Raw genomic sequence first — 287624 nt, forward strand, 5'->3', positions numbered from 1 at the left:
TAACATTTGGCTCAAACTTAATTTCCTGCACAACAATAATAGGCACGGTAAATTTACAAATGCCATGAGTAAAGTCACTCATTGAGATCAGAACCTAAAAAGTGTTAATCAGAACCTAAAAAGTGTTAAAAAAAAAAAGGTACGGGCAGAATAGATCTTGAGATATGGCTTTTGCTGAAGAGATCTTTTCTCTAGGAACATGATGTACTATGCATCATCAACCATCAGTTAGTGTAATTATTAAACAAATATAAAGTGTTTAGATCATACAAGGATGAAGTGCAGTCTGAAAATTTTCATGGTGTTTAGCAAACTAATAAAATGTTAAACGAGAAGACAAACAAACCTCATATAGTCCAATCTCTTCTTCGGGGTCATAACCAGCCATTTTATTTAACTTCGTCAAGATTTCCAATGGTTTACCAGTATTCTTCACAAAGAGCCTTCCAACATAACTGCCACAAGAGGGAAATACATCTGATGTCAACAAAGATTCATGTGTTGCCAAAACCAGAAGTTCAAATATAGACATTACTCAGTACCGTAGCTCCTCTTTCTCAGGATCATATAACTTGAAGAAAAGTAATATATCATCCTTTGTCTTGTCAGGTGGTGCAATAGGACGTAAATCCTAAATATTGATGCAGTTTGTCAGAATGACAGAATTTGAATATTCATGTTCATGCAATCAAAGTGGAATACAACTTCCATAAATACAAATATTACCAGCCCAAGCTCCACTTCCAAAAACAATTTCAACTCTGCATTGTGAACCTTGTTTGATACCTCTCTCAATTGTCCAACCTGCAATCCAAAACAGATCAATAAAAAGTATGAACAACATCAGATAGCACAGAAAGACGTGGCAGAAATTAAGCAAATAACAATAGAAGTAGTCACCACTATCTGCTGATCATAGAAGCAATAGAAGTATTCATCACCCTCAACACAAATAATAAAGCAAACCTCAGGGTCACAAAAATAGTTTAAAAAATGTTTACCAGTTGCTTTTCTTATTCATTTTCAGAAATAAAAAACTACCCAACCCTGGGAGAGATGAAATGGTTAAAAGCATAGCCAACACAAAATTAACTGTTGGTCCAGCCCAAGAAATATAATCCACAATAAGCAAATCAGCCAGGAATTTCACAAAATCGGCTTGTTGATATAGACATGAAGCATGAAACAGATTCAACATACATATGTGGGGTAAACAAGAAAAGGATATAAAGCTTGAATGCGGGTATATAAGCAAAATAATACAGAAAAGCTTCAATCAAGCTCATGAATTTACAGATTGTGCTTCTTCCATGGTTGTCAACGGTCGATTTGGACGATATGTATGGTTTTGCCGCTTTGCCCACAGCCAAAAGCGCTGGAATTGAACTGGTATATTAAACTCTTTAGCAACCTCTTCCTGTTAATCACACGGATCAGCCAGCGATCAGATTAAAAAAATGAAAGTAATGAAAATAGGTGTTTCGAGCAAGAATAAAGAAAGCATTTATATTTCTTAATAGTATTTGTAATATGTCATAGCTGTGTTAGATAAGTAACCATGCAGAACTCTTTATAAATATTTCATATACTTTCAGTTGCATTTTATTTTTAACCCTTTATGCTAAATTAAACTAAAATACCATAATAATCAGATAACAATGTTTAGTCAGCAATAACTTAAGGTAATTTTTAACACAATAACTCTGTTTTTTTCATTCAAGACATTTCAAATTTCTGTGCCCATGTATGTCCATGTCAATCAAATCTGTGTCTCCTGTTCCTTTTGGCTTTTCTTTATAACATCTTCAAATTCAAATAGAAAATCAAAGAACACAGATTTATATGGAATATGTTTTCATTCAGCTAAAGCTTCATAAGTTTTATATTTTAACAGTGTTCTAAAAATAACTATCACCTCAGAATAAGCAACAAAACTAATGATTTTTTCTTTAGCAGACAAATTAAACTTCTAGTTCCATGAATCAGATGTATAAAATGTTTAGTAGTAAGAAAAACTAAGATAGAAACAAATTCAACTTGGATTACAACATATTATCAGTATTTCATATACCACATCCTACGTGGCTTATCTTCGGTCAATTGATATTGACACTACTCATCAACTGTGAACATAATATTGTGAAAAGAAGGGGCAAATTCCATGTCACTGAATCCCTCTCACAAGGAAAAAAACAAAATTATAGTGTTGCTCTTTCTTTGAAAAATAATTCTACTGAAAAAGTACTCCTTTTTCAATCCTATTTTGAATTTTTTCCCATTCAAAAGCATTTATAATAATATAGTTTTCTGTCAACGGACAGTTTATAATATCCACAACATAAAAGAATCATAAACAAATAAGGCATGCTGTTAGAAGAGTAGTTTGTCCAGAATTCCAAATTTTCCAAATGAAAAGCAATTGCTTGACAAGAGAGATTTACTACAGAGATCAGCTCAAAACAGACAAGAAATGAATAAGATATGCCTAGCCAAAGCACATCTAGCACGAGAGCTAAAAGTGTGATTAAAGATTATACCTTAAAAAGGTTAAACGACGTTTGTTTTTGCACACGGAAACTCCTCACTTTGTCATGGTCTACAAGATCAAAATATATATCCTTTCCAATCTGCTCTGCAAGGTCTTCGTCTCGTGCCACCTAAGAAGTGTCACATGCTATCAGGTTATATAAAAATACAATTTGATAGGTGGCACACAGCACGTGTGTATTGACACAAACAGTATCCCATTCTGAATAACAAGTTAGAAACTAGCCACAAGGAACCTTTATAATAGTGTAAAGGTGAGCCTCCGCCTTTTCTTTCTTTTTGTGCTCCTTTTCTTCTTGTTCTTTCTTCAACCTCTCCTGCATTAATCCATTGAAGAAATTGATGGCAAATTTTTCAGAATAAAGCAGAAACAAAAAAAAATACAAATTTAAGTGACCACCAAAATAAGCTTGGTTTGATGTTGGCTTTAAATACTCCTAAGAAACTTCTCACGAAAAAATTATAAAAACAACTTATTAGTTTAAATCATCTATGTACGAGGATTAACTTATATTATATTATAGCTTTCTCGTGCAAAAATTAACTTTGTACAAAATGTGGTTTTCATCTAATATAACCATTGAATCATAAATATTACCTACATTACTCATCTCAAATCCAGTAAAACTTTAACAATAACATAATCAAATTGTAAAAAGTAAATATTATGTTTACTTGTTTATGCAGTGACAGCAAAGATGTCTGAACATAGAATCCCATGCAAACTAACCAGAGTCATCACATGAATGAGGCCAAAAATAAGTCTGGATTAATATTAAACTTAGCAAATGATTTGTAGTCTATCCTATAAGAACTTTTAATCCATAGAGTTTTGTATAAAATTACTCAAAAAAAAGTTATTATGTAGTGTAAAAGTATAACTTACTTTACAACCGTGTAAATTTATCCCTCATATATAGATAGATAACAGTTTAGAACAGTCATCAAGTAGACTGCAGTATCTGACTAGAACAAACTTGTTAAATTAGCCGTCTGCATTTATTTACAAAAATGCAGTTCAAACTTGTTACTATTTGACTTGGCATAATTTATATGAAGCCCAAAGTACCTAAAATGATCACCTACCCTTAAATGTTCAGCAATGTCTTTCTCATCCACATTGCATATTACTTTGTCCTTGTCAGCTTCCCGTATATACACCAGCATATAAGCATTTGAATATTTGGTGAATTTAAAAGGAGTGTTGTTAAACCCAGGATTTGTCTGTGGTAACTGTTAAAATAGGTTTAAACAATCAATAAGTAAATGTTCAAATATAGGGATCAATTCCAGAGCCAAATGAAAAAATAATTACCTCTTCCTCGCCACCATATTGCTCCTCTAATGCCCTTTTAGTGTCTTCTTTAGTTACCCTCTCGTCATCAAATTTATACCTAATAGTCATATACATTCTATTAAAGCATGCAGTGAAGAGCTCAGTAAATAAGCAAGAAAAGCAATTCAAAATGACAGAAAAAGGTGACAGGACTATCAGAAAGTTGCATGCTATGTACAAAAAGTACAAAAAATAAAAAGATTCATCATTTCAACTGTTTACCTTTGCAACACATATTCATTTGAAATATAAGATACCTATCATTTACAAGCTACACATAAATTAATGAATATGACTTTCAGTTTATGTTTAATTCAATAATATCGTTTACAAAATATTTTCCTTATCTACATCAAGTTTTTCACATGTATACATTGTTATTTAATCTGTTGTAAGAATCTCCTTTCTGATTTTGATTTATTGTGGTCTGACTTTGATTTTTTAACATTGATTGTTATGATTTAGCTCACATGTGAACTGGTCATTAAGTATTATCTACAGTTGTAAAATATTTGCTAACAGTCATATATAATATGTTATGTACACTAATTTGACTAATTATATACTATAGATATAACAAAATTAGATTGAGTATTTTAAAACCATGTATTCATGTTCTTAAATTAATACAAACTTATCAACAATCTGTAAAAACATAGTTATCATATATCCCATGCAGTATTTATATTAACTCATAATAATAGGGTACTATCAACAGACCACTTAAAAAATCAGTATTTCTTTAGTTATCCTAAGTATGCTATACAAGGATTATATAGTTGAGTTTATACAAAGTTACCCATATAAATCTATGAATGTGAATTTTCAATTTTAAGTTAAATGCTATCATTTACAAGATATTTTCCTTGTTTGTGTCATGATTATCACATGTGTATTTATTTTCTCCGTAACTGTGCATTTTGGCAGGATCCTGTGAACCATGTTACAATGAAAGCAGCAAAATCAACATTTAAGTATGTTGTAATGTGACCCCTGGTAGTCATCATCAGAAATGCACCAAAAGCACCTAGTTTATATGGCACTGAACAATTCAGACGTGGTAATTATAGTATATACATACCACTGGTCAGAGAGAGTTGGCCTGATAAAAGCGTAATAATGTCCACCATGTACACCACCACTATGAACCAAAACACTGGAAAAAAATTTAAATGTGTCAAAAAATATGCATTTGGATAAAAAGTTGTAATTGCACACTAATGGAAATCATCAGCACTAAGAAAGAAAAATTACAAATTTGATGAACTTCATTAATATTTTAATGTTAACTCCAAAATTTTAATATTAACAACTCAAGTTTTATTGTTCCAACATAATTTAAAAATTCAATCCCCCACTTGATTTGAAAAATTCGGAACATGCTTATCAAACTCGCATGTTGAGCTTACATTCTCACACCCTATGCCCGAGTTGACTCATAAGCAAACTTGTTTCTGAAGCAGGATCCATAGGCTCTTGTTGCAAACTCGATGAGCTCGGCCAAACTCATGAGCTTGCAATGAGTTGGCGAGTCAAAAGGAGTTTTCGTTTTAACCCAAAATAAATAAAAAAAACTCAATGCAATTAAGTTTGTTCTTCTCCTCCACCTAACGGATTAGGGTTTGCTGTTTTGGTCTCTATTATTTATAACATGTCATCCTCTTCTCAACATCATTTCACTGCATGATGGTGTATCATGCTCTGGGGTCACAGTTCTCTCAGCTCGTGATTTTTTATGTTAATGGTTCTATTAGCTCATGGTTTTCTCATATCATTGTTCTTTCCACTTGCGATTTTGATCTACTCACGTCACGTGGTATTCTGCTCTTCTCTCCTCGCAGTTATATAAATTTGTCATAATTTTAATTACTGTGGTTTGATGTGGTGTTTTTCAACTATAGAAAATTTAATTATTATATAATTGATTTTTAATTTTGTAATAGAAAATTGAAATTAGGATCAAATTCAATTGAGGGCAATCCAAGTGCATCTCATGTTAATTTATCTTTTGCAATATTTGTATGAACCTATTTATTTAGTATTGTGGACTTATTTTACTCAATTATTCTATTGAAATATTGTATTAGTATGTTATTTCTATAAATTATTTTTTTTCATAAGAAAGAGTTTACAACTCTAGAGTTTGATAACATTGATTCCGCAAGCTTGAGACGGCAACCCCAAGATAATTTTTTTTTGTTCTTTCCATTATATATCCTCAAATCATTTTCTCCTTCTTTTACTTTATCACTTATTTCTTTCTTTAGACTGTAGAAGTCATTGATTGTACTTGACTCAGATATATGGGGAAATTATGAGAACATATATATTGCTGCCATTACCACAACATTACCTATGATGAAACAAGCACCATGCACCAATTTAAAACAATGTGCTGTGGTAACAAATACTACTGTCATTATCACAACATTACCTGTGAAGTGTGTAAAGATTGCGGACATTCCTATCAGCTTCGGGTGATAAATATTTTCCATTCTCACGATCAAGGTCAAGTTGCATTGGAAACTCATAACGGTCATTAATCTACATAGCAGAAGAAAAAAAACTTTCATGTATTGAAAAGAGAGTTTAACCATTCCATCAAATGAGAACCCATGGAAAAAAAGGTAAAACTAAGTAATACCCATGATCCCTCTGGCAGAAAAATATCCCTTCAGGAGATTGTTTCAAATGATGTAAACAAATTTTAAGTACATATATACACATGCAAACAAACGAACCAACCAAAAGATTTTCCACCCAGAGCAAAGAAAAGCAAAAAAGCAGTTTCCATTTCAAAAAGGTATTGAGAAAAATGCTTGCAAAAATTCTTCATTATTTTCATCATTATCAAAAATGTATTGAGAAAAATGTATGCAGAAATTCTTCATTATTTTCATCATCTTGGGGCACTATTGTCCAACACAAGACATTTGCGAAATAACTTTCTTACATGAAGTAACGTTATTGTAAAGGAATACATACCACAAATAAAGAAGGATATAATGGTATTAATAGTTGAGCTACAGGAAATTATTTGAACCTTACTCTGACTGCAAACTTTATCATATGGCAGCAAATAAAGTACCTAGAGAAGAAAATATCCTATACACCAGAGTTTGTTTGACTACCAACCTTGACCATGGTATCCCGCATAAAGTCATATTCAAATCTCTTCAGCTGAAGCTGCAGAACAGGTGGGAAGTCAATGAATAGGACACCCTTCTTAGCATCCTGAAAAAAAAATGAAAAATCATCAGCTTATATGTGAAACTATATTGAAAACTTGTATATTTGAGTGCATTCAGACAGTAACTATAACAAACTAAAAGGATTCGGTTCAGAAATTAAAATTTGCAAACAATACTATTTTTGTAAACTCATAAGAACTAAAGATTTAGAACTTCTACAGATGATTTATTACAACCCGACTCAAATTAACGATTGCAACCAACCTGCAAACCATATTGCTCGGCATGATATTTGTTGTCCCCTTCAAGACGTTCAACTTCAACATATTTGTCAAAGGAAGCATATACATCAGGGCAGCCTTTCACATCAAGCTGAAGATCTGAAAGGATATGTAAAATTAAATTAGAACCTAGTGGCATGGTACAATTAAACCATAATTAACTTCAAAATGAACATGTAGGTACCATAAAACGACTCCTTTCTAGTTGATTTATAGTCCACATTGATGCATTCAATATAGTTCATATGATGTCCTTCAAATAACTTCTGTATAGTTCCCTCAACAACAGTTCCCTAATGACAAAATAAACAATCATCATGAAATTGAGAGAATATTCCACAAAATGTTATGCACAAAACATCCAAAAGGCCTTCCATTACCTTCATTTTGTCTTCAAGTTTTTCAGAAAGGACTCTGTTCAGTTCTTGAACGTCGTGCTGCATGAAAGAATCATATGTGTCCCATCCAAAAGATTTAGTGAGCTCCTTTGTTGCAACACTGGTGTCACTATACTGGAGCTTGTAGAATAAACTCTGCAATGCCAAAGGGATGCTTGCAGAGGGCATGTCATTCTCTGTTGTTGGCATGTGGTACACAGCCTGAAATATGACCACCATGACCCTAGTTCATCACTATCAAGCCAAAAAACTAAACTTATGAGAGAAAAAAAGAAAGATAGGGCCTGACCTTTCGAAAATAAGGAATGTGATATAAAGTTTGGAGTAGAGAATTCATATAACACGTAGCACCCTGGTTCTTAAGTCCAACATAGCCAGTCTCCTTTTTTGAATCATAGGTCCAGTAATCAACAATTCTACGAACAAGAACCTCGGCTTCAACTACAAGAGTGTCATTCACAAGATACCCTCTGGTAGGATCATACAATTCACCGAGCGGCATAAAGGACGTGAAACCCCAATCACTTTCCCGCGCATTGAATTGGTGTTGTGTGTCTACATTGTGTAAAACAAAGTTAGAACAAGACATGACAAGAGTATACCTAAAAACCATGACCATTTTCAATTTCTTCACTTATTAATACTAAAAAATACAAAGTACTAGATAAAAGGTAAATACATGCACTAAATAATAAATACTTGCCTTTACACTTACATGCATGAAATAATAAATACTTTACCATTTATTTCTTAACCAATAACCAGTGCCATGAGAAAGAGCATTGTTTTATTTAGCATGTTAATGATAATAGTTCGTTCAGGATAAGTCATATATCTAGATTTAGATACCATACTACAAGGAAATAAATACACACACACAAACATAAGCTGTTCATAAATTAATTGCAACAAAAATCCCACCATTTTCTATAACTTTAGTTCAAGCAATGATCTTTTCTACATACATATATGGTACATCATCTTGTAACAATGGCAAGGAACAAATTTAAGAGACTACCTTTTCTCACAGAATATTTATTATGGATTTGATTAATAACAGCCAAGCTAAACTGTGCGTATCTACTCCAGCCATAGGGCAAACTAGATGAATCTGCAACATCTAAATACATGGACAGATAGTCCACATTGTTCCCTTTCGGGAAAATAAGTACACGCCTGCTCAGTAAAGACAAAAATCAGAAAAGATCATTAGAGATAGGTCCGTCATTAATAAACTAAGCCAATGTGAAAACAAGATTGTTGATACCATTTATATCCACCAACAACAAATATTTCTGAATAAAGCTTCTTCGAATTCATTCTAGAAAAGTTGTCAATTTTCCACGTGAATCTTGTCGATGAAGGATCCTCGACAGGCTGGCTCTCCACAGTGTTGGCAGCATCAGGTTGTGCCACAACTAACAATCATCAAAATCAGTGAAAAAAAAAAACAATTAAGTATCATGCTTTAAGTCAGCCGATAAACAGAACAGGAGATGCGACAAAAAAAACTAGGTTCTCTACTTGTTAAAAGAAATGAGTAAAACGAGGAGAAAGACAATGACACGAACAGAAAAAAAAAAAAAAAACAAAAACAAAAACATTGTAAATAGACAACATCCCTAAATGTCAACTAACAAGAAAACACTTTTTGCCTAGAAAACCTAAAACTCTTGGACGAATTCGTCACTCCCTTCCTGTCTCTCTGTCAATAAAAAAAAATGCATGAAGTGGTTCCCTGTACTCTGAGAGAAATACCAATCGATCACATAAAAGCCAATATATGGAGTAACAAAACTAGCAGGGGTTTCTCGACGGATCAAAAGAGTAAGAAAGCAACAAGTACCTTCCATGGGTTGGTGATTATTTTCCGCCAAATCAGTGTGTGGGACAAGCATCTCCTCATCCTCCTGCTGCTGCATGAGCCAAACACCAAACAAAAACTAATCACTATAACCGTACTTCGGATCCACCGAAGAACCAAAGCCAATTAAATCCCCAAAATCCGAGCACGAAATGCATCGTAATTGAAGCAAATTCCAGTCTCGCAGATCAAAACCACAACCCCTAGACGAAACCCCATCACTCCCGGCCAACCCAACCCTCCGACCAGAACGACAATCAAATTGACACCATTAACCCGAACAGCAAAAGGAACAAAATCATGCAAGCAAATAAGAGAAAACGAGAAACGAGAAGCGAAATTGAAAACGCGCGAGTGAATGAAGCCGCGAAAAGGAGCACCGGGGGAGTTGCCGAGTGAGGGTAAGAAACGTACGTCAATGGGAGCAGGAGTCATCACAGTCATGGCGATTACGCAATTGACCTCGCGTGGGCGTTACTTGAGGGGAAGCAATGGAAGAGAGAGAAAGAGAGACAGAGAGAGAGAGGAGAGAAAAGGGGGAAGAGCACTGTAAGAAAACGAGATCACCAGAAGCTATTGCTGTGTTCCTATTGCTCGAAGAGGGAGAAATGTCTTTGGTTTTTATTTGGGGGGGTTTACCCACTTTCGGTATTTCACCCCTCACTTTCTTGGACAAATTTGTATCTTCTTCTCTCTTCAGACACTCTGCGAAATAAAATATGGAATTTCTTCCACTTTTTCTAAGACCTGTCTCATCATCTATATTTACTCTAATTCTATTTCAAACATGCTTATCAATCCAAATTAATTTTCTGCTTTTATTTTTACTATTAGATTAAAATAATAATATATAAAGAAGAAAAAAAAATTAAAAATTATTATTTCTTACATATAGTTATGAGAGAAAAAAAAACTAGTGATTTTTGAAGATTATTAAAATTCTTTTTTCATCTTTTTGATAAAAGAAGTTAACAAGATTTAGTGCTGAATTATAAATACTTAACTAGATTAATTGCAATTACTTTTATTCATATTTTTTATCGCATTACAAATATTCCATGTTAAGGACAGAATAAAATATTAAATTAACAACATTGGTTTTTTAAGAACAAAATAATTGATAAAAGATGTATCCATATGTTTTATCTCTTATCTATCAACATACATGGATCAAGTAATAAATATAAATTATATAAATTATTTATTATGACTATTGTACTAAGATACTGAGATTAAGGATTTTTTAGCTCCTTCAAATAAAAATGAAATTTAGATAACAGTGTACAATAATAATTATTAATTAAAACCATATAAAAGTATATATATATATATTTAAAATAAATATTTATAAAATAATACTTATAAAATAAATAAAAAATATCTATATTAAAATTATAAAAATTATTTATATTTTTTTATAATTTAATTAATTTTTATTATTATAAAAAATGAACACATATGTACAAACACATTTGTTTTTATCAGTTTTATAATAATGGTTGTTATTGTTGCATTTTCTTCATTTATAGAAAAAGATATATAAAGATTAACTATTTTAGAAAAATAATAACATTTTCTACAATGTATTCATAGCTACTATTTTCATTAATTATTAATACAAACAATTCATTTAATAACATTTATTGATCATTTATTTGTTTTTAATATGTTATCTCTTTTGAAGTCATCTATTTCTATATTAATACATTATTGACTAATCAAGGAATATATATCACTTAATTAAGTAGAATGAGTTAATGCCTTCAATTTTTACTAATCAAATAAAATATATTGTTGATCTGGAAAATTAAATATAGGTCTTGTTTTAAAATGGTCAGTTTCAACCTTTTTAAAATAACTAAATAGTAGTTAATTGAGTAATAAGATAGTTGTTAACGGGTTCACTGTTTAATATAAGATAATTGTTAACTGTTTATTACTAAGTAACTTATTTATTTAAAAGTATTTCTTAGAGAACAAGTAAGTTAGTTTATAAATTATATAAACAAAATTATATAATTTTTATTATATGTCAAATTATTTTTTTTATTAGTTATCTTATCAAATACATGTTTTTAAAATTCAAATATGTCTCACAATAGACTAAAAAGTTGTCTATGCTAAATAAATTCATTTTAAGCATTTATAGGTGGTAGACATTTTTCTGCCTAAGTTAGCAGTTCTCAAGAAAGTAAGGTTTTAGATAAGAGTGACAATATGATCTGATTGACAGGTTGGTCCACATGTCTGCAAAAAAACAAAAACGTAAGGTGGATCAGGTCATTGAGTCCGTTAACCTGTAGAAGTCTGGACCACAAAAGTTCGCAGTCTGTAAAGTAAGATTTTAGATAAGAGTGACAATATGGTCTGATTGACAGGCTGGTCCATATGCTTGCAAACAAAAGCGTAAGGTGGGTCAGGTTATTGAGCCCGTTAACCCGTAGAAGTCTGGTCCACAAAAGTTCGCAGCCCGTAAAGTAATATTTTATATAAGAGTGACAATATGGCCTGATTGACAGGCTGGTCCACATGCCTGCAAAAAAAAAACGTAAGATGGGTCAGGTCATTGAGCCAAAAGTTCGCAGCCCATAAAGTAAGGTTTTAGATAAGAGTGACAATATGGCCTGATTGACAGGCTGGTCCACATGCCTGCAAAAAAAAAAAAACGTAAGGTGGGTCAGGTCATTAAGCCCGTTAACCCGTAGAAGTCTGGTCCACAAAAGTTCACAGTCTGTAAAGTAAGGTTTTAGATAACAGTGACAATATGGACTGATTGACAAGCTGGTCCACATGCTTGCAAAAAAAAAAACGTAAGATGGGTCAGGTCATTGAACCTGTTAACCTGTAGAAGTGTGGTCCACAAAAGTTCGTAATCCGTGCAAACTGGCATGTGGTTCGTATAAAAAAAAGAAAAAATAACTTACACTTATGTATATCAATTATTTCAGTTATGGACTAAAATCTTCCAAATGAATATTTTGTTTGATAGTCTCGCTTGGCGAAAATATATGCACTAAAACGAAAATATAATCAAGTTACTTTTAGTAAGTGTTTAGTCATGATACCCTCCCATAAATGAGTTATTTTCACAAAAATATATCATTTGATGCTCATACTTTAGTAGACATATCTATTTTCGTCTACACTTGAATTACATGTGTCTAATATTAAGTAATGAAACCTATAAATAGGTCTTTAATTTCAGTTACGATTTAAATCATGTAGACTAAAACATAACTGGTTGAGAAACTTAATCAAAATTTATTACACATTTATAGGAGTCTCAAGTTTTGAATGCCTTACCATATACCTATGGAGTCAAATACTGAGATTTTTACACCAAAAAACAACAAAAACATTAATAGACATTTCTTTCAAAATATACTTTATGTTTGAATACATATGTGTATTTGATAAGCGGAACATGCTTTGTAATGGATTATGAAGTATGAAATTTGTAGTGGTTGAAATAATATATAATTATAACATCTTCATAAATCAGCATTACATATTGAAGTAATAAATATTTCCTCTTATAATGTCATATGAAAATTATATACAATAAAATAAAAGTTGTAAGGAAAATGCAATATAATAGTAGTTTAATTAAGCAATAAGAAATAATAATATTTTGAAAAACAAAAAAATAATTAACAAATTAACCGTATAAATAAATTGACTTGTTTGAATACAAAAACATATACAACTTTTAAAAAGTATAAATTATAATTACATCATAACATACTTCTATTTAGAAACAAAAATTTTATTTGTAATAAAACTCATATAATTATATCCTTTTATATAATTTTGAACTGACCAATTAATTTATCATCCAATAATATACACTTGTTTACTCAAAAACTTCAAAGTTAAAAGTTCTTAAGTTAAAAAAAATGGTAAATAAATCCATTTTCAGAAGTATTCTAAATCCTCCACGATTTTGAGGGAAAATAAAATCTCATATTAGTGGTATGTGTATTAGTAACATAACATCTGATCTTTTAAACTGAGTGTGAGAAAGATAATCAGCTAATTGTGTTGTATGTTTCCATTGTGTACAGACAATGCATTAATATGTCTTTTTAGTAGTTCAAGTCTCTTCGAAGTTAAATATGTAAATATGGGTACGTTATTTTTTTCTTCTGTGAAATAGAATCAAGTCGTCATGGTCGAGAATAATATTATAAATGAAGTTGTTCTCCTCTTGACCGATTTTTCTTCTTTTTTAAAAAAAAAACAATGTCGTCCTTAGATATGAAGATTTCTGTTAATTGAGAAGTGAAGTCATTCTTTTAACATGACTTTCAGGTTTTTTTTTTTCAAATTTTTCAGTTTTCATTACTCGAGTTTTCATTTACAAATTCCTAAAAGGTTTACTCGAGTTTATGACATAACAAACTTCGGTCATCAATATTTCCTAAAACAATTTCACTAATATTTCCTTTTAAACCACTTTGAAAAGTATATTGAAAACTCATAGTTTAACATAAAGTTTACCATTTTTCTAACTAATGCATGTCCATTGTCAAAATTTCCGTAAAAAATTTCGGATTACCACATCACCTTTGGGTGAGTCTCTTCTCCTTACATCCTTTAATTTTTGTTAAAAATTTGATTTTGAATCTAATTCAACTTTACATAAATTTATAAGATGATGTTTGATAGTAACTTAATAGCAACTGAACAATAGATTTAATAAACAACAAATTTTATTGAAATAAATTTTAATTCATAATTGCAATATTATATTAAAAAGTAAATTTTAAACCTAACTTAAACTTAATAAACCAATTTATAAGATGAGATATGCGTCTACTTATATTTGTAATTTGACTTTTTAGTTATTGTGAGAGACTTTTAAAAGTATATATATCTTTTTCTATAACAACATGCATTTTATTCTTTTTAGAAGACAAAATTTTATGAGGTTGAGTTTATTTTGAGAATTTATGGCTTGGAATTTGAGTTTTGAATATGACAAATGAGTTTGTGTAGTGTATTGTTTCATATTTTGTCTTTATTTATAACGCTGAGAAAATTAAAAAATATGAAAAACTAGTTTAATTATAATTTTCAAATGAGATTACGGTTGATATTAGATAATGTATTTCTAGCCGAGAGCCTTGCATGCTTATATTTTATATACAAATGCATTGTTGAAATAATTTGAGTTTCGAAACCTTCATTGTCATTACATGCACTTAAAGTTTATCACGTAATAATTTGGACATGTAGCAACACATTTAATTTGAGTCGGTATGGTTCCATTTAAAAAGTTAGTTTGGTGCTTTCATGTTAATTCCTACGATAATGAAACTGAGGCTTATTTGATAATTGTTTTATTGTTTTGCTTAGTGAAGTTGAAATTTGAGTGGGTGATCATTCGTGCAACTTGTATTTCATTTAGTTATCTATGAAATAATACCATATATGCTTTATTTTAGTTTATTAACTTAAAATAAATTAATTTAATGAAAAATATTCTCCCAAGAGGAATCTATTTCAATTGTTGACTCTCCGGTATACATCCAATAAGTCTCATATCGTTTAGGAGTCGAAGTCATCCCCCTTCACCCTCTGAAACGTCTTTTAAGGATAAAACCGTGACGGAGCTCAAACACTCCAAAGCAGACAATACCTCGACGGTAGTTATTCCTAACGAGAATGGTTGAACGAAATTGGGTCAGAATCAGAACACCGGCCAACTTTGCTAACTCAAATATAATTCCGGATAGTGGACATGCAAAAACTTTGTCCTCAACATCTCTAAAAAACTTTGAAACAATGAATTTACTATTATTTACATGTAAAGATATAACTTGTGCAAGATCCAAAAGAAAAATATGTTATTAAAAGCACTTTCGATAACTATACTTTCGTTTTCATATAAAATGGATTTTCCATTGAACGTATCTTAATCTTCCTATTTAACAACCAAGTTACTTTCATAAATCTCAATATATTAAACCAACATGGAAAAGTATCTTATCCAAATAAAAAACATGACCTTCTTTCAATCTAACACCTAAATATTTTCACTTAATTATTCACTATAAATGTATAAGATCTCAACAAAATTAAATTTAAAATACTATATATTATCATATGACAACAAAATGGGTAAGAAAAAACTACCATCATTCATCACAATAAGACATCACTAGATTTAAGAAGCACCAATAATCTCTCATCACATTCAAACACAGTTTTGTAGTCCTCGTCTCTTTTAACTTGTATTATTCTTATGTCCTATGTTTTTTTTTTCACCACAACAACTCTAAATAAAAGCAACAAATTCAGAAAACAAAAAAAATGTTTAATAATATTTTTTCACTATATTTATAATACATGATTTAATATATTTTTATTTATTTATTTATTGAATGTGGTTATTATATATTTTTAAAAAATTTAATCTGATCCATTCTGTTTTCTTCCATTTTTTTTTTGTTATTTGATAATAAACACGTAAAAAAGATAGATAAACTTATACTAACTCATCATCTTCTAAACTATCTTAATGCTGATTTAACTGAAATAATACATTAAAGTTTTTTAAAAAATTTAAAAACAAAAAAAAATGAATTTTTCCTTTAAATATTAGAAAAAAATATTATTAAGGAAAAAAAAATTATTTGTTACTCTAGGCCGGATGGATTCAGTGTCTTTGATGTACCGCTCAGTTGAGGCATTGTGAACCGTTTGATTGTATACATGCTTTAGATCATGCCACGTGTCCTTCAAATATATGTAACGGTCAATGCACTTCTTTACTCCCGGAACATACCGACAAAATAATCAGCGAATTTGAATTTGATGTTAAAACACAGCAACTAAATCATTACATTTCTCAAATGAAAATGTTGAATTTCTTGAAGAAGATCAAAAGGTTGACTTGAAGTTGATAAAATGGAAGTAATTGTAGGTAAAAAGTATCTATGGACACATGGCAAAATCTGAAGCATTTATGTAAAATCAAATGGTTCACAGTGTCTCAATTGCATGGCGTAGTTTCTGGGTTGAAGTCACTGAATTACTCTCTACTCTCTCGCCTGTTATTTGCAGTCATGACTTTTTCTTTCACTTCCCCTGTGTTCATTCTTCCCTCCTAATCTTTTGATTCTTTCACCACTTTCCCAAACAGCAAAACCCTAGATTCTCTATTTCGCTTAATTCTCTAGTTCTACACCCAAAAGGCAGAAGATACTCAAAATTTCCCAAAGTTTATTTTTATTTTTTCTATCAATCACATCGCCGTCGCAGTTCTCTGATTACCTTATTTCTTCAACTGTTTCTGCCGTTTTCCCTTTTCATAAACCTCAATTCTTTCACGTGGGTCTGTGGAAAATTGGCATCTTTAGTCACGAATGGGTATGTCCTAGTTCTATTCACCATTTTCCTTTTCCACATTTTTTCCCTAAATCGGTTGAATTTTCAAGGTTGTTGGTTTATCTTGAGTTGAGACGATTTTTTTTTCTTTGTTGCCGAACAGTGTGCAGTTACAGCAACAATGTCAGATGACATGCTCATTCATTTCTCGTCCAACTCTTCAAACCAATCTGATCATTCTCTGCCTACAAAGATTGCAAAGTTGGAAGCTCGTATGGTTGGTAAGGGTTCCTCAACCTCTTCTCAGCAACCAGGTTGGTCCTCTGTGTCTGTTCCTTCAGCTGGGAAATTTGGTCGAGCTGTTGAAAATTCGGCTGAAGCATCCACTTCAAGTGATTCTGATGATGATGTAAGTTTAATCCTCATTCAGTGCGTGGGTTTGGTACTTTGACTGCATTTGTGAGAACTAGTACTTTTAGGTTTGGCTTTTTTCTTTTGTTGCTGGTGGTTTTCAATGTTAATTTTTATAGCTTCTTTTTTGTTTATTTTGGTGGTTTATTGCTTGAGTATTTATCTATGGTTCAATATATAATAGATGTAGGCGGTATGTTTTGTGTTCGTTGCCGCTGTTTCTATGTTGATGATTTAATAATCTGGAAAACCGGTAGATGTAAGGAAACATGTCTCTATGATAACTTCAGTGATTAGATTGTTGGTATCTTTGTTTTTCTGTTCCAGAATGGTGGGGCATTCTTGATACAAGCCAACACATCGAAGCGACAAAAAGTTCAAGAAGATGGCAACACTAGTGTTTTTGAAAGCGTTGAGGTTGGTTTTTATGATCTTTGATTTTATACAATAACTGCATCTGTTGTTGACAATACAGCTACTTAAATTTCATCCTTTATAAAAGCATTGGTGTCATCATCTTCGGTATCTAGTATTTTGGTAACTTTTACAGCCACGCGTAAAATGTGTACATTTTGTCTTAGAAATTGGTCATCTAGTGATTTCTAATCCAACTGAAAATAATTTACATATTAGGTTGTTACTGATGGAAAGCAAACTAGTTTGGATGCCGTGGAGACAAAAATGCACATTGAAATGAATAGAAAGAAACATGGTCGTGGAAGAGGGAGTTCTGGTTCGGGTAGAGGCCGGGGTTCCAGAGTTAATGATCAGACCAAAACACTAATTTCTTCTCCAACTGCTTTGGCTTCAAATGGTCAGATCGACAATGTATACCATAAAGTATGCTCATTGCCATGAATATTTGTTTTTGCAATTGTAATTTTTCAACTGTCCCTATTGGTTTTTTCTAAACTGGTCTTATTAATTATGATCCTATCTGTTGTTTATACATGATTGGAAGCATAGTTGCACACCGTGTCTTCTTTAACTGATATTAATGTAGTTCTGAAGTTTAAACTTCTTGGCTTAAAGGATTACAGCAGGAAGGGTTCATTGTATCATCTATAGTCTGTAGCTGAAAGGAAATTTGATTGCATTGGTTTTGGGTGCCCTTTTTTCTTGCTTGTTTTTTTAATGGTTACTAAGTATCAGTTTAATGTCCTATAAATCACTCTCTGTTTTGTGTAATCTGCAATGCTTATTTGATATTGTTGTCTGGTTGCGTCTTCTTGCCTGTTATGCAAATTGGAATCTTTTCTGATTCCTACGAATGGAAGATTCATAAGTTTAGGAATGTCATATTGCTTAAGCAATTAATTTACATGTTAATAATTTATTTTTCACTCCTCGATTGTACCCTATAGAGCTTATATTTATTTGCAGGGTGGCAAACCCAGTTATCAGTTTCATAGTGATAATTGTGTTTCATTAGAGGTATGGCTTTTGCCTAATTACACTTGTAAAATGTGTGGCTTTATTTTAAAATAAATAGAAGTTTGTATGACTTCTTTCATTTCTACCTCCTTCGACCATATCCATGACATTGATGATACTTTAACTCTTCATTGTTGTTTTATTAAGCTAGCAGAAGCTTGTAATTTTCAAACTTTCTCATTTTATTTCATCTATATCTTAAATTAGGATGAGGTTGCATCTTTGCAAGCTAAAGTTGTTGCTCTGGAGGAGGAATTGCGGAAATCAAAGCAAGAAGCAGTTGATTATCAGAATCTTACTCAACAATTAGAAAAGGTATATGAATGCCATCAGCTTATCACAATCAGAAGGATGTTTTCCGAATCTTGAATTGTACGAGTCTTTTGGGGGGGGGGGGGGATTGACATAAACAGCCTTACCCCTGTAAATTAAGAAGGCTCTTTTAGGCTATAAACACACTTACTTTTGTGCCGAGGTTTCCCTCCCAAATTTAAGCATATCAATACCAAATATGGCACTTAATTTGTTATAAAAATCAATCATATGTCTTACATAAATCTCAGATTCAAAGATAAAGTCCAGACATGAGTATAAAAAATTGATTCATGATACATTTCCACTAGGAGGTAAAGCTGGGCAATTGCTATTATGGCATCTTTCTGTTTTTGGATCTAAGAAAGGTCTTCCTCTTATGTTCAATAAAACGCTGGATTCTACTTTATTTGTTGTTCGTTGAAAAAAAGTTGTTTTGATTGAAATTAGTATGTATTTTTTTTGTTTGGGTCATGCAGATTTGGACTGCTTTGTTGCAATCTCACAGCCAAACCAAAACACAGTTAAATATTCTGTGCAATTGCATTTTATAATAGTACCATAATAGGCTCAGACACAGTTTTTTTCATATACACGTTTTTTAAGAAGGTACAGAGTTTAAAATTTTCTTATCTTTTGGTATTTTGGCCACAGAGATCTAAACTGGGGCTGTTGTTTTCTGAAAAATACTAGATGCTAGTGAAAAGGACCAAATCTGTGATTCTATTTGCAATTTGCATGATTTTGATACCATTGACTAATACTCCCAATTTTAGGGACAAAATAACAAGGAATATATACTGAGTTGCAAAATATATTTTAAACTAAGAGAATTGAGAATTATTGAAGTTGATGTGCTGATTTGTTGTTCTTATTGTGTTATTGCTTGATTTTGGCACATGCAGGAACTGAAGGAGATGACTGATCATGAACAACAAATGAAGCCTAAGGTGTGATATTTTCAGCTTTTTGATTGCAATGAAAGCTTTCTTCTTGAGTCGATCAAAACACTTCATCACTAATTATGTACTTTTATTTGAATAATGAGCACTGGCTGTCCTTACAGTGCATGAAACTGAGTGCAGACACTAAATCTTGTCTGTTTGAATTCTGTATGCAAAAGTGAGCTAGAAATCTTAGACAGCTCCTTGTTGATACACAATAAATGGGGTGATGCCAGGATCTGGCTTCTCTAAAAGCTATTTACTTTAGGGAGTATTGTAAGCATCAAGTAATATGAATCATTGATGAGGAAATCAAGAGTTGATATTAAGTGCAATATATAGTAAATCATGCATGTGTGGGAATATTAAACAATTATTTTTTCAGTAAGATTACTTTTTTAACCTTTACTCACTTTCCTGGAGTTAATCCCCATTACCTCCCCCCCAACGAAATAGTTAATTACCATTCTTTGTATCATGAATCAATTAGGCATCATATTCACATTTGATCTTTCTATTTTGCAGAGAATGAAAGTAATATCTGACTTGTTGATATCCGTATCAAAGGCCGAAAGACAAGAAGCAAGGCTGAAAGTACGGCAAGATTCATTGAGACTTGGAAATGTTGGTGTAATCAGGTAGGCATGGAGCATTTTAAGAAATTACATAATTATCAATCCCGGATAGCAGTGTGGAGCTGCTGACACCAAAACTGCTGCAGCGGGGTAGTTGCTAATGTGAAATTTTAAGAATACAAGTTAATAATTTATAATATACATATATTTAACCAAAACTAGAGGCATTCATATTCTGGCAACAGAAATGAATCTGGGAAATTATATTTCGTATGATCTCTTTTTTACTAAGTTTCTTATTAGTTAAGTAATGAATTGTAGAGCTGGAACTGTCATATCTGAGACCTGGGAAGATGGTCAAGCTTTAAAGGATCTGAATGCCCAGCTTGTATGTCCCATTTCCTTTCTCCTTCTTCATGACTTTTCTTTTTAATTTTTGTACTGGAGATTATTACTGATTGTGATTAGTTTATCAGATTCAACTAGGATTTGTTGTGAGATTTGCTGATTTAGGAATTATTATAACACTTTTTAGGATTCTGGTTCTTTCCTACTTGTCTGTGATCAATATCATTCAATTTGATTGTTTCTGATTGAACGTTTCATATGCAATTAAATTGTCATTATCTGAAGACACTCTCATGTTCAATTGTGCAGTGAAATTACATAGTTTTAAAAAACCCTAGATTATAAATACTACCAAACCTGAACTCATTTGCTTCACTTTAGTGAATAAAATTATAGGATAGTGTTTTTGAAATGTTAAGTGTTTTCCATCTCAGTATCTTTTGGCTATAATAGTGGGTGTATCATGTCAATTTCACGTCAACTTCTATTTTTTATTTTAATTTTATTTTTTGCAATTTAAAGCTTGCCTATGTTGATAGTTTACATTAGTGACCAAGAATTCTTTTTCCTTCTTATTCTTTTGTTTTTTTCGCAGAAACAACTAGTAGAAACAAAGGAGGCAATAGAACGACAGCGCAAATTGTTTAAGAAAAAGCAATCTGGTAAATTCTGTTTCCTTTTCTCTTTCAGCACCTATCCTTGTAATATTGGGGTAGAGAGGTTGATGGGACCAAATTTGGGACAGTTGTTATGACTTCCTCATCCTCCTCTTAGTTTATACCAGCCATTGGTATGAACATTCCATGCATGTTGTTAAATCTCTATGTTAGGTTCTTTGTATATATTGAATTTCAATAACTTCGCTAGATATTATACAAATCATGATAAACCATACGCTCCTTTAGGATGTTGATAGGAACTTGGATATTATGGGTGCTTAAGTCCTTCATCGAGTAGTATGGGATGTCCGGTGATATATTTAAGTGTTTTGTTTCCCCCCTTGATAGCTAGCCTTTGAGGGTGGGTTCCCCAAGTGATTGGTGTAAAGCTGGTTGCCTGTGTCTTAGGGGCAGTGCTATAGTAGGAACTTGGGGTATTATAGAGTGCCTTAAGTCTCATAAAGTAGAATGGAATACTCCGTGGAATATTTAAGTGATTGGTTCTTCCCCCTTAATAGATAGCTTTTGAGGGTGGATTCCCTGAGTGCTGGGGTACCTATCTGATGTTCAAATGGATAGTTTGATATAAAAAGTATCTGTTTCACACAATCACAAATCTCTCGACTATGTATTGTACTATATTACTCTGCTCCCTGTGTTAATAATGTGTTTTGTTGTTCTTCTTCTTTTGTTGAAGATAAGGGTGATGGTACTGATGCAGAGGCTGCATTGCCAGAAGATATTCTAATTCACGATGAAATTTACAAATGTCGATTAGCTAGCCTTAAAAGAGTAAGTTGCTATTTCTGCTGGTCCAACTATTTTCTTTCTTTATGTTTCTAATAGTATGAAAATGTTCAGGAAGAGGAAATTGTTTTACGAGAGAGGGATCGGTATGAAATAGAGAAGGGGAGGTTAATTCGTGAGATGAAACGCATACGGGATGAAGATGGTTCACGGTTTAACAACTTTCAGATTCTAAATCATCGTTATGCCCTTCTTAACCTTCTTGGGAAGGGAGGATTCAGCGAGGTGTACAAGGTCAGATCAGAAATAATAATCATTTGATCATATTGATATTGTTTTATCTGGAAAAATGCTAGCAAGACACTCTCTAAACACACTTCTATAATCTATTTATCATTGGCAAAATGATTAGATATCACAAATTCTGTATCGACATTTAACATTTCCACAAATGATTTTGTACTTTTCAATAAATTTTAACACAAAGTGTCTTGGTATTCTACTCATTTAGCAAATATTATACACGGCTTTCAAAAAACTAAAACCAGTGTCTAGACATTTACATGGCCTACATTTGGCAATTGTAAATAAATACCTTTTTGCAGTGATTTGAAGTAAGAAATTTCCAGCAGGCTTTCGATTTGGTGGACCATAGATATGTTGCTTGCAAACTTCATGGTTTAAATGCTCAATGGAGTGAAGAGAAGAAGCAGAGCTACATACGACATGCAATTCGAGAGTATAATATTCACAAGACTCTTGTACATCGTCACATTGTTCGTTTGTGGGACATCTTTGAGATTGATCAAAACACATTCTGCACCGTTCTAGAGTATTGCAGTGGTATATACTGTTAATTATTTTATGAAGTTCATTATTTTTATTAATTTTGCAGGCTCCAAATATTTCTTTGGATCTTGAACCCGAATGAATTCACTGTCTTTGTTTGATTTCCTGTTTAATCTACCCTTTTGCCCTTGACTTTCCTTAATTCTTTCAGGGAAGGATCTTGATGCTGTTCTTAAAGCAACGCCTATATTATCTGAGAGGGAGGCTAAGGTCATCATAGTTCAGATTTTTCAAGGTCTTGTTTACATGAATAAAAGAACACAGAAGATTATCCATTATGATTTGAAGCCTGGAAATGTTCTTTTTGATGAACTTGGTGTTGCCAAAGTTACTGATTTTGGTCTTAGTAAGATAGTGGAGGATGATGTTGGATCCCAAGGTATGGAACTTACATCCCAGGGAGCTGGAACATATTGGTAAGTGGTGCCAATCTTCGTTAGAATCCAAAATGTGTAGTTCAAATTTGTAGGTTTTAGGCTTCACTCTCCTCAATCTGGCTTAAACTTTGGTTGTCCTTTTTATGTTTATTTTAGATTCCATATTTACTTTGGTAAAACCTCTTTATCCGCTCTTTTTTTTTTTTCCAATTTGCAGGTACTTGCCTCCTGAATGCTTTGAGCTCAGCAAGACACCTCTTATATCATCAAAGGTCAATGACTTTCTAAGTTGTGAATATGTAGATAATTTTTATTTTATATGCAATGCAAACAACCAACTCTTTGAAAATCACGTGACATATTTTTATCATTTGGCTCATATTTTCTGGCATGTGGAAGACAGGTTGATGTCTGGTCTGCTGGTATTTTGTATTATCAAATGCTTTTTGGCCGACGACCTTTCGGGCATCATCAAACTCAAGAGAGAATACTTCGTGAGGACACAATTATTAAGGCTCGAAAGGTTGACTTTCCTTCTAAACCTACCATTTCTAACGAGGCAAAGGTGAGTTGCACCCTTTTACTGATAATTTCTGTCCATAGTTGATTCTCCTTTTTGCCTTGCGTAATTTTTTAAGGGTATTTTTCAAATGAATGCCATGCACTGATTGAGGAATCAGCATTGAGGTGCATTAAAAATCGCAGAAGAATTGTATCATCATATTTCTCAATAAAACTTCTCTTTTAACTTCTTAGCTTGCACATTTGCCTTCATTTTGTTCTATTATTCAGTGATGAACACAACACAACTATGCTTCTTCTAAGGTTGTATGTATGTTATGTTCATTTTCACAAAACAAAATATTCAAACATGACCCCAAGGAACTAGGAAGGTTGTGGTTTCCTTTGAAGACCTCAATGCATACACTTTCTTATATCCGGTTTGCTGTAGAAAGATTATAGTATCATGTACCTACTATCTACAATACTGTCCAACCTGACAATAGTCTGTACTGTATCTACACCTTTTCTGTCAGGATTTTATCCGACGGTGTCTAACATATAACCAGGCTGAGAGACCAGATGTGTTGACCATTGCTCAAGACCCATATCTCACTTTCTCAAAGAAGTAAATGGCATTCATTATTCAGACTCCACAAAGTAAGGTTGGAAGATCTCATCTTATAATGTCAGTTACTGGTTCTGTTAAATTTTGTATAGGTTGTAAAGATTTTGTAACCTTATCAACGAGGCAGAGAAGGGGTTTTCCCCAGTCTGAAAGAAAGTTGTATTGTTTTCATACATCATATTTTGGTTTAAGATATGGGGGGAGCAAATGGATGTGTATTTGTTTTTGACCTTCAAAAGGGTCAGGAAGTATACAGGAAAGTGATAAAAGCTTTTTTTATTTTTTTGACATTTTGCTCCCCAATATAGAATTTTACTGCAGTTTTTGGTGGCTTCTTTATCCTTTTGGTTTTCTTACTATCTAAAAGAAAACAAAAGAATGTGGGGGCATAATGATTCCTGAAGATTCTGATAGCTCTTTTAGGATTTGATTAGATGGGATGACGAAAATCTTAAAAGAAAAATTGACGAGTTGTTAGCTAACTTATAAAGAAAAATTACACAAAAAGAAATGGTTTTTAAAATCAAATTTAGGTCTATTGGGTAGATTACAGGGAAGATGGCGTTCATATCTTAAAACATTTCGTTTTAAGTTAAATATGTGAAATTAATTTAATTTTTCGAAATATTTATATTCCCTTTAAATTAAACTATTTGTCATTTGTTACTCGGTTAGAAAAGAATATTTATAAAAATATTTACCGGAGAATGAAAATTTATAGATTTTGATGCCAAAAGCTTTTAATAACTGGAAATTAGGAAAATCAAGGTTCCATAATTTTTTTTTTTATAACTGATTGTGTTGAGAGTTTATTTCTTATAAATATTTGAATATTTATAAATATCTATATCAGTGGAAATATGTGTATGTGTATATTTTTTTTTTCATTATAACAAAAGTTAAAAACAATTTTATTATAATTATTAAAACCAAAACAGTATTAGATTTCATATGTTCATAAAAAATAATTACAAAATAGATAATTTTGTCATACATAATTTTTTTATTATAAGTAATTGAGTTTTAAAAAATTAACTATAAATTTTATAGGATAAAATAAGAAATGAGGTATAATAAAATAGAATTGACAATAACATGTGTATACTAATGTAAAATGTTTAAAAAAAATCCTTTATATTAATGAGTATAAATATTTAAACAATTACATTTTTTTTTTGAAGTTTGTCATATCTAAATGATTTTTAATAATGAAAATTTTTATATAAGATGACACTTATAATTGTATACGTATCAAAATTTGTGTTTTTTACGTTATTAATAGGTGGGTGAGTTTAAATACGAAATATTTTTTAATTAAATTCATTTTAAGAGTGATTTTAATTCATTCAGGATATGTGTATGTGTAAGAATAAGGGTGTAGTTAGCAGATAGAGTTGAGTCTTTATATTTAATTGGGCTATCTGTGGGCTAAACGAGTTATTAGTTTAAAAACAATGGGAAAGATGAAAGTGAAACTTAGAGAAAAAACAGGTGTAACTCGAAATCTTCTTTGATGTCCTCTCCAACAAAATTTGAACAGAAACATTTATAACTTTCATTCTTCTTTCATCGTTTCTTCTCCCTTACCCGTGAAAAAGCACCAAATCTCCTTCTTTTCCCCAATTGAGATTTTCTTCCATACTTTCATTCAAAAAGAAAGCTAAAGCATAAGTCGGAGGTATCCTTGCTTAGGGTAAACTTCTTTCTTCTTTTCTTCTATTCTTACATCTCTTCAAAGACTTGCATGCAAGTGTCTGGGGTTTCAGAAGATTCGCGAGAAATTGATTATATGTTTTGTTTTGGTGGTGATTGATGTTTAGCGAATTGGTTTGGATTGATTTAGAAGCTGGCGAGGGTGTGTGCTTAACATATCCTTACCATTTTAGTTCCGTGGGGTACAAGAAACTTAAGGTGTGGGAAACTAATTCAATTTTGAAAGTTGATTTCAATAAAATTAGGGTAGGAAATTAGAGGCAACTCGATGCATCTTTGATACTTGAAATAACATGTCAGAAATATTGGATTGGTTTTGGTTTTCTGAAGGAAATTATATTATTTATAAAGTTAGAAGTACATATCGTGATTTTTGGATGATGTTGGGATCTTTGCATATGAATGAGAGGGGGGGACCTTGTAGAGTTGGAATGGTAACTTATTGCGGTTGAAATTTCTTGGTGATTAAGTTGCTGTACTAGATTGCCTTTTGCTCGGTAAATTACATGGGTGTGAATGAAATTTTGAGTGAGGAGTGTATATAGAAATTGTTTTGATAAGTTAAATTGGGTTCTTTTTATTTGTTAAAATGATATGTTACAAAATTATAAAATTTGGGGCATTGAGATTGAATAGAAACTGAAGTTATGTTTTGAAGTGATCTTGGTTATGGTTGAAGATGAAAGTTGGAAAAACTTTCATCATTAGTTATGTTTCAAATGGTAGTATAGTCTTTCAAAAGTAATTGAGTCTTATATATATATATATATATATATATATATATATATATATATATATATTGTTTGAATGTTTTTATTTATTTTGTAAACACCTAGTTGGATAAATTTAATTGAATAATGATTATACATTACATTTTAAAAAATCTTAGAAATGTTTTATTACTTTAAATATGCTAGATTATCTTGTATAGTTAATAATTATGATTTCCTCTCCTTTTATTTTGTGGTATATTGGAATTATGATTTTAGGAATTTTAACTTTTAAATATGCATATCTGTTTTTTTATTTAATGGTTCAGTTCGTGGGATCTTTACATAGTAAATTTAAATAAACTTCATTTAATAATTTAGTTTCATTTTTAAAACCGACATATTTTTTTAGATTGAGATAGATGATATTAGAGATTTTTTTTAATCATATAGACCCGTTTTACATTTATCACTTGCTTTTACTTTCTTACTAAAATATCAATTACTTTGTTAATTTTTTTAACAGTATAAATTTTTAGTTACAAGACAAATACTTGAATTTGACTAAGTTATTTTAAAAAAATCTAGTTCAGTTGGTTGAAGGATGTAAGTGAATTGTTCTAAACTGTCCTAGAATTTGACTACTCCTTCTAAATACTTTTTTGAACTAAATTAGAACTTGATCTAACATAAATACTTCACAGGTATGATTTTTATTTTTCAATCTGGTTTTTAATTTATTTATTTTTTAAATTATTTTCAATAAATTTTGCTTCATTGTGTGTCTTGTGCCTATTTTGGGAGACTGGCAGTGCTGGCTTACATATTTGATTGATTTATTTATGTCTTTTTTTCAGACTTGATTAACGATTTAAAGTTTGAACTGCGTGAACGGTAGGGAAGAGACTGAAAATTGTATAAATTGAGCCACCGAGAGAACATATGTTTTGTCATGGTCTGTAAAAGTAATGTTTGGTCAGTGGAGGTAACGCCCGAGCGCATATTAGTCTTCAGTTTTTTACTAGTTTACAACTTTGAGATGCTTTGTGATTAAAAATGATCTATCAAATTTTGTATCTACGGTTGGAGTAAGCACGGTGGTTAGAGCAGTGTCTGATACATAATGATAGGGGTTGGGGGTTTTCTTTTTACTTCATCATTAGTTTGGAATTTGATGAATACGCGTTTTTCATTGTAGAAAGAACAAAGAAGAGAAATTGAACAAGAATAAGATAAGTTAGCAAAGGGGTTCTTTCTTGTTTCCTTTCTTTTTTCGTTTTTCTTTCTTTTTTCTTGCTTGTTTTCTCGCTTTCTTATTTGCTTTCGTTTCTTATTTTTTTTTCTTATTTCTTTTTGTCTTTTTTGTTTGCTTTCTTTCATGTTTGCTTACTTTTTTGTTTCTTTCTTCTTTTGTTTCTTTTTCTTTCTTGTTTCTTTTCTCTTTCTTTTTTGGTTTCTTACTTGCTTGTTTGCTTCCTTTTTTGATTTCTTTGTTTCCTTTCTTACTTTCTTGTTTCGTTCTTTATTGTTTTTTTGCTTGCTTTCTTGCATTTTTCTTTCTTTACTGTGTTGCTTTATTTTAATGTTTTTTCTTGGTTTCCTGGATTTTTGCTTTCTTTCTTGCTTCCTTTCTTTCTTAGTTCTTTCTTTTTTTCTTGGTAGATATATCACGACATGCATTTCCAGGAAACAAAGAATGTGGTGATTCCTCCTAGAGAGCTCGTCTTTTAGGGACGTGGCACTTTAGCAAACATTTAGTGGTAATTTATGTTAGAACCCTTAACAAATTTTGAGGATTTTGGTTTCTTACACCTCCATTCAATTTTGTATGCCTGTAATTAACGAATTCATTATGCACTTTATTCATATGATCTTCCTCCTCCAATTGGTTTGGTATCTCAGATATGTTGTGCAATAGTAATCCTTGATCCCACATTTTATTAATCATTTGCTGCCATTAACCTCTACCGAAAATTGCAAGATTTTCTATACATGTTAAAATTGTGATGAGCAGTTGTGTCTCCTAGGTTTTCTTCTTCTTAGAACACTGAACCTTAAATCTGTTAAGTTAAAAAATCACAGCTATTTATTTATTTATTTGTTTCATCTCTATCCTTAGCAATCAACACTATTATTTAATTATCCGAACACACTAGAATGTTAAATTCAGAACAGTAAATTTTATTTTAAATGACAGGCTTCTCTTTTAGTGCTAAGTTTCTCTAAGGTTTTCATTACAAACATACACGTTGCGAATCTCCTTGCTGAAAAGGAACAGTGAGACCGAGTAGTAATCTCAAATATTGTTTTAGTGCTTGGTGGGGTTTGTAGTTAACCCAAATCCAAATGGAAATAGAGGATCATAATTTTTATCACCAACATTCATTGGAAGTTGGTTAACTGTCTTGAACCATGTTCTTGCCAGCTTGCCAGTGAATCCATAATCACCAAATAGAAGATCAGCGACACCCTGGCCTTCGGTTCCTGGAAGCCATGCAGCCACAAGAGCGTCTATTTTTGATAGATAAGGCTGAATCACTACTGGACGGCCAGTGATTAGAACTACCAGGCATTGGATATATTCACATACATTGGTAATGGTGCTTGGACCTGGCTCAGGTATAGTTAGATTTAAGCTATCACCAAATGTTTCTGCATAAGGGAGTTCCCCTACAATGACTATGGCATAAGAAAAGTTGTTAGACTTGACAAAGGCGGGGTCAGGACTTTCCTCGTAGAAAACTTTAGTAGCAGGATCAATTGTTTGTTTTACAGCATCAAGAACTGTTGTACCTGTTAGGAAAATGATATTTTTTGTCAGATAAACCTAACTTATCCTACAAAAAGAAAACCGTAATCAGACATCCAAGTTGCAGTGTGTTTGAATGTTTTACATCCTAATCCATGCAGTTTTTAGATGGTTCAGAGTTAATGTTTTGGCCAAATTACATTGACACCAGTGGTTTTTTGAAACTTCACACCACACTCTTACCTTTTTAACACCCAAAGTAACCCTTGTTGATTATTTGAAACACATTACATTGTATACCTAGGCCCTCTTACCCAAAAGAATATATTACATTGTTATCCTTGTAATAGGTTACTCTATGCATTGAAAATCAAGGTTATGCCAATTTTTGAAGAAACAGAAAGGAGATGAAGAGTTTATTTTGTCCTACACCAAAATTAACTGCGGTGGCTTACCAACTGTGAGATTATTGCCACCAAGCCCCTGCCAGGTAATTGTCCATCCTCCACATTGATAACCCAAGTTGTCAGCATGAGTTCCTGCCACCAGTATATTTGCAGCTTTCTTGGGAAGGGGAAGTAGAGGATTCTCAGCAGATTTACCATTCTTTAGCAACACAAGAGATTTCCTTACAGCTTCCCTTGCTAACAGTCTATGCTCCTGTTCAAGGTACAGTAGTTCATAAAAAATAAAAACTCTTTTCATTTGAAAGATATTAAAAGTGCATCCTTCTGGAAATATACCTCACTACCAAGTTGATTCACCAGGCTTGGATCAGCAAGTGGATTCTCAAATAGGCCCATGACAAATTTTACTCTTAAGATTCTTTCCACAGCATCATCAATCCTACTTTCAGGGATAATATCGTTCTTTACTTGATAATGCAGCACATCAATGAATTCAGTGAAATTAAAAGGAACCATGATCTGTAAAATAATGTAAATGTAGTAATAAAATGAAAAGTCATGATAATAAATTTCAGTCACAAAAGTCATCAAATTTCTTTGTTTTGTTTACCATATCAATTCCAGCACCAACACCAGCTTGAATAGAGTATGAATAGTTAGAATGAGGAGGAGAAGTAATTTTGTCAATGCCTAGCCAATCTGATATGACAAAACCCTGCTAAATGCCAAAAGGATTACATCACAAACTGCATGTTTACTCAAAAAAGAAACTTGAAAAACCAAAACCGCATGTAATCTAAATTAAAAGAACCCAAAATTCCCCTTCAATTGCTTTGTTAGAGAACTAATCAAATAAGCTTTATTTGTTACCCTGAAATTCAGTTTGTTCTTGAGGTAATCAGTGACAAGAAAATGATTAGCATGCATCTTCTTGCCATTCCAGCTAGAGTAGGAGACCATTACTGTTGAAACCCCCTTGACAATGGAGTCATGATATGCAGGCATGTGAATGTTAAGCAAACCTCTATAATTGATCAAAGTATTGTTCTCGTTAATGCCCCTGGATGTGCCACCATCTCCTACATAATGCTTAGCACAAGCCGCAACCTTGTTCCTGTGTCAAATTAATTAAAATGTTGAAACAATATTCAAGTTTAATAATGTGACCCTTTTTCCAAAACTCACAAAATTTTACACAGAAATTTCAGAACCCAAAATCTCAAAGAAAATTGCATAAAAACAAATAAATACAATACAATGCTATTGCATTAAAAACACAACATAATTTACAAATACAGCAAATCTTCTAACGACAATAAATTATAAACAAGAGGTGAGAAGGAACTGAGTGATTATTACCATCCAACATATGTGCATGGAACTATGGAAATATTTAAAAAGTTAAGGATGACCAATTAATCTAATGGTTCACACTGAACTCAAGCTCCTGTTAAGAATCTTACTTTCCAGCAACATAGGGAACCCCCTTTATGGAATTTCCACTGATGTCTCCTTGCAAACCAGGAATAATTTCAGTCATTGCTTCAACAATCTTAGGGTCTTCACTGTAGCTTTCATAGCAACGCCCCCATCTAGGATCTCTGCACACCTATGGAAGAAAAAGGCTACCAACATATTAGGACAAAGTGTTAAACTTTTACTTGATCTAAAAGGAACGGAATCATCAACATTACCGCAATGCATGGAGCAAAAACATACTGAATTCCAGTAGCTCTAACTTCAAGGGCAGTTGCATCTCCAATCTTCTTTATCAGCACTGGATCCCTATTAGCATTATATAATTAGGTTATGCACTCAGTTATGCAGCAAGGTCAGATAAAAATGAAATTGTAGCTCATTTTAAAGATCTAAAAGGTCTGAATAATAAAATCCTATAGTTCAATTAGGTTTATCATTGAATGGAGGATAATATTTGAAGGGTGTGGTGAAAATGTCAACATGTTGAAATATGTCTTTGAACTGCACACGACACCATTAACATTTGAAAACCTAGGTCCTCAAATTACAAACAGAACATAACAAAAGAAAATGACCATGATTACTCATTAAGCAATGCATACTTGCCTGGTAACTCCTAGCCCAACATTATGAGGAAAGATGGTGGCCTTGTAGACATTGTTATGGCCATGAACTGCATCTATGCCATAAATCATAGGAATCCCAAGGCGTGTAGACAAAGATCCATTCTGAATTCCATTCACCATTTGGATCCAAGTCTCAGCAGATGCATTTGTTTCTGGAACACTGCCTCCCCCACTCAGCACACTCCCTGCCCATCAATCATCACATCACATTTCTTTCTAATGTCACCTCCCTAATTGCAAACACGATTATACCCATTGTATCAAACAAATCATACACTTGTATAAGGAAAAGAAAAACATTACTAACTACAATGCATAGTGTAGTAGCATATAAGGTACTAGTTTTGGTCTGGGTGAGAGCTTACCAATGAAGTACTTCTTCATCACTTCAGGGGTGGCAATACTTCGTTCAATCTGCACCATTTGACCTATCTTCTCCTCCAGGGTCATCCGCTGCAGCAAGTCCTTGATTCTAACATCCAGTGACTGTGTTGGGTCTTTGTACTTCAAGTATTCTGCTTGTGAAACAGAAACTAGGCAACAAAACACCAGAACAACCAAAAGGGGTGCTGAAATTGCCCCCATTTCAACACTTGAAGTTGAACCTATATGTAATTTTCATGTAGTGAGATATTTTCACAATAGCCATCAGGTATGAATTCCATTATTTGACATGAATATCAAGCAAGAGAAAAGCAAGTAACTTTCAAAACACATGAAATGAGAGCATAGTTAATGGCATTAAGAAAGGTTACCTCTACTCCAGGTACTGAAGTGAAGAAGTTGAATGCAGATAACAGAGTGGGTTTGAGAGTGAGGTGTTTTAGTGCGTATTGTGTACTTCCGAGGATAAATTATCATGGGCTCAGGAATCATATAGTCACATAAATTTGATATTTATTTTTTATGATACTTAGCTAAATGTTATTAACATAAACTCTCAAATATATCATTCTTTCTATCCTAAAATAGTAGTAGTTTTATTTTTCTAACCTTCAAAATTAACTTATATTCCCATTTTCAATAAAATATTAATTTTATTTCTCAATGTTTGTGTTTTTTTTAAAAATAATTTACTTAGACAATGAGATTATTTTAATAAAATTGTTTCTATAAAATACGCATATTTATTGTTATTCTTGAAATATTTTAAACTGCTATTATTGTAGACTGAGAGTGTATAGAAATAGTAATATTAACATAATGGATCACTTAATAATTTAATAATTTTTCGAGACTAAAATTTTGTTTGGTTTACGAGATTGAATAATTTTTGTGTAACTAGAAGTAAGATAAGATAATTTGATTTAGGGAGTCAAGAAGAAAAATAATTTTGAAATTGATAAAAATCAATATTTATTTCTCATTTATTTATTTATTTCTCTTCTTTTTACACTTTGCTTAGTCCAAAAATTTTAATTTCTCTTTCATTTATTTATTTATCTACTTTTACTTATTTTTTTATTTGCATATGATTTTTTTTTTCTGTCTGTAAAAGATGTAAAAGAGGCAAATGAGAGGAAGTGATATTGCAGAGCAGCTGTGAGTGATTGATTGCAGTACAATTACAGGCTGTGTTTCTGATACTACGCCAATCATATTATTCCGATCTTAACTACTCACAGTAAGTACAACATAAAAATGGTACTTTTTATGAAAATAATTTCGGTCGAATGTTTTAATCTATTTTTAATCTATTATTTCAATTATTATTAAATAATTATATCACATTATTAAAAAAATATTAAAATAGATAATTTAATGATATTATTTTAATCATTATTAAATAATTATATCATATTATTAAAAAAAAATTAAAATAGATAATTTAATGATGATTGAAATAATAAAATTAAAAGTTGATTAGTTGAAATATCATTGTCCAATAATCTTTCTTGTTTCAACTAATATTTATTATTTAATTATGAATAGTGTCACACGTTAAACGTCATTAACAACTCATCTCAACTAAACTCACATTCTAACAATATTTGCATGCTTATATCGCAATTCTTTTATTCGTAATAACATAAAAGTATGCAATAAACATATTCTTTTAAAATTATCATAAAAAGCTCACAAAAAAATGATTATATTTATAAAATTAACTGCTTTCAATAAAAATATTTATAACATCGATGAGTTTTGAATATATGATAATTTAAATAGTTTAATTTGTAATATCTGTTCAAAATAAGTTAAAAAAATTTAAATACACCTTTTAGATTAGTGTATAAACTTACTTAAATTTTAAAAATGAAAATTTCATTAACTAAAAACTTGAAAACTACCCTATCACATAATTTAGATTTAAATAATTAAAAATATAACCAAACCATAGATCTAGGGTGAATTCGATTTGAATCCCCATATTTGAGATAAAAATTGGATAAAAGGATGTTTAAAGTATGTGAATATTATGTAATATTTTATATATTACTCTTTAAACATCTAATATAAACTAAAAGAAACACTATCTTTACTAGCATTTGACACATTGCTTATCATTTATATGCAGCATCTATATTCAAATTAATATGGATGAATCTCATCATGCAGAATTTGGTGAACTTGGTACATGTGATAAAAAGTTAGTCCTTACAAAATAACATATTGCAGAATAATCTTTTTGTCCGCAAATGTGTTTCTTTTAACAAACAGACCGTTTCTCAAATAAAATTACTTTCAACATAAATTAGTTTTTATAAATTAAAACATGTTCATGTTGATAGTAAAGTAAGATGAACACCACTTTAAGCACTTTATGGATAACTAAAGAACATTACTGTCCAGAAATACCTTATTCTTATTAGCCAGTGTTTCTTATTGTAAACACATGAAAAAATTGGAAGTTTTGCACTAGCATCATCATCATGTAAAAAAAAAATAATAAAAGTTCAACTTATTTTAATTTTTTACCAGAAAGACTGAAAATTGGATAGAACAAAATCATTCTGCTAACTAATCTAGGCCAGTGAACAGTATTATGTTCTTCCCATTTTCCATTTCAAGTATCTTTCAACATTGTCAAGTCCACAGAGTGCCTTCACCACAGGCATGGTAGCAGGGACCTCCAACTGAAATGTTGAATCTTCTCCATCTTGGTTGCTCCATGAAAGAAGCTGTTTCCTTGCTTCTTTCACTGCTGCTCTTGTGGCACAGTGAATTGAAGCTGCTAGAAGTAATGGTGGCTCCCCAGATGCTGCAGCAACAAATTTTCAATATTTTTCATTTTAGATTTTCAAACAGGATTAGGTGAAGCTTTCTCAATCTTATTAGCATTCTAACATAAAAATAAGCTGCAACATGCCTACAAGTTATAACCACAATTTCCCCCCAAACTATTATGCAGAAGAAATTGAATTGATTGTTTCTGTTCCATCATCCACTTCCACCATAGCTTTGATACCGAACCTTTTTTTTGTTTCCTGTTCTAGAAGTATTACTATAACATACATCTCATATTCAAGCCACTACACTAATTAAATAGTTAGTTTAAGCCACAGAAAGTATATAGTTAACAAATATTTCCTCACTTCATCCCAATATTTTGGAATTGATAGATAGAATAAACCTGTTATGAATCAATGGAAGATGATACAAAATTCATGACAAGTGATGTGCACACAAAGATTTTTTGTGACTAAGTCATACCTTTTGAAGAGAGAACTCGATGCTGGTTGTGACCACTGTTGAGGATTTGAACATTAAACTGTAATGGTATAGTGTCTACTGTAGGGATTTTGTAGTTCCAAGTGCCGTCTTGCAACACCAAACCATCAAGATTTGTTTGGTATTCTTCAAGCATGAAATACCCCAATCCCTGGACAAAAGCTCCTTCAATCTGCAGGATGTGTGATTATATAATCAGGAGAATACATATACATAGTTGAATAACTGTACAGTATTTGTAACTTGATAGAGACCATAAACATTCCAAGACCTCCAACTAAAATCTCAAGCTCTTTGGTTGAGTTGGTTCTTAACAAGATGTTTTTAGCTAAGGGAATCAAAGCCTCTTGGTTCTTAACAAGATATCAGAAAGTTATGAGGAGTTGATTCGTGTCTTTTCCATTTCTAATAATTGATGTAATTTATTAGTAAGGAATAGTGTGCCAGTTCTTAGTCTCTCCTTGACCCGCAGAGGGCCTTTATTGGACCTCAAACTATTGTATTGTTTTATTCCTTGATTAGAGTTGAGTCTGCATGACAAAATATGCAGTGAGCTTACCTGTCCTAAATCCACAGCAGGGTTGAGACTCTGTCCACAATCATAAATAATATCTGTTTGCAAAAATCTGGTTTCACCACTCAGAATATCTATTTCCACCTGAGAAATAATTTGCATCATTTAAAATATCAGTACAAGATAAGTTGTCTCGATTACTTCTATAACATGGCTTATGTGAAAATATGACATTTGTGCTTACATTCAAGAGAAGTAACTATCAGTGAACTTGAAAAATATCAGTTAGATTTGAAATGTGCATAGAAAACCAAAAGTAAAACCAACGTACCTCACTTATTGCAGCACCATAATTAAGGTAGCTCATGGAACTCATGCTGGGTACATAAAATGCAGATGCTGATAAGTTCACAGCTTGCATGTATGCCTGTATTTCAATAAATTGTCAGCAATGTGGCAATTAATATTTATGCTTATGGACTAGGAAAGTAAGAAGAAATTCTCTACACTCAATTCCATTTACACAGTTTACTCCCCTAATATTTTCTTAATTGAAAGGAGTTTATGATCCCATAAAATCTGAGAACACTAGGTACTTACAAGACCATATAATACATCTTATGCACAATTACAAATACCAATATACATTCATTGATGTAAATTAAAATAAAAAAACATATTTCTAAACCTCACACCAAACAGTAGTTAAATTCAAGCATAAATAATCTGTCAATGTGGATCATAAAGACAAAAACAGTTAAGATGATCAGAAAGAGAATTCCTTGAGAGGAAAACCTATGAATGTTACAGTAGCTACCTGAAGAATAAGGGTCTCCCAGTTGATAGAGCCCATTTCCTTCTGCAGGTTTTCCTTAAGAGGCTTTAGCCTCTCTACCAAAATATCACAGCAAAGCCTAACTGCTTCACAGCTTGATTCTGATGTAGTGCTCCCAGCAGTGAATCCTCCTTGAATCAAGCTCACAGTATCAGCTTGTATAACCCGTATTTTGTCCAAGAGACCTCCAATTCCATCACATTGAATAGCTCCAAGAGCATATGCAGCCATCTGTTTCACCTTCGTCCAGAGACCCTGACCCACTTCAATTCCTCCAACTTCAACAACGATAGACCCGTCTGAAAAAATACTTACTTTTCCAGGAGTCGGTCTTTGCATCAATTGAATCACAACTGGTACTCGACAGATTCCCCTTTTCTTCCATGTGTTAATCCTGTTAAACTCTTCCACCATTTTGGTTCTCTGGTCATAGTTTGCAGAAACAGCTAACTCATTCCATATTATAGGCAAGGTATAGTCATTAGGTTCACCATGAGAGTACTCATAGAATGACTGAAGACTATTGTATGTGTGAAGATTAATGCTTCTGACGGAGTCTACATCCTTTGAAAGTGTAGCTGCTACATTTTCTATAATAGCTTCAGCAATAAATGATCCCTGCACTTCCCCGGGACCTCTCATAGCAGATCTACTGGGATGGTTTGTTCTGCATACCTTTATATCACAAGCTAGCGTACCCCAATCATACTTTTTTAGTGCACAAACTACATTATGTGGAATTACTGCACTTATATCCACGTATATCCCTGCATTTACCAGAATTTGAAGTTCGAGTGCCGTAATCTTACCATCATTTCTAAATCCTACACTGTATGTTATCTTCATAGGATGCCTTCCTCCAGCCATTATCATATCTGTCTTTCGATTTAGATATATTCTAACTGGGCGCTGTAATTTATGTGCGGCCAGTGCACATGATGTGGCAACCTGCAAGATCCAATTGTTAGTACTATACACAATGCAGACACATAAACTTTTGTATGTAAGAGAAACTTTGAGTGAATTAGTAAGGAAGTGGGGTAGCTACTGTTAAAAAAATAAGAGAGAAACAGTTGTACATTACTTAGAAATTTTGTAAAAATGAGAACCTGGACCTCAGGCTCAGTGGAAGGAGATTTCCCTGGGTAAGGATACTATACTTCCTATTTGGTAATAAAGATTTCATTGCATCCTTTGTTCTTGGTTACTTAGGAATAAGTTTGGGGGAAGTAGCTATAATTCCTAACAACCAAGCAGTATTTGGACATGAAATTTCCATAGGCCATAGATTCAAATTTGAAAAAAACCTCTCTGCTTGTGATGGTAAGGCTGCATACAAATAAGCCTTTTTAGTCTTTGGTAGTGAATTTACCCTAATAATTTGTGCAGAAATAAATGATAGAATCCTTGTTTATCTTAAAAACAACAAAAAGAACATATTATGTATATTATGTACATTGCCTATTCAATGAAATACATTTAACACTCCCCCTCCAGCTATTGTATATAAATCACACGCACTAAGCTTATTGCAAATATAATCGATTCTAGGACTCTCATATTGATTTGGTGAAGAAATTTGTCAATTGATCATTGGAGTTATAACAAATTGAGTAGTAATGTCTTCAAATAAACCTTTTAACGGATGAAGTGACAATACATTCCAATATGTTTGATCATCTCGTGGAACAGTAGATTTGAGAAAATATAAAGGGCAACTTAGTTATCACAAATGAGAGACATTCGAGTAACCTTCCTGAATCTTAGTTCTTTAGGTAAATATTTGAGCTTTTGCATTAGAATCCATAGGTGTGCCAAGGGGCTTGGAATTCAATGAAAAAATGACAGGCATAAAATAAAAAATTATATTTTCAAAAAATTATAAATACTTACAGGTATGGCTTTTATGGACTTTCCACCAAAACCACCCCCAACTCTTCTTGTAATTACACGAACATTACTTTCTGGAATGCCTAGGCATCTTGCTATAACAGAATGCGTATTCTCAGGGCATTGGTTTGAAGAGTAAACCGTAATGCAATTATCTTCATCTGGAACAGCAAGTGCAGTTTGTGGCTCCATATAAAAATAGTATTGAGACCCAAGTTTCATCTGTATTTCACATATTTTATTCAGCATAACCATTTAAACACTAATTATTCAGGAGCAAACTTCCACATTGCACAGGAAACAAAGGAGATAAATAAATAAATTCTGATGTACCTCAGCAGAAACAATCTTGTGATCTGCTTCAGCCATTCCTTTTGATATATCACCAACATGTTTTGGAGAGACAATAGGAGGAACTTCGAAAAAGCTAGATCTTTCAACAGCATCTTCAACGGATAGAATTGGCAGTTCAAGATTTTCAGTATCATAATCAACAACAGCTGAGTTTGCAGCCATATCTGCAACTTTCTGGGTATCTGCAACCTAAAGAAGACATTCCATGACTAAAATGGTAGTATTATCATATCCATCTACAAAGAAATGAAAAATAAGCTCATACATTGTTGGATCACAATAGGGATTAAGAACTCACAACAAAGGCAAGGCGTTCACCAACACATCGGGCTTCTTCCTCTGCAAATAGAGGTTCAATCCCAAACATAGTCTTAGATCCAATGTTTTCCCCGCCATTGGGAATGTCTTTACTTGAAATGATATCCCTTACACTATCCAGTTGCAACTCAGGCGTGAGTTTTATACTCCTTACCCTTGCTAAAGGTTTAGCACTATAAATGTATGCTCCATGTAAGCAATTTGATGGTGATGGAATGTCATCCACGAACACAGCCTCACCTATATTTGATTATTCACAAGTATGTACTTGTTACGGAACATAAATTTAAATAACTAAACATGAAAGGCATAATTCACAGGCATCAAACAGCATAAAACAAGACACATACAAACTAGTTTGTGACTATGAAAGTGAACTTTTGATCATAGTTAAAAGGAAACCAGAAACTTCAAGATGCAAAAATATGGATGCCGAAATTCATCAGAATCAAAAGCATTTGGAGGAAGTTTTTATGACCTGGAAATTGGACCTTTTAGCATTGTTATCTCCACAATAGTTATAAGGTAACTGGAGACTATAAGAGGCAAATATGGATACCCAATTCATCAGAACCAAGACCATGGAGAACGGTTATTTTTTTAACTTACTGATTTTGAGAGTCTTATCCATTTATAGGACCAAAAGAGGCTCAGATGTATACAAATTAACCATCATAAGCAGAGAGGCTGTTTCCAAGACATAAAATTTCATCACCAGGGTCACAAGCTTATAATCTTATGATAGCACTAAGGACCATTTTATAGGAAATGAAATTTAATACAAAAAGGCACCAACTTTGTTGGGTAAATGTTCTAGTTTACTGCCCTGAAACGTTGATAGAAATGCAAAGAAAAGACAGCAGTGTGTGAATCAACTTAAAACTTAATGATAGAAAACACACCTGAAGCTTGTAGTTCAGCTCCAGATTTTACGATTGGCTCACCAACAGGACGATGCTCACAACCTGCTTCAAGGACTTGTTTACCAGATGTAAGTAAAGTTGGAACTTTGTCATGAAGTACCTTCTTCTGACTGACTTTTAATTCAAAATCACGAGCAAAAGGATTATTATTATTTCCATTCAAATAACCATTACTTATTCTTTCAGGATTGTCAATAAGAGGGTTAAAGAACTGAAAAATAAAACCAGCAGCCAAACTTGAACGATAAGCTGTTATTGCGTTATCATCTTGAGATGCAATAGTGGCTGTAATCAAGTTGACAGCATCGTACAGAACGCTAGCACTTAAAATTTTTCCAGCCAGAAATTCCTCAACTTTATTCCCTCTGATTGCATGTTTCCTCCCGTAAACACCAAAAGACAACCTACAAGTATCTATCACAGTTCCACCAGAATCCTTGCATGGAGACACCTTAACCAGGAAAGCAGCATTTAAGTAGGGAAGGGCATTTCCAAGGGGCCGGGGAGATACTCGATATGTTTCAAAGAGGAATCTACTTCTTGGTTCTGAGGATTCACTTTGATTGAGTTCCAAACTAGGAATTTTAATGCTTAAAAGCACACTTTCCAAAGCTAACGGTGGTCTTTCCAGAAATTCTTCCAGTGTCAGCCACTCAAATTGTGTGCCAGTCATAATGTGAACCATTGCATCTGCAGCAAGAAGTATTACAGTAATATCTGAGGGAAAATTATTCCTTTGTGCCATGACTAAATTACCACCTACACTAGCTGTGTTCCTAATAAATCCAGAGGCAACTTTGCTCATATGATCAGCAATCTTTTCAAGTATCATTACATAATCTGAGAGAAAGTCACATCTGATATTTTCCCTCAGTGCATCAATAGCTTTAGATATTGTCACTGCTGCTCCAATTTCAATCCCTGTTCGGTCCTTTCTGATCATTGAAAGCTCAGAAATTCCCCTTAGATCAATGTAATAATCATAGTCTTCTTTATCTCTGTAATATCCCATACCCGTATTACTAACTACAATTTTCATCCGTGTTCCATTGGAATTGTTTAAATTTAATGAACTCTGAAGCTCAGTTAGACTAATAGGTCGATGCCAACTGTGCTTCTCAGAAGCCAAGAACACATCATGCTTGATTTCCTTCAAAAACGTAGGAAATCTACTACTCAACTGATTACGATCATATCGAGGCAACCTACTAACCTTTAAATCCTTGTTCTCTCCCTTTCTCCAAAACGAGTTAAACCCCAAATCCTCCATATCAACATCAGCTGCAAAGCTTTTGCAGACATCAGCAATTGGTCTGTACCCAGTACAGCGGCAAAGATTCCCTGCAATAGCCTTCTCAGCCTCACTAACAGTTACCTTTGAGAAGCCATCTGGTGGCTCTGCACGATCGGTCTTTTCAGCATTGACAAGAGTTCCAAAGAGGGAAACACACATTCCAGGAGTACAAAAGCCACATTGAGTGGCATGGAATCCTGCAAATCTTTCATGAATTGGGTGGAATCCTTCTTTAGAATTTCCAATTCCTTCACTAGTTGTTATTGAGCAGCCATGTATGCTGCAAAGTAGTGTGAGACAAGAGCTCGCTGTAAAATCCTCAACTTGCTCAAGCACAGGATCGTATCTTGAGATTAAAACTACACAAGCACCACAACCCCCTGAAACCAACCATTTCAAAACATCAAGTACCAAGTTGAAAAATAAAATTAGGACTACTTAAAGCCAACACCTTCTCCTCCTTCATCTGCATGAGTAGACCACTAGAAAAATAAGACGAAAATGAAAACCACAGTTGTCCGAGATTAATCTCACAGAGTAAAAAAAAGGGAAAAGATGAATCCCTACAGTAAATACCAAGCTTACTGAAATTGAAAGGCAAAAGCAAAAAATAAAAAAGATCGGAAATTCAAAAACACCCATGAAGGGGAACAACTATAAAAACTAATTCAGCAATGAAACAAACGAATCAACAATCTCCAAAAGATATAAAAATGGTTGAACACAAAGAAAGACAGTCATGCATGTACCTTCACCACAGCCAAGCTTGACACTCTTGAAACGAGTGTGAGTACGCAAGAATTGGAGTAAAGTGGTCGACGGGTGAACATGGGAGAGCTCAAACCTCTCACCATTAACACCAAAAACCAAACTTGTTGGAGTCTTCTGCGGTTCCATAATTTCAGGTGCTGGTGTTTCAGTTTTCAGTAACAGAAGAGAAGAGAAGCTTAAACTATTACAGTGTCTGCGTATGTCGTGCGAGTAAACATTCCGAGGTGATCAACCTTTCTTTTATAACATAATCAACTATTGAGAGTGACGTGACAACATTGGATTTTTCATTATGATGCCCTGTTTTTTTTTTCATTAAATAAATTTTAAATATGTCTTAAAATTAAAATTAAGTATTTTTCATTCGCTATCCGTTAAATATTTTCATTTAAAATATTTTTTATTTTTTTCTAGATTTGATTTTGTATATCATAAGATTTTTTTTAATTAATTAATTTTTTCAATGTTATTCAATTTCTTGAACTAGAGGTGTTCGTGAGTTGAATTACGTCAAATTTAAATAAATTTATTATTCAACCCATAAAAAAAATATTGACCGGTATACTTCTTTTTAATGTTAAATTGTTTCTAACCAAACAAACTTGTTCTTAAACGAGTTGGATTAGGTTCAATCAATTAAGTTGAAAATTTGGACCTTTTAAGTATTATCCTAATTAGAAGAAATAGCGCAATATATATTAAAGTTTGTTTAAGATTTCAATAATAAATCAAGTTATGATAATTTAGTTCAAATTAATAGAAAATAAAAATAAAACAAAGTGTGTGTGCATAACAAGTATTAAAATGAGTATAGAAGGACTCATTCAATTTATTACATTAAATTTAATTTAATCATAAATGAAACTCAACTCAATTTATTTAAATTGATTGAGTAATTAAATAGCTCGACAGATAAATATTTTTATTACTAATTAATTATTTTTCGCTCTTTCTAAAGGAGTTAAGCGTTAACAACTACAAAGGTATTAAAAAAATAATAATAAACTTAACAGTAAACAAAAGACAAAATAATAAAATTATATAATAATATATTTATACTAGAGTGGAAATATTTTAAACATTTATTGAAAACTTAATTAAAAATATTAATATTCATAAAGTATTTAAAACTTAAATAAATTTTATTCTTTTAAAGATACTATATTATTATTAATTTTGAATTAAATTTTGAACCTCATTGCTATTCGACTAAGTAAAGATGTTATTATCTTAGTAACTTTTTTTTAATTTAAGTTGAAAGAAATTTTAAATTTAAATTCTATTTTTGGTATAATAACTTTTTCAAAATTTTGTAATAAATTACATGAAATTATAGTTTATTGTAAAAATAATTTTAAAATTACGCACAAGTTTTTTTTATTAATGATCCATATTTTTATCTTATTTATTCAAAATTAGAAAAGAAATTAGTTTAGTATGAATTAAATATAATCAATCAAAGTGTAAGTATGTTGTAATTCAAAAGTCTACAGGTGATTTTAAGATACTAAATTCGAATTAAGTTGGTTGATCTCAACCGCTATTCATATTTATCGTGAATCATTTTATATAATCGAGTATTATTTTATTGCTTATCCTTTTACTTTTAATAGTCATTATAAAATTAAGATCATAAAAGAAATATTTCTTATTATGTTAATATATTTAATTTAATGTTTTAAGTGAATATTTTTAAATCACTTATATAGTAACACGTGTTTCAATTTAAAAAGAACACATTGACACCGACAAAGATAATATTAAATAATTTTATTACAAAATTTAATTTATCAGATATTTAATTTTTAAGAAAATATTAGGTAAAAAAGGTCGGTCCTATGTTAACTACGTGGAGTCATTTAAGATTCTTTTAAGTAAAAAAAGAAATTAGTGTAAACAATATAAAGATGTTTTTAGAATCATTAGTACTTTTTTATTTGTAATCATGTTATAAATGTAAAGTATTTATTAGCTTTAAGCGCTACTTCCTATCGAAATATTATTAATTATTTCTAATAAAATTTATTTATAAAGTTTGAGTGATTAAACGATTTCCATTGAATCATATGTTGAATTGTGAAATTAAGATTTAAGTCTTACAAGATATTTCCATCGAAATATATAGACGTGAGATAAAAGAAATCCAATCTTAAATAAGATCTAAATCATAAATATACAAATTATTTTTCTATATCCTATAAATAAAATTACGAAATATTACAAAACTCTTATATTAAAGTAAAATTACGAAATATTTTAAAAATAATGTGAAACAAAATTAAATAAAAAATTGAATACAAAAATTCCTTGGTGAAAAATTTGTGATGGAGGTGGTTATAGTTCAATTCGTGCATATGAAATTAGGATTTGGGATTATAAAACAGATAAAGAAAAAAGAAAAAAGAAGAAAAAAATCTCATTCTCTCCCCCACCTTAATTAACACATTTGTATTATCAATTAATCTATCATATGTGATCAAAATTTAAATATTTTCACCACTCATTTTCAATTAATTGAGATTTCTTCTTTTGTCTTTACATCACGTTATAATTTAAAGAGAAGATTTCAAAAATTATCATTATTAGAATTACACACATTAAGAAACTTTCTTAATTAGTATAAAAGTTTTTTTTATATTTAAATTTGAGAGAATGTTATCTGTGTATATGAATGACAACGAATCAATAGCAAAAGTTTATTGCTCATTTAAAAAGAAAATTTGCTCACCCGTTCATTGCTAGTTGGATATCATAAAAATATTTTTGTATATTTTTTTTATCTTCATAATATCTATAGATATCCATGAATATTTTAAATTTTATTTTTAAATTTTATAAATAAAATTATTTAAAAACAAATATTTGAAATATAAACTAAGATACAAAAATTAATTTTCAAATACAATTCAAATTAAATTACTCAACCAAATTATAATGCAAATGAACTTTTCTTTTTTAAAATAAATTTAAATGAGTTGTGTCTAAATATAAATTTTAAGAAACGTCTATCATTAATTAGTAGCACGTTCGTTAACCATAGGTTGCCATGATTATCATTTATTTAACACTAATATCAATCATTAATATTTTTCTAGTAATGTGAACAAGTCAACACCAAATGTTAATTATTTTATTTTTTACCATTTTATACGATTAAAATAAGCTTTTAATTCTAAAATTGTTCGATATTAAAATTAATAACTAAAAAAATATTATTTTCTATTCTTCGTGTTCAATAAATACACTAATTTAATTTTGACAATAGATTTATTATTATCGATGGTTACAAATATCCAGAAATAATGTTAATTTTAACGGATATATAACCCCAGCAGATCCAGAAGTTTAAAAACTTTAGACAAATTCACAGTATCATGTAACCTTTGCTAGTTAACGGTGGTGATTTCCAAGGTTAGTCAAATTTGAGAAACATGAAAGATTGTGAATGAGTTTTTTTAACCCCGAATAATGGCTAAATGATTCCATTAAATTTTATTTTATTTCTTTCGTAACTAGGTTCAATAGTAACATTGTCATATTTCATGTTTAGTTTAATAAAAAACAATTGTACAAAATTTTATTTTATTAATTTAATTAAATTTGATTAGTGATTTAAATAAATTAAATATGTATTTGATTTTTCATACATATATTTATTAAAGTAAAAATTAATATTAACATAGAATTCCGTGTTTGGATTTTGTCATGGAAAAAAATTCTTTCAAACCCTTTTACCTTTTCGAACAATGATAATATAACTTTTCATTTTTATATTCTTATCGTTTACTTTCTGCGTAATTTACTTAGTGTTCTTTTATGCGGATTACACTATTTAAACTGATTTGAAGAGATAAATAAATTAAAAGATCATGTTTATTTCAATGAATAAGAATGAAAAGACGCAGACAAATTCAAAAGAATATCTCACAAATAAATCTCACCACAAATACAAAAATTTATATTTTACTCTTTTATCCTCCTATTTTATCATCATATTACAATTATTAATAGTAATTGTTATATTAATTATTATATATATATATAATTAATAATTAAAATATTATTTAAAATATAAGAATTAATATATTAATTTATAATAACTAATAATGTATATAAAATGATTACTATTATTAATTAATAATAATTATAATATTGTTAAAAACTAATAATAATATATGTAATTATTATTATTAATTTATATATATATATATATATAATAATTAATATATAAAAATATTATTAAAATATTATTAAATTTTAATTTTTTTTAATTCATTCAATTGTAATTTTATTAAATTTTTATTATGAAGGGTATTTTAGTAAATTTTAAAATTTATCTACTATAACTTTTTTTTAATTTATCATATCAATCAAATCATTCATTAACTTTTATAAAATTTATCTTCAAATCCATTCCATTATCTTTTAAATTTATTCAAAAAAAACACACATATTCATCTTCTTAAATCCACACAAATTCATCTTCACACTCTCTTATAAATCTATCTTCACACTCTCTTCCAAATCTATCTTACCATACGAACACAACCTAACTTTAATGTAGGTCATTGATTAATATACCATCGTCTTTTCTTTTAAAAAAAATTAATGACCCACGTTAAAATACCTGAAAAAAAATAAATGATGAGAGTTGGGTGTCAAAATTATGATTTTCCTTACCCTTTTACTTGTTTGGTCATTTTCCATTTGAGGTATGTTTGCACAATGTGAAGTCCACATAGTTCCTTCACCACAGGCATGGTTGCAGGAACCCCCAACTCAAATGTTGAATCTGCTCCATCTTGGTTGCTCCATGAAAGAAGCTGTTTCCTTGCTTCTTTCACTGCTCCTCTTGTGGCACAGTGAATGGAAGATGCTAGAATTAATGGTGGCTCCCCAGATGCTGCACCAACAACAAATTTCATTTTTTAACACTGAAGCTTTTCATGCATGAGTGACGTGAATTCACGAGGAACAATAAATAAGACCAATGCAAGAACAGTTTTTTCTCATTGTCATACCTTTGGAAGATAGAACACGATGCTGGTGGTGCCCACTGTTGAGGATTTCAACATTAAACTGCATAGGTATGGTGTCTACAGTAGGAATTTTATAGTTCCAAGTGCCGTCTTGCAACACCAAACCATCGAGATTTGTTTCGTATTCTTCAAGCATGAAAAATCCTAAGCCCTGGATGAAAGCTCCTTCAATCTGCAGAAAATAAGTTTGTTAAGAAGGATAAACATTCATAATGAAATAACTGTAACTTGGAAGAGACCACAGAAATTTAATAGGACCTCCAACTGGTTTTTGGTTGAGTTGGTTCTTGGCAAGATATTTTTAGCATAAGGAATTGATGCATCTTTGGTTCTTAACAAGGCTCCTCAACCTCTTACCTTGGTTGTTAACAAAATATCAATCGGAGCTTATTTAGAATTTAATTTAGAGTTAAATATGTTTTTAATTTTTTAATTTTGATGCAAAGTAAAAAATTGTTTATGTACTTTTATATATTTTGATCCAAAACTTTAAAAGAATTAGATATATTTCTCTTAATCCAACTAGGTTAAATTTCTTTGACACGTAAAACATTTAAGGTTGACGTTTGAGCTTTTTACACCATCATTTGACACGTTTTAGTTCAAATGTCAATTTAAAATACCGTTTAACACGTAAAAAATATTAACTTCGTTAGTTAGAAAGATTATATCTATTATTTTTTGAAGATCAAAATGTATTAAAGTTTGAAATATGGACAAATTTCAATTTTGAATCCAAATTTACGAAGTGAAATCATATTTAGCCTTTTAAACTTATAGCATAGGTAATTGTTTGCCCATTCTTTCTGCTTTTTCCACTCCCAGAGAGCCTTGATGTGGTAGGCTGTGTTAAAAACTTATTTTGGGCCTTCCTGTTTATTCCTTATGTAGTCAACTTACCTGTCCTAAATCCACAGCAGGGTTTAGACTCTGTCCACAATCATAAATAATATCTGTTTGCAAAAATCTGGTTTCTCCATTCAGAAGATCAATTTCCACCTGAGAAAAAAATGTCCATTATTTAGCATGGCATACATACGAGACAAGTTGGTTCATTTACTTCAGTAACTTGGTTTGTGCGTAAATATGACACAAACAAACACTTAACATTCTAGAGAAGTAGTAACTACAAGTGTACTCAAGAAAATACCATTTTGATCTGAGATATGCATAGGAAAAAAGACAACTTACTTCACTTACTGCAGCACCGTAATTAAGGTAACCGTGACTGTCATTACCGGGTGTGTACAATGAAGAGGCTGATAAGTTCACAGCTTGCATGTATGCCTGTATGTTAATAAATTGTCAGTGACATGGTAATTAAATAAGAAGATATTCTTTTCTCTCAACTTCATTTCCAATTAATTCTCTGAACATTTTTCTTAATTAAAAGGTGTTAACTTATGTTCCTACCACGTCCATCTGGTTTATCAGTTGAGGCCTAAGGCGATTTAAATACACCTACCTGAAGAACAAGGGTCTCCCACTTGATAGAACCCATCTTCTCCAGCAGTTTTTCTTTAAGAGGCTTTAGTCTCTCCACCAAGATGTTGCAGCTAAGCCTAACTGCTTCGCAACTTGACTCTGATGTAGTGCTCCCAGCAGTGAAGCCTCCTTGAATCATGCTCACAGTATCAGCTTGTACAACTCTTACTTTATCAAAGAGATCTTCAGTTCCTTCACATTCAACAGCACTGAGAGCATATGCAGCCATCTGTTTCACCTTTGTCCAAAGACCTTGACCTATTTCAACTCCTCCAACTTCAACAACCACAGACCCATCTGAAAAAATACTTACTTTTCCAGGGGTTGGTCTCAGAATCACTTTCATCACAACCGGTACTCGAGCAATTCCCCTTTTCTTCCAACTGTTGATCCTGTTAAACTCTTTCACCATTTTGGTTCTCTGGTCATAGTTCGAAGAAACTGCTAACTTACTCCATATTGAAGGCAAGGTATACTCATAAGGTTCACCACTATAGTTCTCATAGAACAACTGAAGGCTTTTGTGCGTGTGAAGATTAATGCTTCTCACAGAATCTACATCCATTGAAAGTGTAGCTGCAACGTTTTCTAAAATAGCTTCAGCAATATGTGATCCCTGCACATCCCCAGGACCTCTCATAGCAGATCTACTAGGATGATTTGTTCTGCATACCTTTATATCAAAAGCTAGTGCACCCCAATTGTACTTTTCAAGTGCAGAAACTGTATTATGTGGCAAAACTGCACTTACATCCACATCGATTCCAGCATTGATCAAAATCTGAAGTTCCAGTGCAGTAATCTTACCATCATTCCTAAATCCAACACTGTATGTTATCTTCATAGGATGTCTTCCTCCAGCCATTATCATGTCTGTCTTTCGATTTAGATACATCCTAACTGGACGCTGTAATTTATGTGCTGCCAGTGCACATGATGTGGCAATCTGCAAGATCAAATTGTTAGTATTATACATAGTTGTTGGTAAATTATAATGAAAAAAAGTGAGAGAGATGTAGTAATGAATAAGATTTTCAAAACATTAAAACATAACTAAATACTTACAGGTATGGATTTCAAGGCCTTTCCACCAAAACCACCCCCAACCCTTCTCGTAATTACACGAACATTATTTTCGGGAATTCCTAGGCATGTTGCTATTGTAGAATGAACAGACTCGGGCAATTGACTCGAGTAGTAAACTGTGATGCAATTGTCTTCATCTGGAACAGCAAGTGCAGTTTGTGTCTCCATGTAGAAATAGTATTGAGACCCAAGTTTCATCTGAATTTCACATTAAATTAGATGGATAACAATGAATGTTATTTGAACTTTAACTATTCAGGAGCAAGCTTAAGCATTGTATGAAAACCAGGGCGCATAAAGTTGTGAAATGAGAGAATGAGGGAAAACAAATAAAAGCAAAAAACATATAGCAATGTACCTCAGCAGAAAGAATCTTGTGCTCTGCTTCAGCCATTCCTTTTGATATATCACCAACATGTTTTGGATCGAGATATGGAGGAACTTGAAAAAAGCTAGATCTTTCAACAGCATCTTCAACTGATAGAATAGGTGGCTCAAGATTTTCGGTATCATAATCAACAACAGCTGAGTTTGCAGCAATATCTGCAACTTTCTGAGTATCTGCAACCTAAAGAAGCCATTCAGTGACTAAAATGGTAGTATTATCATATCAATCTCCAAAGAAATGAAAAATATGCTTATACATTGTTGGATCACAACGAGGGATTAAGAACTCACCACAAATGCAAGGCGATTACCAACACATCTAGCTTTTTCTTCTGCAAATAGAGGTGCGATCCCAAATATACTCTTGGATCCAATGTTTTCCCCACCATTGGGAATGTCTTTATATGAAATGATATCCCTCACTCCATCCAGTTGCAACTCAGGCGTGAGTTTTATACTCTTTATCCTTGCTAAAGGTTTTGCACTATAAATGTATGCTCCATGTAAGCAATTTGATGGTGATGGAATGTCATCCACGAACACAGCCTCACCTATATTTGATTATTCACAAATATATAATTGCTACTGAACATAAATTTAAACAACTAAACATGAAAAGTCATATTTGACAGGCATCAAAACAGGAGAATATAAGACACATAAAAACTAGTCTGTGACCATGAAGGTGAAATTTTGAGCATAGTTAGAAGGAAACCAGAGACTTCAAGATGCAAAATATGGATGCAGAATTCATCGTAACCAAAAGCATTTGGAACAAGTTTTTATGACCTTAAAATTGGACCCTTTAGCATAGTTATCTCGACAACATTTACAAGGTACCCAGAGACTATAAGATGCAAAATATGGATACACAGTTCATCATCAGAACCAAGAGCATGGAGAACAGTTATTTCTTTAACTTAGTTGTTTTCAGAGTCTCATCCATTTATAGGATCTAGAGAGGCTCACATGTATACAAATTAACCATCATACATTATAAGACATAATGATAGAAAACACACCTGAAGCTTGTAGTGCAGCTCCTGATTTCACGATTGGCTCGCCGACAGGATGATACTCATGGCCTGCTTCAAGCACTTGCTTGCCAGATATTAGTAAAGTTGGAACTTTGTCATGAGGCACCTTCTTCTGACTTACTTTTAATTCAAATTCCTCAGCAGAAGAATTTTTACCATTACCATTCAAATAACCATTGCTTATTCTTTCAGGACTGTCAATAAGAGGGTTAAAGAACTGAAAAATAAAACCAGCAGCCAAACTTGAACGATAAGCTGTTAATGCGTTATCATCTTGAGATACAATAGTGGCTGTAGTCAAGTTGACAGCATCGTACAGAACGCTAGCACTTAAAAGTTTTCCAGCTAAAAGTTCTTCAACTTTTTTGGCTCTGATTGCATGCTTACTCCCGTAAGCACCAAAAGACAACCTACAAGTATCTATCACAGTTCCACCAGAATCCTTGCATGGAGACACCTTAACCAGGAAAGCAGCATTTAAGTAGGGAAGGGCATTTCCAAGAGGCCGTGGAGAAGCTCGGTATGTTTCAAAGAGGAATCTACTTCTTGGTTCTGAGGATTCACTTTGATTGAGTTCCAAGCTAGGAATTTTAATGCTTAAAAGTACACTTTCCAAGCCCAACGCTGGTCTTTCCAGAAATTCTTCCAGTGTCAGCCACTCAAATTGTGTGCCAGTCATAATGTGAACCATTGCATCTGCAGCAAGAAGTATTACAGCAATATCCGAGGGAAAATTATTCTTTTGAGCCATGACTAAATTGCCACCTACACTAGCTGTGTTCCGAATAAATCCTGAGGCAACTTTGCTCATATGATCAGCAATCTTTTCAAGTATCATTGCATAATCTGAGAGAATCTCACCTCTGATATATTCTCTCAGAACTTCAATAGCTTTAGATATTGCCACTGCTGCTCCAATTTCAATCCCTGTTCGGTCCTTTCTGATCTTTGAAAGCTCAGAAATTCCCCTTAGATCAATGTACTTATCATAGTCTTCTTTATCTTTGTAATATCCCATACCTGTATTACTAACTACAATTTTTATCCGTGTTCCATTAGAATTGTTTGATTTTAACAAACTCTGAAGCTCAGTTAGACTAATGGGTCGGTGCCAACTGTGTTTCTCAGAAGCCAAGAACACATCATGCTTGATTTCCTTCAAAAACGTAGGAAATTTATTACTCAGTTGATTACGATCATATCGAGGCAACATACTAACCTTTAAGTCGTTGTTATCTCCCTTTCTCCAAAACGAGTTAAACCCCAAATCCTCCATATCAACATCAGCTGCAAAGCTTTTGCAGACATCAGCAATTGGTCTGTACCCAGTGCAGCGACAAAGATTCCCTGCAATAGCCTTCTCAGCCTCACTAACAGTTACCTTTGAGAAGCCATCTGGTGGCTCTGCACGATCGGTCTTTTCAGCATTGACAAGAGTTCCAAAGAGGGAAACACACATTCCAGGAGTACAAAAGCCACATTGAGTGGCATGGAATCCTGCAAATCTTTCGTGAATTGGGTGGAATCCTTCTTTAGAATTTCCAATTCCCTCACTGGTTGTTATTGAACAACCGTGTATGCTGCAAAGTAGTGTGAGACAAGAGCTCGCTGTGAAATCCTCAACTTGTTCAAGCACAGGATCGTATCTTGAGATTAAAACTACACAAGCACCACAACCCCCTGAAACCAACAATTCAAAAACATCAACTGCCAAGTTGAAAAGAACAAATAGCACTGCTAAAAGCCACTCTAGTGCATAAACAGAGTATATCAAATTACTCTCACATAACTCTTGAAAGTCATTCTTTGTATTTATTATATTTCAAGCATTCATACTAATAAAAGCTCTAGTTTACAATTTTATATAGTTTGAAAGCTGGTATTTGATACTTAGTTAAATCATATACAAATTGGCGTTTATTATAACTTTCTGAAGAACACAAGTAAACCTTGATTATAAAATTACTTAATTACAAATGTTTGATAATGGTTGAAAGAATTATAAGACTCTGAATGGTTGAACTAAAGAGTTAGGATCTGAGGAACTTAATATATAAATGAATATGAAAAGTAATTGATATAGCTAAAGTGTAATCTATATAGTGACATGTTAACTCTTCCATTGTTTCTTCATCTTAAAGTGACAGTAAGCAGAAAGGAAGAACAAAGCACAAAACTGAAACAGCATGCATCCTACAAGGGCACGGCAACTTTCAACTAAACCATTGAAAAACAAAAAAGGAAAGATTGATATAACCATATATGTATATATAGATAGATATATAGATAGATATACCTTCACCACAACCGAGTTTGACACTCTTAAAACGAGTGCGAGTGCGCAAGAACTGGAGCAAGGTAGTTGACGGGTCCACGTGGGAGAGCTCAAACCTCTCACCATTGACACCAAAAACCAAACTTGTTGGAGTCTTCTGCAGTTCCATAATTCAGCAACTGCTATTTCAGATAGTTTTCAGCAAGACAAGAGAACTTTAAACTCTTATGATGTGTGTGTCGGTAACTGTATATCTTTCTTCACATCGCAGTGTAAAATTCGAAAATGTTGGAGAACATTCAGTATTGTTGACCTTCCTCTTTCTTCTCTTTATCAAAACACTGCACTGCCGTGGAAACATATGCTACCATATCTTGCACTCAGGTTCTGGACCACATCGATCAAGTTCGAATTATTATCCCAAAATAAAATATACCACAACAACTATTCTTCATTATTGGAGGGTTAAATATGTTTTTGGTGCGTGAATTTTGAAATTAGTCCCTCATCAAAACTTTATACTAATTTAATCTTTCATCTTTCAAAATGCGTGAATTTAGTTCTTTTAACCAAATTTTATTAAGTTTATATGACGTTTCAAACACATTTCATGATAGTATTTAATTAACATTGAAGCAAAAATGTGTCAAATAGTGTAAATAATTTAAATACTATCATGAAATGCGCTTAAAACGTCAGATAAATTTAACGAAATTTGGTTAAAAGGACTAAATTCATCCATTTTGAAAGATGAAAGACTAAACTGGTCAAAAGTTTTGATGATGGACTAATTTCAAATTTCACTAAAACTTGAGGGACTAAAATCATATTTAACCCTTTTTTTATAAAATATTTATAAATTTATTTTTTCTTCTTATTAATAATAAGATGAAAATTTTAAAGGTTACCATCGATTATTAGGATTTAGTTAAAATTACTCCTACTTTTTTACACTGACTTTTCTTATATTTATTTTCAACTTAATAAATGATATTGTATTTATTATTCTTAATTACATACAACTACACCATTGAAATAACATTGTTTAGAGGATTATGTAAGTAATTAATGTAATTAATAATTGAGTGACTGGTAGAACAACTGTAGTAGGCATTGTAGTTACTGTCAAAGGGATCATGGCCGAACATATTACTACAAAATTTATATAGGAATTTGGAATAACAAAATAATCCAATTTAATTTCACATAATTTTTATAACCAAGTACATATGATGGGTGGAAAGGTAGGTTGAGCTAGTCTACCAGTCCGCAAAATGGAGAGAGTCACTTGAAATTTTAACCCGTTAGTCTCTTTAGTTTGTTTTTGTCCGTTAGTACATTTTTATTTATTTAATTTTCTATTTTTTAAATTAAAAAAAAGTATTTTTTATATGATATTTTGTGTAAATGTAAATATAAAATACTGTTACAAATAAATTTTGCAAATAAAAAACTAAAAAGAAAAAAGTGGTGGGTTAGCTTGCCCTATAACAGAACAAGATGCAATTCCTCACTCATTTTTAATTGGTAGGTCAGCCCACACAATCCATTTTTTGTGGGCCAAGGGAGAGCCTGACCAAAACGAGTGGGACAAACCTGTTTTATCACCCTTACACATTTGGAAGACAAAGTGGGTCGAACTCGATAAACCAGTTTGCCAAAACAGGACGGACCAGGTTGAAATTTTCAACTTCTTAGCTCGTTTTGGCTCGGCCCATCTAGCTTGTCCCTAGCCTACTAGTCCGTTTTTATTTATTTATTTTAATTTTTTCTTATTTTTTAAATTAATTTTTTTTACATTATATTTTTGTAATGATGTAAATATACAACAATATTATAATTTTAATAATTAACACTTATAAATTAAGTTCCAATTATTAGTTATAATAGAGTTTAACATGTAAATGTGATAATTATTTTAATTTATCCAATCAAAAATATTCATTTATAAGTATACATACAAACTAATTTTATAAATAAAAAGTTTAAAAAAATTAAAATTAAAATTAAAAAAATTAAAAAATAAACAAAAAAGTGGTAGGCCAGCCCGCCAGCCTATGGTGGGGCAAGATGTAACTCCTGACCCATTTTCAATTGGTGGGTCAACCCGGCCCAATTCGTTATTGGTGGGCCAAGGGCAAGTCAGGCAAAACGTGTGAAGCTAATTTTTTTTGTCACTCCTATACATATGGGTGGCTAAATGTGTTGTGTTTGACGACCAGTCAAAACAAAACATGTCAAATTAGAATTTTCAACGCACTAACCTCTTTTGGCCTGACTCGCCTAACCCACTAAATTGATAAGCTAAAGGTCAGTTCAAACCTGTGGTAAATTAGTTTAGTTTACGGGTTAAGACCCATTTTAACATCTCTAATTGAATTTGAGATTATAAAGGAGATAGTTTGATCAACTATTCAGATATTAAATTCACATAGAAGAAAATATAATGTGGTGAGCATCAAATAAAATTTCTATGACCTAGTTCGCTTTATAAAAAAATGGTTGTGTCTGGTAAGTCAGAAATTCACCATGTCATATGAGTGAATGTGTTTTTTTTAGCTTTTGTTATGTTAGACAACTTACTGAAAGTTGTGTGCTAAAATGTATGTTATATGTTAGTGATTGATGACATGAGAAATAGATCGGTTAAGAGTTAAACACTTTATTTATTTTTGTATATGTACAATGAATTGAACATATGTATCCATAAAATAATATATATATATATATATATATATATAATATATATATATATATATATATATATATAATATTTGAATGAACTGTGAAAACATTTGTATGTGATTTTGATATACATGTATTTGATATTTTGAAATTACTCTCTTTTATCTTTTATGCACTGTGTGTTGTGTTGTAAATTATAATGATCGTATATACATATAATTTTTTTTTCTTTCTGGTGATACATAATCATTCTTTTGAAGAAGTCGGTTTCTTAAAATATAGTATTTTTCAAATCTTTGTTTGAAAAAGGAATAAAGAAACGAAAATGCTTAACTTTTGTGAAATCAACATATTTGCAGGTTTAGTATCACTTACCTCTTCTCTCATACCAAAGCATATAGTTTTTCGTGCATCAGTGCCCTAATAACAGAGACACAATATTGTTTGCACGAAAAGAAAGTAATAAAGCAAAAGAGAAATAACAGGAACTAGAATTTGCGTGTAAAAATGCATAACAATCTTCCATCTCTGCATATATAAAACCACACTTCTGCAACAAAAGACAGAAAAACAAGAGAACCCAAAAGCAAAAACATCAACTAAAAACAATCACCATGGCACAATCAACAGCTAATTTTGATTACCAAGATTTTGATCCTTATTTTGAATGGTCTGAAGATGAAGGAAGTGCCACCCTCATTGTAATGCTGCCAGGTAAAAATTAACTTCTTTTTCTGTAAAATATTTTCTGTAAACATTTAAATATGTCACTCAAGGATCAAAATGTTCACAAATAGTTATATATATATATATATATATATATATATATATATATATATATATATATATATAATTCTGATTAAAAAGGATGAACATGATGTAAAAATGCTATGTTTTGTTCTATGTATGTATATACTTTGGAAATGAAAAGGATTCACAAAGGAACAACTGAGGGTTCAAGTGACTTCAGCTCCTATGCTAAGGATCAATGGTGAGCGACAGATTCTTGAGAACAAGCGTCGTCGTTTTTCTAGAGAGTTCTCGATTCCTCCATACTGTGACACCAATGATGTGAGTGCTAAGTTTGAGGGTGGTGTTCTAACCATCAAGTTTCCAAAGCTGATCACCCTAGCTAGGGCACAGCCACAGATAGCTCCAATTCCTCAGAAAGAGAAAGAACAAGCACAAGAAGATCATGCAGAAAAGCAAGAGTCAGTGCAGAAAGAAAAAGAACCAACCAGTGATGAAAAAGAAGAGAAGAAAACAGAAGGGGCTGAAGAGAATGAAGAAAAAAGTGATGAAAAAGAAAAGGGTGAGACGAAAGAAGAAGAAGAGGTACCTAAAGAAATTGCTGAGAAAAAGGTGAGGACTAATGTGGCAGAATTAACAGCACAAGATCAGAAGCCAAAAGCTAAGATAACTCAGAGACTGAAAACAAGGGTTTTAGATTTCACAGTGAGTTTGAGATCAGTGGAAGACCAGGATGTTAAGCAAGGGTTTGGTGGTAACAAGTATGTTAACCTGATTAAGAGGCCAAAGATATTGATGAACATTGGTTTGGTGATGTTATTGGTGATTGTGCTAGGGTTGTATGTGAGAAATGCATTCAAGTATTCATCATCTGAGGGAGGAACAGACTTTGAGAAATTCAAGGAATTTTAATTCTCATGTTCATGTGTTCATGCTTGTGAAATCATGATTGGATTGAATAAAGGAGTGTGAAACTGGTCTGGTTTGAATAACTCTGGATTCAAATGGACCAATTTTCCCTGTGTAAAATAAGAGGTGTTAATCACACAATTGGTATATCTCACGAAATCCTTTTTATTCCTTACGTATGTGAAGATGTCAATGTTTGTTTCCTGTGATATACACAAAAGAAAATATGCAGTATTCTAAATATACACACCTTTTATAGATTTCATGAAACTAACAAAAAGGTTGTTCATATAATAATGTCAGAGAACACGTGACAAATTATAAGATGCTTTAGCACAATACTACGAAAGTACGAAGTAGGAAAGTAGGGCCTATAAATACGTAAACTCAATAATTAAATATTTCCCTGATTTGAGTAAACAAATCTTAAACCACTGTTACAAGTAACAGATGAAGTATAATAACTTGAATCTGAATAAAAGTATAAACTCTTTGATACACAGTGAATTACTATACTGATAAATGCTTACCAAAAAGTATTCAGGTCAATAACATTACATAGGAGTTATTAAGATAGCAATTCAAGTAATTAAAGATATATGCTAATTCCAAAATTATTTTCAACATATTATTTAGTTATAAAAATATCATATAATTTAATAAAAAATATACAAAAGTTAGAAGACAGATAACTTTCAATATATTTCAAAAGTTATTTATATATAATATAAATAAATAACTCATAATAAGGCTTATATATAAGTTAATAACTTCACTTATTACAATGGGAATGCTGCTTCAACTCATTCATTTGGGGTTGTATTCAAGTTTGGTTAAAATATTTTTGGTAGTAATGTAAATAAAGAAGTTTATACTCTTTTCTAAATTAATCAAGATGTAAAAATTTATTGAAATATTAAGAGAGATATGTTTTATCATCTATAAAGATTTTTACATTGAGAGAAAAATCTTCCTTTTATATTTATTTTATTATTAAAATAATTATTAACATATAATATAATATTATTGTACTTGATCTTCTATATTGTGGTGCTCTAGAATTAGAATACATGATAAATTTCAGTTACTCCCACCAAAAATCATCACACAATTGCAGTATTTCCACTAAATTAAGTATATTATCGAGTGATTTTAATATAAAGTTTATATAAGTGTACTTCTCAATGTCTACATAGGTGTGAGTATATATAAAAGCGTACTTTATAAGATATTGCACTTTAAGATCACATTTTATAAAGTGTAAATATCAAGTTTCAATATAATTGGAGTCTCCCCCCAAAATATGGCATTTTTTAAAGTGTAAGATTATGGGTAGATCCATATGCATAAATTTGAATAAGGAAAATATGTTAAATTTTTTTTATTGTTTAAAACTTGATTGTTTTTTTTTGTAACTTAACCTTATAATAAATAACTTACTAAGAAAAATAATATAGTACTTAAAACGTTTAAAAAAATTTTACATTAAATTATCTTTTACTTATTATTATAAACAAAAAGAAAATTATTTCACATAAAAAACAAGTAGGAAAAAAAATTCCATTTCTACTTTTCATCAATGTAAAAGTATTTGTCACTGAACAAATTTTGTTGCATTGTAAGAAAAAATGGTATTTTCCAGATCCAAATTGATGATTAAATTTGAAACTTTGAGTTAATCTAGAGAATGATATCTAAGGTGTTTTTTAGTTTTATTGTTCATGTTTTAGAGGGAAACAAAAAAGAAGTGAAATTAGATTGGAATTACACGTGCGAATAGTATATCTTGAGCAGGGAAAAAGCTGGAATTTGTGGGTAAAAGATTTGGTGTGGGAACAAAATTTTGCTTTTAGGTTTTAGCATCACCAAGGAACGAGGTCACCTCCTCTCATTACTAAAGCATAATATTTTCCTTGCACCACACAAACCAAACACTGTTTTGCACCTACGAAAAGAAACTAAAAAAGCAAACAAAATGCTACATTTTGCGTGCAAATTGTTCATTATTACCTCATCACCTATCACTATAAAAGAACCACTAGGTGCAAACAACAACAACACCCAAACATACATCAAAATCAGAACCAAAAGAGGAAGTAACAAGGGCTCAAACATGGCTTCAAGGACACAGCCAGCATCTGATTTTGTCTATGAAGACTTCGAACCTCTCTATGAATGGGTTAGAGACGAAAGGCTTGTCAATGTAATGCTACCAGGTAAATGTCCATTCTCATCTTCTCAAACCTTATACCCAGTAGAATCACACCAACTTATGCTTTCAATAGAATCATAAGATTTTAAGCCTAACTCAATCTCTACGAATCAGTCTGAAATTTGCACTCACTTGTATATTATATATTAAGAAATTGACTTATCTCTCGTTTTAAGACTTCCGACAATCCTCGAAACTTATACACCTTATCACTAAGATAGACTAGTTAGGTTTAAAATACACTTTTTCTAAATGATTTTATCTGTGATATGCTTTTGAATTATGAGCAGGTTTTAGAAGGGATCAATTGAGGGTTCAGGTGACCTCAAAGCCTACCCTAAGGGTAACAGGTGAACGACTGATCTATCAGAACAGATATCGTCGTTTCAGTTTAGAATTGCCGATTCAATCTGATTATGACACCGATGATGTCACTGCCAAGTTTGAGGGTTCCACTCTATCGATCAAATTTGGAAAACGCTCACTCAATAAGCCCACTGAATCAGCAACAACTCCACCACAAAAGATCGAACAGCAAAAACAAGATACCCCAAAACCAGAAACGAAGACCAATGGTGATGAAGTCTCTGCAGCAGACCAGAAGACACCCCAGAAGGAGGAAGCCAACACTAATGGCTCAAGTGAGACAAAAAAAGAAGAAACACCAGCCCCTAAAGCAAGGCCTGTTTCGAGAACCAAAACTAGGCTCATAGATTTTGCACTGGGTTCTGGAAATCAGGTTGATGATGAAGTGGCCGGAGATTCTGACGCAGGGAATAACAAGCGCAAGAAAATTGTGAAATGGATGGTGCTGATTTATGCGGTTGTGGCCATTGTAGCACTTGCCCTTTATGCTAAAAATGCATTCATATCCAATGGAGAATCAGACACAGAATCATTCTTCCAAGAGCTGTGATTTTCTTTTCTTCTTCATCGAGTACTTGTACACGTAAAGAGAACACTGTTTTCGTTTGCGTGTAAATGCATAATTTCTTTCAATAAATGATTAATAAACAAAAACATTACACGACTTCTCATAAATATCTGCTGTATGTTGTGTTGTATTCATTATGTTTTGTTTCTTTTACGTGAATTCACCAGCAATTAAATATAGCACACCTATTTTGTTGTCGTATAATTTAATTTTCCATGGTTTGGCTTCTTCAAAATTCTCTTCAAAGATTGAGGAGCACAAGGAAGTTGCGAATGAAAGAAGATTAATTGATAATGAATATCTTTTGGTTTTTGATGACATAAATCTAATTTCATACCCATTAAAAATGCTTATTAAAATCCAATGAGAAAAGGTAGAATTTTATAATATATATCCTGCAGTGTAAGTATATATGATTTTTTCTATTGTATATCTTAAACTATTAAACATTTATCGCGTAAAAAATTCAGTCCTTAAAAATTTACAGTGTCATTTAATTTTAATGATGTGTTACCAAATCATTCCTCGTGTGTTTTGATGAGAAATTTTAAGAAAATAGTTTACCTTTTCTAAAATTTAGAATAATTTACTATAAAATGTTGTTTACATAGAAAGATTAAGAAAACGTTGAAATTGTAAAAAATTATAAGTATTTTGATTATTTAAAATACAGAACTTTATTTTATTTTTTTAAGTTAGAACATAAAATTCTTTATATTCTCTCATTTTATATTCCCTTCTGATACTCTCCCTTCTTTTGTTTCACTCATTTTTTTTTCCTCTTTTGTTTCGCTGTTCTCTGATTTTGTTCAGTTTGTCTGTTTCTTGTTTGTTTTCCTGTCTCTCTCTTTATTGTTTTCTTCTCCTCTTTCTCCCTCTTCATTCATTCACCTCTTTATATGTTCTCGCCATCAATTGATATCAAAGTTATCTCTCTCTATATATAATTAAATATTATCTTATTTTAAATTTGAATTATTTAAAATATTTAAAACCAAGTCATGTTTAATGTTAACATTTTAACTTTAGATATATGTTGTTTACTTATAGTAGAATTTAAATTACCTTGTCATAACTAAGAATTTAAAAAGAAAAAAAAAACTCAAATCGATTTAAATAAACCATTTAAATAATAAAATAATCAAAACAATTTATATTTCAAACATTTAAGTTCTCTAAAATTGTAAAGCATTAACTTCCCATTCTTGTTTAATGTGTGCACCACGAAATTGGTAGTAATACAATTTATTTCAGTACAAGTGGAAACTCAGTTAAAACATGGCTTGTAAATAAAAAACCATTCAAGGTTACAATTTTAATTAATAATTAAAGTAATATCTTATCTGCCTTAATTTCTAAATAATTTACAAATACTTACTACGTTAGATGAAAACGGTAAAATAAGATATTACACAATTATTTCATTACAATCAATAAAATGTAACTCATTACTTTCTTACAAAACAATCTTATAAGTTAGATAAAAATAAACAAAGAAAGTATTACTTACGAAGTTCAATATCACATTTTTGTAGTTCTTAGTTGCTGAAAAACAATCATAAAAACACATAAAAAGAAAGGAGACAAAAACACAGAAGACTGCAATAATCTATCAATTGTCCCAAAAGAAATCTTGTCTGTGTCAAGGACTCGACGCAGAATTGAATAATAGTACGGTTAAACAGTATCAAATATTGTGGTGACCATTTTCTCACTTGCATGTGTTTATAATCTTTTTAGTAAAAGGAGAGCTTAAGTCGTTAAGTTATTTTCACTTGTTGTAAAAGAAAAACAAATTTTCTACCAAATTATTTTTCCTGCGGAACATAATTCAATTCTCCTCGTCGTGTTTCGTACCTGTATTTTTCAATGATCTTTGAGTTAATTTGGATTGTCACCCATCAAAATTTTAGTTTTCTAATAAAATAGTATTTTCAAACATTGATTGCTAACTGAACCATCTTCTCCGTTGAAAAAAAATACATTCGGGGCACAACGTTGAAACAGAGAAGAAAATATAACTGACTTTAGTTGCAACAGGAACAAGAGACGTCATCGGCAGTGGCTAGCCTATAACTCTGTTCCCAAACATCTGCAGGAACTGCATCGACATGTGGAACGTGACGAGGATGCTTTTCTTTCTTGTCTCCCCTGATCTGCTTGAGACCATGCTTAAGCGCTGGCAATAAAGCTCCCATACACTCGGCAACAGCATTAGGGTTTCCAGGCATGTTAATGATCTGAATGTCAACAGATCAATCACCATAAAGAGCCAGTAAGTACAAATCTAGAAGAAACACAGATTACATGCTGGACTCAGGGTGTACTAGTTTCAGCAACAAATTAATGCAAGATTTACCTCAAATCCTAATGGGGCATCATTTAGAAGCCAAGAGCACTTGCATATGAAAACTAAGTAAATGAAACCCAAGTAACTGGAAATAAATACAGATGACCGTATGAAAAAATGCTTTAAAATCTACATGATGATTTGAGTTTCCTGAAAATAGTAATTATTCAAGTAAAACAACCACACTGTAAAAATGAAGACTGAAATGAAAACAATTGGTACCATCAAACTCATGTCTAAAATCTAACAAAGCATGGAAGTTTTATCCCTTTTAATAAACCAGTGGGCTTTCATTTTACTTTTTTCATATGACAAGAGTAAGAGAAGATTGACAAGCATTCGTACATGGAATACTGTTTTATGAAAAAAGTTGTACGATGCATGAAAAGATATGGTCACAAAGCAAATCCCATTATAACATTAAAATGAGGAGCAAAAACTCCAGGAGACAAAGCACAGCACAGCTTTCATACGGTCTTTAAAAGTAGATATTAATATGATTGGCATTTTTCCCTTACCAAGGTTGATCCTCTGATTCCAGCTGCGGAGCGAGAAAGCATTGCAAACGGGGTCACCTATTTAAACATTAATCAATTATGGCCTTTAGAAATCAACAAAAACTAACTATAGACTTTCCTAGGAAGCAGAGCTGATATCAGCATAGCTATGTATGCAGAAAATAGAATTAATCAAACAGTCTAAAGGGAAAATTAAAATTCAAAAAATTGATCTTCCTTTAAACATATAGATATAAGAAATGTGAGTACTGCTATGCTACTCTCAAACTTCTACACGCAATCTCTTCACAGACTCATTGTTTACTTAATTACCGACTCATTTCTTTACTTTGTTATCAAATAAATGTTTTTGGTTATTATTCTCATCCAAAAAACAAAGCAAGAAGCTTGTGTATAAAAGTTTGAAAAAAGTGCATTACCCTAATATATTGGCTTCTGGTTAAGGTCATATATAGCCTCTATATAGCAGAGTCTGACGGCAGACTGACCAGTCCAGGCAAATCAGTTAGGTCGAGGCTCTTTAAACACTTATTTGAAAAAAATTACGGGTTTTAAAAAAAAAAACTAACAAGCAAAAAAACAAGAAACCACAAAAATGCAAAACACAACACAAGAATTACTCATCTAACTGGTATAAAAATAGTTGCAATACCTTTAAACTCTCTTGCATCATTACATACAGAAGACCAGGTGTTTCTTTCTCAATCAATGGTTTTGTAGCTTCTGGCGTTAAATCCCGTGGAGTAAAGCCAGTCCCCCCTGGATTGGAAAAGCAAAAATAAAGCTGAAGTCAACTCAACAGAACTAAAAATTTTCAAATACTTTAGGGAGGCTGACAGAAAGATAAAAACGCACCAAGAGTAATTATAAGATCCATCTGTTCAATATCACTCCATCTTCTTAGAATGTCCTGAATCTTTGCCACATTATCTGGAACGACAGCAGTTGCTACAACTCTTGCTCCTCCTAGCTTTTCTGATGAAGAATTAATAACAGAAACTGCCCTGGGACCACTGTTTATTTGTAAAGGAGTCAGCACATTTTGACACTAACACCAATGTTTTAAAAACACAACTGAACTGCATGATTTAACTAAGTGAATCATGAACCAGACACGTCTCTGGAAAGATTTATCCTTATTATATTAGCAAGTTCAATCATGGTTCAACCACTAATTTAACCAATTGAGGTCATCAAATCATGACCTAGAGATCTTGCCAGTTTGACATCCAGTTTGGTTTTAAAAACATTACCAGATATGCATGTCAACAATATCTTCTCTAAAAAAACTGGTCATTCCTCATAAAGTCAGGTAACTTAAATTTAAATAACATTATTATAACATAGAAGGAACAAACTATTACAAAAACTTCATTTATTAAGTACAGAAATTCATAGATAATAAAATCACAGGCCAAAGCTCTAAGTTGACTGCATTTTTTCTTTTGGGTTCAACCTGAACCTAAGTGTTCCCAGCACAGAGGGATACTCTATTTTAATCAAGTAGTGACATGCACAGCTAGAAGAACAGAAAAGGAAGAATGTCTAACCCCAAGGATGGCTGAGAAAGTTTCCACTTTCCAATTATTTCTTGAGCAACTTGGTAGGTCAAACCCTTCACTTCTAATTGTTATTGAACTAACTAAACAAAAATGGGACATAGCCATTTTCTTTCATTGTGATTTGAGTGAACTTTAGTTCCAGGTTTCACAACTCCTCAACTCATTCACAAGGCAGTGAACAAACAACAAATTAAGAGAATGAAGAAATAAACAAGACAACACAAAAAATGTACAAGCCTTACAAGAATAAGATACTACAAACCCCAACGAAGGATGTGTGAAAAATCAATAATATGAACCTCACCCAGATATACTGCAGATATGGTTATGCAGTCAACTGAACACACTTCCACACTATGACAGATCAGTTCCCAAAACAGAAATGTTATCTTTAAACACTTAAAAGTTTGGGACTGTTGCAAGACCCTCAGTAGTACTAATGCCCCTTTTGGCATTGACTAACATCGAGCTCGCTCTTTAGTTTTGCATCAACTTTGTGACCCCTTTCAAACAATGATTCAAAGAGGTGTATCTAGATGCCTTTCAGCATTATCCAACTGGGAATATGATTCAACAATTATTACCTTCGTGCCCATATATAAGAGCCTTTTAAGAAAATTGTTTTTCCCTTTTCACAAGGCATTCAAATTGTCTCCTGCATTAATTATTTTTTTAACTTATTTACTTTATAATTTGTGTAGTCAATAAAGAATAAAAGTTATAGATTGATAAGATAAATTCATTCTCTCTCTTGTGCAGATGTGAAAAGATTACAAGCGCACATCAACCAACTAGGAGAACTGAATGAGATGATGAGGTCCAATAATCTTAAGGGGTAATTTTGAATAGTAATATAAAATGTTAACAAATATAATGTCATTCATTGGTTAAAATTAGTATATAAGTGGCGACAGAGATAGTATTACAACATTGGTTAATTTGACTCCTTCAACAGCTTGTGAATGTTGTGCATATGAGCATACTAAAATCTATCTTTAATAATAAAAAATGCCACACTGCCCCTTATTTTCATATCTACAGAAAAATTCTTCGGTTAGGAGGAGTATACTAGATGCACTCAATTGATAACAAAAAATTACTAGTTGACATTGGCAATCAAGAAAAGATATGATGAATGTGGCCAGAACTTAATTAACCTTTTTTATATTGTATTGTATTGTATAGTAGCAGTTTCAAAAATAAAAAAGGTGTGGTGTCACATTTCTGCTTTTGCAAGATTTCATTTGAAGCATCCAGAAGCTGCTTTATCCAGACAGTACAAAAAACTATTTTAGTCTAGAGCATTCTTCATAGATTGATCAAATGCAGAGAACTCAATTACAGGGCTCTTCTGATTCAAAAAACAAATCCAGATAGAACAAAAAACAAAAAGCTGTAATTTTGATCTTCAGATGTATGTATGTCTCTTTGTTTGTATAAACCTATAAAATATAATATCAATACCTTCTATCTGGACCACCCCCCATAGCCACTGTATCACTAACTGTAAGAATAGCCACTCTGACATCAGCATCCCCTGAAGAATCAGTAGTTACTTTTTGTGATTTAATTCCTGGCAAAGCAAATGCTGCACCTGATGACATATGATTCTCATCAAAAGCCATGTTTCTTAGGTCAGAAATTATGATAGCTGAAACAGCGGTCCCTGCAGGAACTACTCTTCCTGTTGCTGGAAACTCCAACAAAGCATTAGCTGACTTCATACTTAGTAGCCGACTGCTTACCTGATGACCAGTGCTCACAGCAACAAAACTGAGATTCACGGAAACGATAAAAATTTCATTCATTAAGAGATAACAGATCAAAGATAACAACCCCTCTGACCCTCATCATAACAACCTCCCTCCCTACATTAAATTATAAAAACACACAATAGAGAGAACGGATCTGCATGTAGATTACAGATATACAGTAGATTCAGCTAGACCTAGACAAAACAAACAATTCATCATCGACTTACCCTGGATTTCCTGTTCCATCATTGTCAGTCCATACAACAGAAGCGCGATGATATTCAGGTCTAAATGAATCTGTCTTTATGGGCTGATGAAGTCGAGCGTGTACCCTGCACAGGAAATAATTAAATGAATCAACTCAAAAAGCAAGCAAAACATCATAAAAACAATTCTAATTTGAAATTAAGTAACCTCAAATGATGAGGATCTGTCCACCCTGCAAGGAGGCGTATTGCAGGGACCACGAAGAGATGGAAGCAAACTAAAGAACTGGCAGGATTTCCGGGTAGCCCAAAAGCTAGAATTTTTCTTTCTGATGATTGAAAGTCAATCTCTGCAAATGTAAATGGCTTGCCTGGTTTAATAAACACCTGAAAGATAAAAAAAAAAAAATCTAAATTCAGAAAACATGATTTACAAAATTATACTCACACAAAGGCTGTTTAGAAAAGTACTACTTCCACAACTACAACAAACACATAGCATCCATGGCACAAATTACAGGATATCGTAACATTTTTAATTAATAGATAATCAAATAGAAGAATGCCATAACCTTGTCAAAATGTATTTTTCCTCGCTTTTCAAGCAAAGGCTTGATAAAATCTTTGTCTCCCATTGAAACACCTCCTGAAGTTATAAGAATATTAATTCCAGAAGTAAAAGCATTATCCAAGATCCTTCCTAGACATTCTTCGTCATCCTTAGCAATTCCAAGGTCCAAAACTTTGCACTGGAATTGTACTGCAGCTGCCAGGAGCATGGCACGATTAGAGTCCCTAATCTGCAAAGCAACTACATTAGCTTACATCCATTTTAATTTTTAATTACATTTAAAAAGCAACTCTTGAGAATTATGGCACAAACCCAAATACATAGTCTACAAATTAATTGAATAATGGGGTAAAAAAGGTGCTGGATTGCCCAAGAAATCTTAAACACCATCTATGCAGCAGAGTAAAATTTACATCCAAAACCACATTTACTAGAATTCATGTAGAATGTTTTAAGCCCCTGCAAATGAGCAGACTGAGCATTATAGGTCCACTATAATGCCTGGCTGAACCTTCATTCTTCAAGACACTACTAATGCTAAAATCAAAGAAAGCAGCCTATATAATGTCGGTATTACCTATAGGTTGATTCATATAAGAACTTAGTAATCTATTCCAAATATTATCACATTAATAATCCCTTCAGAAAACACCTGAAGCTGACATGCATTTTTTCTATTATAAGTTACAACCACCAGCTTCCATCCATATGATAGTTCTAATAACTGAAAACATTAATGTTCTGCTAATCATTTTTCATAAACTAGTCTCACTAGTTCTAGGATCCCAGCAGAAAATAACAATACCTGACCACGACTCAGATGCCCAGTAGTTGGCTCTACAAGCTCATCTCCAGTAGAAAGAACAGCAACTGTTGGAGCAGGATAAACCTGCACTAAAGCATTATTTCCCATCATTACATGTATCAATACTCAATATTAGACAAAACATACCAAAGTTCAGAAAGTATTAGCCAATACAGGGAGAAGCTTGCTTGGTTACAGAATCCAGGAACTCGCTAAAAGAATACCTTAACCATTGTGACACCAACCGTAGCAAGCAAGCCAATTTCCGAAGCACCAAGCCTTTCTCCAGATGTCAAAACTATTGCATCTTTCTCAATATCAACTCCCTGTCAATGAATACCAAAAAGCAGTGAACAAAACAGCTAGTAAACATCGATATTATACAGAACTTAAAATTAGTAAACAACGAATCCTGTCAAATTTGGCGACACTAAAAATGACACCCAATATAAAACATACACACTCAACATTATGATGAGAGTTACATCATAGAAGCGACAAGAGCATACCACAGGGCGTATATCATTGCCTTTGGTGGTTTGTACCAATATCCTGACCCGCTTAGTCCCATCTGAGGCATCGTTCACAAGTTCCGTATTCTCAACCTGAACAACCGCATCAGCACCTTCAGGTATCGGTCCTAAATCAAGAGAAAAAAAAAAACGAGACAGAGAAGATTAGCCGTAAATCACTAATCCACGATATAAATATATAAAGCTCTATTCCAATTAACTATACTGGAAGCATTAACAATAGAGAAAAAAAAAACAAAAACGAACTGAACTGAACTTGTCGTGCAAGCTAGTATCAATTTCTCCAATTGACTTCCATTAAATTAACTTAAAACTCTAGAATCTAATTTCCTCAGAAACTAAATTACAGTGGCGAGAGAAGCTCAACTTATTTTACATTTTTTTTCTTGAAAACGAGGTAATGAAAAGAGGAAAAGGCGAACCTCCGGTAGTAACGTAAGCGACAGTTCCAGGGGAGAGAGTGACGCCAAGAGCGTCGTCTCCAGCTCTGGATTCGGCAACGACCGGATACTCGCCGGGGCCATCGGCGGCGATGACCGCGTAACCGTCCTTGACGGAGGCGGCGTAGGGCGGGTGAGGATCGGGAGCGCGAACGTCTTGCGCGAGGACCTTGCCTAGGGCATCGTGAAGAGGCACAGTGAGTGGAGGAAGACGTTTAGATGCGTTAAGGACTATTTGGATGGCGTCAGTGACGGGGATCATTGTTTCGTATAGTAGATTTATGTTCAACAGGGAACACTGGTGTATGTGACCAGATAGAGTTTTATATTCATCCACTTATTCAATTGGATTGTGAGGTATAGCAGCCAATTGAGCAGTGTCCCTTGACGGCGCAAAGGGTCGCGGATGAACACACCACCACCCAACTCATCACACCATGTGCTTCTGTAGCCTAGTTATATACTAACTACACTACAAATACAGAGAGGTACCTACCTTTATTTTCGATAGTAATTAAGACAAAATAAAGCGGTGATGTTTTTTTATTTTCGATACTAATTAAGAAACAAATAAATCCTATCCAAAATAGTTAAACCACGTGTCATTATTTAAAATAATATACTAGGATTCATTAAATATTATAATTAGAGCACTAGCATCAGAATGGTGTAGATCGGGGTCTAGTCATATCTTCGTCAACGACCACACTCATGCATGTCACATTACACCATCGTGTCTCACACTATAGTATAGTGATTTTAAATTATGAGGTATTGAGTTCTAGAATTTAAAAGTTGAACAAGAAAAGTATATTTAAATTATTAATAACGTTGAAATGTCTTTTATCTTTGTTTTACTTTTAATAACTTATGTTTTTGGCCGTGAGAACTTTTTCTTTTGTCATATATCTATGACTCTTTTCATTAATCTTTCTTTTAATTGTAAGTGTTTTTGCCGACTAATCATACAAATGCAAGGTTGTAATGTTAGCTTTCGACTTTCTCTGACTGGACTATGCATTCTAGTACTTATCTTTTAATTAAAAAATTTATAATAATCAGATTATCTTAATTTGAGATGTGAAAGTTGATAATTTAAATAAAAAAAATCTACCTTACGCTGAGATTCGATCAAAATTTTAATCATTTACAAAATTTCTGTAGTTAAAGATTTTAAAAAATTATAAAAGATAAATGTCCACTTCTAAATAGGGACAGATGAAGACACAATTAAAAAAGTGAGAAAGAATAAACAGAAATTTGGATTATTTCTTCAACTTTCAATTTATTGATATCGAGAAATAGAAGAATATTCATGTACATTTCTCGGAAGATAAATATTCACGTCATTTTACATTCGTAAGATGAATGAACTAATTTGAAAACTCGAATAGATAACCAAATTTTTTATTGGATTTATTGAAACATTAACATTACATTTATATTAGTATAAATCTTTTTAATATATTTTAAAATATTAAAATTAATACATATCGATGTATTTTAAAACCACGACAGTCAATAAAAAAATTCCAACAAACAATTTAAATTTTGAGTAAATTCGATTCTTTTCTGGGAGAAACCAAATTTAGCAATTGAAACATGCGATTGATGGCATCAAGTCATGAAGCCAAATCATGTGAGTGGTGGTGGACAATGATTTTGAAGAGATGTAGAAGGACCACGCGCACATGTTAGAGTCTGCTACCATACAAAATGACACGCACTCATCTCCATCACAGAATGAGAAGAACAATAGAAACCTCAAACAACAATAGTATTACTAAACAACGAAGTAAGAGTCAAAATTACCTAATTACAAAGGATCATTTCCAATGCTACAAAACTCAAATTTTAAACAATAGCATATTAAGGTGGAAGAATTGAGATGTTTTCTCCATTTTACAAATCGTTCCTGCACTCAATGAAATAGAAAAATGACATGAAATAACATAAATTAACAAAAAAAGAAAATTGATATATTTTTGTCCTTCATATTTAAAAATATTTAAATTGAGTTTAATTTTGTTAAATTTATTTAATATTTTAAATGTGTTTCTTGACTAATATGTTAATATGAAAACGAACAATATAAATAAACTAAATATTATAATAAAATATATTTGAAACTTATAAACTAATAAATTTAATAAAATGTTTTAATAACTAATTTTAGTTTCTACTAAAAATTGAATAAACAAAATTATATTTAATGCAAAAACAAAAATCGTTGAAACAAGGGATTTTCACGGCCAGATGGTTTCAGTGTTTACGCAATGTTAGTAAAGAATGTCTCCAAAAAGTTCTTACGGAATTTCATTGCAATAAAAAGCATGAAGTGTGTGTTCAAATAGACTTTTTTGGCAGCGTGAGAGAACTGGGTGACCTGTGTAGGCTTTTTCTTCTTGCAAGCCATGGTTTCTTTCTCCACCTCCATGACAAGAGTAAAAGACAAAGTTACCCTTATCGTCTACCATTTCCTTTTATGTTGTTACTGCTTAGTTTCTTCCACTAAATGCTTTATAAATACAGGTAATTAAATCTTATAATCTGTTTTATTAACTTATCACAGTGGTTTGTGATCGAACAAGTGGAAGATTATTTTATGTTCATCGATTTATAATTTATTTTTTCTATACTGTTTCGCGTAATTTATTGTCATAGTCTTTTTTTATTTTAAATCTTTTTATAGGGTATTCGAATATAAAATTTTAGAAAGAAAATTTACTTTTATGAAAAGTTTTAAATATTCTATAACAAAATGTTGTTTGTATACAAAATTAATATATATATATATATATATATATATATATATATATATATATAGATAGATATAGACATAGATATATGTTGTGTTGTGTGTATGTATGTATAAACGTGTTGATACGTGGTCAAAGTTGAATACTTGGTTCCCAAGAAAGAAGAGTACGTATATAAGACTTTCTGAATTGATTGAAAAAACTGTGATGGAGTGGTGCAATCATTGTTGCAGGTTTTGCCAAATCAATGTAGAAAGCATAATGGATGACTTTTCTGGCAAATTTTGCAGGTCCACTCTTACTATTTTTTTTCTATTCTCCTTCTTCTCAATGCTTTTGGCAAAAAAAAATATTACTTTTTTTTTTACAATTAATCCATCATACTGAATTTGTAATGTGCTATTTGCAGGTCTTGCACAATGTGTGGGAAGATTTTGTTAGACTCCACTACCCCAATTCAGATCATATTTCCAAACACAGAGATAAACAAAACTTCTGGAAGAATAAGGAAAAGGAGGAAGAAGAGTGTAAAATTTGTGAATAAAGCATGTAAATAAGGTATTACAAATAACTTTCTTTGTAGTTTTCGGCCCCGAATTTCATGTGTTCATAAATGGAAACTGAAATAAGAGAACCCATGGTCTTGATCTTTGTTATGGTCCCAATTTCTTTCCATTTCCATCACAAAAGATCCTTCATTCTGTGATTTGTTAATTTTTTTTTCTTTTTGTTGTGTTTTTTGTAATATTTTTGTTCTGTTTCTGACACAACTCAAAGTTCAATTGTTGTTGAAGAATCTTAGTTGTATCTTGTTCAGTCTTCTGTACATCAAATATCTTGTTTGGATAGTTATGCCTACTATTATCTTCTATGCAATATTTTATTTACAGTAAATTTTGGATAATTTTAATATAATATCTTAAAAAAGTTAACTTAAACTTTAACTCAAAAAATAAAATTGATTTATAAAATAAAATTTAACTCCTTAACAAATGATTAAACGATTGTTACAATAACATCTGATGCCAAAATATCAGACTTTAAGCAAACAAAATTGCTAGAAGTAAAATAAAAATAAAACATTATAATATTGATCTTTACATATACTCAATTAATTTATGAAGACAAATATTACTAATGTTTTTTTCGAGAAAAAAATTATCAAAAAAATTGACACTATGTTTAGTTTAAAATCTTAATAAAAAATCTAAATAAATAATAAAAATCTTCTTGATTATATATAATACTTAATTTTTTTCATATCTAGCTTATATTTATATTTAAATCCCTCACCGATACGTCTGTGAAATACTGAGATATAAAACCAATTCAGAATATTCATATATAATGTACCTTTTATTTAATTATTAGAAATATATATATATATATATTTGCAAATTAAAAAAATTTAACTAAGCATGTGAAGAGAAAAGTAGTGTGGTAGTGGTAGAATCATAGTGAGCAATTAATTATTTCTTTTATTTTATTGATTATGAATGGCTCTATGAATATAGAATAAGCCCCCATATATGCTGTGTCCCACTTTTCAAAGGTTGACAATTTACATCATTCATTGTATCTTTCGTAAATATATAATTTTGGCTTTATAAAAATTAATCATATATTTTATTTTTTTGATATTTTAAAATCAAGTAATTTAGTTTTCAATTCATATAAAATGTTGTGTAACAATGACAATTATCTTTTCATTTAAGATATCTTAGAGTAAATTTTGCCCAAAAAATTTAATTTTTAATTAAAAGTATGCGAATAAATATGTTTTAAGAGTACTTGGATCATTGGCTGAAAATGGTTTCAAAAAATACTTGTAGTCAAATTGCTTTGGAACTTGGAAGTATAGAACTATATGTTCCTCTTTTTCTTCGCAATGAAAAAAAAATGTTTTAAAAATATCTCTTAAAAAGGGAAAACTCTTTAAGAGTGGTTTTTTTAAAACTACAGTTGTGATGCGTTTTTGTGTTAACAATATTAACAATAGAGGTTAATAACAAGTTTTATCATATGTTATTTTAATGAATATATTAACAGATTGATAATATAATAGTACTGAACTAAAATAATGCAAATTTAAAATTATCAAATGTAAAATTAATTTTGGCTTGAAAAAATTGAATATTTTGGTTTAACTATTTGTTTATTTGACGTGTCCTAATTTTACTATTATTCACATGAACATGTGTTTCAAATTTATAATATTTGAAAATAAATCCATTAAATTATTTTTGTTACTTTTTTATGACAAAAAATAAACGGCAGGACTAAAATAAAAAATAAAAATATTTAGTGTTGAAAATATCATATAGAGAGAGAGATAAATAAACATAAAATATATATTGTAATCATAAAACTTATTTAGGTCCTTCAATTTTTATAAGGACTAAAACTACTCAGAATTGATTATATTTTTTTTATAGTCTCAAATGGGTTAACTTTTTCTGCTTACCAACTCTTTTAATTACGGTAGTTACAATAAGCATGTCCTTATTTACAGTTTTGAGCCTATTTGCTTTTAAATAACGTTTTCTTTCTATTTTAAATTCGTTTACAAAGTCATAATCTTATTTATAACATCTTTCTGTTTCAAAATCAAAATTACACTAAAAATGTTTTTCTTTTGTTTTATATCTATTTTCTGTACATAAGAGAGTGAAAAAAACAGATGTTTGATCAGTGAATTTTGAGGCTAAAATAGTTTAAACAATTTGTTAAAAAAAAAAAAACTGAAAGAGAATCAAATTCACTTTATCTAAAAAAAAATACACATGTTTAACTAATACAAAAGTAAAACCTAGAAGATGAAAATTATGCACAATCCGAATTAAGGAGATCAAGAAAAATGTAATACACACAATTCATGACTTATTACAAATATTGATTTAAATTTTTAAAATAACATTTTTTTTAATTAACATTCTATTAAGACAATCCATTGTAATAAAAATAACCAAGTTATAATTTAGTTCAGATGTCGACATTTTAAAATATGAAGAGTTGATTATATTCTTAAAAAATAAATCTGTTATGAAATATTTTTAAAAGTATAATCAACTTTGAATATATGGAAACATATATATTATATCATGATATGCATTATATTATTGTATGCATGGTGTATATGCTTAGTCAAAGGTATTTAATGGTATTTAGAAAGGTGTAATTAGGTTATTTATGCGACTTTGAAACTGAACACAAATGTTGGCATGCATGGAGTACTGGTGCAGTCATTGTTGCAGGGTTTGCCCCACTAGATTGGAACCCATCTATGGTGACATTTCGGTCCATTCTTGCAGGTAATTCAACAATCCTCTCTTTTCTTCTTCCTTTTTCTTCTTCTAATCTTATGACAAAAATTCAAAATTTGAAATTGGTTTCTTGAAGAGTGGGGATTCATCAGAAAGAAGATAACATGATTTATCTCTCTCTGCTAGAGATTTTATCAATGGATCGACTCATGTAAAATCAAATCTTGGAATGTGTATTCAATTAAATTTGAATGATTTTGTTTTCAGTGTCTGCACTTTATGTGGAAAGGTTCTGTTAGATTTGGACGCATCGCTTCACGTGATATTTGCAGACAAAAATGCTGATAAAAGTTCCACAATGTACAATAGAAGAGGGAGAAACGACAAGAATGTACAACCTCAGAAACAAGAAACAGTGAGTACTCCGATCTTTTTTTTCTCAGTTTTGTTCCTTTTGTTTAGACTCAGTAGATTTTGTTATAGAAGCTACTGTAGAGTGTGGAATCGTCTTTTTATGAATGTTTGTTCTTTAACATTGTTGCTTCTATCTGGATGATGCTGCATATTCTGTGTTTTCTGTGTGCATTTATTTTTCTTCATTTAAGTTATTAATCCTTTATTAATTCTGTTTTACAATGTGTTTGCAGGATACAAGTCAGACTTTATCAGAGGCATAGTTTTCTGTGTGGCTTAGTATCTTTAAATTTGCTACCTTAAACAATAAAGCTTATAGTTTTCACAGATATCAAATTTACAGATTATGTTAATTAGGTTTTTTTTTACCCTTCATTCATTTTCATGTACAATAATGAATATCTTGTCACCAAGTTTCAGGATAACAATCATGCTTTGTAATCAAGGATTATGGTTGAAGAATGGTTTATGATTTATTTTTTCATGTTTGTAGTATGAATATTCAATTCAATGCGAGTCATGCAAATAATGAGTTTTATTTATTTATTTTCAGTAATACCCTTGTATTTACATCACTTGTAAAACACTTTACTAGAGTGACATATTTAAATTCATACAATTTTGAAAAGAAAAATAGTTAACCCCAAGGTTAACTTTGAAATGAGATTTTTGAAAAACTTATTAGAATATTTTTGACAACAAATTAATAATAATATTTTACTCAAATGATAACACCAATAAAGCCATAATGAACAATTCAATTCAGAATAATCATACCTCAATATAATTACCAAATCTATTTTTGTTTATAAATCAATTTCAATTTAGAAAGAGATAAAAAATAAACTTGTTTTTAAATTTACAGCACTTGGTATTTAGGCTGTGTTCATTTATAAAGATGGATTTGGAAGAAAGTGTGAAAATGAATTTGTGTAGATTTGGGTGGATGAATTTTTGTGTTTTTTTGAGTGGATTTAGAGGGTAAAGTGAGTAGATTTGAAGATAAGTTTTATGAAAGTTAGTGAAAAATTTGATTGATGTGATAGATAAAATAAATTGTAAAAATAGATAGAATTAGAAAGTTACCAAAATACCCTTAATGATAAAAATAAAATAAAATAATTAATAAATCAGTTAAAAATATTAAAATTTATTAATATTTTAATTATTATAAAAATTTATATATTTTTATTATTTTTAATTATTATATACATATTAAGAATAATAAAATTAATTATATGTACATAATTATATTTTTAACAATATTTTAATTATTATTAATTATTATATACGTATATTATTAATTATATATTAATATATTAATCATAATATTTATAACAATATTTTAATTATTATATAAAAAATATTAATAATAAGTATTATTATATATAAATATTATTAATTATTATATATATATATAGTTGAGAATACTATTATCATACAAATTGAAAAAAAAAATTATGATTCTTTTCGTTAATAAGGTCATAAAAGTAAATTTAGTAGAAATCATTGCAATTCTTTTCGTTTGTGAAGGGATGAAATTTGACTATTTAACCACAAATGCATCGCTCTAAATCTGTTCAAATCTTGTTATGCGAACATGAGAAAAACAAAAATTCCATCTCGCAAATCTGCAGATTTACAAAATTTGCGCATACGAACACAGCCTTAAGTATGACTCTAATTAATTCTTAAATCCCTTCACAGAACAGAAGACTTTATTAAATTGTAATAATAATGTAAACTAAATATTAATTAATATAAAATAGAAGCCCAAAATAATTATTTGTTAATACTTCAGAATTTGGAACAGTTGAATATCACTACTTTGAATAAAAATATCGGTGGAGTGCAATGTTCCAATTGTCATTCATTCATTGGTTCTCTTTCTTTTAAATTCTATTTCATTATACTCTTACATTTATTTGGATGAAGTATTTCAATAATTTTAAGAAATTAAAATATATTGTATTTGAAATTCTTGCAATTGAATTCTCTTCATTTTATAAATAATTTGTTTGGACTAAGTAATTGAAACGATTCAATCTCGTGTTTGAATAAAATAATTGAATTTCTTTTATAAGATAAAATTTTATTTTAATATTTATTTAATATATAATTTTAGAAATTAAATTTAACAAATATAATTGTAATATTAAAATATTTAAATTCAGCCAAATTTTGATCAAGCTGACTCAACCAAATTTGGTCAAATTTTGGCTGATGTAAACTTAGACCAATTTCGCCAAATTTAGGTCGGAACTAACTCAGTCACATTCTGTCAAATTTCGGCTAATGTAAACTAGACCAAATTTTGGTTGAGGTTAACTCGGCCAAATTTGGATAAATTTCAAAATTTGGACAACCTAGTCCGTTTGGATTGTTGGAATCGTCTGGTTCATTAGGTCCCCAACCCATTTGGGTCACGGGTCCGCCTTACCTATCTTGGTTGTTGGGTCTGTCCGACTTGTTTGGGTTGTCGGGCTTGCCTGACCCGTTTTGATAGTTGGGCTCGCGCCTGTCGTTTGTGTTGTTGGACCTGCTTAGTCTGTTTGAATCATCTGATCGGCCTGACCAATATGGGTTGTCGGACCGGCCCGACCTATCTAGGTCATCTGGATCGTATAAACTCAATTGACACCTCTAATATTGAATAATGAAAAATTTCACAAATCGTAAAATTTCAATTTCCTTCATTTTTTAGTGAATTTTAAATTCTACTATTTTAACGATTTAAAATATCTTCTTTAAATTCATCAATTTCAATTCTCTTTTAATTTCTCATCTAAGTAAATTATTTTACTCCAAAAAAATTTAAAATTTTTAAATAAATAAATTACTCTTAAATTATTTCTTCCAAACACATGCTAAACAATTTCATCAAGGAAATCCAGTAAAATTTGTTTGCCTTTCTCACACTAATAATAATAATAATATAAGATTGGTATCGCAATGGTTCAAAACTCTTTCCTTGACCAAAACACTGACAGCTGTAACATTGAGAGAGAATTCTTCTGATGCACGTTCTTGTACGCTTTCATATATTTCAAAATTACTCTTTTCAAAACTATTATAAGAATTAGTTTATACTTCTAATCACAACGATAGTGCAAAAAAATTCCTGACATGTAAACAATGACTTCTTCGTTTTAGTTATTTTTCACAAAAAAATATTATTTCAATCATAACAACTATAGGTAATACATGTTTTTTTCAAATATTTAATAAACTTACGTAACTAAACTCCAAACCCGCTGCACTCATTTACTTGCAAGAAAACTCGAATTTAAATTCAATTAAAGTTAATATTTATTGGCTGAATGAATTTTAATATATAAGAAAAAGAGAATTTACAGGTTTGAATTTATTTATTATGTTTGATGTAGAAATGTAGTTGTTGGGGGTACACTTAATAATCCTATATGGTTTAGGATTTTAAATATTTTTTTCTTTACTTTTTTCAGATAAATTTAAATAGTAAAATCATGGTAGAGTTTTGTATTAAAAAACGACTAGAGTTTATCTTGAATTCGGTGATTGATATCAAGTTATATGTATAATTTTTTGTGCATATTACCAATTTTTTTAGAGATTATTGTATTTCAATTAAGTACGTAAGTGATTATTTTGATTATTGTTCATGGATTGATTATTTATATTTTACTTGTGCATATGAATTATTATATTATATTATATTGAAACAAAAGTGATTCTTTCATAAGAAATCGTATTATACTTACATAACTCTAAAAAGCAAAACTATAAAAATGAAACATAAGTACATATATTAGTTTTTATATCATCAGTCTATCGCTATTGAGATTACTATATAAATAAAGTAGAGTGTTTAAATTACTTTCATATATGTGTATATATCAAATACATATTATAATTACATTTCATCTAGAGACAGATTTATTAACATTTATAAATCAATTACATAATACTACATTTTATATTATAATGATACTGTACATGTTGGTCTATAGTTGGAAAATGAGACTATTCAGAGGATATTTGTAATTATGTGACGGGTGATGGAGCAATTCTTGAAATTGAAATGTAAGATATTTTAATTTCTTTATCATAACAAGTTAGTTATAATGCATTTGAATCTCTCAACATTATTGAAATGATTCATCCAAACACAAATTAAAAGTTAAGAATTCCAACAAAATAAATTTCCTAGAAAATGACTCAGACCAAAACTATTAAGATTTTAATTAATTGAATTTCATAGTTAAAATCATCCAAGAATTATAGCTAATTTTTTTAATTAATCATATATCAAAATTTTAATTAATTAAATTTTGTCCAACAAAAATTCTTCTGACCCAATCAAATTATCCGATTGGTCCAAAATACGATTTTGTTCATTTCTTATATACAACACAAAATATTTTTTCAAAAATAACAAATTAAACCAATTTGAGTCGATTGAAATATTTTTGACTCATCACTATTTAACGTACAACAAATATCTTATTTTTGAATTTATTCATTTAAATCATACAATTTTACCCCAAACTCAAAAATATATGATAAACTATACGCAATGACCCTTAATATCAAACACTATAACCACATCACTCTCGTATTCAAATAATTTACACTAAAATACTATCAACACTTAACTACTTGTTCTAAAGACTTATTTATTAAAATTTAAGCTCTCAATTACACTACTGGAATAGAATAACAAGCTCTATGTATAAAAGATCCGTATCAATAATTACATCACATCCTTATGATCATAAATTAACAAATATTTATCTTTATTATAAAAGTAATACATGCAATATCTTTATTATTTATGCCACTTTTATAAATCAATAACACTAAAACAAAAATCTAATCAAACAAAATAGCTTTATGTTGTGATCATAATTTGTTTTTCACACAAATTTATAAAGTTAAACTTTGTTCTACAAAATACCTTAATGATCATAAGTTAACAAAGATTCGTCCTTAACCACATACAAGATCTTATTCTCTATACAGACAAAACTTTCCAAATTAAACTAAAAAAAATTGAACTTTAAAACAAAAACTGATATACATACTTTGTTTTTCATTAAAATTCAAAAACGAAACTCTGATTTAAAAACAAATAAACAAGTTCTTAACAAATATTTTAAAAAAAACAAAAAAGTTAAATAAAGAATATTGTTAATTTTCGAAATTTTATACAAATTTAGTCATTCATCTTTAAAAGTGTGTGGATTTAGTCATTTTTACCAAATTTGGTTAAGTTTATTTCACATTTTAAACGCAGTTTATGATAATATTTGAGTTAACATTAAAGCGAAAATGTGTCAAACAGTGTAAATAATTCAAATACTATTATGAAATACGTTTGAAACGTTAGATAAACTTAACAAAATTTGGTTAAAAAGACTAAATTCACATATTTTTAAAAATAAAGGATTATATTAGTCAAAAATTTTAAAGAGTGACTAATTTTAAATTTTCCTGAGAGTTGATGAAAAAAAAAACATATTTAACCCTATTCTTAAATATTTATTTTCTATTTATAAACCTTATACATACATAATAAAATATTAATACTTCACTTTAATTGTACAACTCCTGTTCGAAAAAAAACAATTTAGTGATTCATTACACAGTATTTATTGTACTCTAATGCGATCGAGAGATTTAGTGTAACTGTTAAATGAATCAGATGATATAGCGAACTAGTAATTTATTTTGAATGAACCCGTGGGGTTAGAACCTTCAAGAACGTGCACGGTTATACTTTTCAATTAAAAGGTTACCTTGATCATTTATTTAATATAATTAACGTAATTAACGCGTTGTTTTAGGGTATCCGACGGCTACCATTTTTCAAAAAATAAAATTATTCTTTTTCTAATAAACTTTTTTAATTACAGTTGGATGTGTTTGTGGCGGTTCAGGAAAGTGGAAAAGTTTGAAGAAAAGTGCGTAATAAAAACAAAACAACAGCAAATGCCGACGCTGTTGGGTCCGGTCGCACCATAGCACACTCATCGTTCTTCGCTGTCACACATAACACATCACATGCCTTAACCATTTATTCATCCCTTCACGTTCATTCCGCAACCCTCTTCGCACGCGCAATGGACCTCCGCCACCGCGCGCCGCCCACCGTCCACGACGGAGCTATCCACCATCCCAACCGCGGCGGGAAGAGGGATTCCTCTTCCACACCATCGGTGTCCTCTCCTAAGGCCTCCGACGCGCTCCCTCTGCCGCTATACCTCACGAACGCGATCTTCTTCACTCTGTTCTTCTCCGTCGCGTACTTCCTCCTGCACCGGTGGCGTGACAAGATCCGCAGCCACACACCTCTCCACGTAGTCACGCTCTCCGAGATTGCTGCTATTTTCTCTCTCATTGCCTCATTCATCTACCTCCTCGGCTTCTTCGGCATCGACTTCGTCCAGTCCTTCATCACACGCGCCTCGCACGACGCGTGGGACGTCGACGAAGCTGTTTCGGAACCCTCGCCCGCGCCCTCGCCCTCTCCGTCAATTACCAAATTGCCCCCTGTTGAGTGCTCGTTGATCTCCCAAGACGACGAGGACATTGTCTGCTCCGTTGTGGACGGCGTTACGCCGTCCTATGCGCTCGAGTCTCGCCTCGGAGACTGTCGCCGTGCTGCGGCGATTCGGCGCGCGGCTCTGCAGAGGATGACGGGGCGGTCGCTGGAGGGGCTGCCGCTGGAGGGTTTCGATTACGACTCGATTTTGGGGCAGTGCTGCGAAATGCCGGTGGGATACGTGCAGATTCCTGTGGGGGTGGCGGGGCCGCTGCTGCTGGACGGGTTCGAGTACACGGTGCCGATGGCCACCACGGAGGGGTGCCTTGTTGCCAGCACCAATCGAGGGTGCAAAGCCATATATGCATCTGGTGGGGCCAGCAGTGTTGTTTTGAGGGATTGCATGTCAAGGGCACCTGTTGTGAGGTTCTCCACTGCTAAGAGGGCTGCACAGTTGAAGTTCTTCTTGGAGGATCCTCTCAATTTTGATACCCTTGCCGTTGTTTTCAACAGGTTTGTTTTGGTACTCTCTACAGGGAGTTTGGGTTCGTGATCATGATTTGAGAATTTATCATTCAGTAGTTGGTGTCCACCTTAATTACATGTTTGGATTCATCGGATCGTCGAAAAGTTTGTTGAAATGTCGATATCCAGTTAACTGATTTTAAATGAATATTAATATATACGGTTGGTTGCATGGTAAAGAATTTATTGAGTCCAAAAGTTGAAGTAATTTTAAATAGTGTTTGTGTTGAATAAGAAAATTTACACTGAGATTTGCTGTGAATTTCTGCAGTTTAGGGATTCATATTTAGGTTGATTTTTTTATTTTTTTTTTAAATGTTAGGCGAGATGTGGTTTTCCATTAAAAGTTTATGATAATTGTGGAGTGGGATGAGTGGAGGAAATTTGGAGTATAGAGGACTACAATTTGGATGTATTTTATTTGAGTGTGGGAGATTTATTTATTTGTGCTGAGTTTTGGTGTTTGGTTTAATGGTTTCAGGTCGAGTAGATTTGCGAGGCTGCAAGGCATTCAGTGTGCTATGGCTGGAAAGAACGTTTATTTGAGATTCACTTGTAGCACGGGTGATGCCATGGGTATGAACATGGTTTCCAAAGGGGTGCAAAACGTTCTTGACTTTCTTCAGACTGATTTCCCTGACATGGATGTTATTGGCATTTCTGGTAATTTCTTTATCTTTCCCTTTTTGATGAACAATATTTCCTGGATCTTTCTTCTGTCAAATCGAGTGATGTCACCAATGCCGTTTCTTTGTATGCTATTTCACATCGTCTATTTGTCTTCTTTCTTTTCCGTACCGGTTTCTTTCATCGTGAAGTTGGTCCAGTTACATTATGTTATTTCTCCCCGTACCATCTTTGACGTCTTAGCTTTTACATTCATACACGCACACACACATTGTAGGTATTGGCAATTTGAACAGGAGACTAGTGTCCTATAATGATGTCACTGTATTTTGACTGGTTCCTTTATATTGATCTATTTGTTTGGCTATTCAATTCGGTGCCTATAATCAGGGCATGCTAATTTTTTTTAAAGGGGACTATTAGACCGAAAGTGTGATGGTTGTGTTCTGACTTAGTCCTTTATATTGATCTCGTTGTTGTGCCTATAATCACGGCATGATGAAATTGTTTTAATGGGAATATTAATACAAAAAAATGTGATGGTTGTGTTCTGATTTGATCCTTTAGGAAATTATTGTTCGGATAAGAAGCCAGCTGCAGTAAATTGGATCGAGGGACGTGGGAAATCTGTTGTTTGTGAAGCAATTATTAAAGAAGAAGTGGTGAAGAAGGTATTGAAGACCAACGTGCCTGCCCTGGTGGAGCTTAACATGCTTAAAAACCTTACTGGTTCCGCTATTGCTGGTGCTCTTGGTGGATTCAATGCCCATGCTAGTAACATTGTTTCTGCAGTCTTTATAGCCACTGGTCAAGATCCAGCACAAAATATCGAGAGTTCCCATTGCATAACCATGATGGAAGCCGTTAATGATGGGAGGGACCTTCACATCTCGGTCACCATGCCTTCTATTGAGGTGATTTGGCAACCCGTCCCATCCTTTCTTACACCTTATTACCCTTCTATATTTGGTTAATTTTCCAATTTAGTCAATAGCTAAGGTTTATGTGATTGTTCAATTTTCCTCTCAGGTGGGTACTGTTGGGGGTGGAACTCAACTTGCATCCCAGTCTGCTTGCTTGAATTTACTTGGTGTGAAGGGTGCGAGCAAGGAGTCACCGGGATCAAACTCAAGACTTTTGGCCGCCATTGTTGCTGGATCTGTTTTAGCCGGAGAGTTGTCTCTGATGTCTGCGATTGCAGCGGGGCAGCTGGTCAACAGCCACATGAAATATAACAGATCAAGCAAAGATGTAACCAAAATATCATCTTGAGGTGGTGGACGTGGTTGTAGTAATCAATTGTGAGGTCTAGAATAAAAAATTGAGGGTGTGTGAGCATAAAAGTAGAAGTTTGGGAAGGGAAATTGAGAAAAAATTAGATTAGGCTGTTGCTATCGATGTTTAGCTTTGTATCGCTGTCTGTAGAATCTTTTATTATTTGGAGAGAGGAAAGTAGCTTTCTTCTCTACCTGTTCCCTCTCCCTCTGGGTCTTTCCTTTCCTGGACACTTTTCATTGCATTATTGAATGAGTGCTAACACTCTTGCTTTAGCAAACCAATGTATCTGTCATGTGGTATCACAATTCTTTGTCCCTGTATATTATGCTTAGCTTATCCTTCACGCAGTGTCTCTCATGTATTGATTCTATTATCCTGTGATGTGAAGCCAATGCATTGATAAGTGTTGAATTCTTTTCCGCCAGTGCTATCAATTAGATTTCACCAATTACTTATCATGATTTACCAACACTTCTCCTATATATGCCATTTCCTTTCAACCACCTCATAAGAATTAAATTGGCAGTAGTATTAAACTCACCAGCAAATAATTGTGTAGTTTTCTTGTGTATAGAAACATTGAGATTCCATTGTTTAGTCTTCATCTATTAAGTGTTTGTTATGTCTATTTAAGTGTATTATTGTGAGAATATTAATTATCTCGATAACTATTTTGGAGAAGGTCTTGTGAAAAGTACTAGTATGTTTTAGTTTATGTGCACGATAGAGACTAGAAATAGTACATTTTTGTCAATTTATTTGTTGTTCTAACTTTTTAAAATGTTTTTAACATTTGTGTTTGAGGTATCCATTAGCAACATGTGTTTTCAGTTAATGAAGCATAAGAATCATCACTCGTTTATTTGTTTTAGTCTATGTTATCCCGTGAACTTCTTGTTTAATAAAGTTCTAAATTGGTTTGTTACGTGGTAAAATTATCTTGAATGATTTTTACACTTTAAAAACTAATTTTCTTTTAACCCTCACTTATTTTTTTGAAATTATTTCTTACATTATAACATTTTTTTAAATATAAAAAAGATTTTATTACATTAATAAAATTGAGCACAATCTTTGTACTTATTACTCTTTCCTCTTAATTCTTTTTTCCTCAATTCAAATAATTACACTTCCCCTTTGTTTCTTTCCTCTTCTACTCTTCTTTTTTATCTCTTATTTATAAAAGGTGTAATACTTATTTTCATAGCTGAAAAGTTGGAAAAACTTATTAGAGAAATTGATTTCAGAAGAAAAAATAAGTTACTTCTAAAACAATTAACTTTTGTTTCAATCTAACACAATAATTATTATTTTATTTAGCTAACAGGTAAAGAGAAAATAAACTAGAAGTTGTTTAGAGTTAGAAAAAAGGTATATAAGTTAAAAATGATTAATTTTAATATAATTTTTATTATTTATTATTGATATTAGTATTATTGTTATTATTTATTATCAATGGAAATGAAGATGCATGATCAATTAAGCTAGGAGCATAATAAATTATTTATTGGTTTTAATTGACGATAAATTTCCATCATTAAACATACGATTAAATACAAAATTTTGGAATTAATTTTTCTTTGAAATTTATACCAATTTAGTCCTTTATCTTTAAAAATGCATGAATTTAGTCATTCTTACCAAATTTTGTTAAGTTTATTTGACATTTTAAACGCATTTTATGATAATAGTTGAGTTAACATTGAAGCGAAAATGTATCAAATTGTGTAAATAATTCAAATATTATCATAAAATACGCTAAAAATGTCAGATAAATTTAACAAAATTTGGTTAAAATAACTAAATTCACGTATTTTTAAAGATAAATGACTTAATTAGTCAAAAATTTTAAAAATAGACTAATTCTAAATTTTACTGAATCTTGAGAAAAAAAATATATTTAACCCTCAAACATAATATTGAAAAAGACCGTATTTGGTACGCGGATTAGATGTAAATATTTGCCTACGAAAAATATAAGACCGAATAAATGTATTATGATGTTACTACAGATGATTTAAGAAATGTCCAATGATAAAATATATTAATCACTTACACCAAATATACTCCATAATAATATTTTTTGGTTAATATATGATAATTGTAAGAAGAAGTTTGTTTTTTCTTCCCGCACCTTATCATTACTAACTGCACTCTCATTTAAACACCAAAAGGACTAAAATGCGCTCCATCTGTACTGCATCACGTTACTACTGCATCATCCTCGCTGCAGAGGTAGAAGAAGGGAGGGAAAATATTACGTAAAAAAAGAAGAAAAAAGAGAAAGCATCGTAGAAAAAAAATCTCATTCAAAAATCTCTTATTTGGAGACATATTTCAAAAAAAATGTAATAAAAAATCCACCATTACGTCACGTTTCAAAAAGTTGGTTTAAGAAATCTTATTCTGAGAATCGATTTCATACCTTCTGAAAATCCCATTTCAGAAATTTTATTGTTAGAATGATGTTCTTGAAATCCTAAAGAACTTGTTCTGGAAAATTTTTAGAACAATTAATCCGAAAGTTTAAAATATGATTTTAAAAATTAGAATGGTGTGCCAAGAAGAAATAACAGGGATTACTGGAAGAAAAACCTTGTCAAAATTAGTTGCTTTGTGTATATGGGCCTTGGCCCAAGTTATGATAAAATTTAATTTTGGCTTGGAAATAGGACCAAACCAACTCTAGAGAAAACTAACGTCGCTGTGTGTGAGAGAAAGAGTGTAGGAGCCAGAAACTGCTGCTTCTCGTCCCACTTCGAACTTGAAAACTTAAACCCTAGTTCTCTCTTTTTTTCTGCGTCTTCAACCATGTCAGCGATGCTGGTAGGTTCACTCTCTCGTTCTCTTTGTTATCTTTTTGCGTGTTTTCGTAACTTAACCTAAGTCTGGAAATGGTGGATCAAACAGCAACCTCAGATCATTCTGCTGAAGGAAGGCACGGACACTTCGCAAGGGAAGCCACAGCTGGTGAGTAACATCAATGCCTGCACCGCCGTCGCCGACGTCGTCCGCACCACCCTCGGCCCTCGCGGCATGGACAAGCTCATCCACGATGACAAGGGAGCTGTCACCATCTCCAACGATGGAGCTACCATCATGAAGCTCCTTGACATCGTCCACCCTGCCGCAAAAATCCTTGTCGACATCGCTAAGTCTCAGGATTCCGAGGTAAACTTGTAACGCTTCCCTTTCTATTCGATCTCTTGCAATGCCTTAGTTTTTTTTTTTTTTACGCTTCCGCAGTTAAGATCTTCTCGTTTTTCTTTTTGGCTCAATTCAGATGTTTGAAATTGTGGTATTGGAATTGCTTGTTTGCAAGTAAATGATGTATTGTTATTCTAATGTTCTTTTTGTGAATGTGAAAAGGTTGGCGATGGAACCACCACTGTCGTCTTGCTTGCAGCTGAGTTTTTAAGGGAGGCCAAGCCTTTCATTGAAGATGGTGTTCACTCTCAAAATTTGATACGGAGCTACAGGACTGCAAGTACCTTGGTACAGATCTCACTGTCGAATGTGATTTTTTTTTTTTAATGTTTGAATAAATTTATCTCTTTATAGAAGAAATTAAGAAAGTAAAACGAATTGAGCTTTTGTTATAAGTTAAATTGATTAAATACTTAGCCTTTGTAAAAGTTCTCTAGTTAAGCTCGTGAGAGATGTTTGGTTCCTTCCTTCCTTTCTGTTTTTACTTCTCTAACAAGTGTTTGTGGAAAAATTTATCTAAACAGGGCCTCAGTTTTTGTTTGAATTTTGTCTTAATGTTGAATACTAGAAGTGGAAGTATCTCACGGATTTGGTCACATTGTATGTCTTTTTTAATCATTGATACAGGCCATTGAAAAGATTAAAGAACTGGCTGTTAGCATTGAGGGGAAAAGTCTGGAAGAAAAGAAAAGCCTGCTTGCAAAGTGTGCTTCTACCACACTTTCTTCAAAACTTATAGGTGGAGAGAAAGAATTCTTTGCATCCATGGTTGTGGATGCTGTAATTGCAATTGGGAACGAGGACAGGTTGAACATGATTGGAATAAAGAAGGTACATGCTGTCTCTTTTACATTGGTGACCGTGTGATGTGTTTCTTAAATCCAAGAAAGTTTTATGGCAAACAAAAATGCTAAAAATGGGGGCCTAAAGACGCTCTTAAACAAAAGGTACTGTAATAAAAAAGAAAACTGACAATGCTAATGGAAATAGTATGGGCATCCTTTCACTTTTTGTATCTGCGTGCGTGTCTCTGTAGTTCTAGTTAGTGTTTGAGGTTGCTGTTTTCCCTAAGCCTGGATTTTAGGATTTTTGCGTTAGGTTATCCAAACAATAGTCATTCGAACACATGCAAGCAAGTTACATTAAGATCTTGCTATAAAGTCATATATTCACAGTCTCCATTTGTTCATAGGTTAATAATTAATTTTCTATTGTTGATTGAATCATGCAGAGAATTTTTAAATGCATTTATCCTGCCTGATTTACATTTTTTTTTTGTTTTTCCTTAGAAGATGTACTTATATTTCACGGTTATTGTTATTACTATGTCTTCCCTCTACTGTCAACTTAAGTATTAGTGAATCTTCTTGGCCTTTAAAAGGGATTGTTCTTTGCTTCCTTCTATTCTATCAACATTATCACGTATGGATTTTTTTTTTGTTTCAACCTATTTTGTCACCTAAAAATATCAAGAAAACATTTGTTATTTCTTTTCAATCTTGTTTCCCTTCAGATTGACATCAGTGCTCATTAACTGTTATGTTGATAATTGTAAAATTAAGTCAATTTCTTTTCATTAATAGATGAATTGTTAATTTTACCTTGTCTTTTCCTTAGGAAGATTATTAGTTTCCTTAATTGTTGTGCAATACTCTGTAAAGAAAATTATTATGGAATGAGTATTAAGAGTAAAGCAGTATCATAAGCCTTTTATATATTCCACTCTTGTTCAGATATGCTAGAGCAAATATATGTTTTATTTGTTTTCCATGTTCTGTAGTATTGATTTTGGAGTTTTAAATGTGTGCATTTGTATTTCATAACTGAAATAATTTTAATACAAAGTAGAATGAATCAATTAATTAGAGTGGTTAGCGATGAAAATCAGGGAGTTTTACTGTCATACCGAATTTAGTTTGTCATAAATATTTAATTCCACGTAAGTCAACTTTGTTATGTACAAACTTATATTTAAAGCCAATGGTTGAGACTCGGGTTTTCTTCTACAGGTTCCTGGTGGTACCATGCGGGACTCATTTCTAGTAAATGGTGTTGCCTTCAAAAAGACGTTTTCATATGCTGGGTTTGAGCAACAACCCAAGAAGTTTCTCAATCCAAAAATTCTATTATTAAACGTAGAGTTGGAGCTAAAGTCTGAGAAAGAAAATGCTGAAATAAGGTGTTTAATTTTAAAATTCGGTTTTTCACAATGCCGACCTGAGATCTTAGGAAGGATTAAATGAGACTATTTTTTATTGTTCTCTACAGGTTGTCTGATCCTTCGCAATATCAGTCTATAGTTGATGCAGAATGGAATATTATCTATGACAAGCTAGATAAATGTGTCAGCAGTGGTGCCAAAGTTGTTCTTTCACGATTGGCCATTGGTGATCTAGCTACCCAGGTTTTAATTTTTCTCTTAATTCAATTTTTCTTACCTATGATTTCTCTAAACTCCGTGGAATAATAAACTTTTCTATTGAATAATGTGCAATGTGTAGTGTGCTACCTCTTGCCAGGATAGTTTCCTGATACATTTCATACATTGTCTCTTGTGTAGGAATGCACTTTTGTTTATGCTTTGATTTTATATTCTTGTTAACGTGTTTTGTTTCTCAAATTGTTTGTAATTATGGTTTATAATTATTTCTTTCTGTGTTTGGTAAAGCCTTTCAGGGATATCACATTCAGTTCTTTTTAAAATAATTTGTTCTTGAAACAGTATTTTGCAGATAGAGACATTTTCTGTGCTGGTCGTGTAACTGAAGAAGATCTAAAAAGGGTTGCTGCAGCAACTGGTGGAACCGTACAAACATCTGTTAATAACATTATTGATGAGGTTACACATTATTTGTATGACTCTTGATTTGATCTTTCTGTAATTTCATTTATTACTGCTGAACTTGTGCTTTATTTGCTTGAAGATCCTTGGAACTTGCGAGGTTTTTGAGGAAAGGCAGGTTGGAAATGAGAGGTTCAATATTTTCAATGGATGCCCATCTGGCCAAACAGCCACCATAGTTCTTCGTGGTGGAGCAGATCAGGTCTGTTACATGTGTGATAACTGTTTATGAAACTCGATGAACTCATTCTACTCTCAGGATTTTATTTGATATTTGATTTTACCTATTTTCCTGCAGTTCATAGAGGAAGCAGAGCGAAGTTTGCATGATGCAATCATGATCGTGAGGAGGGCTTTGAAGAATTCAACTGTGGTTGCTGGGGGAGGTGCTATAGATGTATGTGTCTTAAATTTGTCGGTAGATACCACTGGATTATATTAGTCAACATATTTACATTCAAAATGTTCTTCTCATTGCTAGATGGAGATAAGCCGGTACCTGAGGCAGCATGCACGAACTATAGCTGGAAAGTCTCAGCTTTTCATCAACTCCTATGCAAAAGCACTTGAGGTAAATGTTTTTGTAATTTGAGCCAAATCCATAGTTGTCTTTTTGTGTTTACTATTATTCTATAACTTATTTAATAACGCATGGCAACTCTTGTTGACACATTTTGTTTGGTGACAATATGATATACTTCAAGAATTTCTCAGCTGTGTTTAGATCTCCTCCAACCCCCCTAATTATGAGTTAATACGTTTAAAAAATGTCTGGTAGTTTTTTACCCTTGTATAAGAAAGCATCCCAGTTGTGGAAGGGTATCAGATCATGTTCTTACATTCAAAGTGTATGGTTACTTCGATTGTTTTTTAATGCAGAAAGTTGCGTTATTATTGCAGGTTATACCTAGACAACTATGCGACAATGCTGGATTTGATGCAACTGACGTGCTGAATAAACTAAGGCAGAAACACGCACTTCCTTCTGGTTGGTTTGCCATCTTTTTGTGTGAATGAAGCATGCTGGTTTACATATATGTATTGTACAATTACTTGCGTGCGTGCTGGCATATACTTATTTCAACGCTTGTTCCAGGTGAGGGGGCACCATATGGGGTGGACATAGCCACTGGTGGCATTGCTGACTCTTTCGCTAACTTTGTCTGGGAGCCTGCAATTGTGAAGGTAATTGTCTGCATTGATTTAAATACTTTGATAAGCTGATTCTGATGTTTTATGTGTGCGGTGTTTAAGCTGGTTAATCAATTTGCAGATCAATGCTATAAATGCTGCAACAGAGGCTGCATGCCTAATCTTAAGTGTGGATGAAACAATTAAAAACCCCAAGGTAAAGTCTATTTGTGTCATTGTATGAGCTGAGTATTTTTGCTTATGTTCTTAACTTATTTGAACGACTTATTGATCTTACTATTATCAGTACTATATGTACATTCTAATTTCACTCTCAAATCGGTCTAGGATTTTGTACTTTGAAAGGGTAACGGTTCTTAATAATTTTCTGCACATAAAGAGTTCCCTGTACAAATCCTCTGCACATTAAGAATTCTGCACGTACAGTGAGAAAGCTTGTGAACAGTTTTGATTGATACTGTTACAATTAATTGTTCTACTGGGATGGGATCTCATATTGTGACTTTTTGGAATTTGATATTAATTTGCAGAATTATATCGCCATGTCTACTTACTCTACCTTTTTTTTTATGTAACTAGGTTTTATTTTTTATTTTTGCTTGTTTTATTCTGGCTACTGTCGTGCAGCTGATTTTGATTTTATCTATTTAACATGTGTAGTCTGAGAGTGCACAAGGAGACGCAGCTGCTAGTGCCATGGGCAGAGGTCGTGGAGGCGCATTCCGTGGACGTGGACGAGGGATGCGAAGATGATTGAGTGTGTGGTGCATTGTGTCTAATTTACGGATTAGGAATGCTTGTTTCTGCTAGAAGCATGCCGATTTTTGAACCTACAAGCCATGAAATGAAAATGTAATGGAGATCCTGGTAACATCATTTGATCAAACTAGGATTTTCAAGTAGCAATGTTTGAGCAGTAGTCTTTCTGACAATCATTTTATACTTTGGGAGGGGTGGGTAATTATTGTATGGCAGATGATGGGACTTGAGCTTCGTGTGAAATTTTGCATTTTGTTCTACAATTTTTAACAGTTTATTATTTTGTACGCGTATAAACACGTGATTTCAGTTTTCTATGAAAGCCACCAGTGTGGATGTGGTAGTCGGTAAAGGATGCAAATTCAATCGCAGGCAAATCTTGTATTTGCAACAGCTAATGTTGTTATAATTGTTAGGTCAATTGTATTATGAATATGTACAAACGGCAAATTAATGTCAAATTATAATAAATTGTTAGCTAGACTAGAGTTAAACCATCGAGTTTTTAATAAATGCTACTAAATCTTCATAATCTGATGATTGACACGATGTCTTGATCCCATCAGCCATTTGAATTGGGCATTAGGTTGGTCCTTGAAATTATAGGTATTAGTTTAATTCTAAAATTTGATAATTTTGGACATTTGAACAAGTTTCGCCATTGCTGAGATAAACGAAAAAAAATCAAAAGCTAAAATTATCTGACCTCGCAAAACCTGTAATAAACTTTCAAAACTTTATGTTCGATTTTTGTATAAATTAATTTTAATTTATGGGAAATTTAATTTAATATTTTTCTCTGTAAAAAAAATTATAAAGAAACTCGTCCAAAATCAACTACCGACCTTTTAGTATTAATACCACCAATGAATTTGATCTGACATTATATGATCCATTAACATAACCCTTGAAGACAATTATTATTTTAGTTCATTTAGTCTCCCGTATTAGGAACCGAAGTGACTGATACGCAACGGATTAGATTGACTTGTAAAAGCAGGGATTCAAATGGTTATCATTAATTTAAAAATCAAATTGATGTACCATAAACATTAGAGACTAAAATTATCGATGACTACTAATGTCAAACATAATTTATGAAGAAAGTGTAGTATTAACACATTTCCTTCAAGCCATACACCTTATAAGTATTTTATTTTTCTTTTTATATTGTTTGAAATGAGAGAAATCTTGCAATTACATGAACATCAGTGTGAAGGAAGATTAATAGTTGTGATTTATGAAGCCTGGCCATTGCTACGTCTATAAGCCAGAAAAAAGATCTTTCATTTTCTAAAATGATTAATTTGGAAACAGTAAAATAGGCAACAAATATTAAACAGCAAAATCAATACGGTTATCACAAGATGAAGACGTTGATGAAACAGGGATCTCAGTACTACAATCCTGAAATGATTACAAATATTCTGCAAAAAACACTGATTCAACAATTTAGCAATCAACTTCATAGTCAAAAGCATTGCAAGACAAATCCATATCTAATAAAAAGAGATAACGAAAATTCCATTATGCTACAATTATAAATCTCAATCCGTGAGCAGAGATGAGTGCTACGTCTTCTACAGGAATGGGGGCAATATTATCCATCGACGAGGATACCTAGGTCTCCCATCCTTTCCATCAAATAACTGCATGTTCAACCAAAAACATGATTAACACGTTGAATCCACATGTTTAACATGGCAGGAGAAGAAATATCATGTGTATTTATACTTTACAAGAAAATTTTCTGGTGGAATGTATATATTTTTCTGCAGACCATATCGATGAACTGAAATATAAAAGTTAAGGAGACATACCTTCTTCAAACGCCTATGCTTGGCAAAAGCCCAGTTGGTCATGATGAAAGTAGCAACCAAAAGGAAAATATAACCGGCGACAGTTTGCGTTGCGATGTTGAAGCCCAGCCACTGATAGATCTCGGTTGTGTAATTTGCACAGGTAACAATATTGAAGAGAAAGCCTTTTGGGATTTGGTATCCACCTTCACCACCAGGACTGCGGAGATTCTTCAGTATAATATGACAATAGAAGTTTGAAATTTGACACAGTATGCCAAACCCAAACCCAATCTTTATTTGAAGGTCGCTCACAGGAGTGTACAGAGGGTGGTTCACGTAATAAGCAATGTATGATCCAAAACTCCAGTAATAAGCACAGTTACGGAACACATTGGAAAGAGGTGAAGTTGCATGGCTGAACCGATGCACGAAAAACGTTTCCAGAATTCTTTTGGCGTAATGGAAACACCAGTAGTACAAGGCGTATGTCTGCACAGGGTGGATCACACGTTCACCTTTGTAACCAAAATATTTGTAAACAGGGAAGTAATAGAACACTGGATAGAGAAGCAATGGTCCCAAATACTCGCAGAAAAATAGTGTTCGATAAGAAACTTGAGGGCCCAAGTCCTTGAATACAACAGTTAAGGTTTCTGAGTTTCCACTGGTATATTCTTTCAGACTCTTCTTGTAATTAAGGACAACAGGCCTTTCCTTTGATCCGGGTTGGACAGGGAGTGTCAAACGCTGCCTTGATGGGTGCTTCTTGGCTGTAAGTGAAAACATTCAAATCATGTTAATCCAATGCTACCTAGAGACATAGTTAACTTACAGATAAACATTATTTTTGGTAAGAAGTGAACTTTAAACTTAACTCAACCCCACAAAATTGACTTGTAAGACAAGGTTTGCATTCACATATATACTCTAAATTGACCTTATCTCTAGTCGATGTGAGACTCCCAACAATTTTATTCCAAGAGAGGTACTAAGGTGGGAAAACAAAGCCATACAATAATAGCAAGAGTTATATGCAGGGTTGAACTATTGTCATCATCATTAATAATAATTCATTTGATTTCACATGCAATGAGACATGGGTTATATTTCATAAGCTGAGGAACTTCTGAATATTTCAACTTGAACAACCTAGAATAGGTTTAACTAAGAAGCTACTGAAAAAGACTTGCAGATCTAATAATCTAATAAAAGATACTATTGACCTGTTAGGGAAAACATCTCTGTAAAACTTCCACAAGAGAGAACAAAATGAAATGAGTTTCTTCATAAGTTAAAATTAACTTATGTGTAAAATCATTAGTAAAAGTGTATTCTATTTTTAACTCGTGCATCAGTTTATGAGGAAATTCATTTCATTTCTTTCTTATTTTTGTTTGTTAGAAGTATTTTTGACAAAGTTTACCCAAAAACATGCCTCAATGCTCAATGCTACCAGGTTATCACGCTACTTTATTTTATGCCATGTTTGAAACCATCAGAACCCATCTAATCATTACAATGAAGAAAGATCTTAATTTATGCGGTCCACATCTTTCATAAAGGCAAAAGTATTCACACCAATACACATTCAATTTATTAATACTTTTTAATACAAATTTACCTGATATGGCTAAGATACAGATGAAAACCTCAGGATTCAGTTTAAGTTCAAACAGACACAGATCTTATTATTTATTAGGCTTCTTCAGTGTCAACAATAACTAAGTAGTAAGAATGACAAACATCAATTGCACATCAAAGCCTGTTATCAATTACCATCACATGATGCAATAAGTTAAATCCATCACCAAAATAACTGAAAGAACATCACAATACTATTACCTTGAGAAAGTAATTTATACATCTAAGCCCAGACTAACTCGATTCTAGTCATTTTACATCTAAAGTATTACCTTACAAAAGTAATTTATACGTAAAAACAGTTGTAAGAACAAGCTCACTTACTTTGCTTATGAATTGCCTCCTGCAGATCTGCTACAGTAGCCTACACAAAGAAATAAAAGGATAAACCATACATAGTAAATTATTACTCTTAAAAAACAAAGTCCCCGTTGGCCAATCGAAAATATAGTCAAAATGGGGGAAATTTATACTGACAAAAACCTAATTCCTCGTAATCAATCAGCGATATCAAACTACCGTGACAACAAAAAAGTAAACAAAATGTATAAAAAGTAAGAAATTTAGAGAGAAAAAGAGACATACAGAATCGCTGAGGTGAACACCACCTTTAACCACTTCTCTTCCACTGCGAGAGACCACAGTGACCTTCATCTTTGCGAAGGGATAAAGGGTTTTTATATGCAAGATCCAACAGCACTATGTGTCTGAAACCAAAAAACAAATGAAGATTCACATCAGCAGCCACAAACAGAATGCAAAGAGTGTGATTTTGTTTCTTCGAAGCTATAAAATTTACAATCACGTTAATATAGAAGAAACCCCCCATTTAATTTGCATCAATTATGACGGAAGTTCCAAGCTTTTTAGAATATGTAATCGTTCGTAAAAAAAAAAAAAAAAAAAAACAAAAGACCCGAAATTTCAGGAAAGAAACCTATGATTCGATTACTACAAAGAATGTGAGTCACCGAAAAATTAGGAAAAAATGAACAACAAGAACTAGTTGCTAAGATTTGAATGACCCAATTGGAGGAAAATAAGAAAAGAGCAATGAGGAAGAAAGGGGAATCACCTGAATTGGAAAGAGATAGAGAAGGAGAAGATGTGTGTGTTGGACAGTTGTATGTAGTTACTGACAAACACAAAGGAAATATTAGCTTACAAAAATTGAATTTGTATATAATATATCATATATAGAAAAAGATTATGGATGGAAGATGATGAATTAATGTGAAGTGTGGTGAGTAGTAGATGAAGGCATGCAAATCCATATTCAAACATTAATGTGATGCAGTTGGGGTTGGACAGCTAACCATTTTAGGGTTCATAATCTAAAACTCACCAAAAACTTCTAATTGGGTTGTGTTCTTGAGATTGACAGTGAAATTTTTTATTTTGAGAGATTGAAGTATGAAAAAGTAAATTTGTATTTGCAAATAATTTTTTTTTCTTTTAAAAGAATTACTTTTTGTTTGAATGGTATAAAAGAGTGTAAATATTTTCTATGTCATGGCACATTCCAATCATTTTTCCCAATTTGTCAAAGTTTGATGTGTTTCACCTTATTATCTTTAATTTTCTTATAACATAAGTAATGTCTAGACAAAGACATGAAAAAGATAAATATCATATGCTTATTTAGATTAAAAATTGGTAGTTATTAAATTCTTAAATTAATATTTTTTTCATTTAAAAATATTGAAGAAAAGCAAAGAAAAAAGTACATATATAGTTGGATGGTAGTGCATTTACTAACTAACTACTACCTACTTTCTGCTTACCTGTGGAGACTTCATTGTAGTTCTGCCTAACAAAACCAATTTATTTTGTGCATTTTGTTTACCTATAAACCTCTTTTAAGTAATGCTATGTTATGTTCAACTAAACTTTTTATTATTCAATATTATGGAGTTGAAGGTATGATTCAGAATTGATTTAAGAAAATATTAGATTCATTTTTATTCTTAGTTTTAAAAAAATTTAAAAACCAAATTGATATTAATTGAGAAATAAAAAACCCAAAAAATTAATTTAACCTAAAAATAAATTATGAACATGGTTTCTAAGTGACAACATTACAATCTCACATGAATTTTTTTCTTTTTGCACCTCCATATTTCTGCCGGCACCTTTACAAACAAGGTCAAAAGTCATTTTTGTCCTTACATTGTTCTTCGTTTTCTATGTGCACCCCCTCATCACCATTTTCGTAAACTTGAATGTGTTTTAAGATTTGAAATACAAATTTTATGCAGCAATTATTATATAATTTAAAATTATGTTGCAGTAATAATAAAGACAATTATTTTGCAGAATAAAGTATCCTTCAACAAGATAAGACACACACCAGCACCCGTCGACACTTTTATCTAACATAACATTTCTAAATTAGAAAATTACAATAATTTAATGTGCCGACGTCTAGAATTATTAAAACATGTGCGTAATTTAATATGTTTTAAGTCATTGTAAAATTAAGATCGGTTTATGTAAAATGAATAGATAAGTTTTTATTAATTAAAGTACTTAAATTTCTTTTACATATTAGACGAGATTTAGATTGATATTTGAATTATTTAGATATATTATAACTTATTCAGAACTTCTTTTAACATATAAAATAATTAAAATAATTAAAATAATTAAATTAAAAGGATTAAATTCGTTATTTTTAAAATTTAAAAACTAAAATTTATTAAAATTTAGTATATAGAAAAATTTCAATTATGTTTTCAAATTTGCAAACATATTTAACTCTTATTTTTATTTATATTTTAGTCTGCATATCAAAAACACTCATATTTCTGTTGAAATATATCAAAAAAAATCGACATTTATGCTATTTTATAATATTAATATATATATATATATATAATTAAAATCTTTTTTTAAATAATACAAGTAGATTCCTTTTATTTGTTTTAATTAAATTTCATTCTTTTAAAAATGTTGAATATGGATACGAAGAAAATGTTAAATTATCAATTTGTCATTTAACTCTCCAAAGTTTTTACTTAATTTTGTGAACTTGTTAAAGTTTTTCAATTTGTTGAACATTGAAAACTTTATGATAAGATTTTTTTTTTTAAAAAGGCAACTGACCTACAGTTTCATGAACATGTACTCATATAGGACAAACCAAACTTTTCAATCCGAGTTAAAATTGCAAGATAGACTAGACTACATTGTCACTCCTATTTTTAATTATATTTGCTTAATTAACTTCAAAACGTTTTAAGTAACATGTGATATGATTTTGCAAGGAATTTTACTATTAATATCTAAATATAGTATATATGTAATATATAATAAATTCAGTCATAAAATTATTTATATACTATTCATTACAATTTTGCTGGTAACATATGTTACCGAATAACAATACATATTAAAAAACATTGTACTACTTTTGAAAATAAAAAAAACTCAAAAAGAAAAGGATTATAATACTTTGATAAAAATTTCTTAACAAAAGTTTATTTTTAATATACACCACAAAAATTTCTTTTATTTTTAAGTTACATAAAACATTTTTTTCGTCCGTTAAAATCTTGTCACGTATACTTAATTTAATTTGTCGATAAAACTTCACGTATACTTTGTTTGTCCATAACACTTTATCGAAAGATAATTTTCCAAAAGAAAGAGCATTGAAGTATAATAATATTACTGTTGAAAAACATCAATTCTCTAGACAAATGGTACATTTGATGGAAATGAACATGTGCTATAGTGCACTTTATCACCCTCGCATGTGATCCATATTTTACTTGTATAATTATATTATATTATTTTTACTCCATAAGCAATTTTGTAAGAGTATTACTAAATTATTATGTAAGGTTGCAAATAATTGAAAAACATCGTTTTTAATGATATTATATATAACCTTTGTCAAATAATAAATGAAGGATAGTATTATTTTAACATCCAAAAGAATTTTACACACATTTTATATTTATTATTTTATTTTTTAACTTTTTCATTTTTACAAATATAAAATTTATTTTTTTCTAAAAACCAAAACATTTTCCATATGTAAACCCTAACGACTGTCACAACTTCGTAAGAGTACACGTGTTGTCTTCTTCAAGTGTGACATCCCGTGACACCCAAAAGTTGCTGTTTTGATTTAACATGCATTGGCTGGTTTTATATCTTTCTGTCCCAACACAATCTGCAACTTCATCTTCTCCTTTATAAGCTCTGCAACTCTTTTTCTATCACCAACAACATTTTTTCTTTTTTTTTCACCTTCATCTCGCTCCAATGGCAGAAGAAGCAAAGAACAAGAAGAAACACATCGTGATGGTACCAATCATGGCACAAGGACACATCATCCCGTTCCTCGCACTAGCAAGAAAAATCCAACACACAGCAGCAACAACCTTCACCATCACCATAGCTTCCACCCCTCTCAACATTCAACACCTAAAATCTGCACTTTCTTCTACCTCTCCTAATCAAATTCGCCTAGCTGAATTACCCTTCAACTCTGCGCAACACGGTTTGCCACCGAACACAGAGAACACCGAGAAGCTTCATTTCCCTCAACTGGTAAAGTTCTGTCACGCAACACTCTCGCTCGAGGCTCCTCTTCGCTCCTTGATATCACGCATAACAGAAGAAGAGGGTCACCCTCCACTCTGCATCATATCTGACTTGTTCCTTGGCTGGGTTAACAAGGTCGCGAACAGTGTAAGTACTAGGAACCTCACCTTCACCACTTGCGGTGCTTATGGAACCTTGTCCTACATCTCTATCTGGTCTAACCTACCCCACAAGAAAACACACTCTGATGAGTTCTGGGTTCCGGGGTTCCCTCAGAACCACCGTTTCCACCGCACTCAATTGCATAGATATCTAAGAGAAGCTGACGGCACTGATGACTGGTCAAGATTCTTAATTCCACAGATTTCACACGCTATGAAGTCCGGTGGGTGGATTTGCAACACGGCTGAGGAGATAGAGCCTCTGGGGTTGCAGCTTTTGAGGAAGTATCTTCAGCTTCCTGTTTGGGCTGTGGGGCCATGTTGGGAATAGTCCAAGTGTGAGTCAAAGTCCCACATTGGATAGAAAAGACAAAGTTAAACACTATATAAGAATAAAGACCCATAACAACATTGCCTTAAGGTTTTGGTGTAAAAGTGGTGTCTAAGGTCTTATATGTGTAAGACTAATGTCATATAACCATATAGAACCACAATCTCTCAATGACCATAACTATGCCATGACAATGACTAATGAAAAAATATATATAACCTATCAGGCCACTCCTTCCACCTCCTGCACTCAGAGGCTCAAAACATCGCTCAGGAAAGGAATCTAGTGTGACTCTTGAAGCATGCATGGAGTGGCTGGATTTGAAGGATGAAAATTCTGTTGTGTATGTTTCTTTTGGATCGCAGAACACGATCAGTGCCTCCCAAATGATGGCGTTGGCTGAAGGGTTGGAAAAGAGTGAGAGATCGTTTGTTTGGGTTATAAGGCCACCCGTTGGTTTTGACATTGATGGAGAGTTCAGGGAAGAATGGTTGCCAAAAGGGTTTGAAGAGAAAATGAGAGATACCAAGAAAGGTTTGTTGGTGCAGAAATGGGGACCCCAATTGGAGATTCTGTCACACAAATCCACAGGAGTGTTTGTGAGCCATTGTGGATGGAACTCTGTGTTGGAGAGTCTTAGCAATGGGGTCCCAATGATTGGGTGGCCACTGGCTGCAGAACAAATGTACAATGTGAAGATGCTGGTGGAGGAAATGGGTGTGGCTGTGGAGCTCACTAGAACTGTGGAAACTACCATTTGTGGGGATGAAGTGAGGAAGGTGATAGACATGGTTACGGAGAAAGAAGGGAAAGGAAAGGAGATGAAGGAGAAGGCGAAGGAGATTGCATCTCATATGAGGAAGGCCGTAACAGAGAAAGGAGAAGAAAAAGGTTCATCTGTAAGAGCAATGGATGATCTTGTTATGACCATTCTATCACCCTACTCTCTGTGATTTTCTTCATTTAGAATCTGAATAATAAAGTTGGTTGTGTGATCATGTTTGTCATGATAATATTTTCCGTTATTTCTTAAACCTAAGAAGCAAACCTAGATACAAATACCTGTCTAAAAGCCTCCATGCTTAAATGTAATTAAAATGTAATTAATGTTGTAATAAATGTGAAGTAAAAGTCCCCACTAAATTACCTTGGATTCCTAATTATAGTTTTTGAGATGGACCTGTGATCAGGGTTTTCTTAATCATGGTCCAATTGCTTTTTAAATTTGATTACTAACTTATATTATTTTAATTTACTTTTAGTTTACTGATTTAGTTTTGACGCAGCCGTCCAATTGAAAGACCGTGTGTTCTGACAAAGGTTCCCACAATTATGTTATGACAACAAAATTTCACTAGAATGAATTGTAGAGATCGTACAACAAAATTTCACTAGAATGAATTGCAGAGATCGTTCGGTCATAAACTTTCTCAAATCATTTCAGAAAAGTTATCACATCAATAACTCAAAGAATCATCTGTCTGTTATAGACTCCCTTCAGTCGCTTATCCTTGAACCGATTGATTGAATGTCTGGCGGATATGTGCCATACGTACATAACCCTTAAGTTAAAAGTTATAATTAATACTCTTCCTAAAAAATAACACTTCAAAGCATTCGATTCGATAATGAAGTGACATAAATGTTATCTAATAATAGGAAGGGATTTTGAAATACAAGATTTTTGAAAAGAATTATGCTTTCTGCGATCGACACTTGTCACATAATAAAGTTGAGGAAAAATCCAAAAAGCGTGGTCCCTGTACAACGATCATGCTCACTCATAGACCACATATAAGGGATCATTACACTATACAGTCAAACACGTTAAAAAAAAGTTTTCAACTTTCAACTTATTCATGGTGGAAAGATTATAATTTATGGTGATAGAAAAATGTTTTCAACTTTTAACATGGTCATGACAGAAAGATTGCATTTTATGGTTATGCTCATGGGAAACGTTGTAACGAAACTCATTGGACATTATTATGGAACTTAAGATGAGAATGTAAATTCAGCTTATAAAATATGGAAGATACATGTCTGAATTTTTTTAAAAGAACATTAAGTTTTGTTTTTACCAAATTTATAAGAACTACACTTTTTATTTATTTACTCCTTTCATTGGTAGACTTATTGGAGAGATTGTTTTTATTGGATTTATGAAGTGCTACGTGGACATATAAATCAAATAGAGATTATAAAGATATAGATTTAGTGAGTCTTAAGTGACGAGTAATCGACATATAAAAAAATTGACATTATCTTTAATTTAAAATTTTAAGACCTTAATTTTGTAGATTTTTTCTTTATATTTATTTATCTCATTCATCTATATCCATATAAGAATTTAATGTCAGTTTTAATATAAAAATCTCATGTATTAAATTATTAGATGTTGTTTTGGATATAGGGGTTAACGTACTTAACTTAAATAATTTGTATAATTTTTAGGTCTTTACTACTCTCGATTTGGAGTTGTTATTGTTCGCCTGGTCTTCGAGTCCATCGACTAAAAAGAGGCTTTGATCCTTAAGTCAGTAAGAATTCGATGCTTAAGTCAATAAGAGTTTGGTGGGAGAATGTAATTAATGGTGTAATAAATGCGAGAGAAAAGTCAGAACAACCTTACATTTGACCTATTATATTTATAGTTTTCTATATGGGCCTTTGATTAGGATTGATCTAAGACCAAATTGCTTTAAAAATCTCATTATTGACCTGTTTATCCTTAATTACCATTTGACTTGTTTATCGTTCGGCTATGCTGGCTGCACATCATTGTTTAAGTCATAAAGTCATTTAACACATATTTATGACAAACCTTAACCTGACTTACTGTGAATCGTTTGACATCACTAAGGTTGTAGTTCATTCGTTAGCATTATTTCATATGATTAATGATTGGCTCCCTGACATTCGATGTTTCGTAGGCTTGAGGTTGCTCCTGGGCACCATTCGTTGACACATAATTTCATGATCTCCGGAGTGATCACTGCGTCCAGAGAAAGTTGTCCGTTGACACATAATTTCCTATTATCAACAATTGGAGCCTTGACGTTCGATGTATCGCGTGTGTGGTATCATCTGTAGGCAACCGTTCATTGACTTATAATTCTATGATTTCCGCAATGATTGCCATGTCCAAGGAGAATGATTGATGACACGAGTTGATCGGCACAGATACACCCATACGGTACATATGTATGGATTTTTCTTTTTATTTATTAGTCATCTAACTTATTTATAATTATATATATATATATATATATATATATATATATATATATATATATATATATATATATATAAAAGAAACTTGATGCCACTTATAATCCAAAATCTTAGTGTATTAGGATTATCTCCGGTGTGAGTCTCCTCCATACAATTTTTATTCTTCCTCCATCTTGAAAGTATTTTACCTACAAGACATGAGCTAACCTTTAAGCTATAATTTTCGACCATAAAATTTGTGAGTCTTATTTCTTATATATTATTTGTCTCACACTTATCTATTCAATAGGAAAGTCATCACTTCAATGTTTGATAATTATAGAAGAATCAAGAAAAAGAATCAAGGAAACAAGAAACAAAAAGTTGAGATAAAATGGAACAAGAGAAATAATTGAGAAAGAAATAAGAGAAAAAAGAAGTTAGGACAAAAAATTAAGAGTAAAAAGATAGAAGAAATTAGAAAAAGACAAATGAAAGAAAAAGAAAAGAGAAAAAAATAATACTAGAATTTTTTTTTTAATTGTATAAATAGTGTTGAATTAACCATTTAACATTAAATGAAAAGTTATAATTAATAGTAATGATGTAAGTTTATTTAGAATATAACACTAGCAACTAACAATTGTTGATAAAAAAATCAATATGTTTTCATATTTATGATATAGTGATACTTCAATTTGGATCAGGTATCTATATTTTATTATACTTTACCAATACTTAATAATGAATTATCTAATCTATAAAATAATAGTACTTTCATTATGACAATAATTTATAATTTTTCATGTTGATTTAATACACATAGTTTTAATTTGTATTTACACCTTAACAATTATGTTTTTATTATGTTTTTAAAAATTATTATACACTTTTCAATAAACATTTATAATGAATCGTATTATATTTAGAATAAATATATTACTGTATCGAATATGTATTATATCCTTACATCATTTATATTTTCTACGATCCACACTAGTCACAACTCAAGGCATTTAATTAAGAAACATAAGAAAAGTTATGAAGAAAAGTCCACTAAGCATATAACCTCTACAAATATCACATGCTCACACATGGACTAGACATAGACTAGAGAGAAAGGATCCTTACAACTGATTGAAGTACGTGTGTCTGATATGGAAACGGAATAATTGCATTTTTTAACTGTTATAGAACACCTTACATTAAAGAATAACAAAAAGAAGAACACTAAATTATGTTACTTTTTGTGTTCAAAAGACACTTCGTGATCACAATGCACAAATGAGGCTATACGTATTTATGAAAAGGCCCCACCGCACCGAAAAGGCACCATTGAACATTGCACTGCTTTACTTTCAAACGTGGATTGCAGAGATCCACACATTTTCCTTTTGCTTCTGTTCATCTTAAGCTTTAACTGTAGCTCATAGAAACATTTTGTATCAGAAACCAATAGCAGAAAGCTCTTAGCTCCAATGGCAGCAGAGACAGCAAAGAAGAATGGACACATCGTGATGATACCCTTCATGGCACATGGCCATATCATCCCATTTCTCCAACTAGCACGACAAATCCAACGCAAGACAACCTTAAACATCACTATAGCCAACACCCCCCTCAACATTCAATACCTTCGATCTGCACTTTCTTCCACTTCCCCTCATCAAATCCGTCTGGCTGAGTTAGAGTTCAACTCTACCCGCCATGGTTTGCCACCAAACGCAGAGAACACAGAAAAGCTTCCTCTCAGTCTCATTGGCAAATTGTTTAATTCATCACGCAGCCTTGAGGCTCCTCTACGCTCCCTCATAGCACAGATCACAGAAGAAGAGGGTTACCCTCCACTTTGCTTGATATCTGACGTGTTCCTTGGCTGGGTTAACAATGTTGCAACTAGCTTAGGTATCAGGAATCTAAGCTTCACCACTTGTGGTGCTTATGGAACTTTGGCCTACATCTCTATCTGGTCCAATCTTCCTCACAGGAAAACAGACTCCGACGAGTTCTGGGTTCCGGGGTTCCCTCAAAACTACCGCTTCCACCGCAGTCAACTGCATAAATTTCTAAGACAAGCTGATGGCACTGATGAATGGTCACGGTTCTTCATTTCACAGATTGCACTTTCTATGAATTCTGATGGATGGATTTGCAACACGGTTGAGGAGATAGAGCCTCTGGGCTTGCAGCTTCTGAGGAAGTATGTTCAACGTCCTGTTTGGACTGTGGGGCCTCTTCTACCCTCTGCCAAGGGTTCAAAACATCGTGCAGGAAAGGAATCTGGTATAGCCCTTGAAGCTTGCATGGAGTGGCTGGATTTGAAGGATGAGAGTTCTGTTGTCTATGTTTCTTTTGGATCACAGAACACAATCAGTGCCTCCCAAATGATGGCGTTGGCTGAAGGGTTGGAAATGAGTGGGAGATCGTTTGTTTGGGTTATAAGGCCACCTGTTGGTTTTGACATTGATGGAGAGTTCAGGGAAGAATGGTTGCCAAAAGGGTTTGAAGAGAGAATGAGAGATGCCAAGAAAGGTTTGTTGGTGCAGAAATGGGGACCCCAATTGGAGATTCTGTCACACAAATCCACAGGAGTGTTTCTGAGTCATTGTGGATGGAACTCTGTGTTGGAGAGTCTTAGCAATGGGGTGCCAATGATAGGGTGGTCACTGGCTGCAGAGCAAGCATATAATGTGAAGATGTTGGTGGAGGAAATGGGTGTGGCTGTAGAGCTCACTCGAACTGTGGAAACCACCATTACCGGAGAGGAGGTTCAGAAGGTGATAGATATAGTGATGGACCAAGAAGGGAAGGGAAAGGAGATGAAGGAGAAGGCAAATGAGATTGCAGCTCACATGAGAGATGCCACAACAGAGAAAGGGGAAGAAAAAGGATCTTCTGTAAGAGCAATGGATGATCTTGTTACAACCATTTTTTCACCCAAGCCTCTATGATTTTGTTACATTTGGAATTTGAATAACAATGAAGTTGATAATGGAAACACTCTTGTTAAACTGCTCAGTAACCTTCACCACTAAATTTTCAAAATGTCACTGGGAAGATCACAAGTTCATGCATTTCGATTGAAATGATGACTTCAAAACAATATAATATGATCTCCTCATATAAACTTTATAGAATATGATAATCATAAATCGTATTGACGAGTTCAATATACACTAACTCAACAACATTTTATATATGTACAAAAGCAAATGCGATCTCTGCAATATTTCGCGTATAACATCTTCAATATTGAATCTTTTAGGAACGGAATTTAATTATTAAAACCGCTATCCCTGTTTTCGTGTTTCACATTCAGAATTGCTATCTTTAAGAAAAACTAATGAACTGTATCAAAATGTGTTTTTCCATGAAATATGCAAAAAGAAATTGTTGACATTCAATCAGACAGGACTTGCGTCAATGACTATTTTGACTAAAATTTCACGTTATCATCCAATCAAAATTTATATTAAGTATGACTTGACTTTTAACATAAGTATTATAAAAATCAACTAATTTATTACAAATGAGCATTTGAAATTAAAGAAGTATTTACACTGCCAAATATCACTATTTACGTCCAAAGTTTCTTTGACAAACTAAAGAACTACTATAATTATTATTACTTTCTGTGAAAAAAAAAAAAAGGATTCATACGGTAATTTCGTCACCAAACTAATATATTTTTTCCATTCCTGCTTTTGTTTACCTTTTTTTTTTTTCCAGTTCCAAATTCCTAAATCCACTTCAACTCGTTATTCGTTTGGAGAATGCTCCTCCACTCCACCCCAGTGAAGAGATAAGGATCTTCCAAACGGTTCCTTTAAAGTAACTATGCTGCCTATGATATGCTACATGTACAAATAAATATCCTAGACAACAAACTTAACACGCGCAAAATAGGAAAAAGGAAAGAGACTTTACTACACTACTTTTCTAAAAGCCATTTTTGTATTCACTGTTCACAATGTGGCCATCAAGATTAATAGTCACGAACCTATCTGGGTATGAAACAAAAATTCGCTGCTTCACTTCCGAGGTCTTTTCGATATAGCAGCTTCTGGCTGTGCATCGCCCTGCCAAATTTTAGCCTACAAATTAACATTACGTACACAAAAAAGCACCCAAGTGTGATAATAAAAATTAGATCCTTAGTTTCCAGATTGATAATTAAAGTTGGATGGTTGATACCATACTATTAAAAACACATTGATACATCAGGTAGCACTTGTTCAGGTAACAATAAACAACTTACAGGAACCGATAGTTGCTCACGTATATAGTCCATTGATCGTAGTACAGCAACTAATGTTTCCTTGGACACCTGAAATTTGACTTCACACACACCAGTATTTGTATCGGCAACTGGAAGCTGAAACAGTTAAAAGAATTTCAACAATCTAAAAGTTTGTCGAAATACACAGATCAAAAATCAAAGGAACATTTTCAGAAAGTGGGATTTCTATACGATAACATCTTAAACAAGCAGGAAAGATGCATCAACCCCACAAAACCCCCCATAAAGTAAGAATAATACAATTAATGAAAATAATTATTCTTGACTTTTGTTCTGTTTATCTCTCTTCTCTTCTATACGTTATCGGATCGGAAGGGGGCAAGACAAGCCGGTAAGGGGAAAAATAAAGAAAAAAACAAATACACACCCTTTTATATAGACATGACCGATCAATGTATAGATGTATCATCATTTCCACAATGATTTCACCCAAATCGACGAAAAATGCTTGAAATATTCATTAAACACAATCATTACTCAGTATATATGCTCTTTGCATACAAAATATGGCCTCCAAGTTAGAATATCAACTCCTGTTCAGTCTCGAGATACAAAGGAATGAAGCTAAGTATTTATCCATATTTATGCTCTTCATATCTTAAATTGAATTCGGTAAAGATCAATTATAAGATTTTAATCAAAAATCAAGTATATTGTCGTAACATTATATTACAAGTTATCTACCTTAACAGCATCATATCATTCATACAAAGCTATATTTTCAACTGCATGATGTCTGCTTTCTTTAATAACCGATATGAATATTCTCATACCTAAACAATTTCCCAAATAATCAATGTCATTCACTTATACAACCAGCCTCTGAAATTGCCAATCGAAATAATTAAAATTTTCTTCCTTAGTAACCTAATTAATAGTTTGTGCTCCTTACATAAAATCTAACCTTATAAATTTAAATCAAAATATATATTCTACCACTTCCATTTACATCCACTCGGTAAGAAGAGAAGTTCTTCAAGGAAATTTAATATGAAAATGCAAAGCAGCATCAATCCCTGCTTTTCTAGTACTAATACTAAAGCAACAAAGCATAAGGACAGGGCCTATTTGAGAAAGTTAAGTCAAAAGGAACAAAATCACACACCTTTAAATTTAATACAGCAAACTTCCTAGTTGGTGCAGAAAGTTGATCTCTGATGTTGACCATGTGGTTAAATAACGGTTCCAAAGTAACTTTCGAGAGATTAAACTTAACTTCCGATTCTGTTGATGGATTCCGGCTATAATCTTGCAACTGCATTTGAAATATGCTTAAAGGACTTAGGATCACATTTTCACTATTTTTTAGAACTATGCAAGAGGATAAAAGCAGGATAACCTGTCACGATCAAGTATTACAGAAGACATTTATACCCATAAAGGGACAAAAGGTTATTTGAGTCTCGGAAAATTCTCATGCAAAAGCACAGGTATCTAAACCAACTTTAAACTAAATCATGAGTATTACTACCAGGTTTTCATCATTCATATAATTACCAGCACACCTTAAGATTGATAACAGCCACTCTATTCCCTGGTGTTGAGGTCTTGTTCTCCATTACCCATGTCAATGATTTCAGACAGGGATAAACCACCTACAGAATAGAACACAAGGACCAATTTATTGGAATGTGGTCCAATTCCAATCCCACAAATATGTCATATAAAAAATGGGGAAGAGGTTCTCCTTCACATACCATGTTTTCAGGTGTACCATCATCTCGCTGAAGAGACATTGGGGTCATTCGTGGTAAATTTAGATCAGCAACTGATTGAACAGGAGTACTAGCATCATTAAGATTAAACCTCTTTGTTAATTCATCCTGCTGTGGCCACAAAAGAGGGTTTGTATCTGCTGTTGAAGTAGGGGATTTTCTGTCATCATAAGCAATCCCACTGACGGGATGACTGGGTGGGGAAACTTTGGCAACACTTCTCTTCATGAAAGAAATCTTCTTTGCACTTTCTCGAAGAGCACCGATTGCAGTATCATGTGTTTCCACAGTCATTGCCCCCTCTTCAGCATATTTGATGGCTTCCCAACAAAGATTGCTATATCGTGATGCCAAAGACTCATGTACATGCGATTCACTAGCATGTTCAACTGACCCAGCACTGATTTTTGCATTTTTTGTCCACCGTTTTAAAATATAATGAGATGGCAATGTAAGTACATTAGTCACAGTAAAAACAGTTAGAACATGTCTACATAGAATGCCTGAATACTCAAACATTTGGCAACTACAGTTAGCTCTCAACTCAGAGAGGTTTAACGTGACAACATAAGCCTTTTGGTCATCGTCAAATTTTGCAACCCTGAATATGCTACTTTCTCCATCTTCTTCAATTCTGTTGGCTGTATAAGCAAAGGTTTCCACTAGCTCTTCTTGAAACTTTGAAAATATTTTCCGAGTATAGAGATTAGCAGCCTGCTTCTCCATTGGGGAAGGTGTCCTCGGGACAGGGGTGGTGCAAATTGTCTCATAATCTGTTTCTAATTCTTTTTCAAACCAGCTCTCTAAAGCTTGTTCGTACTGCCTAAAGAACACTGGCAATGTCGCCTGATGGTTGGCAAAACCATAAAAAAAAGAACCATCAATTCCGTGATTAGGAGATATTACTGCAAAAAATGAATCACGGAAATATGCTGGAACCCATTGCGCACGAGCATTGTACAATGACTGAAGCCAATCATTTTTTGTGAGATCATATTTATTCATGATAAAATTCCACGATGAATCAAACTCCTCAACTGTTTCTGTCAGATTAATACAATTATATAGTTCAATCTGAAAATTTGGATGCATGTTGCATACATAGGCCAACTTCTCATGGCCTTCTCGCAAGACATGCCATTTGCTTATACAGTGCCGTGTTTGAGGAAAAATTTGTGAAATTGCTGTTTGTATAGCTCTGTCTTGATCAGTAGTGATAGAGACAGGGTAACGGTCATTCATTGCTGTCAAAAATGTCTTGAAGAGCCAGATAAAAGAAGCCTCAGAATCATCCAAGAGGAGTGCACAACCAAACAAAATCATCTGACCGTGATGGTTTACCCCGGTGAACAGAGCAAAGGGCACTCTATATTGATTTATTCTGTAAGTTGTGTCCATAGTAACTGTATCACCAAAATGACCATAAGCAGTCCTTGATCTCGCATCTGCCCAAAACACATTAGACATATGATTATCATCATCAAGTTGTATTGCATAGAAGAAACCAGGGTTCTCAGCTTGCATTTTCTTAAAGTACTCCAGCAGGTTGTGAGCATCCCTCCCTAACGTCCTCTTTTGAATAGGTGGCCTAACAGCATAATTCATCATTGACGGACTTTTAACCGGGTGAACTGTTTCAGCAATAGTAGCAACTGCGGGAATATTCCTAATCCCGTGAATATTCTTAGTGGGAATGCAATTCTTATCCATAGATACATACATCACACCGCTTGGAACAAGCCCCACTCCTTGGTAAGTTTCAGGCATAGTTCTTCCCACACTAGAAAAGTGCTTGCGAGGCCTAATACTATGCACCTTACTAAGGCTTGCCATGGAATGGCTATGTTCCTTTACAAATTGTGTAACAACCCACTTATTTTGGTCCCTCTTCTCAATCCTAATCATTGCATTACAACTGTCAGCAGGCTTTCTTTTCAAATCCTCCCTGCCACAGAAAAACTCACAGTACATATTCTCCCCATCGGCTTTGGAACGACCCTGTGCAGCTTTGCAGCTGAAACCCACTCGTCTGGCATACTCACTATAGAAAGTCTTTGCAGCATCTTCAGAAACAAACTCCCTACCCACATATGGCTCAGATGCCCCAACCTCAACATGAGAGATAGAGTTATTTTCAGCCTTATTAACTCCACCTCCTCCAATATGTTCAACATTCCCATCATCTGTCATAGCTTGATGGTCACTTCCTTCTCCCGTGTTTATCATTTGTATGTAGCAAAAGTTGCATGCTTTAATCCTATTAAATAGAACGATACGTTGCCTTAAATTGCCTATGCAACAAGTAAATCCAAAATAAAAATGCTTCTAGTTGCAAAACAAAGAAACCAACCACAGAAAGGATGAAAAAAAAAATGAACTTCTTCAACTTTAAAGAAAATTGTTGTCATTTACCAAATTAAGGTCGTACAATGGTACAATGTGAGACGAATAAAGAGTCAGTCCTGTCACAGAGTGTAGATAATAATTCAAAATTGACAGGCATTATCAGATATTTGGTATAGCCAAAAACAATGCCAATGCAACAAAGGTTTATTGTCAGATAGGTTTGAGCTAAACATCTTAACTACAACAAGCAATTTCAACATTCAATTAATTATTACAATTAGTTATCACAGATATATCAAAATGCATACCTAGAGATGAAGTAATCAAAGGAATAGCAATACATTCAGTCAAATTCACAGAAAAACAAAATTCAATAAAAGTAGTAACTATTAAATAATTAAATAATTCATTATAAAAATTAAACAGAGATAGGAAGTCCTAGCTTACAGCGATGAATATTGAGTATGGCGCTAATAAAGCCAGTCAATAATTTCAGTGCTCCTTATCGGGTTGAAGAATCGCAGAAACTCACAAACGGCGAGGAAACGAGAAAACGAAACGGCTGCGTTCTGGCAAGAGGTAGGGTTTGTGGCAAAGCAGCTCCGGGGCGGTTGCAGGGACGGAGGAGGAAGGAGCGTGAGAGTGGGTGGATGTAGCGTTGCATATGTTAGATATGAGTGCACACGTCATATTTACCGTTGATCTAAATCCCACGGTTATTGTTAGCTTAGGCCGAAATTCATTTAAAACTGTAACTTCCTTTATTTTTCTGTTTTTTGTGGTGAGATTTCTTGAGTGCACTGTGCACCATCCATCGATCAGGCTCCACGTAATCTTTCCACCGTCCATTTTTTTGATTGTATTCAGGCTTAATTATAATTTTTCACTCTATATTTTTCAAAATTTATTTTTTTTCCTTTTAAAAATTTAAGTTTTTCATTTTTTAATTTTCAATAATTTATATCCTTAAAATTTTTTAACATATTATTCATTCTTTAGTTTACGGAATTTTTTATCAGATTAGTGTAATTTTTTAACAAAAAAATTCGGCATATTTTTTAAATATTATCTATGAGTAAAGTTGTGTTTAATAAACACGTTTTCAAAACAAAAACAATAATAAAATCGTTTTACGGTTTCTAGTATATTATATTATAACTGTTTTCTAAAGATACAATTTTATGCATTTTTCATTTTAACTTATAGAAATCTTAACAGCACAAGATTTCTTGCTTTTATATTTTATAATTCATTTCTTTTTTAAAGTTTATAATTTACTTATTTTTATATTTTATACTTCATTTCTGTTTTAAAGTTTATAGTTTTATGTTTTTTTTTTAATTTTATATGAACTAATCTTTTATTCTTAAACTATTTTTTCAATACATTTTTCAAAAAAAATATATTTTCTTAAAATTTTATACCATAATATACTTCTTTTATATATTCTTTAGTTTGAAATATTTGCTAATAATTTAATTAAAGAGTTAAAAATAATGTTTTTTATTTCTTCTAATCTTTAAAATATTTTCTTTTTCTTTTTATTTTATGTGAAAATATTTTTTATTTTGAAATTTTTTGATAATTTTGTTTTTAAATGTTTACGAATTTTTTTAACAAATAAATACATGTAATTTTAGTTTTAATTTATTAATACGATTAAATAAAAAAATATTACTACATAATTTCAATAATATAAATTTTAAATTTTGATTTTTGAATAATTTGATAAATAATTTTATATATAAATAAAACTATATAATAATATTTTTTTAATAATTTTATAAGTAAATTAAAATTAAAAATATACATATTTATTTATTTAAATAAATAAATTTTAATAATAAACTTATGTACACATCTCAAAAGGAAAATAATATATTCATATAAGAAATAAAAACATTATTTTTGGTTCATTAATTAAATTATTAATAAATATCTCAAAATAAAGAATATATAATTGATATATGATGGTATAAAAACTTAAGAAAATATAAGAAAATTTTGAAAAACTATCATCTATATTATTAAAAAACACTTTAAATTAGAAAATATGTTTATATAAAATACAAAATATATAAAATTATATATTTAGAAAAAAAATTATATAATATATTAAAACCGTACTCATGGAACACGATTTCATTACTTCTAATGTTTTGAAATCGTGTTTAATAAACACAATTTTTTACCTATTTAGATAATATTTTAAAAATATGTCTATATTGGTATTTTGTTAAAAATTTAAACTAATTTAGTAAAAAAAACCTTAGTTTTAACTATTCATATTTTATTAAATTTTCAATTAAACTATTCGTACAGTTTTTATTATTAGAAGATAGCATGATAACATTAAGAAATACATATAATACTCACGATCTTTTTCCAGAAATGAAAAGGTAGCACCACTTTGTAACTCCATATCTTTTCTATTAAAGGGTTAAAAAATAAGAAAAATAAGAAACATAATAAATTTTACAAAAATAAAGATAATAAAACTACAATTAATCCTTCCTTTTAATACACTTTAGAAAAAATAAATATTTATTAACAGTATACTCTCATATGATAGCATAACTCTATCATAAGTTTATTTATTTTAATTATAACTTTCCTATTAAATAAATTTCTAAATAGTTAACCATATTGCATATTTTATAAATTCCACCATTTATGTATATATTTTATTATTCTTTTTAATTTCCTTTAAAATTCAAACAAAAATAGAAACTGATTATATATAGATATAAATGTGTTGTTACATTTTCAAAATAGTATAATTTTTATATTAAATACCATGGCTACAAAAAATTTCATTTACTTATTTCAATATAATTATATTCATTTTTTATATATATTTTTATAGTTAGAGACAATTAATTTACGCGTTAAATAAGTATTTAATATCTATGGAATTGAACTTCCTTAAAATTGATTTCTCCATCTACAATAATTTCAGTATTTTCCACAATCAACATATAAAATACCTGACGCTGATTATATAACTTTATTTTTAAATTGAATATACGATCTTTTAAGATATATGTTAACGCCAAAATTAACACGTAAATCACCACGATAATAAAATTAGACGAAATTCATGTAATTACAAAACGTCCCTATCAAAATTACTAAAAATATTCAGTTATATTATTTGTAACCTAATATATCACACTTTTTTTAATGATTTTGCAAAATTAACATGATTTGATTTAATTATATGATTTTAACTTAATAGCATTTTTTTTGTTGTAGTAATCATTCATTGTAGGATATACTATATTTTCTAAAAAGATTCATTGATATTTATATTTTTTTTTATATATATAATTTTTTCAAAGATAGTTTGATCAGCGTCAATGATGTTTATTACAATAAACATATACAGCATATAATATATACGTAACAAAAGTTAAAATTGTTGAAGAGATAATACTTATAAAATAAATCAGAATTATTTCCTCTTCAAAATTTTATATCAATTTAAATTTTTATTTTTAGAAATATGTGAATTTAATTTTTTTATCAAATTTTGTTAAATGGGTTAAATATGTTTTTGATCCCTTAAGTTTTAGCGAAAATTAGAATTAGTCTCTCATCAAAACTTTTGACCAATTTAGTCCTTCATCTTTCAAAATGCGTAAATTTAGTCATTTTAACCAAATTTTGTTAAGTTTTTTTTTTTTTTACGTTTCAAGCACATTTCATGATAGTATTTAAATTATTTACACTGTTTGACACATTTTTGTTTCAATGTTAACTTAAATATTATCATGAAATGCGCTTGAAACGTCAAATAAACTTAACAAAATTTTGTTAAAATGACTAAATTCACGCATTTTGAAAGATGAAGGACTAAATTGGTATAAAGTTTTGATGAGTGACTAATTCCAAAATTTACTAAAATTTGAGGGATCAAAAACATATTTAACCCTTGTTAAATTTATTTGACATTTCAAACACATTTTATGATAAATTTATACATTTTCAAATATAAAATATTAAATTGGTCAAAATTTTTGAAGAGAGGTTAATTTTAAATCTCACTTAAAATTTGAAGGACAAAATCATATTTAACTCTCAAAATAAATAAAGGAAAAATTTAAATAAAGATTACAAATATAAAAACTAAAAGTCCTTTCAAACTTATTATTAATTTTTCTGGTGGTGACAAAAATAGGATGAATGTTGATATATGTTTTCTGGGTAAAGAAAGAGAGTGAGATAAGAACAGAAACTACAGAATGAACGTGGTTTGAGAATGGGAATGAAAAAAAATGATTTTTCAGAGAGAAATAACATCAGAGAAAGGTAGGTCAGTGGGATCAACGTTGTTGTTGTTGGGCATAACAGTTTTGGAGAGTCTCATGAGACTCCTCATGGGAAGAATAGCTTTAGGGTTAACATCATGCATGCTCCTCGAAAACAAACACCTGCATGCTTCATTAGCCTTATCAAAAAGCTCAACCTCTCTGTTGTTGTTAGGACCCAACAAACAGTGTCCCAGAATCCTCATCACAGGTTGTAACAATTCCCAACACAGAGGAACCCTACCCTCAACCTTCGCCTTCTTTTCAACCACCACCTCAGAACTAACCGCTTCTAATTCCTTTCTCTTTCCTTCTTCTTCTTCATCCTCATCCTTCTCTCCACCCTCTTCGAACTGCTTATACATTTCACCATCTTGCCCTGCCCACACCTTGCAGAACTCGCAAAAATCGATTTTTGAAGAGACTGGCATCTGCCCGATCTTCGTGTAGAAGAGTTCCAGCGCCACGCCCACGATGCGGGCTCGCCGTGTCGACCGCACGGTGCCGTGGGGCTCCAGCGTGGGGGACACCACGGCGGTTTCGGGCTCGGTGCCGCCGGAGTTGGGGGTGCTGGGGCCTTTGCCGGAGGTTTTAGCGCTGCCCTCGTGGTACACGCTGGATTGGCTGAGGTCGGGGATTGTTATGGACACGGGCTTCCCGGCGCGTGAGGTTGTTTCGTGCGCGTAGAGGGCCAGGAGGACGGCTTCGAAGCCCGCTTGGGGTTTCCGGTCGGCGACGCGTGAGAGGTAGATGCCGGCGATGATGGGGATGAAGCGGAGAACAAGGAGCTGGAGGTCAATGACGCCACACTGGAACGTGTCGTAGAGCCAGCGGCAGAGGTTGTTGTCGCCGGCGCCGGAGTTGGGCTGGCGTAGGAGGGCGGAGATTTTGGGGTAGAGGTCGGGGCTGGTGAGGAGAGAGGCGGGGGTGAGCTTGGAGAGAGAGGGGACGATGGAGGAGAGGGCTTCGACAGCGGTTTGGAGTTTTGCCGGGGAGTCGGCTGCGGTGGCGGAAGGTTTGGCTGCGGTGGGGGGAGTGGTGGCTTCGTCGCCGGACATTGTGTGTGGAGTTATTGAGAAAGGGCTACGTAGTTTTGTTTTGTAGCGATGAGTTATTGTGTGTGAGAGAGAGAAAAAAAAAACGTAACGGAAGGAGCCAAAATAGGATCTTATGTTTCGCTGCAAAACAAGTGCTCATCAAAATAAGTGAGTAGCATTTTTTTATTTTTTAATTAATGCAACAAATGTATATAAATGAGAAAGAAAATCAAATGCATTGTAATAATATAATCGATCGAGATAAAGAAAAAAATATCATATTATGTTTTATATGAATACAATGTACCAAAATTAGATCTGATGATGATGCAGTTGTGAAAAACAAAACGTTCATGGATACAAAAATAAGTCAAAGATACGAATTAATTAAAAATTGTTGTTTTAGGTAAATAATTGCTATATGCACCATAGGTGATATAAATTGTAATCAATATAATATATATTATATAATTTAATTATTCAACACGGTTCATGTTATCTTTATGCACCAATCTAAAGTAATTCATGTTATTTTTACTGGTATGCTCTATGCATTACCAGTAATTCATGTTTTTTTTTAAATTGTCATTGTCTGTTCTTTTAGATCGATTCCTCAACGATCGATCTAATATGATGATGATCTAAAATTCTGCACTAACAAGATAAGAAATTAATAAGATAAGAATTTGATACCTTTGTAAATATGAGAGATGAGTTTATTAATATTATTTTTCTTTAATATTTTTTGAAACAAGACATGCGGGAAATTATATAAATTATTAAAGTGATGATTTTTTTTAAAGATTAGTTTTTAGTTTAGTTATATTACAAGTGTATATATGTATTAAGCTTTATTCTTTTTGAATCTATTTATTTCGTTTTCGTTCTTTTTAGTCTTTAATATTTACTATTTCAATTTTTTTGGCATGTAAAGTTTTGGTATTTATTTATATTTCAAGTCTTCTCTTTCCCGCATGCAGCCACCTAGATTCCATGTTACACCCTGTTTACATGAGGGAAAAGGGAAAGTGTTTTAGTCATGTTATAAAAAATTGAATGGAAAAAGTCTATGTAAAGAAAAATTTAAATTTGGAGATCAAAAAATAAAAAATAATTTTTTAGGAACAATATATTAAAACCTGTATATTACATTTTTTTTATTACTCTTAAGCATTAATTTTATTTTTATAATAATATTGTGTTGGATATTCCTTTTCTCCGATCCAACCTGTGGATCTCATCTTCATTCTTTGTCGTCGTCGCAGACTTAACCACACAAACCCTAATCCTAATTACATTTCCTTATCTCAATCTCTTCTCTCACTTTGCTTCACCACTCTTCTCAAGGTATTCCTTTCCTTTGCTTTTATCCTTTACACCCTTTTTCCTCCATTCAATCATTCTTATTTTTTTCCCAATTATTTTTTCAAAATTAGGATTCTTCTAACCATAATTTGGTCACCGATTCATCTTAGGGTAACTTTAGGGTTCTCGATTTAGTATTTTTCTTCTTTTCGATTTCGGATTTTTGTGTCTGTTACGTCGCGGGGGTTTGATCTTTCAACCCTTTTAATTCATAGAGTAGAATCCACATTTTTTATGGCATTTGAGTGCCCAAATAGGACTGAGGTTTCTCAAAATTTGACACAATTTGTAGCAAATCCAGGCATAGACACAATTGAACCTAATCAGATTAGTTCCAAATCCTTAACCGAAGGAGTAGCAACCAAAAATCTTTTTCCAGATAGCAAACCTGGGAAGGGTGTGAAGCTTAAGGGAGCATCCAAGATTAATTCTAAGAAGGGAATCAAAGCTTTGAGCCAATCATCAATTCCCGGTGATGTGGCTTTAGATTGTGGTTTGTCCATCACTGACCTTCCTCCGGCATTAATATCCGAGATTCTGAATTGCCTTGACCCCAAAGATCTGGGCATTGTTTCGTGTGTCTCGACGATTTTTCAAAGAGTTGCATTCGAGCACCATGCTTGGAAGCAATTCTATTGTGAAAGATGGGGGCTTCCAACAACCTCCTTGGTTGTGGATGATGACAAGTCATGGAAGGAAATTTTCATGGAAAGGGAGTTTAGGAGTAAGACTTTTATGGGACGGTATAGTATGGAAGTGTTGTATGGCCACACTGAGGCAATTAGAACTATTTTCCTATTGGCTTCTTCGAAGCTCATATTTACCTCTGGGTATGATTCTGTTGTGAGAATGTGGGACATGGAGAATGGGTTGTCGATTGCTTCATCAAAACCCCTTGGCTGCACCATTAGAGCAGTTGCAGCGGATAGAAAACTATTGGTTGCTGGCGGCACTGATGGATTTATTCATTGTTGGAGGGCTGTAGAAGGACTTCCTCACCTGTTTGAGCTTAGAGCCTCACAAAATCAAAACACTGAGGTTCGACTTTGGGGACACGAAGGTCCTATAACTTCCCTTGCTTTAGATTTGACAAGGATTTACAGTGGTTCGTGGGACACTACTGTTCGAGTTTGGGACCGTCTTTCAATGAAGTGTACCACAGTGCTGAGGCATAGTGACTGGGTCTGGGCACTTGTCCCTCATGATACAACTGTGGCCAGCACATCAGGTTCAGATGTGTATGTTTGGGATACTAGTAGTGGGGATTTGATGACCATTGTTCATAATGCTCATGTTGGTAACACTTATGCTTTGGCGCGGAGCCACACTGGGGACTTTCTTTTTACTGGAGGTGAAGATGGTGCAATTCACATGTATGAGATTGTAAATAATGGTTATGATTGTAAAGCTTGGCATGTTTCTACCTGGGTTCCTCACTCGGCTGCTGTGTATTCCCTTGCCTTTGAATTTCCATGGCTTGTTTCAGCATCAAGTGACGGCAAGCTAGCTCTTATTGATGTGAGAAACCTGTTGAGGACTAACAAACGAGCTCCGGGGAAGAGGGTTTCAAAGGTGAAGCATTTGGATGGAGACGTAGCTGAACCTCCACAGAGGATGTTGCATGGATTTAAGATCAATCTTTTCTCTGTGGGTATAGGAGCTGATCGAATTGTGTGTGGAGGTGAAGAAGGTGTTATCAGGATATGGAATTTCACTGAAGCTCTGGAAATTGAGCGCAGAGTCCGCACATTAAGAGGAATACGATTAGAGAACAGAATGAGGCGACGGAAGCTCCAAACAGAGCTCAGCAATAAAAGTGGTCGGAGTGATCAATGTTCAGTTGCTGCCAAGAAGAATTCTGTGGCTTGTATCTGGCCCAATAAACGTGGGATCAGCGGAAAGCTTAAAACATAGAGACTGACTATGGTCATCTGATTTGCTTTACTTGCACCAACTGCCATTTTTTTTTTCACAAAAATTCATGTATACGATATTTTAGTTTCAAGCAGGTAAATTGACCAATTTTATGTTTATCTATACTACTATGATATTATTAGTGTATGTAGGTAGTGATTAGATCAGACCACTTCCATCTACTTCTCAATGGTACCTGAAAGTGATAGTCTCTTCTCTAGAATTGTTCTTAACCCGTATTTCTATTTGAATTCTATGTCTGTTTGCTAGTATCGACCTTCGATTTATATACAAATAGATGAAAGAAGTTGCACAGGCATAGTCATTTATGTTTGTGGATGATAAGCTTTTTCATGGATATAATCATTACTCTCTGAATCCATTTTTTTATGCTAACATTTTCAATGATATGGCATATCGTGTCAAGCATATAGACAGGAATATTTGCAACCGTCTTCTAAAATAAAGTTATACAGTAACGAAGGATAAGAGAATGCAATTATACATGTTCCATTTTTTTATTCAGGGAATAGGGTATGTGATAAATATATTATATACCTTTACCAAAATTTCACCCACAATAGTGAGTGGGCTTGTCCACTCTTAATGGAAACCCGATTAGGCAAATTCTATTCTCCCAATCTAGATCAAATTCGTATTTTTAATAAAAATTTGCAGTCATGGTGTGCAAATTAGAAATTAGAAAAGAAGATACATTTACGAGAATATTGACCATGCCTATGGAAACTTTGAATTTTGGACAAAATTGCAATGGACTTCGAGAAGGTTTTTTTTCACCTTTTTTTAAAGTACTATTACCGATTATTTTCTTGTTTTAACCTTCTGCAAATAGAAAAAAAAAAGGAGAGATGAAAACATAAATTGGATGACGAAGGTTGTTGAAAAATGGGAAAAATGTGACTTTCAAGAAGGGAGAAAAGTGCACAATTTTCCATTTGACAACATTGTGTTATGAATGAAGTTATTTTCCTTCGTCTATAATCAAATAGGAAAGCTTTTTAGAAAAAACATAATTTCTTAGTTTGCAACTTTCTAGTGTAATCCTTGCTGCACTAGAAAATCCGATCAAATAAGTTCCCTTACTCTACTTGAATGATTTAGTTTCAACACCAACAAGTTATAGTAGCAAATCAGTTCTTATTTACAACAAAGGTGAAATCAATTTGAACGGAGAAACAGAAAAGTACGAGAATGTTTATTATTGTTGTTGCTGCTGTAATGGGCATTCTTAGCACAGTTCATGGGCAGCACACAAACAAACCAAATGCCCCTGCTAATGAGAAGAACGCCTCAGATGTATCAGCATTGTATGTGCTAGGGGATTCCTCGGTTGACTGTGGAGACAACACTCTGTTCTACCCTTTGCTTCACGGTCGTCTCTCTTTGTATCCATGTAACGGCTCTGATGCCACCCTTCTTCCTCAACTTCTTGGTACTTTTCTTTTATCTTTCTTTTCCCTCATCTCTAGACGCTGCATCTATAGACGATAAAAATGCACAAATGCACACACAAACTCATTCGAATAAGAATCAATGAATAGTCAAAATATATGAGATAGTAAGATTCTAAAACTGTGTCTTTTACAAGATAAAACAAACCTTATCTTAATGATTCTAGCAAATCCTATGAGGGAAATGAAACCATATTTCCTTAGACAGAACTTATTTAGGAGGTCTGGTCTCAGTTCCACCTCCATAATCCAAACAATACTAATAATTTATGTACCGGAGTCACTCTGTTGCAGCTGAGAAGATTGGATTCACATCAATCCGGCCATTTTATGGTCAAAATGGATCTCTGGAGGAGGTTCTTGGTGGTCTCAACTTCGGGTCAACACAAGCTAGAATCATGAATCAAGGAAGCTACAGTCACCAGTCTCTCAACCAACAACTACGCCAGGTTTCTGAAACTATGCAGCTGTTGCAACTGCAGCTGACTGAGGACACAGCTCTTCAACTTACAAAATCCTCCATCTTTTTCCTCTCCTTTGGCAAAGAAGATTACATTGACCTATTCATCCATAACTCTTCCAGTTCCAACCACACGCTGCAGCGCGGTTCCCAATATTTTGCTACCATTTTGGTGAACCAAATGGCGAATGCTGCGAGGTATCTTTATAATGCTAATGCAAGGAAAATCATATGTTTGGGAGTCCTGCCTTTGGGATGCACACCTCGTATGGTCTGGGAGTTGAATAGCACGTCATTAGCGGGAGATTCTAATGCAACCGGTTGTGTGGAACATGTCAATGACATGATCTTCGAATACAATAGATTGCTGGACGAACAAATAGATAAGCTCAATACAGAATTTCCTGATGCTCAGATGGTGTTCTGTGATGTGTACAATGGAATGATGGAGATTATCAACGAGCCAAGGCTTTATGGTATGTTTTTCCATCCCTTGATAGCTTTGCACTGAAGATTTTCCTGTTCTGAATGTTCAGCATCTTACAACAATCATACCAAGTGTTCTTTATACAGGTTTTGAAGACGTGAAGGGCGCGTGTTGCGGACTTGGTTTGAATGGTGCCATGATAGGATGCATCTCCATGGACATGGCCTGTGATCAAGCTTCAACTCATGTCTGGTGGGATTTGTTTAACCCTACACAAGCAGTCAACAAAATCTTAGCTGATGCAGCCTGGTCTGGCCAACCAATTCCTGATCTTTGTCGTCCTATCAGTATCCATGAACTAGCTAGCATCAAAGTCTAGCATTTCCTATTGATTCATGTTATAAAACTTACTAAAGTTTCAGAACTCTTTGAAGTAGCTGTAATATATACACTCTGTTTGAACACATGCAGAGCAGTAAAAAACCAAGCACACAACTTGCAAAGCTGATGCTAACCCCACATTCAGTGGAAAGATAAAGAAATAGGACCGTATATCTTGAAAACAATTTTTTATTACAATGCCTTACCATGATGGAATCTGGTCCTGACATCATTTGCATCTGCCTCTGAAATCGATTTAAAGTATGCATTATGCATTAAAATACTATATTCTTGGAGGAGGAGTAAAGTGATAAACCCTAATTCCTAATTCACAGATACTGATCCCAAATTCAAAATTCAAACTCATTTCCTCATTCTCCATGGCTGCCAAAATTCAAACTAGTTTTTGTTTACCTTCATTCTCCATTGCAACCTCAAAACCCAAACCTTACTTCAAATCCTTCACCGTCTCAGCTTCCAAATCCATCTCCGGCCGAAAGCTCCGAGCGGCAGTGATCGGTGGCGGTCCCGCAGGATCCTCCGCCGCCGAGGCCCTAGCTTCCGGCGGCGTTGAAACATTCCTCTTCGAACGAAACCCCCCGTCCGTCGCGAAGCCATGCGGTGGCGCCATCCCTCTCTGCATGCTTGAAGAGTTCAACATCCCTCACCACCTCATCGACCGTCAAGTGACGCAAATGCGCATCTTCTCCCCCTCCAACATCGCCGTCGACTTCGGCAAAACCCTAAAACCCCACGAGTTCATCGCCATGCTCCGCCGCGAGGTCCTCGACTCGTTCCTCCGCTCCCGCGCGCACTCCGCCGGCGCTACCGCGGTCGCCGGCCTCGTCACAGGCCTCGACCTCCCAACGGCGCCAGCCGCGCCCTACACAATTCACTACACAGCCAACGGCTCCTCCCGGCACTCGCTCGCCGTGGACGTCGTGATCGGCGCCGACGGCGCCAACAGTCGCGTGGCGAGGTCGATCGGCGCCGGTGACTACGCCTGCGCCATCGCGTTCCAGGAACGGATCACATTACCGGACGAGAAAATGGCGCACTACGAAAATCTCGCGGAGATGTACGTGGGTGGCGACGTGTCGCCAGATTTCTACGCGTGGGTTTTTCCCAAGTGCGACCACGTGGCAGTGGGCACGGGTACGGTGCGTGCAAAGAAAGATATTAAAGTGTACCAGCGCGGGATCAGAGAAAGAGTGATGCCGAAGATCAACGGTGGGAAAGTGATCAAAGTGGAAGCGCACCCTATTCCGGAGCACCCGCGTCCGATTCGGGTGAAGGGACGCGTGGCACTCGTAGGTGACGCTGCAGGGTACGTGACGAAGTGTTCGGGTGAGGGTATCTATTTCGCGGCGAAATCGGGTCGCATGTGCGGAAACGCCGTCGTAAAGGCCTCGGAGGGTGGGGAGAGGATGATCGACGAGAGTGATCTTAGGAGGGAGTACCTGAAGCCGTGGGACGCGGAGTATGCTATGACGTTTAGGTTTTTGGATCTGTTGCAGAGGGTTTTCTACGGTAGTAACGCGTGCAGGGAGGCTCTGGTGGAGCTCTGTGGGGACGAGTACGTTCAACGCATGACGTTTGAGAGCTACTTGTATAAGAAGTTGGCGCCTGGCACACCATGGGAAGATGCTAAGCTTCTCATCAACACCATTGGCACCATGGTTAGGTCTAAAGTTGTGGAAACTCGCATGAACAGATTCATTCTATGATTCTCTAAATCTGTTTTCTATCATGCTATGATTTTGTGTTGCATGTTGTATTATTATATGTTATTTATGATTCTAGTGGACCAAAATTGGAAAAAAAAAACGCGTATGATTAGATAAAGATTACAAAATTGCAGAAGAAAAAATAGGCACATATCAAGATTTAAAGAAAGATACAAATTTGAATTAAATAACAGAAGGTTTACAAACTTTACTGATGTAATATTTGATTACACCTTCTAACGAACACACACACATTTGATGCAGCAACCATCGTAATGAACGATGATTGTAGCGTAGCCTTGTTTATTTGTTTTTTGAAAGGAAATTTAGATAATATTTATTGCATCATTATTTGTCACCAAGAGTACGATGAATCAATCAACTGATTTTACACTGAACTTGTTTTCATCCTAAGACAGTGTCCAACTTCACTCGTCCATCCAAATCACACATCGGAGACTCTTTCCTTCATTCAACAAATCAAAAGCTTTGTTGATATCCTTAAACTGCACCTCATGTGTGACAAACTCCTCCAGATTCAGTTCCTGTTGGCAGTCAGATAAACTTGGCATCATGACACTATGATAAAGAGCACATAGAGTTTAAAAAAGAGAAGTAGAAGATGTTGTACATAGTACCTTATCTATGTAGCGTTTTATGAGAGTAGGTACATCAGTCTTAGGTTTAAGTCCTCCAAATAAGCATCCCCTTAGGGTCTTCTGACTAAGCAGTACCTCACCAGTGTCAAGGCTCAACCTGGATCCTGGCTTGTCCAATCCTACAACCACTGTTTTTCCCCAACCCTGTTGGCAAAGTAGCAGTTAACTACATTCAACAAGTTTTCATGGTTTATTCTTCAAACTGTTACAAGTGCAAGTGCTACTTCTAGTGGATTTTCAAGTTATTTGGTACAAAAAGAACACTATTGCTAGTGCTACTTTTAGCTGAGTTTCAAGCTTTGTGGTAGGATGATTCTTGAAAATTATAATGCAGTTACTGCTTTTGTCGCATATTTCTGTCTGCATATTAACCATAGTGCAATGCATGATTGAGAGATGGATAGATAGAAAAGGAGAGAGACCCTTCTACTAGAAGCATATGCATCTTCCATCAGTGATGCCTTGCCAACACATTCGAAACAATAGTCTGCTCCTCCATCAGTCATTTCCATGATAATCTGCTAAACAACCACTTATGAGAAAAGGAAATTTCAAGACTTTAAGGCTGTTGAATTAAACAAAGATTGGAGTCAAGAGGGTGGACCTGGCTCACAGTTTTGTCTTTATTTTCTCCAGAATGGACAAAGTGAGTGACTCCAAATTTTTTCCCTGTGTAGATCAGAGAAACAAACTCAATCAGTTACATAATTTGAGCACAACAATAACACAAAAAAACTTATCTAAACATTCTTATTAAGCACATAAAGCACTACCAACTTCATATTTCTCTGGGTTGATATCCACACCTATAATCTTAGCTGCTCCACAAAGTCTAGCTCCCTCAGCAACCTATGAAACCATTCACTTGCAATGAGTTTTCAGTACTATAAATAAACCACTAAAACAAAACAAAATTAAGTGGAATCCTTACAGCTAATCCAATACTTCCCAGCCCAAAAATGGCAACTGAAGAACCTGGCTCCACACCTGCAGATTTCCAAGCAGCACCTACTCCTGAAAGTGGAAGTTTAATAAAAATATTAAATTAGATGAATGTTGTTAAAACCTTTATTTATGACCAGATATTCTGACTATAATGTATATTATGTAAATTTATTTTATGCTTGAATAGTTTAGAAATTTACCAGTTGATATACCACAGCCAAGTAGGCATGCCAGCTTTGGTGGTATTGGTAGATCAACCTTTGTTAGATGAGCAACGTCAATCACAGTGTACTCACTAAAACTAGAAACAGACATGAAATGCTGTAGGATCTCTCCTTTTGAATCCTTGAATCTTGATGTGCCATCTCTAGGCATCCAAGGAGAGAACTGAAAAGGAAATTTTAAACAAAGATTGCTCCTGCTTGATTTGCAATCTCCACATTCCCCACAATCAGCTAAGAAAATTGGGACAACCAAATCTCCTTTTGTAAGTTCAGTTACACCCTCTCCAACACTTTCCACAACCCTGGATCATGTCAATAGTGGTGGGAACTATCAGCATCCACTTCAGTAGCATTAAATGAAACTTGCAGAACAGATAAAACGGTTCAAGGTTGCAAAAATAAAGATTGTTAGTCATAGGAATTTGTTCTTAAAGAATGTTTATATTACTGCTGTTAAATCATGTGGAGAAATATTGCAGACATACTTTGCTTTTCTAAGGAATAGAAAATAGAATCCACTATTGTAAGGACTGAGGAAAAAGGACGGCAGTGATGTTTGACCAAACACTGATATATTAAAAGCACAAAAAGTTTTTCTTCTGATAAAGACCGTACAAATTAACAATACAAACAATGCATAAACAAATAGTGAATTTCTTTTTTTCTTATGAATGTGTCACTTTATCCAGTAAATAATATTATGAAATCAAAAAGAGTAAAAGGCATGCACTCACCCAAAAGCCTCATGACCCAAGATTCTTGGAGAAGGGTCCTTCAAAACACACAGAAACAAAAAAAGTTATTGAAGAAACCCATTATTAAGAAGTTCCACTGAGGCAAAAAAGAACGAAAAAGTAATACAGAAGATCAGAAGAAAGAATGACAGAATAAATAAAAAATGGTTAAGGGAAGACATTGACTAAGAAGAATCTTTCTGTTTTGAAATTCAAGAACATCCCAAACACCCGAAAAGAAACATTATAAAGAATAATGCAAAAGAAAGTACTCAATAATTTATGATAACTACAATAATTAATTATGTTCTGTCTCTTCTAAATCAAAATTTATCTTCATTTATATACTATAAACTGATTTTATCTTTGTGATCATATTTCAACCTCGATATGAAGGATCATATAAAGGAAAAGAAGATGATGAAAACCTGCATATTCCAAAAGGTAACATCGGTGTGACAGAGAGAAGTGCATATAACACGAATCCTAGCTTCACGAGGCAATGGAGGTGCTACAGTGATCTCCTCAATAGTCAGTGGAGAGCCAGGCTTGCGGCAAATTGCAGCTACAGTTTTTGCAAATAAAGAACACAGTTTTATACAAATGAAGCATAGAAACTAAACTTGAAAGATGTAATAAAACTCTGAAAAAGTAATAAAAAAGAGCACATAGAACTCTTTGTTTTCCATGAATCATGGTTTGGCATACCTTTACATTTCAAGGGGCGTCCTTCAGTTGCAGTTGGTACATTACCTGCCATGGCGATCCGAAGCAAAAAGAAGATAATGAGTTAATAAGTGCAGCAAAAAAGTTGAGAAGTGATGAATGAAATTTAAGTGCGTGCTGAGGGAAAAAGACTAAGTGCATGCATTAATATATAGCTTTGATTAGGGGAGAAGAGGCATAGGATAAGGGTTGATATTCTTCAACTCACAATTTGATTCCTAAAATCATGTTTGACATTTGATGAAGTTACCGACACCTACACGAAATCAATCGTCTTTGAAAATCTTCGAAGTTTATATCTTAATAGTTTAGTGTTTGACCAAGAAGTTTGATAAGATTACATTTTCATCAAAGATTGGGAATGTTTCATGCCAGATTTGGATAATTTTTTCTTCATGAAATTAAAACTGTAGAATTTTACTATATTAATGTTAGATCATTTTAAAGTTCATCTGAAAAAAAATGTAAGAAGTCAAAAATCTTCATCCCTTTAAATTTTCACTTATTTTTTAACCCACCCAAAATCCGTTGAATAATGATATTTTAATATATATTTTTTTATCCACTTTTAACCCATCACTTTTCAATCACCATTAGATCATCACATCATATCACTAAAAAAAAATCAAAATAGATAATCTAATAGTAACAGAAGTAGTGAATTAAAAGTGAATCAAAAAAGTAGGTTAAAATATCATTATCCTTATTATTAATTCCATTTCTTTTCATCTATATTTATATAAAGAGATTTTTTTTTATTTTGAGTATTCACATTTGTATTTCAAGTTTATCCTTTAAAGAAAAGTGTTTTAAATTAAAACAATTATTTTATCAATTTTGCCTTTTGAATAGTTGTTTTCTTAAATTTAATTGTTTCTTTTATTTGACCTGTTTCTAAATTTAAAATTTTTTTTAATTAAGAAAGTGTGTACAACATAAATAAAAATGATTTATAATAAAATTATAAAAAAATTATATATAATTTTCTAATTATAATAATAACAATAATAATACTTTTATTAATTTTTTATCATATAGAAAAGTCAATTTAATTAAAATTGAAACTCAATTTTAGGCTTTTCATTAACTAGAATTTTCTTAGGTTTAATTAGTCGGATGATACCCACTTTCGTTCAAATGTATCAGTTTGGTACCCGTTTTTAAAAATGTGTCAATCTAGTCCTAACTTTTGAAGAACTGTCTTAATCAGGTCCCTTTCAGACAAAATTATTAAAGCCGTTAACTTAATTCATAACTTTTATCACCAAATTTTAATATAAATATCAATACTTAATTTTGTAAGTCATTTTAGATATCAATACCGTTAAATATGTTAATAATTTTTTGCTGAAAATGACATAATTGAGGCATCTTTTCAAAAGTTAAGACTCAATTGACACATTTAAAAGTGGGTACCAAACTAACACATCTATATAAGAGTGACTACCATCCGATTAATTAAACTTTTCTTTTACGTTGATAAAGTTATTTTATGACTTAAATTGTTGGAGCCATTTTTCTTTTTTCAATCACTATTCCTTTCTTTTTATAGTTGATATTTTTTTAAGTGATTTTTTTATTAATGTCTGTAAAAAAAAATCATCAACGCATATGTTACTTTTGTTAAGAGAATGCTAATATATTTTTTCCTAATGTGAATTGATAAAAACAAAATCGGTTAGCATTAACTAGGATTACTTTTTAACAATGTCAACCGAAGAAATTCTTTAGTCTATATTGATAAAAAAAAAAACTAAAAACTCTAAGTATTATCGTAAAAATAATTTTAATCAATATCAGTTTAAATAATCATGATTAAATTTCATTGAAAACAATGCCGATTAACATTAATTGAACAAAAGTTTTACAAATATAAATTTAAAAAATATTATTAACAACCTGTGGCAAAAAGAGTAATACCAATTAATATTAATTAAAAATATCATCAATAATAATATTTTTAAGTTATTACTGATTATTTAATATTTAAATTTAAATATTATTTACATTTAGACCATTGATTGGTGCATTAATATATGAAAAATTGTTTACTCCAATTGTAACATCATGTTTGACATTTGCTGTATTACCGACATCTACACGAAATCTTGAAAATCAGTAAAGTTTGTATCTTGATAATTCTTTTTTGACGTGGAATTTTAATAAGATAATTCATTTTTATAAAAAATTAGGAATGTTTGATGCCAAATTTGTTACTTTTTTATAAGGAAATTTACATTTTAAAATTTCATTATATTAATTGGATTATTTAATGTAAAATAATTTTAAATTTCATTAGAGAGGCAAGTTACAAATTTTCACATGTTTAAATTTACTTATTTTCTCTTCGTTTGATTTTAGTTGATGTGTCATTAATTTAACCAAAACTGAAATATTACTGAGATGATTAGTTTTTATTAATATAATTATATATTTTTTATCTATACTTATATATTTTTGTGTGTATATTTAGCTTTTAGTTTTATTCTTTAAATATTTTTAAAAAAATAAAATAATTATTTTATTAATTTTATCCTCACTTTTTTAAAAAATTTAACCTTTTTTTATTTGACCCTTATTTAAATTTAATTATTTTTTAATTATAAAACTACCTACAAAATAAATAAAAATTATTTACAATGAAATTATAAATTATTTTTATTTAATTTTGTAATCATAATAATAATAATAATATATTTTTCATTTTCTATTATTATTAAAAAAAAAGTGAATGGACCATTGTTCCCACTTTTTGATAATTGAAGTTATTTTTCGATTTTAAATCAGTAGATTTATTTTTCTTTCTTTTCAAATCATTGTCATTTTTATTCAATATTAATTACGGTTTTGTCAACTAATGTTTGGAGTCTATATTTTCAAGAAGTTCATTATATTCTTTTTCTGTTAATATTTATGGTGATTATTTTTCTTAATATTTGTAATGATTTTTTATTATCTACACACTTTTTTTAATAGATTGTTAAGAGAGGTATGTTTGGACCCTTTCGGATAGTTGGATCCGTTCGAGTTGTTGGATCCGTCTGAGTCATTGAACCCGTTCGGCTAGTCGTGCTTGTTGGAGTCATCAGGCAGGTTCAGGTCATTAGATTTGTTTGGGTTGTCGTGTTTATTCGTGTCGTTAGCTCATCCAAATCGTCGAAATCGTCCCATAGATAATAATATATTTTAAAAGGTAATGTATTTTTCATGTTGAAGATGAAAGCTCATGGGTTGGTCCTGACCCACGGGCTTTTTTGGAATTTTTAGCCCTATGAACTTCTTTGATGAGTTTTTTTTTTTTTTTTCTTAACGTGAGTTTTTCTTTTGTCCTAGCCCATATGGGTCAGGACTAAGTTCTATGGACTGGACCAAATTGATACCTCTTTCATGATGTCAATTAAGGAAGGTTTCGGAACACATTAGTTATGATTATATTTTTTATCAATGTCAACTAAGGATACTTTATTAATTAAATAAATTAACAAAAAATCTCAACCATTATTGTAAAAATAATCTTAATCAATATAAGTTTAAATAATGATGATAATAAATTTATTGAAAACAATCATAGTTACTATTAATGGAACAAAAACTTTACAAATATAAATCAAAACAATCTTTGCAAAGAAATTAACATCAATTAATAACAATCAAAAACATCATCAATATTAATACTTTCAAATTACTAATTATTATTTAAACTGCCCCCATCTGAAACAATACATCTAAAAAATATACAATTTTTAATGAGAATGGTTTGAATTTAATATATTTATATGTATTAAAAATTCCAAAATGAAAACTCTTCACAATTTTAAAACGTGTTGGCTTTAGTCATTTCATTGGCCTAACTTTTGCCTTTATCTTATGGCATTCACATGAGCCACGTATCGTTTCCCTTTATCGTATGGCATTCACACGAGCCACGTATCACTTTCCTTTTTCTGTGGTCGAAAGAAGAAACAAAAGTTTGATGCTATCTTTTCATAAGGGTAATGTGTTATTGCAAACATTGTTTAAAAGTCTTATATTTTCTGCAACCATTCATCACACACCTTTTCGCTTCCTTCTCGTATTCATATTTGATGTTGACATTGTCATAACTTACAACGTTGTTCTTTTCATAACTTGCAACGTTTGTTCTTATAATGGATAACCTCCTTGTGGTTTGAATCACTAAAATACTAAACTTATCAATCACTTTCTATTTTAAATGGTTTCTAATATTATTACATTTCTGTTCAAAGTAATGAATAGGTAGCGTGGAACAAAAAAAATATTTCTATTACAGTAACGGCCACAGCAGAGGAACCCTGAAAGAAGAGGAAAAAAAGAAAAGAAAAAGACGTAAAAAATTAATACATCGACATATAATCACTTTCTAATGCTATTAATGTTGATTGAATGGAAGAACAATTAACTCTATGTACATCATATAAAGACTATACAAAGACTCTGTAAACAAATTATAAAATAAATCATAAACTTATAAATTATCAAATTACTAATTAAGTATATCTGTTAAGTTAAAAATATTTTAATTTTTTTATCAATAACAAAAAATTTAAATATACCGGTGGAAATATGTGTTTCCGTGTCCATTATTATCTTTGTGATTATAAAAAAAATATTTTAATTATTAAAATAAATATATAAATAAATATATAAAAAATATTTTTAAAAACTGAAATTATTAAAAGACATATACAAAATTTAAAAGATAAAATAATTCAATATATATAAATATATATTAAGAGATTTCTTTTACCACATTTCATAATTCTAATTTTAACTTTTATGATATATTTATTTGTTAAATTTTTAAAAATTCACTGTTGTTTTTATATGTTTTTTTTTATAAAATTGACTATCTTTTCCCTTTCTTTCTTTTTCTATTTATCAATTGTTGTTTTTTTTTTACATTTTTTTCATTTCACTTTATTTTTAACAATTATAAATTTATTTTGTATATTAACTCAATAACATTATAATATTATTATCCAACTTATATAATATTATTCATATTTAAAAATTGTGTATACACAAAAACAGAAAGACCACGCTTATATTAATATTAATAAAGATAAAATCAGTAGTGAAATGTGTATACCAAAAAATGATTACTGACTACTACCAAAAGAATTTTTTTTATATGAATAGATAAAAAAAAGTATACAAATGTCTTAATTTTGCAACTAAGTCATACATAAATAAAAAAACAATATAATAACACATATTTCATATTTTTTTCCCTACTAAACATATTTTTAAGTTAATAAAATTAGTCTACCTAACTCATTTTAGCCTTGTCATCACTTACCCACCAAGAAGGTGATGTACCAAGGTAGTCTATCTTATTAAAATAAGTTAAAAACCATGATCTACCCCTTCAATAGACAAGTTTATAAGTCAATCTATAATTCTTTCATTATTTAATCATATAAATATTTTTAAATTTTATAATTGGTTAAGTGAAAAAATAACAAGATAAATTGAAATAATTAGTATATGTTAAATTAGTATAATTAATAATTAATTTAATTACAACTATTAACAATTAAAATTACTATATTTTGTACGTATGAATTAATATAATATAAAAGAAATTTAAAATTAATTTAAAAAAAAAAAAATCAACAAACGGTCCATTCCAGCGTATCCTTCACATGCCAATTTAATGGATTAGGTAAAATGGATCAAAATAGAGTAACACATTAACATCTTCAATACAATCCACCAAATTATCGGGTCAACCCGGATGTCATGACCCACTTTAAGATGTTTTGTAGCTTCGTAATTTGTCATGAACACCTTATATGTTAGAAACAGCACAAGAAAACATATGTTTATATACCGAAAGAAGAGAAGTAGTTGAATTAGCAGCACTTATGCCTTGACAACAACCCTCACATGTCCCAAATTCATTTATGTCTCTTGTTGCTGTACCGTGTTACATAGGACTTAGGTACTCAAAGAGAGAGAGACATAAAATACAAGTTGCATGCTGATGTAACAGATCTTGTTCAGACATCACATTTGTATGTTACAACTTGTATCACAGAATGTCCATAACAAGTCTAAGGTCAGATATCACAAATAAAAAGAAAAAAAATATATTTAATAAAATAGAGGTATATGTTCAGGTAGATTTTGACCTAATATACTTAAAATTTTTATTTATTTATTTTATTAATAAAAAATATGTGAATATAATTTAACATAATTATAATTATAAAAAATTACATATATTCAAAGAATTGTCCTTTTTTTTTTTTAATTTTTAAGTCATCCATAACCGAATTAAAACTAAAATTTGTGTTGTTTGTTTTGAAATAAATAATTTTAATAATTAATTATAACTGAAATTATCGGTTATTTACTTTTCAATGTAAATGAAGTCATTGTTAACAAGAAATTTATCTATCATTTTATTTCACAATTTTGTTTTAACAATTTCTATTGTAGAATTATATCTTTTCTATCGTAGACTTAAAAATAAAAATATTTAAAATAAGACGAATTAAGTCAATCAAGTAATTTGACTTTCTTATCTTGATAAAGATTGAATAGTTAAAGTGTATGATTGATAAATTATCTAAATTTTGATGGTTAACAACATCGACAATAAAATGCTGAAATTGAAATTTTAAATTAATTTTCTTCACTAAAATTGCATATATACTCAACATGGTGACTTTCACTATGCATTGTTGTGTGGTGAGCAAGAACTACTTAAATATGGTTGAGAAATGCACATTTTTCCTACATTAATATTTTTTCATGTTTTGAATATTTTTTTAGTAAACACACCTGACTTAAGATGACCAAATAACTTTGAATCAAAGAAATGACATTACAAACAATAAACTACGTCATTAGTCACCGAATACTTTAGGCAAAAAGAAAATATTTTAAACCAATTAGATTGAAATTTCCTCATATGTTTTTCTTTAGAAAAATAATAATTTTGGAGTTGTACATGATATGAACTTTATTTTAAGTAAGCTCATGATATGAACTTTATTTTAAGTAAGCTCATGTAGTTTTATCTCTGTGACTCATTAAATATTTTCATCTACAATTCTTTTAATCTTTAAAAGGACTCCTCTAACCGAATAATTTGACAATATCATACTCCATAACAAATAAATAAGTTTAATTTGTGTTATTTTCATCTTCACTGCTAATTTTTACTATTAAAAATCAAATATAGTCTTTCATTCTTCATTAAAATACTTATTTTTAAAAAAGAAGCTATAAAAATATAATTAAATGTTGATAGTAGTTACTAAATGAAAAACCTATGGGCAAACACCCCCAATATACGTTAAATGAACAAATAGCATAAAAAAATGTAATCAAGGTTATTAAAAAATAGATATACGTAAATTTTGTGAATTTTGAAAGTCAAAAAATATATAAAAGAGAAAATAAAAAATGTGACAAAAGAAATAAATAAACATTTTTTAAATCTAATTAAACACGCGAGAGAATAGGTTTGTTGGATTACTTAACAAACTATTAGTGTTTTAATATTTAAAAATGAAACACAATAGTTGACGAAAAGAATGTGTACAAAAAATTTGTACATGTTTACAAGTACAATATTATTTAAACAAATACTTATATTTGGTCACCGTAGAGATTTTTTATCTATAACTATAACCATATATAAAGAAGATTCTCTCTTTTCTGTCCACATTTCATAATTTCAACTTTACCCTTTACAATTTAATTATTTATTAAATTTTCAAAAATTAACGGTTACTTTTACAAGTTTTTATAAAATTATTTACTTATCTCATTCTTCTTTCTTCTCCTACTATTCATCAACAATTATTTTTCTCATATTTTCTCCATACATTTCACTTTATTTTTTATAAATATACTTTTATTTTGTTTATTAACTTAATAACATTACAATATCATCAATTATTAATATAATTCAAAAAATGGGTATACACAGACGCGATATAGCTAATCCCGTCAACGCTAGATTCTAATGTTCATATTTTATTTATTTATTTTGTACTTAAAAGTTAAATAGGATTTCTTTTTGTTTTGTAGCTATTTAAAAGTTAAATATTTTCAAAGAATGCAAAATTAACAAATATGGATAATTATTTAACTATGGTGTTAGAGAAAATGACCAAATTGAATAAAATTAACGAATATTATGATCAAATTGAAAAAGAAAACAAAAGTAGGACCACATTGAAAAAACCGAACGAAAACTAGGATCAAACCATTATTTAAGCCTTAAAAAATATATAATACTTGTCTTTTTAACTCAAAATATACCTATATGAAAATTGCATAGTGAACCAAAAAATCAAAGTGTTGTTCGATAGTTCCATTTAGGGTGTATACCTAAACCATTCAAAATTGTAGTCACAATTTCAACTCTAATTTTAAGAGCGAATGAAACAATATATGTTTAAGATGTCAAGCCCTTACAAAGATCAATAACAATTTATGTTGGCAATAAATTAAATATAAAGCCAGATTGTAATATGAGAATTTCGCACAAAAATAGCCTCACAAACCACCGGTGTTTCTTGTCATAACTAAACATTTTCATCTTGTAAAAAGATTCAAAATGTTATCTTGGATATACTTATACCTTGTCATGATTATGAATACATATTTCAAATTTTGCTCCCTCAGTCTAAGTGTGGTTGCACACCCAATTACACAACGAACATTCTAATTGTAATCTCAATATCATTCGGACTCAAGAAATTGTCAAAAATAGAATAAAGCATTCATCTCACAAGTGAATTATGAGAAATGTATCAAATATAAGCATATGAAATTTGCATTGGGACAAAGATAGCTAAAGAATACATCAGTAGTTTGAATAACAAGAGGCAACTCAATTTTCTCATGTGAACAAAGAAAGTCAAAGTACACTTTGACAATTCTTTTTATGACGGGACAACTAAAAATATTCTCATATGGAATTTGTACAGTGAACTAAGAAAATCAAAGTGCGATTCGATAATTCTGGTGGGATAACTCAAAATATACCCGTATGAAACTTGCACACAGTGAACCAAAAAAATCAAAGTGCTATTCGATAGTTCCATTTAGGGTGTATACCTAAACCTTTCAAAATTGCAGTCACAATTTCAACTCTGATTTTAAGAGCAAATGAAACAATATATTTTTAATATGTCAAATCCTTACAAAGATCAATAACAATATATGTTGTCAATAAATTAAATATAAAGCTAGATTGTAATATGAGAATTTCGCACGAAATTAGGCTCACAAACCATCGGCGTTTCTTGTTATAACTAAACATTTTCATCTTGAAAAAAGATTAAAACTGTTAACTCGGATATACTCATACCTTGTCATGACTATGAATACATATTTCAAATTTGTTTCCCCCAATCTCAGTGTGGTTGCACACCCAATTACACAGCGAACATTCTAATTGTAATCTCAATATCATTTGGACTCAAGAAATTGTCAAAAATAGAATAAAGCATTCATCTCACAAGTGAATTATGAGAAATGTATCAAATATAAGCATATGAAATTTGCATTGAGACAAAGATAGCTAAAGAATACATCAGTAGTCCGAATAACAAGAGGCAACCAGATTTTCTCATGTGAACAAAGAAAGTCAAAGTGCACTTTGACAATTCTTTTTATGACAGGACAACTAAAAATATTCTCATATGGAATTTGCACAGTGAACTAAGAAAATCAAAGTACGATTCGATAATTCCTAGTGGGATAACTCAAAATAACAATAATTTTGAATGGAGTAAAAGCTAGTTTTACGCTAAACAATTAAAAGGATTAAACCAATAAAACACTAATAAATAATGAATTGGTGAATGAAGTCCTTTGTTTGGGTAAACACACCTTTTCATGTTGTTTCATTCTCTAGTCAAGGGGGACATCATTCCCCTACAATTTAATACATGCAATAATCATTGATATTACAAAGGAAAAAATAAAGAACTTATTTTCAAACAATGCCGCATGTTAGCAAAACAAAGTTTATTACTGAAATAACTCCAAGGAGACAAATTGGCGATCATCGATGCGCCATAATCATAATCTCAGAGTCGGCCTCTGCTCTAGGATGCATGACATCTCTAATCTTCATCACCTGCAAATTCAATTAGCTCCCCCCCGAAACCAATACAAAAAATCACGGATCACTAATTAAAGTTAGGGTTTATGAGAAACTACAATTTTAAAAGAAAGTGGAATTTGAATAGGAAGGAAAAACACTGAAAGAAAAATCAACTTTCAAAAAGAGTAGAAAAGAGAAAAAATGCTTAGAAAAAGAGAATAGCAAGAGGAAATTCAATTAGCTTCGCCCCGAAACCAATACAAAAAATCATGGATCAGTGATTAAGTTAGGGTTTATGAGAAACTAAAATTTTAAAAGAAAGTCAAATTTGAATAGGAAGGACACCGGAAGAAAAATCAACTTTCAAAAAGAGTAGAAAAGAGAAAAAATGCTTAGAAAAGGAGAATAGCAAGAGGAAATCAAGAAAAGAGAAAAAAAAATACTTACAAGAATGTCTTCTATGAGAGAAAAAGATGACGTCCAGATAAAGAAAGAGAAAAAAAAAAGACAATCAAATTTATAAAATACTCTGCAATACAAATGACGCGAAAGAGTTGATTTAGGCGCAAAATACTTGCTTGCTATGAAAATCAATTTAAAATTCAGGTTAAAATATACCGTCGATTTTAAATCAACTATAAATGTTATGAATATAAAAGAACTTTATTTCTTTTTATTAATATGAATTTAATAATTACTATCTCTTTTTCTATTTGATGGTTTTTTAAATGATAACTTTATTATTTTTTTAGAAGATATTATTGAAGTGTTGAAAAAAGGAAAAGAAATGTTTAAGACTCATCAATAAAAATAATTATACTATAAATTTGTATTGGTATTTTTGTAAATTTGGATTCTCATTGGGTTTTGATGTGTTGTTCTCTATTATAAAAATACATTGATGATCGTTGATTTTAAAGTTTTAAAATATATTATAAATATCTTTTAAGAATAAAATTAGTGTATTTTTAGTGTTTAGCATAGGATAAAACAAAAGAAACTCAACAAGCTCTAATTTTGTACTGGTATTTTGTTGTGTGTTGATTATCTATAATTAAATTTTCCATTGCATTTCTAAATGTTCCTGAAATCAATCTAATAAGTGGTTTATGTGTTTTTATATTAGTAATATTGAATGATTCAACAAATAAAAATTTATACGGTCAACAAAAGTATCAAAGTATCTGGTTATTGTTTAGGATGAATTTGAGGGAGGTGTAAATGAGAGGATAGGAAAACTAGTGTGGTGTTTATTTTTAGGTTGTGTTTAGATTTGAAAATGAATTTGAGTGAATCTGAGGGAGAAAAAGTGTAAAAGTAAAGTTGTTTGGATTAAAGGAAAAATAGTCAGAAATGAATAGATTTGAGATGAAAATTAATAAATGATGTGATATATTTGATAAATTAAAAAAATGTTTTAATTAATAAAAATGAAATATTACCATTTTGTCCTTAAACATAAAAATAATTTAAAATAAAATTTATTATTATTATTATTACTAACGAACACATATCACGCCTGTGTATCCACATTTTTTTAATTTTAATAAAATCAATAATATTTATTTTTAAAAATATAATAAATTTTAAAATAGTTGTTAAATAAAATAACTGTTCAAAAAAAATTTTAGAATAACGATCAAAATATAAAAAAATAAAAAAAATATTAAAAATAAACTAATTATAAAATAATTAATTTTTAAAATAATAATTAAAGATAAAATTAGAAAATAAAAAGTGTACACAAAAACAACAATTTTTTTAAAATTGTTACACTTTCCCGCACCATTCTGAAGATTGACTTCCTTCTATCAGTTGCAATTGCAGGTTTATCATACCTCAACTGTAACTTATAAATTAGTAGTGATATTCCTCCAATATTTTCCCTACATATATAATTATTAATATGGCTTTATACTTGCTTAGAGTAGGGATTTTAATAATTGAGATTGGTTCAAATTAATACGTGTAGGAACAAATTTATTTATTTATTTATCATTCCCACACCAATAATAATAACAATAATAATAATATAAAATATAAATAATAATATTTGATTGGATTTTTTTTTGTAGTAAATAAAATATAATTTATTTATCTAATAAAATAAGTAATTAAATAATTTTTTTATTTTAAAATTAACTAAATAATCCATTCTTTTTAAAAAAATCTTGCAAACTTTTTTAATATTACTTTACAAAATTATATATATAATTATATTATTTTTCTATTTTTCAATTAATCTATGTATCTGTTCTATTATATAAAAATAAATTAGCTTATTTTATGTTACCTTTTACTTGAATAATTTTATTTCTCAATGAATAAAAATAATTTATTTATTTAGTAAAATGAGTAATTACTTAACTTTTTTATTTCACAATAACTAAATAATTTATCGTTTTAAAGTAGTTGCTGCATTATTATCTTAATATTATTTTTACACACACACACACACACACACACACACACACACACCACACACACACACCACACACACACACACACACCACACACACACACACACACACACACACACACACACACCACACACACACACACACACACACACACACACACACACACACACACACACACACACACACACACACACATATATATATATATATATATATATATATACACTTTAAATCATATTAGTTTTATATTTTTAATTACTTCCTTATAAAAATAAAAAAATTATGCATTTATAGTTTTCGAAAATTATATTATTATAATATAGTAAAAATGTAAATACACTTTCTGCGCATATATTTTCGTTAATAATAATAATAAAATAATAATAATAATAATAATAATAATAATAATAATAATAATAATAATAATAATAATAACTAGCATAAATACTGGCGCGATAGCGTCTGTGTGTATGTATTTTTTAAATATGCGTAATATTATATAAGTAGGTGATAATATTGTAATGTTATTAAGTTAATATATAAGTAAGTGAAATATATCTGAACAGATGAAAGAATAACCATTGATAAATAAAGAAGAAGAAAAGAAACAGAGATAGCCGATTTTATCAAAAACTTGTAAAAATAACGGTCAATTTTAAAAATTTAATAAATTATTATATTTAAAGGGTAAAATTGGTATTTTGAAATGTGGACACAAAAAGTAGAATCCTCTTTATATATTGTTATAGATAATAATAATGACCGTTAAGATGGAAAGGTATCGAAAGTAAAAAGCAATTTAACTCGATCACTAAATTTATTATGATTAAAAGTCTCATCAATAATAATAAATTCATCTCAGTTTACATATTTTTTAAAATTAATTCTCAACATGTTTTTTCTCTTTTTTATTATTTACCAAATACTTTTAATTAAGGATTTTTAGTTTAAAGGTAATATGTATAAGAATTATTGTAAATTTAATTTTTCAAACACAAATATTTTATTTAATTATTTTAGAATTAACATATAAAGTGTTTGTAGTACGGTGATCAAGAAAAATTGAAAATTCATATTAAACAGAAGATAATTCCTTTAGTTATTTAAGTGAGAAAAATGTGAGGGGATAAGTGTTGGTAAATATAATGAGAGAGAAAAAGTATTTTTTTACTTTAGTCAAAAAGTCAAAGGTTATTTAGGAGATTTTGAAAACAATGAGAGATGTAGAAGAAAAGTTAGGAGGTGTAGAAAGAAACCCAAAAGAATGTGTCTATGATCAAGGATTGGGCTATGAGTCTCAAAGCTCTTATCCTCTAAAAAGGGTCTCAACATAAAAAAGGTGTATCTAATAGTAAACTTACAAAATAAGGAGAGGCTTCCAGGCGCTAAGAAAGTTCCCTCCATCCTTAGAAGGAATCATGAACTCATCATTACATTTATTATTATAAAAAAAAGTAAAACGGTAATATTAAGATAGTAAATAAAACATTAATGGTAAAAAAAAAATTGAACTTTAAATTTAATTTTAAATAACTTTCTTTTCTTCTTTCTTTATTTTTCCTCTGCCCTCTAGTAAAATAATTCAAACAAAAGGTTAAAGTAATGTACTACTATTTACCTAGGGGTGGCAATTAGGGCCTGGCCCGCGGGCCCGGCCCGCAGGCCCGCAGAAAAAATGCGGGGCGGGCCAGGATATTGAGCCCGCAAGTCCGCGCAGGCTCGGCCCGCATAGGCCCGTGGCCCGCACGGGCTAGCCCGCGGCCCGCGCGGGCCGGCCCGCAAGCTCGCATAAAATTTAAAAAAAAAAAAAAAAACTTGTACTTGTATATATTAATTACTTCTTTTATGGACTCTTGCATTAACATTTCAAATTCTTGTATAATTGGAAAAGACAAGTATTGTGTAATTTTTAATGTGCTAAAATTTAAAGAATACATTGTGTATGTCATAGTATGAATATGATGAAAATGTTGAATTATCAATTTATCATCTAATTCCCCAAAGTCTTTACTTAATTTTGTGAACTTCTTAAAGTTTCCCAATTTTTAAACATTGAAAGTTTTATTATAAAAAAAATAAATAAATAAAAAAATTTTAAAAAAAAAAGCGGGCCGGCCCGCAGGCCCGCGGGCCAATGTATATGCGAGGCGGACCAAAGTATGCGGCCCGCATAAAATGTGCGGGGCGGGGCGGGCCGGCCCGCGATGTGCGGGCCTTATGCGGGGCGGGCCGGCCCGCATTGCCACCCCTATATTTACCCACATATAATTTATTTTTCAAAATAAACCGCAATATCTTATTTCATACATATAGAATAATATTTCCCACCTTTTTTCGCCATTTTATTCAGAATTAGTTATTTTCATCCCAATCGAAAACAGTGGTTGCATGTTTGTGGAGTTCCACAACAGATCTGAACGATCGATTCTTCATCTTCGTGGGCAATGGGTGGCTTCACCGCTGAAGATCTGTCCACCATCGGCGGAATCGCCACCGTCTCGCTCCTCCATTCCTTCATCCCCACTCACTGGCTTCCTTTCTCTATTGTCGGTCGCGCGCAGAAATGGACTCTCTCCACAACTCTTATCGTCAGTAAGTTCCTCCTTTCATCACTCTTTACTCTAATTGCGCAACTTAGGTCACCGACATTTTTATTTTAGTTCATTGTTGCTTTTGGCATGTTTTTGTTGTTGTGCATGGTGCGCGAGTCTTCGTTAGGGTTTAGGGATTCCGGTTCTCTTCAGCATTGTTCTGTTGCAGCGGTTGCTTGTTTGGATGCGAGTAAAGTGAGTGGGATGAAAAACAAATTGTTCTCATAAATGAATTAGTGTATAAAGATGAAATCTAGTGATGCGATTGAGTTTCCTTATCCTCTTTTTACTTTGGATGGTATTTTCTGGATTTTGAATGCATACGGATTTCTTCTGTGCGTGTGTGTTTTTGTCCCTTTCCTTGTTTATCTGTGTCAGGAACTTAATTGGCAATCATTCAATCTCAGATAGTTGAAGAGGTCGACCACAGAAATGCAATAGCAGAATGGGGAGATTAATGTTGTTGAACTTTTATATTGTTATTACTTAATTAATTAATACTATACCAGTGCTGGAAAATAAGGTAGAAAAAAAAAGTCAGATTCATGTAATAATTATAATTCACAATTAATAATAAGGTTTGTATGTTTTAAGAAAATTATACAAGTATAACGACAAAAATAAGGTAATAAGCAAGTTTAAGTGTTTAAGATTTGAAGTAATTAAAACATTACATTCAAATTAAAGTTGTTAATTGGAATCTTCAATCATCCTCTTAAAGATTTAAGCATGTCTTATTATCGTTTCTCTACTACTCAACTGTAGTGCAAACGTTATTTGCATTAGTATTTACATGGGTTTTTTTCTTGTTGCTTAATTTTAAAAAATGAACATTGACGTACTTGGAGCATTTCTATTCCTTTTCCCTTATGACTACTTGCAATTTGACTATCTTATACATTATCAGATCTTTAAAGTCTTACCTATGATTTCTCCATTTTAACTAAACTTATCATTGCATTTATAAAGTGCCTTCTGTCGCTTCAATATCAAGATCAATTCTTGGATAGCTGTAAAAGAACTAAGGATTTGGAAAATGACTTGCTGGATGTAATGGATGGTGAAGTTGACACTCTCATCTTCAACCAATGATTGCAAAAATTTCTTTTTACCTATCTTCATTACTGATAAAGCACTTTGAATTATAAATACTTTAAAAATTTTGGAGTGCAAAAAAGGAATGGACCAGAATGCTAGAAATTACAAGAACAAAAAAAAAAGTCAAATGTGAATTCAGAAGCAAAAAATTATGTTCTTTATATATATAGAAAAACAGAGCACAAAACAAAGTGAACAACACCACCAGAAACCAAATCACCAGGAATTTTTTTTGCATGAATTACAAACAGCAAAACACAGAAAAATGATAAGAAAAGAGAACGTACTGGACAAGAGAGTTGGTTCCATTTCCCAGCCTGCTGGACAGTGAGTGGGTAAACAGAGCAATAGAAGAGAAGCAACAAAAGGGGAAATCGGTGCGATAAGAAGAATCTGCTGGACAGTGAGTGGGTAAACAGAGCAATAGAAGAGAAGCAACAAAAGGGGAAAACGGTGCGATAGATATTGTATTCAGAAGAATCTGGTTTGCTGTCTGGAAAATGCAGCTGAGAAGGCTGGGTCATGCATGAGGTCATTTAATTATATTTTTGTTTATGGCTGCATTTGATGCTGGATCATTGTGCTCACATGACTTAAAATGGGCGTTTTCCTTGTTATGTTCAAGGACTATTTATTAATATAAGAATTGGAAAATTGTTTTGGAATACCATTCAAATGCGTTTCATATCTGGACTTCTAGAGTAATTGGCATCGTGGTATTCTTACTTCTGGCAGTATCAACTCAGCTACAGCAATTAAGGATGTCAATAAACTTTTGTGTAGCTTATTATGGTGTTTGATTTTACCTTTCTATTTATAGTAAGACTCAGATGACTGTTATAGGATTTGTTGACAGGTTTTTAACCTTATTCATTTTGTTTCATGCAGCTGCTCTTGGAGCAATTTTGCATGTAATATCCACTTCACTGCTTGGTATAACGGCAATTACCATGGCGAACACCATTGCTGGTGAAGAAACAGTGCATAAGGTTGCTTCACTTTTGCTTGTATTTCTGGGTGGTAGTTATATACTGTTGTTTCTGACGGGAAAGGGTGGCCATAGTCATTCACACAACCAACCAATGGAGAAAATGGCTGTAGCTGGACTTATTCTTGTTCCCGCTTTGTCTCCTTGTGCTACAACTCTCCCAGTATTTCTCGCTGTTGGAAATTCATCTTCCATGATGGTGCTTGCCATCGTAGTACTACTGTTCAGGTATGAGTTAATTACCCCAAACAATAGGATTTTTCCCGTCCTGCTATTTTATGCTTTGTTTTCAAATGTGTATACTTGTCTTCTGCTTCCATATGCATGTTTCGTGGATCTTTGTTGACCTATTGTTAGTGATATGTTAGTTATTGGAAAACGGTATCAATGATTATCAATGTTAAAAATTCTGATGTTGATGAGGACATCGAATCAAGCAAAGGTCCCCAAGAAATTTTTTACTTCGTGATCATGAAAATGTGTTTTGACCATTGAGAAGTGAACCAAAAAGTGGTAGGTTGGGATTAGGGAGATTCCAGTTCACGTTGATCTGTTTTAACTAGCTGGTTGAATCTTTAGGACATCGTTACATGAAACATTATAAAATTAAAAAACTTTTAGAAAAAGTAAATTGATTAAACCAGGTCGAGTGGTTTAAAGTCGTCTGAAGTTGTTTGACCATCTCCTCAGTTTTTGAGATTGAATTATGATCAGACAAGTGACATCTCATGGTTAGACCAATTGGGCCACCTAGCCTTGTTGGTCCCGAGAGCAATGACCATTGCTTGAACATTTGCCAACAACGTTAGCAAATACTTGAGTTTTAAGTTGTAATTTCCGTGAAACATTATCAAATTTATACAACTTTTTAGGACAAGTGAACAGGAGATTAAACCAGGTTGAGTGATTTTAACAGGTTAGAACATAAGATGTTTGACTGTCAAATCAGTTTTGAGACTGAATTATAATTGGACAAGTGTCCAATTAATGGTTAAAACTGGTGGGACTGCTTAGTCTGAAATCCGACAACAAAATCTCCATGGCTTGAAGATTTGCTTACAGTGCATGGAATACATGGAATGTCAAGTTATAATAACATGGCATCATGCAAACCATTTTTTATAACAACAACGTATGGTAAGACTTCTAATAAGATTTCGGTCTTTTGTTAAATTTCTAATGCCATTCTGCAATAAAAAAATATTTTAGGGTCCATAATATCTTAATCAGGTCTGATGCCAATCAAGTTAAAAAAAATGTTCAGATATTCATTACTTTTACGAAGCTTGACACTTGTCGCATTTACAGCACAATAACTGTGATGACTTCGCTGGTAGCATTGTCGTTTTATGGAGCCAGTCAGCTGAAGTTTCACTGGGTGGAGCGGTATGACAAACTTCTTGTTGGTTCAGTGCTGTGTTTAGTTGGAGTCTTGACCCTACTTTTCCATGATCATGATCATGGAGACGTGATTTCGATTGGAGAACAGCACTCACATAGGAAGATTATTACTTTTTGAGATCTATAAATGTTTTGTAATTACATGTTTTTGAGCATCGCCAAGGTGGTGTTTTCATCTTGTTGTAGTGGAAGGAAAAGAAAAGGAAAAAAGATGTTTCTGTTCAGGAGAATTGATCACCTTGGTCAAATTTAAGTGTTTGTATACTGAGTTTACAGTGAGAAGTTGATGAATATTCAAATTACCAAATAGTTTAGTCTAGTTCTGAAAGAATGACCACTCCCCAATTTCACTGTCCTCTGACAGATTATTGTGCTTTTAAACTTTGTATTGGAATAAAAAATGTTTTTATAATTCAGATAAATATTTTTTTTTTTATCAGCATTGAACCATTTGACTGGTTTTCGTTTTAAATCTTTATAATCTAGTTATCTTATTTTTTTCAACAAATTCTTTGGAAAACAATAAATCATCAAAGCAATTTTAGCGCCACACTTTGGTACATACGGTAAATCTATCTTTCATTGGCCTACGTAAATGAGTTTAACATATTTGTTTTGGTTCCTCAATAAAAGAGACAGAAAAAAACATGCTTTCGATTCTAAATATTAAATTTGAAAAATTAAAATAAATAATGTAAAACTATGTTTAGTCAAATTTAATATTAAGAACTAAAATCAGGTTTTACTATATTTATTAACTAGATTTTTTTTTTTTAAAGAATTGAGGATAAAAAAAAGTCAAAGTATTATTTTACCTCACCAAATATGCCAAAGTCTGTCTGATTTAGTGTAATAAAGTAAGTGATTATTCATTTATATAAGTGAACAATGATTTCCAATCTTAATGTAGAAAATATAAACTTTAATGCTTAGTTGGGAAGACAGAAGAAACAGATGGGTGTAAAATAGTAACTGAGACAAGAAAATAAGAGAAATAAGTGAGAAATATAATAAAAATAAATGCTGTTTGATTAAAAATAGATAGAATTTTTTTTATATTGTCATTATAATAAGTTTTTTCATGATACATTAGATCTGTCATTATTTATCATTTAAATATTAGGTATTATAAAAAAAATCAAGCATATAAGATTATATTTTACTGAAGGATATATGGGATTCTATTTAAACTTTTGTATGTAAAATCGATCTTAAAGAAGTTATTGTGGAGGTAAAATTGAGTAGTTGTATCTTAAAAATTAAGTTTAACATATAAATAAACTAATCCACAACCTTATAAAGGTAACTTGAGTAGTAGTAATTTTATTTATTTTTAGTTTATAATTTGTTTATATAAAAGAAATCCATTTACCTATTTATTTATAAATATGACATACCTAGGTAATTCTTTTTACATGAAATAGCTTGTTAAGAAAACTAATAACTAAAGTCAAACTTAAAAAAAAAGAATGCGACCAAATATTCAAAAGTAGTCTAAGACACCAAATAGACTAAGTTTGAGTTTTATTTATTTTTTAAATTCGTCAAGACTATTTAAATGAAGCACTTAATCTATTTTATTCTATGCATGTATTGTCTAATACTTCTAAATGTAATATACATAAAATTAAAAATATATTTAATGAATTAATTATTGTATTTCCTAAGTATTATTGATAATTAACATTAATAATATTTATATATTGGTTAATTTTAATAAATTTCAAATGCATTCATTAAATTTATTACTTTTTGAGTGCATGTATACTAAATTATTATGTTTAAATAAATAATAACTATTACGTAACTTAATATCTGTATATTTTATTTTAAATGACATATTATATATAAGTCTTTTTTTTTATTTCCCTATTGTTTTAAAAGTAGTCTTAAAGTGTATTTAAAATTTGAAAATTTAATATGTATTTTAATACAATATATTAATATTTCTATTGATAAATTATTATTTTGATCATATTTTATACCGGGAACAGTGACACAGATCTTCAAAAAAAATATATTAGAAATATTAATATTATTTTATAAATGTACAGAATTTTTGAAAGTGTTAAATATAAAAAATATATACAAATTAAAAAGCAACTTGTTTTATTCACATACAAATTTACAAATATAAAATTAAAACCTGGGGCCAAAACCACTCTCAGACATGATTGGAAAACTTGGAATATATATTAATACAAAATCTATAAACTGAATAGCTATACTCAATTACTTTACATTTTTTATTTTTATTTTAAATAAATTCTAATAAATTATCTTACTGTTATTAATATATTGAAAATTACTTATACTTTTATATTTATTATCAATAAAACATTTTAAAGAAGTAAAAAATTAAGCATAAGATATTGTGGAAATTGATGTTGCCTTTGTGTTGTATACAGCACACAGTATGACAGTGATATTGGACATCCAGACATCACAGTAGTAATTAATCTTATTAAATCATTATTTATATAAATTAATATTTATCATATTTATTAATTGTTATATTAATTAATATGATATTTAATTAATGTTATTAATTCAGACATCATATGATTAATTAATGTTAATACTTCAGTATTTGCATAAATTAATATTTTTATCATATTTTATTATTTTTTATATTTATTAAGTATGATACATAATTAATTTTAGTATTATTATAAAGTCATATATTTTTTATTAATTTCAATATTAATTGATTCATTTCAATAATTAAATTTATGATTTCATATTATTATATGTATATGAAAAGTGTATTAATCACTATTACAGTATTTATACATATATGTAAATCAAATTATACACTAACAATATGAAGTACTCTGTAATATTTTAAAAATACTTTATAAAGTGATATTTTTAATCAAAATGCACTTTAGTGTAATATAAAGTGATATATTATGTAAAACACGTTTTAAAATATAAAAGTTGAAATATACAGTCTAATATGTATCGATTTCAATATAAAAAAATACACAGTTATTACAAAACTTAATACCAATAAATATTCAATCATACTCATCCTACTATTATTATAAAATAAATTTGAAAAAGTTTCAAGAACATATTATCATAGTATCGTTTTACTTAAATTCTATATTGTTTTATGTAAACTGTTATGATATATTTCAAGTTTAATTATAAATTTTAAAATCGTTAGTTCTATTTATTATTCATAAAACATATTCATGAAGTTTTTTTTATTGATTAGAAATATATTTTAAAGCAGTGAATAAAAGAATAGACTCGATGACAAATATTAATGTAGTGTTTAATGTTTTTAATGTATTTTTCATATGAATAAGTTTTTGTTATATGCTATTAATTGAAGTATGGTTAAATATGATACAAAATCAACATTAATAGTATTATGAAATCAAATATGACAGTATTTATTCTAATCTGATAACTTTATTAATATATTTTATTAATGCATGTGATATAGGAAGTTGATTTTTTACTATAAATAGTCAAATAAATAATTAAAACCATAAATGATATGTAATTGACAGCATATGCTGGAAAAACCATTAAATTAATATTCAAGCAAAAGAGTAATTTATTTCAAACTATAAAAGCTTGATTTACTCATCTTTAATTTTTCCCATTTTAGACAGTAAAAATATATTAAAAATGAATTTCTTTAATAGTTTCTTGATAGTCCACTAACTAGTTTTTTAATCATACAAGGAGAAAAATGAGTGATATTCCTTAAAAAATAATATCCTATTTTCTAGAGATAAAAGTGTGTTTGGAATTTGGAATAACTATATCTACAAACACATGTGTTAAATATTAAACTATATTTAAATTTTGTATCAAAAGTATAACAACAAAGTCTATCTCATTACATTAGTCAACTCATCATTAACAAGTCATTATTTATTTTGGTTGAATACTAAATATTTTAAAAAAATTTGCTATAGGAATTCTCAACAATTTCCAATATGTTTTTTTTTTATATAAATATAATAATATTTTTGTATTATTTTTTGTTTTCTTACTTATATAGTATATATAAAATTTTATTGTTGTGTTACTTCCAACTTTTTTTTATTGTCCCTTTAAAACATTTACCACATAAAATATAATTAAATATATAATAAATAAAACTTGAAAATGCATGTACTCATAATATTCTTTAATTTTTTTGCCCTATATATATTTATTTATTTTGCATCCTTATTCAGAAAGAATCTAATATCACTATATTGGATCAAACTTATGTAAAATGCATGGTGGCATTTTACGGGAATACACTTACAATTATTAATTAACAAATTATCCATAATTAGTTAATTATGTGAAGTCTTTCTCTTTTTATTATAATTAATTATAGCTTTATTAAATTCGAGATTAACCAAGGTACGCGTTTTGCTACTCCTTTGATAATTTGTATACCAAATAAGCAAATAAATGAATAAATAATTTCCTTTTGTATATGTTTTGAAAGAACATTGTAATATAAATAGGGGATGATCCTGCAAATTCTTTTTTATAATAAAATAACTCTTTCTGAGTTTTTTTCTCTGAGATTCTTTTTTTCACATTCATGATGAATCATTTTTGTCTCCAAACAGAGAAATGGTTCAAAAGAATGGAAGCAATAATCAAATACCCAATAAGTATGAATCACTTGGAGTTAATTCAGAGGCATCTCAACACAGATCTAAGAATTATCCTCATCTCATCAATTTCATGCAAGGTACCAATTTATTTATTTTTATTAATTTTCATATCTTCATAAAGTTCATAAGTTTTGTATTGTGTTAAAGATTATGGATTTATTTTATTTGATTTTTGTGTGTGTGTTTGTTTAATGTAGGTGTTAAAGATGTCAAAACTCAATCTATGGTTCCTTATGCATCTTCTTCAAGCAGCAACATTACATCAAGAACAACAACAACCAAATATGATCAAGTGTTGAAATTTGGTTATCAGAATATTCTGAGTCCTCCTTCACAAATAGACTCAATTAAAAATTTCATGCAAGGTACCAATTATTTTTTTAATTCTTCAATTTTTATTTGAATTTGTCTTCTCATTCTTCAAATATAAAATATGTATTTTTAGCCTTTGTAATTAATATAAAGAAAAATCTTGTTTTACAACATGGTTGAAATGATTTTTCTTGTGGTGTTGAAAAACAAACACATAAGTAAAATGTTTGTTGATATTAATGATTTATATTCTATAGTCAAGCTATTTGAGACTAAACAACTTACATATATATTTTTTTTTTCAAATTACATAAGTAATTTTGAATTTCATAGACAAAAACAAATTTACTTCTGTTGAAAGTCTCACATCGACTACAGATAAGACAATTTCATAGTATACAAATGAGGTACAAACCTCATCTTACAAATTAGTTTTATGGGATCCTAACGTGATATTACAATTAAGTTATAAAAAAAAATTATCTTAACGAGATTTATGTTTCTTGATTAAGTGGGAAGTTCACTTAGTAATGATTCCAATTTTTTTATAGATTAAAATATGTTTAAATCTTCATTAATTAAAATCCAACTCTTGTTCTTTTTTTCTTTTACAATTTGATTTGAATATAAGTTTTAAGATGAAATGATGAAAAGTACTAACAAAGTCAAGAATGTTATAAACTTGTAGATGTGAAGAATCAATCCATGGCACCTTATGTTTCTTCCTTCAACAGCACCACCAATGGATCATTAATGGCAGCAAGTGCATATGGTAAAACGTGGCCTTTGGGTTTTCCATCACACTCAAATAAGAATTTCTCATTCAATGATTTTGGTTTACAAGGTCATCAAATAAGTGGTTTTTCAAGTCACCCACATGGACCAAATTCTCTATATCATCATCATCATCAAAGGAATAATAATAACCCCTTAATGTTCAACTATTTAAACCCTAATAGGGTTTACACAAACAACATTCATATTACAAACCCTAGTTTTGTGCCTCCAATTCAAGTTCAACATTTGGAGTTACTTTCTCCTAAGGATTTAACTCGTGAGAGGGCAATGAAACGACCCTTGTGTGAATTTCAAGACATTGACACCATAGCAAGTGCTTCAAAAAGGTCAAAAATGAGTTTTGATTTACCTTATTATTGTGAAGGAAAGCAATTGCAAGAGATGCTTCTTTTGAAGGATGAGGAGCATCCACTTTCTACTCCCAAGAGTAAAACTTATGCAGATAAGAAAAATTTAGATCTTTCCTTATGCATTTGAATGCTTAAATCTTTCTTTAGTTTAATGTTAAAATGTTTAATTACAATTATGTATGCTTGAAATTCTCAATAGTAATATATCTCTTTATGCATTTCTCTTGTTTTCCTTCTCATACAATTCAATATTTTTGTTGTTTTCGGTTTCAAAATATTCTTATCTATATATATGTATGTTTTTTTTTTCTGCGGTTCAACAAATTTCTAATCCTCAAAAACACATATGCTAACGAAAAATAATTTTTTACTACTAAATTTTGACAACTTTCTCTTACAACTTAGATGCTATTTTTTAAGTGATTTTTCATCTTTGTATTTTCTCATTCTCAATATTTCAAAACCACCTAGAAAATGTCACCTCATATTATAAAACAAAATTTTCAAAATTTAGTAATAAAATATTATGCCAACACTTCAAAATGTATAAGATTAAGAGATTTGTTTTTCTTTTTACATTAAAAACACCACTTAACAATTCACTTTTAAGGATAGTAGGGTCATTAAAAAAGTTAACTTTTTTATTTATAAAAAAAATATAGATTGAAAAGTAAAATAGTGAATATAAAATAGGTATATAAATTTATTGGATGTAAAAAGTAATAGTGTCTAAAGATTAATTTATTTCATTTGAATTAAACTAACTTCACCTTCAAAATATGGGAAACTAAAGTACAAAATTGTCAAAAAGAAAACCCATTTTATTAAATTTTGCGATAATTAAGTTAAAAATCATATAATAGTTTTCGGTGACTGACTCTATACAATTTTTAGGAGTGTTGGCATTAGATAGGATAAAATGAATCCACTAAGAGAATGTCGAACTGGATTTATGTTTTTATTTTTTTTTATACTGAATTCTTTTTTCTTGAAAGTTGTAAATTTTAAGTTCCAACCTAATTAAAAAAATAACATGATTTTTATAAAAGTTAATTCAAAACTTTAAGTAACTCGATAAATTAAGTCATAGTTTGTCGAACTAATCTAAAATACTAAAAGATAAACATAACATAATTTATACATACAAAATTATAAAATGGATTTTGAATTATCTAAACTGAATTCATCACTTTATTCATTTAGTATGATTGAGTCGTATTAATTCAATTATAAATAAAATTTAATTTAATTTAACTAAGTGAAATTGAGTCGAGTTTGATTATAATCTAACCCAATGAACATTTTTAATCATGTTAAGTTGAATAAAATTTATTTTTTCAACAAAAAATTTTATTTTTCATAAAAATGTAATTTCATAATTTCTTAAAAATCAAATGTTTTATTCATTAATATGCAATTCAATTACTAACTGAAAATATAAATACAATTATCTTTTCAATAGTTAAATAATTAACAAATAGGTCCCTATTGATAAACATACGAACGTTAACAACATTTTGATGGTAAAAAGAAAAAAATCAATGCTTGATGAAAAAAAATCATGACAAAGATTAATTTAAAAAAAAATAATTTACATTCATAACAAAATAACTTCTATGGAAATAAAATTATATATTTATGTATTCGAGATTATTTCGATTTATATACCTAAGGATATTTCAAATCTGCTCAACATCATCTAGTTCATAATAATTGAGATAGTTTTGCTTCACATTTAACTGAGATGATCTTGGTTTGTACCTACCTAAAACCATTTCAAACATTCATAATATAATTAATTACATAATATTAGAACATTTATTAGCATATAAGTTACCTCAAACAAAGTCCAAAGTCCAGACTTAACGTTTATACTACCTATTTGTAGTCAATTTTCAGAGGAGAGAAAGAAGAAAGCCTTTCAGATCTTCCTCAAATTTATAGAGGAAAAAGAAAGGAAGAAGAACAGTGAAGGAGAAAGATATGAATAAGTTTTAGTGTTATGAAATTAAATGCACTCTTTCAATTATTATATGCACCCTTACACTTATTATTAGCTCACTCTTCCTTGTTCTATTTCCTTTCCTTCATGCTTCAACTTAAAAAAACCTAATCCATATTCTATATTCTCACTCTCTCATCTTAATCACCTTTCATCTTCTAAAATTATCATATATATATATATATATATATAATAGTAAATTGAATGGTAACTTATAACATAACCATAATTTTAATTATGACATTTCCCTTTTGTTTCACACACTTATATTAAACCACACTCAACAAGTTTTAATAGTATTAATTTAAAAGAAAATAATTGATTAGGTGAATGATGGAAATACCATTATCTTTTTTATATTTATGCATTTTCTTTTCCACTTCATTTCTCACTGTAATCATGATTGGTTAGAAGACAAAAGTTTTAATACCATTAATATTTCTCTAGTAACTCTATTTTATCTTTTTCATTTCAAGTAAGTTTTGTTAGGTCGATGCTTTTCTGTTTTTTTATGGGTAGAAGGACAACATAAAAGGTGGTAAATTTAGTTCAGTCAGAGTAACATTATTGCAAGCGATAAATTTTTCTGATTCACACACTTCATGGCAGTTAGGTTGATGTTTTAATCGTATAAAGTTTGATTTTTGATTTGACTGGTTGAAAGTTATGGTGCTACAATATTATTATTATTTTAGAGAAAGATCATCTTTAAAGTATTAAATTTATAGGTTGCATGATTACTTTTTGTTAAATGTGAGGAAGAAGCTGACACAATGCTTGAAGAATATGGTGACATTTATTGTGGCCCCACAATTTTGAAGGACAAATTTAGAATTAGGGTTACAGAAAAAAAGTAAAACATGACCCAGAAAAGATATGATCAAGCCAAGAAACTCATCACATGGCCACATTTCATACACTTTTTTCTTTTTCTCCTCTCACCCTTTTTTGCAAATTTTGAATATCTTATACCTTATTATATGATACCATTTACCTCTTTGTTTATAAGTACATGTTGAACAAAAAAATTCAAACTTTGTTTAGTCTTTTAAACCAATAAACAAACAAACATGTACGAGATTGCACAGTCACACACACAGTACTTTTATGCTAACACAACTGAACTGTATCAGACTCAGAATATTAAACTTCAACAGACAACATACATGTACCTTTATTATTAAAGCTTTGATTTTTTTTCTCTCTTGGGTATTTTTTTTTTTAAGAGAAGAAAATAAACAGATATAAGAAGTTAGACACTTTTTTTAGATGGAAAATGAACGATGGAAAATTAGATGCCTTTGAAAAGAAAGAGAGTAGTACCATTTGCTTTCTTGTGCATTGAAGTATTGAATGCTCCAAGCGCGTGTTCCCCACGCTCCACTTTCGGCAGACAGTGGGACCCATGTGGAGGTGGCATCACTGATTCACTGTGGCCTCCTATGTTTCTTTTGCATGGAAGCAGCAATGGTAATAAGATTCATCATATTACATTTACTTAACATTATTCTCTTTCTCTCTCTATTTCTCTCTCTCTTCTCTGAAAATTCCCAAATCCCGTTTCTGTCAATGATTCTCTTACATGGGCCTTTGCTGAAATCCAAGTTCATATCGTGCAGCTTTGCTTCACTGCAGCCTTGGTTGGTAGTTGGTACCCACCAAATTTTTCATCTTTTTGCAAATTCCAATTTTTTTTCTTGTGATTTTCTGCTTTATGGGTACCCTCCTTGTTCCTGCTACATAATTTGTTTTTGGATTTAATTCAACTTTTCTTTTGGCTAGTTACTAAAAAAATCCCCACTTTCTATTTTGTAGTTGGATAATCTATAATCTACCCCTTCCTTGAAATTTGTCTCCTTTACTGTAAATTTCGTTGCTTTCTGCATCCCCACGCACTCACTCACTGTCTGGGTCTCTCATTGGGCTTTGAACACTGTCTTTTGGCTTTCAACTTCACCCTTCAACTATTGCTGTCTTTTTGGATAGTGGATGCTCTTTCTCTTTGATTGTTTTGGAGTTTGAGCTGGTTTTCCCTCTTCAATTGTTGCTTCTGTTTGCGGTGGTTTCACTTGCATTGTTTTCCGCGGCATATTTCTCAGATCAGAAGCAATTTTTGTTTGCTTGTGTGTCCTGATGAAAATTGATGGTGACATTTCATGGTTTTCACGGTTATCATCTCCACCTGTTGTTTAAATTGTCCTGTTTCTTAGTTTCTTGCAAAGAAAATCATGTTTATGTGTCCCTAAGAAAGAGATTTGATCTGGTTTGTTATGCTTATTCGTTTACTGTTTGATGAAATTACAGATAGAACTTCAGTGAAGGATTTCCATTAAGGGAAAGCCAAATTCAGCTATAGATTTGGCATAATGGGGGCCTCAAGCTCCAAAATGGAGGATGACAAGGCTCTGCAGCTATGCCGTGAAAGGAAGAAGTTTGTGAGACAAGCACTTGATGGGCGTTGCTCACTAGCAGCAGCTCATGTTTCATATATTCAATCACTGAAGAATACAGGAACAGCTCTGAGAAAATTCACAGAACCTGAAGGACCAATTGAGCCTTCTTTGTACACAAATGCAACACCAGAGCAACCACTTGCTTTAACAGAAAGGACCCTCTCATTCTCTTCACCGTCTGTGTCACATCACATAGATGCAGCTGAACATGAAACATTCTCCCCAACTCCCTCCCCTCCTAGTTCTTCAAGTAAGTTCCGAGCAAATCATATGAAACATAGCACTATTTCTTCTAAGAAAGTTGAAGAAAGACCACCAGTACCTGTTATTGGAATAGTAACATCATCAGGTACTACAACACAAAATGCCAGTGTAGCATTTGAAGATTCCTCTCTTCCTGCTGGAACCCCACAATGGGATTTTTTTGGTCTCTTTCATCCCATTGACCATCAGTTTTCTTTTCAAGATGGGAAGGGTATGCATCAAGATATGGGGAATGCTGATGATATACAAAGACTAAGGGAGGAGGAGGGAATTCCTGAATTAGAAGATGATGAAGAGAAGTCTTCATCTCATGGAAGGGAACACTCTAGGGACTCTGAAGATGAATTTGATGAAGAGCCTACTGCAGAAACTCTAGTCCAAAGATTTGAAAATCTGAATAGAGCTAATTCAAGTCATGTTCAAGCAGATGCTACACCTGCCACAACTAGGCCTCTGTCAGGACATTCAGCTTCTGAAGTTGAATCAGTAAATGGAGAAAAGGGAAACTCTGCTAATTTATCTACATCAAAGACAGCACCTATGGCAGCTTTGCCTCCACCTGAAACAAATAAACCAATGGAGAAGGAAAGTCATAGTGAAAATAAAGTCACTCCTAAGAATTTCTTTTCAAGCGTGAGAGATATTGAACTGCTCTTTAATAAAGCTTCAGAATCTGGCAAAGAGGTTCCAAGGATGCTTGAAGCAAACAAATTTCACTTTCGTCCAATATTCCCGGGAAAAGAAAGTAATCTTGCTGTCTCTCTTCTTTTCTTTCTATCTGTCTGTGAATCAGTATTCTTCTGGGAATATAAAATACTAGCAGCTCTTACTTTTTAGTGCAAGTAAAACATAAATATGAGATTTTGAATGCAATTTTTTCCCACATTCATGCTACAACTTAAGATACTCTCTAGACACTTGGCCAAAAATAGAAAAGGAATATACTCTGTAGGCCACAAGCAGACACTCCTTGAATGAATGTCCTGTAACTAAGATTATCGTACATATTTTACTAAAATATCTTGGTGATATCCTTGAGTTGACAGAAAACTTCACTTTCTGTTTCGAAGAAGCTTTTGGATGTTTCTTTTCATTGTTGTGTAATTTATTTCAAAATGAAATGTTGTAAAATTTTAACCAGAGAATTCTTATTTGCTACAGATGGTTCTGTGGTATCCTCGTTATTGAAGGCATGTTTCTCATGTGGAGAAGACCCAAGCCAGGTTCCAGAAGGTAATTTGAGTCATTTTTATTGTTTATCTTTTTGTTTTGCTTGACATTGCTGACCTTGTGGAGTTGAACTAATCTCTTAGTTATGAAATTGAAAGTATTCCCTAAGGTTATACCAGACCATCTGATAAAATTTTGCTATCTTTTTTTTTTTTTTGTAATTTCTATATGTTCATTCCTGTGTTTTTGAAACCTGGTTTCTAACTTTTCCTCTTTTACATCTTCCTAGAACCTGCTCAAAACTCGATTAAGTACTTGACTTGGCACAGGACGGCATCATCCCGTTCCTCCTCATCCAGAAACCCTTTAGGAGCAGCAAATTCAATGGACAATGTTGAGGACCATACCAATAATCTCTTTGATAGTTCTTGTATGATTTCTGGAAGCCATGCATCTACCTTGGATAGGCTATATGCTTGGGAAAGGAAACTCTATGATGAAGTGAAGGTACAGTGTATTTCTTATCAACAATTTTCTCAACCATTGTATATTTTGTGAATGTTATATTTCGGCAATAGTATGTTCAGAAATCTTTGTTGACAGTAAAATATTTTGAATACGTTGGTACATATCTTGTTCTCTGTCTGTTTTGCTAATATCATTGCCTTTTTCTGTGAGCAGGCTAGTGAGATTGTTAGAAAAGAATATGACATGAAATGTAAAATCTTAAGACAACTGGAATCAAAAGGAGAAAAAACCTCTAAGGTTGACAAAACACGTGCAACAGTCAAGGATCTGCACTCAAGAATCAGAGTTGCAATTCACAGGATAGACTCTATATCAATGAGGATTGAAGAGTTACGGGACAAAGAGCTTCAACCACAGCTTGAGGAGTTGATTGAAGGGTATGTTTCTGTAGCTTTTTCTTGTTTTATTGACTATCTATTTCATGCTGACATGCATTGCCTCGATAATACAATAAATACCAGAGTGAATAGCATAAGAAAGTTTATTAGCAAGTTTCTGTTTATAGTTTGGTAAAAGTTACTATGTTGATAAATTCATTTGGTAATTTGTTTTTTGTATTGAAGCTATGAATTTACTTAACCAAAAAGCAATAGTCAGTAATCAAAAGCTCCATTACTTAAATACATTGTTTTTGCTTATGTGAAAGTCATTCTATATCAGCTCAGGTAACTGAATTACACCCTTGTTTAAATTTAAAGTCCTATCAATGGGGCATAATCAGAAGATCCTTTCTACTATGGATCATGTCTCTTTGAACTTAACGACTGAGGTATAGCACGTCACTATAGTGGCTTTTCTGCACGCTAAACAGTGTAGAGTTTTTTACCAGAAGACTATAGAGATCAAAACCCTTTTTCTTAACTAGATCTACCTTTCATATCAGTTTACTGAGTTTGGATCTGTAAGCAACTTATGCTTTTCATAGTCACAGAGATGGATGGTTCACACATGTAAATTCACCTTTGCTGATTGATATCAACCTCTTGCTTGTTGTGTATTTCATCAGTTTCTGTGATGCTTTGTTGACAGGTTGTGTAGGATGTGGGAAGTGATGCATGAATGCCACAAACTTCAGTTTCAAATCATGTCAGCAGCATACAACAACAGCCATGCTAGAATCACCATGCATTCTGAATTACGTAGACAGATCACTGCCTATCTTGAAAATGAACTCCAATTTCTGTCATCAAGCTTTACCAAGTGGATGGGAGCTCAGAAATTCTACCTGGAGGCTATACACGGATGGCTTCACAAATGTGTTCTTCTCCGAGAAAAATCATCCAAGAGAAAAAAGAGGCATCAACCTGATCTTATCCGATATGGTCCTCCAATATATGTCACCTGTGAGTTCTGGCTGAGTAAACTCAGCACCATACCAGTAAAGGATGTTGCAGATTCCATTAAGAGTTTGGCAGCAGACACTGCCCAGTTCTTACCACACCAAGACAAGAATCAAGGAAAAGGTGCTCATCCTCATATGCCAACATGGAAGGCTGATATCGGTGGCGAATCGGCCGATGGTTTACTGGCAGATGACATGTCAGAGGACTGGGCAACAGGCCTTGATCAATTCCGGCGAAGCTTGATTCGGTTTCTCGGTCAATTAAATAATCTGTCTGGTTGTTCTGTCAAAATGTACACAGAACTTAGGCAAAACATTCAAGAGGTCAAGAAGTTTCAGCGGTTGAATTCACAGTCTCAAAACGGTAATCTGAATTCTCAGTCTCAGGATGGTCACCAGAATTCTGAACCTCAAAGTTGATCCTTCAATGTCACAATCTCAAGTGGTTTAGCCTGAAAATAAGCATCCACATGATAAGAGAATTGCGATGAAACATTGTGGAATTGCAGAATTATAGCTTTGTGTTTAGCATACAAGTCCACAGGATGGAGCATTTGTGCATGGTAGGATGTAATCAAGACCTTACAAATTGCCACACTTATTGTTCATTCATTTAGTCCTTTTGGGGTTCAAAATCTTCAAATCAAGAAAAAGTCTCTTTGTAAATGCAATTCAATGATAAGATTGTGTACAATGACTCTCTCATACCTTCCCATAGCAAGGAGCTTTCTGGCATTGGAGTAACTTAGTTTATGAATGAAGAAAAGGGAGCTGATAGAGCTTCTGATGGTGAAGATTTGGGTGCAAATTTTTGCTAATAAAGGTTTTCTACCATGACATGTGCTCTGCTTCTTCATTTTCATTGCTGGTGTCATTTTTTTTTCAGTTATGTTATGTGTACATAATTATCAGTTAACAATATTTGTTTGAATTTTGGAACACACTCAAATAATCTTATAGTTCACATTGTCATTTTGAACAACTTGCATTTATAAATTGTTCATACAACTTTTGGGATAAACGAGTTGAATAACGATGATAATGTCTCAAAAAGTGTTCATAATTTTGACTCCCCTAGCTGCTTTTAAGACCATTAATCTTCTTTTTAGGCACAAAGATATTAAAATAGTTCTCAAAAGAATAACATCCCTCTTTATCTCTGCATTGATCCAGAATTTTGGGTTACAAAGTGTTTGCATAAATATGACATAACATAATATGGTTCCCAGATAACTTAAATTATTTTTATAGGATATAAAAACAGACTAAAGTAAAGCAATTAATTTTGCTTATTTTTTTTAATCAATATCTCACCAGTTTTGTTTAATCTTTTTGTTTAATTTTTTTTGAAACATTCTCATTTCCGGTAATTCTTTATCAATTTCAATTTTGCAACACTTAATTAATCAATGGCATGTGATACGATTGAATAAATTATAACTTAATCTACTTTTTAGTCATTAACTTTAATGTTAACTATTTTTTTACTTCATCAAATATATCAATCTTTTTAAAGATATTTACTATTTTAAGTACATAGGATTTTTTTTTTTTACGTGGACATAATAGGATAGCTTAAGTAATGAAATTATTAATCCATTGAAATACGTTCTAATTTCTCCAAAAAGGGTTCCGTCGTTTCGGTGTCTTACTATCTTTTGTTAGTCCTTCACTATAGTGAGTTAATGCTGTAAATATAAAATACTAATCAACATTGTTAAGGGGTTAAATACGTTTTTGGTACTTTAAATTTCAGTGAATTATGGAATTAGTTTATTTCGAAACTTTAGACAAATTTAGTTTTTCATATTTCAAAATACGTGAATTTAGTCTTTTTAATTATATTTTGGTAGGTTTATTTAATATTTCGTACGCATTTCAGGATTGTATTTGAGTTGTTTGTACTCTTTGACACATTTTTACTTTAATGTTAAGTCAAATACTATTATAAAACGCGTTTGAAATGTCAAATAAACTTAACAAAATTTGATTAAAAGAACTAAATTCATGCATTTCGAAAGATGACTAAATTAGTCCAAAGTTTTAAAATAGACTAATTCCAAAATTAACTGAAAATTAAGAGATAAAAACATATTTAACCCTTGTAAGGTGACAATAAAAGTTTTCAAACTAAAATAATTATATTCTTTTACGCATAATTAGTCAAGTAATATATTATTTAATATGAATAAGATAATTATATATTAATTTTTATTTTTAATCACTTTATTTTCATATTATATTTTTTATTTAAAATAGTTATTATTTACTTAGAGCTTATCATTTATTTTAGAAAATGTAATACTGAACTATTATAATTTTTTTTCATATATCATAAACAAGAATTTTATCTCTAAATATATATATATATAATCAATCCTTATAACGTACTATAATTATACGTAATGTAAAAAAAAAAAAAAGAAAACTAGTTAGCTTAAATATGCATTAAGTCTCTACAAATATTATCCTATTTTAGGTTCCGTAAATTTTTCGTTACTCACACACACAGTTGATTGATTGAACGAGATCATAGTCGCTTTAGCCTATTTACTACATACATGGAACGTTAACATAATTATTCATATTTAATAGAAATTTATATGTTACATCAAATTTAAACAAAAATCTACCTATAATCTGACTATAATTCATACAATAGTAATTAGGAACAAAACTAAACATAACATCCAATACCCTCACTTTTAAGAATTATACCTAAAAACCTAATTTATAACTCTAATTCCTCTAAAAAGTCTAAAAAAAGCAATTGAAGTATAAATATCATACCAAACCAAAGTAGAAATTCAAAGTCCTCTTAAATACAACTCAACAAGAAATTCAAGATATACAAAATTTAACATGTTTTATTTCATAATTTATTTTTAACCTCATTTGCAACCTACTAAATAAATAATAATATAACAATTACTAAGTATCATCATATAGGTTTCACATTATCATTCCTTTAAAAGTATAATATATAAAAACTAGGCTTTATTAATTTTAAATCCATAATAAATTTGACTATTTTTTGTCGAGTTCTTATAGAAAAAGTTATCATATTGAGTACTTAAAATTTATATATTAATTGTTTGATTTTATCATTGGTTGATATGACATAGTTATTACTTTGTATAGTCATTGTTTACATGTTTTTACTAAAATAAAAAATAAAAAATGACTTTTAATTAAATTTTAAATTTCATGAAAAGAAAAAGAATGTGTAAAATTATATATATGAAGCTTCTTGCACCTAATGGTTAGAATATAATTAGGTTTGACTTATGCAAATAAGAAGTAAGTTATACGCGCGGCTGTGGAAGAAAAGAAAAGAAAAACGTAACAATGGAAACGGTAAATGCTGAATATTATTAGATTGATAAAGATGCACCGGAAATGACGGTGGATATATTAATAATATGTTCCCAAAAAAATACTTTTAAATTTTAAACTATTTTTAATACATTAATTAATCTGCCTCAAATACGTAAGTCCAGTATCCACCTAACAAAAAGTATATTTAATTCTGCACCTAAATTTCACTAATTCATTACGCAACCATTCATGGATATTCACCAATTAGTAAAAACAAGTAAGAAAAGTTACTAATTCAATGTAGTTCTTCTTCTAAAGTGAATGAGGTAAAATAAGTTATTTAGATTTTAATTGTTGATGAAAAATAAAAAATTGAAAATTAATTATCAAATATTTACCGATAATTATTATTTTTTAAAGCATAATCTCACTGTAAAAGAAACAAAACCTAGTAATGACTTTTAGAAGTATACCAACTTGTATACTTTTACAAGTCTATCATACTTGGCTTTCGCTCACGTTAACTAAATTTAATAAGAAATATAAATTACCTTGTTTAATTAGATTACAATTAATACTAAAAGTAATTTATTAAAGTTAATGTCACAACAAAAGAGAAAATAATAATGGTCTCTTTTACTCAGGTGTGACATAAACTAGATCAATAGTTAAATGGAATTAAAAAAGGAAATTGAAAAAAAAAAATTCAGTTTTTTTTTTCATACACTCAGTCTAGAATTATGTCTTTGGGAAGAATACTAAAAATAAGAGTGCGTTTGAGTTGTGCATAAAGAATATTACATTTTTTTTTGGTTATTTTTTGTTCTTTTATAATCATAAATAATTGTCAAGCATTTAGTAAGTAGCATTTTTGAAATTGATAGAAAAAGGTTAACTACTCTACTCTGAGAAATGGTCAAGAAAGAAATGTATTGCATAATTATTAATAAGTCAAATTATTTTATATTTATATTAAATTGAGTGACGTAGAAAGCATTTTATTTAACACTCTCTTACTAGTGCAATATTTTCTTTTCTTAATTTTTCTTTTAAAAGTATAACGTTATAAACAAAATTCACCAAATATATAATTTTAATAATTTAAAGTCAATAATAAAAAGTTGACGTTTTATCTTAAGCTAAAACATGCTAAAATTAAAACATTTATAATAAAAATGGAAAGTCTTCTGCAAAACCAAATATATCAAAATCTCAGACCCGTGGCGTATCAATAAATGCAACTATTTATGTAATTTACGATTTTTTTTTATAATTTCTGCAATTTTCACTATATTATTTATTTGAAATATAAACAATGTATAATCTCAGGAATGTCTGTGTCCTATCTCTATCTGTGACAAAACAGTAATAATAATGATAATTAATAATAAATGAAAACTGACTCCATTGTCCATGTTTTTCATCACCAAAGATCAACCTTATAGTCACAACTTTTAGAAACAATCTTCGCTTGCACCGTTAACTCGTTCACCGTCACGTCACAGTCCACCTTAACGGTAATCTTCCATGTCTTAACGGACCCCACTTTTATTTTCACAGGCGCCCTAATTCTAACGGTCAACGGCACTTTCCGTTTGGTCTGCGACTCCAACAACGACTTTCGGTCCTCGCTCCTAAGCTCGATTCCGTTATCCTTCAAAACCATCCCGAACACCGTCACGTTATTTGACGGCTGGTAAAACGCCGGTAGTGCGCCGTTACAGAGCCTCGCGTCGTTGTAAAATACTTCGGCGGAGCTATCCTTCAAATAATAGATTCCGATCTTGTCGTTAGGGTTATCGGCCTTGACGGTGACGTTGAACTGCGGCGAGATTGCCACATCGGACGACGGCGACGTGACGTTAATTCCTCTGATGGCGATATTTTCGATGGTGTACTTCGGCGCCTCTGGACGGAAAACGAGATAGAAGATGCCGGCGGCGATCCCGAGAAGCACGATGAGAATGAAGAGGATTCCGATGAGCCAGCAGCAGCAGCAACAGCATCGGCTCCGGCGGTGCTTGCGGTGAGTGTATTGGTCGTAGCGGCGGGCGTTCTCCGCCGGAGGAACGCGGTAGACTTGATCCTTGGGTATCTTGATGACGTAGGTTCCAGGTGGAGGCACCGGCTTCTCCGACGGCGGTGGCCGCAGCGCCTGTGGAACGACGGAGGAGTCCTGAGGCGAAGCTGGTTGTGACTCGGCGGAAACGGGAGGCGAGTCGCGGGGGTGAACTCGATCAGCCATTGAGTGAGTCAGTGACGAGTTAATAAACTATCTCAGCAAACACGAATGCAATTGAAATGAAAATGAAACGAGAAGAACGAGTGAGTGATGCAGCGTTGTTTAGGCGCTTGTGTGTGACTGTATATGAAGCAAACGGTTTACGCGTGCAGTGGAATATCCACGCGGTTTAGAGAAATTAATATTATATAAAAAAGTAAAATTTATCTCATTATCAAAAAATATTAAATCGCGTTTAAATTCTTAAAAAGCATTATTAAAATTTTAGGAATAAATGACTAAAGTTAAAATAAAACTAAAAGATTAAAACGTCTCGTGTTTATAGTTTAAGAAAAAAGTATTAAAAGTCTTGTTAAAATTAATAACTCGAAACAGTTTTTTGTTTGCTAATGATGATGATAGTAAAAAAGAACACACAGATCAGAATGCTGCATTGCACGTTGGAAACGCTAATAATTATTAATTTATTATTTAGATAACTCATAAATGAATAGCTATGTATTTTTCAAAAATGTCGAAAAATTATTCAAACCGTGAGCGGTGATTATTAAATAGAGTTTTTAATTGTGATATATTTTTGTTAAAAAAAATGAACATGATGCAGAATTTAAATTCTAACAAATGGCATCAATTCGAAAGAAGTTATGCTTTGAATAGTGAATGTCTTATTTTACTATTTATTAGTATTTTTAAATAAAATTTATAAAAATATGCATGTGTTTATTGCTTAGAATTTATTTTAATCATACGAAATATAAGTTTTTGGACATAAAAAGCAATTTAAATTAAGATTGGTATGGGGTACAGTGCATGTGTGATGAATGACAGTTGGCAAGTTTAGACGAAATAAAAAGGAAAAGGTGTGTTTGGATGTTCCATTTGGATGGCAAAGGTTGTTTAGTGGGATTCTTTTGGGTACTTGCTAGTTGGCGCTTTGCCACACGCGGTTTTGTTTTTTCTTATGTATCCACCAAACTAAACCCTTTCTCAATGTTTTTCCTTAATGTGTACGCATTATGAATCTGCACCAAATTTATGTGCTTTATAAGTTTAATAAGGATTAAATTAGTCAATTTTAAATAAAATTGTGATTAAATTGAATAATAATAATAAATATAGAGATCAAATTGAATATAAAATATTAACTTTGACATGTGATATCTTACTAAATTAATAAGTGAATATTTAAAAAAAAAATTAAAACAAATTTAAAAAATAATTCAAAAATAATAATAAAAAATTTAAAAAAATCACGAAGTGACACATGGTCGTTACTGTTCATGGTCGTTAATGATTTAAACGATATTAGCAAAAAATGACCTAATTAAATAAAATTGACGAAAATTTAGACCTAATTGAACACAAAACCAAAATTGTGACTTATCTTACAAAACTTGATGAAATTTGGAATAAAAAGGTATTTTAACCTTTTATTTATTTTCCATTTGCTTGAAATGCTTTGTAGGTCCATTCCTTTTACACATAACTAGTGTAAACACAGGCGCTATCGCGCCTGTGTGTACGCATTTTTTGAATTATATTAATAATTGATGATATTGTAATGTTATTAATTTAATAAACAAAATAAAAGTATATTTATAAAAAATAAAATAAAATGTACGGAGAAAATAAGAGAAAAATAACTGTTGATGAATAGTAAGAGAAAAAAAGAAAAAGGAGATAAGTAAATAATTTTATAAAAACTTGTAAAAGTAACCGTTAATTTTTAAAAATTTAATAAATAATTAAATTATAAAGGGGAAAGTTGGAATTATGAAATGTGGACACAAAAGAGGGGATCCCCTTTATATATAGTTATAGATTTACAATAAATAATTTTTTATTACTGTTTTTACCATTTCTTCATGACTTATACTTTAATTTTTAATCATCATCTTTATAATAATATTTATGAAATAAGTGAACATTTTAATTCTGATTAGAATCATCTACAATAATTATATAAAATAATTAAAAGAATAAAATGTTTTTATTTTTAGATGAGTTAACCCACTTCAATTTTATTTTTTACTTATCAAAATCAAATTTAGATGACTTATTTTTAACTTTTGGCAAGCATATTAAAAAATATTTTTTTTTTCAAAAAATATCATGTATTTCAAATTAATTACTCAATTAGAAAAATGCTTTTGATGAGTAAGTTCATTGACACCTAGAGCTCGGTGTGTATAATCCACAATATAAAAACTGAGAAAAAAAAATTAATCTCTTACAAAATAAAATTAATTTTCGTTGTGCATTTGTTCCAGATAGACAAAACTGTTTTCTTAAATTTATTGCTATGTTGTCATCTTTGCATATTACATCCAACTAAATTGTTTTCAGTAACGACAATTATTACCATCAATGTGACGTTAATTATTAAAATAAATGTAAGTGACTGTTTCTTTAGGATTAGAAGATTTAAAGGTTACTAAGAAAGATAATTACGTTTTTAAATTAAATTTTAACATTTATAAATATAAAATTAAATATATATATATATATATATATATATATATCATAATTTTTTTTTATATATTAGACATATAACTTTTTTACCTTAATGTTATTGATGAACCTCGTAAAATCATTTTTAACCGTAAATCTCTTTTGTATGATGTACATAATTAATCATTGGTCATATTAACGAACAAGGAAATCAAGCCTCTTTCGATGAATGTTTATAAGAAAATTAAAATGAAATGTTTAATTTTCTATTTATAAGAAAATGAAATGTACATAATTAATCATTGGTCAAATTACGTACAATTTCATAATCATAATCAAACACAAAAGGAAGAAAATTTAGTGTGAGTTTGGATCACAGCATTATGACAAAATGGTGAATTAACGTCTTCTAGCATTATCAATTATTACACAGAACAGTACAGCAAAAATCATCAATATACACAACCTGAAATTGAAGGGTTGAAAAAAATGAATGTCCTTTGACAAAGAATTTCGTTTCATATCCTCACTTGTTTGTTATAATGCCTGTTGTTGAATGCTGTCATCAAGGGACAAAAATTCAACAAAATTGAAAACCAACTTGAACAAATTCAACAAAATGATGATGACGATGATGTTAGTGGTTAAGGCTACGATATGATCAGCAACTCTACCTTATTATTGCTGATAGATCATCAGAGACAGTTTTCATGTCAGGTCTATCAGATGCTGGAAGGATGCATCTAAGAGCCACCTTTAGCATTTCATCAAGAATTTTTGAGTGTTTTTCCCCATTATGCTTCTCCACTAGAAACCTATCAAAGCACTGGCTTGAACGGTCTTGTTCAGCCAAAAACCTCACCCAATCAGTGAGGTCAACCACCCCTGGAATCCCAGATACTATTTCTCCAGAATTTCTTCCTGTTATGAGCTCTAACAAGACCACTCCAAATGCATACACATCACTTGTCAAGGAAGGGCATGGCTTGCTTGACCTAGCAAACTCCGGCGGCCGGTAGCCGAGTGCACCGGCATTCAGAACTTGCTCGGTAGTACCTGCAGCAGTGAGTATCCTGTGCAGGCTGTAGTCTGTGAGGAGAACATTTTTGTTGGGAGTTTCTAGCAAAATGTTTGTGGATTTGAGATTGCCATGAGGTATGGCTTTCTCATCATGTAAGAAATGTAGACATAGTGCCACCTCTATAGCCACTCTCAGCCTTTCATCTAGAGTTAAAGGATGGAGATTTGTTTTATCTACTTCTGCATAAAAGTAAAACAAGAAGAGTTAAACAAAACTGGGAAAGGCTAGGTTTAATGCTGCAATCAAAATATGAAGCTATGAGCTTACCATGGAGATAAATGTCAAGAGATTGTGCATTCATGAAATTTGATATGATGAGTTTCTCATGTTCCTTTGGTCCCAGATAGTAACCCTGAACAGAAACCAGGTTTGGATGCTTGATGGTCCCAAGTTTCTTTATTTCCCGAGCCAAATCCTTTTTTCCTTTGGTTATTCCTTCTCTTAGCCATTTGACAGCCAATGCATGACCAGAGTCAAGTGTTGCTTTGTAAAGTGTACCATGACAGCTCCTGCCAATAACTTCTGCTGGAGCACATGAAAGTTCTTCCGCAGTTAGTACCAAGGACCCATCAAATATATGCAAGTCTCCAACCAGTTTATCTGGAGATGATACTTGGAGGGAACCAGGATTCTCAAACTGGTGGCTTTTAGAAGATGAAGGATTTGAAGGTGACAAAATAGACATTGGGGAATACATTCCTTCCTCGGTTTTACCTAATTCACTACGGCCAAGACTCATAGGATTCTCTCCCACTGGATGAATGTTTCTTGCAGCATCAGAAGAGCCCCTTTGAGATGGTGGTAATGCTTCCAAATTTCTGTAAACTGCCTCTATATTTGATGTGAAATTACCCTCTTGAGTGATACCTCTAGCTTCATTTTGTTTTGAAGTCCTTTCTTTTTCATGATGAACCTTATAGTAAATTATTATGCCCACAAAAGCCATCACAAAAGCACCGGCAACCAAACATGCAATCAGGACAATCCTAGTGGCAGACCTTCTATGTAACCGATGTTCCCTCAAACCTAGGTTGGAAGCATCTTTTGGTGATGATTGCGAATGAGGAAACACCAGCATAGTATTTCCTGGATGAAATGCTGATTCAGGAAAATGCTTTAAGTTTTCAGGTACCACACCAGAAAAATTATTGAAGGACACATTTAATGCTCTCAACTCATCTGGAAGGTCATCAGGAATATTACCATCCAATTTGTTGTTGCATAAATTGAGATATACCAAATTGTGAAGCCTACTCATATTTGAAGGAAGAGGCCCACTCAAGTTGTTGTTTGAAAGATCAAGAAACACCAGACTAATATTTTCAGTAGAAACCAATGGAGTATTTGGAGGTTGAAATTGAATAGGAATTGATCCAGAAAACTTGTTGTTGGAGAGATTAAGATTAATCAATTTGGTTGAGTAAAAAAAGCTTGGTAGGAGGAACCCAGAAAGCTGGTTGAGGCTAAGATCAATCTCCTTCAGTTCTGGAAATGTTCCCAAAATTGGTGGGAGAAAGCCCTCTAACAAGTTATTGGATGCCTTAAGTTCAGTTAACCTTAAAAACTGAGAAGTTTCGTTTGCAAGCATTCCAATTAATGTGTTGGTACTTAACTGAACAACTTCCACATAGTTACCCCAATATCCAATCCTTGAGAAATTACCTGATAGTGTGTTATTACTAAAATCTATGACAGCACAGTGGCCTACCCTGTGAGGTAAGGGGCCAGACAACTTGTTTGAAGATAAATTAAGCTTCCTCAGAGTCACCGAGGTAATAATTCCAATGGGACCTACAGAGAAAGTTTAAGTTGTGATCAAAAGGGTAAGCAGAAACTCATTGAATAAGACGTTAGGAAGAGGATATGAAAATTATTTTATTTATTCCACAGAAGAACAATCCCCAAAGATACTTGAAAAGGGCACTAGAAAGATAGTTGCAGTTTCATATTTCAGTAACTAAACAGAAGCCTGACATGGGTTATTGGCAGTAGTTTTTAACAACCAAATCTTCATTTATGAATAAATTAGCATAACTGATAGCAACACAATGGGAGCAGACAACCAGTTCAATTGCATCTTACAGGTTTACAAACTATACATTTATATAAAAAATGCAAAAGCTTTAACCTTAAAGAAAGAAGACAGATACAATTTACACAGAAAACATAGATGGTACCTTGAAGCTTGTTTTGACTAAGATCCAGTTCGGATAACATCATTGAACTTTCCTTCAATAGAGCTTCTGGCAGCAAACCAGTGAGCTGGTTGAATGCAAGTCGAAGTATCCGAAGAGATACCACAAAAGTAAAGGAAGGTATATTACCCTCTAACTGATTATTACTAGCATCAAAAACCTCTAAATTGTCAAGGTATGGCATACCATCATGAGCAAATAACTCACCACTCAAGGAATTATGGCTAACATTTAAATATTGAATTGAGGAGAGAAAAGATTCATCCGCAAGTCCCAAGTCCAGTGCACCAGAGAACCTGTTGCTGCTTAAGTCAATATATAGTACACTTCCCATCTGATAAAAGATATGCATAATATCCCCAGAAAAGTTATTCATGTGCAAATCTACATACTTCAACTTCCCAAGTTTGTGAAACTCTATAGTAAGAGTGCCTCCAAGTTCATTAGAAGAAAGATTCAGATACACTAACTTCCGCAACTGAACAAAGTTAGAGAGTAACGGTCCATTAAACTTGTTGAGGGACAAATCAAGATATTCAAGTGATTCCATTGTAGTAGCATGTGAGAGTTCTCCAGTGAAGTGGTTGTTCACAGCTGACAAATTGCGAAGCATTGCAAGGCCACTAATTGCATGGAAATTAAAGTCACCAACCAAACCAGCATTGTCCAGAGTGATTGATATAACACTGCCTTTACTGCACCATATTCCATACCAGTTCCTTGGACATCCATCAGAATCTAAAGACTTGGGATTCCAGGAACTAAAAACTAATCCAGAAGGGTCATTCTGAATGCTTTTCTTAAATTCAAGGAGAGCATCAATATCTGAATTCCCCAATGCAATGGCCACCAACAACAATAGCATCAACCAGATAGCCAGCATGCCTTTCCTTGTAGCTCCTACTCCAACTATATGAGAGAATGTGCCACTGGAAGTGAGAGCAAAGGGGCCAGTGTAAACAAAAATTTGAAGGCAAAAGATTAATTTTAGAGAACCTTATTCTATAATATGTAACGCACATTGAAAATCACTTCTTGTTACTACAATTACGAATCTCAGGTGAAAAAGAGAGAAAGAAAAACCTTAAATGCATCACTAACAATAATGTAAGAATTATTAGACAAGTAACTTTTTCTTCTTGCTGCACAGTCATAATCCCCGCCCAACAAAAAAGGAAAAGAAAAAAGGTAAACAATGATGCATTCTTACCTCGTAATTCACAAGAAGTAAAGTTGAGTAATGAAGCATATACGCGTAACAGAAGCAACAATTGCTAACCAAGATGAGTAGAAGAACAAATTCAGAAGAAGGGAACCCCAGTAAGTTTCTGCAATGGTTCTGAGAAAATGAGGTTATAAATCTGAAGAAGGGGGTGAGTGGGGTGAAATGCAATGTGGCAAAGCAATGATTGAGGAAAAGTTATGATTTTGAGAGAAGGGTAGAAGCAGAATAGAATGTGGAAGAAGAAGAATGAGGAAAACATTAACTGAGAAACATGGTAGGTAGGTTGCTGTTTTATCATGTCATGATTAACAAAATCATATACAGAAAAATTGTATCTAACAGATATTATTCTTCCTTTTTTTTATAACTTTTTCAGTAATCATTATTTATTTTTCTCACATTGCTTTAAATAAGAAGAAAAGTGAATTCAGTAGAACAGAAGAAGAAGAAGAAAAAAGTGATATAAAAGTATAATTTTTGAGTGAGAAAAGGTTTGTTGTGTGTGAGACAAGGTGTGTTTTTGTCTCTGATACAAATGTAGTATGAGACATCGTTAGCTGCACCTTTGACTCTATGATGTGTTTGGTTTTGTTCCGAAGAATCACATTAATGCGAAAATCATGTGAAATTTCATAGAAAAAATAAGTAATTATACGTGTTATTACTCAAGTACATCACAATCACAATCACTTTTAACCACAACTTTCTAAGCATCCAATGCAAAAGCGCGTCTTGTCATTTTCAGCGCTAACTATTTTGTGTCCCACGTTTTATCAAAAGAAAAAAAAAACAAAAACAAAATTGTATTATCCCATTCTCACTGTTCTTTTATTTAATCATAGAAAACCTGCTTATTAAACCTCACTATTTTTAATATCTTTTATAACACATTTCTTAAAAAATCACGGTCAAATAAAAATGAAATAAAATTATAATATATATAAGTAAATAAAATATCATCTCATAAATTAATTTTAGATTTAAATATATCTTTATCTATTATTACCAAAGTAAAATACAACTTTGGTTTGAATATCGATATTTCAATTATTAGAATGAAGTACAAAATTTGTATCTTTTATTATAATTAAAACTATGCATTTTGTTTGGAATGTTATAATTTAAATACAAAAAAATCATTGTGTTAATGTATTTATGAATATTATGTAAAAGTTTATCTAAACATAGCTTAATTAAGTACTTGATGAATGTTTGTTCCTTGAGAACATATATGTTTCATGTTTACAATTTCGAAGAATTATTCGAGGACTTTATTATTTAAAGATTAATTTGGATTGGGTGATTTGTTAACAGATAGAGGGGGAGAAAAAGTATAAATATGATGCAAGAAATCGTGTTCATAAAAAATAAGGAAAAGAAAAACCTGGAAGAAGTAAGAAAATGAATTAAAATAAGATATAGAACTCTTTTTATTATTTTAACAAACTATTTTAAGTGATTTTTCATAAATTACTTAGAGCATCTTCATTTAACGAGTTCCTTAATTTGATAAACTTAAATATTAAAAAATTACTATATTATACACCCGATTCCTTTATTTAAGAAAAAATTATTGTTTAAAAGACAATTTTGTTATAGTAAAAGCATACATTTTTAAATAAATCTAAATAAATTCACAGAAAACAAATATTTGAAACGTGATTAAGTAAAATAATGTATATAATAATATTTTTTGTTACGAAAGTATGAGTTTTCTAATACCTTTTAAAACTTTAATGTGTTTTTAAAAATTGCGTGTTACTGACAAAATATTTAGGAAACTCTTGCTGAAAAGAATAAAAATATTAAAATTTATATTATAATACTTTTAGCAAAATATTTTCTTTTATATCTTTTGGCCTATTTTTTAGGTGGCTCCCACCACATTGGAAAAGTCAAATGTGCAATAATTTATTTGTATATTATACTATTTTCTTTCTTTATTTCGAGCAGAAGCATTTAAAGGATTTATTATCTGTACTCATAAACCTCAACTTTTTTCTAGTTTTAAGTATACATTTTATCAATTACTTTCTATTTCATTAAATATTTAATTTAGTTTTAAATTTTGAATGTGAAGAAATTTAAATTTAAATATTAACTATTTGATTTGGATTACTTCATACTAAACAACCTTTCTTATTTTCCAATCGTAGATCGAATATATGAAAAAATTATTGATTTTTACAATAATATATGAAAAGATAAATTTTGTAATAAATAAATATTTTTAAACGAACTAGATCTCGAGGAAATAGAGAAGAAACATATAGTCAACGATCTACTTGACCTCTCTTCTGGCACCACAATCGAGACAATTAATTTTTTAGGGTAAATCCCAAAATTCTTCATGGGCTTTCGGCCCAATTTCTTTATCTTGCAATCAGCCCAATCCTAGTTAATAATAAAACAAAAAGAAAAAGGGGAAATATTATCCGTATGAAACAATTTGTCGTTACTATAATGAAAAAAGGAATATATAAAAATTAAAACAATTTTGGTTGTAGTTTTTATTTGATTGTAAAAAAATCAAAATCAAAACATTTATATTGTGGTTTTTGTAAAAAAAAAAAAATTCAAATAAAAAATAAAGATATTAATACCTTTGAAGAGATCTAAAACATGTTATCCGTTATTGTTCACCTAAAAGTAATACTATGTTAAATGCCCTGCACTTCCACACGTTTTGAAAAATATTTTCTCTAAAGAAAAAAACTTTTGGCTCCTATACCACACGTGTGAACATTGAAAAAAAGAATAAAAATGAAAAGTGACACTTAGGCAATATAAAAAATAGTAAAAAAATTGAGTTAATATATCATTTTTCTTACTTATATATACTATCCAAGGTTTAACTAAATGAAAGATCAATAATTAAACAGATATAAGTTAAATTACATACATCCTTAAGTGATTGACACTGACATATTATGCAGACGAACATTTATAACTTTTGATAATCTAACTTTTATTATTTTTAGTTTAACTTTTTAGGAATAACTCAGAAGTTAACTTTATCTCGGAATGAATTCTAAATATAGAAAAAAGGCATAACATTTTTAGTACATGAATTCTAAATGATTTTTTTTATCAAATTATTCATAAATATTATTATATAATGTGAAGGAAATATTATTGTATTTCTTTTAGTTTAAACGTATAAGTTACTGTTCCGGGCCAACCAACGCCCACTATAGCCCAAAATTTCAATTAAATTGGCCCATGAAATATAGAGTTCAGCAGCCTGCAAGTCTGGGGAGCTTATTTCCCACCTCCAAAAAAATTTAAATTTCCTATAATACTCCTCCGAACCTTTTGACTTTTAAACGGTAAAATTCTTTCATATTTTGAAATCCGGTAAAATTCTTAACCGGCTTTCAAAATCCGGTAAAATCCTTAACCGGCTTTCGAAATCCGGTGAATAGTGTCAAAAAAATTTGAAAATCCGGTGCATAGTGTCAAAAAAATTTGAAATTGTGAATCGGCATTTGAAATCCGGTTAAGTGATTTAACATAATTCAAATTTCATTTTCATTGTATACCGGTATTCAAAGTCCGGTTATTGAATTGTCTACCAGCATTCGAAGTCCGGTTGAACCTTTAACGAAATTCTAAATCAATTTTTTTTTTAAAACAACATTCATAGTACAGTTGGTGATTTTAATTTTCTTATTTTCTTATTTGATTTTTTATAAGATTTAACTTCAATTGTTTTATAATTTATGTATTAATTATTTAATTTTAAATTATTTATATTTTATATAAGTACATTAAATAAATTTTTATTAATTTAATTTTTGTAGTTATTTTTACTTTATTAATTTTTAATTAATAGTGATAAATTTTTATTTAAAATATTTGCCGTTATAATATCTAGATTAATTTTATTTAATTATTTTCAAATTATTTTTATTTATTTATTATTTGTTAGCTTTTAATGTTTTTATTTATTTATTTTATTTATTTATAAGATTTAATTTTAATTTGTTTATATTTATATATTAATTATTTAATTTTAATTTTAGATTGTTTACATTATATATAACTACATTAAATAAAATTATATACCGGTAATGGAAGTAGGGTTCAGTAAATTATTTTTTTATTTAAAGTTTATATTTATATAGCATTCGAATTTCGTTAGTTTAACTTTTTTTAATTTATTTTACATATAAAATTAAAAAAAATGAATACAAAAAATTGTAGAAAACAAATAATATTAAAAGTTTATTTTTTAATTTATTAAACAAATAAAAAACTCATTCATCAAATAAATAAAACTTTAAAAAAGTGTAGAAAATAATTAATACAAAATATCACAAATAACAAAAATTACAAAACAATAAAGCAATAAAATGAATAAAAAAGTAACAAATTAAAACAAAAATAATAAAGATAAATAAATAAAAGCTCAAGTTCAGAACTAAAAAAATAATAAATATTAATAAAATATATTATAATAAAACAACAACTTAATAATATTAATATAATTGAAAATAAATCTTATATGCAAAATAAATTAAAAAAATTAAATGGACTTAACCGGATTTCGAATTCCGTTAAATCACTTAACCGGACTTCAAATGCTGTCAAATGCTGGTTGACATTATTCACCGGATTTCGAAAGCTGGTTAAGGATTTTACCGGATTTCGAAAGCTGGTTAAGGATTTTACCGGATTTCAAAATATAAGAGAATTTTATCGCTTAAAAGTCAAAAGGCTCAGAGAGGTATTATAGGAAATTTAAATTTGTTTGGAGATGCAGTAGAACTCTTTGGAGGTGCAGGAAGAAACCCCCGCAAGTCTGTTAAATAAAGGATTTTACTTCGAGAACCCATACAATTTCTTCACGTATCCCAAAAATGTTTTAACTGACCATTTTATTCTCTAAAAAAAAAGACTTCTGGACTATATGTTTCGGAAACCTTCCAGAACAAGTTTTTCAGAACAGATTTCCTGAAATTTTAGAATAAGATTTCTTGAACAAAAATTTTGAAACAGAATTTTTGGAATCAGATTTCGAAAACAAAATATCTGGAATTAACTTTTTGTTGTAATGCATGAAATACATACTTAAAAAGTTTTCCGGAAAAATAAAATGAAATAAACTTTCCAAAATATATATATATATATATATATATATATATATATATATATATATATATTATATAATATCTTCCTAAATGAATTTTTTGAAATGTTCATATCCTGTATTATTTAATATTTAAAAACGGTTGATCATTTTTGGTATTTTATTAATCCTTTTTTACCAGGACATAATGTCAGGTTTCCGAAACTGTACCTATACTCCCTCTATCTATTTTACGTTTCTATCTTTCTGTCTCGTAATAAATACATAATTAGATTAACTAAAATTATAATACAACAAAGGATTAAATATGATTTTTTTTCTTGCTTTTTAGTCAATTTTGAAATTAGTCTTGAAACTCTGGACTAATTTAGTATTTATCTTTTGAAATACGTGAATTTAGTTTTTTTAATCAAATTTTGTTAGGTTTATTTGATGTTTCGTACGTATTTCATGACTGTATTTGAGTTGTTTATACTATTTGACATATTTTTGCTTTAATATTAGGTCAAATACTATTATGAATCGCGTTTAAAATATCTAATAAATATAACAAAATTTGGTTAAAAAGACTAAATTCACATATTTCAAAAGATGAAGGACTAAATTGATTTAAAGTTTTAAAATAAACTAATTTCAAAATTTGCTAAGGAATTAAAACATATTTAACCCTAAGATTAAATAACGAGTAATGTTTATATATTGAATTTTGTAAACAATAATAAATGAAAAAAGAATTAAAGGAGAAGAAGAATGAGTGAGGAAGAAAGTAAGTGAAAAAGTGAAAGGAAAAGAAGTAGATGGATAATACAAAAAGGAGTTTATTTAGACTTTATGCAAGGGTTGCCATTAACATCTATGGTGAATTGAAACTAAAATGGTGCCACTTATGATATTCGGAAAAGTGGGGTGCATGAGTGCTTAATCTACAATGTCACATCACAATGTGCAGAAGAAAAAAAAAGCACCTTTGGTGCTACCACGACCCCACTTCAATTTCTTTATGCTAAAGTGAATTTTATGCCTTCAATAATTCACCGTCGTCAAAATTTCCTTACTTTCATCCACAACGGTTAATAATTTTAGTATGAGTTTAATGTCTATTTATTAAAAAATTATAAGGATACGGGACTGCAGGTGCAAATTAAAGAGGTGCGGCAAGAAACGACCCTCAAACTAATTAAAAGCCCAAATCAGGCCCAACTACTTAGTATCCAAATCCATTTGAGGTTATGAAGTTTCTTACGATGTTATAAGTATGTAAATATTGCATTCGTTATGTATTTATTTGTTGTTGATTAAAAAAAGTTAATTAAATTTTTTAAATTATTCTATACACTTGTATTAGCGTACAAGATACTCCTTTTTTACCCATCTAACCTCACAATAAAGTTTATCAGTGATTCAATTTATTAATACTAGTGTATACAACAATGTTAGTGTATACACATTTTTTAAATATACGTGATAATACAATGTTATTAATTTAATATATACAATAAAATTATATTTACTAAAAAATAAAATGAAATATATCAAAAAAGATGAGATAATAACTGTTGATAAATAAATAAATAAAAAAGAATAAAAATAGACGATTTTATAATAAAATTTATAAAAATAATGGTTAATTTTTAAAAATTTAATAAATAATTATATTTTAAAAGATAAAATTAATATTTTGAAATATGAACATAAAAGATGAAATTTTTTTTATATATTGTTGATACTTATCAAACACATTCTATTTAGATAGAGACTTGCAACATACTAATATAATAAAAAATGCAGCACTCAATATTGGAAATTAAATATTGCACATTAACTTTAAAATTGCAACACTGTATCATTGTCATAACTAATTACTATTATATATCATTATTTATGATTGAGTAATATATTAGGACCAATCATATAAATAAACATATAATAATAATATGTTTACCTTAATTAAAATTTCAAAATTTATTTGTTTAAGTACAAATTCTAAAATTATGAATGAACGTGTCAGACGTTCACTACTTACAGTCTAGGTTGTCAGGATATTACAAATAAACATATAATAATAATAATAATAATAATAATTATTATTATTATTATTATTATTCACAACCTAATAATAATAAAAATTTATTCTAATTATCAATTAGCTTTTTTTATATTACTATTTATATTTTGTAATAAATTTTTTATAATCTTTTGAGATCAAAACAAAGATTTGTAAAACATGATACAAATAATAAAAAATGTAAAAGTAATGATTTTATATTGTATGAGTTAATGATTTTTAAATTTAATTGAGATTATACTTTTATTTAATTTATAAAATTTTGTGATTAAATAAATTTTTATTAATAAGTAAAATTTTATTTTGATTAACGGTAATAATATTTTTAACTAAAATTAACCAAGACTTTATTTTGATTAATTAAATTTCTACTTGGTGAGGAAGCAAATAAATAAACATGATGACAAAATAAAAATTGATTCACAATGTATTTTGATTAAATTTATTTTGAAAAATAAGCTTTGGTTGAATTTACTTTGAATAATCTAAATGGTATAATTTTTAATTGACAGTGTATTTTGATTAAAAGTGAAAACATCAACAAATTAATTGATATATAATTTGATTGTTTTGAAAAACCTACAACCATGATTAATTTAACATAAACATTTAGATAAACTATAATAAATTTATGAATCTATTTTGGAAGAACAATGGAATGAACCTATTTCAATATCGTTGTTTTAAAGATCTTTTATTAATTTGTTATTTCATTTATTGTTGTCAAATTTGCCTTTATATTTTTTCATATCATTCTTATTTATTAATTTTAATTTTCAATAAGCTATATCCTTACTTTTATCTGTTATGATTTGTATTGTGTTTTAGTAATGTTTGTGTAGTTACTTTTAAGAATTGTTTTTCTTCTTGTTGGAAACAACTTAGGATTTGCTTTATTACATCTAATTGATTTAACTATTGATTTGACCTTATTAAAGTTGTTTGAGTTGGATTGTGTTAATTCCATAGAATCAATGACAACTTATTAAATTATTAAATTTTAAGGGTACAAACTTTTATTTATGTTGAGTTTATGCTTTAGAGCATTCTTTGAGAAGGACTTTCAAAAGTTCTGGTTGAAAAATTATTATTCTTTAGTTTGTCATGATTTTTTGGATTAACAAAGGGTTCCTTGGAGTCTTAGAGGTAGATGATGTAGGTGTTTTGATTTTTGTCCGCATATACAGTTCAAATTTTTTTATGTTTTTCATTCATAATGATTTTATGTTTTATCTCTTTATATTTATTTATATTTTTTTTTCATGTATAATTTGTTTATGTCTCATAAAGTATATTTTTATCATAGATTTGATATGGTCTCATGCTTTATATTTTTTTATTTTATTTTTTTCTTTTAATAAATTTTCATATAATAACAAATGATGGATAAACTTGCACTAACATAAATGAAATGTTAAATTTCATAATAATATTTGATATATCTTATATAGAATTAGTATCCATACTCCCCGATTACTTAATAATAATTTCATTAATTGTTCTTTTTGTTTAATTATTTTTATTATTATTAATAGATTATCCGGAAAAATATTATACATAATTGATAAAATAGATACATAATTTAGCTTAAAAGTAAAGTACAACTTTCTAAAATAATTTAAAGACGAAAAATACATTTAATATTTTTTTTATCGAAGTCTTTTCAAATATAGGTTCATTATTCATTTATAATTATGGTTTACATGGAATATTGATTAGAGATAATCTTATAAAAAAGTTATCATTTTATTACTCACTTTATTAATTTTCTTTCTTATTCGTACCTTATTTTTTCGATTATAATTACCCAATTAAAATTTAAATAAAACGTGTGGTGCCATGTTTTGTTGGCCTACCATTTAGGTGGCAAGTTTAGTACACGTCAATACATCAATAGATTTTTTAAAAGATTTTTGTTTAATGCATCAATATTCCTTTTATTAATGAATCCATGATATGTGGTTGGAATCAAACGATTTATGCTCACATGTTGTAAGGAATGATATAAGTGGTACAAAAATTGTATTCAATTTCTGTCAAGTGCAAGAACTTGTTATAAATTTTCTAATTGAATTAGTATTTGATTAATATGTCGGAGGATAAAAAAATAATCTTATAATATGCAAGGTTGCATAATTAATCACGTTTTCTTATGTTGTGATATAACATCATTAAGAAGAAACCAGAAAAAAAGTTACACACACAAAAATATCCTACAATAAAACAAACCATAGTTAGGCTTGCATAGGACATCTAACTAACAAATCATTATTTTTAGTAAATGACCAATCCATGTTTGAAAATTTAGTTTTCTCTTGAAATAATAGTTAGATATACAAATTAATCAAAAACTTAATTAACTTTGATCCATAATTTTAGGAGTGAGACTAGGACTAAATAACCCAAATTTAAAACGCATAAAACATGAAATATACATTGTCCCTATATGAAAAGTGAAAATTAACAATTTCAAATACTTTTTTTCTTAATCTCATCTTAAAATCAAATATCAATGGTAAATGTTTTGCCTTCTAATGATGTTTTAGTTATTTACAATTTTATTTTCGTTCAATCAATGAAATCATGTTAAGAAAACACATTTGTGAGATTCCTAATCTCATTTTGTGTTTGATGTAGTGTTGGTTTAATATCCAACACATCTAATTCTTGTGCATAGGGGTTAGATTTGAAGTGAGGTAAATTATGCTTATGTGTTGATGTATATTATAATTTAGTGATGTAAAAAGTAATAATTTTTTTTTCAGATCCACTTTGTACTTCTTATCAGTCGGCAAGGAAAAGTGAGACTCACAAAATGGTATTCACCATACTCCCAGAAAGAGAGATCCAAGGTATCTATCATCAATTATAATCCTAACTCATGGTAATTACAATTACTCAAATATTCGGATTTTATTATGTGTATTCAACAATATTGTTTAACCTACATCAGATGTATATATCTCGGCATGAATAAAGTGTGTTGGAAGTTTCACATCGACTAGAGATAAGACAAATTTGTAGTATATATATGGGGTGTAAACCCCATTTTACAAACCGATTTTGTGGGATTGAGTTAGATTTAAAAGCTTACTTCTAACATAACATGATTCTTATTTTATTTGATCTATTTGTTTACATTTTGGAAGACAATTAGAGAGCTATGTGGGTTAATTATCTCTAGAGCTCCGAAACTATGCAACTTTGTGGAGTGGAAGGGATTCAAAGTTGTTTATAAAAGGTGGATCAAGACTGTTACCTTCATTGTTTTGATTGCATGGCTAAGAAAATACCTTGAAGTGTAAAAATTGACGATCTTTCAGTTTTGGTTATTGATTAGATATGCTAGTCTCTACTTTTGCATATGCAACGATGAGGAAGACAATGAATTAGAGACCTTGGCAATTATTCATCACTTTGTCGAGACATTGGATCGATATTTTGGCAGTGTTAGTATCAATTATCGTCGAATTCTAAAATTTTTCACACTTTATACTCATAGCTTGAATTTTTTTTTTTATCTTCTACTTCTCTTATCAGGTTTGTGAGTTGGATTTGATTTTTAATTTCCACAAGGTAATTTGTTTCCTCTTAAACTATATTACTATATTGCACATAGTTAAACTATATTTGCATAGTTCTTGAATAAGTACTCTCTGGTGTTTCCACTTTTTAATTTCTTTTATATTGTTAAGTAAGTTGACGAAAATATTTAATTACTTTTTCAAAATAATCTTTAATATTTTTCAATGCAATTCAACCAAGTTAATCGATTCTCCAATGTCATTTTATCGAGTGTTGTCTATTTCTAATCAATCATAATGTTTTTCCGATATAAAATTGAAAGTGACATATAATTTAGATTATATGTTAAAAATAGAGTTTAAGCCTAACTCAAAATCAGTATATTAAAATTAGTAGGTGGTCTGTTAGAATAGGCTTTAACCTGGTTCTGATACCATGTTAGAAAATGAAATTTAAGTCTAACTCAGCTCCATAAAACCAATTTATAAGATGAAATTTACACGTCAATTATATATTATAAAATTTTCTTATCTCTAGTCGATGTGAATCTTTCAATATTATATACCGAGAATTTATAAGATGTTTATGTTGCATGGATGGTTAAAATTGAAGTTGATGTTTGTAGGCATATTTTATATTGGACGAAATTTTGATAGCGGGAGCCATGCAGGAAACGAGCAAGAGAACAACTTTGAGACTCATTGCTGCACAAGTATCTATTACAACAATTCCTCTTCTATTTTTCTCCTATAATATTTTTCACAATTTTTTATACTTCTTTTTATTACTTTTTAAATACAATTACATATTTATTTATTTATTTTATCTTTTGACCACAATGTGTTGTAGGAGGATTTGGTGGAAGTTGCAAAAATGGAAGCAAGTTCATTGAGCAATATAATCGCCCAGGCTACAAAGTAAAAACATATTTAACGGGTAGAAATGATCGATTATACAAATTTTTATTAGGATATTGTTATTTTTACATCACACTATTTTTTATAATTATTTAATATTGTCTCTCCTTATTATTTATTTTCTTTTTCTTTTAAAAATATGAAAAAATTAACTAAGACTATTTTATCAAAATTGTCAAATGGTGATGAAATGGTGTTAAAAAAACTTTTTTTTAATATTAACTATGAAATGCATATAATTGATGGATCGAAATATACATGGTGAAAATACTTGATTATTATTTTATTTCAATTGAAATTTTGTATTGTGTTCAATTGTTCACCGTTTAAATATTTGTTTGCCAACAAGTATAACAATTAAATGAAGAAAAATCAGTAATTCATGAAAAAATGTGACTTTTTAAGAAGAGGTGTAACTCTTGATACATAAAGATGTGGAAATGAGGCTTTATGGATAAATACATGTGATTTCTTAGGAAGAGATGTGACTTTTCATTCATTAAAAGTAACTCTTCCTAATAAATACTTCATTAATTGAAGGAGGAATCCCAATAGTTTTATATATCATAAATATGCAATATTCTTATATGAATGATACATGAATCATAATTTATGATATTTCATTACAGCTAATTCTTAAAACTTTTACCAAATATACCACTTCTATTTCTTTCATCTTTTTATCCCATTTTTTGTTTTTTTTTTCAACTTGCTATTGAAAAGTTAAAAAATATATGTTAATTATACTCTTATGCGTCTTATGCGTTGTTTAATCTTTGAATAATTTATCCATGTACCGTGTGAATAAAGAGAGGGAAAAAATAAATATATTACGTAAGTTTTTAATACAATCAAGAAAAATTATTATTGAATAACACTAAATAATATCTCTTACACCATCAGGTAAACTTTAAAAATTTATTTTAATATCATTATGGAAAAAAATTACGACAAATAATAAATTAAATAAATACTTTTTAATTCAATTATTTTTTTTTCTCAAATGATAATATTATATATTTTCTCTAATAATAAGTCCAACATGCATTGACATTACATGTTGGCATCCAAATGCAAATTCATATTAAATGGTTTAGTAACGTTATTCTCCATTTAAAGTAACTTTAAAATAAAATAAAAATTTATGTCAAAAGGATAATTATAAATTTAAGATACCTTAGGTTGAGTTTTAATTCTCAATTAATATATTTTTATTTTAATAATAAGTAGTGTTATAGAGTATGGATAACCATCATTACTATATTTTTTTTCTTTTTCAATATTTGAAAAGACGTTAAAACAAATTAATATTTACTTGAAAGATTGGAAGGGGTTCAAGTTCCTTATAGATGCAGTTAAAGCATTTTTTTTTAAAAAAAAAAGAGAAAATATTATGGAACTAAACAGTGGATTGAAAGATTACTTGTTCCAATTTTATTTAAAAAAAAACAGCCAAGATAGGTTACATGTACTAATTTAACTCACAAGACAAGCTACAAAAGATAAAGGTAAGTTAAATTGTGTGATCTTCCTTTATTTAATGTTTTCACACAATCAGTTTCTAATAAGAAAATATGAAATATATATTTTGTTATTGACTTCAGCAAAATTAATTTTCGTAATAAAATACACATTTTAATATATATATAATATATATATATATATATATTTATATATATAAATTACATTAAATAATTTAAAATATTTATATTAAAATTAATTTTAATAACTTAAAAATAAATAAAAAGAAACATCTTTTAAATTCATGTGAGAGGATTAAACTATTAATTATTATATATAACAATATTCATAAAATCTTATATTTTTTAATAATATTAAAATAAGTAATCCCATTTAATATTATTTTTATAATAAAATGAAAAATATCAAATTATTGAAAATAATTACATTTGAATTTAATCATTATTCACATATTAGATACTCCCATCTCTTTGCTGGATATATTAAAAAAACTAGAAAACACAAAATATAATAATTTATTCTATTTTTCTGGAAGAAATAAAAATAATAATGATAATACACATCTCAATTTTTATTCAACGTTATTAAACACTAACAAAATCATATTTTTACTTTAAAATATAAAATAATTTAAAATGAATGAATTTAAAAAATAAAAAAATATTTTTATTAGGTATAAAATATAAATATAAAAATTAAGAAGTGTACATGTTTTTTTTTTCTCCTAATGAAATGCATGCAACTTTAAATGAAAGAGAATAATTACTCTAAGCTTGAGATCTGGCACTCCAATTATAAGTTAAATTGAGATTGAAAATCACAATAATTCTCACAACGAATTAATGATAACAAATTTAAACATATAAAAATTTGAAGACCGGAAAGTGTTTATTTGTTATTTCAATTAACATGTTATTTAATTTATAAGGGAGGAGATGAGAAGTTGAAAAAATGTTATATAATTTTACTAAAGAAAAGAAAATTTGTATTTATATTTTGTTTATTGTGTTTTAAAAATAAATAAAATTAAGTAGTTTTTTTAAGTTATCACACACGGATAACACACACATATAAAAATAAAAAAAACCAAACAGACAGATAAAAAGGAAAATAAAACTGAAACTTCATTAATCATATTCACACACATTATGTCACAATAAATGAATTAATAAATATTAATAAAAAATTAATGGGAGGTTGGGATGGGATTAACCTAACCTCTGTTATAAATGTATGTGGAACTTCACTTTCTCCTCCAATTGAGGCTTTTTTATCAATGTTTTAATCTTACCAATAATGAATGCACCCCACTTCACATTCACCAATGGCACCACCATCAGCAATAATAAATAAAAGCAAGATAATGCTCACAACTCTGTCCCTTTTTCTTACTCACTATTCTCTCTTCCCTTTCATCTCCCTACACTCTCTTCTTCTTCCTTCTCTCTCTGTTTTTAGTCTATAAAACTTCTCTGTTTTTTCTTTACAAATTGACCTGTGCTCATCTTACAACTGCACCCTCTCCTCATACTGGTAAGGTTCCCCTCATGAAAAAAATTGTTTTTTTTTCATAATTCACTTCCTTCTTGATCTCTGCTTGGTCAACAAATTTCTGGGTCTTTCTTATTTTGCTATTCTTCTGCGTTTTCTCTTTCTTTTGGGTACTGTTTTTACACTGTTGATTTGATAAGTTTTAGTATTTTCATGATTTTCTGATCTTGGGAAATATATATGTATACATGTATATCATGTTCTGTTCTGGGTTTACTGTTGCTATTTATGGTGTTGAGGGGGTTTGCTAGCTATTAGTTTGCCCTTAGATCCCGTGTTCATGACTGGTTTGATTGTTTCCTCTTATGATTTGGGTAAGTAATATGTTTTTATATAACATGTCAATTGACTCTGTTTGATTATAGTTGATGAATGATTTGTTTTTCTTCTTTTCTAAATCATCTTTGAACTATGCTATGTGTTTTTGGTGATTATGTTTTCACTATTTTCATTCCTATTTGGCGGTTGATTTGGATCTGTTCAATCAGGATAGTTCTGATCTGGTATCTGTTTTTGATGAATTAGGTTTTTGATATAAACTTGAATTTTGATATTGCATTTAACTTGTATTTGGGTGAAGCACTCTAATAGAGGAGTTTGATTTTTTAGGGGATTCAAATTTATATTCAGGAACATGTTCTGTTTTTGAAATTCCTCCAAAATAGTAGGAATTTTTTAAATTTATTACTCTCCTCCTTCATTCAAATCCATTAAGACACGTCCCAGACTCTTCCATAGTTGAAAGGTGACAACTTTTATTTTTTACTTTTCATCTCTCTTTATTATTTATCTAAATCCAAGTTTACTTTTATATTTTGAATATATTAATATTTTTTTACGTATCTAATTTTTTGGATTTTACAAGTCCTTATATATTCTTCATATCATTAAAACATAGTTTTATCACACCTCTGTACTGAATCCCCATGGGAAAAAAAAATAATAATTCAAGAAAGTTACTTTATAATTGAATGGCTTTTGATTGTTTCAATTGAATTTTTTTGTATTTATTTTATTGGTGAATACTACAGAACTGATGACCTATATGTGAACCGAACTCAATAGTCGTATCGATTCAACATAGGTGACAAATCAACTTTGGAATTCTTTTGCTTATATAAAAAATTTAGTGGATGAGAATGAGGGAAGAATTTGTGGGTCAAAATACATGCTTAATGAATCTTGTAAGATATTGCTACAGATTTGATGCTTTTGATATCTGGAAAGTATCATTTGATCTTTGCACCGTCTCAATTGACAATTATTCCTTGTTTTTGGCTTTTGACAGTTGTAAAGTCAGTTTGTTATTCACTTCATCTGAAGCTGGTGGGTTGAATTGAACCTCTTTTCCTAGAGACTTGGTCTATCTTTGGGCTGTTTTTTTCTTTTTTCTGGGAAAAGATGATGATGTTCGAGGACATTGGGTTTTGTGGCGATTTGGATTTGTTGAGTTGTCCCCTTGGAGACGAGGATATTGTTGCTGTGAGACAAACGGATCCAGATCCTGTGGTTGAGGATGATTACAGTGATGAAGAAATTGATATGGATGAGCTGGAGAAGCGTATGTGGAGGGACAAAGTGCGGCACAAACGATTGAAAGAACAACAGAAGGCAAAGGAAGGGACAGATGCAGTGAAGCAGAGGCAATCCCAAGAGCAAGCTAGGAGGAAAAAGATGTCAAGAGCTCAGGATGGAATACTGAAGTACATGCTGAAGATGATGGAGGTCTGCAAGGCACAAGGGTTTGTTTATGGCATAATTCCTGAGAAAGGAAAGCCAGTGACTGGAGCATCAGACAATCTTCGCGAATGGTGGAAGGACAAGGTGAGGTTTGATCGAAATGGTCCTGCTGCTATAGCAAAGTATCAGGCTGATAATGCAATTCCAGGGAAGAATGATGGCTGCAATTCCATTGGTCCAACTCCACACACATTGCAGGAGTTACAGGACACAACACTGGGTTCTCTTCTGTCAGCACTTATGCAGCACTGTGATCCTCCTCAGAGAAGGTTCCCATTAGAGAAGGGTGTTCCTCCACCATGGTGGCCCACTGGGTATGAAGAATGGTGGCCTCAAATTGGTCTTCCCAAAGATCAAGGCCCTCCACCTTACAAGAAACCTCATGACCTCAAGAAGGCATGGAAGGTTGGTGTTCTTACTGCTGTCATCAAACACATGTCTCCTGATATAGCCAAGATTCGGAAGCTTGTGAGACAGTCTAAATGCCTTCAGGACAAAATGACAGCGAAGGAGAGTGCAACATGGCTTGCCATCATCAACCAAGAGGAAGCCTTGGCTCGAGAGCTTTATCCTGATTATTGCCCCCCGTTTTCCTCTGGTGCAGGTAATGGCTCCATGGTGATCAATGATTGCAGTGAGTATGATGTTGATGGGGCTGAGGAAGAACCAAACTTTGATGTGGAGGACCGGAAGCCAGACCCTCTTCATCCATCTAATCTTGGTGGGATGGAGAGAATCACCGGAAGACTACCACTACAAATTTCTCATCCATTTAAGGGAGATGTTGTCACAAACCTTGATTTCATCAGGAAGAGGAAGATTCCTGGTGACTTCAACCTCATGATGGATCCCAAAATCTATACTTGTGAGCATCCTCAATGCCCTTACAGTGAACCTCGCCTTGGTTTCCCTGACAGGTCGGCTAGGGACCATCATCAACTGAATTGTGCATACAGAAACAGTGCTTCAGATTATGGTGGTGGTCCCAACTTCCATGATGCTGAGGTTAAGCCGGTCATATTCCCTCAGTCATTTGTTCAACCCCACACTACATCTCAGGCTGCAAGTGTGGTTCAACCTTCATTTGGTGTATCTGGGCTTGGAGTTCCGGAGGATGGCCAAAAAATGATAAATGACCTTATGACAATATATGACACAAACGTTGTAGGAAACAATAACTTAAGTTCCAACAACTTTGTAGCCGCAGAAAATCATAACTTTTCTCAGACCATGTTACAGCAACAGCAACAGGACAGTCGTGAGAGTTATTTCACTGGCCAAGGAATGGTGACGGAAGGGAATTTCTTTGCACGAGAGGAAGGACAATTTGAGAGGTTCAAAGCCATGAACATGAACGCCCCTTTTGACACCAACCACATGGTGTTTAGCCCCCAGTGTGATTTGTCATCTTTTGATTTTAAGGATATGCAAGGGGTAGGAATGGATACAGTTCACAGACAGCAGCAAGAGGTTTCAATTTGGTTCCAGTGAAAATGAGAATGAGAAGAGGAAACAAACAAGTATTCCTAGGACTTTCATTGTGTGAAACGGTTACACTAAAATCTCTTGACCCAGATGCAGTTACTGCATTTTTACTTCATATATATATATATATATATATATATATATATATATATATATGTAATTGAATGTTTAGGTCCAGATATATTTATATGCTTTCTCAGGTCTTTTATCAGGTGGTGTTATGGATTAAAAAACATCATGGGTGTTCCCATAACATAACCCTTTTATGTGTGTTTCTATGTAATAGCCCTACTATGCTACTCAAAGTACTATACTGTCATATAAATAAAGTTATTTTATTGAGTTTCAATGCTCTGCATTCATAGTTAAGGAATCTGAATATATATGGGTGAATTATGATGGGAACAAAAGTTAGTTAGGTGGGATGAGAAGAGTGCATGTTTGTGATCTGAATATGCTTTTCTTTTCAACATTGCACAGTTAAAAATGGTCCCATCAAAGATTGTTTGGCAGATGCCAATTTAGATGGCTGAGGGTGTTCAATTGCGTGATGGAGTTGAATGTGTGTGGTGGGGTCTTTTCATAGGGACACGTTGTCTTTGTTTTTTAGCAGTCGCCAGTCAAATCCTTAGGCGTGCATTGCAATGGTTCCTCTTCACTCACAGTGCCAAAAGGGCAATTGCCTATTTCTGAGACAGAGAAAGGACCACATCACTTCACAGTGTTCTTGCTTAGTTTACCTGCCAATGCCACATTAATGTTCTGCAAAGTACCTTCATTATTTCTTAGATATCAGAAGCATCTGTTGCGAAACATCGTGTTTAGTTGCATAATTGTCACCAAATTTGACGAGCTTAACCAAAATGTCTGAAAGGGTGGCATAACTAACTAATTGCACTGCGTGTTCATCATATGCATGGTTCTGTAGATTTTTTTTTTTGTTAAATATGTTTTTTCCTTAATTTTCAGTGAATTTTGAAATTAGTTCATTTCAAAATTTTGACCAATTTAGTTTTTTATCTTTCAAAATACGTGGATTTAGTTTTTTTAATCAAATTTTGTTAGATTTATTTGATGTTTTGTACGTATTTCAAAATTGTATTTGAGTTGTTTATACTGTTTGACCTATTTTTTCTTTAATGTTAAGTCAAATACAATTATGAACCACGCTTGAAATATCAAATAAATTTAACAAAATTTAATTAAAAAACTAAATCTACGTATTTCGAAAGATGAATGACTAAATTGAGTTAAAGTTTCATAATAAACTAATTCTAAAATTCACTGGGACAAAAACATATTTAATTTTTTTTGTAAGATAATGCAATATATAGTAAACTTGTTTAGTTTAAAAATAATTACTTTAAAAGTCAATATCTGTTCTAAGTTTGCATCTGTTTCTTATTTATGGTTCTGATCAAATTATGAATTTTAATTTATAATACTTTTGAAATTATTTTTTAGGTTTAATCAATAATTTGGTCTACATATTTAAATTTAATTAGAGACCATATTAATTAAAATTTTCATTAATATTAATTTAATGAAAAAAAAATCACATTAACTTTATTTAATAAATATTAGATTCAATTACTTTAAAAGTAAATATAAAAACCAACACAAATAAAAAACTTAAATACACGGACCGATAACTACAAATATATTTAAGTACTTTTTTTAAACTAAAGAAATTTAGTTTGGCTCTTAAACTAAAATAGTGGGTCTTTAGACTTAGTTTAAATGTTTCAGAAAAATACAAAAATGATATTTTTAGAAACTATAAAGTTATTAAAAGACTCGTGGAGAATTGAAATGTTTTAAGTCTAATAGAATATTTATAAACAATTATGATTAAATTTTGTAGATTTTATAGAAGTTGATAGAAATTTAGGAATGTTAGTTCAAATTTATGAATTTGCACCCACTTTTTGTCCCTTGTTTTAGTTCATAGTTTTCCAAAGTATCCGGAGAGCATTATTAATTATCACCTAATTGTTTGAAAGGGTGACATACCTAATTGTAGTGTGTTGAAAGTTGTGAACATGGCAAAATCCAAGCAATTTAGGAATATTACACAATCTAAATTGTAAGATAATAATAATAATAATAATAATAATAATAATAATAAGTTAAGATATAATTTATAGGTAACGGTGACATTAAGTAATATTAAATGAATTTTGACATCAATAATTATTAATATAATTTTAATTTATTTAGTGAATAAAAATGTTCATAAATATTTAAAAGTGCAACTATATTGATATTATTTTATTCTTTAATTTTTTTAATTTTTTATATATTATAAATGACATCATTATATTATTTATGGGCATTTTTGACATCATTATATCATTATATCTAACCAATTTGACTCGTATTAATAATTATTAAGATTAAATTTATTTATTATTATAGTTAATTATGAATTTTTATGAGTTCCAATATTTATTAATTATTTTTAATCAGTGAACTGATTATCATAATCCTATTTTTAAAACGTGTAACGTTGGAGTGTTAGAACTCTTGCATTTTTTATATTTTTTATAGACACTTTAATATAAATATTTATCAAATAAAAATGATTTATATGATTGGAAATTCATTTAAAATCTTCACATGTCATATCAACATATTATTTGAGTAAAGTTTCTATAAAATCTAGGTTTAAAACTTAAACTATAAATATAATTCCATCACTATAGACGTTTATTAAATTTTGTTAAGCTTTTATTTAGTTGATTATATGTTTTATGTGGTGTACGTGTTTAGTAAATAACAAATATTTGTTCTAATTACAAGTCAAGTGAGATAACATTATTAGGATAAATAATCACATTTAATTTATTATTTGGTTTGAAACTGACATATATGTTATGATTTTATTTTTAAAAAACGTCTCAAAAAGAATTATGTATTGTCACTAATGTTTAAACCCTTATCACAAACGAACATTAGATGTAAAAGGAAAAAGCGAATAAATATCTCCCCCAAGCACTCTTTAAATTTATACAAGAAAAGAAAAAAAAATAGAGGCTATCAATTAACTTTAAAATCTGAAAAATGACCCATCAATAGAACTAATTCATCTTGAAAATACCATGTATATGGTAATCAATGTTCTATTTCTAAATAAACGTTACAGAACATAAATAAACCATCTTTTTGTTTACATTTTTCTTTTTTAAAAAGTTAACAAATATATCTCATTTTCTTCTGGTTTGTTTTACATTCACAAATATAGAACTTTAAAAGTAAAGATTTACGTGGAAGCTCTCTTGACTTATCGTTTATATGTCGGTACATCAATAAATCTCATATCGCTTAGAAGATGAAGTTAAACATAGTGTAAATATTTTTTCTTTTCTTTATTTTTGAAATATCTTTTAAGAATAAAATCATGACAGAGTTTCACGCTATTCGAAACGGATAATATCTCAGATCAGAAATGCGATGAGTTAAACTTAAAATTAATTTTTCTTTTAAATTTTTGCTCCAATAATTTATGTGATTTATAGATAGAGTTGACTATGATGTGTTGCAAAATATAAATTATGAGTGAAAGATGAAAGGTGTGGCTAGTAATGATCTGAATGTGATGTAGGGAAGCAAGGTATTCCCAGCCACTGCTTTTTCTTGGTTTTGCTTTGTCTTAAATGGAAAGGAACACAGCTGCATATTTACTTTCTGCTTTCTTCTATCAAACTCAACATTTTAAGCTCACTATAATCTCCATTTTTTTTTATGCAAAAGATACTTTAATGTTTTTTCAGTGATAAAACTTCAAGAACAAATATTAGAGAATAAGTTGAAGAAATTTTTTTATTATAATCATATACTTTCATATATATATATATATATATATATATATATATATTTGTTTTTTCTTGGTTAAATGATATATCATAATTGATGTATTAGATATGTAATATATATTTATTGGATAACATTGAAGTGTCGTATGCATTTATCTGACATTTATTATAGAAAAAACTTGCAGCTTAATAATTTGATTATTGAGTAATTAAACAGTGTCATAGATTTGATTAAAGTTAATTCTGGATAAGGTTTAACAAAGATATTATCAATATATTAGGTATGAGAACATTTTTAATATAAGATTTTATTTTGGCCTCTTATATTCTGGTGGGCCATATTGTATTATATAATATATAACATTTTGTCTAATTTGTTGGCTTTAATGGTATATTTTATTTTAAAGTTTTAAATAAAATTTTGTTAATCTCTCACATTTTCTTTTATTGATATGAAATATAAAAAAATAATTTTCTTAAAAGATTGAGAATTATTTTACAAAAACCATCTTGAATATTGTTTTAGTAATTGTAAGAAATACTTCTTTCACTAAGATATAAATGAAAATGTTGTATTAAAGATATGCTAATCTCTCTTTTTCTTCGGATTTAAAGTATCACACGAATTACTTTCTTGTAAAACTTGACTCGTAAGAAAATATATAATAGATATGTTAGGTTTGATCTTAATTATTTTAAAAGCTATGTATTAACATACGAAATTGCATTGAGAATGAATCGTAAATTTTTACTGATACAACTTTTTAAAATAATTATAGTAAACAATAATAAATTTATAACATGTCATTGAATTAGTATTTTGATCTTAATATCAGTATATTGATTCAACTTGATTTGTATTATTCGATCCTCACTTTATTTTTTTTTAAATTATTTTAAATTAGTGTTAACCCGTTTGAATTTTGGAAAACAGTTTGGGGACATTGAGAATTTTGTTATAGGTGAAGAACTCGCATGAAATTAATGAGGATGGAAAAGAGGGAGAGAAATGAAAAAAACAAAAGAAAATGATGGTAGAGAAAAGAGAAAAAGAAAATAGTGATGGAAAGTGAAGGAAGAAGGAAAAACAAAAGACCAAAAAACTAACAAATGGTCACTTTCGAAAGGATATTAATACAACAAGTTCAATAAGAAGGCACATTCAATTTTTTTTCAAATAAAATGAAATTGAAATGAGAGAAAAATATTAAAAATCACATTAAATCAATTTTATAAATATTCAGACCAAAACACTAATCAAATTTTATTTATAATTAGATGATAGTATAACATTTTACAGGGTTAATATAATAATATCCTACATAAGCAATTTATTAAGAAATATGGTTAGTAGAATTTTAACCTTTTTTATTATATAAGATTTTAATACATAGAAACTAAATTCATAGATGAGTCTTATGAAAAAGATTTATTTATAATGGAGACATAACATGGTAACACCAATTAGTACGAGTATGCACTAATATTACATGTGTGTTTGTGTTTGATTTAACGTAGGAGAATTGATTTCAGCTGAATTAATTTTCTAACGCAGAAACAACAATTAGTTATTTTACATTCAATGTATACCTTTACCTTTCAATTGATTTTGAAAACCAAATATGTATCGATTCTACATTAAAAAATCAATTTTAATCAATTCTACATCATTTTAACGCAGAACGAAACATGCATTGTATCTATCTGAAAATTTTATAAAATAATTTATTTATAGATTTTGTTTAACTTTCTTATTTCTTTAAGTAGGATACTATTATTTTCACACTCATCAAATTTTGTATATACACTTTACACCCATTATTTTACTTTTAAATTTTTTTAATGATTGAAATATCTCTAAAAGTGATTATGAATCTAAACATTGGTACCGAAATAATTAATGGACGTAGACAAAAGAATTGAAATTTGGATGGTAAAGGGTGTGGAGTGAATTATTGGAGGCATGAAAAACACTTTAGCATAAACAAAATGAAGTGGGGTCGTGGTAGTACCAAAGGTGCATTTTTTCTTCACATTGTGACAACAAAAACTTTGAGATGTGACATTGTAGATTAAGCACTCATGCACCCCACCTTTCCCAATATCATAGATGCTGATGCCAACCCTTATATAAAGTGTAAAGTCCTTTTTATATAAATTATGTAATTTTTTTTTTCTTTCACCTTTTGAGTTACTCACTTGCTGACTCATTTTCCTCCTTTAACCAAATCTATATATTAAATAAAAGGTTTAATTAATAGAAAGATGTGTTAGTTTATTATTTGCTTTTTAAAAATATGTTAATTTAGTTTCAATTTTTGAAAATATGTTTAATCAGGTTCTTTTTAGACAAAAATTATTAAGGTCGTTAACTTAATTTATGATTTTTACCACTAAATTTTGATATATATAAATATTTAATTTTATAAGTCATTTTAATTATCAATATCTTTAATGGTGTTAATATTTTTTTTGTTAAAAAGGACTTAATTGAAACATTCTTTTAAAAATTGAGACTCAATTTATACTTTTTTAAAAATAGATATCAAACTAATACAACTAAAAGAAATGAAAATTATTCGACTAATTAAATCTATCTCAAATTGAGACGGAAATCAAAATATGACGCGGAGATTCGAAAAATGTGAGTTTTGTAGAGGGACCCAGATTGATTTTAAGGATTGGATGTTTACCCAAAGGAAAGGAGATAAATCCCAGTTAAAAAGGTTTCATGTGATTTTCATCTTTTTCTTTCTCATCTCTCTCTCTCTTTTTTTTTGTCACACTTCACACCTTGTACCATCTTTTCAATTATCCATTATTATCTGACTTTGTAACCGATGGATCCATCAAGAATGGATTTAACGAAAAATATGATAACATTAATTGAGTTCAACATTTACAATTTATATTAATTTTCTGGATTCAAGTTCTATGAGTGTTATATTTTTGTAGTAAATTATTTTCTTAAAAGTTTTATCAGTAATATCAAAGTTATATTTATTTTGGTGTTTGACTCAAAGTAAAGTAAAAGTTGTATTATTTTCACTCAATATGTCTCATATTATTCTCAACAAAAGTTATATTAAAATGTCTTCTGACAAGAATTTAGACAAGTGTGTCCAGCTACGTTACAACAATAGTATAAGAATGTAATAATTGAGAAACTTCTGGTTAAAAATATTTTCACTTGAAGATGAGTGTATTAATATGGGTTAAATATATTTTTGTCTCTCAAATTTTAGTGAATTTTGAAATTAGTCCCTCTTCAAAATTTTATACCAATTTAGTCTTTTATCTTTCAAAATGTGTGAAATTAGTCCTTCTTATCAAAATTTATTAAGTTTATTTGACATTTTAAACATATTTTATAATAATATTTGAGTTAACATTAAAGCAAAAATGTGTCAAACGGTATAAATAATTCAAATACTATCATGAAATGCGCTTAAAACGTCAGATAAACTTAACAAAATTTGGTTAAAAAAACTAAATTTACGTATTTTTAAAGATGAATGACTAAATTGGTCAAAATTTTTGATGAGGGACTAATTCCAAATTTCGCTAAAACTTGAGGGATCAAAAACATATTTAACCATATTAATATGGAAAGAACTCACTCTTCAAAGAAACATTCTCCAAATCCACAAGAATGAAAACTTATAAGCGTGTGTTTGGTAACGTTTCGAGAAAGATCGAATCGATTCTTCAATAGAGAAACAAATATTATTTATTTCTTATTGACGTGAAATTTTTAGTTAATTTGACGTGAATTTTATAGTTGAAACCAATTACGCGTCCGAATGACAGTAAACCAAACACACTATAAATTGATTACTTTAATATTTTGTGTCGTCGACTTTAGGTCTTATTGGTACTTGATCTCAAATTCTATTTTCATAAGTTACATTAGTAATAAAGAGTTTGCAAATTTATCCACTAATTTTATACTTCTTTTTTTTGATAAATTTTTATTTTGGGTCAATGAGTTAATTTTAGATCAACTTACGTAGATTGCTAAAAACTATTACATGACTTTTTTTAATTGAGTCCTTAAGTAGTGTTTACTTTTCTTTTAGCTTTTTAAAGTAATAATACTGTTAGGTTAGGTGAAACATTTACACGTGGATTTACATAACACAGAACACTCATGGAGGAACATGGTAATACTGTATATGGAAACCAACAGGTACAAAATCTGATTGGATGAAAGAGAATATTTAGTTCAAACTTTTATTAAATGATCAATTTGGTCTTTATAATTAATTATTTGAACATCAATTGAATAAAACAAATAAATACAAATTAAAATTTAAAATAGTTTAAATATTTGTTTGAAAATAAAAGAAAAACAGTTCGTAATAATAATAAACAATTAACACTTAATTTTAATGGATATGAACTTTGTTTGAAGCCACCACTATTGAATGTGTAGAATGATTTATTTTAATTTAATCAGTGATGTGAGAATTGGAATAGACATTTATATTAAATATCAAAAGAAAATATGTACTGCTAAAAAATATTCATATACTTTCTTTAAACATAATTTTCGTCCTAAAAAAAATTTTCCAGATGCAACCTACCAACTATCCCTAAGGTACCCTAGTTTTATCAATTATTCTATTGAAGCTGAAAGGTATCTTGAATATGAAGAAGTTGAAGGAGAATTTTTTAATAAAAAAAAAGTTGAAAAGATAGTTAGGTATAATTATAATAAAGAAGAAAATAGAATAACCTGAAAGAGAGAGAGAGAGAGAGAGAAAAACACGGCTGAATATTACTATGCTTCTAGACCTGTGCTTTTTCTGAATGTTGTTGAAGAAAACTTGAATAAAAAAAAAATACTATTTATAAAAAAGTATAATAATGCAAGAGAGAGGAAAAAGAGTATAAAATACAATTTAAATAATTATTTTATAAATTGTTTCAGTGAACAACATAATTGGATTAAATAAGATGCCAACTAATGTGGTGAAGTAAACACACACAGTGCAATAAAATATAGAAGACATGTGCGATTTAATTAATATAATAATAATTTTCTTGATTCTGAGCATTATATAATACACTTATAATTGAAACTAAAAGTCAAAACTAGAACATTGAGTAACGTCTCTATCATATATTCACTGTTATGGCATATTATCATCAATGTCTTAGTCTGAAGGATACTAATAAAATAATAAAAAAGAAGCTGTAAGATATTTTTAATATAAAATAATATTAATAATAATAATATAGGATATGTCATAATCATGGTAAGAGGAGAAGGATGAGAATACACTTAATAATGTCTTCCTTTTTTCTTCATACTACAAATTCATGTGAGTTTTTGGATCAAGATTTCAGATCCGGCCCAGGCCCAGGCCCAATAGTAGACATTACACTTTCGAAACCAAATTAACTATTTACCCATAGAAGAAAAAAAACTCATAACACGTTAAGTGTGTAGATCATACATGCTATTGGGTTTTTTATATCGATGGGCTGATTTTTGTTGATAACGTTGGACCTTAAGAATATTGTTAGGACCTTAATGATATCGTTTTATTTTAAAATTAAGAGAAGATAATTATATAATTTACAAAAAATAAAAATAAAGTATAAGGAATAACTTTATGTTCTTTAAAAGAAAAATACTGAATCTATTGGAATTCGTTACTGTAACGTTTTGAAATAATTATTAAAATTTATCATAGTTTGTAATTGATCGAAAATATAAAATATTTTAGTATTCATAAACTATTTATTAAAATTAAGTTATCACATGTATATTAATTTATAATTATCTTTAATATTCAACTCTAAACATATATCCTACAAAATCCATTGTCCTCTTTAGTGAAGTCTAATTGGGAGAATCAAAATTCATGAGAAGGAAATTTTCACTTTTGGGTGATGCTTTTCATCATTATAAGTTGTGGTTACCAACAAATTAAATTTAAAATATGTTTGTACTTTCTCATATTTTAATTTTTAATTATTGAATAAACTAATTTTGACTTATATTTCTTTTAACTTTTTCTTCTCATACCTTTCTTTTGAAAATGTTTACAAAAAACTCCTTTGAGTAGGTTTTCAACGTTACAATATACAAAACAGCCCTCTATTAAATAAACAAATAAAAACCATACTTTTACACTCTTGCAATTCACTTTAATAAATAATATAATAATATATTAAAATTTTAAATTAGAAAACAAAAGAAATATTATTAAACTATTATTATTTTGAGTTAGGAAAGAAGTGTTTTGTTTGGTGAAATATTAAAGTATCATTATTCATAAATAAAAAGTCTTACATTAAATTTAAAATTGTATTGCCTGTAATTATATAAACAAAAGTTTGATGTTTCTTAATATGTTTTTTATTATCTTATTCATTTTTATTCTAATATTGAAAATGGATGCATTTACATTCATATGAATTCACATTTTTATTACATTAAGATAATCCAACTTTAGAAATATATTTAATTAATTGAAATACAAAATTACTTAATTATTTATACAACAGTTATTTAAAAAAAAATATTTAATTAATTGAAATACAAAATTACTTAATTATTTACATTATTAAATTACTAAATTATTTTTTGCTTTTTAAGAGATAAAATTATCCTATTAAAAGATGATACCAAATAAAATTACTAAATAATATATTTTCTTTATATAACAAGTATAGACTATGAGAAATACCTTTGTTCTTTTTCTGTAAGATCAAAAAGCGGTTTCTGACAAATTTATCTGTGCTCGTTCTCAAAAACTTCATCTCAATACATAATGGTACGTGTTTTTCCTTATCATCATCTTCATTTCTTAACTATTTTCAATTCTTTTCTCTTTTTTTTCTTTCAATCTGTGGAATCTTGTATAACTATGATTCCTCATATGAACCTAACCCATTCTGCCTCTAATGTCATCATTTGTGATGTTAGCTTAATCCTTCACATCTCATACGGATATGATTTGAAATTATGCAGATCATGTGTTTGCACATTGGTTTCAAAAAATAATTCCCTTTTTTATGTTACAGATTCAGTTTGTGATTCTCATTAGTAGACAAGGAAAAGTGAGACTCACAAAATGGTATTCACCATACTCTCAAAAGGAGAGATCCAAGGTACCTCTCTCTGATTCAAATATAAGATAAAAGGATCTAATCTCATGTTAGCTCAATGCATAGAATCATGGGTAATGATGATGTTTTATCATGAATATCACTTGTTTGATAAACATCTGATATTTGTATATCAAACGTTGATGTTTATATTTTCTGATGACTATATAGGCACTGAAACATATTCTAAGAGTCTTCAGTTAGCATTTGGCAATAATTTTGCTTATTGTTTTTGTTTTCTTTTGCCTGAATTATGCATAAGCATTGATTAATCTACTTTTCTTGGAAGATTATTCGAGAATTAAATGGGCTAATTATCTCTCGAGCACCAAAGTTGTGCAATTTTGTAGAGTGGAGGGGATTCAAAGTTGTTTACAAAAGGTGGGAAAAACATTGTTAAATGTTTATTGAATACAATAATTGAGAAACTCTTGATTTTGGTTGTTAATGTTCAGATATGCTAGCCTCTACTTCTGCATGTGTAATGATGAGGAAGACAATGAATTGGAGACTCTAACCATTATTCATCACTATGTTGAGACTTTGGATCGCTATTTTGGCAGTGTTAGTACCATACATGTTGAAATATGAAGTTCTTAATAAATTCTATACATGCTTCAGAACCACCTGAATTTGTTTCTCTCCTGCTTCTCTTACCAGGTTTGTGAGTTGGATTTAATCTTTAATTTTCATAAGGTAATTCATTTTCTCACAAACTATATTCTTTCGTTATTACTCAACAACTTGAATAAAAATCCTAACATTAATATTGCACTCTGTTCAACTATATTTAGATATACTGATACATAAAAATTGATGATCTAATGTTAAACAAGTAGCTTATGTGATAAATGAGAATTGGATCCCTTACAAGTATGCCGTTCACATTGTGATTGTTGGATCTTTCGAGTACCGAGAAGATATAACACCAATTAGACATGAACTCAACTCACATATAAGGGATTGAGATCAACTTTAATCCACAATTTTAAAACAATGGGTTATGGATTTTCATTCCTATATGATGTTCAATTTTCCTATTTTTAGTCAATGTGAGACTTAGACTCACATTTGAATTTTTCACGTAAATACACCATATTGTTTGTGTTTTTTAAAACAAATTTGAAAGTCCTACTAAGTAAGTGATTGAAAAAGACAATATTATGTAATGTTATGTTGGAAATCAAATGAGTTTAAATTCTATTAAGTAAAAATGAGAAAATTAAGTATTATATATTAAAATATATAAATTTATTGTCTCAAGTTTTTGAATTGGATGTCAATCCTTTTATCTATGAATTTAAGTTCATGTCTCATTGATATTGATTCTTTTCAAAGAATCCTTTTAAATGATTCATCAATATTGTATTTTTCCGGTGAATTTTTTTCGAAACACTTATCATGTTTTCAATGTTAGTATTGCATCAAAGGCTAAAATTGAGCCTGATCCTTGCAGGCATATTTTATATTGGATGAAATTTTGCTTGCGGGAGGCTTGCAGGAGACTAGCAAGAGAACAACTCTAAGACTAATAAATGCACAGGTAATATTATAAAATAGCCTTTCCACTTTCAATTTCTTTAGTACTTATTTGCGTAGTTCATTGATTATAGTCAAAGTTTTACTTTATCAATAATTAGAGAATAACACTAAATATACTTGAGAAGTTGCATATAATGTTTAAAAATTTCTAATTTTTTGGTATTGATTTGAGTTGTAGGAGGATTTAGTAGAAACTGCCAAAATGGAAGCCAGTTCACTGAGTAATATAATTGCACAGGCCACCAAGTAAAAGTGTCATGGAGGATTGTAATTATGCTGCAGTGATAGTACTACATTTCACTCAGCTAAAAATTTGTCTGTATAAAAATCATTTAAAAAGGGTTAAAATAAATATTTTTTATAAGATAGTAGAAGCACAAATGTGCAGGACATGCACCAAGTTATTTTCAACAAAACAAGTTAAATTTTTGTAATTATTACTATGTATTGGTTTATTGTTTAACATTGTATATTGTGTATTGTCCCCTGTATAAATTTTTAAATTAGTCTCTTTTTGTATAATTAAAATTCTTTTAAAAACCTACATTAACTTTATCATTTAACATCACTCTAATCATGTCTAACTTTGATATGTTCAAACTCAGTTGTATCTAGTTGTGTTAAAAAAAATGTAATAACTGAACTCACACAACATGACATAAGGAGTTCATTACTAAAGTTATATAATAAGAATAATACATTTGAATTAAAATAACAAAACATTAAAAAGAAACATTAACAATGAACTAAAATACAAAAGAAAGACAAAGTAAACTAACCAAAGATTACTACTAGGTCAACTTTGAATTTAAATTTTTAACTGATTTTTCTGTATTGTTTTTCTCTTGTGTTTTCAAACTATATTGATGCTCATTAATTTTAAAATTTTAAAATATATTAAAAAAAATTAAAATACTAATATAATGTATTTTTAATGTTTAGAAGAGAACAATATCAAAATATCTGATAAATATTTGATAAACATTTGAACTTGTCAACCTTATGAACTTGTCAACCTTATAATACCTCGACCAGATCTAATTGTGTTTCTTAGTTATTGACATGTTCCTAAGAAGGCCACATGCGAGAGCCTCACTAGGTATTCTCTTAACATTTAGAAGAGCCTCAGCAAAAATCACACCCATTCCCATGAACAAATGAGGCTCAATGTGACAATGGAAGGGCCAAACTCCAGGGTTATCTGCCCTAAACCTCAAAGCAGTCCAACCATAAGGGAACACCACTACATTGTTCCTCAATGGTGGGTTCTTCAAGTTGAATTTCCTCTCATCACCCTCTTCAAACCTCCCATCTCCATACCCCAAAACCCAAAAGTCATGCCCATGCAAATGCCAAGGGTGAATCTCACTACCTTTCCCCTTCATTACATTAGCATTTTGCAGTATCACATCCACCACTTGGTTTAACTGGAACATGTAAACCCCACTACCAGTGTTTGCATTAGGGTTCAGGGGAGGGTTGTATATGTCATAATCCTCTGAGAACGTGTTTGGAGGGTTTTTAGTGTCGAATGAGCCATTAAAGTTAAACTTGATAGAGCCTAGGTAAGGGGTTGATGGCAATGCCAAGGAGACATTGTTGATGGCCCACTTAGTGTAACCACGAACGAGGTTTTGTGTGTTGAGAAGGAGAAGCCTACGATCATAGTATTTCGGAGGTTTTTCGGTTCCCTTGAGGCTGAAAATTTTGTAAGTGAATGTCTTGCTATGGTTGTAATCATCCCATTGAGGTGTGATTGGTGGTGGAGAAGTGGGAAAAACTGTGGCAGGGTTTGTTTTGTAGTTTAGGATCGTTAATCCTTGTGGGGTGTTAGGTTTTCTTCCTCTGACACCAATCGAAATCCAATAATTGTTGTTCGGATCTTGATTTGTAGTGACGAGGACTGAATAGGTTTCACCAGAATATATGTCCATGTCGTCAACAGTAAATGGTTTCACGTAGTTTCCATCAGCTTCCACCACCACCAATTTGTGGTTCTTCAAGCAGAAAAACAAAATCAAGTATTAGAAGCAAATCCTTCATGTCATGCATGTTAAAGTATATTTTTTTGCGAAGATTATAGGTAAAAATCATATTATGTAAACAGTAAAAATATGATAGTGATAATGAGATTAATTTTGATTTTGCATATTGATGCAAATAATTTTGTTAACTATATCATTGACATGTGCTCAAAAGTATGGAGCGTGGTATTATTGTGGGACAAGGATTAGAAAAGATCGAAGCATAAGAAGGAAAATGTCTTTATCCAACATCAAAATAATGGAAACATGGCATTAGGTACTTTTGTTTTCTCTTTCTCGTCTCTACTATAACGAATAATCTATTATATACGATGCTGTTGCTACCTTTCTCCATTTATTTAATGAAAATAATTTTTTCCAACATTTTTTAAATTTTTATTTGGGTTAGTTTTCTAAATTTGGAATCTAATGTAATCCAGATAAATGACCAGGATGATCTAACTGAAATATATATATATATATATATATATATATATATATATATATATATAATTGGTATTATTAGATAAATTTAGTTGATCGTAAAATTGTGCAAAAGAATATACAACTTATATTTTTCATTATCACTGACAAAAATAATTAAAATATAACCTATATATTTGTAAAGAAAGGATTCATTCTGATATCCACCTTTTTCTTCCTGTTTTACCTTTTAATAAGTAACTATTTTTTAAATTAAAACAATTAACTTGCTAATTTTATCTATTAAATTATCATTTTTTAAATTTAATTGTTTATTTTTTTATTTAACTATTGTTTTTTAAATTTAACTATTTTTTTAAACTAAAATACCTGTTTATAATAAAAAAATTACCTACAAAATGAACAAAATTTGTTTTTTATCATAAAAATTATTTTATTTACTATTATAACTATAATTTTATTATAATAAAATAGTAAACTCATATACGCATAAAATTCATGTTTCTACTAATAAAAGAATGATTAAAATATAATTAAAACTAGCATACATATATGAAAATTTGATGAAGCAATAATAAAAACTTACACCAATAGCCAAGTTGAGAGAAGCCAAGGAAGTTGTACTAGCAATTCTAATTCTGTAGGTCTTGTTTGGATGAACATAAAAAATCTGAGGTGCACATTTTTCATTGCCTCTGAACTTGCACTGTGGCAAGGACGTGTTCATAACATTAGCTGCCATAGAACAATTGTATTGTCCTCTTCCATTCATAAGCAGAGACTGAAAAGGTTAAATGTTTCAAAGCTCACAAAAATTATTTCAATAGTAATGCCTTTTATAGGCTGAAACTTGTAATAAATTAATGATGTAACGTGGGTTGAATTTTTTTTTTCTTCTTCTGCTTATAGAGTTAACCACACCTTAGAAACTCTATGGAACTAATTATTAAAAAGTACAAGATATTTTTACTCTTGGACCACTCATCAAAATGAAGGTATTTTAATAAGCACGGCACTATTAGTTTCTCCTTAGTGTATCTCTCACAATTAATTTTTGGTAATCACAATTAGAAACCTAAATAATATTTACATGTAACATTTGGAAGTCTCACATCGTCTAGAGATAAGATAATCTCATAATATATATGCATCAGTACAGTTTAATATTTAGACAACCTCATATATTTCTCGATTCTCACACAAACAAAAATATAGAAACACATTTTTATGATTTAAAACAACTTTTATGCCTCAATTCATTAAACAACCGAAATCTATGAATGTTTATTTCTCCATTATATTTCCAACCAAGACAATAATGCTGCTAAAAATTTCAACTTTCTTTTATAAAAGACAAAAACGATATATATATGTATATATATATATATATGTATATATATATATATATATGTATGTATATGTATATATGTATATATATATGTGTATATATATATATATATATATATATATATATTGTTTTGATTTAGGTTTGGTTTCATTTACTTGAGGTTCATTGACCCATCTGAATGGAATGGAGGAGAGACCAAGCTCTTGTTCTCGTGTGGTTTTGTGCCACCAGTCACTCAACAGAAGGTTGAATTCACCATCATAACCAAATGCTTCTTTCTTTCCCTTTGCTAAATCCACTATCAGAAAACCATACAACCCTGCTGTTCTTTGCAAACCATAATGTCCATGGTAGAAGTACGTACCTGCCTGCACCATATTTCAACCTAATTCTCATACTTTCTTCATTCAAACATCATATGCAAAACACATCAAACATAGATGTTGTACGAAAATGTAATACCCTGTCAACTGTGAATCTGTAATGAAAAGATTCTCCTGGAGCAATAGCACACTGAGAAATGGAAGCAGTTCCATCTGCCCAAGGCGTTCCATACTGCAACACAAAACATCCAAAAAAAATTTGAAAACAAACTTTTTCACAACAATTTATGACTCAGAAAATAGTATATATAATGAGAACCTGTCTTATTCCATGCCAGTGAAGAACTGTTCCTTCTGTGAAGAGCTTGTTAGTGAGAATAATATGAAGGGTGTCTCCTTCTTCTGCTGTTATGGTTGGGCCCGGAAAGTGGCCATTGATTCCGATCACAACTTGCTCCACGCAATCTGGTTCACCATACATGTACTGCACATCAAACTTGTACTTCCTTACAGTTCCTACTGATACTTCCAACAAACACAACCAGACACACCACAACGTTACTCCTCTTAAGCTCATTATGTTGTTGCTTTTGCTCATACACAAGGAAAATTTTCAAACATCTATTACAAGTTAGTTATTCAACAACTATATATATATATATATATATATATATATATATATAACTTGTGTGTTAGGGCATAGCATGTAGGTTTTGATATAGAAAGAGGCTATAGATGTATGTTATAATAGATTTTGTCAAAGTTAATAAAGTAGAAAATATTTATGAATACCTAAAATACTGATCTAACACATAATTTGAGTTATAAGGTTGAAGGATATATATGATGTGATAAAACCAATAATTAAATAAATATTTCGTAGATATAGATGAAAATGTACGTAAGCGTGTTATTATTCCATTAAGTTATTGTGATAGTGAGCAAAGTTAAAAGTAACTATTTATTATTTTACTTTTTATGTTGAAAAAAAATGTGATTATCAATTAGTGTAAAACAAACACACTCTTAATCAATTGCATGTGCGTCGCAATTTTTATTTATTCTACTTTTTGTGGTAGAATTTTTTTTCTTGGTCTAAAATATATCTTAGAGAAATGTTAGTATAATATTAATAGTTTTTTTTAACAAAAACGTGTGACGAGTTGAATAGTATGATACTAGACTAATATAAAGACAACAAGTATAAGTGATCTTTCACTCAATCTTTTTACACCAGCACTATTTTTAAATTTCACCGACCTAACCTAATAATTAACAAAAGATTTGCTTTAATTTAAAAATAGAAGTAAAAGATGAAACTAAAGATATACATAAATAAAAAACTAGAATTTCTAAAATTAGGGGTGATAAAATGAGTTAAACTCGATAGGCCAGTCGGTAAGTCTATGTTAAAAGAAATGAATCAAGTTAAAAATTTCAACCTATCAATCTATTCTGGTCCGATCTGTCCAATTCGTCAATTTGATATCGGTTCGTTGGCCCCTTTTTTTTAATAAAAAATTATTAAAAAGATTAATTGTTTATATTATATTTTTTTAAGGTATAAATATGCAATAATATTCTAATTTAAATCATTAATACTTATAAATTATTTTAATTTATTTAATTAAAAAAATTAAATAATCAATTAAAAGTTTAAAAAATATTTTATATGATTAAATATGCTTTTAATATTTATTTATATGTATATATAAACAAATTTTAAAAATAAAAAAAATTAAAATTTGAAAAAAATTAAAAAATGTTAAAAAATAAATAAATAAAAGTGATGGACTAGTCGGGCTGTTAGCCCAGTCTAGTAGGGACGGGTTATTATTATTGGTCTCTTTATGTTTGATGGGCCGAACGGACCGTTTTGTCACATTTACCTCAAATATATTTTCTATTGGATTCTTAATGATATTACAAAAAAAATGATGTTTGTGGTTAAAATTGTAAATTTTAGCGGTTAAAAATCATTACAATTAAAATTTTTGACCATTAATAAAATCGTCACAATTACAAAACTCAAGAATAATTTGTCACAAAAATATTTTAACCATTGATATTATTGTTAACAAAGAAAAAAAATACTAACAATTAAAAACCGCTACAGAATATACTTTTATTTTCTAATATTTTTATTATATTTTGATAGTTACAAATTGTTAATATTTTTATTATATTTTGATAGTTACAAATTGTCACAAAATGTTTTTTTTTATTGTCTTTTAACATTTATTGAAGATTTAAAATCGTCAAAATTTAGTTTAACATTGAATTTTTTTAAATTGCATATTAATTATTATTCATATTTTTAGAACCAATATTTTAATTATTTGTTTTAGTTAAATTTATTTAAGAAGAGATGAAAAGCTATACATGTTGATTATAAATATATACAACTTGACATATCTTGAACTCACTCTTTATAATGTGCTTGCTTAGCTCTTAGAATACGGATTCATAATTTACGTATAAACTAAAATTATTTTCATTGAAACAAACAAAATACTCACAAGTGTGATTCAAGGGTCTTAAATCTTTATATTCTTTATATTGACTTCCTGTAAATTTATTGAAACCTCTTACATATTATGCCATTCTAACCATTTTTCATAGCCATTTTTATATGTTCCTTGTAAGGCCACATCCCATAGCATCTCTAGGTATACCCTTCACATGTTCAACACCCTCTGCAAAAACCACTCCCATTCCCATCTCAAAGTGACCTTCAATGTGACAATGGAAGGCCCAAACTCCAGGGTTATCTGCCCTAAACCTCAAAGCACTCCAACCATATGGGAATACCACTACAGTGTTCCTTAATGGAGGGTTCCTCAAGTTCAATTTCCTCTCATCACCCTCTTCAAACTTCCCTTCTCCATACCCCAAAACCCAAAACTCATGTCCATGCAGATGCCAGGGGTGTAAACTCATCTCACTCATATTTCTCTCATTCACTTATTAGGGTTTTTTTTTCTTCTGTAGTTTAGAATGGCTAATGCTTGAGGTGTGGTTTCTCCTCCTGTTACACTAACTGATATCCAATAGTTTGTGTTTGGAGATTGGTTTGTGGTGATGAGAACTGAGTAAGTCTCCCCAGAATGTATGTGTATGTTGTCTGTTGTAAATGGTTGCACGTAGTTTCCATCGGCTTCCACCACCACCCATTTTGTGCTCCTATAACCAAAGACAAAAGGGAGAATAGAAATTAACAATGAAACCATTTGTTTCATAATATATATATATATATATATATATATATATATATATATATATATATATATATATATATATATATATATAACCTATATCATAGTTTTTTTTTATTTTAGGGTCCATTTGAAGTAAAAATATAAAAAATGAGTCCATTGATATTTTTCTTTTGCAAAATAGAGTCAAGTCGTCACGATACAAGACCACATTACAAATGAGGTCGTCCAGGTTTTTTTTTTTTAAATGCAAAGTCATGAGCTTTTTTCTTAAACATTAAAAATATATTATTTTTTTCAACATTAAAAAATCATACGCAGTGTCGGTCATTAGTCTAGGCAAGCCTGTGTCAGTCTGGGTCGACTCATGTCGGTGGTTGGCCTGGACTAACCCGTGTCGGTCTCATCCTGGATCGACTGTTAACCTGGGCCAACCTAAACCAATACGTCTAAGACCAAATTGTGTCTGCCGTTGGCACAAGCTGACCAGTGTCGGCCATCAGCCTGGGGCGGTCGTCGGTCTAAGTTGTCTCATCTTAAGCGTGGGGGTGGGTTGGTCTATCTCGGTCGTCGGCCCAACCCGAGTCATGTCAGATATCAGCCTGAGCTAGCTAGTGTAAGTTGTCGACATGTGCATAGGTTGTGTTAGCCGTTAACCTGGGCCTACCCATGTTGGTCATCGGCTAGGGCCATCTCGGTCGTCGGTCTGGTCCTGCCTGTGTTGGTCGTCAGTCGAGTTGTCCCATTTCTACTATCGACCCCGGACGACCCGACTAGTGTAAGACGTTGGGCTGAGCCGACACATTTCGACTGTGGGCCTGACCTTGCCTATGTCGATCAGCACTAGCCCGTGTTGGCAGTCGGCCAAGGAGGCCTGTGTCAGTCGCTAGCCCATGGTTGTCGTTGACCCTGGTCGACCCATGTTTGCCATCTTCCTAACCTGTTTGGACCAATCCAAGACAATTCTGCTTGATCTTTGACTCAAACTCAAAATATTGGTTTTAGGAAGGCAAAGACCACATTTGCCCTAGGCCTAACCCACTTAAGAGATAACTTTAAAGGCTGGTTTTTTTTTTTTTCCTCTCATTTGGAGGGCCTCTAAAAGAGGACTTGTTGAAAGGTGAGTTAGGATTTGACCCATGGATTATCGGTCAAATTGACACCTTTATTTATATATAAAAATTTTGATAAAAAAATAATAAAAACTTACCCCAATGGCTAAGTTGAGAGATGTTGAGGAAGTTGCACTAGCAATTCTAAGTCTGTAGGTCTTGTTTGGATGAACATAAAAAATCTGAGGTGCGCATTTTTCATTGCCTCTGAACTTGCATTGTGGCAAGGACGTGTTCATAACATTAGCTGCCATAGAACAATTGTATTGTCCTCTTCCATTCATAAGCAGAGACTGAAAAGGTTAAATGTTTGAAAGCTCACAAAAATTATTTCAATAGTAATGCCTTTTATAAGCTGAAACTCGTAAATTAATGATGTAACTTGGGTTGATTTTTTTTTTTCTTCTGCTTATAGAGTTAACCACACCTTGAAACTCTATATATAGACTCAATTAAATATTAAAAAGTACACGGGGAGAAATTGTGGATATTTTCGTTGGACCACTTCATTAAAATTAAGGCATTTGAATAAGCACGACACTGTTAGTTTCTCCTATGTGTATCTCTCACAATTAACTTTTGCTAATCATGATTAAAAACTCTAGATAATATTTCAAGTAACAATCAAATAGATACAATCGTTTTAAATTTATATTTACATTTTTCTCATAAATAATTATATGCATGCATGGTTTGATTTACCTGAGGTTGATGTGTGTTTTTTTGCCACCAATCACTGAGCAGAAGGTTGAACTCACCATCATAATCAAATGCTTCTTTCTTTTCCCTTGATCTCACTATCAGAGCACCATTCACCCCTTCTAATTTCTGAAAACCATCGTGTCCATGATAGAAATATGCACCTGCCTGCACCATATTAGTTGGCGTAGGACTTCCAACACATTTAATAAAAGAAAAGTGTTAAAATATTTTGTATACAGATATACCCTCTCAGCGGTGAATCTATAATGAAAAGTTTGTCCTGGGGCAATAGCACACTGAGAAATAGAAGCAGTTCCATCTGCCCATGGCGTTCCATACTGCAACACAAAACACACAAAAAAGTGCTTTTACATTCTCTATATACGCATGGAGAGTGAGTGACTGAGTCAAGGGAAAATGAAAAAGTAATATATAATAAACTTAATTTAAATGTGTTTTTTCTTTAACTTATTAGAATTATTATCTTTTAAAAATAATTTACCAATTTAATCTCAAAACTTTAAAAATGTATGAATTTAGTATTTTCAATCAAATTTTGTTAAATTTATTCAACGTTTCAATTGTATTTCTCAATTAACATTGGAACATAAATATTTCAAACGGTGTAAACAAGTCAAGTGCTATCATGAAATACATTTGAAACGTCAACTAAATTTAACAAAATTTAGTTAAAAGAACTAAATTCACGATTCTCTAATATTCGAAGACTAAATTTGGTCAAAATTTCAAAAACAGACTAGTTTCAATTTTTATTCAAAATTAAGGGACCAAAAATATATTCAATCCTGATAAACTATCTGGATCTATAATAAGGTTGGTTTAATGGTAAAAATTGGAAAGAGGGTATGAAAGATTGTGGATTCATCTTCTCTGTGAATAAGAAGAAGAAAGAACCTGTCTAATTCCATGCCAGTGAAGAACTATTCCTTGTGTGGAGAGCTTGTTGGTAAGAATAATATGAAGGGTGTCTCCTTCTTCTGCTGTTATGGTTGGGCCAGGAAAGTGTCCATTGATTCCGATCACAACTTGCTTCACGCAATATGGCTCACCATTTATGTACTCCACGTCAAATTTGTACTTCCTTACACCTGCTAATGATACTTCCAACAAAAACAACCAAACACACCACAACGTTACACCTTTTAAGTTCATTATTATGTTGTTGCTTTTGCTCATACACACCACAAGCTATTTTCTCAAATATCTATTACAAGTTATTTATACACATATAACTTGTGCAGTACGGCATAGCATGTAGGTTTAATGTATGGAAAAAAGAGGTTACAAATGTACTACAAACTATTCTCTTCAAAATAAAGTTGAAATAAAATCATTTATGCAAAAATTTTAAATTTCGAAAATATATGATGAGATAAGAAAATAAAGTTAGGAAAAAAAATAAAAACAAATATGGAATAGATGTAAATAAATTAAAGATGTCAGCGTACTGTAATAAGAGTAAAAGTAATTATTTATTATTTTACTTTTATTATGAAAAATATGTGATTATTTCTTACTATAAAACAAGGACACTCATGGAACACGTGCGTTGCAATGTTCTCTATTCAACTTTTTTTACTGTATAACAAGGACACCCATGGAACACGTGCGTTGCAATGTTATTTATTCAACTTTTCTTACTGTAAAACAAGAACACTCATGGAACACGTGCGTTGTAATGTTATTTATTCAACTTTTTTTTGTAGAAATTTTTACTTTTCTTGGTCTAAAATATATATTAGAGAATTGTTAGTTTAATATTAATAGTTCTTTAACAAAAGGGAACGTGTTGTAACGGGTAGAATAGTATGATAATAGACAAATATAAAGAGAACAAATATATAATTTATCTATCAGTATTTTTTTTTACAAAAACAATTTTTAAATTTGACCATAGGTGACAATGTGACCTAACATAATCTCATTAATTAACAAAAAATTGCTCTAATTTAAAAAAAAAAAAAAGAGTAAGAGATGAAACTAAAAATATACATAAATAAATAACTAGGATTCCCCTAAAATATATATTTTCTTCTATCTAATCCCTAATGATTATATTTTTCAATAACGAAATTAAATCGAACCATAATTAATAGTTAGCCTACTTGTTTACTAGCGTCTGGGATTTCGTTTTCCAGCAATTGAATGTTAATTTTACGTGTATATAATTACGAAAATTTTGAATTCTTAAAACAATTTATATTCATTCTTAATTATTTTATAATGATACTAATTAGAAAAAAAAAATCATTTAGCGCGGGAATAGTACATACTTCTAAATTTACAATAATAATTCAATATCAGCTACATACTCTTTAAATGTTGAATTTTAATTCTAAAATGTGTTTATGTTTGTTTATATTGTCCTTGAAAGAAGAAATACTCGTTAAAGATAAATAACTTATTCTTATAAGAAATATAATTTAAAAACAAAGTTTTATTTAGGCAAGCAGGAATAGCTTTTACACATTTTACATGAGTTTATTCGCACATTCATCTCTTCAAATCTCAACTCAATCTAAAATATCACCATGTTTTTTATTTTTTTACTGTCCCAATGTATGAGTGCTTTATTGATTTTGTTATTGAATATTTTGTCATAAATTTAGTATATTTATTTATCGTGAGTTCTTTATTAGTTTTAAATTATTTCTTTAAAAATTGAAAATTATTGTTTTATTTTAATTTTATTACATAAATAGAAAAATTACTGAAACTAATAGTATGGTTAAATAGTAATTTACATTCAAACATAATTATAATTTTTATAATTTTTTGAAGTTTTTAATTTGTTGGTAAGTTCCTTAATTCTTAAAGAGACCAATATATTTCTAAAAATATTTTCGATTTTTTTATTAATTACTTTTAATCTAATATGACATTATTAAATTCTCAATAAATAAGGACATTGTATTATTTCACGTTAATTTGTCCAGGCCCACCAACAAGTTTTAAGTGATTAACGCATGTGTTGGGCAATGACTATGACAGATATAACGAAACAAAGTATGTTGGATAAATCATTTATTTTTTTATCACGGATTTTTTTTTTCTCTTTTTGAAATCTTACAAAACCAAATAAGAAAACAACTCAAACACCTTATTATTCATCTAAAGAAGAAGATTCATATATATGTTTCACAAGGGACTATAGCACACTTCGAAATTGAAGCAGTTCCATCTACGGAATATATTTTTGACTTCTTTTGAAAAATTTAATTCAATTTTTTTTAGCTTATTAGTGTGTGTTTGAATGCTAATATAAAAATGCTAAATTATTCTTTTGATTTTTGTATTTGCGAAGAAATATCAAATTAATTTTCTAATTTTTTTATCAATTTAGTTTTTATTTTCTTAAGAATTATTTAATTTAGTCATTGATCAATTTTCATGAATGGTGTTAAAGTCAGTGTTACATATTAATTTGTATTTCTTTTTTACACATATCACTTCACAAGGGTGCCACATATACATAGTCTTAATTTTGTCTCAATATTTGTTCTAAGTTTCATTTTAGTTTTAATTTTTGTAAAAAAATAAAGTAATATTATTCCTCTTTAAATCGATACTCAAATTATATTTGTATAAATCTTAGATTGATATTTTTATTAAAATTAACATTTTTATTGAATTTTCTAAAATTATTTTTAAATTACCTTTAAAATCTATATGAAATGCATATTTGAAATCATGTTAATTAGAGTTTGAACGTAATTATTAGATCCGAAATAATAAGTTAAATGGTATAATTTTCAAGATTTAAATATTAACTCCATATCAATTTATCATATAAATTGTTCTGAATATTTTGTATAAATTTTAAAATTTGTTTTCAAAAAATTCAGAAATATTTAATAAAAATGTTAATTTTAAAATTTAGTCATGTAAAAACCTGTTTAATTTCATGGCGTGAATAATTGTTCCCTCTGTGAAAAGCTTATTGGTGACAGCAATATGAAGGATATGAGCAGCATGAGCTCTGATAGTGGGGCCTGGAAAATGGCCATTGATTCCCATCACAATGTACTCAATGAAATCTGGTTTCTGAATCATCTACTCAACATCAAACTTGTAATGCCTTTGAAGATCATAATTGCAACAAATGAACTGAGAAATCTGAGAATGGAAAAGGGTTTTCATCATGCATTAATTCTGTATATAGCAAGAAATAGCACTTAAAACAGATATTACGTCTTTGGATGAGTGTTTACAAAAGTGGTGTGATAATTATGAATGCGTGTTTAAACTCGATTGTTTTCAAAATTAATTGGCTCAGCAATCGGAATGAAAAAGAGAAAGAAGGAAAAAAAGGATAAAGAAAATGTCAGAAGTGGGATTTGAACCCACGCCCTCTTTCGAAGACCAGAACTTGAGTCTGGCGCCTTAGACCACTCGGCCATCCTGACTTTTTGTTAATGTTATCACACATATTTTTATATAGATAAATTAATAATATTCTAAGAATATTAGTGAACCTAAGAAAATGTCATAATTAACATTCTCTATGTAATTATAGATAGATGACTTGTAGAATTGTATAATAAAAATGTTGGAATCAGAACATTCTAAAATTGTTTGCATGTAATTGTGCTGCGAAACTAGTTCTATAGAAAGCTTTCATAAATTTGCTTGTTCTTTTTTTTTTTTGCGCGACGCGACAATTCTAAATGCTGCAATAGCTAACATGGTTTTATGAGAGACCCGATCGTTCACTTAGCAAAAATGGAAAATGAGTAGAGCAGGGAATAAAAGAGGAGGCCGGCATATTTCAATTTATTATCCAATTTGTTAACTCGTGCATGAAGCAATTGGAAGAACTCAAACAAATAGCATAACATAAACAAACAAGTCATTATGACAACTGAGTTGTTGCATTGCAATTCATAGAGCTTGCCGTGATTTCTTTATCGATGTCAATGATTTCAGCAAGCTAAACAATCCCAATTCTCAATCGTCGAATTCAAGCAATGAGTGTACTAATTGGTGAGTTTGAAAAGGATACAATACCATGTTTTCTAGCTAAAACAAATTATTTTCTATGTTTCGTAATTAATTACCAATTCAATCCAATGTAAGCAACCGAAGGAAAGAGCTATTTATTTAAAATCCTGTAAATCACTCCCTGAATTAAGTTGTCCATTATTACAATACCATTTTCATTGCATCCTTTGCAAGCGCCTTTGTAAGATAAGCAGAGCCAGAGAATATTCCTAGTACCATGATCCAGTTTGTAACCCATCAAATCCTGAAGAGTAAACCATTTTTAAAGAAAGTTTTTCTCCTTGCACAAGATATTGACTGAGACACCCAGAAAAAGTTATATATGTGAAGTGAATGCCACGGCAACAAAGAAACAATAACAGGGCTTGCAATAGGAAAAAAAAAGTATTGCTTTACAGTGCTGAGGAATGCGTGTCAAATAATTTCAGAGTGACCAAGTCGATTTTTTCTAGTATTACATAAAATAGATATTCAAGTCTCAACATCATTGTCAGATCATAACATTGTTACAAATGTCAATGCTCTTCAGTAAGTAAATTTACATATACCAGAGATCACATTTACCACTGCCCATTACACTATGAGGTAATACACTTGAATTTTAGAATATATATATATAGAGATCCTACCACATCACCTTATTCACGAGCAGTTTGTATCGTAACTTACAAGACCCAACAACTCTGGACCTTCCAAACGAGGGTTATTCTCAAAGCTACAGCATTGAAAAAAAAAAATGTTTACTCAACTGGTAACAGGAATGATAACCAGGTAGCAGAAAACATGTTCTATAGCTAATAATCTAGAGATCAAACTTTGAAAAGATTTCAGAATCAGTGCACCAGAAAAATGCAGGAAGGCTGACTATAATTAACTGCATAGGACGGATAAGATGCAATCATCACTATTCCCAAATACATTGGTACAAGGCAGTGATTTAGTTGAATCAAAATTTTGCATTCTTAATATCTAATGAAACAATTGGAGAATGTCTATCACATGCAGCTATATTATTATCACACACAACAATCGAATATTACCATCATAATTTAAAAGTTCCATAAGTAGAATGTGAATAACAGTTTAAAAGGAGCTTCATGAACAGAATGTGAACAAGACATCTTTAACATCTTACTCATAAAGCAGAAAAAATTGCAACAATGATAAATATAGCAGTGCATGGCAGAAAGGTTACTAGGTTTCTCATGGTTGCTCCCCTTCCCTCACCCAAACATAAAAAAGAAAAAGGTTCAGGAGAGATATATTGGGACCTACTTATTCAATGGAATATGCTCGAATGGCCCAGAGGTAGGAATTGTACCGCATAAATCGTTGTTGGAGACATCCCTGAAATAAGCTAATGTTTAGTCTCTCTGAAAGCCCACGTCTTCGTCATATACCAAATAATCCTATAATGGTTAACATATAAATTTTACTTACACTACTTTAAGGCTTGAAACAGCAGCAAGATCCTTGGGGATAGGGCCAGTAAGTTGGTTGTCATTTAGTCGTCTGCAAAGAAAACATATATGAGAAACATGCGAGTACTGAATATTTTTTTCCACAAAAATAATAATCCAAGGCTTCACCAGTTAAGAATCTGGTAAGTTAAACCATATCATATTTAAAGACTAACAGCTTCCAACACTAGGAAAACGGAACTACTAACTAAGATTGCTACTTATTTTAGATTTTAACTTAGCTTCCTGGTGTTGGTTGAATAAATTTCAGGCTCTAGGAAAGCAAGCAGTTTTTAATAGGTCATCCACTACTGGTAGTTTGATTTATGAAAGATTCTGATGTTGCACAGAAATGGTCCATCAAAATTTATAGATTGAGAACTTTCATACTACACAGGAACCCTTTAAGTTACTTAGTTTGCTTATAGATTGAATCACAGCACTGAATGTTGGGACTGAAATCATCTCAATCTAATCAGAATGAGTCACACTAGAGTCTCTCACCTTCCTTTTTAAAGGGGGAGATCTTGTTTCTTAACACTGATCGAACTCAGGTATGCTTACTCAATGGCTTTATTTGTCTATTCTAAGGATAAGATAGTAAAATATTTTATTTTCCCTTCTCTTACTTCCTTTGAACTAAACACTCGGTTAATATTCCTGTCAGGGTAAATTTGGATATAAGCATGTGAATTTTGGAAGCAATTCATTTCATATGTACTGCCATATTTAAGAGGTCTTAACATCAAATATATGCACTACTGCTCAACATCTTAACATCAACCACAAAGCCCACAATTCTCCATGCCCAAACTTTACATAAAATGTATAACTGAAAAACACCAAAGTCCATGAGTAGCTATCCAAATGTTCTTGTAATTCTCCTGCATCATTCAAACTCTTGTGAGAAATTCAAATGAAAGGACAGCGGAAGCAAAGGCCACAGATCAGTCCAGTCATGCTTAATATGCTATTGCAGACTTACAAAAAGACAAGATTCTTCAATTTCCCCAATGAAGACGGAATGGTGCCTGATATGTTGTTGTTGTACAGGTCCAAGCTAACTAGACTCTTTAGGTTTCCAAGTTCTGGAGGAATAGTTCCTTGAATGTTGTTTTTGTACAACTCACTGCATCCAATTAAGAAAAGCACATGAAACACAAACAAATATGAAGTGCTATAGTTAACAGCAAATGCCAATAGATCAATCCTTGTAGTAATAATATGAGCACAATATGAAATATATCTATAAAGCACACAAGCCTTTTATAAAAGTCATGAAAACCTAATATAGCTACATATCATATATATGAACAATGTATGATATTGAGACAATAAAACACTGTTACTTAATGAACCAAAAAACCTTTGTAGATGATCCCAAAAGAGGAATGAGATTGATATCATTCCTACTTGAAGACAAAAGGAAATAATTTATGATTACAATAATTTATTTTTTTATTTTGTTCGTAGTAATGTCTTAGAAGTTTTCTTGATTTGGATTTGCATAATTGCAATAGTATATTTATTATTTTTTTAATATTTTTATAGGTATCTAGATATGTGTCAGACATACTAGATACATTTATAGAATAGTAGTGTTATAGGATGCACACGGTATCTGATACATTTATTGTATCTATGCATCATAAGAGCACATTAAATAGACTTAAAGTCCTCTCTTTTTCCCATTTGACGATAGAACACGATTTATGATGACAATAATTCTTAACATTAATGTTGTTGACAAGTATCACACATGCATGGCCTACCTTTTTAGAATAACATGCATGGCCATTAGAATAATTATATCACCGAATCTAATATCAAATATGTATCATATCTAATACATATATTGTATCTATCCATCATACGAGCACACCTAAACACTTAAGTTACAGTACGAAAAAATATTATCCAAAATTTAGAAAACATACAGATACTGCAGATGCTCCAGCTTCCCAAGTTCAGGTACCAAATGTCCAGATAGGTTAGAGTTACCAAGATCCCTGTAGAAAGCAACATAATTATCACCATAAATGTGGAGAGAATATCAACAGATTCGGTCAAACAAACACATTCTAGTTGGATTTGCGATATTACCAGTTATAACAGCAACTATCTATGAAGAAAAATGTTTTCCTTTATTCTCGTATCTTATCCAATACATATCAATACTTTACTAATTCGTATAAGTGAAAGAAGAAGTATCAAAAGTACTAATAAAAGACAAAAGAATTTAATTTAATACAGCCACATACGATACATAGAAGCATGAATTGCAATACATATTTATTAAGTTTTATGAATTTATTCACATCTAAATGCGCACTTTACATATGTTGTATCCAACATATTTTAGAAGTCAACACCATATTCAATCAGAAATCATCGCTAATATAACCTTTTAAGCTAATTATTATAATAGTTAACGAACTTTTCCATTTTGTATTGGTCGACGCCAAATTTAACAGTCAATACATGGATTATTTACTCAACTACGAACTTATATATGCATTATGTATAATATTTATGCAACAAAGGCAACAATAATCCCGCCCCAAAAAAGTAAAAAACAGCAAAGAAAGGCGTCTAATTAAACTACATAAAAAGAATTCCAACCACATAAACACCACAAGAAGCAGGTAAGTAAATATGGAAATCTAACTATTAACAGGAAATAATTTGACAAACGCGGCTTTGTTTGTTTCATTGAATATAAAAACAAACAAATCCAACCGCAAACAGTGAATCCTGTAACCTCACGGGGGATCCTTCAATCTTACAAACCAATTAACAAAATAACAAAAATCAACACGGCGTGATAAAACAGGTAGCCGCAGAAGTGTTAATTAACGCAACAAACGCTAACTATTAAGCAGAATCGAGCACGGAAACGGAACTAAAAACTCTTAACATAGCAGAAACAAACAAAACAGAGAGAGAGAGAGAGTACACTCGAGTGACTCGGTTGTCCTGGTTGCAGGTGACGTGGAACCAAGTACAAGGACTCACGAGCGTGGGATCCCAGCTCTGGAGGACGTTGTCCGGGTCCGACAGGCTCCGTTTGAGCGTGTAAAGCGCGTCGCCTTCGGAATTGGAGGCGCCGAAGCGGAGCAGAGTTAGGGTTAGGGAAACGGAGAGTAGGAACCGCACGGAAGTGCAGGTTGCTGCTGCCATGGCTGATCTGAGCTTCAACCGAACACCTCTAGTGCCGTGTTAGGGTTCTCGCTCTTATTCGTCGGTTCGCAACAACCGCGCAGAGAAGAACGAAGCAAAGGACGAAGTTATAGAGAGAGGAAGGAAGAGAGAAGAATCTTGTGAGAGAGAAAGAGAAAAGACTTGAAAAGGAAGTATCGGCTTTGGGAATAACACAGAGCAGTAAAACATGGCGAGCTTCGGTTTTATAATATACTATATAGTTTTTAGTTTTTCAAATTAGTTTAATTTATTACATTTTTTTAAAAATATTTTAATTTTTTTTTCTATGAGATTTAAAGTCGTTATTTTACTGGTCTGGTTTATCAGATGAATTTTATGGTGTTTCCCTATGCTGTATTTTAAAAATACATTTTTTAAAAAAATTAGCAAAAAATTTAAATTCCTGCTATACTTCTGTTTCCACATTAGTCTATGTGATTTAAAATAATCACTTCTTTAATAAAGTTAGCTTGTAATATTGAAATAAAAAAAATAGTCATTTTCCAGATTTCGAACGAGAAAATTAAAGAAAAAAATTTGACATTAGCCAAAATAAAAGTTATCTTAAACTGAAAATATATTTAATTCAACACTTTTCTACTTGCGATTAATCCAAAAAATAGTTTAACGTGACTAATAATGTGGTGTTTTTTCTGAAGTCGGATAAATATGGTTTTTTGGAAAATTATGAATATATATATATATATAGTAAATTATAATTATTAATTCCCTCGTTAATTATTGAAATTCCTTATTCTACTTTTCCTCAAGAGTTAAATGATAACAATTTTTATTATAAAAATAACAAAGTTACAATTTATAACAACTTGTAATTTTTTTATCTTATTTTAGAAATGGTTCTGTTTTTTTGCCACTTACTTCTACAATTTTTTATATATACTATTAACTGATGGTGTAAAAAGATTACTATTTTGATTAAAGTTTATTTTCTTTTGCTCTCTATTTTCACACTATCTTTCGTTTTTTCTTCTGTTTCTTTATTGACTTTTGATGTTCTCTTTATGGGCAATTTTCGGTACTTAGTCAATAGCGGATGTCACGCACTGAAGAAGGGGAAACGATAATAATGGTTTCTGTAAAAAAACATAACAAATTGATAGAAAGAAGAGGACAAATTCTCTTATATTAAAATCATAGATTAAAACGTAAATTTTCTTCTTTATTTAATTACAATAAATATTTACTTAAGCTGGAAATATTTACAATAGAGATGAATAAATTCCTCTAAAAATGTGTGAAAGAAGAAGTGATGGTTGTAGATAAAAGAAAGTGGTGAAAAATGAATGGTAAGGTGAGTGGCGTATTCTGTGTGATAATGCCAAGTCTGTGCAACCACCATTATTGACACCACCTAAAGTGGTTGGGAGGATCCAAATTGGTTTAATAATTTATGGCTGTGGTGCTGCACATCGTGACTTTCGTCAACGGATCCATTCACTATTTTTTTTGTTAGGTTTAAATATATTTTTAATCATTAAGTATAAGTAAAATTTAAAATTAGTTATTTTTTAAAAAATTTGATCAATTTAATCACTCATCTTTAAAAATATGTGATAAATTTAGTCATTTTAATCGAATTTTGTTAAGTTTATATGACGTTTTAAACGTATTTCATGATAATATTTGAATTGTTTACGACGTTTCATATATTTTCGCTTCAATATTAACTCAATTATTATAATAAAATACATTTAAAATGACAAATAAACTTAATAAAATTTGATAAAAAATACTAAATTTATACATTTATAAAGATGAATAACTAAATTGATATAAAATTTTGAGAAAAAACTAATTACAAAATTTACTAAAACTTCAAGAACAAAAAACATATTTAGCCATTTTTTGTTACAAGCATTGTCATCTTCTAATATCTTTAACTGCCATTTTTTATTTCTCAACTATATTGGTTAAAATGGGTATATATAGATAAAATAATGTGTAAGGAGTGTTTACTAGAATTTTATTTTTATTTTTTTACTAGATTAGAAATATATAAATTTTTGTAAGAAATGTGTACTTACGAACGAAAACATCTAATACGTAAAAGTTAGTAATATAAGAATTTAGAAAAACGTTTAGTTTTTGGTATTGTAGGATTGGAGATGTGAGACAGTTAAAAAAATATCATTATAACTTGTTTTATCGATAAATATTATTTGATAGTAAAATCAGTTTAACTTATAATTTTTCTCATCCTTTCTTTTAAATTTTACAAGGCAACTTTATATCTCCTACATATTAGTGAGAAATTAAATTGATATTCTCTCTCACTTTCCTTTCAACTGGTATCATTAAATTAATCTTATAGTTCTATTATACTGGGAATGAATGAAACATTTTTAGAATATCATTTATTTTTATAAAATAATTATAAATTTTCGTGATAAAATATGTCGTTAATATAGAAATAGTTTTAAAGAGTATTTGTCATGTCTATTTATTTATTTTTATTCTTTTGTGTTGATAGTTAAATGATAGAGATACCGAGACAAAAAGTTTTAAACTCTCGTAACTTATGTAAGAAGTGGTTACTCATATGTTATGTTGTTTAGGTGGATTTTACCTTGTGCTTATATAATAATGAAAGGTTTGGTCAACAAAAAATGGTTAGTTCCCGTCCCATTTTTTGTCTACAAAAAGTATCGGATCGACCTGATCTGTCAGTAAAAAAATAGATTGGACAATTCAATCTGTTCTATTTCAAGACGGGCCCATGATTGGTCTCTTACTTTTTTTTAAATTTTTTTTTTTACTTTTTTATTTCTTTTTTTATTTTTTTAAATTTTTGTTTATAAATATTTTATACATATAAATATGTTCACATAATATTAAAAATTTATTTATTTTTAATTATTTTTTAATTTTTAAACATAAAAAATTTAAAAAAAAGGTTGACAGACGAGAGTGGGCTGACCCTCTTTTTATCCGTTAGTTGGGTGGACTAGACGCACCAAATCATAGTAGATTAGCGGATTGAAAATTTTAACCTGATTCGTGCTTTTTTTTTTATGAACTGATAAACATGACTCGTTTTGACATCTCTAATTACCAAATATAAATAATTAATTAAAAATAAATAAACTTAATTGAAAAGAAAGCCAGATAAATTATCTTGTCTTTTAGAGCTGGAATCATGTAAAAGGTATAAAAAGAAAAGATTCGTAAAAACCTGTTGTATATAAATTTGTAATTATTTTGCTTCAACGTTATCTCTCTGTATTGTTTTATGTTTTAGAAGTATTGATTTGCATTATATTTTTTGTTTTTTTTCGTCTTCTTAGCATCGTGCTTCAGTTTGAAATTTTTTACTTTGTTAATAATTGTGTTTGGACATATGTTTTTATAATGATTTTGAAGACTTTGTGAAGAGTACAGTTGCATATTCTCAGATTTTATGTTTTTTCTACATCCTATTTTAAAAAAAAAGGTGATTCTTTTGGGTTGTTCTTTTATTTTATTTTATTTTTAAATTAATATTTGAGAAAAACGTTTATCTCATGGAAAAGTTTTTTATAATTTTAGACAATTTAGTTTTAATTAAGGAAATTAATTAGGTCAATTGAATGTATTTTGGAAAATTTGGAACAATAACAACGTTAACATAATTAATTTCATTAATATATTAAATCATCTAAAATTTTAAAACTTTCCTTATAAAATAAATAAATAAATAAAGTGTTATTTTATTATATTCGAGTTTTTTTAAAATTAAAAATAAATATAATTAAAAAAACAAATTCACGGATAAATATAAAAAGTTTTAAAACTCACCCTACCAAAAAAAATCAAAAACATTGAAAATAAAAGAAAAATCTTACCAAAATAAAAATGTGCGTCTATACACAATTTCATGAAATTTTAAATAATGATTCTTAACAATTAAACAAAATCTTAGAACATGTTACTAGACATTATTTAAAATATAAAAGAACAATAAAAACGATTTAAAAAAAGTAAGTCATGAAACTAAGCTTTATCACAAAATAATTATAAATCATAATTGTACTTTAGAAGAGGGATTTTACTAAATTTCAAAAAATTATTTAATAATTAAAAATTAACATTCTTAACACTTCCATGATATCACAAAACTAATAAAATAAGACATTTTGTAATAATATCTAAAATGGTTGAAGTATGAAATACATTAATACAACTTCTCAAGAAATAAGACTATAAAAATATGATATTTCTACAATCACGTAAAATCAACCAAAGTTGTATATCGAAATTAACTATTAATGCTTCCAAAACATACAACGAATCTATTTGTTGGCTCCTCATTCTCTAATGGTGTTCCTAATCCTGCATCTTCATCTGCTCACACCAATAGAATGATAATTGAAAAAGAAAGAGACAACCACAAACAAGACAAATAGACACAAGAGGGTTAGCTAATTTGTAAAAGGAAAATCATATCTTAATAAAACATGTTACATCACAATACAATGCACTCCAAACATTAATACACAAATGTATACCATTAAATCAAAGACTCTTATAAACTCATTTATCCGAATACATGCATTTAACGTCGGAATCACTAAAGACATGCACTTGTGGTGACATGTACTGTTTTGTAGAGCCATTGCTAATGAGTTTCATTTTATCATTAATGAGGTTAATCCTTTTCACGTTTGAGACCACTATCCTACCTTCAAAATATGACCTTGTGTGACTCTCGTTACATACCACATAACTCGTTATACACTATACGAGTGTCAATGGTTATTACAGTGTTAGGATGTAGCCTTGTTTAAATCCATACATCAATGCATACAGTGTCAAATCTTGACAAATTCAATAATATACTCAAAATTTATAAACTTAATACTATTACCACTAATTCAATAAAAAATAATATGTAATTTATTATCGTCATGACTATAAAAAAATGTTCACATATTTAAAAGATTGTCCATCGTTTTTTCATATTCTTAACTCATCAATAATTGAATCATATAACTAAATTTTTCAGCTATTTTTTTCAATATAAATAATCATATCATCTGCAAAATATTCATCTTCCATTTTATTAATATGCATAGATTAATTCAAAAGTCTTCACAAACTTTCATTCATTTATGCGATGAACAACTATATTATCTTGTTTTCATATTCACTAGTAGTTTTTCTTTTGTCAATTCTAAAAAATGAATTTAATTTTTTGTTTTTCATTAATATACTTATTCAAAAAAAGAAGTTTAAGACTAAAGAATAATTTATCATAATCTAATAAAAAATTAAAAGACATAATTATTAAAAAAATGATAATCAAGTTACAATTAAAAACCGACTATGAAAAATCACATAATACATAATTTGTTATTCTATATTCATAAAAGATAAATATACAAAATGGTCATGAGATGAAAAATAATGTTAAATATTAAATAAATATTTCACTATCAAGTAAGATAATAGATAATTTTCCTTTTTCTTTAATAGTGGAAGATAAGATAGGAAAAATAAGGACATAAATAATGAGAATTATTATTTTTCAGTAACAAAAGAAAACACATAAGTGTGAGAGACTAGTACAACATGTAAGAAACAATAAACTAATACAAGTAGGCAAAATCAATTAATCTTCTATCATTTCCTTTAGCACAACAATTAACTGATATTTATACAAAACCTTTTGCACCAGCACCATTTAGATCCATATTTTCCAAACTCGAAATGATTAACATATATTATCAGTTTGAGGAGGGCTAATATAGGTACAAAAATTTATTTCAAAATCAATTTCTAATTATTATGGCTTTTGTTACGGTGTCAATGCCTTATTTTTAGCCCTAATATTATTAATCTATTTCAATATAGTTTTCTTACCTTATATTTATGTTTTATGTATATATACATTACCTGGGTGCTTCCTATCATAAATAAAATAGGAACTCTTCTACTTTTGATTACCAATTTATTAGTAAAAAATTAATTGAAAATAAAATAAAAATTATCTTAATAAATTTTTTTCATTATTATATTTTGTTTTATTTTTTTGTTATTTATTAACATTAAATGTTGTACTTTATAGAAGAAGAAAAAAAATACTTAATTTAATATTTATTAATTTTTCAATATACTACTATCTAATTTAAAAAGATACAAATAATTTTTTTTTAATATATATAATTTAAAAAGATTCAAAACACATATAATCTTAAAAAAAATATTTGGGAGCTATGACCTTGATATGCCCTTCAATCCTCTGCCACTAAATGTATACACTAAAAAAGTCACACATTCAATGGGATTCCTACTCTAAAAATGCCCTACATCCATTCATACCATTTTAAAGTGTAATAAAATAAAAACTTCTTTGAACAACATAATAATAGGAACACAGATCAAAGAATGTGAAAAACAACAAAACAGAACACACAACAGAATGATGCTCAATGGTAACAGGGTGCCCTCAACCTTGAAACTCACAAGTCTCATTGTCAAGGGAACAATCAGCAGCAACTTCTAGCTTTTTGACTTAAGTTCACTTACTTGAACGCGCTTAACGAACGCTTGGCGTCAGGACTACTAAAGTTCTTTTACTTAAGTATGCTCAACATCAATATATATATACGAAAATGTACAATTTCTTTATTATAATAAATTTATTTTAATTTTGTTTGTAAAATTAAACTGATTTAAATAAAATATTAACATATGATAGAACATACTTCATACAATTTTATAAAGATATTAATCATATATTTTTTAAATATTATGATATATATATATATATATATATATATATATATATATATAAAAGGTGAGAAAAGGTAGTTTAAGATGAATAAAAAAGATTTTTATAAAAATTATATTTTTTAGCAACATCTATATAAAAAATTCAAGGATCAAATTTAAGTTTTAGATAAAGTAATAATGACCATAAAAGGGGAATTCACCACCTTTTTAACTTAAGATTTTGTATTGAAAATAATTTTTTATATTAATTTGACTCATATTTATTTAATGTTATATTCTCTGAAAAAAATCAACATATTAGTAACTTAAAAACACGGCAGGTAATTGATTAAACATTAAGTAAATGGAATTTTTTTTCTTACCCTTAGTTTAATTGTTCGAAAAACAACAATGGAAAGATAGAAGCCAATCAGTTACAACATGCAATAAATGTTTTGGCAATGATGTACAACAGGAAAGAAATTGATATAATACATATATATATATATATATATATATATATATATATATATATATATATATATATATATATATAATTAATTAATTAATTAATTAATAGAGGTAATACTTTTACTTTTTTATTTTGTTTATATATTGATATTTTTGCACGGGAAAAATTTATAATGTAACATTAAAATATTATTAAAAGTAAAATAGAAGAATATTTATTTATAATAAACGAAGGAGTCACACTGTTATAGATTTTTGTTTTATTACAAAATATATATATAAATAGTAGGATATATTGATGTCCTAACTCATATGAAATATGAAAAATGTAACCAGTTCTACGATATAGAATTCTTTTGATATTTAACTTTATATTACAACAATCAAAACCTCTTTATATCATTTTTGTGTTAACAAAGTTTTGATTAGAAATAATACTATGTTTATTGTTTTAAAGGTGTGGTAAGTGATATTCTTTTATTATTATGTATTTCTATACTTTTCAAATGAATATGTGTTTGCGTTTTGTCCTTTAAGGACATCTTCAAATATATTACAAAATTAGTTTTCTCTCTTATATCATGTATCTTATTTTGAAGTACTATTATTTTTTTTACAACCTATTAATACTATTATTACTCTGAGTTTATTATTAATCTTCTTGATAACTAGCTAAATAAACTAGATGTGTAACATCCCATTTAACAATCTAAACCATCAAACAAAACATTACATATTTGATAGTTCAAAACATAGAACCCAAAATATAAACAATATGTTACAGTCATCCCACAAAACTAGATAAACTGCTATGCAATTTATATACACAACCTGCACTAGAGTTTTCAAAAGAGAAAACACAAGTCTAAACTAAAAACACTAGAATTTCCATAAAACTTTACTGTGCAGCATTTCCTCCTCTTCCCTGCACGGGGCTAGTTGCAAGCTCTTCAACTGATCACACCAATCAGGTGATCATGACAAGGAATAACAAACACCAAAAAGAAAAAAGACAAAAGAAGGGTAAGCTAATGATTTTAAAAGAGAACTTAAATCAATTTTATAATTAATAACATACAAAAAGCACAAATAATCAATTAGTTTCACACAAATTAATAATCTAAGACCCAATTAATCTGGATTCATGCATTGAAGTTGGATCCAGGCAGTTGTGCACTTGTAGTGGCATCTAATGCTCTGCAGAGCGACAAATACAGAGTAAAACTCTACCACATACAAGGTTAGTCCGTTAACACCTATGGTCCTAGGCTAGGACCTCCTGCTCCTCTCACCACATACCCCATTCCTCTCTACTTGAGAATTTGAATGGTTATTAGAGCGTCAGGATAACTGCCAAGACAATCCCTACCTCAATGCATACACTACCACAATCATTGTTAATCCTCCTTGGGTTAGCATCAACCAATCTCAACTTAGTATCATATAAACAATCTCATATCATGTACTCATCATTCATAATAATTAAAAAGCTTCCATAACTACAAAAATATCATTCAAATCACTCAAGAATGCAAGTTTCAATTTCGTACTTACTCGCCCAGCTAGTAACACTCGCCCAACTAGTAACACTCGCCCAGCTAGTATCACTCCCCAGTCACTGGCTGATGCTCACCCAGCTAGTAGCACTAGCCCATCCACTGGTCAGGTATGGAATTTCCTCCTAGAAATTCGCCCAGCTAGTACAACTCGCCCAGCCACTGGCCTATGCTCGCCCAGCTAGTAGCACTCGCCCAACCACTGGTCTAGGACTGGAATTTTCTAACTTAGAAATTCGCCCAGCGAGTATTACTCGCCCAACGAGTATTACTCGCCTAGCGAGTCTACGAATATGCATAATTCCGCAGATAAGTGTTCTGCATAATTATGCAGATCAACTTATTTGCCCAGCGAGTAAGCAAATCTACACAATTCTAGAGAAGTTGATTTAAGCAAAATTATACCTATTCAACCAATCCATACAACCCCAAAACCTCTACAAAGACCATTCAAGTATCACACGTTAATTCTATCAACATAATCACACAAATTGCATCTAATTGCACCTATAGCATACAATTATTCTCAAACATCAGATAAAACCTAAGTATTTATCATTTTCAAACATCACAACCCATTCCACATATCAAACACATCAGTCAATTATAGAATAATCACGTAATAACATTTCTAATAGATTTGTGAGACATGATAAATATTAGCTTCCCTTACCTGAGATACTATACAGACAATTCACAGAGAGTCCAAATACACCTCACAACCCGATAGAGTCCCCAATTCTCCCTAAGAACAACAAGAACATGATCAAAGTGCATCAATAGAACCACTGATCAGTGGAAACACATAAGGAGAACTCAGAAGGCACATGCGGTCTAGAATGATCCGCATGCAATGAGATTTAGACAAAAACAGATAAAAGACCAGAAAATTAACTTACTTTGTTTGAGAAATTGATCGGATAGAAACGTAGGGCGTGTCACAGGAATCCCCCTAGCGGTCTCTTATCGTTGAACAAATGATTACAAGAATCAGAAACTTAGAGAGAAGACAAAGGGGATTTTAGAAACAATTCTTAGAGAGATAAAATGTTTATAACTAATGAAACTCGTTTATTAGATTTCTATTTATATTTAAGATTTTTAATAATAAAATTATCGAGTTCCATTATTTTAAATACTTACTCATTCTAAACTACTATTTTTTAGGTCCTCACAATATACATAAACAATTATATATATATATATATATATATATATATATATATATATATATATATTGCATATCGATAATATAAATAATTAATTTGTCATCTAAATTATAATTCGTAAATTAAGTTTAAAAAATATAAATTATAAAATTATAGATATAAATTATAAATTATATGAGTAAATTAAGTTTTTAAATACATAAGTTATCAAATTTTATACGATTATATTTCCTTTATTTTTTGCTAATGAAAAAGAGGCGTTTAATATATTAATATTCAAAAAAGTAATGGAAAAGATAACATAATAAATAATTAATAATTTGTGGAGCCGTATGATTAACCCCTCTTAGAGATTTGCGAACTATTATTAAAGATTGCCGAAACAAGAATAATTCATCCTTTTTGTACAAACCTACATTACATATTATAAATATAAAAAATGTTCTCTTTATTTTTAACTATTAGCGAAATAAAATGGATTAAAAATAGTTAACACTACATGTTTTCTATATTTTTCTTATTTTAACCTTTTCAAAAATAATGAATTTGATTGATTTATTTTTTAAATAAATTATATTTATCATTATATCAAAAGCTATACTCAATAATCAGAATGTAATTTTTTTTTATTTAAAGATGTAACTGTCCAAACGTCACAATTAAATTATGAAATTATAATTATGATCTGACTCACTTAACCTTCGTCATGAAACAATTAATGTTACTTGCAATAACCTTCACGTCGTCATCAACTTGATAGAATGGAAGAGAGTGGAAACACTAGCAAAGGCTCACCACAGAGTGAGTAATTTTTGTTTCCTTCTTAGCTCAGAGAAGAGGAAGAGGTATTGTTCATGCTTTAGGGGTGTGCTTGTCTTTCTGGTTAGTGAATAACAGAGACTTTACCTCACCATTGAGGTAATTACTGCAGAGAATCCAAAAATGTTAGGAAGTGTAAAACAAACCTTGGAGGTGCAGGAAAAAAATCTTTGTTAAACATAGAAACATAGATCTCCATGGAATCTCCCATGTATTAATGTTGGAAAGCCCAAGCAGCCAACATATTTTCCTGTTGAGTTATGAGTTATACTTTGATGATTTGTTTTTGTTTAGTCACAATATGAAATTGTTCATGGTTGAATAACTTTCTATCCCACTTATGTTGCTTAGCTTTAATTATAGATACAAAACTTTTTTAAATGAAAAAGATAGTTATTTAGAACAATACATCATCTAGTAAAGGTGAAAAAAAAAAAGAAACTATGAACATTAGTCATTATATAAAAAAAAAAAACGACAAAGCAAATTAACAAACTAAACTATTTTTTTCTAAAAAATCATGAATTAAGAAAAACAAAAGTTGAATTTATTTACTTGAGAAAAATAGATCAAAGGAATAGATGAGATTGAAATAACAATCAACTTTTTAAATAATTATAAGTGTTCCTTAGACATTCATATCTTAAACAAAAATGATTTTTTGTACAAACAACTTTTTTACTAAATTACTAAATAGAGTAATTTTGTTATTTTTTATTGAAATTACAAAAAAATAATAATAAAGTTTTAGGGTTCATTTTATTAAAAATAGTTGTTTATTGAAGTTTGTCAAACTATCATTTATCTTATAACTATAAATTATTCTCAAAAGTTGTTTTATAGGGCTAAATAAAAATTTAGCCGCTAAACCTTTTTCGGTAAAATATTTTAAAATATTAATGGTTAGAAGTACATTATAATTAAATTGATTTTTGGTAAAATATTTTACAATATTAATGCTTAGAAGTACATTATAATTAACATGATTTTTGAATATTTAAACTTTATTTGTTATTAATTAAGATTAAGATTATATACCGTAATATTAAAATATGTTTTTATTAAATAAATGATCCATTACAAAAAAAATCATTGTGCAATTTATTGCATTACAACCATATGAAATACTTAAAATTAAAATCAGTTTTAATTTATAAATAGAAAATAACTAAATTAAATTTAATGTTTAAATACATAAAAGGTCAATTGATCTATTATTAAGAGGAGACTTAAAAATGATGATAAGGTTGTAGAAAGATATATTATGTTTCAAATATGAAGATTGAAAAATCTTGGATGTGGTGAAGGACTTTACTATGAATCGTAGTGGTGGGGAGATATTGCGACAACATGTGAGGTGGACAAGAACATAATTGATTCATTATAAAAATAAAATTGAGTGTATGTAAAAGTAATAAAATAAATTTTGGAAAAGATAATTGGGTTGAGAAAATTTGGTTAACAAATAACTATCAAAGATTATATATACAAACTCAATTTCAAAGGAAGATATATGAGGTGATTTTGGTTTTGGATTTATGACAGGTGGTAATGGTTTATACCTTGGAGAATAAATTTGTTTGAGTGAGAGAAACCTGACGAATTTATCCAAACAACTAGAAAGTATAAACTGACACAGGATGATGAGTGGTATTAAAGGGATGATAAAACCTATCAATAAGCAGTGAAATCAGTTAATTAAGAATTAACTTTTGAAAGTAATGTTCAGAAAGAACTCAAATATGACAAGTGTGGAAACCTAAAACATTGTCATAAACTCAACTTTTGACCATGAAAAACAATCTACACAATAAAAAATATAATTGGATGGAAAGTAGTGCATATGTATGTGCAATACTGACGATGAAACTGTTAGTAATATATTTTGTACTTATAAGGTAATAACACATGTAAGACAGTTAAAAAACAGATAAATAAATTTTATATTTATCATAATAGTGTAAAAATATATCTTAAACCATTCGAACAACTTTGGTATAATAATAAATGTAATTAAGTGTCTTGTTTTTAAATTATTTCCAAATATTGGATTTTTTTACTATTATGTGTATTAGGTTCAATTTTGTTTTCTTTTCAACTTTTTATCTTATTTTATGGTTTTTTGTATGAGGGGTGGGGCAACCTCTTGCCCCTTTTAATTCATATTTATTATTGTTAACAAACACAAAACCTCAATCGACTTAATTAAAAATATAATAATTTTCAACAAATTTAGAAGAATTTAATGGATAACAGTGAAAACTGCGTTACAATGAGGTGAAATAAAATCTACAACATTGTCATACAAAATCAAATTAATAGACTGAATCGATTTATATTAATAACATACAACTAAAAAAACATTTTTATCTTTTAATATATTCTTCTAACAAGTAGGTATATTTTAATTTTTAAATTAAAATTAAAATCAAAATATTTATTATATTTAAATGAAATTCTATATTTTAGTAACTAATAATTTTTTAAAATTATTTTATCATTAATGTATCCTTTTATAGATATAAAAGATATTATAATAAATACATGTCATAAATTTTAACTATAAATTATATAATTTGTTTATAAATATGATGTATATTCAAGCCGTGAATATAATATAATATGATTTTGATCCTTTCATTTCCGATGAAAATTGAAAATAGTATTTTTTTACTCAAACTTTTTTATCAATTCAGTTTTCATTTTTAAAATATAGGTAAATTTAGTCATTTTAATTAAATTTTATATTAAATATTTGTTTTCTATCTTTAAAATTTAGGTAAATTTAGTAATTTTAATCAAATTTGGTTAAATTTTTAAAATTTATTTGATAATTTAAACGCCAAATCTGATAACATTATCGTTGATACAATCAAATTAATTATCACACATTTACAATATTATTAAGAAAATAGTCAACAAAATAAATATAATATTAATTTTTAACCAATAAAATTTTATAAAAACTATATTAAAGGACTAATTAAATAAAATAAGAAATAAAAAAATAAACATGAAAAAGATAAGAAGATGTAAAATAACAATAAGTATTAATTTAAATTTTTAAAGTTAGATGACTAAATTAAACTAATTATAAGTTTTACTAAAAATTAAAAGAATAAAATTATATTTAACTTCAATTTTTTAATCAACTCAACCGCCCAACCAAGAAAAGGAAAAACAAAATTCAACTATTTACAATTATTTGATTCAATTTTCGGTTTAGATTAGGTTGATCACGTTTTTCCTATCGACAGCCATACCACTAATTTAAATAAGTTTTATTTATTTTTTGTAATAATTAGTTTTTAATTCGTTAGTAAATAAGAATAAATGTTGGGAGAAATGGGTCTTCCATGCCATCATAATCACCTTTCTCCACCTTTTTAACAGTTATTCATTTATTTATTTTAGTTATATCTAATTAATATTTTGGTGATTATATATATATATTAACTTCTGTATGTCTTAGATGACCGAAAGATGTACTTGCTGTAATTATTATTTTTTGATGATTATCCACATTAATTTTTTTATTTTGAAAAACGGAATTATATCCGAACCCAAAGCCACAAACAAAAGTGAATGGGAAAATAATTTTTTTATTAGAAGGACAACGTTTTGATTTATTAAAAAAACAAATGATGATAGTAGTGGGGTCCTCTGACGGTATGGTAACCGTCATTAAGATGTGCTTAGATCAAGGCCCTACACGTCAGCCCATCAGATAATCAACGTGTGAGAGGAGTCAGCCCTTTTTCGTTTCCTTTTTATGTTCAGAGGAGACGAACAGGTGTTTACAACTCTCTCTCCCTGCCACTGCTATAAGAGGAGGAGTGGAAACCAAAGTGTTGAAGATTATTAGGGTTTGTGATTACACTCGATTCTGGTGAGTGAAGAACAACCTCTTTATTTTACTAATTTGGCTTTTCATTTAACCTATCTCGTTGTTTGGGTTGCTATATCTCCGGTTGACAAGCTGCATTTTCTGTTTCTGGCCTGTTTCTTTTGCTCACCTCTTTCTCCTTCTGCATGTTGTTGATTCCTGTAGTTTTTATCTGCTGCATGTGTATAAACCTTGATCCTTGTCTTTTTTTCATTTATTTTGAACATAAATGCACATTTTACTTTTGAACATTTTGTTTTCCGCGTTCTGCTTAAGTTTTCTCAGGTTTGTTTAGGTCTCTGATGTAGTGTGAGTATAATAAATTAAATTTCTAGAGTGTTCTGTTTATTTCCCTATTTTTCATCAACATTTCACTGATTTTCACTGATTTGGTATAATCGATTTTTATTTTGGCAAAAAATAAAGTAAATAAGAAACTGTATGCCACATTATCTGTTTTTCCTCTTTTAAACTAGGTTTATTTTGTTACATTATGTATAGTATATTTGTTATCTTTTGTTGTTGTACAGAAATATGTTATAATGTAGGTTTTGCAGATTTTCATGGTTGCATGTCGGTAATATATTAAGTTTTCTGCATTTTGCTCAAGTTTTCTGCATTTTGCTCAAGTTTTCTGCATTTTTCTTGAGTTTTCTGCATTTTGCTTGAGTTTTCTGCATTTTGCATGAGTTTTCTGCATTTTGCTTGAGTTTTCTGCATTTTGCTTGAGTTTTCTGCATTTTGCTTGAGTTTTCTGCATTTTGCTTTAGTTTTCTGCATTTTGCTTGAGTTTTCTGCATTTTTCTTAGGTTTTCTGCATTTGGCTTAATTTTTTTGAGATTTGCTTAGGGTTGGGATCTAGTATGAGTATAATAAATTAAATTTCTATAGTGTTAGGTTTATTTCACTGCAACATTTTACTGATTTGATATAATAGATTTTTTTTTAAAAATTAAATAAGAAACTATATGCTCTATTAGCTGTTTCTCCTCTTTTAAACTAGGTTTATTTTGTTACATTTATTTGCAGTATATTTGTTATTTTCTGTTATTGCGCAGAAATTTGTTATAATGTAGGTTTTGCAAATTGTCATGGTTGCATGTATTAGTTTTGGAACTTTTATGTATTTTATTTTCAACTAATGCGCTTAAGTTATTTCATGTAGAATATAGGAGATGTCTTCTTCCGGGACAAATGGAACTGAGGATGCCTTGCCTCCGCCACCACCTGCTATCCCATCAGATGTAGTGCCTATCAAACTGGAGCCGGACAAGAAAAAGGTTTTGAGGCTTCCAATGGCGAGGCGTGGCGTTGCTTCTAAAGGGAATAAGTTGCGGCTTCTCACCAATCACTTCAGAGTGAATGTTGGAAACACTGACGGTCACTTTTTTCAGTATAGTGTATGCCTTTTTGTTTACTCTGTATTTTTTATTTTCCGTATATGTTGGAGTTGTGTATTCATTGTTTATCTTTGAGCAGGTATCTCTTTCTTATGAAGATGGACGCCCTGTAGAGGGTAAGGGTGTGGGGAGAAAGGTCCTCGACAGGGTTCAGGAAACATATAATTCTGAACTGAACGGGAAGGATTTTGCATATGATGGCGAGAAAACTCTTTTTACCCTTGGCTCTCTTGCCCGTAATCGTCTTGAGTTTACTGTGGTTCTCGAGGATGTTGTCTCTACTGGCAGGTTCATATGTTGTGGTTTTTCATTTTGAATACTGGCTTACATGCGATTATTTTAGCTGTTTAACTTTTTCTGTAAAATTCTGGAACATGTATGGACAGAAATAATGGAAATGCCAGTCCTGAAGGAAATGGAGAATTTAGTGAGAGCGACAAGAAGAGGATGAGGCGCCCAAATAGAGCCAAAACTTTTAAAGTTGAGATAAATTTTGCTTCAAAGATTCCACTACAAGCCATTGTCAATGCTCTGCGTGGACAGGATTCTGATAATTATCAGGAAGCAATAAGAGTTCTTGATATCATTCTGAGGCAGCATGCTGCTAAACAGTGTGTGATTTATACTAATTTCTTATTATTCCATAAATATCATTATTGAATTTTGATAACACTATGGTTTATCTCTTTGTGTGTGTGCCTGTTATTATTTACTAACAATAATGTCTATCTGCAGGGGCTGTTTGCTTGTGCGCCAATCATTCTTCCACAATGATCCCAAGAATTTTGCTGATGTAGGAGGAGGTGTGCTTGGCTGCCGTGGATTTCATTCTAGTTTTAGAACCACGCAGAGTGGCTTGTCCCTTAACATAGGTATCATCTGTTGTTTGGACTTCCTTCCTTGTGGTAATTACTTTTGCAGGGAATCCATTCTTCCTAATTGGATTTAATATATTCAAAATAAATTTCAGATGTCTCAACTACAATGATTGTTACCCCTGGGCCTGTGGTGGACTTCCTCATTGCCAATCAGAATGTGAAAGATCCGTTTTCTCTTGACTGGGTGAAGGTAAGCAAATTCTCTGACAAATCTGCACTGTGTTGTGTCATTGGTTTTTGTTTTCAACAATACCATTTTTATTTAATTATTTTGAACAGGCCAAGAGAACGCTGAAAAATTTAAGGATTAAAGCAAGTCCATCCAACCAAGAGTATAAAATTACTGGGCTCAGTGACCTCCCATGCAAAGACCAACTGTATTTCATTATCCTTTTTTGTCATTGTTCATTAATTTTCTACATTTCTGTTATTGTAGCCCGAAAAGTGAGGATTTTAATGGTGTGGATATTTTAGGTTTACCTTAAAGAAAAAGGGTGGGGTGGATGGTGATGATACTGAGGAGGTGACTGTGTTTGATTATTTTGTTAATCGTCGGAACATAGATCTCCGCTACTCAGGTGATCTACCATGTATTAATGTTGGAAAGCCCAAGCGGCCAACATATATTCCCCTTGAGGTATATTTTGTTGACTTGTTTTTGTTTAGTAGACAATTTGAAAATGAAATCGGACATCACTAATTAAGGTTTTTTCCAATTTTTTTTTTCTAGCTTTGCTCTTTGGTATCCCTTCAACGTTATACTAAAGCTCTAACCACACTACAAAGATCCTCTTTGGTGGAGAAGTCCAGGCAGAAGCCGCCAGAGAGGATGAGAGTGTTGACAGATGTTAGTCTCTTTGTAATTTTTTTTGACCAATTGCTATGATTCAAACAAACATTTATAGATGGAGCTGATGTTACTTCTATTATTTCAGGCTTTGAGTCGAAGCAATTATGGTTCTGAACCTATGCTTCGTAATTGTGGTATTTCTATCAACTCTGGCTTTACTGAAGTTGAAGGTCGTGTTTTACAAGCTCCAAGGGTAAATATTTTAATGGTTTTCTAATTATGTCAGTACTTTGAATTGTCTATTGTCTGTCTTATTTGTATATTTAGATTTTATACACGTCATTAAAATTGAAATTTGAACTGAACACTATCCAATCTTTTGCTAAATTGATTTTTTAAATACTGCTTTGTTAATTTTTCTAAAAATGGTTGTAAGTTGGCGTTCCCTTGTCTTTGGTTTATTCAGTCAATGTGTGAGTGATGGCTTTCTTTTGTAGGTATTATCATTGTTTTATGTATTTAGACATTAGATTTACCAGTTTTTATGTTCGTATGATCAATTTTTATGTGCTGTCTAAGACAAATTATAAACTTTGATTTATTAATTATCAATGTTTTGTTGAATCTGAAACTGATAATAAACATTATGTTCAGTTAAAGTTTGGAAATGGGGAGGATTTCAATCCCCGAAATGGGAGGTGGAACTTCAATCAAAAGGTATATTTAATTCAGCTTCTCTTCTACATTTGTTCTTCTTAGTTAACTGTTCGGATTTTTCGTTGACTGGACTTTTTTTCTCCAGAAATTAGTAAGGCCTGTAAAAATTGATAAATGGGCTGTGGTTAACTTTTCTGCCCGATGTGATGTACGAGGACTTGTTAGGGATCTCCTCAAGTGCGGTCAAATGAAAGGAATTGTAAGTTTTCCATTTAAATGTTCACTTGGAAGCATAATAAACATGCTGACTATATTTATTATTTGTTTTTGATAGGCGATTGAGCAACCTTTTGATGTATTTGAAGAAGATTTTCGCAATAAACGATCCCCACCTCTGGTTAGAGTGGAGAAAATGCTTGAGTTCGTGCAGTCTAAACTTCCAGGGGCTCCACAATTTCTCCTTTGTCTTCTTCCTGATAGGAAAAATTCTGAACTCTATGGTAATGTATATGATTATCCTTAACTGTATATTACTGCTTTGCATATGTAATTGTTTAAGTTTCATTATTGATTAAAATTAATTGAACCTGGAAGGTCCGTGGAAGAAGAGGAATCTTGCTGATTTCGGGGTTGTTACACAGTGTATAGCGCCTCAAAGGGTCAATGATCAGTATTTAACCAATGTTCTACTGAAGATCAATGCCAAGGTATGTTATTTTCATTGTCTTGTTTCTTTTTTTGGTAAATATATTTATACTGTACATCTTGTATTTCGTTTGTTATCACTGATTTTTATTTGTTGTGCAGCTTGGTGGCTTGAATTCTATTTTAGGAGCTGAACATGCTCCTTCTATCCCAGTTGTTTCGAGAGCTCCCACCATCGTTATTGGCATGGACGTGTCTCATGGCTCCCCAGGGCAGACCGACATTCCATCAATTGCAGCGGTAATTGTTTAGGTGTCTTGTGTTTTGGTGATGCGCATTTATTTCAAACCAACAATTATTTAACATTGCACAAGTAATATCTTTATGTTTAGGTGGTTAGCTCTCTGGAGTGGCCTCTAATATCAAAGTATAGAGCATGTGTCCGAACCCAGTCTCCTAAGGTCGAAATGATTGACAATTTGTTTAAGAAAGTCTCTGATGGTGTGGATGAAGGCATAATTAGGTAAACGTATATTTGTTTGTAGTACTTGAATTTGACTATTTTTGACATCTATTTTATTAAATTTTGTTTTATTAATAGACGTTATAGATATATATCTTTTATATCTATTGCAGCTATATATGTATACAGTTTTTTATTATCTCTTTTTTAATACACTTGTCCTTACTTTTATGAGTTCATCCGTTTTATTTAACCCCGTTGCTATAGTATTTCTTGCTATATATTATGAAGTCAATTCCAGTTTTATTACAAAATTGGAAAGCAATGTACATTTTTTTTAACATGGTCTGTGTTATATGGAAATATACATTTATTTTTTTATTTTATATTTGCAGGGAGTTACTTGTTGACTTCTATAGAAGTTCTGGGAATAGAAAGCCTGACAATATAATAATCTTCAGGTTAACATTTTCCCGAATTTTAAATTGCGTTTGTACTTATTTTTGTTGTTCTAATGTTTTATTAAGTATTTTGTTCTAGGTCTATGTATTGATTTATTAAATAATCTCCCTTTTTTAATTTAGTGATTAATTTTAGAATGATGCTTTCAAATTACGGTGAAGCGGTATGCTCCGCAAATCTTTATTTTGTAGTTGTTGATTTTTTATTATTTCGTGAATATTTGAAACATTTTGTATTTTGTTATGGCTGTAGACTCATACTTATGGTATTCTGCCGTAGGACAATAGTTTTTGTTGATGCATACATATTTATTGCTTTTTACGTCTTCCTCAAACATCAGTTTTGTTATTGTTCTTTATTGGATTATATTTTGTTCTATTTAGGGATGGTGTCAGTGAGTCCCAGTTCAATCAAGTTTTAAACATCGAGCTTGATCAGATTATTGAGGTGCGTATTTCATGATCTGAACAAACAATATTTTAACTATGTATTTTGTTGAGTATTTTGTGGTTAATGTTTACTTTTTTAAATTAGGCTTGCAAGTTTTTAGATGAGAAGTGGAATCCCAAATTTTTGGTTATTGTGGCTCAAAAGAACCACCATACTAAGTTCTTTCAAGCAGATGCTCCCGACAATGTTCCTCCTGGTATCTGAGCTTTGGAAGTTTTGCTAGATTCAATAATATTTAGTTGTTTTGTTATTTGATCTTTTTTCTTTGTGCAGGAACCGTAATTGATAACAAAATTTGTCATCCTCGGAACTATGATTTTTACATGTGTGCACATGCTGGAATGATTGTGAGTATTCAAACTTTCTTGTTCAATTTTTATTTTATCATTACTACTTTTAACGTGGTTTTATGAGTTTGAATCTGTCGTCGAGACGTGCAATTCGTAGTGATGTTTTTGTCACAACTTCCGTGAACATGTTTAATTATTTTGAAACAAATTCAGGGTACTAGTAGGCCTACTCATTATCATGTACTGTTAGATGAGATTGGGTTTTCAGCTGATGATCTGCAGGAGCTTGTGCACTCATTGTCATACGTGTAAGTTGCTGGGTTTTCAATAGATTACTATTTATTCTCTTGGCATTTAGAGTCGTTGGAATAAGATTTTTTTACTTGTGTCAACAGGTATCAGAGGAGCACCACTGCCATATCTGTTGGTAATTTGTCATGATCTTTTTTTTTGCTTTATTTGTTTATTTTTTCTGGTTGTAAGTATGTTTAATTTGGTGATTGAATTTCTGCAGTTGCTCCAATATGTTATGCTCACTTGGCTGCTACTCAGATGGGGCAGTTTATGAAATTTGAGGAAAGATCGGAGACAGCTTCTAGTCATAGTGGAGCTCACCCTGTCCCTCAATTGCCTAGGTTGAATGATAATGTCTCTAGCTCTATGTTCTTCTGCTGAGGAAATTCTAATGCAGCTTTACAAAGGAAACCGGGATGAACTATAATGCTGATTAGTAACTGGGAAGACAATTTGACTTTACTTGGGCTAGACTTGACGCACGAGTGCGCAGTAGGATTTTGAAAGATTATTGCACATGTTCAAGCATTTTGCTCTTGCGTTTACATGTGTTTAATCTTTTGCTCTACTATAATCAAGTACTTCCACATTTTGAAGATAGTTTAATGTTTTAGTATCGTTCGTGCACTATGAACACACGTGGTTTATTGGAATATATCCTTGGTTTATCAAAAGGCTAAATGTGTTTTACTGTGTTCATATGAAAGCATTTTGGTGTCCTACTTTCTCGTTGCTTTATGGTTGATGATATTTTGAACTGAAAAGGCATGATGTCTCCAATGCGTTTAATCTTAGTTTTTGAGGGAGGAGGTTCATTTTTTTTAAAACCTAGTTTCCTCATTTACTTTATTGCAATTTGTTATATTCTTTTATTTTGGTAGTTCAAATTATGCTTACCCTGGAAAGTCAAAATGTTTGACTTTGATTTTTGTGTTTTTAATGTTTACGTGTTTTCATTCAAAGATGTTTACTTCAAATAATTAACTTTACAATTTTATATAAATTGTTAGTTGAGGATTTGAATTAAATAGCAGCTGAATTTGCAAAGATAAAACTGGTTTACTCTATAGCTATGAGTTTTACAAATCCAAAATATTCTAAAGCTATTGTAGTAACGTGTGGTTTGCTTCCCTGGTCTCAAATGAAAGTGATTTTTAAGTTAATTTGATTCAGAGGAATGTGAAATATAAGTTCCATTTTAAGTTTCACAAGGTACTAATGTGAATAATTTAAAAACAAAAGAAGTTTGTTACAAATGTTTGAATTGTTTGTTTGCAAAATCAAAGTTTTTTGTTAGCTTTTATAACAAACTATATATATTTTTATCTTCTAAAAATTAATAAGATGATATAATAAAGAATATGGATAGATCACTAATTTTGTTCGATTTTTATTTTCCAACATCTCTTAAGTTAAACTAATTGTGAATTTTGTAATTACAATATTTAGTAAGTATTCAAATAAATTTTCAAAATTTCAAAACTTTGTGAATACATAATATCTGTTGTTGCACTACCAAGAGTTTCATGCTTTACCGCGGTTTTTATACTGAAATACTTTAGTTGTTGGTGCTTTATAATTTTTTTTTTATGCATGAATAATTTTTTTTCAACTCTACCCGGAATACTAGCTGCAATTGTAATTTTTGTATGTCATTGAGAGTATCATTGGTGACCCTGTAAAACGAAATATATATTTCATTTTCGATTAAATATTATTCTTATTTCTCTCTTGCAAAGCCTAGTCAGATTTGAATATATTATTCAATATCATAGATATTTCTTTCTGTTATAAAACATTTGTTATTAGCTTAAATAAATCTATTAACAATTACTATTTTCTCATATTATTAATATATTAATTGATTTTCCTTATTATTTATAATTCTGTATAATATAAAACTTATTCTTTTATGAAAATCAACACGTTTAATAATTAAGAAAAATAAATAAATATTTTTATTTAAATATCTCAATAAATTTAACATGTCAAATGCGTGAATTTCTTAACTCGCCTTCAATTTATATAGACAAATTAATTGAAGTAATAATACAAATAAAAGTTGATATTCATCTTTACATAAAAAAAGGAGGTATGTTACGCACAAAAAACTTTTGAATGGTTTAAGATCCAACATTTTAAAATGTCTGAACTTATTTAAACTTGATAGGTATTTATTTAATAGACATATGTGGAATAATCTGTTCTATTTTCATCTCTATTCAACCGTTATGATCCTGTGTCAAATAGTCACATTTCTTTATTTTTTAAATATATTTTTTCAAAGACAAATTTTTTCCGATTCTAAATGTTAAAATTTATACAACCTACGAAAACGGCTTTATATAATATACTATATAAATAAATAGGAAGGGAGTAAAAATAGTCCAAACTTACCAAGGTCCGTTCATAAAATGCTGTATTTTATGATATCGCAGTTTCACAATCTTTTGTTTTACATCAACTTTTCTGTGGATAAAATTCGATTCATGTTACATTTAGTTGTGACATGTATTCAAATATTGCCATGCAGGGTAGCTGTTTGTTAAAATGCTTTAACCAAAAGAAAATTTGCATATCTGTTCTGCGTTTTCTTTTTACCGTAATGACGTACACTGTACTTGGTCTTTAGTTGTGGGAATCCTAAGGTGAACTTTACTTGAATTTCACTTAGTCAGGAATTTCGCAAGAATGTTCATCAGGAGTTTACAACGTACCAAACTTCAGTGTCTGAAACTAAGAGGCTTTGCATCGGTAACTCCTCAAGAAGTACTTAAGCCAGGGGATGTGTTTAGAAAAGCAAGGGCTTTTACTGAGGAAGATGTTCTCCAGTACGCCAAGGTGAGTTTTGATTCTAACCCTTTGCACACTGAGTCTGCTGCTGCCAAAGATGTTGGATTTGAAGGTCCACTGGTACACGGGATGCTTGTGGCTTCTCTCTTTCCTCATATCATCTCCTCACGTTTTGTAAGTTTAAACCTCTCTCCCTCTTCAAACTTTAATTGCTTCCCATGGAAATCGAAGAGATTGACATCCATAATATGAAGTTATGTATTCAATCATTCTGATTCTTCCCTGGCTCCTTCACTTTTCTAATATCATGGATAATTGCAGCCTGGAGCTGTGTATGTATCTCAAAACTTGAATTTTAAGTTCCCGGTCTATATTGGAGATCAGATTATTGCTGAAGTGCAAGCAACCAATGTCAGAGCAAATAGAAATCGATATCTGTAAGTTTAGTCCTGTTGGGATTTTATGCACTCTTTTTTAATCAGAGACTGATTAGTGTTTCTTGATGAATGTTTATCGATGTTCAGTGCAAAGTTTAAGACAAGGTGCTTGAAGAATGGTGAACTTATTGTCATTGATGGTGAGGCTGTGGCTTTGTTACCCACCTTGACGGTGGAACAAGAGCAACACGAGGAGCCGTAAAAAATAATCAGGGTTGTAACTGTTAGTCATGATACCTTTTTCCAAGGAAATGTTTGACCTTCAATTTCTACAGTTGTTGCTTTTGTGTTTTAATGGAGACTTGTAATCATTGATCGTGGGTTCTAAATTGTGATTCTTTATCCTGAACAAAAAGACGAATAAAAAAATTGTTTTGTTGTTTTGTTGTTGCTGAAGAAAACACTCATTCTTCATTGTTCGGTGTGTCTTTTTATCATATTTCACAATGGATGCTGTTCCGGATCAAAGGGCACAAAGAGATAGTCTTGTTGATATTCTTGACTTTTCTACCTTCTACTACTAGTGATTTTGAAGGAAATGTTTACTTTTTTTCCTATAAACTTTAACAATTATAATAATTAATAAAGATATCGAATAAAATACTGTTATTATATTAATGTGTTTGTAATACATTTTTTTGATATACACAGTTATCAAAAAAAGACGTATGTCTAATACGAAGTATGTAACTCAGATAACATCTCTCAATGTTTCAACCAAATCATATTAATTCTCACCGTTTCTAACATTCAGAAGAACTTTTTCTCCAGTGTTTTTTTATCACAAATAAACCATGTTAATGTAACTAAACACGTTAAATGTCTACAAATAGAAAGACTCAGATTTTCTTTTGTTATTTCACAAAATCAAGGAATACTGCCACAACAAAAGGTAACTCACAAAGTCAAAGGAAAGAACATGTTCCATTATAGTTGTACCAAAAATGTCTTCATTTTGAAAGCATACCAATTTGGTGATAGAAGAATTGTCAGATAAATGAAATGAAGACAAAGTACAGTAAGAAGATTCTCACTCTTATTGTTCAAGTTTGGCAAGATATAAGTACAACCCTTTTCCCCTTTTTCACCCCCACCAAAAATAAAAACAAGAACCTCTTTTTCTTATGCTGTAATGTCACAACTTCTAGTCTCCATCATCTTTATGTACAACATTTTTAGAGACAAGAAAATGTGTCTCCCAAAGTCTGCAAGATCCACCAAAGAAAGGATCATCATCATCATCATCATCATCATCAAAGAAACCTGAAAACACTAAGCAATCAGCAATCCTCTTGATGAGGCATTGAAACAAACAATTTTCCTCTCTTTTTCCATTCAAACCAAAATGCAGGCCGGTTACTTCACAACAACTCATATTGTTATGTTGTCAAGACTTGTCATCAAAATTGGGAATGCCATCAAAACTCTATGCCATGTCTATTTACCAGGCATATCACTCAACTCAATGCAAATCCTCCTTCACCACACTCTTTTCTCTGGCACGAAAATCCTCCAGACTCCGGTACTCTTCCCGGAGCAACCGGTCCAGATCAGGGTGTTTATTCAATGGTTCTTTGTGGTCGCGGATCTTCCGATAATGGTGAAATGCCCTGCCAATTCCATATGTAAAGAACAAAACATCAGTCCTGGACTGGAGTATGATAATGATGTTAAGAAGAGTTCAATGGATCTAACCTCAAGAATAAACAAAAATGTTAAATTTCAGTTCAATATTGTGGTCAGTTAGAACAGGAGATTATCAATGGATGATATTATTTTAATCTATAATAGCACTACCAATCAATATGATTTACTTTTTTCACTATGCTCAACCTTGCATGAACTGGGAAAATGATTGAATGAAACTACAAGACAGAAAAAGTGCAGCGAAATCAATATGATTTTACCAGTATTTTTCCAGGCCATACAGGTTGCCCTTATGGTAGAAATCCAGGGTTAGATGTTCAAAATCTTTGTATAAATCATCTCTAAATTCCTTCTCCAAACCATAACTGAACAAGAAATTATTCAAAGATCAGAAGAACTGAGCGTGAATGACTCAAAAGGAAAATAAAGAATTTTTTTTTATCAGTAGATGAAAATTCAGAAGACTTGAAAATTAGCAAATTACTATAACCAACAAAAATTTGAAACGGATACCTGTAGAATCTGAAAAGGCACTCTATACCATAATTATAATTAGCAGCGGCATCTTCCTTAGCTAATTTCTTGAATTCATTATACATAGAAGGCACAAACAGGTCCCGAAGAAAATAGGACCAGAACCTGTATAATGTATTCATTTCCTGCAGACATACAAAAAGAATTTCCCAGAATAAGCCAGTGCATGATTGAAAAAACATGCATAAATGAAGATCATAGCCCATCTCATTTTGATACACAGATTTTGCTAATGATGAGTACTGCAAATTAATATAAAAAAATGCCAAAACTAGTAACTCTGCACAATTTTCACTCCACCACACATCCATGCAATATAATTCATACAATAGGTAGAAATTGCAAAATAGAAGTGAACATAATGAAGCACTAGTATTTGAGATAATGATTCAAATCTTTGTACTACCAATGTGGACACAACAAAGCATTTCATCTTTCCAGATATTATTCCTAGAAAAAAATTAAGAAATGATGTTCACCTCACTGCAACCAATTCCAAGTTTCTTTCTGTCATTCAAACACCGTTTATGATACTTCAAGTACCTGAAATGAAGAACAATCACATGAGGAACTTTGAAAATGCAAACTATACGAATATATACCATTTTGTGCACACCAGCAATATCAAGCATTATCACTTACTTCTGCTGTTTGAAACCGTTTTCTTCCAAGAGTTGGTGACTCGGATGCTGAAACGGCGGAAATGACTTTGGCATGGAACCTACAGGTGGACTACCAGAGAAACCGCCATGTGGACTGCCCGAAAAACCTCCATGTGGACTGCCTGAAAATCCCCCATGTGGACTACCAGAAAGGCCCCCATGAGGTGAACTACTCAATTTTGAAGGCTTGAAGCTGCAAAATTAAGATAATTAGTGAAACAGCTTTTCATTTGTCAAATAAACCAATCATGTTATCTCATGCTAACTGAAACATCAATTACTTTATACTTTTTAATACAACATTTACTTGATATTCTTTTCAGTAAAAGACAAAGGTGAAAAACAAGGCTAAGAAAAACTATATCACAGTAATTAGCACCAGCAACAACAATCTTTTTGAACTGACCCATGATTTTCAGGAGGTGTAGAAGCAAAGAAAAATCCGACCGAATTACTAGGTGGACTTTCGGATACGATTCCGTGAGAATTACGACTAGTTCCATGATTTCTAAAATTACTTGAGAAAAACCGCTGCTTAAGGGAAGATGGTTGTTTGTGAAATACTTTCTGTTTCCTTCGAGAAGTATTGCTTCCAGACTCTTCAACACTGTTTGCACCAATGTTCTCAACCGCCTTTAAATTTGACACACCAGAATTATGGCTAGGAGATTTGATATTCCGATCTCTGCTATCAGAGTTATTCTTTCTACTACGATTAGACCGTCTATGTTTCAGCTCCTGTTGATACTCAGGTGAAGCAACCAAAATTTATTGAAGATGATGATAATCTGAAAAATAAATGACAATTGGCAACATAAAAGAATGGTGAATCTACCTGCTCATAGAAGTAAAGCCCATCATTTATTGCAGAAGCAAGCTCATTGGAAATAGATTTTGATTCTTTGCCACCATCTCTATATCCTTGTTTAGGATCACCGTTCTGTACATCAAAATACAAAAATTATTAACATTCTAGCATAATATGGTTAAATCAGTTTTCAACTTGTTCATTCAAACCAAAAAATAGGCTTTTAGTTATGCAGTTCCAGTTTCTGACAGCCATCAAATCAAAAAGACCCTTAATTTGTTTTGTAATTTTCATCAGCATGACTGTTTTGGATAATCTGACTGTAAAATTGAAACCTAATTTGAATTAAAACCCACTTTAGAGGAAAGAATAAACATTTGAACTTATTTTTAATAAAATTAGAAATGTCAATAATACCTGGGTGACAATTACTAGTCTCTGAACATCCTGTTCAATGACAGCCATCTCATCATCTTCATCGTCAATCCTTTTAGGCAAAAAATTCCATCACATGAATGTTTAAACAAAAAGGAGAATATGAAAAAATGACACGGCACAAAAATCTCTTAATATTATTCTCTGCATCAGACAAAAAATATAAAGTGTTTTAACATCTCAAACAGAATATAAACACATTGTTTTATCAAGGGTGGAAAGAGAGGAGGAATCATTGAATTTCATATCACAAAGAAATAACAAAAATCGTCTTTAGCATAAAGAGAGTGGAATATTCAACAATTGCCAGAATCTATGAAAAACACTTGTTGCATATTCCACTATATATAAATAAGGTAGAACAGAACTATGAAGTACCTTCCACTAGAAGAAAGATCACTCTTCTTTAGCATCTTTTGCTCAAGCTCTATCTCTTCATCGAGCATAAAAGTATTGCCAAAATCATTTGTAAGATCCTGGACATCCATATCATTCAATACATCCATGTTTCTAGTCTCATTACTGTCAAATATTTTGGTCTCAGTTTCTTGTACATCATGTAAATTATTACTAGTTGTGTCAAAATCACACAGTTTGACACTTTCACCAGTTGCCACAATCGGTTTACCATTGGAATAATGGCTCTCCGTATTGTTTTCTTGGTTTGCATGAGAAACTTGCAACTTATCTTCATTGAGCTGATTACATTCCGCCAAAGTTGAATTATGAACAGCATCTTTAGGCTTTTCCTCAGATGTCCCTCTTGTGTTATCTCCAGCAGCATCACTATTCTCAAGGGAATTAACAGTACAATCTAAATCTCGGTTCTGTTGAATCTGAGCTGTAGATGATCCTGGGGAAACTGGAATCCATTTTGACCAATTATCGCATTTCCTTATTTTGTGACCCTATAAAAATAAAGCAAATTACAAGTGAGGCAACTAAGATAATGAAGGAAAAGGTGGAAAAAAAAATTAAAAAACAAAGATCTCGAACAAAGATATCCTCCTCAATAACCAACTAGCTCGATGCAATTCTCATAAACTCAACACATTTATACTACAGATGTTACAAATGCATCAGACTCAAGAATTATTATGTAGCGGAACAGTGAATAGCAACTGACTTTGCAATAAAAGCTAAATAATTTATACTATATAAAATAAAACCCAAAATTGAAATAATTGAAGGAAAATAACAACTCTCGGTGTACACACTATCACATCAATTTAGGAGAGACGAGAGCTTATTGAGTGAAGTATAAAAACATGATTGATGGAGAAATTAATAGAAAAGAAAAAGAAAAGATAAAAAGGTAAAATGTGAACTGGGAAGTCTAAGGAAGAAGAAAGAATGGAACACACAATTAAAAAGTTTTATAATGTGCAAGAGAATATAGGTGACCTTTGGTGGATTATTAAAACTCCCAACAAACATAAAACTGCATGCCACTACTTTTAAAATGTTTCTTGAAAAAATCTATGCAATACTCCTGACTACATTTGAAGCTACCAACTCCCAAGATTATTATCAGAGATAAAGAAAAGAAACAGAGTACCATAAAAGAAATTTGCTAAGGAGCAAAAGTAATTGAGGAAACAAACTAGATTCTAGAGTTAATGAAAAGCGTATGCAGTAAGAGTAAACCAGAATAGCAAATTAACCTGAATTTCCACATTCTTAGAGCTCTGAAGTGCATCAAGGATAAAAGGTATGTCTGTGCTCATCCTCTTGACCTAACAAGATAAATCAAATCATTTAAGGCAAGATAGAAAGGGGAAATAACATGGAACTCACCAGAAGAAAACATACATCTGAACACTATAGTAGATTTGGGAGGTAAAATATAATTTTGGCATACCCTTTTAAAATCAGCAATAGTGAATATGGGAACCCATCCTTGGTCATCCATCAAGGAAATAAGGTAATGGTCATGCTGCAGATTTTCGTCACTGCCAAAAGATAGCTTGAAAGTCAGCAGTTTGATCAATGAACTACTCGATCATATGAACTACTTTGGTTTACTCCAAAGACTAAATATCATTTCCACTTTGTCATTTCTGTCAATAATTCTTCGATAATATACCATCTAATTGTTAAATTTATGCAATTGTCAAAATATAAGAGATACAGGCTTGGCATCAATGAATCTAAAAGTACAGCACTTTCACAATAAAAACATAAAAAATAACAGAACAATGTGATCAATTGAAAGTCAGAAACATCATTCAGATGATGAGGGATAAAAAGAACATCCACAAAAAGGTTTATCACATTAGGTCTTTAAGAATATATTTAACTGTGGCCAACAATTAATACCAAATATAATGTAAAAGTCACCCAAAACAATGAAAGTACATACCTAAAGTAATAGTCTATCTGTTTAACAATACTAGTCCTCAAAGATACAGTGTCTGGAGGCGGTGGCTGAGGGGTAGGGTTGACATGATAGGGAACAAATTGCCGAGGATGGGGTCCTCTAATGGAACCAGGAGGTGGCATGGTAACACCCCAATATGGGCCAGATCCTATTCAGAAAATTAAAATTGGATTAAAGAACTAATTGATGGAGAATGAAGAAATTAAAGAAAAATCCTCAAATAGCATTCAAGTTGAGAAATCCAGAAGTGCCTGCACACAAAACTAAGTATATGTGTGTCTTGTAACAATAAAAACATAAACATAAACAGAAGACCGTGTATTTAATTTTTACCTGGGAAGCCTGGACCAACAATGTACCCCGGAGGCGGACCATAAAACGGAGGCCGTATAAATGGCCTTGGTCCCAAACCATGTTGCATAGGAATGTTTGGTCTGGAAGGAAAAGGCCTCTGATGATGCCAGCCATGATTTAGATGGTCACCTTGTTCTTGGATGTTTGGTCTTCCATTAGCAAAATTACCAGCATAAGCATTTGGATCCCCTTGCACCGGCGGCTGAACACTTTTGGGATCGACAGCATGAGCAGGCGGTGGAAAAGCTTGTCCTGGTGGTGGCTGAGACACAGGCTTCCCCAAAGGACTTTCTACACCCGGAAAAGGTCCTGGACCAGGTGGAAAACCATAACCAGGTACAGCAATGTGTGGAGGCGGTACCATAGGATAAAAAATTGGAGGAACTGGCTGAAGATAAGGCAGTGGTCCAGGAAAGGGAGGCGCGCCACCGGAGTTCCGCTTAGCACCCGGCTTCGGATGACGTGATGATGGCAGCTTTTGTGCCGGATTAGCATTTCCGGAACCATTCACCTTCTATTAAATAAAAAAACACACAAATTAAAAACATATATTACATTCCAAAAAACAAAACTTTTATCGCATTAAGCATACAAGCTTCATTAAGCATTAATGGGTAAACAACAATAAGCTTGTTAAACCATAGGAACACAATAAAAATTACCTTTTAGTTACATACCATCCAATGTTAATCAATAACCACCAATTCATGCTAGCAAAATTTCCGCAAAATCGTGAAAATCATAACAAGACACAAATGTCTATCCTAAACAGATAGATTTTGAAAAAAAATACAAGACAGCAAAAGTAGTATACAAACTCAATAACATGTTACGTTTTTATGAATCTATGCATTACAATCATTATTTCATAATCACAAACTCAAGTAAACTCTCTAACAATACAAGACAAAAAGAGAAGATAGAAAACTCAGTAACATATTACATTTTATGAATCTATGCATTATAGTTTCCATGTCATAATCACAAACTCAAGTAAAATCTGTAACAATACAAGACAGCAAAAGCATATGTACAAACTCAATTACATGTTACAATTTTATGAATCTAAGCATTACATTTTCCATGTCATAATCACAAACTCAAGTCAATTCTATAACAATATGACAACAGAAAAGATGGATACAAATTCAATACCACAATATATTTCAAAGAATATATGCACTACATTTTCTATATCACAATTGCACAACAAAGAGCATACTAACCTGCATAGAAGGAGGTCTAGGAGCAATCTCACCAACATTTGCCACAGAAGCAGCAGCAATCTCAACATTTTTGGGTGGTCTTTGTGCATCAGAGAGAGCTGGCCAAGACTCAGTGCCCATCATCACAGACACATCACCTCCCTTCCCATCACCAGCAGGAGTCTTCCAAGGAGACTTAGGAGCAGCAACCCCCTTCTGATCCCCACCAATCTCAGTCTCAGCAGTCACCATAACTGCCTTTTTCTCTCACCAATCCACCCAACTCCCAAGATTTCCCCTTCCAAACCCCACTTGCCAAAACACACAACACTCTAAACTATCAACCCGATGGGTGCTAAGAGATTCAACAAAACGCAAAGACACCACAAAAAGATTGAACCTTTACTTGCCAAATGAATCAGGGTTATTGAGCAAACGAACCCAGAGCTGAATGGACGATGATTTCATGTGGGTGTGGTAAAAAGGGTTCCTTTGGTGAAGTTGAAATGAAAAAAGAGTTGGGTCAGCGTAACAACAGGAGAACAGTGAAAGATTAGGGTTTTGGACAGTGTGGTGATGGAATGAGTTTGTTATGTGTTGTGAGTGTGTTTGGAGACAGCAGCACAATGTTAACAGACGCCAACAAAGTTGCGAGGGTAACAGATGAAAAGTGAGGGACAACGTTTTAGTGTGTTGAGTGTACACATACATACATATATATATATATATATATATATATATATATATATATATATATATATATATATATATATATGGAGTGCCCTTATCAATCACACACATCACTAAACATTCTGATTGGTCTATTTTGTTCCAGTGGAAGCACCCAGTGAGTGCCCCTATCAAATCTTAACTAAATCTCTATCACTAATTGATGTTATAATAGCAGTAACTAATATTTCATAAAATATTTCTTTCCTCCTCAAAATATATATTTATAATGTCTTCTCAGTAAAATGATAATGTTAAAAACAGAAATATTTGATGAATATAAAACAAATATGTGTTTAAGAGAATGATTTGATGTACTTTTTTTGTTCAGTTTTCAGGGAAACTCAATTATGTTGCAGTTTTTCTCTTTTTTCTCTGTAAGGATTTTTTATTTGATGTATAGGGAAATAAGAACGAGCTTTCAATGAATTGGAAATTTGTTTTACGCTGTACCAAACTTTTAATTTAAAATAAAATATCATTTAAAAAAATTCTAAATTTTTAACTTTCAAAATATTTTACAAATTAAAACTGATTTTTTTAATAGCATTTTTCTTTATATCTTTAAGTTTTAAGATGAAAAAAAAACTCATTTTTGAATGTTTGTTTTTTTTAATTAATTCAAATATTTGTGACAAATGCCAAACGAAATTTAATTAAAAGAAAAGAAAAACTTTTAAAGATAACAAAAAAGGAAAAATTCAGAATAATTTGTCTTTCAAATGGAAGTATAGGTATTGAAAGATATTGAAATTCCATGCAAGCAAACTTTTTTTAAAATAAAATTAATTATTTGCTATTTTTATTAGTATATCTTATCATCATTCATAAAAATCCAAATAATTGTACAATTAATATATGATTTGGAATGATTTCTCCTTCTCTTCAGTTTATAGTTTCTTTAGTGTAAAAAAATAATTTAAGAGAATCAACTTTAATATAATTAATATAAATGGAGAGTTGAGTTATAGATGAGTAATAATAATAGAATTTGTGTTGTCACATTGCATGTGATGATAGTAGGAAAAATTAAAATGTACTACTATAATTGAGTGTATATTGAGATTAATTTGATTTGTGAATTTTTGTGTGCTATTATGTATAAAATAATTATCCTTTTTAAAATGTTAAGAGAATCACAACTGACATAAATTGTTGTGATTTTATTTTTTATCTCATGTTATTCTATCTGTCCTGTTTTTTTTTAAATATTTTTAATAATTAATTTCAAAAAAGTAGTAAAATATACCACAATTTTTTAGTTGTTTAAAATTTGCAGTTTCTTTTTCTCTTGAACCTATCTTACTATTTTTTTTTCACTTTATTATTTTATTTGAAACTTAAGTTTTTAATATTTGGTTTTAAATTTTAAAATATTTTAACTTGAGTGATGTATGGAACATCATTGCAAATAGGGATGGCAACGGGGCGGGGCGGGGACGGGTTTCGCTATCTCATACCCATCCCCGCATAAAAAATTCATCCCCATCCCCATACCCAAACCTAACGGGTATCAAACTTTTTTCCCATCCCCATCCCCACCGGGTAACGGGTATAATCTCGTACTCATACCCGTACCCGTGTTCTAACTACTTCAATATTAATTTTTATAAATGAAAAAAATTACGGTAAAGAAAACATAATATTATGAAATATTCAATATTAGGAGGATTTTCTTCGATGCCAAATACCTTAAAATAAATTATAATTGTTTACATTTTATATTAGAATACCAAATAAAATTTCAGGTGAACCAAAACATTTATTAAATTTGCAAACTACAACATTGATGAACTTAGTTGATAAAATTAAAAAATATTTCAAAAAAATATAAAAGGAAAACAAATATTCAAATTAAAATATATTTTAAATGTTTGTTTACTTCAATTTTTTAAATTCTAATGAATCTCTTTTTTATACACTAATAAAAGTTATAATATATCACTTGATCAAAATGACACAAAGAACAAATAATAAACATAATAATAAAAGGAAAACAAATATTCAAATTAAAATATATTTTAAATGTTTGTTTACTTCAATTTTTTAAATTATAATGAATCTCTTTTTTATACACTAATAAAAGTTATAATACATCACTTGATCAAAATGACACAAAGAACAAATAATAAACATAATAATAAAATTTTGACATAGATTTTGTATCTTTTGAACTTCAATATATGTTGGATAGTGACAAAAAAATATTCATAGCAATTACATTAAATTTTTATATTGTAGTAAATAAAAGTTATTTATACAATTAAAGTGAAAAAAATTACAGTATGATTAATAGTGAGTTATAAAATAACAAATAATTAGATAGAATATATCGAAATATTATTCTACATGATGAAAATAAACAATAAATAAAAATATTAAAAAACTAACAAATGTGTGTTTTAGAAATAATTTGAAAGACTATCGAAAGAAATTGCATAAAGGAAATCAAATGTATAATTAAGGTATGATAAAATGAAAAATACCTTAGAGAACTAATTATTAAATTATGTTTGAAGTGGTTAAAATTAAATAGAAATATCATTAGTGACAAAAAAATTTGTCATTAAATTACAAATAAATTAGTAATTAAATTGGTCACTAAATCAAGTTTCGATTCGATCATTGAATCGGTCACTAATTTAGTCATTGATTCAGACAATAAATCAACTACTACCATCAATGACGAAAAATAGTGACTGATATGGGTTACTGACTAAATCAGTCACCATTTCATGTTTTTCTTGTAGTGAATTATCATATACTATTCCTAAATATCATTATATATATATATATATATATATATATAATTTTAACCACTTCAAACAGAATTTAAAGTGAAAAAATTACATTATGATTAATAATGAGTTATAAAATAAAAAATAATTAGATAGAATATATCGAAATATTATTCTAAATGATGAAAATAAAAACAATAAATAAAAATATTAAAAAACTAACAAATGTGTGTTTTAGAAATAATTTGAGAGACTATAAAAAAATCACACAAAGGAAATCAAATGTATAACTAAGGTATGATAAGACAAAAAATATCTTAGAGAATTAAGAAAACTTTTCAAATATCAACATATATACTTAATGGTTGAAAAATAACGAAAATTATTTTAATGAAACAAAAGAGTTCTTCAAATTAAACAAAAATTAATAATAATAATAATAATAAGTAAAGAATTTTTTTTATATTATCTTAAATTGAGAGTATAAACATTCTCATGTGAAAGGAAAATTTATAATAAATAAAAATATTAAAAAATAATATAAATATTCAAATGTGAGGCATAATTTTTTTTTAATTAACATACATCATTTTAACATAATTACATAAAGGTTATGATAAGATAAAAAATATATTGGAGATGAGAATGAGTTTCATGACAAATGAAATAATTAAAAGAAAAAAAATAGAAAAAAATATATATATATTTTTTAAACGAGAATGGAGATATGGCGGGGACGGGTATTATGGCGGGTATATGTACATCCCCATACCCATCCCCATACCCAACTGAAAAAGTCGGGGATTCCCCATACCCATACCCATACCCAGTCAATGCGGGGATTCCCCATCAAAACAGGGACGGGTTCGGACAATACCCACGGGAACGGGTTTATTTGCCATCTCTAATTACAAACCAGTACTTGGAGAATAAATAAGGTTTTTACGAGATTGGATGCTATCCAACATTTTATTATGACTCCTATTTACTTACACCACTACCACCAATAATAATATTAATAATATTGATGATAAAAGTAATGTGGGGAGTTATAATCAAATTCATATAAAATATTGTGAAAATATTTTTAACTAAAAATCTTAACATAATAAATTTATAGTTTTTATTTTTTTACTGAAATCTTTTTTTTATATCTAATATAAAATTCAGAGTTAGATTTCTAAAAATTAGATGTTATACTTTCCCAAAATATATATATAAAAAATTATCCAGTTTTATATATAGAAATTAATTGGGTTAAATATTTGTTTCTTCTCTCAACTAAAACGCGAAATTGTAATTTGTTTATAATTTATCTATACCAAAATTTTGATATATTTTTGTCTCAAATTTTAAAAATAAATATATAATATTAATTATTTTAAAGTATTAAACAATATTTTGACATTTAGGATACGATGTGTTAAAAATATAAATAACTAAAATGTTAACATAAAATGTTATTAGACATGTTAAAAAAAACTAACACAATTAGATAAAATAATTATAAATGTTCTTTTTTTAAATTTGAGAATCAAGTATATCAAAATTTGAGATAATGATACATTATAGTTTCGTGCTAAAATTTAAAGATTTTAATCTTATTTAAAATTTGAAAATCAAATTATATTAATGACAAACTCTAATTTTATGCTAAAATTTAAAGATTATAATCTTATTCAGAATAAATTATTTTCTTACCTTACCTTTAATAATATTTCAAAGGCACTTAACTTTTACGTACAAGAGTTAAAACATTTGATTTTATATAATTACCACTTTTATTATAACATGATTTCAATTTAATTATAATAAATAATATATTTAATTATTTTAATTTTTATGTAATAAAACATTATGTGAATAAAATAATAACGACAGTATATTTTTAAGTATAAATTAATTATAAAACATCATTATAAAAATACAAAATCAAATACCGGACTGCAAGTACTTCTGTTCATAACTGATAACAACCATTATAAAAACAACTTAATAAACTGGAAAAAATAGGATGAAAGTATGTTATTAAGTCCACACATTGGTTCACATTATATAGTAAAGTAACAAATACATATTTTCCAAATAACAATATATAAACTTAAATTTGATATAGTATTAAATTAAAATAGCATAAGAAAATGCGAACTCACAAAAGTGCCATTTTGTATTTTTATTAATTCCCATGTATATTTGAAAAAGAATTCTATATTGCAAACTGTAAATAATCAAACTTTTTATCAAAAAGAAATAAGATAAAAGTATTTTATAAGGTGACATAATACATGTTTAAAAATGTTGTGTACAGCAAAAATTATAATAATTCAAATTCAATAGTCCAAAATATAAAACATCACAATATATATATATATATATATATATATATATATATATATATATATATATATATATATATATATATATATAAATTATGCGCATAATATATTTTTTCTGAACAATATTTCAAAAAGAAAATGATTGAATATTTCAAAAGGGCTAAAAATTCTGAATCGAGTGCAGACCCACCACTTATTAAAAAAAAAATTTATGATAAAACTTTAAATATTTAATAAATAAGAAAATTTTAACAAGTTCACAAAATTAAACAAAAACTCTAAGAAATTTGATGATATATTGATAATTTAATATTTTCATCATATTTATATTTGTACTTTGATCTACATGATATATTATTCAAATTTTAACACATTACAAAATACATAATACTTATCTTTTTCAAACATATAAAAATTCAAAACGTTCATACAAAATTCTAAAAAAAATAATTAATATACACAAATACAAATTTATAATACATGTTTATGCAAACTTTTTTTTATGAATAAGATAACACGAACCCAGGCCAGCTTACCAAAACTTCGGACTTTTGCAGGTCGAAGTCCTACTAGTCTGGAGACTCAATGTCTTTGCTCATTCCGTGTTTTGTGTTTTTTGACTATTGTTGCCCTTGGACTCCACATCCATTGCTTACATTGAATTTTTATTCTGTATTTTAATGTATACAATTCAAAATATAAAATTTTGTATTTTGAAATTATAAATAAAAATAAAATTATACTCTATAACTTTTAAATATACGGAGGTGCAGGAGGAAGAAGCCATGAAAATGTAGAAAAAATCTCGAAAAAACAGTATTACAATAATAATGGCCTTATTTTGATGTCTACACCATTGCCCTCCTGCTAAGGTGATAAGTATATTGGAAAGAATGCATAGAATTATAATATTTGTTTCTGTTTATTTTTTAAAATTTAATATTTTAATAAAATAAGAAGATCTATAAGATCTATATAGTTTGTTTAAACAGTTTCACTATTCTCTTAAGAAGCAAAACTGATCAAATTCTGGAATACATATTTCAAAATATTTACTGTTGGTCTATACGGACGAAAAGATAAGAGATGCAAAAAATGCTATAAAAGTGGAAAAGTGAATGTTAAAAATTCTAAAATTGATTTTATATTTTGGAAAACTTCCTCCGCAAATCTGCCTAGAAAAAGTTGCAGTTTTACCCTATCCACTTATCCTCTGATATAATAATCATAATCAATTAAAACCAATAAATAGCTAATACTAAAAAATTAAATTAAATTAAATTAAATTTTCATAATTTACTTTAAGATATTTTTACTTGAATTTATATTTTTAAAATTGTATCTTCTATATTTAATTTATTTTTAAATTGTTTTTAAATTACTGTTTTAAATATATTTCAGTTAAATCATCTACGACATTTTACAAATAATGAAGAAACGTAAAACTAAGTAAAAGAACTACGTTGTATAATTTACTCATAATTTCCAGAAACATTGCTACGACAATTTGTAACAGTTAGCAGACATCAGCACAAACATGCTCAGGTAAAGTATTTTTCAAAATTTCCCCTAAACAGTAATGGATTATTCAAACTCTGGCCTTAGTGGTCTCTCACCAAGTAATGCAAACATTTGTTTTAACGATATAACAGCCGTGACCAGATGTAAAATTTAGCATACCGATATGGAAAATTGAATTTAAAACTGCTTCAATCCCAATGACAAATTATACGACAAAGTCAAAGCACACAAACGAAAACTATTATAGGTAAATTGTTTAAATAAATCTACCAAATAGCTACAAAAATAAGTTAAAATCTGCATATCTTTGTCGATCATCAGGAGTTAAGTATCTTAATGACTAATTTATCGGTGGTTAGACCAAGTGTTGGAGGAAACATCGAATTTCCAAATAAAACAAATGTTACACCTCGTCCAAGATCAACCACCCCAAATTTATCGAAGCTCAATTTAACAACACATTAAGTTTTTTTTTTCCGAATATTATCACTAATCTTCTTGGTCGCCATATAATACCTCCGGTTGTTTGAGTCAGATGAGCAGTTCTCGCTTGTGCCAACTGCCTTGTCAAGCTGTGTGATCAATATCAGTATGCTTTCATTATAACATCCAGAAAGTTAAGCAGCATCCATAAAATTAGTTCTTTACGAGAAAATTGTTTCATTATAGCGCAAATAAAAACAGAAAGCAAATATTACTCCAGTGCAGCATTTGCCCAGTTTGGTATTGCATTAGCGCTTAAGCTTCGCACAATAAAAAAAAGTACTTATGACAACATTTTCAAAATACATCTTTGAAAGACAACTCAAATTGGTGTTAAAAATTATGAAATACTTCTCTTTCGCAAAACTTCACAAGATATTAACCTTCGCCAAAGACGAAAAAATATTTTCAAAATATATTTTTGCAAAACGACTTAAATTGGTGTTAAAATTTTATGAAATGCTTTCCTTTTGCAACTTCAAAAGATATTAACCTTCGCCAAAGACGAAAAATATATCAAAGTGGGTCTTTCACCAAGCAGGCTGTACGTAAAAAAATAATTTCAAACTCCCAACCGAAACCCAGAAGCCCAACTGGGAAATATAAGACGAATCTCTTCAGAAATCAATTATAAGCTTCCGTAAGTGAAAAAGAAGGAAGGTGTCCGAACTTAACTTTCCTAGGCAATCTATAGCAAAAAGAAAAGATCATACCCATGGATAACTGCAAAGATGATAACACCATCGCACCCATCTGATCTTCTATGACATTCACTCCAAACCCCGGTACACTTGAATACAGTGAGAGCCAACCCACCCACCAAGTGTGGCCATTTCTTGCCAAAGAAGTGAATGGAAGGTTCCAAGCTCCGTTAGTGGATGCAGATGACACAAGTTAGAAACAGATTCAAGCATTTGGTTGTGGCAAGGACCTATATGTCAGCAAGCCAACCCTCAAGCAAATAGTGTATGGTATGACAACCCTAGATCAGTTGTCAAACAAAATTAAACAAAAAAAATCTCCACTAGTAATAATAATAAAGTAGATGTAGAAAACAAACTACTGTGCACCCAAAAAGCTGAGGGCTTATTTCCAGAAGAAACGGGGTAAAAAGATGACGGAAGGACAACAATTCACTTCAACTGTTAAATCCTTCATTGAGGAAGGGGGAAGAATGGTTTTCACAATCAAGATCTTTGAATATAGAAAAATGCATAAAGGGGACAAGTAGTTGGGGAAGGATGTTCAAAAGACAATCCTTGAAAAAATCAACACCTTGTTTAATGTTATTTTCAGCATACTTTGTTCACTTTAAAGGCCTTGAAAATCCTAGGGAAAAAATTGTTTGGGGAAGAATCCAGAAGAAGCAAATGATATTAAAATGATACACAAGAATTAATAAGCAACTCAATCATAATAACAGAACCATTAAAAATGACAACGTAAGTACCATCAAATCCCCATAGTATATTTCCCTTTAAGGATAGGAACTTTATACTTCTTAAAAAGAATGCAGAGGTCCACAAATCAAGGCTGAATGCCACAAGACACAATTAAAACAAGTTAGTTGTACTCGTGCCAGTTAAGCTTCACAAAGGTAAATAAAAAAAGTCCACAACACACTTGAAAATTATTATAACAGTTTTCTCTGCCCCAAAATTCACCGTTCCTCAATACTCCAATAAAGGAATCTGAGGTATAATAAGATTTGAAAAACATGTCAGGGGGAAACCTACTAAGATAAGAAGTAAAAAAATACAGGTTTCAGAATCTGATTCTTTAGTAATCAAATAGTAGCTAAAATTACAAATTAAAAGATGCATTTGAATAGTGCCTGGTACTTCAGAAGAATCAGCGGAGTCCAAAACTAAATGATTGATGCATCTTATGAGGGTATCTGCACATTGAATACAATGAGTAAAAAAACTAAATCCAAACCCAATATCTTTACAGGAAACTCGAACAAAAATAAAATAATAGAAGGCCATACCTCTTGTACTGCAAAACTGGGTTTTCAAGAGTTATATTTTATAAAATTTTAAAAAGTTGCTACCAAAGTCATTATTTTTACAATAAAAAAAATGAGCAGAGCAGACAATAGAAGAGTTATACGCAAACCCCGAGAATGTTCACTCAAAGAAGATGAACAGATCAAGAAAAATTTGAAGTAAATGGAGCACGGAATAAATAGAATAAAGAGTTATGAGTTGAAATTTTCATGTTCATTTTCAATCACATCATAAAAGAAAATTATTCAATGGTAATTAATTCAGAACAGTTCAACAAGAGCAAGTATTCAGTCCCAACATATAAAACAGCCAAGGGTGAGCATTCATCATGTTGAAGCGTCACTATATTTGAAACATTAAAAAATACACGTCAAAAGTAGTTCGTCAACCTAGATATTGACAGGAGGATAACTGCAAAACAAAATATATAGAAAGCATAACTGATTCACGTGCAATGCAACCAAACACAACTGGCATAACACGTGCTCTCACTTATGAGAGAATCAAGCTTATTATTTCATCTCCTCCTGAATATGAGTTAACTAATCTCATTACTGCCAAATCTTTCATATCTATGTTCTAAAAAGGAGCCTTCAAATTCAACAATTGGCATGCTATCATATAAATTATGTCATACATTAGACAGCAAAAAGCATTGTAAAGAAGCAAAAGGATGCACTCACCTAATGACCCATGTAAGGAGCGCCAGCACCAGGGTGGGGTCTGACAGCACTGCTCTGACCCATTTGAGGATTCTGGTATCCCTGTTGCATTGCTGGCTGATTCCCATATCCCATAGCAGGCTGATTCCCATACGGGGCAGGTGGCCCCGCCTGGTTAACGGGAGCACCACCAAGCCCTCCAAGCAGATTTCCAAGACCCAACCCAGCTCCTTGGTTAGTAAGCAAAGCCGTCAGCGCCTGCCCAAGAGCAGGATTCAACCCTTGAGCCGGCACGCCCGGGTTGAAACCCCCCACAGCAGACGCCGAAGGGGCCATCAAATGACCACTGCCATGGGACGGACCACCTCCCCCAGAGGAATATTTGTTCTTCTCCTTTCTCTGATAATGAGGCTGATGATGGTGATGGTGGTGATGATGGGAATGCTGCTGATGGTGATACTGATGATACCCTTTGTTCCCCTTGGGACCATCGACAGCCTTCTGACAATACAACGTGTGGCCCTCAAAGTTCTTATGAGGCTCTTCCAAAGCCTTTTTAGCACTCTCCACAGTCTTATAAACAAACAGGGCAAAACCCTTAGGTTTCCCAGTGTTCTTGTCTAGCCCAAGAGGACCATCCTCAACCTCCCCGAACTGCTTGAAGAATTCAAGCAGTTTTTGGGGATCAATCTCAGCACTCACGTTGCTCACAAATATCTTCCTTTGCGTATACTCAGAAACCGGGTTGGCGTTCGGAGGAGGCGCCGGCACAGGGCCAGCAGAGGCAAGCTGACAAGAAGTTGTACGGTTTCCAATTTTCTTCTGTGGATTTTTCAGCGCCTTGCGAGCATCATCTCTGTGCTTGAAAAGAATGAATGCGTAACCCTTCGATTTGCCAGAGACTTTGTCGGTGACGGCCTTGCAGTCCTCGATCTCGCCATATTTCCCAAACACGGAAGTTAGGGTTTCGGCAGTGGCGTCCCAGCCGAGGCCGTGGACGAAGATTTTCCGGTGTGCGGGGTCCACATCGGCGAGCTGGCGTACGCTCTCGACGAATTCAGGGAACCTCTCCACGGCCTGCTTCACAAGAGCATGCAGCTGCTCCTTCGTGAAGGGTTCAAGAAGCTTCTCCACGGGCTCGTCTTCAAGACTGAGATCCTCATCTTCCTCTTCATTGTTCCCTTCTTCGCCAGCACCGTTTGCTTCGGCGTGGTTCGCATCTTCTAGGGCTTCCGGCTCCTGTTGCTCTTCTAGGGTTTCTGGCTCCGGCTCCTGTTGCTCCTCTGATTCCTCTTCCTCTTCTTCACCTTCGGCGATTTGCTGTTCTTGCTGCTGTTCCTCTGTTGGTTCGTCGATGGCCATGCTGTTGGGGTCTTCTAGGGTTGGTTCGGGATTGGGTTGCTCTTGCTGGTCGAGTTGTTCCTCTGACTCTTGGTCTTGTTGCTGTGGCTCGATGGGTTTGGCGGGTTCAGGGTCTGAGGATCGAAGCTTTCGTTTCTTGGCCATGGCGGTGGAAGAGGTAGGGTTAGGGTTTGGGAAATTGGGATTTGAGGAGTATTTTATTTTTGTTGTTTTGTCTGAAAAAAGAATTCTGGGAGCAATTGCGCCCTCAGTTAGATGTAGAGTAATCCCTTTCACTGCCACTGACCGAATATATTTATATATCACTTTATGGGCCGGGCCGGGCCGGATCTATTCTCGTCCAAATTGATGTTAATGGTAAATGCTACAATAGATATGTCAGTTTATTTATATTATCTATATAAATATAAAAAAAAACATATGTCAATTAAAATTATAAATAATACAGTTGTTTTATTTAAAGTTTCCCTCTTTTAATTAGAAAATAAAATTTTAAATAATTTGAAAACCAAAAGAAAAATACTTCCCTTATTTTTTTTTAATTTAATCCAAATATTTCCACTCGCTGGGTAGTATTAAGAATGTATGTTTATATCGGAATTAAGGGAAAAATTTGAAACAATTAAATTTTATTAATTTATATAGATTCAAATTCATCAACTCTCTGTACATAATCTAAGCTAAATCAAAATTTAATGTTCTGCGGAAATATGCAATTATGCGTCATGATACAAAATGATACAAAAGGAGGAAAAATGATGTTTTTAAGAAAAAATAAATATACTTGATCTCTTACCACATGATGAAAACAGTATATATTTATTGCGATTCACTTACATTAAGTCAACTTAAAATATTATTTAATTTAACTCGGATCGATTGCACTAAGTAGATTTAAAATTGAATCTAATTGGACTAAAAATTCAAATCAATTTAGTTCGGATCGATTGCACTAATTATATCTAAAATTGAATCTAATTGGACTAAAAATTCAAATCAATTTAATTAGTTTGATTGGGTAAATCTAAAGAACGACTACTCTGGGTAGTATATTACAACACGTTACACTTTTTTCAAATAATGAAACATAATAATATTTTTCATAACATTAAGTTAATTCGTTAATTTTATTATTACTTTTTAAATAGGATGAGTTTTCTATTTATTTCATTTCATTTGTTTATTTTGTATATTACACTATTTATTTAAATTATCTTATTATTTATAATGTTTGTTTTTATTAATTCATAATTATTCATGGATAGGTTTGTACATGTCATTTACGTGATTATTTTTAGGAAAATCAATTCTATGTAGATTTAAAATACACCTTCTATAAGAAATTTAAGTTAAATTGAACTATTTATTTATCATCTTTAATTAAATTTGTAATTAAATAACGCGTTTGAACTAAAAACTATATAACATGTATTTTACAAAGACTCAAAACAAGTTCTATGGCATAGAGTTTCTCATCTGATTGACCATAGTTTAAGTGGTATCCATTATTTTATTTTTTAAAATGTTAAATTTGTTTGTACATTTTAAACTTAAAATTGAAATTTGTTCCTACTTCCTGTACCCCGTTAATTTCAATCTGCACTCCATCATTTGTTTGAGCCACCGTTTTGCTCGTGATTGTTTTATTTGATGTTGTGATTGAAATAGTAATGTAGCATTTCGGAAAGATGATTTTGGAAGTAGTTGTGATTGAATTAAAAAATTCACGTGACTTCCGAAAACTTAATTCCACGACTATAACGGTGAATTTGTGTTTTGAAAAACATATTCCGGAATAGTGGATGTGTGTTCGAAGAGAATGATCCGAAGGTATGATTGTGTTTCTCAATACAAGGTACTGTAGAAGTGTAAAATTCTTCATTGGGGGAGGTTAATCTCTTGTTTTTCATCTTCCTCTTCCTCTACATCATCGTTTTTCAACTCTTGTGTGGCCAATCCATAAGGTTAGTTTTGACGTTTCATATATATGGGGGGTGCAGGTTGAAATTTGAGGGGTGCAACAATCAGTTTTCCAGTCTCACTCGTATATTTTCATATATTTTATTTTTAAAAGCTTTAAAAATAAATGTAATAATATTTTAACCTAATCTATAACAATATATAAAAAGGAGATTCCTCTTTTTGTGTCCACTTTTCATTTTCCAATTTTACCCTTAATTATTATTTTGAAAATTAATTATTTTATAATTATTTTTCTTTAACCGTTTTTTAATTTTTTTTTATTTTGATAGTTATTCTAAAAATCTTTTTTAAATAGTTATTTTATTTAACAACTATTTTAAAATTTATTATATATATTTTAAAAATAAATATTATTGACCTTATAAAAATTTAAAAAATGCAGATACACAGACGCGACATCGCCTGTATGTTTACTAGTAATATTAAAGTTTTGTATGTTCTAACACAAAACGTTTAAGACTAACACTTAAAAAAGTTAATTGGAATAAAATAATTATATTTGAACATTTTTTAAGTCTAGAGACGAAACAATATTAGAATTTGTGACATAAATTAATTTTAATTTCATGTTAAAGTTTAAAAATTAAAAATATATTTAAAAAAAAATATATTTATTTTATGAATTAAAATGATATGTGATAGTAAGTAAAATTTATGAAAGTACGTTGTTGAAGGAAAGAGACGTTGGTTAAGTGGTATAACATGTTTTATTTGTTTACATTTTTTTTTAAGCTTAAAATGTATATAATCATAGTTAAATTGTTCTATCCCGTGCTAAATGATATTGAATTGCATGAATATAAGTATTATGTCATTAGATATACATTGAGAGGCTGTCCAAATGATAACTTGAATTGTATAAACGAAATTTTCAAATGTTGAAAAGTAATGTTATTTGGTTAGATAAGTAAAGAGTCACCAAAACTCAATAAATGATGAGGAGTTATTGTCTCGTACATGAGTTGTCACTTAAGATTACAATTGTTGTCAATTGAGATTATAATTTAGGCTATTTGATGGTCAAGTATATCATGATAACATATATTAATTTCAAAGTTTAAATTTAGATCTTTTGAAAGTCATATAATCTATAGTAAATCTTAATTATTTTCTTTGTGTTTTTGATAGACAATAAATATGATTGATATAATTTTAATTAACTTGATGTAAACTTAATTTAATTGTTAATGGTTGTTTTCTAGATGTGATGATAATACGTTGACACATAAAAAAAATGAAATAATACATGTTTATACAATTTAATAAACATCAATAAAAAAATTATCCATACTCATATACAAACGTATATTTAGTATTATTTGTAATTGAAATTTTATTTGATTTGATCTTGTTTACCCATGTGAGTAATTATATTTATGAATATATATATATATATATATATATATATATATATATATATATATATATATATATATATATATATATATATATATTCACGGTGTTGTGTTATATTCTAAGTAAGGATTATATAATTCACATAGATAATAAACTAGTTTTATACTGAAAATAGTATTTGGATATGAATGAATTTGAACATAAGGTATGCTTCACTTTATTATGAATTTCAATTTTTATTTTAACTTTGTATTATTCTTATTATAATATTGTATTATTGTTGTTATTATTGATGGAAACATGTGTTATATACATATTTACATCAAGGTTGTCAAAACGAGTCAATCTGACTCGTTTAATTCAATTTAAATTAGGTTGGGTCGAGCCAACACGATATCTAAAAACAGGTTGAGAACTTTAATTTGTCCCGCCAATAGACAGGCTGACGGGTTGACCCACACCCTTTTTATTTTTACACTCATCTTGTTGAAGTGAGTAAACATAGATGTGCAAGGAGTGTAAAAGTGGACTGGGTCACCGTTAAATTGAAGTCGTCGTTAGGGTTCCTCCTCCTCAAACATGCGACTTATCTTTTTCGTCATTTCAATTTCATTTCTATTTTTTAGTTATGTTAATGTGTTCTTTTAAGTATGAGGATATGATGTTGTAAATCAATATATCATTCAATAACATTACAAAAATAGGGCAATAAGGTGGGAAGGAGTAAGATTCTTCTCTTTTGGTCTATGTGTTGTTGTGGGTGGGTGAATGAAGAGGGGCTACAAGTTAGTATGTGATGTAGTTTGGTGGCGAGTCAGGCGGGTTGAACTATTTCTCGACTTTTTTAACTAAAATAGATAATCAATTGAATTGAGTTGAAAATAAATACATAAACTAAAACTAATCAAAAATTTAAATATTATGATCAAATTATTAATTAAACCTTTATAATTATTACTTGTGCAAATTTGTACTCTCAAATCCATTGAAAAACATGAAAATATTCAATTTTCAATAGTGTTACTCAAATAAACACATTGAAAAACATGAAAATATTTAATTTTCATTAGTGTTACTCAAATAAACACATAACGAAGAGAAAATTGTTTAACATTTTGCAAAAGAAAAAGATAATTTTACATTTGAGTATTATCTCTTCTCATAAACATTCTTAATTGTTTGTCACTCAATAACATGAATCTATAACTATATTATTAACATGAAACTATAACTATATTATTAACATGAAAAAACTCAACAATTCACTTGTAAAACTATATATTAAATCTTCAAAGTTTATGTTTATTCTATATAAATCTTTTAAAATATTATAAACTGAATTTCTTTAACACTAATAAAATGTAATATTTAAATAAATTTATAATAAAATATTAATATAATATTTAATTATGTTAATTATATTAGTACCTTTGAAATTAATAACCTTTTGTTAGGATAGTTAATCTACTCACTGAACCCATGTAGGCAATCTATCCCAACTTGTTTGACCTATTATTATTATCATCATATATTATACATAACTAACTAATAAAAAAAAATCAATTTTATGTAAATTTAGTAAACCAATACAATAAACTGAATTAAGAAATACATCATGTATAAGAATTTTAATTTTAAATTTTAAATTTTCAATCCTTCATTTTTCATCTTTAACTAGCTTTGTAACCTAGTACCACAATTGAACTAAAAACAAAGCATGTTTTTTTTTTTTTCTAAAGATGGGTGAGAGCCAATAATAGAATGCAAAATAGTTCTTTTTCCAAAAGAAAGATACCATGTTTCTCTTTAATAAGATTATCCAAACGAGTAATATTTTAGTAAGTGCAGTTTTGTAATTGGGGAACATAGCATTGTTTTTCGCTCATTTTTTATTTTAATTTTTTCACAGAATCTTATCTGAATCCCTTGTACGTCACGTGACAATCATGGCACTTTGGACAAAAACCAAACAAGGGTTGGCCCCTTACACGTGTGTCCTCGTTGACACGCTACCTCACGCGCCAACCCATGCGCGTCTCCTTTTCTTCTTTTTCCTCCAAAAACATCTATTTCACATTCTTTTTCTATTTTGTCACTGCATAACAAAAATCTCCACAAATAACTTAAGCATGGCATGTATAAGTGAAACAGATACTGCATAATTTATTTACTGTGAAATCAAATTGTGTTGGTCAATGTTTTAGAAAATTAAAACGTGTAATAATGGTCCCAAAATTGAAGAAGATCCAAAATGAAGTGAAAGTGTTGAGAATGGTGCTGGGTGTCCACCAATTGAAGATGATTAATGGAGGGTTTTCGTATCAGAGAATATTTATTGTATGTTACTGAAATCTATGGCTACAGCATCTTCTGCAGGTGACTTCAATGCTCTGTTTTTGAATATAATTATTTTATTTTCTTTCTTTCTGTGCTGTGTCTGTTCTAATCATGCAATCATGCAACCCCTTTGTGTTCAAAAAGGATCATTTGAAATGCAGACAAAATAGGTTTAAACGTCTGAATGTGGTGCTGGTTGTGATTGAAATTAACGTGGAATACTTTTTTTATAGTGTTTTATGTGCATATTTAATAAAGACAATTTGGTAAGGAGTCAATTTTAGCACAAGGGTCTCTCTCACTGCCAAACTTAAATTGTCCAATCTGTGATGTTGATCCATTTGGAGTTATCTCTGGTTTTTGTTATATCATATTGATTTTTCAAAATTGATTTCCTTTTTATTTTTTTTTCTTTTTTTTTTAAATTCAATTGAGTTATTACTATTTGTAAAAAAAGATAAAGAATTTAATAAGACATCCATTATTTTAAGGTGTTTATATGTTTTTGGGTTTATATATTTTATAAGATGGTTAAAATCATTGAGGGATTATGATTATATATATATATATATATATATATATATATATATATATATGTGATATTGGTCTTTTTTTATGTGTATGATGACCTCTTTTTCGTTATGGTTATGCGGTTACTCATTCAAAATCATTGGTTCTAATATTACTGTTGAATTTATATTTTATCATACGGGTTATAATGATTGAGATATTATGATTATGTATACATGACATTGGTCTTACACATATAAAACATTCGACACCACTTTTTATTCCAAAATTTTAAGGCAATCGAGTTATGAGTATTTCATCTTGTACAGCGTTTAACTTTATCTATTCTATCCAATGTGCTGACTCAGACTTGGAATATTTCCAACATATGTATTATACTAAATTTTGACACTTTGACAAACTTAAATTTTACTCTAAAAAATGTGGCAGTCATTATTCATAGCCGTTAATGATTTAAACGGTGTTAGCAAAAAAATGACCAAATTGAACAAAATTGACGAAAATTTGGACCTATTTGAACATAAAACCAAAATTATGACTTATTTGACAAAACTTGATGAAAATTGGGACAAAAAAAATATTTTAACCAAAATAAAAACTCAATTAAATTAAATTCAAATATACAAATCAAAATGAATTATAAATCTAAATTAAGAACCAAAAAATTTATTAACCTTTAAATTAATATATGATGAAAAATATCATGTTTATTAAATTGATAAATATAATTTTTTTATTTATAAACAACCATTATAAGAAGTTTTATGAGAGAGAAAAAGAAAACTATGCTTTACAAATGTGGGAGAGAGAGTGAAAGTGCATCTTTGTTCGAACAAATCCTGGTTCTGTGATTTGTAAGCTATTGTGCATGCAAATCTGACATCGTGTCAGTTAGTAACCATTTTAATAATTGATAATAAAATACAACTTCAATAAAATTATTGATCAAAAGAAACCCCACTCGTGATTCTGATAAATTGATAATATTATTAAATGAAGTTAACCACAGCCATTCTTCAAGATCCAACTTATTATAATAAATTAATCAATAATGGTTGGAATAAACAAAAACAGGTAAAATACTTTTATGTCCTTCACCTTTTCAGTTATCTGTTTGCTCTTTTGTCTTTTAAAGGTTTTGTTTTGGTATTTTAAGTTCATAACGTTTTTTTTTTAAATTAACATGATTATTAGTATTTTGAGTGTGATAATATATTCTTTTATTATAGCATCAGAATATTTTAATTAGTTATTTATGACCCTGAGGTAGTATAATAGCTAATTTAAACTTTCTACACCACTAACATGAAATATAAAATGAAAGTATTTGGAGATGGTGACTTTTGTTCTTGGTGGTTTCTGACCTTCTTCTCCAGGAGAAAAGAAAGAGATTATGGTGATTATTAAATTAAAAATATTATAGAAATAGTTAAAGGAGAACGTATACTATCAAATTCAGCTATAGACAACTACAAAATTATGTGTATTGGAATTGTTTATTTGTTATTATGTTAGAATTAGTAGTTTAAATTTAAACATGAAGGCCAACTAATGAAAAAAATTTATTATATTAGTGTTACAAAACTTATTTTTCCACATTTATGCCAATAATTTTTTAGTTTAATTAAATTAAAGTGTATGATAAATTTATATATTTTTGATTAAGTTTTAATAGTTTATAAAATATTTAAAATTTATATATTTTTCAAGTGAGTTTTTACAATTTTTTTTGAAATATATGACATTATCTTGTTAATGACATCTTATTTATTTGTCTTAGCATTTTATTTTATATTAACATTAATCAATATATTTTTGTGGTTAACCTATAATAGAAGATTTGTATTGTTTCGGTTCAAACATAAATGAATTTATTGAAATTGAACGAATAATGTAGTAATCTGATGATAACATTGTACATATACAGTAAATGCTAGCGATTGTAACTAGTATTAAGACCCTATTGTTGAATAAGATAAAGAGTAATGTTTATAATGATTGATTGACAAATATAGTAATCGACAATATTAAAAGGTAATATTGGGCATACAAATATGTACAAATCTAAGGATCTTTTTTCTTATTTTCCTTCAAACTTATGGGTGAGAGAGTCACACAAAGTTTATCACTTTATTGGTTGAATCGTGTATGAGTTAATGTTTTAGTGAGACTGTCATCAACTTAATCAATTTATGAAACATATGCTACAACAATTTTGTTATATGACACTTGACCTCTAATGCAATGCTCATCAATTTCAATGTTTTTTTTTTTTGGATCGATCATGCATAACTATATTTAAAGCTAGAGTCTTGACACTCAAAGTATCACACCACAATGTTGGTTTATTAATAGAGAGAATTTCAACTTGTTAAGAAGTAAACAAATCCATGTTATTTTAGTAGCTAAGTAGTCAGGACTCTGTATTATGACTTCATGCTAGATCTACCATTGCTTCTTTGAGGACCAAAAGACTAATATTTCACCAAGAAATACACGTTGACTGACCATGAACTTTCTATCATTCACACTTGTGTACAGTCTGCATTTGACAACCTTATTAAGTCCAAGTGAATGGATGGTTTAATGTGTAAACAATGGTGAATGGTACTTTTAAGATACCTAAGTATTCTTTTAACACCTTGCCTTTGATCGACAATGGGGAAATTCATGAATTGGATAAGCTTATTTAGTGATAATCCTATGTCAGTCTTGTGTTTATTAAGTACTATAGTGCTCTAGTGGCTTGCCTGAACATGGTCGAGTCTTTCATTTTTCTCTTTCAACCATAAATTGGTTGTCGGTTACCATTGGTGTTGGACAAGGTGAAACATTTTTCATGTTGAAATTCCTTATAACGTCTCTTATGTACTTTGATCGTAAGTACATAACAAAATTTTCTCTTTGAACTTTTATACCTAAGAAGTATTGTAGGTCACCAAAATCCTTAATTCAATGTTTGACGAAAGATTGAAAAAATATGGTGTTATTTTCAATGTCAATTATATCATCCACATATATAAACATAAAGGTAATAATTTGTATATCTTAGAGTGAAGAGTGAGGAATCACTAGTTGTGTTTTTTAAATCCCAACTGAGAAAGACATTTTTTTAAAAAGTTGTCAAACCAGGCTCTCGAAGCTTATTTTAGTTTATAAATTGTCTTAAATAATTTGCTTACATGATTAAGTTTAGTTGAGTATATAAACCCTCTAATTGGCATATAAACACAATTTATTTGAGGTATCCATTAAAAAATTACATTGTTTATATCTAGTTTAACACTAAACTCAAATCTCATTATTATTTAGATTTTTGTTTTGGTTTTCTTTTTCCTTTACTTTCATCAACCATTTCTCTCTTAACCTTATCCTAACAAATTGTTATTTTACAAAATGATAACAAATAATAAAAATCTCTTGTTATATTTACACCATTTAATATTGATAAAAAAATAAAATAAAGACAAATAAGTAAGACAACGAATAAGATAATATAAAAATTTAAGTACAAGATACTTAATAGAAAAAAAAAAACAAAAATTGAGAACAAACCAAAATAATTTAATGAAAATATAATTGATAACGTATATATTTATTAGGAATTTAAATCTTAATTAAACTTAAATTAAATTTTGTAATTAATTTTTTCAAAAGTAAAATTATTTTCAGATTTTTATTATTAAAATTTTATTTTCTTTTATTTTTTCATTACAAATAAAAAGAAATGTTTCAATTTTTCCAGCACACAAAAGTAAATACTTTTATATATTTAGAATTTATAATAAATAATAATTTTCAATTTACTATAAATAAATACATTTAAGCATATAAAGTATATTTTAAATTTACTAGATATGGTTGCAATTATGGTATAATGTTACTTTTAATTATGAGTTAAATATGTTTTTTTCCCTTTTATTTAAATTAAAATGAAAATTAAGATTAATATTTTTTTGAAATTTGGTCTAATTTAGTCTTTTAACTTTGAACAAAACATGAATTCAATATTTTTAACCAAATTTTATTAAGTTTATTTGACATTTCAAAACACATTTCATGATAGTATAGTATTACCCTTTGACACATTCCCATTTCATGTTAATTGAGAAACACATTTGAAACATCAAATAAACATATGTTAGTTTAAAGAACTAAATTCACGCATTTGAAAACATAAGGAACTAAATTAGTTGAAAGTTTTGGGAAAAAACTAATTTCAATATTTACTAATATTATCTTTAAATTGTAAGCACAGATTTGTGAGTAACAATTCTTAAAGATCACATGCAAAGATGTGAAGAAAAAATGAAGAGAATATGTATTATAATAGTCATATACAATATATAATTATTTTTTTAATATTAATAATTATTATGATATAATAATGATTATTATTATTATAATAAAGATATTATTATTATAATTATATTATTATTAAGAAATTCTTTTAAATAAATAAATTATATAAAACAAAATAAATTTAAATAGAATTAGAGATATTTTTTTGTTTGTTAAATTAAATAGTATATATTATAAATTATTTTAAGTTACTATTGAAAATATTAATAAATTATTAACGATATTATTAATAAATTATTTTCTAATTTAAAAAAAATTAATTTTATTTTAACATTATTTTTTTTATTTACATTACATTTATTTAGTATGGAGAGTAAAATAATAATCTTACTATTTAATCTATTAAAAACAAAAATTGATTAAATTTTATCAATTATATTGTAGACAAAATGTTACAAATCACTCTCATATCCGGTTCTCAGTCCAAACACAACACAAAATTGAGCCAAAAAAATTATTTAATCTTTTAATTATTATTTTTTAGTTTCTTTTACAAATATTTATATTAAGTAAAAAATAAAAGGGACCAAAAGAAACAGTACAATAATAAAAAAATCCTAAACTATTCAAGGCAAATATATTAAAATAACTCGATTAATTAAATATTTCTTAAAATTATTATAATTGGAAATAATTATTTGAATATATAATATGCAAATTATAATATTTAAAAAGAAGTTACTAAAAACCAAAAATAATATTAGTAAAAATTTATATATTACAAATATTTTTTATTATGCATTTTAATTAAAAATTATTCAAGGATAATAATAATAAAATATCCAAAATTATAAGGTTTGGCAATATTTCCGATTTATGATGCATACATTCCCATTAAAAAAATGTGACATAATGTAAGAACAGTTTGAAGAAGAGCGTGAAAAGAAACGCGATGAAAAGAGAGTGAAGATAAAATAAAGGGTTATATTTTTGCTCTCATTTCTTTTTCTTTTTCTTGATCTCTATTTCTCCTTCTGCAAAGTCCAAACAGAACACAGCGTCAGATCAGACTCAGACAGGAGAAGTTGATAAGAACAAACAACGAAACCGTTTCTATTTTCTTCTCTTCTTCTTCCTCTCTCTCTCCACTCTCACTCGCGCAATCTCAATCCTCGTTCCATCGTTCACCTCGCGCATTGCATTGCATTGCACTCTCACAAAACGACGACGACGCCACCACGCACCGTTTCGTTTTCCCTTCACTTTCCGTCGTTTGCTTTCGCAAATAGCATATCGCATGGGAAACGCTAACGGCAGAGAAGACGGATCCATTACCGCCACCGTCGATTCCCCCGTCGCAGAAACCGTCGTAGGTGTAGCTCACGCGCCGGATTCTCGTCCTCCTGTTCGCGCCTTCTCCTCCGATTCAATGGCCAATAGTCCGCCTCAAAGTCCTCGACGGTCTAGATCGCCGATCCTCTTCGGTCCTCAGGTTCTACCCGCAAAATCCTCTCTCACTTCTGCTTCAATTTTTCTGCATTTGGTTTATGCGTTGATGTTGAATTGATTTTGGTAGAATTTTGGTTTTGTTCGGTCGACTAGGTTATTCGTCGATTTTGCTTTCTGTGTTCGGTTGGTGAGTTTTGGTGCTAACTAATGTCTGGTGCGTGAGAGACAGAGAGCGGGAGATTAGGAGTCAGTGTAGGTAGGGTTACTTTTGTTGAAACCGCGGATTATTTATTGAGTTTATCTTCACACGTTAGAAGTTTAAAAAAGAAAGTGCTGTCGAACGGATCTGGTAATTTTGTTGTTGATGAACTGGTTCGTTCGTGCATGGACATGGTTCAGATTGAACAACAGTGTGTTTTCATATATGGAAACTAAGTGAAGCTGCAAGTCACAGCTTCTAGACCGGTGGAGAAATATATGTCTAACTTGTGTACCAAGCAGGCAATAAACATGACGGTGACCTACCTGAATATTTCTACTTTTGATTGTCTAGCTATGGTTTAATCTGTTTGAATGTTGAGAGGCGGGTAGTGTGGATCTTGGAGAGTACGACTGTCAGCTGTTTTTTCTTTTCAGAACTTTTACGTACTCGCATCCGTTTGTTTAGGAGAGTTAGCTCACTATTTTGTAGATTCTGTCCAATGCTGCAGTCCCTTTTCTGTGCAGTGAGAGTTGAAACTTTGCTGGACTTACGACACAGTTCGCTCATCTGCTACACAATGAGTCCATATAAGTTTAACGTGTCCCACCTAATGGTTTTCTGGTTAAACAAGCATATTGTGGATGGGTGTGACTTGTGACTAGATTATTACACCATTTGGAAATGCACTTGAATAGTTCTAGTGTACTGGATTGAGTGAAAGCTGTTTGGAACCCGACCAAGTTTAACTTTTCACAGAATCAATTTTATTGTTATTAGGGTTTTTTTTTACTATATCAGTTTATGTGACGTCTGTTCTGGGGTCTTTCCTCGACATTTCTCCATTTGAGAAACAACGCGTGAAATATTGGAATGCAGATAAATGATAATGTTTGTCAATGGTGATGCAATAATTTTGGATATTGTTATCAATGCATCAGTATGTAATTTAAATGTGGTATACAGTATACAATTAATATTTTTCTGTGCATTTATTCCTTTCTATCCAACGTTCTTTTGATCCGTGGGTTTTGGTAAATATTTGCCCAGTGTCTTCTCTATACATATCTATGTTCGGAGTGTTTTCTTTTGTGGCTTTTGATTTGTGGAAAACTGCGTATAACCTGGAGAAGAAAACTTCTATTTCTAAGGCATCTCTATCTGGTGAGAGTTGATATTTACGTGTCCAGCCAAGTTGAAAAAACAAGACTGTTGGTTTAGTTTAATTTTGTATGAATTACTGTTCATTAACTATTTGTGAATTTTGGTTATCATATTTTGCATGCTTATATTGTGTTCAGTATGGGTTCAGACGTGTGTAAGTTAATGCTTTGTGTCAATTTAGTAAAAGGGGACGCAGAAGCAGGTTTGTCTTGCTACAGGAGAGCTGGTGTATATCCGTGGGAAACATGTTTCCAAAACACAATTAAGTAATTTTTATGTTTTCTTTTCCAATGTTTCGAATTAATATTAATTTTACCTGATCTTCTGTTTAATAAAATGATCATCTTTCAGTTACCCTCTAGTTCTTTTGAATATCTATAATTTTACACAGATATATGTATCTATCTTTTACCTTCATAATGGACAGGGTTTCCCAGGTGTGCTCATGTATATATGTTGAATTACTTTTTGCATCTAAAGATTGTCACTCCCAACGTAGAATGTAATGTTGTGAAAAATGTTGCACTCTGCAATTTTCAGATTTTCAGCAGTAGATCATTTCGTAGTCGCTAAATAGATCCTGTCATATGTGGAAAAAAGACCTTGTAACTTTCACGGTGTTAATTTATCTTAGAGGAGTAGCAGCCCCCTCAACATTTTCTTCATGTTGTTCGGTGTTTTCAAACAACCCTGGCAATATGCTCAGATTATGACATTTAAGTTCATTTGCTTCTGCATAATTATGTCAATTAATGCAATCCATATTTTTAACTACTACTTGCGTGTGTGGAAGCAAGGTGATTACCCTCTCAAACCAGTTTGGTTTTATATAATATCTTGTACTCAAAATCCAGAGTGATTGATGGCACTTTGTGCACCATAGCTATTTGCTCTTACTAACAACACTAATGAAAGTCTGTGAAACCCCGTTGTGTCTAGAGCAGCTTGAATTGATGCCATTGCAGTCATAACCACTTTTGCATGAGACTAAAACCCCTCTATTTTTGTTCCGGGGAGTGGCATAGTTTGGTTGGGGGAATCTTGGGATTTTGCCCCCTTTTTATTTCATTAGACCATTTTCCCACTCTCAGCTCTTCTGAAGGCTAATTGATGTAGGTGTCTTCTCTCTTAGACACTCATTGACCAACTGCTCTCAGCTGCATTTCCGGCCAGCCCACACTCCGGAACTCTGGCACACCCTTCTGTGGTGCCTCTGTTGATATCCTTCGGGATTGGTTCTGTTCACGTTAGAGAGGGGTCTATGCCTTGTTTTATATTTTTTTACTATTGTGTTTCAGATATGTTGCCCCACTTACCATTAAAATTTAAGAAAATGAAAGTGGAGGATGAGTAACTCTTTTTAAAATTATTCGTGAAGTAACTTGCACCATTGCTATATGCCTTGCTGAAATTTCAATTTCTTTCAGAGTTACGAATTTGTTTATTGGGTTAGGAAATTTGTAAGTTTCACAAGTGGTAAATTAGCATTACTTTAAAATAAATATTGACTTTCTTTGTTTTTCAGGTTCCTCTAGCTCCATTACAAAGAGGTAATGGCCCTCCTTTTCTCAATCAAATGTGGCAGAATGAGCCTCATGGTATCGTCAATCAACCTCCTGAGCAAGGGATCCCTGTCATGATTACATGGAACTACGGTGGTAACAACGTGGCTGCTGAGGGATCCTGGGATAACTGGACCTCTAGGTGAATTTTAAGCACTCTTTTGTCAGTGACAACATATTTATTGTATTTGACATAAAATAGTTATCGTGTCTGTATATACTCTACAATGAGATCAGTAACGTTAAATTTATTATTTGCAGGAAGGCACTGCAGCGAGCTGGCAAGGATCACTCAATCTTATTAGTCCTTCCACCAGGAATATATCATTACAGGTTCATTGTTGATGGTGAAGAGAGATTTATTCCTGACCTTCCTAATGTAACTGACGAGATGGGACATGTTTGCAATCTTCTTGATGTTAATGTATGTATCGTCCTACTTGATTCTCTCTTGATGAAAATATCATTTTCTGAACGTATTTTCGTCTTGAAATTAATTCTCCTGTATAATTTAGTTGTATGCCTGCATTGAAGTTTTTTTCTTCTGTGTGAGGTGATTGCTTCAATTGGGTTTTAAGATGAACTTGACATACAACGATGCCAAAGCTTTTTCCTTGTGTTCTTCTTTTAGGTCTTTATTTTATGTTAGACGATGAGGGTGAACAGGACATGTAGCCAAGGTGGGTGGGACAAGGAAAGAGTAACACGTACCATATTATTTTGTCATGTCTTCATGCCGCATATGGAGATAAAGGTCGAGCATAGACAGGGGAAACACTGGTTTCTGGACTCTGCTATTGGTTCATGGAAACAACTTATAAGTTTTGCAAAGCTAGTTTTCATAGGATTTTGTGCTTTTAGTAAGGTTGGGAGTTAGAAGGAGTTTTGAATGGAAATTGAGTAATAAACTCTTGCAAATTGTTTCCTGATTTTCGTTCTTATTACTTTGAAATTGACTTGACTATCAATATCAAAAGAAAATTCAACTGATTACAAGAATTGTTAATATTTACCTATCCCATTTAGGGAAATTGATTTCTCTTCCAGAAACTGATTTGAATGTTATTGTCTCGCTGCAGGATTATGTGCCAGAAAACCCTGATGGCGTGTCTGAGTTTGAAGCACCACCTTCTCCCGAATCCAGTTATGGTCAAGCATTTCCAGCTGACGAGGACTTTGCAAAAGAGCCAATGTCTGTTCCTTCGCAACTGCATCTTACTGTCCTAGGTATGGAGAACTCTGACGTAGGTTCCTCTTCCAAGCCCCAACATGTAGTGCTAAATCACGTCTTCATAGAGAAAAATTTGGCCTCAAAGTCTGTTGTTGCCCTTGGACTGACTCACAGATTCCAGTCGAAATATGTGACAGTTGTCCTTTACAAACCACTCAAGAGGTAAATATATGATGCTTGTCAATTATATTAAACTTTTTGTTTTTTTGGTAGCCTCAGTCTGTAAAGATAAAATTTTTAAATAATAGTCCTGACAGGCGGTATAAGAAGGTCCTGTGTCTATAGATATGCTCGAGACTTCTGTTCGGATTTATAAATTTAACCTTTTTTTCAATCTCTTTTGCTTCTTTTCCTTCTATAATTATTGAAATAATACTAGGGTGTGCCTTAAATATGATGTTAGTAGAGCTGCTGAAATGGGTAGATTGCTGGTCATGTTTTCTACATTATGACATCCGAACTATTGTACACAAGCAAAAGTATAGCTGAAATTTTAGTGTAGTGCACGTGGTTTATTGAAGTAACAGTAAGTCGTAAAACTAGCCCGGTTAAGCGTGAGTTATGTTTTGTTGTGTTGCATGAGTAGCTTGTCTGCATGGTTAGTATTCCTTAGAATGTATTACTATAAATTTTCGTTTGCATTGTAGGCAACAAAAACAGGAAAATTTCTAAGGTTCTACCATTCATTTTTCTTTCCCTTTTGTGGTTGGTGTTTTCTTAAATTTTAGTGGAAGGTTTCGGGTAAGAGGAAAGAAAAATTGGAAGAGAAAATGTGTATAATTATGCATTCTTACCTATTCTTATTTAGTTAAAGAAAAAAGTCAGAAAGGAGAAAAAATGATTTCCATAAACATAAGGTTTTAATTTATTTATGGGCATGGTTCAATGTAAGTATAATATGATTTATGATGGATTGAATATCGGTCCTGTCTAAATAATTCAATTTCAGGTCCAATGCATTAAGAAAATGTTTTAATTTTTAAAAAGAAAACGCAAAAAATTGTAAAAGAACTATAACACTATTGAAAATGTTTCAAAACTAATAACTTTTGTATGTTTATAGAACTATAAAGCCATAAATATTTCGTAAGTTTCGGTTATCTATTTCCTATTTTCTTTGTATTTTTACATCTTATTTTCAAACTTTTATTTTCTGAGTTTTAAAACATTTAAAATTATCGAGTGTTTATTTAGAATTTTGAGTTCTAGGTTGAAAGTCTACTTTTTTTGTTTTCAGTGCACCCTAATACTGAGAATGTAATTCTGATACCACTCCGAAACCGCTACGTGTTTTGGATTTTAATTGGGCATGCGTTTTGGGTTTTAAGAGGTTTTAATTGGGCATGCGTTTTGGGTTTTAAGAGGTTTTAATTGGGGATGCGTTTAGGGTTTTAATTGGACATTCCTCTCTCTGGGGTTGAATGTCACTGGCACAGACAGCAATTGGTCGGTCAAATGTAGCATGTTATATTTTAACACACTTCCATCCCTTTATTCTGCACCTCAATAAAATATAGAAAATCGAAATTAGTAAATTATCGATAGATGGACAACATTTCAGATAGTATAATTTGAAATTTATTTTTAAATTATATAGAAATAGTTTGTATTACTCTAAAATATATTTTTGGATTGGATTCTGTAATTCAAAAATATATTTTATAATATATTTATAAATTATATAATTTAAAATTATATCTGAATAAATAGTGATTTAGTATAATTGTATTGATAAGTTCTTTAAAGATATTTGAAATTTTCTGAATAATTATTCTTATTATTAGACATGATTTTAAGAATAACGACCAATCTTTAAAGAGTTGTCTGCTAAGGTTGCCATAGTACCAGTGAAATTTCTTTTAAAAGGAGAAAAGAAACAAAAGACAATGCAAATAGGAAAAAAAACATATCCATGATAGGGAAATAAATTATATCATGGAAGCAGCTTGGAGATAAACACTAAAAACCAAATTATAAAAATGTAAAATTTTTAATAATATAAAAAATAATAGAATACATTTTTATCCATAAAAACTATTATAAAATATTGTATTTGGTAAATAAATAAACTATAGTGTAACATCCACGTATAATTTGTTAAGAATAATAATATTTTATATTGTTTTCATAAAATGTAAAGATGAAATATTATATAACATCCATGTTATTGGTTGAAAATAATATTTTTATATAAATTTTAAAAATAAAATAATATATAATTTAATTGAATAATAAAATGCAAATTTTTATAATACTTTGTGGATGAAAACTTATTTAATTTTTCAATCAAATAATATTTGTACTTCTTTTACGACCTTTATCAATTCTTTAAACATTTTATGACTTCTAATATCTAAAATTTAGATGTTCAAAATTTTGAACTTCCATCAGAATCTTTAACTCATCTTTCAAAATTATAAAATTAAAAGCAGAAGTTCTACAATATATAGTTAATATATAGTTAGCTACCTTTAAACGACAAAGCCCTTTAATTTATTTAAGAAATAATAAAGTTTTTCTTTTTCTTATTCAATTTAATTAAATCAACTTCAAGATATCCTCACTCCAACAACAAAAGAAAAAAAATGTATTTTCATAATCAATTTAAAACTATATATTTCAATTTTTTTTAAATTAAATAATTTAAAAATATTTGAAATATACCTTGAAATAATCATATATTTAATTCAAAATTTATCTCAAATTATGTAATCTTATTCTAAACTATATAATATGATAATATAAATTATTTTTTAAGATTATATAATTTCATTTAAGATTACATTATTTAATATATTCTGATACATCGTCATAAAAAGATTCTTTTTTATATGGGAGAGAAGAAAATTCAAAAAGATCAATGAATAGTTGGGCTTTCCTGCATTGAAAACAAAAAATTTAAAGAATCTTTCTACCTTCACCCCGTGATTTTTTTAAATGATTTTTAAATTATCTATTTTTGAGAATATTTTGGAATAATTTTTTTGAAATTTGTATGACAA

General features: G+C 30.6%; 33 protein-coding genes, 1 non-coding gene and 1 pseudogene across 47 annotated transcripts in view; 18 read left to right on the forward strand and 17 right to left on the reverse strand.

Annotated features, from left to right (window-relative positions):
- The window catches only part of LOC114194120 (ubiquitin carboxyl-terminal hydrolase 12-like), a 13573-nt gene extending 3299 nt beyond the window's left edge, over window positions 1–10274 (reverse strand). Inside the window, exons 1-20 of one of the 2 annotated variants that reach the window (XM_028084181.1) lie at window positions 10032–10274; window positions 9600–9669; window positions 9021–9171; window positions 8772–8929; window positions 8043–8308; window positions 7736–7954; window positions 7540–7648; window positions 7339–7454; window positions 7019–7117; window positions 6318–6427; window positions 4965–5039; window positions 3863–3941; window positions 3634–3780; window positions 2784–2864; window positions 2538–2657; window positions 1295–1417; window positions 727–804; window positions 543–631; window positions 347–455; window positions 1–25 (exon numbers count right to left, since the gene is read on the reverse strand). The exon at window positions 1–25 is cut by the window's left edge and continues 44 nt beyond it. In XM_028084181.1, coding sequence (XP_027939982.1) covers window positions 1–25; window positions 347–455; window positions 543–631; window positions 727–804; window positions 1295–1417; window positions 2538–2657; window positions 2784–2864; window positions 3634–3780; window positions 3863–3941; window positions 4965–5039; window positions 6318–6427; window positions 7019–7117; window positions 7339–7454; window positions 7540–7648; window positions 7736–7954; window positions 8043–8308; window positions 8772–8929; window positions 9021–9171; window positions 9600–9669; window positions 10032–10061 — 2254 coding nt within the window. In that variant the 5' untranslated portion in view covers window positions 10062–10274. The remainder of the gene's footprint in view (window positions 26–346; window positions 456–542; window positions 632–726; window positions 805–1294; window positions 1418–2537; window positions 2658–2783; window positions 2865–3633; window positions 3781–3862; window positions 3942–4964; window positions 5040–6317; window positions 6428–7018; window positions 7118–7338; window positions 7455–7539; window positions 7649–7735; window positions 7955–8042; window positions 8309–8771; window positions 8930–9020; window positions 9172–9599; window positions 9670–10031) is intronic. The other variant, XM_028084182.1, reaches the window with a different exon arrangement.
- A 6368-nt stretch (window positions 10275–16642) lies between these two features.
- LOC114194739 (serine/threonine-protein kinase TOUSLED) lies at window positions 16643–25024 on the forward strand. 2 transcript variants are annotated; one of them, XM_028085121.1, is made up of 17 exons: window positions 16643–16991; window positions 17113–17358; window positions 17688–17777; window positions 17994–18200; window positions 18744–18794; window positions 19002–19109; window positions 20012–20056; window positions 20576–20688; window positions 20947–21013; window positions 21569–21635; window positions 22330–22424; window positions 22494–22673; window positions 23012–23222; window positions 23380–23644; window positions 23823–23877; window positions 24009–24170; window positions 24643–25024. In XM_028085121.1, exons 2-17 carry the CDS (start codon window positions 17131–17133, stop codon window positions 24736–24738), a joined length of 2040 nt encoding a protein of 679 aa, XP_027940922.1. In that variant the 5' UTR covers window positions 16643–16991; window positions 17113–17130; the 3' UTR covers window positions 24739–25024. The 2 variants fall into 2 exon arrangements, with proteins under 2 accessions (XP_027940922.1, XP_027940923.1); XM_028085122.1 differs by lacking the exon at window positions 18744–18794 and having other exon boundaries at window positions 16646–16991.
- Window positions 25025–29315: 4291 nt separating this feature from the next.
- Window positions 29316–33318, reverse strand: LOC114193047 (lysosomal beta glucosidase-like). 2 transcript variants are annotated; one of them, XM_028082743.1, is made up of 10 exons: window positions 33174–33318; window positions 32784–33023; window positions 32399–32603; window positions 32008–32098; window positions 31777–31922; window positions 31184–31427; window positions 30924–31028; window positions 30650–30832; window positions 30362–30566; window positions 29316–29950 (listed from the first exon to the last, which is right to left on the reverse strand). In XM_028082743.1, exons 1-10 carry the CDS (start codon window positions 33292–33294, stop codon window positions 29466–29468), a joined length of 2025 nt encoding a protein of 674 aa, XP_027938544.1. In that variant the 5' UTR covers window positions 33295–33318; the 3' UTR covers window positions 29316–29465. The 2 variants fall into 2 exon arrangements, with proteins under 2 accessions (XP_027938544.1, XP_027938545.1); XM_028082744.1 differs by lacking the exon at window positions 33174–33318 and having other exon boundaries at window positions 32399–32648; window positions 32784–33001.
- Window positions 33319–35204: 1886 nt separating this feature from the next.
- On the reverse strand, window positions 35205–43211 carry LOC114194658 (abscisic-aldehyde oxidase-like). The gene is made up of 10 exons (XM_028085010.1): window positions 42968–43211; window positions 40904–42598; window positions 39982–40241; window positions 39663–39872; window positions 39333–39551; window positions 37422–38387; window positions 36936–37031; window positions 36650–36748; window positions 36073–36262; window positions 35205–35620 (listed from the first exon to the last, which is right to left on the reverse strand). The coding sequence occupies exons 1-10, from the start codon at window positions 43113–43115 to the stop codon at window positions 35403–35405; spliced, it is 4101 nt and encodes a 1366-aa protein (XP_027940811.1). The 5' UTR covers window positions 43116–43211; the 3' UTR covers window positions 35205–35402.
- A 4199-nt stretch (window positions 43212–47410) lies between these two features.
- LOC114193305 (abscisic-aldehyde oxidase-like) lies at window positions 47411–54692 on the reverse strand. Its single transcript, XM_028083038.1, has 10 exons — window positions 54320–54692; window positions 52009–53703; window positions 51278–51537; window positions 50958–51167; window positions 50579–50797; window positions 49494–50459; window positions 49220–49315; window positions 48929–49027; window positions 48011–48200; window positions 47411–47892 (listed from the first exon to the last, which is right to left on the reverse strand). Exons 1-10 carry the CDS (start codon window positions 54465–54467, stop codon window positions 47666–47668), a joined length of 4110 nt encoding a protein of 1369 aa, XP_027938839.1. The 5' UTR covers window positions 54468–54692; the 3' UTR covers window positions 47411–47665.
- Window positions 54693–57522: 2830 nt separating this feature from the next.
- On the forward strand, window positions 57523–58867 carry LOC114195153 (inactive protein RESTRICTED TEV MOVEMENT 2; the record flags this gene model as incomplete). Its single annotated transcript, XM_028085544.1, has 2 exons — window positions 57523–57697; window positions 57915–58867. Coding segments are annotated over 2 exons (906 nt in total), but the record flags the coding sequence as incomplete, so codon positions are not given.
- Window positions 58868–60689: 1822 nt separating this feature from the next.
- LOC114193797 lies at window positions 60690–61895 on the forward strand. Its single transcript, XM_028083738.1, has 2 exons — window positions 60690–60858; window positions 61145–61895. Exons 1-2 carry the CDS (start codon window positions 60756–60758, stop codon window positions 61768–61770), a joined length of 729 nt encoding a protein of 242 aa, XP_027939539.1. The 5' UTR covers window positions 60690–60755; the 3' UTR covers window positions 61771–61895.
- A 1771-nt stretch (window positions 61896–63666) lies between these two features.
- On the reverse strand, window positions 63667–70982 carry LOC114194484 (molybdopterin biosynthesis protein CNX1). The gene is made up of 12 exons (XM_028084738.1): window positions 70510–70982; window positions 70064–70194; window positions 69779–69880; window positions 69555–69638; window positions 68751–68978; window positions 68387–68565; window positions 68200–68304; window positions 67683–67991; window positions 65512–65669; window positions 65309–65415; window positions 64657–64713; window positions 63667–64028 (listed from the first exon to the last, which is right to left on the reverse strand). Exons 1-12 carry the CDS (start codon window positions 70787–70789, stop codon window positions 63816–63818), a joined length of 1953 nt encoding a protein of 650 aa, XP_027940539.1. The 5' UTR covers window positions 70790–70982; the 3' UTR covers window positions 63667–63815.
- An 11944-nt stretch (window positions 70983–82926) lies between these two features.
- On the forward strand, window positions 82927–86346 carry LOC114194282 (3-hydroxy-3-methylglutaryl-coenzyme A reductase 1). Its single transcript, XM_028084407.1, has 4 exons — window positions 82927–83999; window positions 84493–84674; window positions 85206–85552; window positions 85668–86346. The coding sequence occupies exons 1-4, from the start codon at window positions 83065–83067 to the stop codon at window positions 85908–85910; spliced, it is 1707 nt and encodes a 568-aa protein (XP_027940208.1). The 5' UTR covers window positions 82927–83064; the 3' UTR covers window positions 85911–86346.
- A 2252-nt stretch (window positions 86347–88598) lies between these two features.
- Window positions 88599–94297, forward strand: LOC114195230 (T-complex protein 1 subunit eta). Its single transcript, XM_028085627.1, has 14 exons — window positions 88599–88742; window positions 88827–89087; window positions 89286–89411; window positions 89751–89954; window positions 91133–91302; window positions 91392–91527; window positions 91846–91962; window positions 92048–92167; window positions 92264–92362; window positions 92447–92536; window positions 92866–92953; window positions 93062–93150; window positions 93239–93313; window positions 93778–94297. The coding sequence occupies exons 1-14, from the start codon at window positions 88728–88730 to the stop codon at window positions 93868–93870; spliced, it is 1683 nt and encodes a 560-aa protein (XP_027941428.1). The 5' UTR covers window positions 88599–88727; the 3' UTR covers window positions 93871–94297.
- A 936-nt stretch (window positions 94298–95233) lies between these two features.
- On the reverse strand, window positions 95234–98710 carry LOC114195412 (very-long-chain enoyl-CoA reductase). The gene is made up of 6 exons (XM_028085876.1): window positions 98665–98710; window positions 98395–98454; window positions 97905–98026; window positions 97644–97683; window positions 95697–96448; window positions 95234–95525 (listed from the first exon to the last, which is right to left on the reverse strand). Exons 3-6 carry the CDS (start codon window positions 97971–97973, stop codon window positions 95457–95459), a joined length of 930 nt encoding a protein of 309 aa, XP_027941677.1. The 5' UTR covers window positions 97974–98026; window positions 98395–98454; window positions 98665–98710; the 3' UTR covers window positions 95234–95456.
- A 2662-nt stretch (window positions 98711–101372) lies between these two features.
- On the forward strand, window positions 101373–103495 carry LOC114195569 (UDP-glycosyltransferase 92A1-like). The gene is made up of 2 exons (XM_028086087.1): window positions 101373–102349; window positions 102592–103495. The coding sequence occupies exons 1-2, from the start codon at window positions 101592–101594 to the stop codon at window positions 103316–103318; spliced, it is 1485 nt and encodes a 494-aa protein (XP_027941888.1). The 5' UTR covers window positions 101373–101591; the 3' UTR covers window positions 103319–103495.
- Window positions 103496–106725: 3230 nt separating this feature from the next.
- On the forward strand, window positions 106726–108735 carry LOC114194197 (UDP-glycosyltransferase 92A1-like). Its single transcript, XM_028084304.1, has one exon. It carries the CDS (start codon window positions 107057–107059, stop codon window positions 108527–108529), a length of 1473 nt encoding a protein of 490 aa, XP_027940105.1. The 5' UTR covers window positions 106726–107056; the 3' UTR covers window positions 108530–108735.
- Window positions 108736–109264: 529 nt separating this feature from the next.
- Window positions 109265–114644, reverse strand: LOC114194196 (protein FAR1-RELATED SEQUENCE 3-like). 3 transcript variants are annotated; one of them, XM_028084303.1, is made up of 7 exons: window positions 114387–114641; window positions 114006–114055; window positions 111576–113850; window positions 111384–111473; window positions 110984–111133; window positions 109837–109953; window positions 109265–109657 (listed from the first exon to the last, which is right to left on the reverse strand). In XM_028084303.1, exons 3-7 carry the CDS (start codon window positions 113817–113819, stop codon window positions 109610–109612), a joined length of 2649 nt encoding a protein of 882 aa, XP_027940104.1. In that variant the 5' UTR covers window positions 113820–113850; window positions 114006–114055; window positions 114387–114641; the 3' UTR covers window positions 109265–109609. The 3 variants fall into 3 exon arrangements, 2 of the variants coding, with proteins under 2 accessions (XP_027940104.1, XP_027940103.1); XR_003606351.1 differs by lacking the exon at window positions 114006–114055 and having other exon boundaries at window positions 111376–111473; window positions 114387–114644; XM_028084302.1 differs by lacking the exon at window positions 114006–114055 and having other exon boundaries at window positions 114387–114640.
- Window positions 114645–118132: 3488 nt separating this feature from the next.
- Window positions 118133–119393, reverse strand: LOC114195678. Its single transcript, XM_028086225.1, has one exon. It carries the CDS (start codon window positions 119305–119307, stop codon window positions 118225–118227), a length of 1083 nt encoding a protein of 360 aa, XP_027942026.1. The 5' UTR covers window positions 119308–119393; the 3' UTR covers window positions 118133–118224.
- Window positions 119394–120490: 1097 nt separating this feature from the next.
- Window positions 120491–122885, forward strand: LOC114194632 (F-box/WD-40 repeat-containing protein At5g21040). Its single transcript, XM_028084980.1, has one exon. The coding sequence runs from the start codon at window positions 120886–120888 to the stop codon at window positions 122563–122565; it is 1680 nt and encodes a 559-aa protein (XP_027940781.1). The 5' UTR covers window positions 120491–120885; the 3' UTR covers window positions 122566–122885.
- Window positions 122886–124247: 1362 nt separating this feature from the next.
- On the forward strand, window positions 124248–125008 carry LOC114195154 (GDSL esterase/lipase At1g71250-like). The gene has a single exon (XM_028085545.1). It carries the CDS (start codon window positions 124307–124309, stop codon window positions 125006–125008), a length of 702 nt encoding a protein of 233 aa, XP_027941346.1. The 5' UTR covers window positions 124248–124306.
- Window positions 125009–125645: 637 nt separating this feature from the next.
- On the forward strand, window positions 125646–130196 carry LOC114195668 (geranylgeranyl diphosphate reductase, chloroplastic-like). The gene is made up of 2 exons (XM_028086215.1): window positions 125646–126984; window positions 129991–130196. The coding sequence occupies exons 1-2, from the start codon at window positions 125686–125688 to the stop codon at window positions 130051–130053; spliced, it is 1362 nt and encodes a 453-aa protein (XP_027942016.1). The 5' UTR covers window positions 125646–125685; the 3' UTR covers window positions 130054–130196.
- LOC114195669 (alcohol dehydrogenase-like 7) lies at window positions 127192–130565 on the reverse strand. Its single transcript, XM_028086216.1, has 10 exons — window positions 130303–130565; window positions 130023–130159; window positions 129595–129632; window positions 128837–129162; window positions 128623–128705; window positions 128465–128540; window positions 128296–128360; window positions 128114–128209; window positions 127671–127835; window positions 127192–127577 (listed from the first exon to the last, which is right to left on the reverse strand). The coding sequence occupies exons 1-10, from the start codon at window positions 130352–130354 to the stop codon at window positions 127461–127463; spliced, it is 1155 nt and encodes a 384-aa protein (XP_027942017.1). The 5' UTR covers window positions 130355–130565; the 3' UTR covers window positions 127192–127460.
- A 14583-nt stretch (window positions 130566–145148) lies between these two features.
- LOC114195198 lies at window positions 145149–149270 on the forward strand. Its single transcript, XM_028085589.1, has 3 exons — window positions 145149–145428; window positions 147414–147741; window positions 148822–149270. The coding sequence occupies exons 1-3, from the start codon at window positions 145281–145283 to the stop codon at window positions 149030–149032; spliced, it is 687 nt and encodes a 228-aa protein (XP_027941390.1). The 5' UTR covers window positions 145149–145280; the 3' UTR covers window positions 149033–149270.
- Window positions 149271–158372: 9102 nt separating this feature from the next.
- LOC114194334 (nitrate regulatory gene2 protein) lies at window positions 158373–163755 on the forward strand. 4 transcript variants are annotated; one of them, XM_028084491.1, is made up of 6 exons: window positions 158373–158486; window positions 159321–160478; window positions 160895–160966; window positions 161193–161410; window positions 161585–161808; window positions 162461–163755. In XM_028084491.1, the coding sequence occupies exons 2-6, from the start codon at window positions 159383–159385 to the stop codon at window positions 163191–163193; spliced, it is 2343 nt and encodes a 780-aa protein (XP_027940292.1). In that variant the 5' UTR covers window positions 158373–158486; window positions 159321–159382; the 3' UTR covers window positions 163194–163755. The 4 variants fall into 4 exon arrangements, with proteins under 4 accessions (XP_027940292.1, XP_027940289.1, XP_027940290.1 ...); XM_028084488.1 differs by lacking the exon at window positions 158373–158486 and adding an exon at window positions 158495–158667; XM_028084489.1 differs by lacking the exon at window positions 158373–158486 and adding an exon at window positions 158497–158656.
- A 3596-nt stretch (window positions 163756–167351) lies between these two features.
- LOC114192999 (NDR1/HIN1-like protein 13) lies at window positions 167352–168458 on the reverse strand. The gene has a single exon (XM_028082682.1). It carries the CDS (start codon window positions 168334–168336, stop codon window positions 167515–167517), a length of 822 nt encoding a protein of 273 aa, XP_027938483.1. The 5' UTR covers window positions 168337–168458; the 3' UTR covers window positions 167352–167514.
- A 2692-nt stretch (window positions 168459–171150) lies between these two features.
- On the reverse strand, window positions 171151–175622 carry LOC114193808 (probable inactive receptor kinase At5g10020). Its single transcript, XM_028083749.1, has 5 exons — window positions 175271–175622; window positions 174043–174989; window positions 172133–173656; window positions 171459–172044; window positions 171151–171343 (listed from the first exon to the last, which is right to left on the reverse strand). Exons 2-5 carry the CDS (start codon window positions 174941–174943, stop codon window positions 171322–171324), a joined length of 3033 nt encoding a protein of 1010 aa, XP_027939550.1. The 5' UTR covers window positions 174944–174989; window positions 175271–175622; the 3' UTR covers window positions 171151–171321.
- A 9332-nt stretch (window positions 175623–184954) lies between these two features.
- On the forward strand, window positions 184955–186933 carry LOC114195155 (AP-1 complex subunit sigma-1-like). The gene is made up of 7 exons (XM_028085546.1): window positions 184955–184981; window positions 185208–185294; window positions 185592–185683; window positions 185783–185891; window positions 185983–186018; window positions 186593–186679; window positions 186817–186933. Exons 1-7 carry the CDS (start codon window positions 184955–184957, stop codon window positions 186886–186888), a joined length of 510 nt encoding a protein of 169 aa, XP_027941347.1. The 3' UTR covers window positions 186889–186933.
- A 2704-nt stretch (window positions 186934–189637) lies between these two features.
- LOC114193819 (ETHYLENE INSENSITIVE 3-like 1 protein) lies at window positions 189638–193491 on the forward strand. Its single transcript, XM_028083763.1, has 2 exons — window positions 189638–189899; window positions 191206–193491. Exon 2 carries the CDS (start codon window positions 191319–191321, stop codon window positions 193146–193148), a length of 1830 nt encoding a protein of 609 aa, XP_027939564.1. The 5' UTR covers window positions 189638–189899; window positions 191206–191318; the 3' UTR covers window positions 193149–193491.
- Window positions 193492–203680: 10189 nt separating this feature from the next.
- LOC114195432 (AP-1 complex subunit sigma-1-like) lies at window positions 203681–206038 on the forward strand. Its single transcript, XM_028085906.1, has 7 exons — window positions 203681–203745; window positions 203996–204082; window positions 204369–204460; window positions 204535–204643; window positions 204740–204775; window positions 205536–205622; window positions 205800–206038. The coding sequence occupies exons 1-7, from the start codon at window positions 203743–203745 to the stop codon at window positions 205869–205871; spliced, it is 486 nt and encodes a 161-aa protein (XP_027941707.1). The 5' UTR covers window positions 203681–203742; the 3' UTR covers window positions 205872–206038.
- Window positions 206039–206627: 589 nt separating this feature from the next.
- Window positions 206628–210364, reverse strand: LOC114195433 (L-ascorbate oxidase-like). The gene is made up of 5 exons (XM_028085908.1): window positions 210080–210364; window positions 209900–209992; window positions 209593–209805; window positions 208676–208870; window positions 206628–207618 (listed from the first exon to the last, which is right to left on the reverse strand). Exons 1-5 carry the CDS (start codon window positions 210356–210358, stop codon window positions 206659–206661), a joined length of 1740 nt encoding a protein of 579 aa, XP_027941709.1. The 5' UTR covers window positions 210359–210364; the 3' UTR covers window positions 206628–206658.
- Window positions 210365–212662: 2298 nt separating this feature from the next.
- LOC114193001 lies at window positions 212663–215962 on the reverse strand (annotated as a pseudogene).
- Window positions 215963–219132: 3170 nt separating this feature from the next.
- On the reverse strand, window positions 219133–219216 carry TRNAL-CAA. Its single transcript has one exon. It is a non-coding gene; the product is annotated as a tRNA-Leu (tRNA).
- A 966-nt stretch (window positions 219217–220182) lies between these two features.
- Window positions 220183–224654, reverse strand: LOC114194426 (leucine-rich repeat protein 1). Its single transcript, XM_028084623.1, has 6 exons — window positions 224228–224654; window positions 223209–223280; window positions 222257–222400; window positions 221252–221323; window positions 221087–221158; window positions 220183–220526 (listed from the first exon to the last, which is right to left on the reverse strand). The coding sequence occupies exons 1-6, from the start codon at window positions 224449–224451 to the stop codon at window positions 220454–220456; spliced, it is 657 nt and encodes a 218-aa protein (XP_027940424.1). The 5' UTR covers window positions 224452–224654; the 3' UTR covers window positions 220183–220453.
- A 14307-nt stretch (window positions 224655–238961) lies between these two features.
- Window positions 238962–246120, forward strand: LOC114194604 (protein argonaute 4-like). The gene is made up of 23 exons (XM_028084941.1): window positions 238962–239087; window positions 240250–240484; window positions 240564–240772; window positions 240871–241095; window positions 241220–241356; window positions 241455–241552; window positions 241642–241739; window positions 241837–241999; window positions 242093–242209; window positions 242298–242405; window positions 242807–242869; window positions 242955–243068; window positions 243144–243309; window positions 243404–243516; window positions 243617–243754; window positions 243847–243977; window positions 244313–244378; window positions 244763–244826; window positions 244914–245025; window positions 245103–245176; window positions 245333–245427; window positions 245515–245546; window positions 245634–246120. Exons 2-23 carry the CDS (start codon window positions 240260–240262, stop codon window positions 245792–245794), a joined length of 2709 nt encoding a protein of 902 aa, XP_027940742.1. The 5' UTR covers window positions 238962–239087; window positions 240250–240259; the 3' UTR covers window positions 245795–246120.
- Window positions 246121–247725: 1605 nt separating this feature from the next.
- LOC114195366 ((R)-specific enoyl-CoA hydratase) lies at window positions 247726–249044 on the forward strand. 2 transcript variants are annotated; one of them, XM_028085801.1, is made up of 4 exons: window positions 247726–247814; window positions 248092–248380; window positions 248528–248643; window positions 248731–249044. In XM_028085801.1, the coding sequence occupies exons 2-4, from the start codon at window positions 248105–248107 to the stop codon at window positions 248843–248845; spliced, it is 507 nt and encodes a 168-aa protein (XP_027941602.1). In that variant the 5' UTR covers window positions 247726–247814; window positions 248092–248104; the 3' UTR covers window positions 248846–249044. The 2 variants fall into 2 exon arrangements, with proteins under 2 accessions (XP_027941602.1, XP_027941603.1); XM_028085802.1 differs by having other exon boundaries at window positions 247768–247814; window positions 248088–248380.
- A 504-nt stretch (window positions 249045–249548) lies between these two features.
- LOC114193944 (la-related protein 1A) lies at window positions 249549–257366 on the reverse strand. Of its 2 annotated transcripts, XM_028083948.1 has the most exons (15): window positions 256690–257366; window positions 255443–255977; window positions 255092–255257; window positions 254591–254681; window positions 254394–254465; window positions 253108–253637; window positions 252712–252781; window positions 252322–252426; window positions 251893–252224; window positions 251467–251679; window positions 251304–251367; window positions 250804–250949; window positions 250551–250655; window positions 250089–250253; window positions 249549–249906 (listed from the first exon to the last, which is right to left on the reverse strand). In XM_028083948.1, the coding sequence occupies exons 1-14, from the start codon at window positions 256918–256920 to the stop codon at window positions 250106–250108; spliced, it is 2808 nt and encodes a 935-aa protein (XP_027939749.1). In that variant the 5' UTR covers window positions 256921–257366; the 3' UTR covers window positions 249549–249906; window positions 250089–250105. The 2 variants fall into 2 exon arrangements, with proteins under 2 accessions (XP_027939749.1, XP_027939748.1); XM_028083947.1 differs by having other exon boundaries at window positions 249549–250253.
- Window positions 257367–264270: 6904 nt separating this feature from the next.
- On the reverse strand, window positions 264271–268785 carry LOC114195263 (UBP1-associated protein 2B-like). 4 transcript variants are annotated; one of them, XR_003606463.1, is made up of 3 exons: window positions 267168–268785; window positions 265189–265343; window positions 264271–264564 (listed from the first exon to the last, which is right to left on the reverse strand). XR_003606463.1 is itself a non-coding variant. In XM_028085667.1 (2 exons), the coding sequence occupies exon 1, from the start codon at window positions 268650–268652 to the stop codon at window positions 267168–267170; it is 1485 nt and encodes a 494-aa protein (XP_027941468.1). In that variant the 5' UTR covers window positions 268653–268785; the 3' UTR covers window positions 266058–266372. The 4 variants fall into 4 exon arrangements, 1 of the variants encoding a protein (XP_027941468.1); XR_003606462.1 differs by having other exon boundaries at window positions 265189–265406; XR_003606461.1 differs by having other exon boundaries at window positions 265189–265457.
- Window positions 268786–280042: 11257 nt separating this feature from the next.
- Window positions 280043–284959, forward strand: LOC114195353 (SNF1-related protein kinase regulatory subunit beta-1). The gene is made up of 4 exons (XM_028085784.1): window positions 280043–280509; window positions 283355–283533; window positions 283653–283815; window positions 284471–284959. Exons 1-4 carry the CDS (start codon window positions 280315–280317, stop codon window positions 284786–284788), a joined length of 855 nt encoding a protein of 284 aa, XP_027941585.1. The 5' UTR covers window positions 280043–280314; the 3' UTR covers window positions 284789–284959.
- Window positions 284960–287624: the final 2665 nt, after the last annotated feature.

The sequence above is a fragment of the Vigna unguiculata genome, chromosome 8, assembly GCF_004118075.2.
Source record: "Vigna unguiculata cultivar IT97K-499-35 chromosome 8, ASM411807v1, whole genome shotgun sequence".
Classification (NCBI taxonomy): Eukaryota; Viridiplantae; Streptophyta; class Magnoliopsida; order Fabales; family Fabaceae; genus Vigna; species Vigna unguiculata.

Bases quoted from the DNA above. Each gene is read 5' to 3' on its own strand.
- LOC114194739 (XM_028085121.1), top strand. From the start codon at position 17,131: ATGTCAGATGACATGCTCATTCATTTCTCGTCCAACTCTTCAAACCAA. The intron at 18,795-19,001 runs GTATGGCTTTTG...ATCTTAAATTAG, and splicing joins ATAATTGTGTTTCATTAGAG to GATGAGGTTGCATCTTTGCA. The intron at 23,878-24,008 runs GTCAATGACTTT...TGTGGAAGACAG, and splicing joins CACCTCTTATATCATCAAAG to GTTGATGTCTGGTCTGCTGG.
- LOC114193047 (XM_028082743.1), bottom strand. From the start codon at position 33,294: ATGATTCCTGAGCCCATGATAATTTATCCTCGGAAGTACACAATACGC. The intron at 32,604-32,783 runs GTAAGCTCTCAC...ATTGATGGGCAG, and splicing joins GATGAAGAAGTACTTCATTG to GGAGTGTGCTGAGTGGGGGA. The intron at 31,428-31,776 runs GTAAGATTCTTA...AATTTGACACAG, and splicing joins GTTCCCTATGTTGCTGGAAA to GAACAAGGTTGCGGCTTGTG.
- LOC114194658 (XM_028085010.1), bottom strand. From the start codon at position 43,115: ATGGAACCGCAGAAGACTCCAACAAGTTTGGTTTTTGGTGTTAATGGT. The intron at 39,552-39,662 runs GTACATCAGAAT...TGTGAAATACAG, and splicing joins ACAAGATTGTTTCTGCTGAG to ATGAAACTTGGGTCTCAATA. The intron at 37,032-37,421 runs GTAGCTACTGTA...ATTGAAATACAG, and splicing joins GGGAGACCCTTATTCTTCAG to GCATACATGCAAGCTGTGAA.
- LOC114193305 (XM_028083038.1), bottom strand. From the start codon at position 54,467: ATGGAACTGCAGAAGACTCCAACAAGTTTGGTTTTTGGTGTCAATGGT. The intron at 53,704-54,319 runs GTATATCTATCT...TGTTGGTTTCAG, and splicing joins CAAACTCGGTTGTGGTGAAG to GGGGTTGTGGTGCTTGTGTA. The intron at 48,201-48,928 runs GTAAGTTGACTA...TATTTTCTGCAG, and splicing joins CTGCTGTGGATTTAGGACAG to ATTGAAGGAGCTTTCATCCA.
- LOC114193797 (XM_028083738.1), top strand. From the start codon at position 60,756: ATGGCTTCAAGGACACAGCCAGCATCTGATTTTGTCTATGAAGACTTC. The intron at 60,859-61,144 runs GTAAATGTCCAT...AATTATGAGCAG, and splicing joins TGTCAATGTAATGCTACCAG to GTTTTAGAAGGGATCAATTG.
- LOC114194484 (XM_028084738.1), bottom strand. From the start codon at position 70,789: ATGATCCCCGTCACTGACGCCATCCAAATAGTCCTTAACGCATCTAAA. The intron at 70,195-70,509 runs GTTCGCCTTTTC...CTCTTGATTTAG, and splicing joins CGCTTACGTTACTACCGGAG to GACCGATACCTGAAGGTGCT. The intron at 68,305-68,386 runs GTTACTTAATTT...TTTCCTGTGCAG, and splicing joins ACAGATCCTCATCATTTGAG to GGTACACGCTCGACTTCATC.
- LOC114194282 (XM_028084407.1), top strand. From the start codon at position 83,065: ATGGACCTCCGCCACCGCGCGCCGCCCACCGTCCACGACGGAGCTATC. The intron at 84,000-84,492 runs GTTTGTTTTGGT...TAATGGTTTCAG, and splicing joins CTTGCCGTTGTTTTCAACAG to GTCGAGTAGATTTGCGAGGC. The intron at 85,553-85,667 runs GTGATTTGGCAA...TTTTCCTCTCAG, and splicing joins TCACCATGCCTTCTATTGAG to GTGGGTACTGTTGGGGGTGG.
- LOC114195230 (XM_028085627.1), top strand. The intron at 89,955-91,132 runs GTACATGCTGTC...TTTCTTCTACAG, and splicing joins ACATGATTGGAATAAAGAAG to GTTCCTGGTGGTACCATGCG. The intron at 92,954-93,061 runs GTTGGTTTGCCA...CGCTTGTTCCAG, and splicing joins GAAACACGCACTTCCTTCTG to GTGAGGGGGCACCATATGGG.
- LOC114195412 (XM_028085876.1), bottom strand. From the start codon at position 97,973: ATGAAGGTCACTGTGGTCTCTCGCAGTGGAAGAGAAGTGGTTAAAGGT. The intron at 97,684-97,904 runs GTATGTCTCTTT...TTCTTTGTGTAG, and splicing joins GTGTTCACCTCAGCGATTCT to GCTACTGTAGCAGATCTGCA. The intron at 95,526-95,696 runs GTATGTCTCCTT...TTGAACATGCAG, and splicing joins AGCATAGGCGTTTGAAGAAG to TTATTTGATGGAAAGGATGG.
- LOC114195569 (XM_028086087.1), top strand. From the start codon at position 101,592: ATGGCAGAAGAAGCAAAGAACAAGAAGAAACACATCGTGATGGTACCA. The intron at 102,350-102,591 runs GCCATGTTGGGA...ATAACCTATCAG, and splicing joins CTTCCTGTTTGGGCTGTGGG to GCCACTCCTTCCACCTCCTG.
- LOC114194197 (XM_028084304.1), top strand. From the start codon at position 107,057: ATGGCAGCAGAGACAGCAAAGAAGAATGGACACATCGTGATGATACCC.
- LOC114194196 (XM_028084303.1), bottom strand. From the start codon at position 113,819: ATGATAAACACGGGAGAAGGAAGTGACCATCAAGCTATGACAGATGAT. The intron at 109,954-110,983 runs GTGTGTGATTTT...TAACTGTTTCAG, and splicing joins TTGCTGTATTAAATTTAAAG to CTTCCAGTTGCCGATACAAA. The intron at 109,658-109,836 runs GTAAGTTGTTTA...AAAATTTGGCAG, and splicing joins GTGAGCAACTATCGGTTCCT to GGCGATGCACAGCCAGAAGC.
- LOC114195678 (XM_028086225.1), bottom strand. From the start codon at position 119,307: ATGTCCGGCGACGAAGCCACCACTCCCCCCACCGCAGCCAAACCTTCC.
- LOC114194632 (XM_028084980.1), top strand. From the start codon at position 120,886: ATGGCATTTGAGTGCCCAAATAGGACTGAGGTTTCTCAAAATTTGACA.
- LOC114195154 (XM_028085545.1), top strand. From the start codon at position 124,307: ATGTACCGGAGTCACTCTGTTGCAGCTGAGAAGATTGGATTCACATCA.
- LOC114195668 (XM_028086215.1), top strand. From the start codon at position 125,686: ATGGCTGCCAAAATTCAAACTAGTTTTTGTTTACCTTCATTCTCCATT. The intron at 126,985-129,990 runs GTTAGGTCTAAA...CTCGATATGAAG, and splicing joins TCAACACCATTGGCACCATG to GATCATATAAAGGAAAAGAA.
- LOC114195669 (XM_028086216.1), bottom strand. From the start codon at position 130,354: ATGGCAGGTAATGTACCAACTGCAACTGAAGGACGCCCCTTGAAATGT. The intron at 128,361-128,464 runs GTAGTGCTTTAT...TGATCTACACAG, and splicing joins CCCAGAGAAATATGAAGTTG to GGAAAAAATTTGGAGTCACT. The intron at 128,210-128,295 runs GTCCACCCTCTT...GTTGTTTAGCAG, and splicing joins AAGACAAAACTGTGAGCCAG to ATTATCATGGAAATGACTGA.
- LOC114195198 (XM_028085589.1), top strand. From the start codon at position 145,281: ATGGGTGGCTTCACCGCTGAAGATCTGTCCACCATCGGCGGAATCGCC. The intron at 145,429-147,413 runs GTAAGTTCCTCC...TGTTTCATGCAG, and splicing joins CTCCACAACTCTTATCGTCA to CTGCTCTTGGAGCAATTTTG. The intron at 147,742-148,821 runs GTATGAGTTAAT...TCGCATTTACAG, and splicing joins ATCGTAGTACTACTGTTCAG to CACAATAACTGTGATGACTT.
- LOC114194334 (XM_028084491.1), top strand. From the start codon at position 159,383: ATGGGGGCCTCAAGCTCCAAAATGGAGGATGACAAGGCTCTGCAGCTA. The intron at 160,967-161,192 runs GTAATTTGAGTC...ACATCTTCCTAG, and splicing joins CCCAAGCCAGGTTCCAGAAG to AACCTGCTCAAAACTCGATT. The intron at 161,411-161,584 runs GTACAGTGTATT...TTCTGTGAGCAG, and splicing joins AACTCTATGATGAAGTGAAG to GCTAGTGAGATTGTTAGAAA.
- LOC114192999 (XM_028082682.1), bottom strand. From the start codon at position 168,336: ATGGCTGATCGAGTTCACCCCCGCGACTCGCCTCCCGTTTCCGCCGAG.
- LOC114193808 (XM_028083749.1), bottom strand. From the start codon at position 174,943: ATGCTGGCTATCTGGTTGATGCTATTGTTGTTGGTGGCCATTGCATTG. The intron at 172,045-172,132 runs GTAAGCTCATAG...ACTTTTATGCAG, and splicing joins TCTTGACATTTATCTCCATG to AAGTAGATAAAACAAATCTC. The intron at 171,344-171,458 runs GTAGAGTTGCTG...CCTTGATGACAG, and splicing joins GATCTATCAGCAATAATAAG to CATTCAACAACAGGCATTAT.
- LOC114195155 (XM_028085546.1), top strand. From the start codon at position 184,955: ATGGTAAATGTTTTGCCTTCTAATGAT. The intron at 185,892-185,982 runs GTTAGTATCAAT...TTCTCTTATCAG, and splicing joins TGGATCGATATTTTGGCAGT to GTTTGTGAGTTGGATTTGAT. The intron at 186,680-186,816 runs GTATCTATTACA...AATGTGTTGTAG, and splicing joins TGAGACTCATTGCTGCACAA to GAGGATTTGGTGGAAGTTGC.
- LOC114193819 (XM_028083763.1), top strand. From the start codon at position 191,319: ATGATGATGTTCGAGGACATTGGGTTTTGTGGCGATTTGGATTTGTTG.
- LOC114195432 (XM_028085906.1), top strand. The intron at 204,461-204,534 runs GTGGGAAAAACA...GTTAATGTTCAG, and splicing joins TTCAAAGTTGTTTACAAAAG to ATATGCTAGCCTCTACTTCT. The intron at 204,776-205,535 runs GTAATTCATTTT...TGATCCTTGCAG, and splicing joins TAATCTTTAATTTTCATAAG to GCATATTTTATATTGGATGA.
- LOC114195433 (XM_028085908.1), bottom strand. From the start codon at position 210,358: ATGAGCAAAAGCAACAACATAATGAGCTTAAGAGGAGTAACGTTGTGG. The intron at 209,993-210,079 runs GTTCTCATTATA...TTTGTGTTGCAG, and splicing joins ACTGGCATGGAATAAGACAG to TATGGAACGCCTTGGGCAGA. The intron at 208,871-209,592 runs GTAAATGAAACC...TAACCTTTTCAG, and splicing joins GATGGGTCAATGAACCTCAA to TCTCTGCTTATGAATGGAAG.
- LOC114194426 (XM_028084623.1), bottom strand. From the start codon at position 224,451: ATGGCAGCAGCAACCTGCACTTCCGTGCGGTTCCTACTCTCCGTTTCC. The intron at 221,324-222,256 runs GTAAGTCTGCAA...TTTTCTTTGCAG, and splicing joins TTGAAGAATCTTGTCTTTTT to ACGACTAAATGACAACCAAC. The intron at 221,159-221,251 runs GTAAGTAAAATT...AGCTTATTTCAG, and splicing joins GTTTCAAGCCTTAAAGTAGT to GGATGTCTCCAACAACGATT.
- LOC114194604 (XM_028084941.1), top strand. From the start codon at position 240,260: ATGTCTTCTTCCGGGACAAATGGAACTGAGGATGCCTTGCCTCCGCCA. The intron at 243,069-243,143 runs GTAAGTTTTCCA...TGTTTTTGATAG, and splicing joins GCGGTCAAATGAAAGGAATT to GCGATTGAGCAACCTTTTGA. The intron at 243,755-243,846 runs GTAATTGTTTAG...CTTTATGTTTAG, and splicing joins ACATTCCATCAATTGCAGCG to GTGGTTAGCTCTCTGGAGTG.
- LOC114195366 (XM_028085801.1), top strand. From the start codon at position 248,105: ATGTTCATCAGGAGTTTACAACGTACCAAACTTCAGTGTCTGAAACTA. The intron at 248,381-248,527 runs GTAAGTTTAAAC...GGATAATTGCAG, and splicing joins ATATCATCTCCTCACGTTTT to CCTGGAGCTGTGTATGTATC. The intron at 248,644-248,730 runs GTAAGTTTAGTC...ATCGATGTTCAG, and splicing joins GCAAATAGAAATCGATATCT to TGCAAAGTTTAAGACAAGGT.
- LOC114193944 (XM_028083948.1), bottom strand. From the start codon at position 256,920: ATGGTGACTGCTGAGACTGAGATTGGTGGGGATCAGAAGGGGGTTGCT. The intron at 251,680-251,892 runs GTCAGTTCAAAA...TTAATTTTGCAG, and splicing joins ACACCTCCTGAAAATCATGG to CTTCAAGCCTTCAAAATTGA. The intron at 251,368-251,466 runs GTAAGTGATAAT...TCTTCATTTCAG, and splicing joins AACGGTTTCAAACAGCAGAA to GTACTTGAAGTATCATAAAC.
- LOC114195263 (XM_028085667.1), bottom strand. From the start codon at position 268,652: ATGGCCAAGAAACGAAAGCTTCGATCCTCAGACCCTGAACCCGCCAAA.
- LOC114195353 (XM_028085784.1), top strand. From the start codon at position 280,315: ATGGGAAACGCTAACGGCAGAGAAGACGGATCCATTACCGCCACCGTC. The intron at 280,510-283,354 runs GTTCTACCCGCA...TTTGTTTTTCAG, and splicing joins CGATCCTCTTCGGTCCTCAG to GTTCCTCTAGCTCCATTACA. The intron at 283,534-283,652 runs GTGAATTTTAAG...TATTATTTGCAG, and splicing joins TGGGATAACTGGACCTCTAG to GAAGGCACTGCAGCGAGCTG.